Source organism: Aphelocoma coerulescens, chromosome 2 (genome assembly GCF_041296385.1).
Source record: "Aphelocoma coerulescens isolate FSJ_1873_10779 chromosome 2, UR_Acoe_1.0, whole genome shotgun sequence".
NCBI lineage: Eukaryota > Metazoa > Chordata > Aves > Passeriformes > Corvidae > Aphelocoma > Aphelocoma coerulescens.
Genome location: NC_091015.1, coordinates 82,234,107 through 82,522,464, shown reverse-complemented (window position 1 = coordinate 82,522,464; position 288,358 = coordinate 82,234,107). Strand labels below are relative to the sequence as shown.

The 288,358-nt window shown below is 41.0% G+C and overlaps 1 protein-coding gene and 1 long non-coding RNA gene across 2 annotated transcripts; one reads left to right on the top strand and one right to left on the bottom strand.

Annotated features, from left to right (window-relative positions):
- The first annotated feature begins 92,461 nt into the window (after positions 1–92,461).
- CDH20 (cadherin 20) lies at positions 92,462–211,458 on the top strand. Its single transcript, XM_069008300.1, has 12 exons — positions 92,462–92,549; positions 173,207–173,574; positions 180,048–180,342; positions 182,012–182,131; positions 185,251–185,418; positions 187,277–187,464; positions 192,710–192,963; positions 196,319–196,455; positions 198,946–199,067; positions 200,980–201,097; positions 208,225–208,476; positions 209,886–211,458. The coding sequence occupies exons 2-12, from the start codon at positions 173,332–173,334 to the stop codon at positions 210,383–210,385; spliced, it is 2,397 nt and encodes a 798-aa protein (XP_068864401.1). The 5' UTR covers positions 92,462–92,549; positions 173,207–173,331; the 3' UTR covers positions 210,386–211,458.
- Positions 211,459–265,064: 53,606 nt separating this feature from the next.
- LOC138105796 (uncharacterized) lies at positions 265,065–265,969 on the bottom strand. Its single transcript, XR_011148695.1, has 4 exons — positions 265,906–265,969; positions 265,565–265,657; positions 265,426–265,475; positions 265,065–265,343 (listed from the first exon to the last, which is right to left on the bottom strand). It is a non-coding gene; the product is annotated as an uncharacterized lncRNA (long non-coding RNA).
- Between the last annotated feature and the right edge of the window lie 22,389 nt (positions 265,970–288,358).

Sequence of the window (288,358 nt, the reverse complement as noted above, 5' to 3'; positions counted from 1 at the left end):
CTTTGCACCTTTCTTCCAGAAAACACAAGAGCTCTACCCATACTCTTTCTGTGTCTTAAGAGAGGGGCCCTTTTTATACAGATACCAGCCATTTTTCAAGGCATATCCTCTTATAAGCACTAACTCAGGGAAAATCAAAGTTGCAGGAGGTGACTTTCACAGAAAGATGAGCAGAAGAGGCTCTCCTCATCTTTGACCACAGAGCTTTCACTCTGAGCTCATACAAGGCAATATTGGGGGGCAACTTGCCCACCATCCTCAGATCCAGACCCACATGCACACTGACTTAGGAGGAAACATAAGTAAAGTAATCTCAATGGTACAGTGGAAGCTATAAAGTTATCATATCAACCACCTTGTATATTTAACTTTAGTCTGGCACTTTACAAACAAAGCTGATTCTGCTGGTGAGGTTTCTGACAGTTCTGGGATAGAGAGAAACCTCTTGGTGACCAATAAATCTGAAAGTTTTTATGTGCGATTATGCATCTACCATTGCAAACGAAGTGATGCTGTTTTCAATTTCTCTTAAGTGTTCTCATAAATAGCGCTTGTGTTCATGTTTTTAAAAACAGACAAATACTTGTTTGATATACTGTATTTTCTGGACAGCCTGGGAGTGAGTGAAAATTGGTAAACATTAATTTTCGGGTGAATTACGTTGTTTTTCCCTTTTATAGAACTACAACTTGCTGAATCTTTTCTTTCTGTAAGAGAAACTGAAAATAGGTCATCCAAATTCTCCATTACTACACTGTACGTGCCCTTTGGATATTGAAAAAATTGAGACATGTCAGTTAAATACAGCAGACAAAATAATATGCACATCAATCAATGACTGGAAACAGTGTCTAAAATGTTATTTATTGCAAGTTTTCATAAAATATGCATTATTCTAATGATCGACACATTACAAAGACAGACACTTTGGAGAAAAATTACATGGAAGAAGACTAAAAAAGATTGCAGCCAACTTGGTGGGGAAATGTGGTTTAATTTAAAAATCATATAATTGTTATGGAAAGAGCCATATAAATCAAACTTGTCAATGTTGACAAGGTTTTTATCAGGATTTCTAGTTCTCTATAGTCTCCCAAATATCACCTAATGAGTATGTATAATAAAGTCAATTTCCAAGCTGCTGCACTAAGAATAATGATATAAGTTTTCCTTTCTCTTTTATTATTAGAAAAGTTTTATTTGATTTATGTGAATGACTTTGGTGTGAAAAGGGAAGAGTGCATAAACAGGAAAAAATAGTCCACTCTGCCTATAAAATTACATACAGTCCATTGCTCTAGGCATAGTTCAATGTATAAACTGAATGCAAGAGCCTCTGATTTTGGGGGATTTTCTTTTATATCTTTTTTTTTCTTGGTTCTGGCATGAATAGGTAACAGCTTTAATGGAAAATAGCCACAGGTACTAGGGCTTAGCTCTCAGCAACCCTTTCCATCCCTACCTCCCCACCTCACACAGATGCACACAAACATATATGCACACAATACCATTGATACCATTTTTCTCCCCCATTTTATAAATTCTGTGTGTTATTTAGTAATTGTGCTTGTGGTTTGCTGTCATGTTCATTTTTTCATAGATGAAGCTGTATGTGTACTGCTGTTCTTGTAAAATTGTCACAAACCGATGAGGTTTTGGAAGGAGGAGGCTGTATTTTAGTATCTCTGCAGGCCAGTTAAGGGCTAGCGCCTGTAAGTTTTGAAAGGGTAGAGAGTAGCATAAGGAAAATTCAAGTCCTGCCTAAAGACTGAGTTAACTGAAGAGAAAGGCAGCCTGAAGACTTTATTAGCAGCAGCAGCTTCTAGTTAACAGGGTGCCTTAATTTTACAGAGCAACTCAACAATGAAATGTACTCCCTATTTTTTTTTTTTAACTAAGAATTTGATTCCAAAGACTTAGAGACTCTCTTGTAGACAGTATTTTTCAATAATGCTCACAAAACATAGCTCTAATGGGGAGAAGATGGAGAAAGAAGAAGAAAAATTTGTGGGAAATAGAGATTTCATTTGACAGTGTGACAGCGTGATAACCAACACTCCTTGGAGTTTAGCTTTTAAATAGAGGGCTTGTGTGTCAGTTCCCTAAAATTAAAAATGGATTCAGAGGAAATGACTTCCCAGAGAACAAGCCAGCCACTTTGGACAGACTGGACACAAGCCATCCACACAGCTGCCTGTGGCTCCAGCCAATTGCTGGTCTGCATGCTGCTAGGGGAGTCCTCTATCTTCCATAGAGCAAAGAGCATATGGGCCTTTTCCACAGCTGACTCAGACAGAGGAGGAGGAAAAAAGTGGCAGCAAAACACTGGAGTTTGCTTTGCTTAATTATGGTGGTCATGAGAACTTTAAATGCCAGTAAAGGTGTATAAAAAAAAGGCAAGAGAGATTTTTACAGGAAAGCTGATGTTTCTCCTTACCCTGTAGCATGGGAACATATTTTGCACAAGGCTGTCTGATTTTATCCAATGAACATTTCAGAATGGCTCCTTTCCTGTCCTCTGAGTAAATTCTAAGCCACATAAGATGCAGCAATCTGTGCAGGGCCAGGTGGAAAAAGTAGTGTTCATTTTTCTTCTGCTCTTACCTTTCCTGAAGCTGTTCAGAACTGGGGAAACAAAACCACAGTGATATTTTTATTGCTGGTCAAAAATAGTTTACTGGACAGAAAAGGAAGAAAAGCTTTACAAGCCTGGCACAGAGCCTATACTGCACAGCTCTTTCTGGCACAGGTTATAAACAGAGCTGCTCACCATAGACTGCTCTAGTTCCAAGGCTTCTTTGGAAATGCGCAGCATCACTACTAATCACTAAAACATAAGAAAGTGTGTTGTAATGCCAAACAACAGAGGCAACTTGCATAATGCTGTCTAAATACGAGAAAGGAAGGAACTGAATTTTCAGCTCTTTATATCATGCCTAGATCACATAGAACTTGAACATTCAGCCCAATCCTTTTAATTTTGAATGATGCAATGAAGCTTCACCCTCTACTTACAAAATATAGATATTGGGGATTTTTTGTTTGGTTAGTTGATTTTGTTGTGTTGTTTTTTTTTTTGTTTCTAAACCTGTTCCTAATCTTTCTTGTTTTATGAATTGCATTTGTATGGAAAGAATGCAAATACTGGAGGAAGCTTTTCCCTTTTTTGTCAACAAACTGCAAACTGTTCCTGTAAAGCCCAAATCTTAAGCAAACACACAGCCTACTCCATATTTCTAGACATGGACGCAGAGAAGAGTTAATAAGTCAGTAGATGTATAATCACTAAATGTTAGATCCACAAATATGATCACAATATTGCAATCTTGTTAGGTGTGTTTTTATAATATAAGACTTTTGCATTAGAGAATGGCATCTGCATATTTCTTTAGAAGGCCTTATTTCTCCGTCCGATTCTCTGAGAATCATAAAGTGGTTCTTCATAATAGTCTGGAGTTAGATTATGGTCTTTTTATACAAGAAAGCTTTTCATCTTTGAAATAGAATTAGACTATGACCACGTAGAGGATTTTGTTCAATGTAAAAGAACTGTAACATATGTCATGTTTGTAGGACTAATGAGTTTGTAATCTAGAAATGAGGTTTGGTGTAAGAGTCAGTTCTTGCTTTACACACGTTTTTCCCTTATCTCGGCACAGTAACCTCATACATGTGACATTAGCCTTCTCTCTAGACTCCTTGGTGTTGTTGCTTAAAAATCGAGAGCCACTTCAACAACTAGACTTTTCCACTAGTGGGAATCTTCCTGCTGGCTCCATGAGTTTGGTATTAGCCATGTTTCTCCTTGGACATGGTGCACAGCAGAAGGCTGTGTGGGAAATGGCTTTGAGGCAGTCTTGGCATGCATGTAGAGGACAGGAGCTTGTGAGGTTGCTGTGCCCCATGTTTCCAGTCCAGCACATGGAGTTGCAGGAAGAGGGTTGAACAAGGAGTTTGAAGAACAACTGCAAGGTAGCAAAGTGCAGTGAAACCAAGGGCTTGAATTTGACATCTACAAGAACTGTTATAGCCGATGGCAAAATCAAGCTGAAGCTTTGTCTTCAGTGACAGAAAAAGGAGAGGAAGAAATAGCATGTACTTTTCCCAAGATAACAAGTTTGTATTAGCTATCTGGACATAAAATCTTATGCAAAGAAGATTTCCATAGTTTCTTCCAGAAATTCAAAGCAAAATTACATACTCTCTCCTCATAGGTTTATCTTGCTTAGATTACAACACAGGAAAAAAACCTGCCATTATATTTGTTTGGGGCTTTAACTGCCAGATGCAGCTTATACATACCAACAACATGTATTGTTAGAAAAAAAGTGGGATTTCTGTTGGGTTTTAACTCCTGTTGAAGGAAGAACACAATTTAAGTACCCCTGAAAAAAAGGTGACATATCTCTTTTTGGGCTTCCAGTGTAATAATAAGATCAATTAACTGGGCACCTTTATGCTTCTGCCTTACTATGCTGTTTTCTGTTCATCTCTCTGCTATTTCTCCTACCTAGCTGGTAGCAAAATCTTCCTGAATTTCTTTCAGCTGAATGAGTAATGAAATGGTTCTTGCTGGCCTATTTTTCAGTCCTCTCCTTCCTCCAAAACATCTGTGAACAGTGACCTGTTCAGAAAAAAGTGTCCATCTTCTTTTAGGGGAAAAATATGAGATGAACTGTTGCCTAGTGTATTGGTAAAACAAATATAATATTCATGTGCAAGTACTACAGCCACAGACAGAAAAGTCCATAAAATTGTATGTATACACTTCAGCCATCCTCGGTACAATGAAGGATGGTGTCTGTGGTACTTTTTCTTAAACTTCACCTATTCTGTTTTTACTTTCTCAAGCCATGGAATTTGCACCATTTCCTCTGGGAAATAACTTCTATCTTAATGGATCCTGCTCCTTTTCCTACTTAAATGTAGCCCTTTTTGATTGCATCTCAATGCTATTAATTGATGGTCATTTCCCATCTTAATCATTTCCATTTGTTACATATTATTGCAATCCTGAAAATACAGAGGTTAAGAAGCTCTGAGCGCATTGCACCATCTCAGCTAATTTGAATTGTGCCCAAATTTCAAATCTTATCTTCTAAATACCAGTGGCCAGTTTTAGAAGCAGAAGCTCTGATTTTCAGGAGTAAGTAACACAGGATGGGATAGGTCTAGAAAGTCTAAAACCTTTGATAAAGTCATGCTGTAAGCTTCAGTGAAGTGTCCTAAATCCAAACTCACATTAGCAAATTTGGGTCAGAACTACTCTAAGCATATTTTATTAATATCAAGAAATAGATATTAAAATCCTCTGTATTATCTTGGCTGATTTCTACAAAGGCTTTGAATTCAAAATGCTATTATGGGAGTGTGTGCCAATTTTCTCCTTAATTAACCCATTAAGCCTTGTCCAGCGATCAGTGGATTATATAAATATAACCATAGCAGACCTACCGTGCAGACAAGAGGAAGACTTGCTACTATTACTACATTCATGTTCTGGTTTGATATTCCCAGAGCCATTGTTCTTCTTTGGAAGATTATGAGCATTTCCTACATTTACGACTTTGGCCTGGATTCTACAGTAGAGAAAACTGTCATGAAGTCTGCTGATTCCAGTTGAGATACAGACCTGATTTATAGGCAGCCCTGATCTATAGCTATTGGCCCTTTTGACTGTAAAATTTGGTCTCAAGTGTATGAGTTGAAAAATAGTATCAACAAGACCTGAAATAAAACTCCATCTTCCCAATCTCTTACAGAGAGCAGCATAATTCTAATTAAATGTCTCTGAAGAACTAAAAAAAACTGTTTAAGGTTGCAAATGTCTTTTAATTGTGCTTTCTGTTCCTCTGGGAGAATTCCAGCTGAACAAGAGCCTTGTGAGAAAACTCAAGCAACTGATCACTTTAACCATATTGCAACTAAATTAAGCATCTGAAGATCTCATTTTGTCACATTGCTCCCCCTAAAAATGCTTGATGTCAAAGCTGTGCCTTGACTATAAAGGGAGAGAGGGTTCTGAGATAAACAAGCGTTTTGGGAAAGAAAAACAAAAGACTCATTTATCTCTCAGATTGGGACAATTTGCCATGCTCCTGCTGCTATGAGAAATTCTCTTCACACCAGGTCTTCTCAGGAGGTTATCCACAGGGAGAGGAAAGTGTTTCCCACAGTGCCAGAAAGCAAAAACATCCAACAAATACCAAAACAACCCTCCCTGAGGCCTGTTGGGAAGAATTTTGGGGAATCCTATGATGGTGAGAATGAGGTTGGAGGGGGGCAGAAGGAGATTTAGAAGATAAATTACTTTTGTAATAGAAAATCTCCTTTCCTGGAAGCATATAAATATATATATATATATATATATATAGGATGCAACATGCCAGTCTTGCTAATGCCTACCTTGTCACTAACAAATGAAGCCTGCTGCTTGCAACCAGGAATTTTCAAATATAAACACTATAGGCAAGCTGCTGAACAGCACTGTGTGAATAGCCTGCTGCCAGGGCTGCTGCTGCTGGAACTGGTGCTTGGAGACCTCTTAAACGTGTGTCACTGTCCTTCTGTGCTTCCCTGTGCACCCATTCCCTTTTGTGATGACCAGCTAACTTGAGTATTGCAAATCTATTTGCAGATGTACAACTGTCATAGCTTTGTCTAAGATTTCACATTGCCTTGGAAACATTTAACTTCTGAAAATCACTGTAAGCATATTTCAGCAGGCAAAGTGTATTCCAGCAACTTAGGAGACATTTGACCTACCTCACCAGTTTCCTACTTGTGCTGCTCTTGTAAAGAGGCTGCTGGTAGGTTTATACTTGCTATTTAAGTACCCACAATTGTACTGAAATGTTTATGGTCATGCAAATGAATGAAGATTGAAATCCATTTTCTTGATTACCCCCTCTGTGAGCTCACAAGAGCTAAGATATCTTGCTTACTTGCCATAATCTTAAAGCTCATGGAAAAAAGCTCACAGTCTGCATAAATTAGATGTACTAAATAGAAAGGGCTAATAAGGCCTGAGGGCTTGCTGCTCAGCATGGAGCTCAGCCCTCTGAGCTTTCCAACACTGAGCTTAAGATACAAGCTCCATATTCTGTACTGCAGTGTGATCTCTTGAGTATCTCTCACTTTCTTTCTCCTGAAAACTGCTTCTTGTTGCAAACGTGCTCGGATAGCTGGGAGCATTTACCCTTTATTTGCTCAGTAACAGACCTCAGGACTCCGATTTGCATGTATGAATCATTATTGGATGACCATTGCTCTGCTCCCAATAAGATTCCTTAAAGCAGGCCTTCAGTTATAGCTGGTTCCAGCTGACTTAACTCCAGCATGAAGTTTACTTGAGTCCCATTCACTGAGGAGCTGCCCCCACCTGCTCTCTGCCAGAGGAGGCTATGGTTATGAATACAAAGCCTTGATGAGAAGAGAGAAGAGCTGCAATTCTTTCTTACTTCCAAATTATTCTTACATATTGTAAAAAAGACATATGTCCAAAAGCCTGGTTTTTGTTCACAAAGGCTCTTCAGACCAGTTATCACCCATACATTAAGGAAAAAAGTAAGTGATTTCTGCAGAGTGCATCCATAACTGTTGTCTCTGTGTGGTTAAAGAACAGATTACTAGTGCCAGGATGCATCAGTGATCTATCTTAAATGTGTCTACGAATATGAGGTCCCTTTGCTTTGTATTATGCAGTTAAGAAAAAGAAATGGGATTGCCCAAAAGGGACTTGATGCTGCTCTTTTCTCACCTTGAAATGGTTCGTTTTCCAAAGAATTTTATGAGTGCTCTGCTACAATAGCTTTTGCAGTATTGCACATTTCCACCCCACTCTATATTTGAGAGCTTATTGCAATTACTACTATATTATATATATATATAAACACATATAAGTTTATATATATATATATATATTTTTTTTTTTTTTTATATATATATTTATATATATATATATATATATTTGCAATGTCTTCTTGTAGCAATGCTGTGTTGATCCTGGGAATCTTGCCTGAGCCTTGAGTGAGCCAATGGACATTGTAATATGACTGTGAATATTCATGCAGATGCTGGCTTGGTCTCAGGCAGTGCAGAGAGGTGTCCACCACCTGTTTTCTGGAATGATGTTTGCTTATGGATGCTGACTCTTGTCTGGGAGACTCAGATGTTTCATGGCCCCAGATATAAAGCTGATGCTTACACCATTCTTCTCTTTAAAGAAATGATCATTAACAATACTTAAAATTCATAGTGCTCTATTGTAAACATTGATAGGTCTAGAGGCAATTTTCACTTCCTATTAATGTCAAGCATAAACCTGATGAGTTCATTAACTGGATTTATGTAGTTTGTTGGTGATGACAAGAAAAATATTAAAGCTTTAGTTAACACCTTTTTTCATGGGTACAGAACAGGCTGAGCTTTTGATTTGTTTATTTGAACTTCAAGTCACTGCATATATATGTTTATATATATGAAGTTTGCCTCTGTGTGGATTATGTTCTCTTAATGAGTATTAACAACATTAATCTCTGTATATTGTGATTGAATTTGTGAGAGGCACAGAAGTTCTTGTTCCAAGTTTTGACAGTAGATTTCTGATGCTTGTTAGAAGAATCATGAGAAGCTTCATATCCCAGTTTTAGTACCTCAAATTATGCAAAAGCATTAAAAGCCAAATGGCAGACTCAGGGCAGAAGGATCCCCAGCAACACAGGCTGGAGCTGCCTGTAAAAAGTACAAGCTGTGCTTTGTACGTGGAGAGTCCTGTCCTGCACTGTCCTGGCAGCTAGGGGCATGCTGGGCAGCCCCAGCCAGCACACAGCCTGCACATCCAGCAAAGGGTTCTTTCTCCTTTACAAAGCCTTGTGCCCAGTTTGGGGCACCTGGATGGATTTTTTTACCTTTAAAGTGAAAATCACTAGAGAATTTAATTCCAATCTGCTGCTGCCAGAAGGAACACCACAGAGAATATCAAGCCATACCTCCCTCAGAGAGACACAGCAAAAGGGCAAGAAGCAGTGCTTAAAAGCTACAGTATTGGAAGATCCAACTGGATAAAAAAGGCCAGGGATAGAGGGGAAATCCTGTTAAAGCCGGTCAAGCACAAGATCAGCGTTCAGAAACTCATGGGATCTCCATTCTTGGAGATCTTTATTACTCAGCTGTCAAAGGCCATGGTTTTTTGATCTAGTTTTGAAACTAGTCCTACTTTAAGCAGAGGGCTGGACTAGAGATTTCCAGGTGTCACTTCCAACCTCAATTTTTCTGTTCTCTGCTGAGTGCCCAGTGTTTCAGCAAGCTTTTGGCATTTTTGAGTCTCCCTTTTCTGGACACACAGAGAATCATGTACATGGCTCTGGGATAAGACCCCTGGGTGATGTTAGTATTTAATCTCTCACTAGCAGCAGTGGTGTTGCACTAGCAGCACTAAACTGGAGATCAAAAGAGCAATGTCAGCCTTGGGTAGTCAAGTTTTCATTAAAAAAGGGTCTTGCTTTTTAGCTACAGGTTTTCTACGTCCTCCAATGCTGTGTTCTCCAAGCCTGCCTTTGAACTTGTAATTTCTTATGGCAATTAGCCAGACCTCTGAGTTGCCCTAGTTGTGTACACCCAGTGTGGAGAGATAAAGGACAATAGCTTGAACTGAAATTACTAATGCTCTTAGCAGGGCAAGGAGAAAATGACCAGCAATTGAAAATAAGGGCCATTTTATGTGGCCTAATCAGAGGATTATATTGGGAGAACATGCACTTGGCATGAAAATAAAACAGCAGTTGAAGGATTTTGTCCCTGGAAAATTCCAAGCCTTCCATCAGAAACAATGCATTTTTTATATGTGATTTCCAGTGCCATAAACATCTGGTGAATTGAGGCTTGCTCAGAATAACAGTATGGAAAGAACACAGACTATCACTTGTCTATTAAAAAAAAAAAAAGATGTAATTAAAAAATTATAATGTCATTTCATTTGAAGGAACCTACAATTCATTTGAATTTGAGGGGAGCAAGAGAGAAGAAATGGTCAGTAAATTATTTCAAATGCATTTTTGAAAATGAAAGATTTTAATTGTTTTTTAATTTTAAAAAATCACGAAAAATTTTCTAGCATTTACAGTCTTTCCACAAAATGTTTTTCAAAATATTTTTTAAATAATTTTTCAATCACATATTATCTGAAAATTCTATTAAGAATACAAATCTTATGCCATTTAATAAAGCACTAGTACAGCAATTTATTGAAATAAAATGTTTATTTACCTATAGCATCTGACAACAGAATTCACTTGGGTAAAATTTCAGTGTGATTTATCCCCTGAGCTTCACTAAATATTGCTGCAGCTGCATGTTTTAGGCCATTGAACAGCAAAGAAAAGAGAGACATTAATTGTATCTTTTACCATGGCCAAGACATACATTTACTAGATTACAGCAATCAAATAGCATGTATGTCCTTTTTTTTTTAAAAAAAAAGAAACAAACAACAAGCCTGTCGACCAAAAAACGCTTGTGTAGGGGATTGTGCACCATATATTTCCCTTCTAAAAGACCTTGTCATCCTTTATACCACTTGTCATACTGTCAGATCTAAGCTTGATTAATGTGGAGGAAAATAGAGGGGAAAGTAAGTAGCAGAAAGAAATTCTATACCCAGGTAATGGCTTTGGAGGGGGGATGGGGGGGAGCTGGCCACAGATACAGTCAGTGAGGATTTCTGAAAGAGAAGAATACTGATATGACTATACATGCTTGTTTACGTCCAAATTGTGTAGTTTATGCAGGACTGATCAGACCTGTTTTTTTCAGGAGCTAGCTGACTCAAACCAGGGGATTTCATATAGCTGTGTCTTTCCCCATTTCTGTGGGTATTTAATTTGGTAGGGTGATATCCCAAAATGTTTCTACCTCTTTCTCTTTACCTACTTCTAATTCTTTCATTTAGTCATGTCCAGATAAGCCAAAAGTGGCTGGAAGCTAGAGGAAGAGTTTAAATCACTTGGAACATTGACCAGTGTTCAACATCTTTAAATATACAGGCATTATATATTTTAATAATATATAATGCCTGGCAAACCTTCTGGCTTGCCACAGTGCAGTCCTAGTTTTCATCATTTCCTAGGCCTTTTCCCTGGTTTTATTTATATGTCACTTACTATAGCAAAGCAGCCTGATTAATTATCTTGTCTTCTTTCTTTCCTTCCTTTCACTTTAAAAGAAAATCATGAGGAAAAAAAAAAGATTGTTGTTTTCTTCTTTCTGCCTGTGACACGGTATTTCTGTTTAAAGAAAACAGTTTCTGGATACTTGCTTGGCCACTGATGGTTACACGTTTACCAGGGAAGGAATGGCTTGACTGATAGGACTTTGTAGATCTGTGTCATGCAGTCCAATCTTCTGGAGGGATGGAGCTAGGGAGATGAACACTTTCAGCAGCACGTTTTCTAGAAATTATTATAGCAATGGGACTTTTCTGCACATTCTTGCAAGGTTATAAAATACAAAGTTTGTAAGCTTGATTCTGGTGTCATTTATGGCACTGCACCACTGCTGACAATTTGGGGAGAAAAAACGGATGCATGCTGGCATGAGTAAGAAGAGAATCAGCTCTGCCCATGAAGCTCTTGCCATTGTGTATCTTAAAACTTTCTCAGTTCTCCTGAGGAACTCTCCCCCTCTGTAATGCAATGAGACATTCACCTGGGCTGGAAACTCTGAACAGAAAACATGGTATTCAACTCTCCCAACTCTTTACAATCTAATAGATGGCAAGTCATTGAGACTATCTCTGTAATGAAGAGCTCTAAACTAGATTGTAAGAGGGAAAGGGATACAACCGGGCCTGCTAAAGATAAACCTGGGGGTGACACACCAATGTGTGAGGGATGGTCTGTGGTTGTGGTCCTTCAGTCTGCCATATGGAGCTAGGGACTGGAGATCCATGCAGCACTGAAGACAAAAGGGCTATCAATGTGCCGGAAATCACAGAAGTGTCTTAGTATCATCACATGGGAATTAGGGCTTCTCCTGCCTAAAAGCTGGTGGGATCAACAGCCCAATCGAAGAGCATCTACACCAATACACATAGCATGGACAACAAACAGGAAGAACTGGAAGTCATGGTGCAGTAGGAAAATAGTGGCATGGCTGCCACCACAGAGATATGATGAGACAAATCACACAACTGGAGTGTTACAATGGATGTCTATAAACTCTTCAGAAGGAATTGGCAAGGAAGGAGATTATACAGAGTTTTGATTGTCTGGAGCTAAACAATGGTGATGATAGGGATGAATGTTTATGGGTGAGAATCAGGGGGAAGGCCAGTAATCCAGATATCCAGGTGGGAGTCCATTATGTACCATCCAACCACGATGAAGAGGCAGATGAAATACTCTTTATGCCACTGGGAGAAGTCTCACAGTCATTAGCCCTTCTTCTCATGGGGGACTTTGACTTACCAGATGTCTGCTGAAAACACAATACGGTGGAGGGTCTAGGAGGTTCCTGGAATATGTGGAAGATAACTTCCTTACACAGCAGGTGAGTGAGCCAAGCAAGGAAGGCAACCCACTGGACCTGTAGTTAGTGAACAGAGAAGGGCTGGTGGGTGATGCAATGGTCAGGAGCCATCTTGGACAGAGAGATCATGAAACAATAGAGTTTTCAGTTCTCAGGGAAATCTCAGCAGAACTGCCATCTTGGGCTTCCAGAGGGCATGATGTCTTAGGATTTTAGCTTTTGCATTTTTCATATCCTGTAATGCCTACTGTGTAACTCTAAGACTCCATATAGCCTGTTAGCTGCTGTTCTCCCATCTTGGTCAGACAAAACAAACCCTCTCTAGGCTCAAACTTCAAGGACACCTTACTATCTCAGGCCCTGAAATATGTAAACAAAGTGTCTAAAGAGGGAAAGCAAACTTGGGGTAATGACTTCATTACCTGAAATTGTAATTGGAGAATTAACCCCAATATGCAAACAGACCAAACTTATAAAAGTATGAAAACCCTGACCCTGTCATCCATTTTGGGTGTAGCCTTTCTGAAGGCTTTTGACTGCCCAAAGTGTACCTGAAGGCCCTTCAATAAATACCTGCTTTTTTCTTCATTTTTTCTAGCCTCTGTTTTTAGGTAGCCCCATCAAGGCATCAGGCAGACTGACTTGAGCATGGTTGACAGTTCCTTGGGAGGCAGTCCTGAGGGGCTGAGGAGTTCAGGAAGGCTAGACATTCTTCAAGAAGCAAATCTTGAAGGCACAGGAGCAAGCCAGCCCCATGTGCTCAAAGACAAGTCAGCATGGAAGAAGACGGTCCTGGATGAACAGAGCTGTGACTGGAACTCAAGGAAGAAGCAAAAAAACAAAAAAAAACCCGAGTTTATGACCTTTGGAAGAACGAGCAGTCAGTTTAGGAGGACTACAAGGGTGTTGTGAGGTTATCCAGGGAGAAAATTATAAGGACCAAAGCCCAGACAGAACTTAATCTGGCTACGGCTATAAAAGACAATAAAAGTGTTTCTATAAATACATTAGCAAGCAAAGAAGGACTGAGGAGAATGGAGAATCTCCTTCCTTCATTGGATAGTGGGGGAAACTTACTGACAAAGGATGAGGAGAAGGCCGAGGTACTTAATGCCTTCTTTGACTCAGTCCTTACTAGTAATAAAAATTATTCTCGGGTACCCAGCCCCATGAGCTGGAAAATAGGGATAGGGAGCAGAATAAAGTCACCATAAGGTAAGCCACACAGACACAGGCAAATATATGGGCCCAATGGGATCTACCCAAGGGCACTGAGGGATCTCATGGAAGAGCTTGCCAAGCCATTCACAATCATTTATGATCAGTCCTCATCAATCAAGGAGGTTCCAGTCAACTGGAAGTTAGAAAATGTGACCCCCATCTACAAAAAGGCCCAGAAGAAGGTTCTGGGTCTTGTCAGCCTCTGTGCCAGGAAGACTGTTGTAATGCTAGGTTTTGTTTAGCTATCTGCAGCTTTCCTGAGAGCTCAACAGGGATGCTTAGGGCAGTGTGACCATGTCGCTATCCCGCAATCCATTTTGGACAGCCCTGCAATTTTTGCCCCGGCAGCTATCAGCGTTACAACTAGTGATGGCGAACAAGGCGAGAAGGGTCTCCCATGAGGGTTTAAGAGGATCTTTCAATAGTTACAGCTTGTCCCAGAGACCCCAGAGGCAGAGAGACCTCATGATCTGGGCACAGCGACTCAGGGATGGTACATGGGTGGAGTTGGGGCACAGGAACCAATAGGGAGAGCCCGAGGGAGTGGCCAGGGCAAGGGGCAAGGAACAGGGCAGGGGGAACAATGTGGGATAGGAAAAGCAATGGGTAAACAGATCGCCACAGAAGATCATGGAGCAAATCATTTTGAGTGCCATCACATGGCATGTGCAGGATAACCAGGGGATCAGGCCCAGTCAGCAACACTACAGGCTTGGCAAGACTCACTGGAAATCTTCCCAAAGGAAAAGGGCCTGGGAGTGTTGGTTGATAGCTGGATGAACGTGAGCTGTCAGTTGTATCAGAAATAGTGTGGCCAGCAGGACCCTGGCAATGATCGTCCCTCTATACTCGGCACTGGTCAGGCCACACTTTAGATCCTGTGTCCAGTTCTGGCCTCCTCACTACAAGAAGGACACGGAGGTTCTGGAGTGAGTCCAGAGAAGGGCAACAAAGATGGTGAAGGGTCCGGAGCACAAGTCTGATGAGGAGCAGCTGCAGGAGCGGGGATTGTTTAGCTTGGAGAAAAGAAGACTCAGGGAGGACCTTACGACTCTCTACAACTACCTGAAAAGGAGGTTGTAGCCAGGTGGGGGTCAGCCTCTTCTCTCAGGTTACAAGCAATTGAAGGAAAGGAAATGGTCTCATGCTGCACCAGGGGAGGTTTAGGTTGGGTATTTGAAAAATTTCTTCATGGAAAGTCTTATCAAGCATTGGAACAAGCTGTCCAGGAAAGTAGTGGAGCCACTGTGCCTGGAGGTATTTAAAAGACATGTAGATGTGGCATTTAGGGACAAGGATTAGTGATGGACTTGGCAGTGCTGGATTAGTGGTTGGACTTGATGATCTAAATGATTCTGTGAAAATCATGGAGTGGTTTCCATACAAGGAACTATTTAATAACTTAGAATTCTTCAGCCTGGAAAATAGGACAGCTGGTTCAGGCTGAGACAGCTGATTAATGTGAGAGTAAACATCTATAAAATTGCAGACTGGATGTGTATGGTTGATTGCTCAGTATCTTCCAACACATGACCTAGGGGGGATTAAATAAAAATACCGAGTTCAAACAGAAGAAAGTGGTTCTCAGCACGTCTGGTTAACAAAGAATTGCCCAGCAGTTGTGGTAGCTAAATGTTGGCCTAGGTTCAAAAACAGAAAAAGTTTATGGAAGGGAAAATTTTACATGTGTAAAAAGCTATACATGTTTTCAGATAAACTGTAGCTGCAAGTTGTTGAAGGCTCAGAAAGTATTTCAGTGAATAGCACATGTAATTTCATTATTTTTTTTACTCTGAGTGCTTTCTTTTCACTACAGTGGCAAATACACTGGGGCTGGGTGAACCATTGTTCTGATCTATGCCTGTGTTTATATTCGTCAGGGATGTGTATTTACTACCATTTGAATGGATATGTTACAGAAGTTTTGTTATGAAGACACTGAATTGGAGCTATCCTACCCTTCTTCTTATCAGGCAAAGTAGATGTCACGTGAGCAAATACACAATTGTGTTTTGCTCTCCAGTCCTACTCTAAGATATTTAACCTATTTGCTTTTATTTAAAAAAAAAAAAAAGTTGTCTTTTATGTGCTTTTATCCTTTATATACATGCCTGTGTTGTATTATAAAGAACAGAAACCTGTTTCCAAGGACTTGATGAAATCTGATGATGGGAAGTTGATATAAGTGAAATTCACATCCGAAAAGGATTTTTTTGTGGAGACAACTAAACTATGACATTACTAATATTTTTTTAAACATAGTGAATCCTCTATTAAGTAAATTTTAAAATAAAAGCGGGGCATTTTTTAAAAAGTTGCAGTGCTACTCAACTGAAAGTAAAATTTTTGCTGTAGGGTTTTTTAATGCAGACTTTCTTGTGTGTCAGCAGACTATCAGACCATTTTTAGCTTTAAAAATAAATGGAACAACTTCTGAAAGGTAAAATTAGTTTCAGTTCTCTGAAAGGAAAGAGAGGCACAAGAAGATCAAGTGATGAACCCAAGTTTGGTTTGGGACAGACACTACCTTCCTGACAATAACTTAGTGCTCTGATGTCTAGATTAGGTATCTTCTTGTGAAGAGCTTTACATGTCTGTAAGAAGCTCTACAATAAGGACTAAAAAGCATACACTTAGCTTCTCAGAGAGTGCAACAAAGCATAGTATTCTCAGTGCAGATACACAGATTTATACCAGCCCAAGAGCTGGTTTACAAAATCTGTTCAGTACACTGTGGTAAAAAGGCATCATTCTAAATTGTAACTGTATTCTGTGTTAATTTGTAATAAGTAATCTAGAACTGGGCTGCGACAGCATTATCTCTGATTTTGTGAGCTAATCTCCAATCTGTAAAACATGCTCTGTTTGGATTATCTACAGGGTGCACATTTCTCAGTGAATTTATTTTCTTTGAGTAATGGGAATACATTCAAGGAAATTAATCTGCAGACAGATACAGTTGCTGTTGGACGAATGGGTTCTCTCTTTGCACTTGAGGTGTTGTGTTGTTGGTATCTCGGCTGCTGGCATGTGCAAGAATCTTTGGATTGCTTGACAGAAATTTTCCTATAATATTCTCAGAAAACTTATGTGACAGCTTTGTAGTCTGAGAAGTAGGTACAAACCCCCTGCCTGCCACCTCAGAGCTTAACTAATTTGAGTTAGAGGAGGGGGAGAAGTATCACACAATAGGATATTTCTTCTAATGCACCTGCAGACTGTAGCATATATGTGACTGCCAGCAATGATTTGTTCCCATCATGCTTTTTTCATTTCAAGTCTTTCGGTGGTCCTGCTGTGGAAATGCAGCACAAAGCTGGTTATGACCCAACTGATTTTATTTCACAGCATTGGCTCCAGGATGGTTGGTTTCATGTTTATACTCTAGGCAAACTGGAGACTATGCATCTCTCAGAGTCTGGGGTTGAACACAAATAATGACCAGATATTTTGCTGCCTGAAGGGAAAACTAAAAAGCCACCTCATTATCCCATTGAATCACATAGCTGGGATTTGTCTACAACAACAAAATAAAAATCAGAAGTGAAATGTAAAGGAAGGAAAAGGGATAGTTCATTACAATTGTAGAAGGCAGGGAAATAATAGAGAGAATTGGGTTAAAAAATGTATTTTTATACATCTATGAGTAGCAAAGTGAATCTCTGAAAACATGACTTCCTGAAGATCCTAGATCTTGTTCTTTTAAGCTCTAGCTGTTTTTTTTACTAACCTCTTGTTAATAGCTGAACTGATGGAGGGAAAGAATTGGGAAGTTCATTCCTATTTTAAGCTTTGTATTCCTAATGCAAAACAAACAGCTCTGGCTTCTGTCAGAAAGTTATTGTTCTTGACTAGGTCTCAGTTTTTAATGGAGAAAGGGCTTAGAAAAGTTTGTTTCAAAGTAAAAGCTTGATGGCAGTCTTAAGGACAGGATTCCTCTTGCTTAGCTGAAGCACCTTAAAAAATGTGTCTAGTATAAGCTGGTTATCCAAGCTCCCTCTGTGGTTGCTTTAGAGAGAAAGGCTTCTCCAAAAGCCTTTCTTCCCACCTTAAGATAAATGTCTCAGTTAGCAAGATGACTAATTTCCATAAAATGCCTATATCTGTCCTCTGGCAAAAACCAGAGGCTTGACAACTAGATTAAACTAAATGTGTAGTCACTGGATGGCTAGGGTTAGGTGAGACAAATTCCATCATTAGCCAGAAGCATAGAGCATAACTCGATTTATAACCATGGATTTTTTTTTCTGTTGTGTAGACAGCAGAAAAAGGGCTCTTACAAAAGAGTGAAGACATCTGAAATAGTCCTATCATTTTTGTTTCAGTATCTTTTGTAAAAGGGAAAAATAAAATTCTTGGAGTCTATTTCTCAGCTAGGTCACACGCTGAGGTGGTGTACACCATGAAGAAGTCCTGGGTGGTGTTCATGTTGGGAGGCACCAGGAAGGGCTGTCAAGTGAGTCAGGTGCCACTATGCTAGGGAACAAAAGTCTGAGGTGGAGAGGCCAGCTGAAGACTGACAGTCTGGGAATCTGAAAAACCCTTATTAAAACAAGTTTCTCAGATTCCAAATAGAACAAATCCTCTCTAGCAGGAACTAACAGACCCAGGATATAACCTGTTAAATCTTTCATGTTTGTATGTGTGTATATATACATCTATACACACACATATATAACTGTTTCTACAGTTGTGTGAAGATAAAGAACAAGCATTAATCTCAATGCTTAAGAGAAATTATTTTACCAAAGAGCATTTTATTCTGTTTGGTTGGATAAAAGGACTTTCTCATCTAGGCTGGGGTCAGTTTTTCAATTAGTATAAATCAACGTACTTCTATGAAATGAAAGTAATTCTTGTGCCTTCCCCCTTCACTTTTCAAAATTCTTTAGTCCCAGTGCTAAAAAAGATAAAATGACATCTCGTGTCCCTGAGAGATTTACGGCCTTGCATTTAGCTATATCTAAAGAAAAAATTTATTCCAGGGAACCCAATTACAGTATCTTTATCCCTGCAATACAATTAAAGCATGTCTCCATTCGTGTGGTGTAGAAGGGACCTAAATTCTCCCTTCAGCCATGCTAAAGCCTCTTTACTCAAGGTTATAACATGGTTTGGGAATATGATTGAGGCTTTTGACACAGTAGAAATTATTGTACTTCAACTGTATTCAAGTTGTCTTTGAAGCTGCCCATGGAACAGAGCCTGTGACCTTCACGGGAGCACAGATACCCTTTGACATACTGTTTTGTAATGTCATGGATTAATTGCAAGGGTCACTTTGGTTGCCAACAAATTTGAAGGCCAAGGGGGACCCAGTAATGTTGTGCTGTATGTGAGGTGACAATGAGTACAGATCCTTGAACTGAATCTTTTATAAAGGTCTTGTAGTGTAACATGAGGGACAAGCAGAAAGTTTGTAAATTTATATCTAATTAACTAGAAGTCAAAAAAGGAAAAATTTGCAGTCTGAGCTCCTCTGCAGTAGAAATGGATGTGGAATAGACAGTCAGAAGAGAACTGAAGTCTTCTATCCGAAGTAGAAGGCAGGCCTGTGCAATCATGTTCTTTCTACAGAGTTTGAGGGCAAAAAATTACAGGTGATGTGATGTTAAAACCTTTCATGGAGCTACACCAGTTGGGGTTTCTGTAATTGTTCATTAGGGTGAAAAATACTTTTTAAGTATGGCAGGAAATGAAGGAACATTTTGTTCTGACACTCTCTGAACAAACAATATCCTCTGACACACTCTGAACAAACAATTTATAAAGCTTTTTTTCCTATTTTCCTTCAGTTCCATTAGAAAACTTCCAAGTGTGTTTTAAATGGATTAATATACAAAATTAATATACTGCATGTATTTTCTCAAAATGCAAACCTTCATTTTACCTCAATACTGTTGAACTCTTCTATTTGCTCAAAAATGAATTTAAATTGCAAAAGTCCCACTCACATGCTTAAGCAAATTATTTAAACAAGAGAAACACTATTTCAATATAACAAAAACGTATTTACCACAATTAATCACAGTAGGCAGTAGCTACAGCTCTCACTCAAAATACTCCTAGCCATGTTGACTAATCTGTCAGAATGCATGTTTAATGCTATAGGAAGCTTCATCAGTTTCTGCTTCTGAAGAATGTAGGCCCTGCAGAAGAAGTTGCTTTCCTGTAACACCAGTGCCACAGAATATTGAGTAGTTTACTTGAAACTGCTAGCAGACTTCTTAGGACTTTCCTAGCACAAGCACCTGAAGATTCAGGAGAGTCAGGAAGGTACTCTGTGGATTCTCTGGGTGTTTCCACCTTGATGCTGGCACATCTGTTCATGAACATTTGTATATCACAGGTACACACATAAAAAATAATATTTAATTGAACAAAGAAGAAAAAAACTAATGCTCTTCAGCCTATTCCATGCAGAACTTAATGTCACAACTTTACTCTTAAGCAAGGAATAAACAAAACTAAATGTACAATGCTGCATCACTAAGATCAACTTAATGATGTTTGACAACCTGCCAAAAGGCAAGGAAGAGGGACAGGACAACAGACTGTAAAACTGCACAATAGCTACTGCTGATCTGCCAAAAAATATGTTCAGCCCTTCTGGGAAAAGGTTTGGCTTAGAACAAAAGTGGTGCTGTTGTGCTTTCCGTGAGTTGTCTCCAGAGAGTTGGTGGGATTTGCATGTGATGAAAAATAGCCCCAGATTATCCTGCCAGAGAAGGAAAAACGGATAGAAGGCTTGGCTGGAGTATTGAAAATTAATCAGGTCCCTGTAAAAATTAATCAGTCCTGCCTCTTCATCCTGTCCCCTAACATGAGGAATAAAGTACATTTTACTGAACTGCAGTACTGAAAACACAGGGGGCCAAACAGAGCTGAATAGTATTTAGCTGCATATGTCAGTCACCAAATATCATGGTCAGGAAAGCTTGTTACAATGGCATAGAGTTTTAGTAGAGGAACGTCATGAATTTTTTAGTAAATATTTACGCTAGTGTAAGCAGAATTGCTATGAACAGTAACCCTGAATGCCAGGGTTGAGCAAAGATCAGGGTCCACTGAACAGAGAAGCCTCAGCCTGGTCAGTCCAGTGAAGTCCAGTAGCCCCTGTCTGTGCTGCTCACAGCAGCCCACTGCTCTGCCTCAGCTCTCCATGTGTGCTGCACTCACCGCCAGCTGCCAAGAAAACCCACGAGGCTGCCCCGGTGGTTACAGAGATCTCTCATTTCCCATGCTAAAACATGAAGCAGATAAGAAGAGACTTGTGTAGTGGCACAGCTTTACACCTCGGCAGAGACTGGTGTAGTGGCACAGCTTTACACCTCGGCAGACGCATATACTCCTGCTCCCAGGAGGGAGCACGCTGGGTGGGGCTGGCTCCTCTCAGAGTGAACACACTTTCAACGCTACAAAACATATTTTGCACTGTCACTTTCCCTGGAGAAACATACAGAGCCTCTTACATGGTAACTGCTAGATCTTTAAAACAAGCAAAAGCAAACACTCCTCAACAAACAAAACAAACACTATTTATTTCTTCTCTAGGGTGAGACAGGAGTGGGGAGAGGGGGAAGGGATTAAGGGTTTGTGGAGGGTTTTTCCTTTATTGTAAGGGACTGGGAAGAGCAAGGGCTAGGGCTATTTACAATCTGAAATAAATGTGCAGCTGTGTATAGTAGAAACTGGTAATAGACAAGAGACTATAAAAGGTGATGGGCTGGGGAAGGTGATAGGGGAAGAGAGCCTGGGCGTACTGAGTGGGGAAGAGAGGTTTTGGGAGCCCTGACAGAAGCAGTGGAGTAAGGAAGAGGAATTGTAGTGGAAAGGAGAGAGATGGAAAGATAATGAGAGTTTGGGAAGCAGGAAGATAGTTAAACCTGTTCAAGACAGCAAGAAGTAGAATGGAAAGTGAGAAGAGGAAATGAGATTGAGAAGCTCTCACTGATGCATGTCAGGGAGAGCATGTAAGGAACAAAAAGGAGAAAAATGAGGAAAACAAGATGATTACAAGTATTTCTGATTCAGTTTAATGGCAAGCATAAATAATTTTGCTAATATATGTGTGCATATGCATACATGTATGTTAAATAAAGTAAGGCATTGCCTGTCTCTGAAATATTTCTTTCATGGTTAGGGTCTCCCTTTTAGGGCTATAGAGTGGGATAAGGAAAACTATATGGAACAGACACTTCATGGCTGATTCCACCCCTTTATCTCTCCCTGGTATTCAGCATCTTTCATTTCAGATGATAGTTTCGGCAGATTTGCACAACCATTTGAGATTCTGGATTTTTCATGTGAGTGCCAGTGCAAACCACTCCATTCTACATAGGGATAACTGGTTCTGACAGCCTCCAAGTAGAGTTTCTTCTCTCTCCATACCCTCAGTATGTAAATTAGATGCCAGCTAGATGTCCACAGATGATGTGAAATTGAGATAGATTACTTGTCGACAAACAGTTCCTTCTTGGAACTATCACCTCTTTGCAGAACATAGGGAGTTTAGAGTAAAAAAAATATCGAAATTCAGGTCACCTTTCATTTTGGTTCTACCAAGAAAAAAATGAAACAGACAAGAAAATTGTACTGACAAAACCAATCCTGGTTTGCTCCATCTATATTTATTGGGTTCTGAAAATAGACGGAGCATTCAGAGCTCTCCCATGCACTAGCAGCAGGCAAAGTTCATTCATATCAGATCTTTCCCTCCTCTTCTCTCCTTTGGACAGTATAATGTAAAAGCTACATAAATAGAAATAAAGCTTAAAAAAGCCTGGAAAAATCCCCAGCAATATTTTAGCAACCTCCATATGCCTCTTAAATCTGAAAACTTTTTCCTGAGCACTAAATGGATGTTTCTGAGTGCTACAACCAATTTACAAAAGAAAATAAACAACTGTTAAGTTTTGGTATATAAACTCTGAATATTCATAGAAGACAATATTTTAGGCTATGTGATCAACTCTGCTTTTCAGAGTTCAAACATGAAATGCACACTGTCATTACATCAGAAATCTAGTTGAGATATTCCTGCTCCAGTAACCTTTGCATCATTAGCTGCCTGCTCCACTGTGTGTTCAAACAATACCCCAACTTGTTAACCTGGTTTATTTTGCTCTAGTGTTATTTAGGGTTGTTTTCTTTTTTAATATATAAGCTTGTATATTTATATTTTATATACTTTGTTTAGAACCTTTGGCCACATAGTTTATTCATAAGTAACCACATCTTAACAGAAGAAATCTGAACTGATATGCCAAGTGCTTCTTACACAGTTGCACCTCAATGCAAAATATTGCACAGGCATAAAATTATGCTAAAGGAATGTTAGTGTTTCAAAGTCACTCAGAATTGAAGCAGCAAAATAAGTTATCCTATCTGCAACTTTATTTAGTTTTGTGAATCAGCTGCTATGTTTAGTGATATCCTTTCCCATTATTACCATTACTGAGTTTTCATAGGACTCCTGCTCCACTTGCATATAGGCCGGTGGTGTGACCCGGAAATAAGTTGAAAATCCATAGTGAAATTGCATCTTTTCTCCCAGCATCCTTACTTCTTTGTTGTGGGAAATCAGAGGTATCAGAAGAAAGAAATAGGGGGCAAAGAAAGATGAGATAACCTTGTGGTTAGGGAAGCTGAAGGGCACCTAGAAATTCCAACATAGTCTCACTTATATCCACAGTCCCACCATGATGTTTTGACCAGAAATGTTTGTCACTTTTAGTATGACTCTCTTTTTTTTTTTTTTTCAACAGTATTATTTTAATTTTGGTCCTGGAATCTTATCAGTAGAAGAGCTGCTATTTGACTATGTCGGAGTCTACACAGCACTGCAAGCTTCTTACTTTGATCTCATTGAAACTCATTCTCCCACTCATGAAATACTACACTGAACTCACAAAAGTGGTGGGAATTATTATTTAGGAAACTCTAAAAAAAAAAAAAAATAGCAGCGCTGACATAGGAAAAGGCCTAAATAATTCATTGTTCAATTAAAATTTGGGTCTCGTTAAGTATGAGTTGCTCATTCATGATTTTCAAAGCAAAAATGCCAGCATCTGCAGAATCAGTGTTCTCGATGAGCAAATATCCATTACTTTAACATTTTTCAATTATTTCTCAGGGAAAATCTAAACAATGTATCCCTTCAGCTTTAAACCATATAATGTGGAATACTGTCTTAAAGGAATTGTAATTTGGGGCTGCATATGGTCCTATGCTAATAAATTAAGCAGCTGCCAGGAATGTTCCCAGACACTAAAAATGTTATTGTCTGTGTCATAAAATTGTAAAAATATTTCTTGGCATGACTTTGGCCTCAGCCAATTAGCACTTTCCCAAACAGTTGCACGGGCCAGGGACAATTCTAAGTAGGCAGACAGTGTGTGGCTATCCTGTTTTGAAAGGTAAAAGGGTTTAACAGCATGCTTGGATGCCATTCTGTGTCTGTTGGTCTCAGTAACAGACAGTGACCTTGGCCCAGTTATTTAGAAGTGTAAATGTAGCCATGGAATCCAGGGTCCCAGGCCAGATTATCTGTCCAAACATATTGTTCATTTTTCCTTCTACTTAACCACATGGTTGCATTATGAGATCCAATGAAATACGGATATATGGAGTATACCATGGAAAATATCACTTTTTCAGGGGGCGTGGAACTTCAGTCTAACTCTCATGACGCAGGAAATCACTTCAAAGTAATCTGTTTTAATGTAGGTAACTTTTTGTGAGGGGAAAAAAGGGAGGTAAGACCAATTTGTATAAACAGGTCACACCCATTTCCAATGTGATTTGGACTCCATAAAGACTTTCCAATCCACTTTTGTTTCATTTTACAGTTCCAAGGTAAACATTGCCTGAGAGTAAGTAAGGCGTGGACAACTCTGTCTGCACACAACAAAAACAGTGATGTTCAAGGGCCTGGAGATGTTCTTCTACATGAAACCCTTGGATGAGTGCAAGTAAAATAAATTTTACCCAATGAGGAAAACGTTGGGTTAGTAAAATCTTGTAAGAGGGTGAAACCACAGTTGAAATGGGAGGTTTTCAGTATCATTTCTCTTCAGAGCAAAACAGCAGAGAAGCTTACCTACTAGTGCAAAGTAATGCCCCAGGCTGGCAAGGGAAGAGCATAGGCAGTGTTCCTGGCTCCCACACAAAGAAATGGTAATGACTCTCACCAGTTCTGACATCCATGACATGGAACACATTAAAGCTTACATCTTCTTTCTTCTTATAAAGTCCAAAGGACTTCATTAAGGATTTTTTCCAACCCAAATGAATCTATGGGTTGGATATGAATTAATCTGATAGACAATGAGGAGAAAGCCACTTGTGCTTCTTGGGAAAGTCTGTTCAGTAACTGTAAGACTTTTTTTTTTGAAACCATGCCTTATCTTCGCCATTTCGGTGTGCTCAATTATTGTCATTCCTTAATGAGGGACAAGTCATTCTCATCCTGTTTTACCTTCTTTCTTCTGACCTCAAATTCTTTCTTAAATTGCCTTCCAAATGAAAACCTGCCCTTGAAGGAACCTTTCAAATTAACTTCCATTGTTGGTGTCCACTGTAACAGCCATCCTCTTCTTCTCTTGGATCCCTTAGAATTGTTCCCAGCATCTGTGATTTCAAGATTGTCTTCCCTTCATGTCTTCACTTGAGCAGGATTTTTTCACAGCTTCTATCCACTCCTCAGGCTCACAAACCCCTTCACCCATGCTTTTTGCCAGTCCACTCTGTTCTCTTTGCTGTGCCTGTCCTTAGAAGTTGTCCTTCCTCCTGTCTTCCTCATCACTGACCCACCAGTCTCCACTATGCCTGTAGTTCCCCATGTTTCCCTCCTCCATTGACAAGTTCATGTTTCTCAGCAGACATCTCCCTGAAAACAGATGCAGTTTTGAAACAATATCATCAGGCTCACCTGCCCTTTCTGGTGCCTGATACCATAATGACAAGATGATGCTGGGCTGCAGGTGGGCACAAGCATCTGCTATCAAAGCGCTGTGGGGTCATCAGGCATAACAAAATATCTAATGGACAGAAGTTGTTCCTCGCTGGACTGTCAGCAGCAGCCTCTTTTCCTGGTTCTGTATTTCACCTGGTGCAAGTGACAGATGGGACTTAAAAAGTGAGACCATTATTACATGCCCTTTTTTGTCCTTATCTTTCAGATGTTATGGCCAGAAAGAAAACAGATTATAAGGTATGACTCAGGCTTTGTTTACTCTCTGCTGTCCAGATCAGACCTAGAAGTTTGCAAGTGCACTAAAATCTTTCTTTCCTTCTTCCTTTCGCTTTTCCTACCCAGCTAAGGGACAGACTGTGTGGGCTCTGAGACATTTACAGGAGGCATTCATGAGTTATTTTTACTTTCAGTGATTTCTTGTATAGGAGACATACCACAGGCATATGTAGAAATGAGAACCTTTGCCAAAAGAATTTCATTCTTGGGAAAAAGATACATCTTCCTTCCTATGTGAATAGGCCTATTAATTTTTCAATTACTGTTTCTAAGCACATGAAAATTAGAATAATTTTTTTAAGATCTCTATTACTTGAAATTGGAATTTATCCTGCTGTTCTAACCAAAAAGCCTGTAAATGTCACACAGTTGTCTGAAGCCCATGCAGGTCTCTGTGACCTCATGCTCACTCCCTCTGGTTTGGTTGGTACTTCACCCACTGCAGTGCAGCATCAGAGCCAGTGCCCAGCTAACACCCCAGTGTGCCTGTTGTGGCAGGTCGCTCCAACTTCCTCTGATCCATCATCCAGCTGAGCCTGGCCCACTGCAGGAGGGAGATCTCACCTGATGAAGGGTGCCACTGAGGGAGGCCTTATGCCCAAGGAATGCCCCACTGCAGTCAGAGTCTCCAGCTGCAGCCATCTGCTGTCCTGCCAGGTAACTGGACTTGCCAAGCATGTCTTTGGCACACAGTACAGTCTCACAGGCGGAGTGCAAAGAACTTCAAAGGTCTGAAGTTAATTATCTCCAGACTGGAGACTACAAGGTGCTACTGTCTCAGGGCTGAACTACAAAATAAACTTCTCCATTAGTATCAAAGAGAGAACCTGCTCAGCAGTTTCCCACTGTGATCATGTGCTGCTGTCAGGCAAGTGGCGTTGGTTCAAATCACAATTGGTAGTTCTCCATCAGTAATTTACTATAGAACATTATTGTTCATTAAAATGATCCCTTTTGTCCCTAGAGAAATAAAAGACATCTTCCCCCTGGAGTTCCTCAGTTGTTAGCCAACATAAGGGATTTCATGCCTTTGCCAAGGCCAGCCTGAGCTTTTCTCAAAGCAGTGAGCCACAGCTGGAAGTTGCCTGGCCTACATGGTGCAAAGTCCTTGGGTTTTGGACAAAGGAATCTCCGCACATTAGCCGAGCAGCTGATACAGTCTCTGGTATTATGATAAAGAAAAGGAGCAGTCTTATGAATGGGTGTAGGATAGCAGGTAACAGCAACTTACGCTGTTTTGTGAATATTAGAGCATTAATAGCTGTGCTGCATTTTTCTAGTCTGTATCCTGGGGCTTTTGTGAGTAAGGCTGTGGAAAGAAAGGACACCATCCTATTATCACAACTGGTATGCTTAGACAGATTTTTAGCTATCAAAGCCTTTTTGTGTTACTTTCTTTTCATCTTCATAAAACGAAATACAAGAGAAGAAAAGCAGTGTATTATAAAGGCCCCAACCACCACGCAAATTGAGATCGCTTGGCCATACGCTCAAATCAAAAAGTTACACAACGAAGGAATTTTGGTTGTGCTCCCTTATATCATAGCTGTGAGAAACGACTTTGAGGTGATCTTTCACTGCAGGATCACCTGTTGTTTTTCCTGCAGAACCCTGCTCATCCAAATCAGACAAGTAAAATCCCCCCTAGTTCCACTTATTTCTGGCTGTTTTCAGTGTTTCACTTTTCCACTTCACATTATGTTAATGTACTTCTCTCGCACATTAGGGAGACTCCCCACCTCTTCTTTCATAGCATTGTCACTCCAGGTTTGAGGAACGCCAAGGCCCCCACCACCTGAAAGGTCTTTAAAATGTAACCTAAAGTTTAGTATACTGTTTCTGTCCAAGATCCTGGAAAATTGCACTTTGGCTGCAGTCACACCTCAGTGGGAATGCCAGTTTCAATCCATTTTAGGAAGGGCTTTGGAAACCTTTTCCAGCCCCAAAACTGCTTTGCCAGCTGTTTACTCCCTCCTGGAAAGCCACAACCATCTCTCACCTGTCTCTTGGTCTCTTGGACTCCTCCACAGCTCTTGACAGGGGGACTGGGCAACTTTGTTCTGATCACCTTGACACTTATGCAGATCTGGTGCTGCTCGTGAACGGTTTTGATTGTCAACCTTCGCAGTCCTGTTTTTGCCTAAGGGTTTGTATGTTTGGGAGTATTATCACTGTAGTTATTTAAACAGCTATTCTTCAGCCCCATGCTGTTTAATAGCTTTAAATATGCTGCTTTTGGGGTGTTGTTTTCAATTGCTGCAGTTTCTCATGTCAGTTCTCTGTAGCTACAGCTCAGTTATTCTGCCTCATACCAACTTTGCAACCTCAGTGAGAGATTGTGGCCTGGGATCTCTCTCAGCAGAGACTTTGTAGAGGTCAGACACGAATTACAGCTGAATGTCAACAAATGACAGATTGCCATTCTGAGTCCCCGTAAATACCCATTGTGATCATATGTTATCACCCACTCTATCCTTCCAAAGGACGTGAATGTATTTTCAAACATTTATCAATTAAGCCTCAAAATATCTCATTGAGGTACTGCAAATTAGGTGATAAAGGGATCAATTTACCTAACACTGATATGCACCTACTTCAGAAATTAAATAGCACATCACAGCTATTCAACAATGCACATTTAAATCCCTGAATGATGGACTATAGCCACAAATGAGGAAATTAACTCCTGCACTGCAGCACTGTCTGGTTCATTTAGCAACAGTCTCAGCCAAGAGTTTTCGTAAGTGAATTCTCTTGGGTGAGACAAAAACTCACTAAATAGGATTGTGAAATACATGTGAGAAATAGCCTTATCTGTGCCAGTCATATCTCTGGTGGATGACTAGACCCCAAATCTACACATCAATTGGTTACCTAAAGTCTTCTTTATGAAGATTGCCTTCCTCTGTCAATATTAAGACTACAACGACAGAAAAATTGTGCTACCTTAGACAACATTGTTCCTTCTTTCATTACTTCCTCTAAATTGAGCAGTAAGATAAATTTCAACCAAAAAATAGAGGTACATACTAGATACCAGGAGGTGTATGTATGTTGTGTATGGAGGTTTATGCATGTATACATTCTATATATATAATATAAATATAAACACACTTATGTATGTACATATATTTATATATATATATGTATTTGTATATATATATAAAAATTATTTGTTATGTATTTTCTCCACAAGGGTGGTAAATTATGTACTGTACACTGAGTGAACTCTAGTGTTTGACTTTAGCATTATTGATGAGATTTCTTGAGGTTGCCTGATATCAAGGGAAAATGTGGCAAGGCGGTGGCAAATCATTTTGTTGATAGAGAAAGATGTAAAATCTTGCTGATTTTAAACTTTAAAATGTCATAAGGAGCAGAAAGTACTCTTCAGAAAATGTCAAAATTTAAGAGTCTGTGAACTAGACTATAATGAGATGTTTTCTTTTGTTGCAGTAACTAGGCATTCTAAGGTCCAAGTTTCACACTGTTTCCAGAAAAAAATAAAGCCACACACCTTCTACAGAAGCTGTGAGCTTCAAGAAAACCCAGATGTGGTTTTCTCAGAACTTTCAAGGTCTGTGCAGAAAGCAGAATGATTATACATTTATATTGCTTTCTTCACAGAAGGGCCATCCTACATTTGTAAACCCAAGAAACCAAGGCCTCCCAAGTGACTATTTAGATAATTTGAAGAAAAAGTCAGTCAGCTTTCCATCTGATTTCTGTCAGAAATCCTTTCTCTAGCTCATTGGTAGCACATTACATGGCATTTCTGAGACATATTTCTGTTTCAAAGAATTGACAGCTTCTGGTGCAAGCATGTCTCACTGGAAAATTTCCAACTGCTTTCCTAGTTTCTTCTTGACAATTATGATAAAATGGCAATTTCTTCTTTTAGAACCCTGATCATCTTAGCACTAAAGTAAATTAGGAGTAATATCATTGGAGTCTTTAAGTTGGTAGAAAATTGTTATGGGGAAACTGGGGCTCTACTCTCCCTTTAGACTCCTGGCTGAATGTCTGTGAGGTATTGCTTCTATCATTTAGAAATACTGATAAATATGATCTTTAAAAAAGAATAATGTAGAGACTAGATGACATATTTGGTGACCTTGGAGTCTGATTGCAATTCTTTCTTGATTCTCTGCTAATTTATCAACAGGTTCTTGTTTATACTCAATGCAACTGCTACACAGATTTCTGGCGTGGTCATGGCCAGCATACTGCTTTATAAATGTATCTTGGTGACACTGAGGCTTCAAAAGTCATTTTAATTGCACGTGTGACCACTTTCCTAAGCATCTTCCCAACTTCACTGTATTTATGCTAATACACTAAATACCAGGAAAAGGACCTCTATCGTTTCTATTTCTCAGGTGATAGAAGAAAAATATCCTCTTTCTTCACTGATCCATCACTCACTGCTGCTGCCTGCAATCAGGCTATTGACTGCTGAGCAGGGAGGAGCTCTTGCTTGGCACTGTCAAGGCTTCTTTGTTTCGTGTTACTGAAATGCTCAGTGAAGCAGAGGCTGGCTTGCACTGTGCACATGGGGTGTGGAAAGACAAGGTGTTTGGCTTCTGGCAGTAGAAAGTGGAGTGACTCTCCCATGAGCTTTCAGATGCAGGCTCCTGGAGCAGAGAACTAGATCACCATGACCCAATGACTCAGGCATTCATCTTGGAGGCCAGATCAAACCTCCAGCCAGAACCAGAAAGAACAATGGTTTGCTCTGGTTCCTAAGTGTATTCTTTAGCTATCAAGCTACTGGCTGATTTTTGGTAAAACAAAAGATTATATCCTTCATTGACAGCAATTTCTACATTTGATCTCAAAATTCAGTCCTCTCAACACTTTAAAAAAATCAATTAACTTTTTAGAATTTTTTTTATATTTGATACATTTTTAATTTTTAAAAATAAAAGAAAAACATTTTTTTCAATTGTAGATTTCCCATCTGTTTCAGCTCCACTCAAAACACACATCCTGACATCCAGGATGGGTAAGGTCTGAACAATCCTCTCCCAAAAACAAAAGTATAATCATAGAATCATTTAGGTTGGAAAAGATCTTTAAGATCATCAACTATATTTTCTCAGGCTCTCTTTTATTTCCTTATGAGGTATAAATTTTTAAATTTTTTTGTCTATGGGATAAGTTTTTATACTAAACACCAGTCTCAAATGGATAGGCCTATAACAATCTGGACACTGTGCAGAATGTCATGGTGGAAAAACTGATGCAATAAATCCTCCCAGAGAATTTGAAACAAATTGATTTGAAAGTCCCCTCGTACTCCTGCAGGGTTGAGGTCCAATATAGTGCACTACAGAAGCATGGTAGAAGAAATAGATTCCTTTGTTCCTGTGTGAAAAATCTACCCAGAATGTGTATGTGTAATAAGACTGCTAACAATTTACTCATCATTAGGACTTTGAATTACAATTTAAGATTTCTTGTTGACTGATGCCAAATCCTGGAGATAAGATTTCCTCTTGCCTTTCATTTTTCACTGTGAATAGCTGATAATCTGATACTTTACAGAAACCTGTCTGCATCCCTAACCCTGGACAGCTTTTGTGCTCCACTGTCAATTCCTCTGAGCACTATAGCTGCTATGCATGAATGCTGTAATTTTACAGCATGACCTGCAGAGAGGAACAGAGGCAACTGGAACCTATTAGACCATGAACTTCATTTTCTGAGGACCTGCAGCTCCTGTTGAAGTTGTGCGTGTTGGCAATTTCTGAACATGAGAGCCCCTCCCCCACCTTTTAATAAGAAATTTTGACAAAAGCCTGTGGGGTTGGAGTATTGTTTCAGGAAGGCTGATCATTCATAAGCCTTGTCAACTCTTCCTCATTCTTCTAATCACACTTTATAGCGTGTTTTGGTTTAGTTTTTAATCTCAATGGTTCCCTCATCTCTCTCTTTCTGCCTGTATTTTTAGTTTTATGTCTGAAAGCCCTTGTTGGGAAATACATACACATGCATCACTTGCAGAAAAGTGAAATGTGCTTCTGATGATATTTTTTTAGTTTACAGTACATATTACTTTTTTTTTCCTGGAAAAAAATGCTTTCTTGTAAAGCATTACCCTGTCTTCATAAGTGGAAAGCAAAGCTTATTTGTTATAGATACACAAACATTTTCAAAAGCAGATTCTTTCTTCTAATAAAAAACTCATGCACCCAACTTTGTCTAACTGCTGAGTCCAATGATGCAGCCACCATGAGTCCTGACAAGCTGTAGGACTGCATTCTGTGTTTCAGAAAGTTCACTAGCAGCAATCAATATAGCTGCAATCAATCCAGTGATGTTAATTATCATTAGATATAAATCAGGAGTCCATGTTCTCAATCCCCTTCTTTAAACCTGGGAAATCTTCCTTATATTAATCAAGTTAATGATGTAAGAAAGTAACCTGTGTGTATACATAATTCAGTTGAGATCAGTTTCAACTGGGTTATATTAATAAATGCCATAAATGTAACACTTATAAATAGCAGGACTGAACTTACAGGCAGCAATGCAAGTCCTGCAGTAATAGATTCTGTAATTCAAAAATATTACAGAGAAATACATTTAAACAACTGATTTAATACAAAGTAGTAAAATCAGTGAACATTAAATGATTTCTTGATTTTATAATGCATTTATGAATGTGTCAGATCATTGTGAGTGCTTGAGTTCCAGGACAGCTCAGTGGAATTCGTTGTGACACCTAAACAAAAGGTGTGTTTCTTCATCTGCAGCAGATTTTGGTTTATCCTTTGGTCAGTCTGTGGCAAGCCAGCCAAAGTAACAACTACTGCAAATGTGTGCAACACTGATGCTAATTTTAGACATCTATAATCAAACCCATGATTTTATATTGAATAGCAAATAAGTTTATCAGTTTAATATAGATGCTGCAAATCTGTACCCTGCCAGGTCATTTGGTCCTGCCTGAGTGAGTCTAGTGACTGGTCATAAACACCATGTTACGTGACAAGATGAGCTTTGCTTGCTGCCTTTACTCAAGACCCACCATGCAGTTGGAATAAAAAGGTCATGCTAAAGTGAGAGGGTCAGGCTGAATGTTCCTGTAAATTACCCTTTCCCTGAACAACAGGCTTAAACCAATAAGAACTTTCCCTAGATGTGTGTTCTTCTGGTGCCACTGAAAATCAAGCTATTAATCCGTCTCTGAAAAAAACAGCTGTTGATCTTCTACTCAGTTGAATAACTAGTTCATACAGATGTTGAGATGTGAAAGACAAAACTCTGAGTGGCAAAGTCAGCACAAGTTGGGTGGAAAATATAGGGAGAACCAAGGGCAATTGTGGAAAAGTTGTGGAGTGGTTTGCTAGAGCATGAAGCAAAAATTGGTCTATCTTTTCATGTTCACTGTTGAATGTACACACAGACATTAAAAGATCTGATGGCTGCAATCTGGTCTAACCTTTTATCTCTGAGAAGTGATCTAATAACTCACTCTGGGCTGTAGCAGTTATGAGTTATCACTTTTCTCACTCACTAAGATGAATGCAGGCATCTCCACGGCTCTCAGCCATCATGCAGTCTGCAATTCTCTCTGTCTGTGAATAAATAAGCTATGTTATTAAATTAATAACAAATTTGTCTTCACTTAAGTTACAGCAGGGGATGTAGTTTTCTTTTTCTCTATTAGTAAATGAGAGCTTGTAGCTGCATGAGTGTTAATCACAAGGCACTAAGTGCCTGCTCACATCCTCTCTGTGTGCTAATGCAAATGACCTGATAGGAAACTATATATTTTAGATTATAGCTTTTTTTGAGAAAAGTAAAAGCCTGTATTTCATACATGAAAGCAAACTAAATCTTGATTGCTCTTCTGCAGCAAATAGGCAGCAGAAGCTTTTCCCTGTAAAAAAATTAAATGGTTAAACCATAAAATACATTTTTTAGTACAGTACCAGTAAACTCCACAAGAGTGGTCATGACAGCATTTAATGACTGATTTGATGTGTAACATTTGCACACTAGCACACTCAGTGTTTGCTTGGGATCATTAATAACTAGGTTATTAGGTGTTGCTAATAACTGGTCTTATGTGCATTGTTTGATAATACATACCTTCTGTGTATCTCATATGCAGCTAAGCATAAAGGCAAAACTGAGTGGAAAACAGATCACCAAATTCTATCAATATTTCACACTTCACAGATCGAATTTCAATGCTGTAATAATGTTGATGTATACTGTAATTAGGAAAGACAATCAGTCTTTCTATATTTAAAACAAATATATGTTCCTGGAGTTTGAAATAAAGCATTATATTCCAAATATCTGGCTGGTAAAGTAGTCCTTTTCCCCACACCATCACATTCCCACTGTCACCCTCACCCCAAAATACTTCACTGAAGGAGTAAAAATGAAGTGGTTTGAGTTTTAGCCAAAAGGTCTGTTCTCTCAAACACTTTTCTTCATCAGACATGTTCTTCTTGCATAGAAGCTGCAAGTCTAGCTCTCAGTCAAAGAGACAAAATGAAGTAACGCAATTAAGCACCTCTTTGCAGGGAGGGCAAGGGAGGCTGGCAATGGAGAGCTTGGGGCAGTGAGAGGCTGGATGAACCTGTAGAAACATCTCTGGGAGCTCAGGTAGCTTCCATAACTGCTCCTTACAGCTGGAGTCCAGCCAGCTCCTCTCCTGAGCTTCATCCCCCAGCTGCTTCTGTATGGCAGGAAAAAGTCCTTCTTGCCTTAAGGGAGGGCTTTTCTGTGCTGTCATGGTTTAACCCCAGCCAATAACTAAGCATCGCATGGCCCCTTGCTCACTACACCCCCAGCAGAATGGGGGGAAGAGATTTGGAAGGGTAAGAATGAGAAAACCCATGGGTTGAGATATGAAAAATGTAATAATTGTAATAATAATAATAATACTAATAGTAATGCAGAAAAGGAAAATAACAAGGAGAGGCAATAAAACCCAAGAAGGGCAAGTGATGAAAATGAGAACTATTGCTCACAAATGATGGATCAATGCTCAGTGAGTCCCTGAGAAGCCAACCTCCCCCCTAGTTTCATTGCTAAGCATGACATGATATGATATCCAATATCCCTTTAATCAGTTGGGGTCAGCTTTTCTGGCTGTGTCCCTTTCCAACTTCTTGTGCATCCCCAATCTCCTTGCTGGGGTGAGAAACAGGAAAGGCCTTGACCCTGTAAGCACTGCTGATCAACAACTAAAACATCCCCGTGTTATCAATACTCTGTTCAGCAAAAATCCAAAACACGGCCCCGTATCAGCCACTGTGAAGAAAGTAAACCACCCCAGCCAAAACCAGTATAGTGTGCACACCCAGGAAAGCAGAGGCAAAGGGGAGGCTCGTTTTGAGGGATCTTGTTTTATTCCTACCTGTTTGAGGAGGAAGCACTGTTTTGCAAACTACTTGTACTGGGTGAAGCCTAGCTGGTTCATCTTTGCATTTTTTCCCCAAGGCCACATTACTGCACAGTTCTCCCACAGGGTTTAGTTGCACATCTTGTTCCAGTTTCAGAGAGATGACGGATTCTGCTGAAGGTAGTGGTGCATAAAATTGGAGTGCCAGGAGGATCAGTAACATCTCTGGGATGAGAATGGACTTTAAAAGTGTAATCAGAATGATTCCTGCACTTAGCAGACAAATTTCTGCAATACTTCTACTCAACTTTTCACAAGTATAAGGCCATGAACCTTGAAACAGTCTAGTAGAAAAGACTAATAATAAGAGTTTTAGCTGCTTAAGCATTAATATTACAACAGGTGTAAGAAATAAACTTAAATGTCCACAGAGTTTACATATTTATAGACTAAAGCTGCAAAACCTAATCTGTCTTAAATGCCTATGCTTTTAAGCTGTCCCCATTCAATCCAGTGGCAAAACTTTCCCTGATGTCAGTGGTATAGGATCAGGGCCTGTGTTTTAATACAGGTGCAGCAGCTAGCATGACTTTAGGATTGTTAAAAATGGCATGTAGGAGCTTTAGTGTAGCTTGTCAAGAGAAGAGAGCTCATGGCATTTCCAGTTTGATGTACTCCTGTGCATCTTGAGCCAGCTCAAGATTTTTCAGAGGTGTGGGGAAGATGAGTTTTGATGCTGTAGTGTGTGGGAGAAACTGGGGAGGAAGTTGGGGTTAGGCTGCTGCTTCCATGAGAAGTGAGGGTGGGAGAATGGCAATGGCTTGGAGAGCTGACCAGGAGTGACCCCTGTTGCTCCCACCCTGGGTGAGGGGAGAATGGGTTTCTGTGAGGAGCTGCCCCATGCCCACCAAGACCCTTGGCAAGCCTATTTTCTGATGCAGCAATGACCACTCTCACCAAGGGTGTTTTGCTGTTCTGGGCAATTGCCTGCTCAGTCCATTCCACAAGCTGACTTTGTATCTGCCTGGATTCTGTCAAGATCACCTTCTTTCCCAAAGCATAATGTATTTAATGCTTTGGGGATTTGGTTGTCTTTTTTTTCCAGAAGTTCTTTGATGCACAGCTGCAGTTACACTACTCCATGTGTCAGATTCTCCAAACATGCAGGGAGAGGTTAAACAAAGAGCAACCCCATGGAAGAAATGCATCCCTTAATAAGAAACCCAGTAACGAAGTGGAGCCTACTTTTCCATGGTGTCAGATCTCATGGTTAGGTTCCTCAGCATCTGATAAGGTGCCACTTGAAGATGTCTCTTCAATATAAGGAGCATCTTTTTTCTATCAAGTGTTTCTGCGGTGTTGAATTCTTGTGATGAACAAAAGGTGAAATTATCTTGCAACTTTCCCCTCTGTGGGGATGCTAATAGGATCGTTCTTCTCCCAGCCACCTGTTTTCATGTAACTTGTGGGAGCTTAATATCTTTGACAGCAGTTTTGATTTGATTTGACAGCCCAGTGGATTCAGAAAGTGTGGTGGAGGGGGTCACAGAGCACGCATTTAGGTACTGCCACAGGGATCCAAGAAAAGCTACAGTCTCACAGTAACAACACTACTATTTACCAGAAGAAAAGTATAAAAGCTCATATAAAGCAAAATGAAACAAACATGCAGAACACCATGTGCAGAACACCAGAACCTTTCTCCTCTTCTTCCAGAACTGCTCAGGGTTGGCGTAGCACTGCACTTTTTTAATCCAGGGAAAATTTTAGGGCTCATGAAATAGTTTTAATTGGCATGTTTTCGTTCCTTTTCCAATTTTCATCTTCATGGAATGCCTATTTTCCTATTTTTTGTTTTTTAAGGGGAAAGTGAAGACTGTGTTAACAATGTGTTAGCCAGTTCAAACTAGGTTCTGAAACTCCCTAAATACCAAGGATCTTTTCAGCAGCCAAAAGCTGAAGGGGGGGGGGGGAAATTTTTGCATTTGAAGAATTTCAAAAATTAATATTTTTTATTGCAAAGCAAAATATTTGGAAGCAAATGAGACATTTTCACAAATATATAAAATAACTCCCTCTGAATTCTAACTTTAATATTGATTTGAATGAGTACAGAGACTAAACCGGGGCAGGTTTTTAAATGGCCTCAAATGTAATGTAGGATTTTTTAGAATGTTATCAGCCAAGCTGGGATGCAGAGTGTAGTAAGGTGCTGTTCACAGACCGGGAGTTTGCAGGAGTGTAATGAAGGACATCCTGAATGTGGAAGAGGCCAAGGCCAAGTTTCATGGTGTGCCTTTCCACTTTGAAAACACCAAACAGCTTTTACATGCTTTGTTGTGTTCTCAGTGCTGGGTGCACAAGGCTCCAGCTCAACAGGGCTGCAGATTTGGTAGTGGGCCATGCTGTTGTACCATTGCTTGAAACATGCACACCACTGCTAGCTGTGTGACTGGACTGGAAGCTGCACAGTTAATGGATGAAATGCTTAGCTGTGCTCTCCTCTTTGACCAGATACTGTATTTTATCTTTAGTGAACTGTGCTGTGCTAGCAACAGCATTTCTATTAAGTTAATTTGGCTGTGAGTGGTTTTCACTCATACTTGTGCAGTTTGGCTAATATCTCCATGAGCTGGTCTCTGATTAATCTTGTCAAATATATCCTAATATACCAAGTTCTCATAAAATACTGACATATATTTGTCAGCAGATTTGAGTATTTTCTCTGCATATAGGCAAAATTTGGATCTCCTTGAGGTCATAGTCACGTTTCACAATAGGAATGTAAAAAAAAATGCCTGTAAAGACAAAAACTGCAATTGGATACCTCTTAAAGAAAAATAGATGAAATATATTATGACCTTCAGTATCTAAACTGCAGATTAAGTAAATTTCCCAGCATATGAATGAAATCATCTCCACTAATAAGAAGAATACACTTCTTCAAAATGTAAGCTCCACTGCTGGTCTGCAGGGGCAGAGCATAAAACAAGGGAGAGAAAGTAATTATGTGAACAGAATCAAAGAATCACCAAGACTGCAAAAACCTTTGCCCAAACACCATCAAGTCAATTAACCATAGCACTCAGTGCCACGTTCAGTTGAATTGTTCCCCTTTTTTTATCAAAAATGTCATACACTGAGCTAGAATACAGTAGATGTTCCTTCCTGCACAACTTGTGGTAAATGTTTTTTTCTGGACAAGGCTCATGCCCAGCATTGCTGCACATGGGTTCTCCCTCGCAGAAGGAGCAGTGCTGGCTGCAGATCACCAAGCCCAGCCAGCTTGTTTTCACTCAAAGCCTGATGAAAACAGCACTAGGTTTGGTCAGCCACTGCCTTGCCTAGCTAAGCCTTGAAAACCTTCACAGGCAGAGATTCAACAGCCTTTACTGCTATCCTGTTGCTCTCCTCTAGTTTCCTAGTGAAGAAGGTCTTTTTCTTATATTATCCTGATTCAATCCTCCCATCCACAACAATCTGTTACTGCCACCTCTTGTTGCACCACCTACTGACTGAAAGAAGTTTGGGTCAGACATCTTTGCACCTTCTCTTCAAACACATCATACTGCTCCTTACCCTCTTCTTCACCAGACGTTGCACCAGTTCATTCCACATCTCCTTGCAGTGCATGTGTCCATGGCTTGTACTCATCAAGGCAGCTCTCTGCAGGACCATCTCCAGTTTCTCCCCTCCCATTCAAGCTAGGAGGCCCAGGACTGGATGCAGCACGCCAGGGCAACCTCATCAATGTTGAGCAGAGGGGAGTGAGAGCTTTCCTCAGCCTGGTGGCCACTCTCCTCCAATAACAGCCTGGTGCCTGGTTTGCAGGGATACTAATTCATTGGCTTATCCTCCACTTGACATCCACTGTAACCCTTGAGTCGTTATCTTTGTCCCAGTTCTCTGCTACTAACTTGTTTCTTGGTCTTTCTCCAATCAGTTCTGTTTGAATGCACCCCTGATCCCTGCTGCTCAGTGTCTCTGTAAATTTGAAATGAGAGCTCTGTGCAATATCCAGCAGACAGTCTCACGCTATATGTTGGCACAGCACTCAGTACAGTGGGGTCCTGCTAGCTTTGTTATATTCATACTTATAAACTGGAAAGGTTTTACCTTCTATTGCTATTTTACATACACATTAAATAAATTGTAAGTCATCTCACCAACAACGAGAATCATATTGTGAAAGAAGAGAATGGTAAGAGCATGAGGAATATAACAGATTCTTGTCCCATAAAAGTCCAAACATTCTGTAATGGTGGAGTCTGCTTCACTGACCGGGGAGACAACTAACCACAGTCTAAGTTTACATTAGTAAAATACTGCCTAGGTTTGCTTCCGAGCACTGAAAGCAATGATTTGTACTCTTGAATGTTAAGATACCACCTTATATGCCTTTGCCTCATATCCAGTCCCCTTAACAATTCCCAGCCAAGTTTTGGGAATCGGAATTTACCAGAAGTTATTCCTAACAGGTGATCTGTGGTCACTACACCCTAGAGGTGGAAAAATTTAGTAGCATAAATCTGTGACGTCAAGTAGCCCAAGCACATTCAGTATCTAGGCACAATCCTGGGCGTGTTTAATTTACTAGTACAGCCATACAAACCTGCCCCGCACAATTGCCTGGAACCCAAGTTCCATATTCATACAACCACACTAATTGAGAAGTAAATAATTTTTCTTTCATGACTGAAAAGAATAAGGCCATGCCACTTGGAGTAAGGCACTGATTGATAAAGTTATGCCAAGAAAACAAAACCCAGTTAAGACGTAGCAGAAATCATACCACTTTCCATAACAGTCTTTACTCCTATCAACAAAATCGTAAAAAAGGAGTCCTGTGATTTAGAAGTAGGCAAATGTGCTGCTCTTCACAGAATGTATTTTTATGTCAGCTCATCTCTTTCATCAGCCTTTTCTCCTAAAAAAAAAAAAATAAAAAGAAAAAGACAAAAAAAAACCCCAGAACTTGTCGGGAAAATTTTGAGCTATTTATGGTCTTTGAGCTCCGGACATCCCTCCATCTCACTCATTCCATGGTTCCCTCCATCCTGCTTCCTCTTTCACCCCACCTTGTCCATAGCTCTGCTGCCAAGGTCAGACAGCCTCTGAACTCTCTCTTCTGTTTCCTTCCCTGTGCCAATCATGGCTCCCTCACTGCTTCCACAATGGCATATTTTGTGAAGGGGGTTGCTCCATCCTCCCTGAAGTCTGATCATCCAAATTGGAAAGGGACCAACTGCGCATCAAGTGTGACTGTAACTATGCTGGGGTTGCACAACTCAGCCTCCTGCTGCTACAGTGACAGCAATGAGATTTTTAGGCTCCATTATAGATTTCTGTGAGCATATACAGACAGCTCCCAAACTATTTCACCCCACTGAATTTTCATCTATCTTTTCTTTTCTTTTTTTCACACTTTCTTTCTTTCAAAGCATTTTTACAAAAATACGTAATAATGTGAATGACATATTGACATTTTCTAAGGGTTTATCACTCTGAGAAAACCTCTACAGTCACTGTTTCTTGTCTTGACATAGTCATAAGAAACAGCTCAGTTCCTGAAAGGTGAAGAGGTATGGTGGTGTTAGCATCTAAGAAGGAATCACAGAGGCAGGTGCACAGATGGAGGAAAACACTCCCTGAACACAATCTGGTGACAGCAGTCCAAGAAAAAAAAAAATCTCCAGAATTTATTCTGTCTGTGGTGTGGCCTGAGAGGAATTGAGAACTCTCACCTCCAGAGTGATTTTCCTCATCACTTTACTGGTGAACAGAGGTCTGAACAATTTTTGAAAATCAAAGAGATTGAATTTCAGTTACCTGTATCTACCATATGCTTAAGCCAAATTAATACATTCCATGGAAATTCAGTTAATCTCTGCACTGAACAGCTACAATTCCCTCTGCTCTATTCCATTTTCCCACTGTAATGAGTCAGTGTAACCCCTGACTAAAATGTAGTGCAGGAGATGTAGTCAAGGCAGAGACCAACACATTCAAAAGAAGAGGAGTGCGTGATTTAGAATTACAGTTTGCACTAACCTGTCGCAAGTCAGAGGAGCATTGTTAAGTTGTCACTCCATGCAAAAACCTTGTTCCTTGACACATTTAAAGGGATGAAAACTTGCAGAGTTCCTCACATCCACTTTTGGATGTCTCTATTTTGGCTTTTCATTGTGATTCAGGATGGAATGGTATCCAAGCATTGGAATGACCTGTGGGAAGGGCTCATATATGTGCCTCCCTACTGCTTGGGGTTATCCTACATGGTGTAGAGCAACTGCTGCTTGGGCAATGAATGAGTAACCCAAGTCCCAATAACCAATCACTTAAGTGATTCTCTAAAAGTGATAATTCAGTAGTTCCAGTTAAAAACTTTCTGTTACTTTGAATTTGCTCTCAAACCTTTAAGAGAAGATTAATGATGAGTTCTTCAGATGCATTATCTTTAGTGAAGGCATGTGGCACGTGTTAGTACCATTCAGGACTCTTGTCACATTCTGACTTGCTTCAGCAGGTGTTCTCAGAGCTGTGCAAATGTTAGGAGACAGCTCATCGAGCCAAGTATTTACTTCTAAAACTTTGTATTTTTCATCTTATTTCTGGTTTATCATTTTTGAAGGAGCAGTATTTGCTCTTCCATCATACAAAGTTTGGGTTTTTTTCTTTCTTTTTTTTAGTTTCAGGAAGCTTCTTACTGGATTTTGATGAGATCAAACTTTCTCCAGAGCTCTTAAATTGGTTGCCACGGTAGTATCTTATTCAGTAATATGCAAATGCACAAATTCAGTTTTGTTTTCAGTGTGATTGTGTGTGCACATGTAAAATTCTATTTTTCAAGCATCTCTTTCACAATCTAGACACACCACTCAGCGTAGTTTATCTGAAAAACTGATTAAGTAGCCTCTCTAGTATACTTCAAGTATTAAAAACTGAGTAACAATCAAGCAAAGATTATTAGAGGAAGTTACTTCATTTTAGTCCAAAGAAAACCAGTCCCATCCATGTAGAGAAATAAAATGTTTACTACTGTGTTTCAAGCACAAACAAGGGATTTTTTTGTTTTGCTTGTTTGTTTGTTTTCAGTAGAGCCACAAAAATATTGTTGTAAGTCACCAACTCGCAGTACAGGACTCAGAACAACATTGATGAAGTTAATAGGTTTTCCATGGACCCTCAAACATTACTCTGGAGTTCACTAGAAGAATTACTAAAATTGTATGACACTTTTGAGCTGAAAATGACATGTATTTAGATAAAGTGAAATAGTTTTAAATAGTACGTTATGTATCAATACATATCAGTAGCAAAATGGAAACAGGAGGAAAAAATACTGGTGATAATACCCTGTAGGAGACACTTTTATATTCCGATCTGGCCAACAACAAATTTGGCTTTTTGAAAATACCATGATGTCTTTATTTATGAAGGTTCTCTCTGATAGTGATGGCTAATTTGCATCTCGCCATAGATGTGGCTGATAGTGTCATAGCTGGAATGACATCATGGTGATGAGTAGCTGATATAAATTTTGGTGATGTTTTATCCTCTGAAAATTATCTTTGGAGGTTCCTGAGAAAAGGTACCAGTGGGAAAGCCTTAAGTATATAAAGCAAATAAAGTATATTAGGTATATAAAGCAAAAATACAATGTAAGTGTTGTGATGGAGCAGACAACACATAGAAAAAAAATAGTAAGAAATTCTGGCAATGTTGCATCCAGCATTGTTAGCAGTTACAGGAACTGAAAGGCAGGAATTAATTAGGTATTGAGTTCTTCCAATTTCTGTTAGGAAAATCATCGATTTTTGCTCTGTTTCTTACTGACAGTAACTTTATAGAGAAGATAACAAAGGGCTGCTGCATTTGCTGTCCTTCTGCTCCTGCTCTCAAAGGTGGGTTTACCCAAATAAATCTGGGTTATATTTTCCTACATCATTGCCAAGGCTTTGCTGTTTGGCCACCTTGGGGTGAGGTGGAGCAGGAACCTCACACCCCGTGTCTGAGCAACTACAGGAAGGAAGAGGCAGATGTTGCAGAGCAGCTGAGCATCAGTGACAGAGCTTGCTGGAAGGGAAAATTAAGCACTGGTCTGGGAACAAGCTATAATCTTAAGAGCCTGTCCTACTGAGTCTAACTTGCTGCCTCTAGCATAGATATGCACACAGCAGGCACAACACACATTCTGTATTTTTCCTAGGATGGATGTGCAATTTTGAAATTAAGATATTAAAATCTTGCACTATGCCTGCAGTGACTAGGGAAAGCGTGCTTTTGCAGTGAACTAGCTATCCCACATAAAATATCACAATGGACAATGGACAAGAGTGGAGATTTAAGTTCATATTTCATCGCTGTTATCCACATGCTGTGTGGAGAAAACCATTTAGTGCTGGCTCACTGTTTATATCCCTAGTAAAAGGGAGGTTAAAAAAAGGAGGGGAAAAGATGTAGACAAATTCATATAATACATGTTGTTCTTAAGATTAAATCAATTGCAAACATTCTAATATTTTCAAAAGCAAAGTTGACTCTATCTTTCTAAAAACATAGAGGAATGAGGTTTAATCTAGATCTGTTGTAAAGACTGTTTTCACCCTCAAAATCTGTCATTCCACTCTTATGTAGCATAATGAGTTACGTAATTTTTCACTTCTTTTTCTTGAGACCGAAATTCTCCCAAAGAAATTATCTTAACATCATATAAAATACATATCTCAAGATGGGCTAGATTCTGATGCTCGGCTTCATGCCACTAAGAGTTTATATGCACTTAGTTCACTGAGAAACACACACAAAAAAAACCCTTATAAAATAATAAGAGATTAGAATCCAGACCAAGGTGTACCCCTCATCCTTCCGCACATAAAAGCCACCAACACATGCAGTATGTCCCAGCACAACTGATATGAAACACAATTCTCAAGTCCGGTTCATTGGCTAGATAATTAAGAGACTGAAAACAGAGTTTCTATGGATCCAAGGACACCAGGGACAGCTCAGTTCCCAATATTTTTATCAACAAGTTTCAATATGTGGGCTTTAATGACTGAATCAATGTGTTACAGGGCAGACATCAAGATGTTAAAATATTGCTGTATCATATTTAATTTGCAATGCTTTTCCTTTTCTGTCAGCACAGTTAAGAAGACATCATGCAATGATTTAGTCACGAACAAAATGTTTTCAGGCCTTTTCCCATAGGTCTTTTATGTAAGGAATAATGAAAGTTCACTCATAATATTTTACATATAAATATAGCTAATTCATATTGTGTAGAAAGATGTGTAAATGGCTCTGTCTCTTGGATTTCTTCTACTTTTACAAAGGAAAACATATCTATAATTAAGCTGATACCATAAAGGATTTTCTTATTGAATTTTCCTTTTGAAATGATTGATTTCTGTATTGACTCTAGGAAATGGAAACCAGTAAGTAGAGTCTGACATAAAAGAAATATTTGAGTTCTGCAGTAATGCCATTTACTACAGTAAGAGCTAAACTAGAATGTGAATTGCCACCAGCTTCTTCTGCATATGCAAATGAATTTTTTTCCTCAGGGTCATAGTTGCATCCTCTTTGAGGAGGGTAAATAAACACAGCCACTGATTCATCTGTCGCTGCAATGGGGGAGGGTGGGAGGGAATTTGCACATAATTAGGATACCTGGCCTGGAATTTTGGCCTAGAAAACATTAGTGTATAACGTGCAGGAAAACTAAAGCCTCCCTCTGCTCTTTCACGTGGAATAAATGTGAGAATAACCTGCAGGTGAGTGGATTTCTGTGCCAGTCTGGAATAAGCATTGGCTCTGCTCCTGTTGCTGTTATTCACTGCTCCAGATGACCAGTGATACTGATGTTGCTGTTCATCTGTGTTGAGCAGCAGTACTACTGTGTGTCAGATGCGCTATAGGTCATAAAATTGCAAAGTGATGGTGGTGATGTTCCAAGTGAATTTTTACCTACTGTATAATTTCATAAAACAATAAACACAAATCTCCTGCATTCATCCTGCAGCGTAGTTAATTTGCAGAGCATGAGGTGAAAAATCACTGCAAGTTGCTCACCTAATAATAATAACGGTCAGCCAGAATTGCTAATAAATCAGGCTTAGACACTCTGAGACAGTCTATCTAGATTATTTATTTTTTCATTACAGGGCTTGATTTCGCAATTTATTATTCCTTTTATTATTTACATTCTACTGGTGCCCATGTTTTGCTCTGTTATGGCCCAAATGAGGCAGAAGATGCACATCCCTGCCCCAGGGATCCCACACCAGCTGTCACAGCCCAGTCTATGCTTTGTTCTGTGGTAAATCCTGCACAGGGATGGCAGCTCCAGCCATCTTCCCCCAGCTTGATCCTGCAAGTGCAGGGCACAGGGACCACACACAGAGTTAGAAGTCTGGAGGAGCAGGTACAAGTGCTGTGAGGCACCTGGAGGCAGTGAGGCTGCCCCTGGTGGGGCAGGAGTTTGGCTCCCAAAGACACTTCTCTAAAAGGCATCTCATGGCAGCGTGGCAGTGGCTGGATTTGGGTAGGCATTTTTTAGCTGAAAAAATCATGGCAAGATGTGGAGCGAAATGCCAGTCATTCTGTATCTCTGAATTCATAATGTGCAGAATAAAACGTTAACATGTAACATTTCACTGTTGAGAAAGATGAAAAGAGGCTATTTTCAAATTCCCCAAATGACACAAGTTCTGCAATTAGAAGTAAAGGAACTTCAAAGTCTCCCAAAAATGCTACAATAAGTGTCGTAATGCCTCCAGGGGAGAAAAGCAATAAAGCTGTCATGAGACACGGATCTTGCTTTGCCTTCCATTTTGTTTCTGGGCTGAGCAGCCGTCTGCACAGCAAACTGTGCACGTACAGTCATGGCTCTCCTCAGTCTTGGGTGCCACAGAGATCTTCCATCTCTCTTCTTTTCTTATTAGAAATAAAATAGGCATTGCTGCTTTCGCTAACAGCGTGAGGTCTAGAAACAAAGCTGGGACAGACTGTGGAGGGAACAATCTATGAAATGTCTTTGGAGACTCACTCCCCCAACCTTTATCTGACAGTACTCAAAATCGCTATTTTCCAAACGCATCTAAGCTCTTATTTTTCTAGGCTTTTTGTGCAGATAGAGTGAATGGAAATAATTGAGTTGTGAGGAAAGGTTTTTGTTTGGGTGTACCAAGAGGCTTGTAATAAGAACATTAGCACACTTATTAAAATGTCTTGTTTGTTCATGCCCTGGGATTTAGACAGGGGTATTGCATTTTCTTTTTTTTTTTTAAAGAAATCTAAATAAAAAGCTAATAGCCAATTTCTGAGCATGGCTGACTAGATGGGAATGTGCTAACCTTAATATATTCTCATTAGAGAAATTTTATCGTGCTCCGGTCAACAAAGAAGACATTTGTCCATAGATAACACTCGGTTTAAAAGCGGGATCAGCTCCAGAATCCAAGATTTCTGTTCCCCACTGCACTGTCAAAAGTTTCTGCTGATAAACCTGCCAGTCCTGGTGAACCACTAGAGCCAAGAGGCAGCATATGAGCTGCCATGTCCTACCCATTTTCCTACTGGTGTTGGGGATGTGACTGGTGGTTCCCCGTCTGGTTGTTGTGGCCTTCACCAGACCCATCTGGAGCCTGCCCTGAACCCATTCCCAGGGAGAGGGAAGACTGAAGGACTCTCTCATGGTCTTCCTCTCATCCTCATGTCACACCACTGAGTCCAGTGGAGTCCTCCCTTAGGATGCCACCCATGTGCAGGCATACCAGTGAGCAACATATTGCAGTGTTCCCATTCGGAGCCTGCATCCCAACTGCTTTCTCCAGCCTTTCTCTTTGTGGATTAATTGTGTGGCTGGAATGTCTCCACAGCCACCGCATGAGAAAAAAATGAGTCGAAGCTCAGTGCCAGCCTGGCTCATAGCTGAGCGGAGGGCCTGACTGCTCATTAATGGGTTTCCACAAGGACTCAGCATGTAATGCTCAGCTCCAGGGGACCATGGCACTGCGACCTGGATGATACATTGCAGTTTTGCACCAGGCAGGAGGCAATAGCTGGGTGCACCTTCCTTGTGAGCAAGACAGCTGCAAAGATCCACACCTTGAAGTCATAGCAGCTTTTCCACAGTTAGCAGGGATGATGTAAATCCCGAGCCAAAGCCCCAACATCTATTTCATTTTGAACAGAAGGCTGAAATCCAAATGGTGAAATGTTCCAGATTCAGCAACCATAAATACAGGGATAGCACAAACAGTAAAATTAATAGCAGGAGCTCATTAGAGTGCTGCTCCCCTGTAAAATAACAAGAACAACAGAAAATCTCCTCATATATGCATACTCATTCCTAATTAAACTGCCTAGAATAGAAGGAAGAAAGGCACTCTGGATTGCCTCAGCCATTGAAAGGCATTTTGGCATCAAACCTCCTCATTCCAGCTGGGCAGCTGCTGGAGGCTTTGAGATGCTCTCCTTGGAGGAGGGAGTGGGGCAGATGGCCTCAGTGTCTGAAGCGTGCACGTCCCCTTTGGGGTCCCCCTTCTCCAACTCTCCTGTCAAGTGATCCATGCAGAAACCCCTCTGCCTGCCTCTGCCATGTTACTTAAGTATCTCTTCAAAGTTAAGCTTTCAAGTAGTTTCTATATAAACTGGAAGTAGTTTCTGTATAAACTGACAATTTTGTGTACAAGTAATTACACAATAGCTTTATGATTTGCATGGCCTCTAAGCACTTCTATAATTAAAATAAATCAGTAGATATATTTACTGTAAATGTTGAAAATCTGTAAAGTAAAAATAAAATAATGGCGAACTTAATGTACTACATAAATTTGGAAATATGCCTCTTCATGTCAAAGTATAAATAAAAGCATCTATGCAAAGTGCAAAGACTATTGGAAATTCTGAGCAATGATGTTCAGATAGAGCTGAACAGCAGTTTAAATTTTATTATTTACAGGTTGTGTTTCCCCTAGCATCAAAAAAGGAAACGTAAACCCATCAAGGAAATCATAAATATTTTGGATTTGCATCTAGTAAATCATGAGAGAGCTGAAATACTATAACAGTTTCTCACAATGCATGATTTATTTTGCTGGGGAGAAAATAGTATTTGCTGTTGTTTATAGTAGGCAGCTGTTTTGGAAAGTCACAGAGAGAGCAAAGGTTATGTTACCTTTCATTTGCTCTGCAGTTTGAGGAGGAATTTGTTCCAAATATCCTTCCTTCTGTCTAATCTGTCTATATTCAGTATTGGACTATAAAAAAAAAAAAAAAAAAAAAAAAAGGAAAGAAGAAAAACTTTAGAGAAATTCTGCAAACTGCAGGGTGAAGCATGTCCCTGAGATAATCACAGATATCTGCAGAAAATCCTTTCAGAGGTTTATTATGCTTTTTTATGATGATTGTGATGCCTCTGTGCATTTCTGCACAGTAACACTTCGTTTGATGTGTCTTAAGCACCTCAGCTGCCATTATTTGGCAGGCTTCGTTTACCTCAGTGGAGCTAAGCCAGTTTACATCACACAAGGATCTGGCACGTGGTTTTCAGAGTTGTTTAAGACATGCATAGGCTTTTTCTATGAGGTTAGTAGAAGCAGACCACTTTCCTAAGGATGGAACATTGTGTACTTCTGTTTGCAAACATCACAAAAGTATTTAACTGTTGGCATAAGACATTAAATTAAAACAAAACAAAACAAAACAAAAACAAAAACACCAAACAAAACCACAAGCAAAGAGATATAAGGACACAGAAAACACCAGATTAAAAAAAATGAAATATAAAATACATAAAAGGTGGGCATGCACTCATGGGCGAAACATCCATCTTCCAATCTGACAGAGAAGAATGACCTTATTCCATGATACAAGAAGTATGATGGACATTGGGATGTAAACAGAAGATGTTCCAGGTGTACAGAATTTGTGTACTTGTCTCTCCCAGCTTTTTGCTCTCAGGGAACTAATTTCTGTCATTTGATACATGGAGTTTTACGGTAGCTCTTTTTCTTTATTTCTATTGCAAGGTTGTGAAAGCTAGCAAGGCAAAAAAAAATAAAAGTGCTGATGTTGATTATGATAACTTATTAAAAACAAAAGGAAGCATATTAACACTTCAAACATGTTAAATAAAAAGAAAACAAAGCCACAAAGACCTCTGGGTAAATCCACAGCTGGTGTTAAGCAGCAGAGTGTCACTGAGGTGCACAACATCTTCTTCTAGTTCAAAGAGAAATTAATTCAGTGAGGCTCTGTAGTTTTATGTCATGTAGGTCAGACCGGATGAGCACTGCGGTACCCTGTGGTTTTATATATAGACTCCAGAAAGTGGCCAAGCTCATCTCCTTTCTTTAAGTAGCACCATTTATTCCCACTGCTGAAACACAATCCAGGGCTAAACGGACCATTGATCTGACCCAGTCAGATATTCCTTATGTTTTTATAATCTTATCAATAAATCTTCACCGATTGATACAGGAAAAGTTCAAGCCTAAGCTGATGAAATATTTATCAAAATGCCTACCTAGGCTGTGTCCTTCCTCTTGTATTCCACTTCTTCCTTTGCCTATATTTATTTGTTCTGCTCTTCAGTTAAGTTGTAAGTTCCCCAAGGAAGGGTGTATCTTCTGTGTGCTTCCACCAGCGTGGCTAATACACTTTCAAGCAACAAAACAGAGTAATAAAGGTATTCCATTCTCCAGGGCCACCTGTTTTACTTGCCATACTGCAGAATTCCCAAATTTTGAGTCAAGGAAACTACTCGGAGAAGAAGTACACATCAGAAGAAGTAAACACAGGTAGCATAACCATCAGAGTTGTGCTAGGGGATGGTTTGGCAGATTGTTGATTGTAGCTTCAACAGGTCAAGGTCTTAAAACTCACTTTCCTCTCTAGGATACAAATTCAGAATGTGCCTGTCTCTAGTTGATGAAAAACATGATCATCTACAGGTTTTGTCTATATTGAAGTCAATATGGCTTTAAAATGATCCAAGCCTACTTGGCAGACAGTCTATTTATGGTAGCCAGCTGGAGAAAACTCCAGCCTAGGCCGCTGACAGAAAACACCCAAAGCACTGCAAGCAGATCTCTATCAATGGCATTACCAGCACTCATACGCCATTAATAGAGGCTTAAAGATGCGTAAAATAGAGAAGGAATGGAGCAGCTAATTAACAAGGCACAGTTATATTTAGTGACCTGTGTAAGCCCTAGATTTTCTGGACTGGAAAGAAAAATGAAAATCATTACTAAATAGGAACACTCTCATAGAGCTTTTTCTGCAAATATCTCAGAACTTGTCTTGCTTATGTAGGCAGCGCTCTGTCAGCAATGTGTTGCTGTTATGACTTGCAGTGCTGGAGCAAGGCTGAGCTGGTGTTGCCCCTGAGACCCTTCCCAGCAGGGCACTGAGTAATCTCAGAGCAACAACTCACAGAGGCAGCAGCTCTCACGTGTGGGAGCTACAAATGTGCCCAAGAACTGGGCTGTCAAAGAACTGGTAGAGAGAGCGCTGGCTGTTGGATGACCTGTGGGTGACATTTTATTGCTGCTTCTGTTCCAGTCTTGCAATCTCTGGGACATAACATATCCAAAAGCAGTCACCCTGCACATCTGTGCCATACAGGCAATACAACAGCCACAATTCACCATTCTTTTCCTCAGGCTTGACTTACAAACTCTAGCAATTATCTCAAATTAGGGTTTGGGGTTGGGACCTCTCTTGTTAAGCATGCTGATTTACAGAAGCTGAAGAGTTCCTACAGACAAGTTCTACAGGGATGGTGTCCCAGTTTTCCACCAGCCTCCCACAACATGTTACAAGCCTGGAAGAGCAATAAACAGAAGGCTTCACATAACAGTCTAGCATAACAGCTCAGAAGACCAAGCTTTTTCTAATGAGTTTTGGGCTGAGAAAGCAGTGAGTGAAGGGGTGCAGCTGGCACAGCAGTACGCATCTGATGCAGCAGGAGGGCAGGAGCCTCTAGTAGGAAGAATCTGGGAAATAAGTCCTCAAAACACTCCAGCTCAGTTTGCAGAAGCTTGTATGTGAGAGTCCCAAACACCATCTGCTTTCTGCTGTGCCTAATATTTGCTGAACCAAGTCATCTATTTGCAGTAGAGTTCTGGGAGCCACAATTTCCCCTGAGGTTTTAAAAACTGATAATCTAGCATTAGATACGATAGCATTACATTAGGGAAGTACAATCTCATGCTTCAGGGCATGTGCCAACTTAAAGCCAGAACAGGTAGGTAGGAAGGCAGCTGAGCGGTGAGCATGTTAAGCCGTTAAGTATGGCACAGCTTCTCCTAAAACACCTAACACTGGGTGTTGTCTTGAGACAAGAGGCTGGATGAGAGACATTAATTCTGGTCTGATGGCTACTTTTCTCATTGTTTTTACACCAGCCTCATGATGTTAGACTAGATCTTTTTTGCGGTTTCTTCACTTCTTATGGGTTATGTAGAATTATGTAAACAATGCCACTATACTCTGATAAAAGTGCAAAATAAGGAATAATCAAGTAAGCAGTTTCAAGAACCCTGTAGTGATGTGCTTGCAAACTGCTGTGTGTCTGAGTATTCCCACAGCAAATACATTTGGCACTTAGAGCTATTGCAATGCTAATCCGTGTCCCCAGGTAACTAGAATATGTCCAAAAAGGTGCTGTACAAAATCATTTTGATCTTCATTCAACATGAATGCCAAAATAGCTTTATGCATGACAGTAGCGTGAAGAAAGATGAGCAAAGGACTTCCAAATAAGCATGAATGAGGACCTTTTTACGTCCAGTTTCCTAGTTAGTTGGAAGGGCCTTGCCATATAATACAGCACCGGATTTCTTCTACAGTTCCTTCTGTAATAATACCCATGAGCTGTGTACATCTACATATGTATATCATTCAGGCAATATTCCTTCAATGTAATGTGGGTTATGCCCCTTGGGGATACAACACATAGGAAAGAGCTCCACAATTCAAAGTCAGCTAAAAGGCTATTTAGCACATATTACCTGTCTTCATTTCTATGTTACACTCATTTCTGGCAAAATTAAGGGAATCAATTTATTTTTCCCTGGAGTACCTGCTAAAATTATAGGAGTTTTTCACGATCTGTACTTTATCCCCAGTACTTCTTTCTGTTTGGCTGTTGAGGTGTACAGATAAACAAAAATGAAAATGGATCTGGGCTATACTGATTTTCTACAAACATGACAGTAAAATAACTAGTTACCTGAGCAAGTGTCCAAAAACTGTGACATTATCCATTTAATGCAGAAATAGATTTCTTCAAAAGCATTTAAAAACTAGCATCATATTTTCACAGACATCTAAGATCTGGAATAAATACACAGCTTTACTGTTAGTTGGTTTAAGACTCACATAATTATGTTAACAAGACACTGGACCTAAATTTGATCACTGGGGCTGAACTCAACAGCAGGATCTGTGACTTCCATATAGAAATAGCAAACACACTGTAGGTCTGCACATCTCTAAATTTACTCTCTGTTTGAACATTGATGAATTTAATGCTCTAAGATTACTTGTGATGACAGGAGTACTGATGTTAATTTTGCCTTGCAAGTACAGCAAGTCACTGATTCATAAATTAATTAATTAATTAAGTAATAAGTAATGTAACTATTCCCAAGCAGCCCCTGCAGGAAAGTGTTGCCCACTTGGAGCACTCATGCACTAACATCCTACCTGGCCTTTGCCACATAAGGAGGTAGAGGTTTCCCCTGGCACAAACTGCTGGGGGAAAAATGGCAAGTCCACAAGAAGTTCTCCAGACTCTATTTTTTCCCATATAAGGGGAAACAAGTCTGTCTAAAAGACAGTAAGCCAAATTTCTTCTGAACTTCAAACTTTAATAAGCAGTCTTCCTTTAAATTCAATACTGAACCAATGTAGCTATATGAGTTCAGTATTATAGTATAATATACTGAAATACTACCATCTGCAGTCTTCCTTGACACCAAAGGTCAGGTTTATGAAATATTTTACTCATACTCTCCTTTACCTGATCCACATTTCTCAATTCTGCTTTGTGAGACTTGGAGAAAACATATTACAAGGAATGCCTAATATCTGGGGGCAGGTTAGATGATTTTTGTCTCCAAATAAAAAGTGTTAGCTAATCAAATCTGTTCTCACATCCCTTAAGAACTGTCTTCCGTTATTCATTTGGAAAAGAAAAAGTACTGAATGACTTCATGTCCTCATGAAATAGAAGCCTGCTTTGGCCAGTGGCAGAATGACAGTCTCCTGATGATTGAACTCAGTGAAGCAGTTCTTCTGTGTTGAGAAAATGTTTCCTCTGGTGCATTACTACAAAATGTCAAATAGCGACAACATCCATAACTAAAAAATCCAATCAAATTTGTAATTATTTATTTTTTAATGTTGTGAAATGTTTAGGTTGTTTTTGACCTTTTTGAAGTGGTTTCTATGTTTGGCTACCCTTTAGCATAAATTATCTTCAAATTGAGGCCATTTTGAACAAAATAGTAGAATGCATCATTAAGACAATGTTGAAACAGATATAACATTAAATGGCCCATTCACTCATTCATTCACTTGCTTTCTCTCTGAACAATTGAGTCAACAAACTTTTTCATTGAAAAAAACCTGAATTGAAAGACTCTAGATTAGGTTACTAATGTGTAAATTAATTTGATATTCCAATTCATGTACTGATTGACCTGTCCATAGTTATTAAGGAACTCTGAAATACAAAACTTAGATTTCATGCACCTGGCTGCATGAAAACTCTGACTCTAGGAGATCACACCATACTGAAAAAAATATCCATCACATAGATGTTTTTCTAACTCCTCTGTCTTACGTCTCTCACTATGAAACTGTTGTGATAGAATTACAAAAAAAAATTACAAAGTTGTAGACATTTATTAATTTTATTAAAACTTGTTAGAACTTACATCTTTACATTATTATTGCTCTCATCTTCATCCTTTGTTCCCATAATCAAGTAAACCCTAAACTTTCTTCAGATATTATCTTGTGTTTATTTAGACATCTGTCCCTTGGCCAGTGACTTTATTCATATGACAGACATGTTTTACAAATACTTTATGCATAATTTGCACAATCAAAGTTTCAGCCTATAAATAAGTAGTGACTATGTATTGTAGGTAGTGTACTAGGTTGTACAGTATTCAGTAAAATGAAGTTGTTATAAAGGTAGGGTTCATTTCTATGTTGAAGCTAACTTTGTGAGTCTCATTAAAATATTCAAAATGGAGTTTACCTAATTTCATCCTGGGTTTGTTTCTATTGAAGTCCATACTTCCTCGGATACTTCCATACTACTTCAAATCCAGTAATATTTGAGAAGTGTTTATTTCTATATCTATGACACTTTTAGCACTTGTCAGGATGTATATTCTTACTCTTGCAGTAATCCTTTCCCCATTTAACCACTAAACATTTCTTTCATTTCTTTCACTCCTTCCACATTTTTTGTGCCTGGCTCACAAAAAGCCTTTTGGTAGTTTATATTTTGCTGGGGTCCCTCCCCCCTGCCATGTAGCCCTGGGAGAGGGGCCCTGGGCAGGAGGCACGAGGTTTCCCTGCCCCTGGTCAGCCTCGTTCCCCATTGATTGTTTTGTGTTCCCCTGCGCGGGCAAAGGACCCTCGGGTCCCGTGATTGCCTCAGTTCCTCGGCAGATCCCGGCCACGTGGCTGGAGAAATAAACATCTCTGAAACATCTAGCAAGAATCCGACTATATGTATCACTTTTCCACGGCCTCCTTGTTTGATACATCGTGTTGCAGTGTTCCCACTGTAGCAAATGGTAGAGAATTGTGAGCAGAACAATCACCGATCCCTACAGCGACTGATTTGTGAGTAAATTCTGGAAACTGTGGATTCCTCTTCTTGTTTTTGTTTTGCTATTCCATATCTAAACTAAGGAGGAACTGTGGAAGGACTCTTGGCTCTCAGAGCTGCATATGGACATTTATCTTAAGTTTAAAAAGATTCTTGAACAACGATTTGTAAATTTTAGCTTAATCCAAGCTCAAAAGGAACTGAAACACTTCCTGGCATGGTTGTTTAAGAACTTTTTCTATGTTTCTTGGGATTTAATTCTTACCAAAGACTTTTGGAACACCATTTGGACACAGTTAATTTTTGAGTTAAAATATATGCCGATGGGAGAATATTTTCATGAATATTATTTAATTACCGAGACTGTTGAGCAATGTCAGCTGTGTCTTGGCAAAGGGAAGCCTGGCTCAGGGACCGTGCGGCCTCGGCCATGTGGACCAAACGCTCTCTGAGCAGCAGCAGGGGGGTCATCACTCGGGGGCCCAGCCGAGACGTGGGAGCAGCACCTGGCAGTGGCAGTGAAGTTGCAACCAGAGGAGGAGACGCACAGAGAACTGAGCAGCGCAGCCCAGCCCGGCCTGCATGGCCCCGAATGCGACCTCGGGAAGAGCGCGTGGGCACCAGCAGCTCCGACAATTCCAACACGGGAGCGATCAAAAGCAAAAGAGAAAGCAAAAACGCAGCGAGAAAGAAAATAGCAGCCACTTGGAAAAAGGAAAAGATCACCGTAGCTAAGGTTTTAGGAATAGTAAAATGGCATAATGTTAAACAAAATTATGGTTTTATAACGAGATGTGACAACCAGCAAGACATAACTGCTATTAAAAAGAATAACCTGAAAAATACATCCCAAGATTAGGACATAGAGGGGTGGTGGAATTCAAAATTGTGCAAGGTAGCAAAGGGTTACAAACAGCGGAGGTCACTGGGCCTGATGGTGTTCCTGTGAAAGGCAGTATATATGCTAAAAATCATAGTCATGTTAGACAATATCTCCATTATAAACCCCCCATGCAGTCTCCCTTTCCTAATCCCATCTTTCCCTTTTACCCTATATCCTATTACCCCCAGTGTATTCCCAATCTGTTTTTCCACCCATGGTTTCCCTCACAAAACCATGCCTTTGCCAATTGTTCCCCCAAAAATCCCTCTCCAATGCCGAGTGGGAGATGCAAAGGGGGGGGGGGAGAAATTAAACCCTCTCCTGCCTCAGTTTCCCCACAAAGCATGCTCAGAGAGTTCTGTCTCCCTTCTGTCAGCCTTAAGATGTTCTACAGAATCTGTTTGGACATTTAAAGACTCAGGAGGGTGGCTTATTTTGTTTTAGAACTGTTCTTGTTATGTTTATCCAGTTGTTTTCAATGTTAAGTTTTAAATCTCTTTTGTTAAAAATAAACAGGTGAAATGTCGAGGTCCCTCCCCCTGCCCTGGGGTCCTGGGAGAGGGGCCCTGGCAGGGAAGCACGGGGTTTCCTTGCCCCTGGTCAGCCTCATTCCCCATTGGTTGGTTTGCGTTCCCCTGCGCGGGAAAGGACCCTCGGGTCCCATGACTGGAACAGTTCCTCGGCAGATCCCGGCCATGCAGCTGGAGAAATAAACATCTCTGAAACATCTACCAAGAATTGGTCCTTATATATTTCTTTTCCATGGCCTCCTTGTTTGATACATCATGTTACAGTGTCCCCACTGTAGCTATATTTATATTTATATTTATATTTATATTTATATTTATATTTATATTTATATTTGTGTTTGTGTTTGTGTTTGTGTTTGTGTTTGTGTTTGTATTTGTATTTAACCTGTTGATTTCAGCTGAGGAATCTGGCCTTTATTGCCTCAAATATGCAAAATAATTCATTATATGCATTATTATTTTGTACAGTTGGGGCTGGCTATTGTTCAGAACAGAAAGGGACTTTTTTGCTCTTCAGCATACTAGGGCATTTCTGAAAACTTTGAAATATGTTATGCCTTGTACTTCCAGTAGTTAACAATTTGAAGTGTATGTGTGTAATTAATAGTGTCAAAAATAGGGAAAGACATATGGTTGAGTTTTTTCTTCCTATAGAAATGAAAGTTTTAATTTCTGAAAGAAGATGCCAGACCAAAGGAATGCCCTCTGCTTGTTACCTTGATAGTCAGGAGACATGAATAGTATTATTGATGCACAAACACAAAGGGCTGGAGGGTTCTAACTCTGTTTCTGTTTGATTAAAGACCTGCAGGGTATCCTTGGTGGCAACAGGCAGAGGGTGTTTCTGATAAAAAGGAGGAGAAACTGAAACTGACCTTTCCTGTCATAAATGAGACTGCAACAACTTTGGGGCTCAATTTCCCTGCAACTGCCTCTTTTGTCTTCCCACCTCACAATTCCATACTTTTAGATGCTTTGTTTCTATGTTACTGTGCCAGAGTGTACAGCTTAATAACCGAAATTTTTAGTCTGCCAAGAGAAACCTAACCTTTTCTTTCTACCAACAATCTTTCTGATAAAAAGGATGTTCTTCTATTCCTGCCTTTCCTTTCCCTCAGATATCAGTGCTATGCCCTCTCTCCCTCTGCTCCATAGCATTCGTGAACTTTGAAACAGCCTGGAAGAGACAATCTGGATAGCTGCACTTTGCTTGCGTGAGTTTTCCCTTCACTCCTCAGCACAGCCACCAAAGTAGCTCTGATGCCATCAGGCAGAGCATGGGGTGTGAATCCCTCAGATGGTTTCTGAGCTGGTAGCAGCAGCCTGTAGCCTGGGAGCATCCCGGATTCCACTTCAATCACAAATAATCACTAGAAGTAGCCACCGGAAGGGCAGTGTGAGAAAAAAAACAAAGGAATTATTTGGCTGCATTTACCACATACAGACATACCTGTACACTTTCTGACTGTAAGGAAAACAGACCAACACTTGTGTTTCCTGCAGAAAATAATTGACAAGTAGTAATTTTGTTAGAGAGAGGTGCTGTGATAGGACACAAACTGAGAGTCTTTATTTGCTTTGACACTGTTTTCATTTGTCCTTGCTCCTTTGCACAAAATGGTAATAATAATGCTCATTGGTAAAGTGTTTCAAGGATTAATGGTGCTGAGTATTGCCCTCATTTAATAAGTGGACAGGCCAGGATATGTCAGCTATGATACCGTGTGGTAGTAGTGCCACAGACACCTTTAAACTCCCCTTGCTTTAGTCTGCATTTTGCTCCTAACCTCAGAAATGTAGTGCAAGGTAGTGCAATGACTGGAGTCACCCAATCTTTACTTCATATAATTTCATTGTTATGTCATAAACATGTCATAAACAACTGTATCAAATCAGAAACCCTGGTATAGTTGCCCTAATAGAGTAATTTAACCTTTCTCTCAGACAAATATTTCAAGATGTCAGTAAAACTACCCTCCTTCCTGTGCCCTTAACCATCTCTTTTTTTTAACCTCTTTTGATTTTCTTGCTGTGGTAAGGTTGACATCAAAAACCTTCTACTTATGAACTCCAGTGTGAAGTGGTCCATAGGTTATATTGATACAGCTCTTGGGTCACTGTTTTGGTCATTTCACTTGTTCCAAGAAGCGAAAGCCTCATAAATCTCTGGTGGCACAGTCACCATCTTGCAGCATGTGATGGCCACAGGTTGAACCCCGCTTAATTGCCTCTGCACTTCACCACTGGTCATTGTGGAGGAAGATAATGGACTTATTTTAAGAAATAAAGTGAGAATTCCCAAATTGAAACTTTTATATTCCATTCCTGCTGGACTGCAAAGACAGCAACATTCCCTGAGATGAATAACAGAAGACAGTGTAACAAATTAATACAAATGAAGTCATTGCTGAGCGACTCCATCTGCTTTGGAAATGAGGCTCGGACTTTCCAAAACGTGGCCGTGATCCAGATAATTAGGCTTAACTCCAAATGAAGCCACACAGGTAACTTATAGCTTCATTAACTCTCCTCGGGAAGGCAGGCATCCAGGAACTAACCTTAATAGAGCAGCATATGATCCATTGACAATCTGTTTGATATTAAAATATGAACTTTGTTTTTACTATGTTACATCAGTATTAGGCCAATAGCATATGCAGAACAAAATGTTAGGGATTGGACATGTTCTTGTATCCTGCATTACATGCCAGTCACTACATCCAGAGAACTGGGATCATAATTTTTTGTTTACAAGGTTTAATCAAAATACATTAATAATCTACAAAACCTAAGCAAGGCACATAAGGTGTCTGCAAGTGTCTTTCCTCTGTAATCAACAGGAGGATTATTAGGTAATAACAAATGTTATTCATCTTCATAATGGCTAAATGACAGCCTGCTTAAAAATAACAAATGACTACTCTTCATCAACTATTACAGGGTGAATATGACCTTCACGTACTTTAAGCAAACAAGTCATCTTTTCAAAGACTTCCCTAGTTCTTTAATTGATAATGATGAGATGCTTTATCTGTGCAGAGGAAAAAAAGAGCTCTAGTTATACCATTTATTTTACTCTTGGAGTCCTTTTATATAGCCCTCTGTCAGAAAAGATACTGAGATATAATACCAATTTTTTCACCAATAATAAATTAATGTGTAATTAAAGTGGTTAGTGATGTGCATAATGAACTCCTGTGAGATGTTTCCCGCTAATGTTTATCAGTCTTCTGTCTGATTCTTTTCTGTTGACATGATGCTGCTTTAATGCAACAGAACTGGAGAAAATTGGCCTGAAAGAAACCTCAAGAAGTTCTCTCATATATCTGTCTGTTCCATCCCTGGCAGAAGTCTCTCTTACTGCTTCTTGAAAACCTCCAGTGTTGACAATTCATTCCCCAGGAAAAGCAGTTTCAATCTTTGTTACTAGACATATTTTCATAAAATCTAATCTGAATCTCCCTTGTTGATATTTAAACCCAAGTGGGTTGCAGAGCAGGCCCTGGGGTTTCCAATCTGCAGCTCTTCTATAGACCTAATCTTTCCTTCTAACAAAGTTTCTTTGAGCCTGAAAAGAATAAAGCATGTGCCACAGATTACATCTGTACAGACTGATGGGGATGGAAGCCTAAACAGCGCTACTGTAACACAGTAAAAATTGTCATTCTGCCTAGCAGAATCTTTGTACAAAGAATTTTTTTGTCATTTAGGTAGTTTTGTCAATTTAGGTCGCTCCGATCCCTGCTAATAATGGTTTACAGGAGTTCTGGCCTTTTGCAGATACTGACAGCCATAAATGTATCTGTGTCTCTGTGTGTCTGTGTTGAAGTAATGCGTAGTGGTTATACCTTCCAGTGAGGTAAATTAGGGTGCTCTTTTGTGAACACTATCTACAGATAAAGCAAAAAAACAGTAAATACCATGCTTGCTTCTGTAGTCTGAAAGATGCTGCCTTTGCCAAGTCACAGCCGTATTTGACTCATTTGCCATACAATTTACACCCACAGGAACTGAGATGAGGTGGAATTAGCAGCTTTCTCCTACCTCTTGTTTCTCTTACAGTACTATGGGTGTTGCAAACAAAATTTCATTTGCCAGATAAGCTCAAAGCAGAGAAAACGTGATACTAACATTGGTGGAGATCATTTTAGCAATCTTAGACAATTATGTGGACTGAAAAGTGCTGTGCTTTAGAAGGGACATTTTAACCATGCTCCATAAAAAGCAATCCAATAGTAAAAAAAGTGTATTATTTGTTTTGCTTAGTCTCATATTAATTATAGCAGAGCATAATGCTCTATGTCAAAACTCTGTTGTTCATTTTAAGTGAAAACAGTGATCCACATCATTTCAATTTGGTCTGGTATGCTCTAGTATCTGGCTGCTCCTGCAAATCAGTGTGTAGTTATTAATCACTGACTTCTCCTTATTCAGGCACAAAATGCAGGAATTGATTTTTATTTTTTTAACATGCTTATTTAATTATCTCCATAAGCCATCTAATAACTGAATAAATACTGTCATAACCAAAAGTAAGTTTTACCTTTTTTATTTTCCTGGACTACAAGTATGTCAAAATGCATAATTGTGTCAGACATGTGCATGCACACACCCACGCGCACACACACACATACACGAGTAGCATGTTTCTTATAAATACATACATTATAAATTTATTCTGATCATTTTACCTTTTTAACAAAGGGATATGTGACAAAAATTAAATGAAGACTATTCATTAGATTTTATTAATAACTATCTGATTATCTAATTCAAGCTAACTAGGCACAGCACTGGCAGGCAGATGGTTTGATATTCTCAGTCAACACATGGTCTAAAACTACTATTTGCTGTATAAGAAACATACCTTTGTATGATGATGGTACCATTGTACCTTCAGCCTTAAAGAGATGATTTATTGAAGTTATCACATCTTAGAATATCAATGCTTTCTTGTTTGTGACAGATTTGAGAAATTCTGGAGACTGAGGAAGAGCCAGTTGAAAGGGAGCATCATCTGAAACTTTCCTTCCTGGGCTTTCTTCTTCAAACTCACTCTCCTTTTCAGGAGTGTTTGCAATCAAACTACCTGTGTTTTCTATATTTATTGCTTGTGTCATGACTTTGTGCCCATTAGTCTTATATATGAAATTATAAAATTATCAATGTGTTTTTAGTCTGAAAGCTCTGCCTTTCTTGTTATAATTGTGAATTACAGAGTGGCAGGTAATATTGAACAGGAGCCTGTTTTCCTAATCTTTCTCCAAGGTCAGTCATTTGTTAAATAAACTGCTAACAGGATAAAACTAATGTTATTCACCTCTCCACATATTATTTATTTGAAGCAAGACGACTGTAGGACAAAGACTGCAGTAACATTAGCAACTACAGATCACAAGCTGAGGTCTAGCACATCAGACTTCATTTACCTGTTTGTGCAGAGGATTCCATATTGGGAAGACCTGTAGTAGAGCCAGGAGTTTGCATTCCTGGTGACCAGACAGGGTCTGGATAGACTGCAACACCATGGATGGCCAAAATGTTGGGAGTTCCTGGTCTGTGTGAGTGGACATAGGTGAGGTAGTTTCCTTGGGGCTCTTTCCAGCAAAGTGCCGACAGGTAGGGGATGCTGCATGACCTTCTTGTGGCTGCAGGCTGAATAGTGATGAACCTGATGTGCCTGGGCTAGAAAGTGAAGAGGCAAGACAATTTTGGGAAGTGAGGAGTTTCAGCTTCTCCCATCAGCTCCCTAGGAAGGAGATGGACAGCGCTGGGAGACGAGTGAGTGGTGGGCATTAATGCTGAAACACAGAGGGCAGGACACAGGAACAATGAACAACATCCCTGTCCCTCTGCAACTCGAGTTTACTCCAGTTTGTTTCTGTTTTGCACAGGGCTGGCAACAGTCACATTTGAGCTCTGAGGAGACAAATAATTCTACCCTATCACATTCCCCTCCACTTTCCTGCCCTATCATTTTTTTCTGGTGCCCTGCAGACAGCTAAGGAGGGACCAGTTTTCTCTCCAGAAAGGGCTGCATTTTGGTAAAGGATGCAGTGTGTTGTAATTTGAAATCAATGGTGCACTTGGAAGTGAGGAAATGGCACTACATAAATCAGTCAGTTATCGATATTAGGCTTGTTGCTTAATAGCATAATTTTAAAAGAAAGTTGTCTGCAGACATTTACCTATAGTGTCTAGGCAATTCTTTAAAACAGAAGGTTATAAGAGCGCTTGAGCTTTTCCAAGATCAGCTGAGTAGTCCTCAATATTTTTTGTAAGGTTTTAAAAGGCAGGCAGGAAAGTATCTGTTCCCTTCTTTTAGGATTCATACAAGATTTTGTATTAAAGAACAGTGTCTTTCCATATTGTAAGGCAGACGGGTTCAAGTGATTTCTGTGGCTAGATGGAAAATCATATTTGGACCTATCACGAAAGAAAACATAGGTCTAAGTACAACCAAGTCACAAGAATTTGAGCAAAGTTTGATGAGTACCACCTATATGAAAAGCCATATGTATATATTATAATACAAATATCATCATTAATTGCAGTTCTTAACAGAAATACTTAAACAAGCACAGTAAGCTGCTGAAAAGATTCCTAGTCTCATTGAACCAAACCTTATTGATTATAGATATTCTTGATTCAGTCCATTGGGAGCATTTCCAAAACAAGCCCTACAGAAACATGTCTGTGTATTGCCTACCTCCAGTCAAAAAAGCTAAAAAAGCCGTAGATTTTGTCCCCAGATATACCTGGCATTTTAAAAAAGGAAGAATACACAAGTCCTTACCAATACCAGTGCATGGGATATAAACTGCAAGAGTCAGGATTTTGTTGATTAGCAGCCTTTCTACAGCTAATCAGCCCAAGAAAAGTGGAAGTTGCATAGAATCCATTTAAAGATGGATCTATTGAAAAATATTTTTAAATGAGTGAAAAAGTATTACATTTCCAATATACCTTCTTTATTACCATGCCACTTGAAGCAGATTTTTAAATGGTCCTCTATTATGTCTATTATGCTAGCACAGTAAGGCATGGAAGCACATGTCTGATTTAAATGTCTGATTTTTCAACACAGTTCTTCTACAAATCAGATCGACATCTGATAACCTTATTTATGCCTGCCATTTAAGGGCATTTCAGAAAATGATGCCTGTCTGCAAGTGTTTTCTACGTTTACATGCCTCATAGTTTTTCTTATATCTTTCCATAGGTAAGGGGCCAGTGCAAGGAGCTAAAATCTAATGATCTTTGGTAAAACCATAGAATCATAGAATGATTTGTGTTGGAAGGGACCTTAAAGATCATCTAGTCCCAATCCCCCTGCTGTGGGCAGGGCCACTTTTCACTAGACTGCGTTGCTCGGAGCTCCATCCAACCTGGCCTTGAACACTACCAAATCAGCCTCAAAACACTAAGAGAAAAGGAAGAGATTATTTTCTTATCGGCTCACGCTGACTGGCAGTACAAAATGTACCACAGATCTTTCAAAAGCTTCCAGAGAAGTGGATTTGGCTGTGTTGTCTAAGGATTCTTTTGGACCAAAAAAAAAAAAAGGAAAAGAGTCATTTCGTCAGTCCATTCTGTCCATTCCCTATGAATTGTCTCAGGAGGGATTATTTCCATTCCAGAGAGTGAAGAGTTACCTCTGATACTTTCAGATGCCACAGAAAAACTACCAGATGCTGGACATTATTTGGGCAAATCCAAGACTGTTTTTCCCCGAGCAAAGATGAAACACTCCACTGTAATGTCTGTGTAAAACAACTTGACTTTTTATTCTGGAAAATAAACCCCATGATATTGAAATAATAGCTAAAGGGGTTTTTTACTTCAGTCTTGCAACAGAACAGTAACTCTGTGAGATCAAGTAGTACACCATTTACTTTGTGCTTCACTTCCAAGGAAACAGCACCATCAGCGTCATTCTCCCTCCTTTCCCCTACAACTGCAAATAATATTAGCAGATTCTGTGACCAGAATGTGGCAGTCCTCTATGATCTTCCTCCATCAAGTCTGGGATCTCTGTCCAACACTGGGAGAATGTAGCACTAGAAATACTGTATCCGTCCTGGCTGGAGCCAGCCTGTTCACCCGTGTACATGGAAGAGTAACTGCGGAAGAGCACTCAGAGCTTTCTCAGACCTTCTGAACAGAACTGGATGAATAATGTACATCCCATATCTAGATGTACGTCCCTCACCTTTCAAAATGCAGTTTGGGCAAAGGGCTTCCTCTGATTTCTTCCTTTAAAGCAGTGTTGATGAGCATAGAACTGTGCATGGTTTAGAACTCAACTTGTTTAACCTGCCTGTAAAATGTCATCTTTTTTTCTGGAGAGCGACACAGACAACCTTAATTAACATGCTCTATTCAGATGCACAGTCAGTGGAAGTTGTCCTCAGCTCAAGTGAGATTCTTACAGTCAAAGCTCTTTTTTTTTTACACAGAAAGGCCGTGTAGGCCTTTCTATCCAGGAATAAGCAGACTCCTGGTAGGATGGGTGAGGTGGTCGAAGAGAGTGGAAGGAGGATGCCCATGACTATGTAAAATTCCATGGGAGCCAAGAGACAGCAGTCAGGGGCAGATGTTTGTGTGTATGAAGCTAATGCATTCAAAGCTTTGCTCACCCCTACTAATTCAGGTCTGCACAGTGTTCCACAATGGGCCCCAGGAGCCATTAACTTTGTTTTCTGCTCTCTCTTACACATAGGGAGGAAAACTGTGGGGAATACCTGATCTATTACACCATTATGTGACACAGGGTTTTACCTCTTGTCTAGTCAGTGGTTTTCCCACAGGTGCTCAAGCCAAAATTTATCTCATTTGCATAAGGGAAAGTCATCCCAGTGAGTGCTGCATGAGATACTGGAACTGGTGCTGTGGTACTTCTCGATTGAAAAAAAAAGAAGTTGGGCATTCACATCCAGTTGCTTTTAAAATTCATTTTTAAATGCAACATTATGAAGGTCAGTAATGGGCTGGGAAGAAAAAGAGGCAAAGCTAATTAAATTAAATTGCAGAACTTTTTTCTTTTATCAAAGTATTTGTTTAATATTAAATGAGTTATTTAAAAATAACTATGGACAATAAATGGACAAAAAAAGATCAGGTGGACTGAAAATTAAAAGTGAACCTTAAATATTAATGGAGTTTTTTCTCAGAGCTAGGGTTGGTCAGAAACTTTTTTTCCACAACATTTCCTGTCAGAAAATGTTCTTTCATGAGAACAAAACAATCTCTGTGAATATGTCAATTATGACAAAACAGGAGGGAGGGCCGGTGAATGACTCATTTAGTGGTATCAAAACATTTTATTTTGAAGCATTTCTTAACATCATCAGCATGGTGCTTCTTTTAATTATAATAATTTTTTTGTCTGGTTTAAAAGTGAAGATTGGAATAAAAGATTCAAGCACCAAAAAACAGGTCTTTCCAGACTTTCTGAAAGTATCTTTAAAGATTGTATTTTATTTCATATTCTCCATCTTCAAAATTATATTTTGGAAAATTATGTCATGATTTCGGACAAAAATTTCTCAGCTCATAATTCTTAAAGAAGGGAACTTTCAAATTTCACAGGGCTTTTCTTAACATCTGTTCATATCTTTTGCCTCATTATCTACTTTAGGTGGCTTCACACTTGTCTCAGGAGATGATATAAACGAAACCAGAGATGTTGTGTATTATCTTTATTAGAAAAGTTCATCTTTGAAATGGAACTTCTTCATATATTTCCTCCCTTTCTTTTTTCACTGATGCCCCATTCCTGTATCATTCCCACCCCACCTCCCCCTTGTAATGTAAATCACAGCAAAAAAATAATTTGGTGGTTTAACCAAAACACAAAAAACGGGGGAGGGAGGGCTGTTGGGGTGTTTTTAAAGTCTATTTCAGAAAAATGGTGGGTTTTAATGCAGATCATTTTGACAATGATTCCTGTAATGTAACCATAGGAGAGGTGTCAGTAATCCCTGTAGGAGAGGCAGACACCAGTGTTAGTGGGTAGGCAGGTGCAAAAGCAGTGAGGAAGGAGAAAGGAACCAGACAACCCTTCTGCCAAGCTCAGTACTAGAGCAAACATGTTGTAGACTTCTGCAAAGACTCAGATCCATCCACAAGGATGATCCACGGGGTGACTATTTTGACCAACTTGTTTAAAACAAGTTAATCTCATTAGGTACACACAGGCAGTCGTGGAGTCATTTCATCTGCTGTAGTGATTTATCTTCATACCAGATGTAACAGTGAAGTTGCCTAAACTCTGAAGGCTCCTGACTGCAGTCTAAGCTTCCAGTATTTCCAAGACAGCTGTATCCACCATTTACACATAAAATATACCCCTACACTACACATGACATCAGTATCATGGTTAAAAATAGGCACTCTGTCTCTTTTTACAGATGACTGAATAGACACCTTAGTGGGTTGTGATTTGGTATGAGGATTCTCATCACAGAGGTCAAGGGTTCAAATGTATTCAAAATCAATACTAACTGAGAGTTATTACCTTTGGGTGGTCTGTGCAAAATGAATGGTAGTTCTAGCCTAATTTCTAGTTGACAGATGTCGGTACCATCAAAAAAATCCCATCATTGCATTTGGCATTCTTCACATAAGCCTCAACGTAGAAGCCAAAGACAGACTGAGCACAGAGGTGGAATTAATCTGTTATGAAAGGCCTCTAGTTGCTCCTTCCAAAACAGAAATAAAACAGATTATTGAGGCAGTTTGAGGAATACCGAAGTGTTACTTCTTGTAGTTGGCTCCTCCCTGTGAATAAAGAGGGGGCAGAATTTTCATGGTTTTGATCCAGCATCTTTTCACAAGTACCAAATTGACTTTTGCAGGGCAAAAGATATAAGAGGCTTACTTGTGCTACTAAGTTAAGATTGTGTCAGCATCTCCCTTAAAAACGCCACCAAGCCATAAGAATTTAATCTGGGCTAAAGATTCTCAGCCCTCAAGTATGTTTTAAACCCCATTAAAAAATATGTGTTAGGCCACTTATAAGCTAAAATACTCAAGGCTAAATAACAATAATAAAAAAGTCCTTTCATCTGACTGTGGAATGCAAAGAGGAAATCGAATGTCAACTATTACATGGTTTAAAAAATATTCCTGTGTCTGTGCATCAAATGAGGAAGCTTTGACAAGTATTTCTGATTAAGTCTGAGGATACTTGAGTGGTTCTTTTTGCTTGAACTGTAGGGAATATTCTACCAGCAGGTCCTGAAGACAGATCACAGGGAACTTTAAAGAATATGAGTGATAACATTTTGAAATAACTGCAGAACTTCATTGCCATGAAGAAAAAATATGTAGATTTGGCTTACTCCCAATGGAAAGATGAGCTGCATAGTTTTGTGCAGCTTGAAGGCGTTAAATTTGCCTGGTGGGAAGACCAGTTAAAAGAGAATTACAGTAGTTTAAGCATGAAAAATAAGAGCCTGCTGCACATCAGCACTCTCAGTGCTCAAGCAGATATTGTTAATCTTAATTCTTGTTTGCATTTCGCAAATGAAAAAAGAAAGAAAACTGATGATTTTAAGAAAAAAATTATCATCTAATTTGTGCATTTAAAAACCACTGTATTTTTCAACATTCAGGTGTCCCCTTCACCCTTCAAGACATCATGAGCCTGAAAAGGGATAGCTCTTGTCCTCAAAAAACTTATCAGATAAATGCTTTTAAATATGATGTAAAGGGCTGGATCTGAAATCCACCTGGGCTGCTTTAAGAACTGGACTCTGTAATGCCTCTCATTTGCTGTGGCCCTTTGCAGCTCTGCCTTGATGCCAGAAGAATGGGAGCAGATGTGAACCAGGCTGGGAAGGAAACCCAGGTATGCAGCAAGCTGCTGTCTTCTCTAAATTGATCCCAACATAAGCAACTAGGAATGCAGGAACCCAGAGCTTGATGTGGACTGCATCTCACCAGACATTTAGGTTTGCCATAAGCAAATGAACATTGTGCACAGAAGAGTTTTGAGCCATGTGATCCAGAAAAAAATACACCTCACCAAAACCATTAAACACACTGCAAGTTTCTTAATCAGAAATGCTTCTGTTCTGTGTACGTTTAAAGAGAAAAAAAATCCTACACAAGACACTTCAGGGAACCATGGCACATTTATAGGAAGTATGCTAGATAAGCTAATATATTTTTTTCTCTCTCTAAATAGCATGGAGCTAAACTATAGATAAAAATAACAATCTGGGAGTACGGCGTGTTGATAGCAGAGCTAGTGCAGAAATACCAATGTTGCACTCACAGTTTCCAGAGATCATACAGTCTTAAATAACAACTCATAGCCCAAAATCTGATTTACAGGAATGTCTGTAGTGGATCAAATAATCCCTAGATGAGCTACCTAAGTAGTCAGTAAAAAGAAGGAGGTACTTCATCCTGATTTAGCTCCTAGCTCGAGTGCTGCTTCAAGAGGCCTCTTCCACAGTGATTGAACAGTGAAAGGGACATGATTGCTCTGGTGCCCGGTTGGTGAGAGCCAGGGTCTGGCTGAGGATTGCTCAGAGGAGGGCTGGTAGGAAAGGGCGAAACAACAGCTCTTTGCTCCCTAAGCAAACACAGGGTTTACAGAGGAAAACCAGCTCTTTTGGAGTCACTTAATTAAGCCATATATATGATATACATGCACGCTATACACATTTATTTTGTATCTAGGGGGGAACATTTGTAAACACTGTACTGGGTGCAGATGTATCGGTGCCAGCAGAGACACACCAGCAGCCCCAGGACAGAACCCAGTGGGACAGGTGGATGTGCCTTGTGGGAAGCTGCAGCCCATGGGGAGCCCACAGTGGGGCCCTTATCCTGAAGGACTGCAGCTAGTGGGAATGCCCCAGGCTGGAGCAGGGAAACAGCATGAGGAAGAAGGAGTGGCAGAGAGGAGCTGTTATGACTGCAGCCTCCCATTCCATTGCACAGCTTAGGGGAGGTGGTAGAGAAGTCGGAAATGAAGAGTAAGGTTCAGCCTGGAAAAATGAGAGGTATTTTGATGCTTTTTGGTATTATTTGTCAACTCAACTTTATTTAACTGGCAACAAATTAAATTTTCTGAGGTGGAGTCTGTTTTGCCCATGACAGTAATTGGGCAAGAGAACTCTGTGACCCGTGAGCTTTTCCATCTGATGTTTTCCTGTTGGGGAGGGGGAGTGAGCGAGCAGCTGGGTGGGCGTCTGGCATCTGGCCAAGGTCAACCCACCACAATCTCACAGCAGCAAATGAATTGCCAGAGCTCCAGTGTGTACCTTGTTGGCTGCGGTATTTAACCACAGAAGAGAAAGCTGCTTATTGCCTCAAATTACCTATGAGAATTTGATTATGGTACAACATTCAGCATTTATGAGCCAGAGAGGCATCAGCTGCAGAATATCAACCCTGAAAAGAGAGCTCTTCTGAAACGTGCCAAATAACGTGGGAGCAAACAGGAAGGCTCTTGCCTGACACTGTCACAGAGACACTGCTCAGAGGAGGCAGTTTCTTCAACCCAGAGTGAGGGGTACAAAGTGAAGACTTGCTCTTGTCCCTGTACAAGTGTCCCCAAGAACACAGCTACAAAAAAGCTGTTCCTTTAGCCCAACAGGCTGCAGAGTCCAGTGCCACATCCATTGGGACAGGAGAATATGCTTCTTTTACAAGGGCGGAATTCTACCACCAAGCATGTGTAATGTTTGTTACTTTATCTTTAGAAAATACAACAATTTACCAACATTTAGTGTTCTGGTTTTGCGGTGTCCTCATGTGCATACAGCTAGTGAGATGTATGTCTCTCCTCTTCAATTGTTCTTCTGTATTGTGAAGGCATGAGGAGGTTCCCTATGCCAGTTTCCTGCTCTCTTAAGACATCACAGATAAAAGCAGAATTTCAGCATAATTGAGTCTTAGACCTCTCTGCTATAGGGAATGCATAGTTCTTTGAGTTTATCTCTACCCCAGGAAAACCTTTCATTATTTTTTTAAATGCTAGGTCTGATATGTTGCCTAGTCTAACTGAAGCTTGTAGTATGGTTGCTAAGATAATAGACCCTGTGCACCTTGTATTCACTGTGACTTATAAGTTTTTCATTGGGAAAGAGCTGACTGCTGCTGAGAAACTCAAAAAACACTTCTAATCCTCCCCAACCCTAAGTAATTCTGTTGCCCAGTGATGTGAAGTGTTGATGCAGCAAGGTGTTCAACTGTGTCAGTCAGTTTCCTGTTACAGTTGCTCAATTGAAGGTCTATCAAAAAACACAGAAAACCTTCTAGATCTGTACTGCTCACAGCTCACAATGGAGGCCCAGCTCCATTTCACTGCTCTGAGACACGTCTAGGAGGAACCCTACCTCATTACATTCCTTATCTCATCCTACAGCTAATGAAGAGGGGAGAAAGAGGGAGAGGCAATTCCAGAGAACAGCTCCCATCTTCCCCTCTCCTTCCCCATTAGCTAGAAGAGAAGTGTGAAGAAGCAAAGTTCCTCTGGAAGGGGCTTCACAGGCTCAATCCAGTAAGTAGAAGCCAGGAATGCATAAACTCTTCCTGATATAAAGAGCAACCTAAATAACAAAGGCTGGAGCCAATCATCCTGAAGCAGTTGGAGCACTAAGTGAGCTCTGACACTCCCATGGTTCCAGAAGTAAAAGGCAATCAAAATATATTTAATTGCTGTGTTGAGAGGAAGTAGCAAAATATGGGAGTCCTGAGATTGCCTTGAACTGTGGAAAACAAGGAGAAAGTGAGATGGCTTTTGACTGTTATCTGCAAACAGCATCCACAGGTGCATTAAGAAGAGAGACAATCAGAAGGTAACCGGTTCTGACAGTGGCTAGTCCGTAGGCATAACATTTTGTTCTGCTAAAAACAAGAATGCCTGGGCTGTTAGGAACAGATGCCAGAGACTCTGGGAAATTACATATATGCAGAGTGACAGTTAAGGCAAAACAACCCCCTCACTGATGAGAGTCGGACCCCAGGGCCACTGCTACTTCACGGGAAGAGACTGTACCTACCCATGTCAGTAAATACTGGCTGTGAATTGCCACGGTATCACCAGAGGTAGTGGTTATCTGCAGTTGCCTGGAATTGTCAACCCAGACAGTGGAGTCACCTTCTCAGAGTCTCGGAGAGGAGAGAGGATGGGGCTGCCTCAGGTCAGCCAGCTCCCTCTTGAGGGGTCCTCTGCCAGGCAGTGAGCACAACAGGCTGAGACAGGGGGGACTTCCAGGACGCACATGTCAGAGCTGTATCACAAGGTTTACTGCCTCCCTGGGCAAGTGAGGCTGGAAGGGAGGTCTGTGAGCTGGAGCAACAGTGCTGCATACTCTGTCTGAGCCCCTGGTGTTGGTGTTAGTCTTAGCTGCAAGTGTGTAGTGCGAGGTGTTAAAAGCATTACAGCCCAGCATTTTAATGGTAAGCCCTTTTGTTGTAAGGGAACAAAAGCTGGGCAGCGTGGTCAGCTCCCAAAATACAGCTTCTGCAAAGTACTGTGGATCTAATGCAGTTATGCAGAGCTGGCCACAGACCCAGGAGTCAGCTCTCTCAGAAGTCTTAAGCCCTGAATATCTAAGGAATATCTCACCCCGCTAGCAGGTGGTGGTCAAAGTGCCCCCCTTCACCTCTGCAGGGAGGTGGATTCTAGGATTTCTAGAGCATGGAGAAAGGATTCTAGGCAGCCCTCAGATGTTGGGGGCCATGATGAGTGTAGGAACGGAGAAGCAAAGGAAGAGCTTCACATAAACACACTCGTAAGGAGATTCTGGGCTGCTGTTCCAGGGCTGAAATGGAAACAAAGTTGTACATCAGATTTTAGAGATACTGAACATAAATCAGGAGCCAAAGACAGACGAGTTACCTCAACTGAGAAGATACAAAGTCATTTGCAAATGGCAAAGGCCAAAGAGCAGGACTTCAGTAAAGCAGGTGTTACATAAAAAGTCATATCCTTTTAGACACAGTCTCTCACCTGTTTTCATCAAACTTGCCCTTAAGTCGCTGTCTGGTGCAAAAAAAAGATGAGAAAGTTATTGGGTTCTCAAAGGTAACAACGAGCACTTTTGCCTGTTTGTTTGTTTCTGGTTTTTTTTGTATAACATAACTTACTGGATGATTTTTACAAATAAGGTAGCAACTCTGAAGTTCAGTGATTAAAAGGTGAAGTTTAAGACTGCCATGTTTGTGAACTGAATTAGTAATGTGGAAGAGATGTAACAAAGCTGCAAATTCAGTGAAACAGAGAGAATATGACATTTTCATTGAGTACAACATCAGCATAACATTGTGAGATTCAGACAGGGAGGAAATAATTGAAAGTTTTGCCATTTAAATGAAGAAGTAAGTGTCTGAGCCACCAGCAACACTGGCAGCATGGTGGTTTGTTAGAAAGCTCTCCTTTTCAGTATGTTCAGATAACTGGAACTGCATTCTCATTTACAAAAAGTACCAGTCAGATGCTGTTCTCAGCCCAGCTGATATACCCCTGAAGTAACTATAATGACAGGCAAGAGCTGATCTGGGGTTAGCTCCAGCACAGCTGAGAGCAGTGTGCTGTGCTAGGGTGTGCTTTCACCTGCTGGTGGGAATGGCAGGAGCATCTGCAGTGGGCATGTTATGTAGATGTTAAGACAATCAGTTCTAGTTTGCTTTCTGCTTAGCAGTGACTTTATATAGATGAATAAGGTGCTGATGTCATTAGCAAGGCTGGAGGGGAGAGTGGGTAAATCTTTATGTTGCATGGGTTAAAGAAGTCTGCCTCCCTAGAAAGGAAATGGGGTGCAGTTTGGTGAGGATGCATCAAGCCCACATGATGTGCTTGACACAGTTTAGATGCTGCAGGAATTTATTGCTTGGTTTATGATCCAAAGGCTGTTGAAATCAATACAAAGAGACACACTGTCTCTGAATCGGGACCTCATGTTGCCCTTCACAGTCATGCAACAAAAGAGTCCCTCAGGATAACTGGATATGAGAATACACAAGAGAAGGTTCTTTGTGGAGATCTCATTACAAATTTGAACAAATCCAAGCCAGAGGTAAACATTTGGATAACAATGTGTTGTCTGATAAAAACAGATGGAAAATCCTCTGCTGGACTCTGCGTAGGTGAATCCTAAAAAACCTATGGGTTATAATGCACAGCTCTCCCTGCTGAGTAAAAATGCCCAGTGAAAGGGTAAGCACATGAGACAAAAAAAGAAAAAGATATTGAAGCATAAGCCAAAACTGACTGCAGTAAGAAATGTCAGGAGAATAAACCTGACAATACTTTACTGGTGTTGTAGATATGGGTAGCATGTTGTCCTCTCAGTATCATCTCTGGTTCTGGTGGCCCCCACCTCAGAAATTATCTGACCAAGTTTGTCAATTCCAATGTTACTGTAATAGTGACATGTTTTATTAGACCTATTGAAGTTTGTTAATATCAGAGACTCCAGAAGCTTTGGTTATCCTCTGCTGATGAGGTTTTATGCCAGTCAACAACAAAGCTCGAACATTAGAAATAGATATAAATGGGGATTTTTCCCTGATTTTTACAATGTGTCCCATGCACTGAGCTTTAAATCTCATCTTTACTCAGAATATTTTTTGAACGTCTGTTTGTGCTCCAGGGAATGACTCAGACCATTTTTATTTTCTCCTCTTTCTGTATCACATTTTTTTAAAAGTTTTATTTCTCCTTGCAGTCTGTCAGCCAAATCCAAATGTTTCACAAGCTGGAATATTTCAGGCAGCTCTCACCTCTCCAGAAGTCTATGTTAGTTTATCACATTAAGACAGAGGGTCGCAGCCTGTCCTTAACTGCAGCCTACAAAGCTGACATGCTTAGTGTTAAGTCCCAGTTTGTCTTCCTCATGAAACACCTTGGCCTTGACCAGATCTGTCCTCTCTGAGATGAACTGTGAGGTGCAGGTGTGTTCTGTCTTGTTCTGCATGGGCCCCAGCTCCCTACTATCCACACTGTCTGATCACATCTGGATGGCAGAGCCAAGTGTGGACACAGCAGCCTGAGACCTACACTGTAAAATTCACATGGGACCCTGTCACTTGTTTTCAGCATTAAAATTAATCAGCTACAGTCTCATAGTATGGATTCTCTGACTTTCAGATTTCCTTCGATTCCTTACATCGAAAACCAATTTGTCTCTAAGGCACTTCTACATAAGAGTTGCAGTTCAGGTGAGGAATAAGTTTTTCAAGCAAACTTCTGAGTTGTCACTGTTACCATGCTCTGTTTCATATTTGTATTGAAAACGTGATAACTTCTGAACAAAAATAAACCAAAATATACACTCTGGGTGCACACTGATATGCTACAAACACTACCAGGCATTTGGTTTACAGGATTAGACTAGACCCAGTCCAAAGTAAACCCTTCCAAAATGTGTACATGTCAGATACCCTGTATCACCTGTTGCACGCTACACATCCCTTCCTATTGTGCAGCGCTATTTGCTAATGTAGACCCAGCCTGAGAGGATATTAATGCAAAGCTATTCCAGGTCACATTAAACTGTCTTAGACAAGTGTCATGTATTTGGCAATTGAAGGGTGTAATAATGTAGCACAATAAATGGTGTGGAGTGATGTAAATTCTGGCATTTAATTTTCTGCCACTTTATTTCAAAACAATCTGGATGTGGACAGTATCAACATAATTGTAGGGATGTTTGTGAATACTAATAATATTAATATGAAAACCTGGCATCTTGAGACTTAGTAAACACTCTGATTTGGATTCTCCTGTTTCATATTTTTATATAATCTTTAAAGGAGTTGCCCCAAAAAAATTAACCTGAAGCACTTTCCAGAGACCATTGTCATGCCCTCAGAAATATGCAACAAGGCATCTCTGTGGCGTCTTGTGTGAGTCCATGAGCTCCTTGAGAGGTGCCCACCACCTGCTCCTCACTGCAGGAGCAGCCAGGGGCTTCACTCCTCGGAAATAGACGCCTAAATCTCAACAGCTTCGATGAGAATCGACTGTAACACCTGCTTGTGTCTTTGGCTCAGTTTCCCCATATTTTCAGCCCTCCCAGTACCCAAACTCGTGGGGGAGTTTCCATGAAAGGAAACACAGTGTTTTTCCACAGGTCCCTGGAGCCCTGTGCCAGTGAGGCAACTCAGTCTTTCATACACCCATAATATGTAGTGAGGCACATTCACACCCCACAGACCTCAGTATTCACTAAACTGTGCAAAGAATGGAAGTTCTTGTGTTCTTTGCTTTGCACAAGCCTGATAAAGGTAACTGCTCAAAATATAGAATCACAGAATGAGCTGGGTTGGAAGGGATCTTAAAGGTCATATAATCCAACCTCCTGCCAAGAGCAGGGACGACCTCCACTAGACCAGGTTGCTCAGGATCCCACCTAAGCTGGCCTTGATGTAGAGAAGCCTTCCTGCAACCTAGTAGGCTTTAGAATCTGTGATATTTGGGATGAAATAAATTTAAATCACCATAGAGCTGGGGAGAGGTAATAGAAGGCGCGTAGTGTGGAGGTGACAGAGTTCATCACAAGGTAACCAGAAGAGAGGGGGGAAAATCACAGTAAGAATGGAGATGGGCATTGCTTTTTAAGTCACACATGTTCATCTAGGGGTAACTGACCCATAGGGCCTTCAAAATTTGAAGTCACACTTATAGGTGTCTTGCTTGCTTCTAGTCCTGTGATCTTCAGGATGCCAGGTATAAGTGTGCTGTGGTGGCCAGCAATCTTTCTGAGCCTGTGTTTTGTTGGATGGGTGAAAGAACATGTAGAGAGCCAGTTTCTCAGTTTATTTACCCAGAACATAAAATGAGCAGAAACTTTAGGAATTGAGAAATTTTTTGCTTATTCCTATTCAGGGTTTAGAGAACTCATATTCTCACATGAACTCATGTGCCTTCTTGGTATCAGTTCCTTCTGATGATATTGTTGGAGCCACCATAACTACAAACAAAAGCAGAATTGGATGGGGAACTGAGCTGAACTGAGAGCAAGTGAAAGACTTTTATTCTCAAATATCCCAGGCAGGGTGGCTGTTTCCCATGGAAAGACTGAGCAGCTGGGAGCACTGTTCAGTGTACAATGACCAAGGACAACTCCTCAGTCAAGGATGACTTAATTTGTCCTCCTGATGAGACACACTGCAAACTGCAAAGGATGAGAGCAGACCCTAGTGAATTCTTATGATGATCCTCCTGAGTACTTGTGCAAAAAACCCCAGAAATCATCAGAGATGTGTTAATTGCAGGAGCCCCAAAGCAAAACTACATAATATTTCCCAAGGCAGGAGCATGCCACCAAACCATGAATAATGTTTACTGCATGGAAAATGGTATACAATAAATTACCCTTGTCTTTTGTATGTTCTCACCAGCACATGGAAGCAGTGGATGACAGATAAAATTACTGTGGGAGTAAGATTCACTGATCATTAAGAAAGGTATCATAATACCCATTTTTTCTGCCTTTTGCATGTTTCTTTCTCTTTACAGTATCCTCAGTCTTGTAAGCCCATGTGTTATTTGTAAACAGGGAAGTATACCCTCATAAGAGTGCTTGGGAAGGAGGCATTGAGTAATGCCTGTAAGATTTTAAAAGAGAAAAAAATCAAAACCAAAAGATGACAACCCAAATACCAGATAAAATTATTTTGATAAATTATTCAAAACTACAATTTAGCTGTGCAAAAGGGAAATGGATATTTTGGAATGCCTGTTGAGGATCAAATCCTACAAATTGGCACCTACCTGCAAATTGATCTCTACAAAAGAATGCAACAGTTTATTCTTTTAAATGAAAGGGACAGTAACACTTCCTAGAAGCTCTAATTTGCAAAAATTTCTGCAAGAAGGAAAAAGGCTGACATGTACACTGGTGTGATTTATTTTTGTTTGTCATGAGGAAGGGGAAGAAAGTATTCCAGTTCCAAAGGCAAAACAGCTTGTCATTAGAGCCTGCGTGTAACAGATCAGGTGAAGAAGAAATTTTGTGTTGCAGGTATGAAAAAATTTGGATGTTCAGGTTTTTTATGGAAGGCAAAATCATAAATGGTACAAGCCCATTTTCCTAGTTGGCTACTTAGCAAGGCAGGAAGGCAGGCAGGAATGAGGACAGATGGAAAGGAAGGGAAGTAAAGAGGGAGGTGCTGATCTCTTCCTTCCTGGCATCCAGTGGTAGGACACAGGGTAATGGTTCAAAGCTGTGCCAGGGGAGGTTTAAGACTGGACATTAGGAAGCATTTCTTTATCAAGAGGGTGGTCAAACACTGGAACAGGCTGCATGGACAGGTGGTAGACGCCCCAAGCCTGGCAGTATTGAAGAGGGACTTGGACAATGCCCTGCTTTATCTTGATCAGCCCTGAATTGGTGAGGCAGTTTGACTGGATGATCATTGTAGGTCGCTTCCAGCTGAAATAATCTGTGCTAAGGGAAAGAAGGGAGGAAGAAAGAAAGAAGGAGGGCAGAAAGTCAAAAATCTTACTTTCACTTTCCTGTATTAAGTGAAATGTATAAATGTTCTTCACATTCCTACGTCTTTGTATTAATGTATAATATTTATCTGACCAGCTGGATTGCATCTGTGGCTTTTAGTATCCTTAATAATCTTTATTATTGCAACAAAAACCCTAGCTGCCAATGTCCTGGACTCCTGATGGCCATGAATTGATAGCTCAATGAAATGCTGGTGTTCAGGAAATCAATCTAAACCCATAGTTAGTTTAACTCCTGAGTTATCTGAGGTATGAAAGAACATGAGGAGTGAATAAACACCCCTATTCTTCTGGAGTGGTTCTTGTGAACTGAAACGTGATTTTGATGTCTGTACCAGATCTGTTTGCAACTGCAGGAGTGTAAGTGCATGAAGGACATTTTTATCAAGTACATTCAGTCTGGCACCTTTGGTCAAAACAGAACTCAAAACACTTGTGTCAGCCAAAACAGGTGTTTGGCTGCTAATGGAGCTGAAGCAAAAGTTTGAATATTGTGTAGGATGAAAGATGAGCTTGAGGAACGTCTAGAGAATACATTTCAGTGTGTAAATATTCCAGGCCCATGTGTGCCTCTCAGTGTTGCCCAATTCAAGAAGAAATACAGAGACAAAAACAAGCTTCTGGCAGCCTCCACCCCCATGTCTTCTTCTCTGTTTGCTTCCAGTAGGGCTAAATGCAGGCAAATAGGGAAGGCCAATATGCTACAGAAAAGAGGCACATCTATTACTAGCCACTGTGCTGTCATGTCTCAGTTGGAGTGCAGTTTGCTGAATTTCCTTTTCCACTTCCAAGGACTGCCTGTCCATACTCTCCTTCCTCACCCTTCCCATCAGCAACACCTATCCTGCAGGCTGGCAGGCAAATGCAGTGTCAGGAAAGAAATACTGATGTTCCCAGCGGGTGTCTAGCACCCAGCTCTTTCTTCAGGAATAGCTTTATTTTATATAAATTTTGGATAACTGATCTGGCAGAAAACAAATGAAAACTGTGTAATTTATTCTGGTTTGACAAAATGCAAAGTGTTCCTTGGAAGAATTTAAGATAAAATTAAAATCTGTGATATACTCATCACATGACAGTCCAAACATTCCAAATAAAAACATATCAGCTAGTGCAGCCTTTTGACAGTAAGAAGTCCTTAATCTTCAGTCATTATGGTTCTCTGATTGCCCCTTCTCTCATTGTTAATGCCTCCTCCCGAGTCCTAGTGCCAGGAATTAGCTGCAGTAATTCTATTTCAATTACAGCCAATTGTTGATAATCTGAGTTTCTTATATGGTTCATATAAAGTTATTGTCAGGCTGGTGCATTAGGTCTGTGTTTGTGTATCTTTCCTGTAGGAAAAAAAAAAAAACAGAAGACTTTTATTTGCAAATTCACAAATTATGCAAGTCCTTCCATGATCACCAAGGCAAATTATAAGATAAAACAACATAATGTACACCACTAGTCTGTAAAGGATACTGCAGAATTTGTCAAAGAGGGATAAAACCTTGGGGTGCTATCTGAATCATCAACTAGGCTTGGATGATCAGCTAATGCCAGTGATTACAGAACACCACCCACAACAGACACACTCTCCCCACACACACTGTGCATCACTTTCAGATTTCAAGGAAGCGTTGATCCTTTATCCTGAGTGTGTCTTTGGTTCTTGTGATGCAGATTAGGCACTTAACAGCTCCCAACTGGGTTAACAAAATTCCCTGTACTTTAAACGATGCATCAGCTCCAGCCATAAAAGTCATCTTTCTGCTGCCTCCAGAGCCTGATTGCTGTCTAGAAATAGTCCAAAATCTCTTTGCTAAGGTACGTCTTTCTATTATTGTGATGTGGTTAGGATTGTATGACATCAGCTGCAACCTTCATTATTGTAGGTTAATTTGCAGTTTTATTGAAAGAGCCCCAGTTATCAAAACAGCAATCCAAAACTTGAAACCCAGTAGTGAGGATCTACAGGCTAAAGTAAGGATACAAGGATCTGAGAATAAAATCTCCCAAATCTGGAGTTATCAGCATTTTATAGCATCCTATTCTGTCTCCCCTTCTCCTGTTAAAAATGTCTTAAGACATGAGAGAGCTCACATCCTATCCAGTCCTACTGAAGGAAAACTGTTGCATCCACGTAGCCATGGCTTGGAAAAAGCGTTGACTGGGAAAACTGCTTTCAAGAGGGTCCAGAACAACACTCCTACACACGAGATCAGGTTGCACAAAAAGATGCCAACAGTTTGCGAGATAGTTCTGACCTGCAGCAGACATCCAAGCCCCAGCTGTAAGAGCCAGATGCATGTCCTGTTTTCTGTGGGAGGCTGATGCATTCGTGACAGGGAAGGCAGGGAGCACAGCATGCACAGGGCCTCAGCCACAACTGGTCACAGTCCTGCATTGTTAGCAAAAGTCAAAGGGGAAAGCAGATTTGTATTAACATGCCAGAGTGTGATATGGGACAACTGAGATATGGGCACATTTTTTGCTGCCCTCTGACATCTTCTGTCTTAGACAGTTGCCTGCACTATCTCTTAGGTAGCAAAAGCCCTGACAAGAAGTGCAGGAAAAAAAGGGGTTGGAAAAGAAACTGTAACAATTTTGAACAATTCAGAACTATAAGCCTGGTTGTTGGTTTGGGGTTTTTTGTTGTTGTTTTTCTGTGAAGGAGATGGGATCAGGATCTGTATCCTTATGCACTGAAAGAATGTATAATTATTATTTTTTCTTAGAAATGCATATGACATGGAATAAAAGGAATTACATGGTAGGCTGCAGTTTTTTGTGTGTGTATATATATGTCTAATGCCTCTGCTGCCTGGTTTTGCTGGTTGTCTTGCACACCATGACTACTTCTGATAGCATATAACCTTGCCATTTTGGTAGTGTGTCCAAGGCAACCCTATTTCCTTATGTGTAATATGCAGCCACTTTAGGAATGTGTAGGAAGTCTAGCCAACCTGGGCAATTGCAGGGCTGTTGTACATGTGAAGATCAATTCTGCACTGCTGGAACAACATGGCTCCCCCTCAGCCCCCCACCATGCTACTGTTTTTAGAGCTACACACACTGACAGGGACATATGAACATAAACGCTGTGAAAGCAAAAATTAAGAGGCTGTGGGACCTGTGCTGTCTGAACAGATACAGAAGCCCCCAAGTTTCAAATGAAAAAGAGTGACACAGTCCTGTAAAAAAAATACCACCAGGGAGAGAGAGAAATATATTAGGATGCTTGTAGGTCATTGTTAATTAAAAAAGCATCTGATTATCATTAACATAAATTGTCACTGAAGGAAATGGGGCCTGCATTGCAGGAGACAAACTGGCTGAGTTAGCTTAAATTGCCTGGAGTACATGTACCATGTGATGGAACCAGTGAAGAAATTGAAAGCAAATTATAAATTTGCATGTAGGTAAGTGTTTTCAGAAAACAGTTAGGCTGAAGTTGAACCTCAGTGTTTTGTTTAACTGCAATAGAGCCAGTATAGGTAAGGTTTGAGCTAAAGCTGTAGGAGCAGCAAATTTACTATAGCTGAAAACAACATCCCTACATTTTCAAAAGCTAACATATGAAAGAGAGCAATGCAAAAAGTCAGAAACTCTTGATACTTAAAGGTGTAGCTCAAGAAAATAAAATCCTGTCACCTACATTAAGTTGTATCTCTCCACTTGCCAGACACTTCTGTGCCAAGCACTCTGATAGTTTGATTTATTAATTCTTTCCTACAGACGCTTCCACCTAGTTAGAAGTTGACTTGGTCGTCTTCTTGCTCCAGAATTCATTCTGCTTTGCTCTTGGATTGCCAGTGGCTATGCCAAGAATAGCCCTGTGACTGACACAGCCTCCAAAGCACTGGGAAAATTATACCTGAAACTTCACATTTAGGAGAGCATTGGAAGTGAAAGTGTCTTTTGTTCTATTTCCCCATTGAGTGGAAGAAAGACACTTGGAAAATCATCTGAGAGAAGGAAGAATACTAAATCAAGCAAGAAAAGCTGTAAATGCTACTCAGATCTTTAATTTACTTTCTGTGATACACATAGTGTTTACAATGCTGTACAACTGGAGGAGATATGTCTTGGTATGAACCTTTTGAATAATTTTGAATTTGTTTTTACTATGTCAACAGGCAGTTTAGCAGCTGGAGTTTTGGGATTGCTTTACTAAGTTACCTTAGTAAGTAACTTTATTGAGTACTCTGCGTTTTCTTACTGTATCTCCACTTTATCTAGTGTGATTGTTGCTACCTAACTGAACAACTAGTAAACTACTGAAGTTTGCCTTCAGAGTACAAAGCATTGGAGGGTAGGACTCCAAAAAGTGTAGTTTAAAAGTACTTGTCTCAAGCAATGTAATTCAGTGATTCTGAAAAGTTAGTTTGTACTGTTGGAAAACAAAAATAGCTACCAAGGCGTATATACACAGATGTATGAGATAACCACTAAGGTACTCTGTTATTTGTAATATCATTTGCAGATAGTAAACTTGTGGAAATCAGCATAATTCTCTTGATTTTGTTGGAGCTAAAAGGATTTACGTGAACCACACATTTGCCCCATCTCCCATGAATGTTTTTATCAGAGTATCATATCCCTCTTCTGTGTGGATGTGAAGAAAGAAGTGTACTTGGAGATCAGTTCCTGTGGAAAGTGCTGTATCATTAAACATTAATTAAACCATTTACATTATGATAAATTAATAGCTGGTAGAGTTTAGTAGAGTGATATCTCTTCTACAGATAATTTAAAAATAAATGCCTTATTTCATTTATAAGTTGTTGGGAAAAATTTATCTTTTATCTTTTAATTTTCTTTCCTCCCAGTCTTTCATTTTCAAGCAAACACAAATCCTACCTTCAAATGTGCAGTGCTGTTTTGGACAGGGGACAGTTTCAGCATTTCTGAAACCATTTGAAAATGTCCAGACCTGTCTCCTCTATATTGTTGCTAAAAATGTCTGCTGATTTGAAAGCAGGTTGAGGTCTCTAGAAACTCTTTCATTTTTATGATTTTTCAGCTGGGCTCTGACTATGACAACCAGTAAGGTGTTTTCTGAAAATGCTCTCTTTGCTCCTTTTAGATTTATCTCTAGCAGGTACCCTTCATCTGCAGAAGGTGACTGGGACCTTCTCCTCAGCTCTTGGATCCAAAGGGGCTATCAAGGGTGAAACCCTCTGTGCCATTGTCAGTTTATCATCATTTGTTTATCTTAAAACCCTAAACTTGGGGTCCCTGGTAGGGAGGTAGCCAGGTGTGTAAAGCAAAGTTGTTGTCCCCAGCAAACAGACCACAGCTAGAATTATGGCCTAAGGGCATGTTTTTGACAGAACAGACCCTGGTCTGGGCAGGGTCCTAAAAAAAAGCACACAGGGTGCAGATTTATTGACCAACAGTTACTATTTTGAACCCTTTGGATATTAAATGCATGCTTCTCATATTAAAAGTATTGCTTCAAAGGAAAAAAAATTGTGAGTGGTTAATACTCCTGTGTCTGACCATTGTGACTTGTCTTTAAAGGAACTCGCTCTTCAAACAGGTCTCTTTACTGATCTGGAAAACTCAGAGCCTTCAAAAATATCTTGAAATTATAAAACAGTCCCTATCTGGATTTAATTTTTTTTTTTTTTCATTCCCCGATGTCTTGATCCCTGACTTAAAGAACAAACCTATTTTGGTTTTCGTGGAGATATTCAATGATACTAAAATATGCATGTACAAAAAAGGCTCAATTGTGTACAGGTTCTTTGGGGAAAATGTTTGTTGACATCAACAAGATTTTTTGCTTGAGTAAGGTCCACAGGATTTGGTCTGATAGGTGTCTTGAGGTTTTCTGCCTGAACTGTGTTGTGATGACAGCTACAGTGACAGTAATAGCAGATCAGACTTTGTTTTTTCAAAGCCTGTAAACCCAGCTCCCACACAGGTACACTGGAAAGCCCACTTCTTACCCTGGGCAGGTATATTTACATATGCAAAACAAGGTTTCAGTTGCCTTTAAGCATGTAAATTAGTCCCTTACGTGTCTGCTTGTGAGCATGTGCCTCGAAATTAGCTAACGTGCACTGAACGCAGAATTTTACTATATTCCAGAGAAAAGAATGTCTTCACAGGAAAATAAAGAAGAGACATTTTGTTGACATTGCTCTTATTCTATCTACTCTAGGAAAACTGAGGGCATATTTCATTTATGAAAAGCTACTTCAACCAGCTTAGCAATCGAGTTAGAGTCACCTCAACAGTAACATACTGCCTTTGTCATTTTTCATATATGTCTATATTTTATGTACTGCACTGATATGGAGCTTTTCTTGGAGAGTTTGCTTTTGAATCAGTAAATAGTTGAACAGAGTGTCACTAGAAAATGCTTTGGAACTTTTATGAGCATACTTTTATTGTAAATATTAATTTACAATAAAGCTATTTCAGTACCAGAACTTAAAAAGCAGTGTCATGAAGATTCGTAGCTAAAATAATCTGCATTTTATGGGATTTATTTAGTAAAATGTTCAGCTGCAGATGGCAAATTTTAGTCAGAATTAATAAACATATAAGTCTGCTGATTTGCAGTATTATTTTAGCTTGTTTGCCTTTTCTGTGTACACATAAAATCTTTGAAAACCTTAAGCTTTATCAGTGTCTTTTAGAAGGAAACATAATTATGGTACAAAATTCATTTTCTCTCGCTCTCTGTCTGTTGGGATCTCAGTGCATTTCCAGCTAATATGTAAATTAGTATTTTCCTGCTTAACTTCTCCTCCTCCTTGAAGACAGGAATAGCATGCTGCAAGACCACAAAAGTTACTGTGGCAAAATATGTAGCCTCAACCCTGAATCACACCTCTGGTCTGTGTTTGAGCTCTACGTATGCCAGCTGTTCTCTGGCATGGTGTGCTTCAAACCATTGCCTAAATTTTGCTTTAGGGGGACAAAAAAGTCTGCTCCTGGGGGCGGCCCAACCCTGCAGCTCTGCTGAGTGCAACGGGACTTGACAGCTCTGCCTCTTCCCTGTGCCACACCAGTCCCTGAGCTGATGGGGATGGATGAGCCCATCCACTGCCCTGTTCAGAGGGCTGAGCTCGAGGCCCGAGGCAACAACCCATGCCTTTGTCTTTCTTCACTGCCAGCTTCCCCTTTTCATTAGGCTTGAGCTGGTAACTGAAATTTATTAGCCTAAATTGGGCTGGAACTGATGAGATTTACAGAGATATATAGAAGAAATGCCGAGCTGGAGAAAATGGATGAAAAATTGAAATGATAAAGTTGTATTGGTAGCTTGTTGAGGTAATTGAAAAGCCTTGTTATGTTGTATTGTGATGGGTTCAAATAAAATATAGGTGCAATTTGTCTAGATCATGCCTGCAGCACACTACCAAATAGATTCCTCTCTTCTAGAGTTAGGGATGTGTTCAATTTTTGCCTGTCAGTGGGGATTGTGAAGGGGTGAGATGAGACTAAAACTTCTCTCAACTGATGTAGTTGACAGCTTGACATTTTTCCCACCACAATGCTTGCAGGAGGTCAGGGAGTGTTCTTCAAAGCATCCAGAGGCATTTTTGCAAAGTCCAACACACCCATTTTTGTCCCGCAGCAGTCTCCCATGCTCTGCTCCCTTCCCAGAGAAAACTGACTAGCTCTGATGCATTTCTGAAGCTCACGGCAAGTACCCATTGAAAATCTAAAACATTACCTTTCATCATATCTTTCATTTATTCCCTGTTTAGTCCTAAAGTGCACTCAGGAGACTCCAAGCCATTCCCAGCACGATCCATGATCTCAAGGAAATATAAAGGTGGCAGATAACCTCCTAATTCTTTTTGTCACCTGTAGAAATAAGACACAGGAGTGAGAGGGTATACCTTCTGCAGGCCCAAGGGTAGTCTGCTTTCTAGCAGACCTCTTCTAGCACAGACACCCCGTGGCTGAAAATTGCTTTCCATACCCTTCCTCAATGCTTGTAGGTTCCAATTTGGTTATTTCGGGTGGTCAGGAGAAGATTTTGTCTAAATGCATTCCCAATAAAGTAGTGAAAACATGTCAGGCACTATTAATAATGCAGAGGAGTAATACAGGTTCCCATATAGGTATTTTATAATTACATAAGCAGCAGCATTGTAACAGTCATGGTGATCTAAGATTTAACAGCAGCTAAGTTTGCCAGGAGAAATAACATCTTTTATATAGCCAGTTTGAGCTCCTAGGGGAAAAAAAAACAGACTCTTTTTTACTCAGCGAAGGGCTTGTGTTTCTGATCCATCTTTTCATTGTAATCAATTGGTCTAATAAAAAATATTACCTGTGTCTACAAACCTTGCCTTGCAAATATATGTGACTTGAATCAATAAATAGATCTTCTTTGCACAATACATAATCATATGATAATTCAGTGCCAGAGAGTTTGTCAGTAGTGGCATACAAGCTGCACACAAGATATTTTTAAATATAACTATATTAAATGTATTTTGAAAAATACTTTCTGTTTGAAAGAAAGAGTAATTTTATTCCTATGAATGGAACCTGTAATGTGCTTGTGCAGTGGAATTCATCTTTCTCTGTCAATGTAGTATCTTTCTCTCTTTCTCCATAATGCCCTTCATTCTCTGCTTTGTGCTAAGGATATGTATTGACTTTGCAGAATTGCTGTAGCAAGCTGTAAATGATGTATTCAAAGAAAAATCCCTGCTCAGTTCCCATAGAGAGAACATGAACAGTGCTGGGCAATCAGAGTTATGTTGCATTTTGTATTGTGACATCCAGTGCAAGCAGGAAAAGCAGCCCAAGCACAGACGTCACTGACTTAAGTTCTGACAATAGAAGCCTGTTCCTTTTACTATTCATATAGAGACATCTGAAGTGTTTTTCCTTCTTCACTTTATTTCTTTTCTATTAGCCCCTGTCATCATGCATGGCAAGAAGACAATCCTTCATTAGCTACAGTTCTCTCACTGCAGACAAAGCTGTATCTAGCAATTTGACAATTGCTTGTTTACGGCCAGCACACTACCTGTGATTTGTCCATAGTACACACTTCACATCCTGTGGTACAGGTACCACAGCAAATAATTCCCTCCTTTTACCTAAGTGGTGTAGTTAGAGATATTCAGAATTGGTTTAGTAAATGCCTGGAAGAGCAGAAAATCTGCTCATCAGCATCCCATTAGAAATGCTGTAGGAGAAAAATTGTTAAGAGTAAGTAGAGTTGTAATAATACAGTTTTGTGCATTTTTCATTTGTTTTCATTTGGAAATTCCACATGCCCTGATAAAAATAAGCAAAATGAAATGGTGCTGTCAGGAAGAGGCCAGGCTGAGGCCAAGATGACACGGCAGTTCCTTGGCAGCTCCCTCTGAGACTTTCAGCCTCCTGGTGCCCTCCATCTGAGGTGACATTTTGAGATGTGAATAGGACTCTGTGAACTTTCTTGCTACTGTCTTGAAACCAAATCAGGTTTCAAACTAAATTAATAAAGTCCAGAGCTTTAAAGTTGATGCCTACACTTGGGATTCCCTGCCTCTGCTGTGGAGTTTTAATGCCTCAGTGTGAAGAAAAAGCTGATGCATGTCTCAGCAGGACAAAAAAGAGTATTTTCCTCAGTGACTCCAGACCACAAATTACTCTGCTGAAGATACTGATGGAGTAGACCATGGTCATGGTCTTTTTTGTAGAAATAGAAGTCCATATTCAATTTAGTCTCTTCCTTATGAGCAGCCATTGAGAAAGAAGATACTGAATCCGACAGACCTCCCAAAGAACAATAGACTAAAAAAAGACTAAAATGATAAACTGATAATTAAGGTTAAGAAGAGGTGGCAGAGACAAAAAAGACTTTATTTGAAAGAGCAGGAGATACACCAAAACAAGGTTGTACTTCCAGATGGCCACTAGATTTGAATATATGCTTGAATATGGTTTTCTTTAATTAATATAGAAGAAAATGTGACTAAGAAGAAAGCAGTGTCAGATTGGCCTTTCCCACCCTACATAAGCAAAAGAGGAGACAAATCACTGTATTGAGTGACTAAGGCAAAACAAGAAAAGAAGCAGAGCAAAGAGGGAGGGGATCCCTCTCTTCTGAGAAAGGAAAACTTTACAAAGATTTTCTGACAGTGGTAAGCTCAGGTAACTCCTTGAGAAGGATTCAAATTAGGCCTTACTCCTGAGCAAGGCCTGGTTGCTTGGAAGAAAAGGAGAGTGAAGGACAAAAGAAAAGCATGTGACAGAGAAGGTCATGGAGCCTGCTGAATGAGAGGTTCTGGGGTACATCTGTATACATGTGGCAGAACAAACACAGCTCTTTGTGTCCTGTGCTCTAGTAACATTAAGTTCTCCACTGGATTTTGTGTGCATACATGCTTTTCAAAGAGACAGTACAGCATTCAGGAGTTTCACCATTGTAGCACGTGACAGTCTGGGCTTTCTTGGCTGCAAGTACAGCTGATATTCTTCCCTGTGGACATGAGAACTTGAAAGCTATTCCTATTACTGGTTTAGTAACATTTTACAGAGATGGATGTGACTTTATGACCGTACATATTCCTTTCACCATTCTTGTTATATATGCATTCTCTTGCTATGTCACTTCTTCAGCAATGTGCAATATTGTTTTATTGCTTTGGAAACTTACTGCTTTTGGGTCGTGGACTCATTTTATCATTTGGCATATGGAATCGTTTTTAGCTAATATTCACTTTTTCACCTTCCTGAATAGATTCTATGGTGCCCTTAACAATTGTATTTTGAAAAGCCGTGATTTATTGCACAATGCAAACCAATACAGTTTAGGTTGCAATTAACTACAAAAGCAAATCAATGGTTAAATGAACACCCACTGTTTTAAAAAGCCACAGAGGTGCTACAAAAGTTCCATCGTGTCAATTCCTCCAACATCTCCTGGTGCAAATATACCATCCTAGTGTTTGTAAGGAGTGAATGTTTCTTGTTAGCCACCTCTAAAGTGACACCACACACAGTCCACACCTGCAAAATCCAAAACCTCTTTTTTTGTCAGAAGAATAATGAACAGAGCTGGATAAAGTGAGGCAGGGGTATAAGGGAGAAACATAAAAGCTGCTGTATGACATGCAATAACATAAAAGTTGAAAATAGTTGGTTTTCTGCTTTCTCCTCTCTTGTTCCTTCACTTCTGTCTTTTAGGTAACTTGTAACTCATGCCTTGTTTCAGTCCTGCAAGGCAGAAAACTATATGAACACATAAGCAATATCCATATATAATGCTTCATCTTCAAAGTCTTCCTTGTAGGAGAACAGTGTAAATAGCTTGCAGCATACAAAATTCTCTTGTTCAAACAGTGATAGCAAAATGCTTCTTTCATCTCTCAGAAAGCCTCTAAATTTTAAAACAACTCAGCATGCTGCATTCTCTAGCATTTTTTTTCATTCTGTTTGTTTGGTTTTAGAATTATGTATAGTATGGTGGAAGGGAGACCATCAAGTATTGGAGAGGAAAGATTCACTTCTTTCATGTAAGGATATTTAATCACAACTGTGCTTAATAAAATTCTCTAGACTAAACAAATTATTTTTATGGTTCATGTAAGGTTTAAGAGTTAGATTCCATTTTTGTAATTTAAAATTGTAATTTTATTTTATGTTTTTGAGGAAGGAGGTGAGACACTTCTTCATCCACCTGTTCTGTATGTGCATTTCACATATGAATGTTTGAAACCTTCTCTCATTTTTCCTGAAAAAGCCTGGTGGTTGAAAACATGCAGTACTGAGACAGGTGAGTTGATGAACACACTCTTTGCCACATTCTCTCAACTCCAATTTCAGAGGCACAGAAGAGCACTCTTCAGATTGTGTGATTCAGCTGTGTACTGGGGAGGGGAGCCAGTGAAACAGTGAGACAGTGAAAATATAAGTTCCTCCTATTTTACTGGGTATCCCAGGTCTCAGAAAAGATAAGTCACAGGCACATTACTGAATTGTGTCCCTGTGAAGGAAGACAACACATGAGGCAGAATTTAGAGTGTGTAGCCACATCTGCTTTAGTAAATACAATGTTTGGATAACCCATTTGGCTGTGTATGTGAAACTGAGGAGTTCATGTATAAAATGCATGGATTGTTCTAGTGCTTGCTCTGTGTATAATAAAATTCTCCTGTGTTTTCTGTGTCATATAGGAGTGCCGCATTACGTACTGTATATTAATCCTAAATTATAAACTTAAACAATAGATGGTATTGCATTTTATTTTCATGGTACTGTGGTACATGTAATAATCAAAGGGCATCCACCGGGGTTGCCATTCTGTTAAAGCTGTCATATGTATTTTATTCTGACTTTTTTCCCCCTACTGCAGTCCAGCTTGGGGGAAAAAACCAATTCATAGATTACACTCAAACTGAAAACTTTTCAAGTAGCATCTATTTAGCCTTTAAGATTACAATCAGACTTATTCCAAGTATACCATGTTGAAACAGAAGAATGGAGATGTGTGCATATACTACAAGAAGCAAGTGAATTTATTCAGTAACCAACTCAATTCTAGCAAGAGGTCATTGCTCTTGTGGTCAGACTCGAAGCAGTAATGGTGTACTGATAACTTTCAGTATTACAAGTATTACAAGTATTTATTATAATATAGAGGTTTTATGTAATAGAGGTTATTACAAGTATTCTGTCCTAGTATTAGGGAAAAGGGTTACTAAGGGGTCTGTTTTGCCTTATTTTTGTCAGAAGTGCACTGAGTCTCTGAGGCTGACCAATAATGCTGACAAAGGCCATTCCTGCCTCCTCCAACTGTTATATTAAAAATGTTCCATCAGCCTGAGGATGAGCCCAAAGATGAACACGCAACAGAGGAAACTGGGAGAATATTGTATGGCTTCCCAACACATCCAAGTATTCATTTATCATAGCTGTAATTCATCATTTGTTTTGGGCACTTCGCCAGCATTCAAACTTCCAACAACTTCTCTCCAGAGATCTAACTGCCCTTTTTCTTCTGTAATGCTGAAATGACTACACTGCGATCAATATGAAAAATGCAGGGCCAGAAAACTAGCCAGTGAGACCTTAGTTCTGCAAATAATCATTAGGGCAAATCTGGAGAAGAAAAAAAAAATAAAATAAAACCCACCCAAAACAACAAATCTTGACTGTATAATCTGAATCTTCATCTCAAGATCTAATTGTTGAGGGACTGGCAGTGTCCCAGGTAATCGATAAGGAGATTTAGAGTCTCCTTCTGCCAGTCACTGGCTTGGCCACAGACTGATGGGGCACAGCTCTGCTCTGAGCTTAGAGGAGTTGTTTGAGATTTACCAATGTACCTGAAACAGGGAATGGGCTCTGTGCTAGCAGCAAAAAGGAGTTATTACTACAGGGAACTATTAGAGGGGTAATAACCTTCTCATACCCAAGTGGACAAGTTTCCCTCTCTTTTTCACACATACACATCATCAAAGTTGGTGCAAGTTTGCTGCCTTCCCATTCTGTGCAGAAAGTTGAAGGCTAGCACAGGAATGATGAATAAGAAATACCTGCCCTCCTGGTTCCTTCAGGTCAAGATTGAGATGAATTAGTTGGCAGAAAGGATGCCTTGTCCTGCCACTGCCTTTGCAGCTGTTGTTCTGTGGATGGGGAGTATTTCAGCAAGCCTGACAGCTTTTATGAACACTAAAATGATCTTTAAAGGTGGATGTAAAATCCCTTTATTATTTGGTTGTTTTTCCAAAGTCTTACACAAACCCTCCAGGAAACTCTACTGTTTGCCCTCATAAAAGCAGCTCTGACATTAGTCTCAGCACGTTCATTAACTAAAATCGAGCCTTCCAAAGAAATTCAGCTTTCATCTTTGTGCCCTTTTTTGCTAAATAAAGAAGCGCTTCGCCTCTCCGGTATGACTTTTGGTCTTCCTCGGCAGCCCATCCTCTCGTAGCCCATGTGGTGCGTTGTGGAATCCTCCCGGGATGTAACCAGTCCTGCGGAGGGGAGACCTGGGGTTGCCCTCCCATAGCCGGGGGCTGCGTGGGGCCCGGGGGCCGCAGCTGGGGCGGGGGTTCCCCGGGAAGGAGGGCGGGGGGCGGCGCAGGGGGGCGCAGCTCCCCGGCACCAATCGCCTCCCGCAGGTCCCCGCGGCAGCGTTAGACCCGCCGCGATAGCCACGGGCAGCCGAGCCAGGGGCAGCGGCGGCCACTTCCAGCGGGCAGCTCTGGGCAGCGGGGCGGCCGTGGGGCTCCCTCCTCCTCCTCCGCTTCCTCCTCCTCCTCCTCCTTCTCCTCTGCCTGCGGCCGCGCAGCCCCCCCAGCCCGAGCCTCTCTCCGCAGCCGGAGACAGAAGCGAGTGGCAGCTCCTTCCGCGGCAGCGGAACGGGGCGGCGCGGGGATGTGAGGGGCGCACCCGGCGGAGGAGGGAAGTCCCGTCGCCAGGAAGGCAGTCGGGAGCTCCTCCACACTGCAAGGTAACCCGACCTCTCATTCGCGGACTTTTTCTTCTGCTTTTTCCCTTTTCCCCCCTCTTTCCCTCTCCCCGTTTTCTCTTTTTCTTTATTTTTGATTCCTTTATTTCTTTCTTCTTTTTCCCCTTTCCTTTCTTTTTTTTTTCCTCTCTTCTCCTTTTTCTTCTTTTTCTCCTTAGGTTTTTAGTATTCTTTTGATCTTAGTTGTTCCTTTTTTTTTTTTTTTTTTTTTTTTTTTTGCTTCTTCTTTCCCTGGCTGTCCATCCGCAGTCAGAGGACGAGGAGGAGGCGGTGGGGAACGGAACGAGCCCACACCGGGTCGCTCTGGAGTTTGGCTAGGACAAGCTTCCCCCCGCTCCGCAGGTGCTCTTCTGCGGCGGCAGGACTGGGCAGAGCCGGGCAGGGCAGGGCGGAGCGGGGCACGGAGCGTCCCGGCGGCGCGGCTGCCCATCGGGAGAGAGAAGCAGGTCAGAGAGACGGAGAGGGGGCAGAAAGAGCCGCCGGGGGCGTGGAGCGTCTCCCTCCAACTTTCCCGGGGCGGGGAGCCGCCTCGGGGATTTCGGCAGAACGAGAAAAAACTATGGGAGAAGGTGTGCGTGTGTGGATGTGTGCGGATGCTGTACAGCCGGAGCTGGAAACTATCCCCCCCGCCTCCCGCCCCCTCGCCGGGGCTCCCGAGGAAGAAGCGCCCCCCCCGTCCGGGAGCGTCCGGGAGCGTCCGGGGGTGTCCGGGGGCTCCGGGGCTCGGCGGGCGCTGCGGGAGCGGAGCGGAGGGGGTGTGGGGGCACACAAATGGTAAAAGATACGGAAGGAAGAGCCCCAGTGGCTGGGACATAAATCAGGCAGAATATATGGGGAGTTGATGAGAATAGGTCTTTTCACCCTTAAAAAAAAAAATAGCCACTTTGGAAGAGAAAAAGGAGGCTGATTATTGGCATCCAGCTCTGAAACCCAGGCAGCTGATGCTGAAGGGAGCCAAAGGGAGCAGTTCTTCTTGGTTTAAAAACAGCAAGACAGTCTCTGCCAAAGATTGCTGTAAACACTGAATAAAGATTTCATTGTGGCTTGGTGTGACTGGAATAATTAGGCAGTTAATTGTTTATTCTGATCTTAAAGTGCAGTAATCAGTAGTGCACAGTAGGAAAAATACGGGGGAAAGGGAGGAAGAATAGCATAGGGAAATGATAGGAATATGTATCACTTTTTCCTCTTCCGCAGTTTTTTTTCACGAGGGTTGCTTTTTCTTTTTGTGTGTGTGTGAGACTGGGAGCACGTGGGTCCCAGTCTATTTAGATAGAGAACACCTTTGTAAAGCTGGGGTGTAATTGTGCTTTTGCTGCCATTGTGTCAATATTATTTTGGGCTGGACAAAATCAAATTATGAGACTTAAAGAAATCCTATTTTATGGAAATGAAATCTGAAGATGCCTGGAGAAAGAACATCTTAACTAGATTGACTAATACCAATTAATGCATTTTACTTATGTGTGCACTTTATTGCCAACTCAGCAGGGATGAAAGCTAATGGTGCCAGCTTTTGTGCTGCTCTAAGACATTTCTCAAGCAGTCACACAAGGCTTTAATGGTAAACTGTTTCGAGTTTTTAACACTGTGATTGTGTCCCTGTTCAGCTCAAGTTCCTTGCAGCAGTGATTCTTTCATGGTAATCTGATGAAATGACCTCTTGTTACACTGTGTTAGCTATTCCCTGAGACACAGCAGGCAGATACAACCTGCAAGCGTTTGTACTGGAGGTGGTGATAAGTTGTCGAGCAAGATGCACTTATAAGCAACAGAATATGACTTACTGATATTAACTGGAAGATGGCACCCTAGGCAAAAGGTGTTTTGCTTTCCTGTATAGCATGTTTTTCCATATATATGCACACATTCGTGTTAAAGAAGCATATAAGTGAATTAACCATCAGAAAGGATGGAATGATGTTGTGTTTAAAAAGAAAAAGAAAAACCAACTTTGAAAGCAGTCCTTAGGCATTTAAGCAAGGTAAAAGAATTTCTCAAAGTCTAACTGTAAAGGAAACAGTCTTATCATTCGTATAACTCTCTTGACTTTACAACAGTTACATGAAAGACTCATTTGGCTTGGAAACATCTATATAGCATGCAAATCCATCATAAATAAATAAATAAACATCCTGTAATTGGGCAAGGTTTAAAAAATAATTCAGTTAAGTATAATTTCTGTCACTGCACATGTAGGAAACTAGGAGCTACCCATCATGAGAGAAAAAAAAAAAAGGAGGGAGCTTTCATCCAGCTCTGAAAGGTAAAGCAGTTTGTTAGATTTTGTTGGAGTTGCATTTGCTGAAGGTTTTGACCTGCACTTTCTGAGATTTTTGTGGAAAGACAAGAGGCAAAAACATGACGCACATTGTCCATCTAACAGAACAAAACTAATATAAAACACTGCAGTCTTCTCTCAGGTCATAGAGCTTAGAAGAGCAAGGACAGAATGATGGCTCCAGAATGGCAAAAACATCTCTTAACAACTGGGTATGTAAGGGCCAATGTTAAGATCCACTTTACAAGCATTTTTATTAAGCTGTTGAATGTGCTCTGTCCTACTACAGTGATACTCAATATGTAGTCTGTGAAGAGTATTCCTGATTTAACAGCAATCTGTGGTGAAAGAATGTCTGCAAGACATTTACCTACTGCTACAGTCTAGAGGGGGATGTTGCAAACTTTATTTGCACCTGTGTAGTCCGAGTAACCTAGAGATGTTCCACTTTCTTACAAAAATCCAAAAAGTGTGGTGACAAGTGATCACAGACTCTGCTCAAGTTTCTGATTACAATGTTTTGTCAAAGAATGCTTCAAAAAATTTGCGTAGTGTGCCCCTTGCACAAATATCATGTTAAAGTCTAGAATAATTTGAAGATTGCTAGAACGATTTTGAGATGAGTCTGAAGTGCAAGTGGCTCCTCATTTCTATAATAAAATGTATTGGAAACACACTTTGGTCATCACAGTGAGTTTGGTAAGAGGTCTTTCTTGCATTGTTATAACATGTGCAGCAAAATACAAGAGGATTATACACTTTCATTCAAGGAAAATATTTTTCATCAAATTGTAGGTAAAATCCTGGATACTATCTTATACCTATCCTTAATACTAACTTACAATATTTGAAATGCACAGTACATCTTCATAATAAAATTGCATTGTCACAGACATAATTGTTATTCATAACAAGTAGTCTCACAAACAGATTCCATCCCTTTAAGTATTGAGTCTCAGTCAGGCCAATTATGACTAAATTACTGCATGTTCTCTCCTGTATCAACTAATTAAAGGGTAATTAATAAAATGATAATTTCATTCCATGGCAATGTCTACATCTGGTTGTCATAGCAGAGATTGTTTGACATATGGTTAAATGGTCAGATACTACATTGTATGAATGCAACATTTGCACAGAACACCTGGCAAGCCAGAGGAATTTTAACCCTTAAGACATGAGTTTCAAGAATCAATGTGTTATTACACTGGTTTGCTTATTCTCTCCACCTAGTCTTCTTGTGCCCTTAAGAAAACTTTGTTCTCCAAGTTAATTTAAGTAACTCTCTTGGGGCAGGGGAAGAGTGGGTAGACAACTTGGGATTTTAGATTGGAAATAAAAGATAAAATAGTACTGACTTTTCTGTGGGAAATAAAATGGGTGGTTCTAAGTTAACTTCTGAGAGGAGACACTCCATTGGTTCTCGTATTACTGAGAGCTTCCCCTTTTCAGAAAATCAGGCTGAAATTAGCATGGCGACAAAATTATCTCTGTTTTCCCCTAGATACAGTTGTATGCCAGGATTAAGACTGAGATTGTGGTCACAAAAGCATTGAAAAATCTGCATTGCAGCCTTCCCTCACTCTACCTGTCAGATGTAGATAAAACTTATGTCTCCAGGGAGAATGACCATAAAATTCACACATGCTAAAGGAATGAAACAATCTTTTATCAAGTCAACAGATTATATGAATAAACAATTCTCCTGTAGGCAGCTGTTGTATAAAATAACATATGCACGTACTCTGAAGTATCAGTGGTTGAAATTCTCAGGGCAGCCCATACACAGGATTTTATACATATCTTAAAAGAATATATATTAAGCTTCAATATTGTCTTGAAAATTTTTGACCACTGCCATTTCAAAATATGCAACAGACTGTATGTCTGTCCTTTAAAACATAAACTCTAAGTAGCAATATTTTAACACGAACTAAATGACAGTGTCTTGTCTATACTGGCTCAAGCTGAATCCTTCATAAAACTAAAAACAAGAAATGAAGCAACAGGCATAATGTTTTCCTTCTCTTTAGAACAAAAAAAAAAATGCTTAAGAAGGGGAAAATAGCTAGTGCTTTTTCCCAAATAGAGCAAAGTAAAAAGGATGTAGTAAACTGCAGGAAGACATGAAAGTCTGTCTTTTCCCATGCAAACGATCCTCAATGAACAGTTCCCCCAGTGAATAGTCGGGGTCACTCATCACCTCGTGTGGTCAGGTGCAGAGCATGGCCCGTGGTGCTTATAAAGCGCTGTTTGTCCGTCTCTCTGAGAGCCTGAGTCCTGCTCCTTGAGAATTTCCAAGTGCATGGATCCGCCTCATTTTCATTCTACTCGCGTAACTCATTAACACCTGGAAAATCTTTTATAGCATTTAACTGCATCAGATGCACTGTCCGGCACATGTTTTCTTAATAGGGCTTTCACTGTGGTATTGTCAAAGAGCCCTTATGTCACAGCTGGGAACATGAATCTGTCATGTCAGTGCTGTACCTTGGGTTAGACAGAAATAGTGTATGAGTGTGTTTTATGGAAGAGCCGAACATGCCCATATACTGCGTCAGCAGGGAAGAATGTGAAGCTTGTTCTCCTAAATAAAGATTCAGGCTGGTGCTAGTAGAGTACTTTGTACCATTTAAACACTGCTGCCTCTAAGGCATTGCACTTAAGGAAAGGGAAGTTTGAGGCAAGCAAGACACATCCCAGTATTTTAGTGGTGTAATGCTGCTAGTTAACGATATGTCATCATTTACATTTCAGTAGGAAAAAAATTGCCAGAGGTTTCTAATTCAAAAAAAACAACCAGAAGTTGATATGAAAGTCCTTACCCTGGGAATATTTGTTTTTAAAACAAGTTTGATTTAAACATATTTGGCAATATAAGAAGGCAAAGAGAAGTAAATGTTTTCTAATTCCATATGGTTTTTGTGCCCATTAGATCACTCTAAAACCCAGCTTTAAATAGATTACTTTGTAGCTCTGTAATCAGAATGCCTTGGGTAATTAAAGCAAGGATAAAACTGTGAAAACTGACAGCAACACATGTATAAGACCTACTTTTTTCAGAGGAATTTTTAACATAGTTACATACATTTCATCTGAAAGTTAAACACTAAAAATTCACCAGCTACAACACTACCAAGCATGTCTTGATGGCATTCCAAAAGATAGAGCCCACATTTGAAAAGTGTTTGCAGACTTGAGAAACCGTAACTGTTGTGAAGGAGTTGACTGGGGTCCTCATTTAGAGAATGAATGGATGAAAGGAGCATTTCATGCAGTCACAGGCAGTTCCAATTTTTAAACTACTTGTTGTGCTTTGAAAAGCATATGCTTTTTGAAATTCATAAGCTAAGAAATAAATTCAAGGTACACTACTAAATGCAATTCTGTATGTTAAAAGTGTTTGACTGTGACGATTTTAGTAATGGCTCTTCAAAAACCTGGGTATTCAGGGGTTGATACCCCAAACCACAACCAGCCAAGCTTAAGTTGGAACCAGTGAAACACACGTTTGTGTTATAGGTTCCTTCTGAAATGCCTTCTGAATTTCCCTCTTGGTTTTCTCCTTTTTGCCATCTGTGTCATCTCCTTTTTTTTCTAGCAGTGACAGCACTGAGATGCTCTTGTGGGCCCATGCAATTAGTTTATGTCCACGTCCTCACTAAAGAGGGAACGAATAGAGCTGGATAGGGCTGCCATGGGGCCCTGGAGAAAACATGTGGATTTATTTCTCAATAAGGCTTTTCTGTAAATTATTTTACTTTTTTCAGAAGGACTGATGCCCTTCCTGCTTCTGTGCAGGTGCCCAATGGAGTAAGCACTCACTGAATTGTGTAAGTTTGCCCTGTTGGACTATGCAGCGCCTGACAGCATATTCCAAGAGGTGCTAACAGTTTTCGAATAGAGAGCACACTGCAGCTGAATTCTTCTACATGATTCCTTTTAGCAAATCAAAGGTAAAAAATGAGTCTGTGTAATTGTGTTGACCCTGGCTGGACCCCGGTGCCCACCAAAGCCACTCTATCCCTTCCCTCAGCTGAAGAGGGGAGACAAAATACAATGAGAATACAGATCAAGATGAGGACAGGGGGTGTTCTTCACCAATTACTGTTACCAGCAAAACAGACTCAGGTTGGGGAAATCAATTTCATTTATTACACAGCTCTTCTCCCCAGACTCAACTTCATTCCCAATTTCTCTACCTCCCTGTGGAACAGGGGGACAGGGAATTGGGGCTGCAGTCAGTTCATCACACATTGTCTCTGCTTCTCCTTCTTCCTCACAGGAAGGACTCCTAACACTCTTCCCCTGCTCGAGCATGGAGTCCCTCCCAGTTCTCCTCCAGCGCAGGTCCTTCCCGTGGGCTGCAGTTCTTCATGAAGTGCTCCAGTGTGGGTCCCCTGCAGGATCAATCACAAATCCTGCCAGCGTAGGCTGCCTTCACCATGGGCACTCTACATGCATCCACAGGTCTTGCCAGGACCCTGCTCCAGTGTGAGCTTCCCATGGGGTCACAGCCACCTTTGGGCATCCATTTGCTTCAGTGTGGGGTCCTCCAGGGGCTGCAGGGTCACAGCTGCCTCACCATGGTCTGCACCAGAGGCTGCAGGGGAATCTGGAGCACCTCCTTCCCTTCCTTCTTCACAGACCTTGGTGTCTGCAGGGCTGTTTCTCTCACATGTTCTCACTCTCCCCTCTGGCTGCTGTTGCGCAAGGGCTTTTTCTCCCCTTCTTAAATGTTATCCCAGAGGTGGTGCCTTTGTTGCTGATGGGCTCAGCCTTGGCCAGCAGTGGGTCCATCCTGAAGCCAGTGGACATTGGCTGTAATGGACATGGGGGAAGTTTCTGGCAGCTTCTCACATAAACACCCCTGTAGCCCCACAGCTACCAAAACCTTGTCACTCACATCCAACACAGTAATTAACCTTTGTACATGCCTAGGTATTGTGAGAGACAGTTAAAAGCCCTTGCAATATGTCACTTTGTTACAGCGAAGAAAGTTAAGGATTGAGGGAAAGGCTTAACTATAAATTTTCTTGCCTGTATGAGTTTAATTTAGAATTGCAATCACGATGTAACATAAATTAAAATAGCAGTAGTAGATCGCTAGCTGGCAAATCTCTTAAGAATAATATAGGTACTTCACTAGATTAGGAGTACTTTCTGTGTGCTTAGCCCATTGCTGAAATTAGTCTATTTTTTAATTTTAAGATACTTTTGAAGAGGAGAGAAGGGTTTTAACGGGTGAAGTTATGGTGAGTCTCTGTGTGAACTAGAAGACTGACTTCTGGAAAGGGGAGCTTTCTTAATGAAAAGAAGCATTTCCCTTCAAATAAAATTTGAAGTTTTGCCCCAAGCATCCTCCAATCCATGCATAATCTGGAGGACATTAACCATTAAAGTAAATATTATGTATTACTTGACCTGCAGGTGTAATATATTAAGGCTTCAGAGCAAAAATATGTTTTTAAGGAAGAGAGTGGAGAAATAAAGAGGAAATCTGCAGGCCTTGTGAAAGACCTATGAAGGACAGGCAAATGCCTTCCCAGAAAGGGAAGTATGGGAAGACTGTGTATCAGTGGTGTCTGTGTTTTAATTGGACCCTCAGTTTCTTTCAAAGTCAGAGGAGGGCTGCACTCAGCAAACAACTACCATATCTCCTGAGAGGAGCTGCTGCTCTGTCTCCTTCAGAATGTGGAAATGGACAGTCTCCATGCAAAGAATGCATGAAGAGTGAGCACAAGCTGGTAAATTTATTCTAACAGCAAGGTTAAACATCATCTTTTCTGCGCACCCCATGGACACCCAGAGGTGATCCTGTAAAATGACTAGTGCACGTCCTTGATAATGACAAGGGGAAGGGCTGCCAGGCCTGTTGGAAAGGCAGCAGTCAGCTGTTGGCATTATCAGACCGGCTCTGTGGCCCACAGCCATGTACACCTTCTGTCTTGGAGACGCTCCTCAGGGGGAAGGGCCACGAGGAGCAGCTCTGGAAGAACAAGCTCCACATTAAACACTTGTAGCGGAGGAGGCGCTTAGGCACAGTGCTGCAAGGAAGAGCTGAAATCAGCCTTCAAGCAGATGACAAGAGAGGATCTGTCAAACCAGCCTTCAAGAGGACAGAGAGCATGCTGAGAGAAAACGATGATAATAGCAACAAAACCTTGAGGAGACTGAACAGAGAAAGAAGCTGCGGGAGGGCAAGAAAACAGGATTTGTATAGTGAGGCAGACAGGAAGAAATTACAAATGTCTTCATACAGTAACAGAGACAAAAAAGGATAGATCTGATAGGTGGCAAGTATAGAATTTGGCTCTGGCTCAGATAGAGACTAATACGAAAAGAAGGCAAATAACTGTTCCACAGGGTTGTAAATGAGCATTGCAGAAAGCAGAGGAGTTTGTGGTAACAGATAGAGATTGGAATAACAGCATCTGGATCCCACAAGAAGTCTCCGGGGTGAGTAAAGAACATTGCGGGGGGAGGGGGGTGTTAAAAAAATCATATTCCTAGGTTTGCATGTGGTTTCAGGTCGTAGCTCATCAATATGCCAAGAGAAAGGTGTCTGTCAGCAATGTGTTGTAGACAGAAGGACTCTATACAAAATGTAACCATTGTATAGAAATGTTGGTCTGAACCATGGCTAAACCTTCTCTGTGTAGTATAGACTTGGGAAAGGTGAATCCTCATGAGGGTGAGCTCAGCGGTGCCACTAAGGGCACTGTGTTAAATACACTGTGGTGGAGGATCCACTCTTCCAGGTGGGCTCCTGCTGTCTAGTGCCCATGGTACATCTCAGCATGAAGTGGAGGACTAAGGGACTGGATGCTAGATTCAAATGTGTGGAAGAGATAATGGAAGCAAAGGCAAAAAAGGAAAAGAGCGCAGCTCAATACTGAGCTGTCAGTCTCAGCCTGTCTGTTTTCCTTGCCTGTTTGGCCCATGTAGCTCTTCAAGTGCCCTCTTTTGCTGTCCTGCTGCTCTGTGAGAGAAAAGGAGCTCCCATTAAAGACTCATTTGTATTACAACCTGCTAAATAGACGACTGTTAGTGAGGCAATGAATCAACCTTGGCTAACAGCAGTGATACCCAGTATAGCTAATAACTTTTCCCTACTACTGTTTGCTATCTCCACCTCATTTGTTTCTCACCTTTGGGAGAAAGAGCTCCATTGCATTACCTCTGTAATCCCTTACTGAGCTGTACAGCTGTTTATGCAGAACAAACATATATGCTTGTGTGGCAGCTAGGTGCTAATTTTTTACTACAAATTCCCAGCCTCAAAAAAATGAATTCTGTTTAAAATCCGTTACCACTTCAGTCCTGTTGTCTATCAATCCTTTGGCTATGAAGTCCTTGTTTTGTTGAAACATCATTAATTATGGTATCAAAAATAAATTATAAGGCGTCCTGTTTTCTTCTTCATTGTGTCAATTTAGTAAAACATCAGTAAAATGCTTATAGATGACCATCTGACACTGGGGTTTTATGCAGTTTTTTCTCTTTCTTTTCTGAGTATCTAAGTGTTAATACCTTTGCAGTGGGCACAAAGTAATTGTCCCAGGAGAGCATGGCTAAGAGTTTTGAAACTGCTGTAGGATCTGGGCACTTAAGTTCCCATTATTTTTAATGATCACTGAGCATCCAAATTCCCCATGTAGTTACAGTTACCTACCAAATTGTCCTCAAAGAGTTGGTGGACCAAAACTGTTTTTATTCTGAGATAAATTGCCTTCTTTTCTCTGGGAACTTACCAAGTTATTTATTGAAGAGGCAATTACCAAATGTCATAACAGATTTGACTTACTAGCTGTAAATAGCCAATCTATCAACCATTACATGCATTTAAAAGCATTTTTAGGTCTACTGGTCCTTTTTTTGCCTCTTTAGGAACTATCTAGAGGGGAATGAACCACTTAACTTCTCATTTAAAATATCACCCTATGCCAGATGATTATTTTATTGGAAGACCACCCTGAATTTCAGGGCTCCAGAAGAGTTAGAAGAAAGTCTGTTTTCTGTGTTAAAGGTTGGTGTCTCCTCCGGCTAAAGAGATCTCTCCTGTTCTGTATGCTCATGGGCTATTCAGACACTGAAATCACTGCTTTGATAAACTTTTTTCTGCAATAATTTACTCCCCAGGGTAGCATTTCACAGTGTTGGCCTGTTACTTGAAGAACAATCACATGACATAGGGAAGTAAAAATATAAATTAGAAACTCATTTTCTACAGAGATTTTTCTTTGCTGATTTGTTTTACTGTGTAAATGGAGACCACTTAAAAAGCATTGCCACAGCTGCACAACCCTACCTCTGACAGTAACTTTAGCAATCATACTGTCCCTTAATGCTCACCATCTCCTTAAAGATAAGAAACACGGGGTAATGTAATGCTGCATAATTGAATGTTCAGCTTTAGAAAATTTCCCATCAATGAAGAAAGGGTAGGAAGTGGGTGTTTTTTGGAAGCTTAATACTAGATGAAAGTATTTAGAATGGAGATAATATCAGTGAACTGCAAAGGAGGATGCATTTGCAAATTCTGTCCATATTGACCAATAAACAATTTATGGAGACAACACAAACAAACCCTTAGAATATTTTAAGATCATAGCTTCTGACAAGTATACTTTATTTATGACTTTGCAGTACATTCGTCTCCAGTAATGTTTACGGGAAGTAAAAAGAGACAGGGGGAAGATGCAGTGTTCAGAGTGTTTACAGTGTTTTATCCTCTTGTCCTCTGCTATGTGTGGGGTACTGTCAACATCAGTTGATCAGATAATCTCCATGTTCCTGTCTTATAGAAAACCCTGGAACTAGAAAAAAATCACAGATGTGACATTAAATGCTTAAGGAATAGGACTGTAAAAAATGGTGCTCCTTGTGCAGTACTGCTGTCAGTAAATGAGTGCTGCAGGCACAGCCAAGTCAGTCTGGGTGAAAAAGGAGGCAGAGATGGGGTGGGATAAGTGTCCAGCCTTAGCACAACTTCTGCCACTGTTAGACACTCTATTGCTGAAGCCAAAGGTTCACAGTCTGATGGGATTATACGCCTAAATAAGAGCAGTGTTTGAGTTTAGCTTCGAATCTGCTGATACAACAGGGATTTTGTAGCTTTTGTCCATACAGGGATCTGAGTGCTTGAGGAGGTACATAAGGTTTAGGTTTCTGAGACTGAATGACCAGACCAAAGGTAAAAGTTCTATTATTAGCTATAACTTATGGTTTAGAAGTGCCTGCAGGTGCTAGGTAATATGAAGATTCCCCTGCAGTACAAACACATAGGGCATAATGCTCCATTGAAGTGTTTGCAGTCCAAATACCAGAGCTGGGAGATAACAGTTCTGTTTTGTCAAAGCTTAGATTTCAAAAATCATCATGTTTTAGAGGGAAACCAAAGCCTTTAGAAAATGCTCAGACAAAAGGCCTGTCAGAGCAATCATATTTAGTAATGAAGAGGTCAAGATTGTGATTTGTGTCTCAAAGTCACAAGAAAGAGCCCTGATCTGAGAAATCTTTTCCTGGAAAATGTTGAAGTTCATATGTTTCTGGTGAAAAAAAAAAAATTATATTTTACTTGAAGAGAATGAATCTAAAAAACCAAAATGCTGTTGAACACAAGGCAGAGGGAAGATAGAACAAGCCCAGAGAATGGTGTGGGCCTTCAAGGAGAAAAGCAAGAGAGAAACCAAACACTTATGTCAGCCCCCTCGTTGCCAATCCCATACCGTGAATTTGCCATCCCAATTCACCATCCCTTTTCCTCTTTTAAGCCTAGGCCAGAGTTTCTGAGGAATGGGCTGCAGTCCCAGGAATGAGGAGGGCAGCAGCCCTCTTTGCTTTGGACACTCACCAGTGATTCCACATGCTCACAGCACCAAGGGGTGCAGGCGCACACCCCGCTGTACCATGTGTCCCTTTGGACATTGTGACAGCTTGGGATAAGGCCGCCACACCACCCCATAGCCAAGGAGGGCTCCCTTTCTGGGGAGACCCTCTCCTGTCTGACCACCACTTCCTACGGCAGCATTGCTTCCATTGCTGGAGACCCACTGTTGTGAAAAACCTGGAGTAGAAATAAGGAGGCCCTTAACGGTATCTTCTGCTTTAAAAGATACCCTAACAGTGTTGGTTAACTAGACGGGCGTGTCTCTAACAAACCCATCGAGCTTGATAAATGGTTCTCTATTAATATCCTAATTTTGCTGGATCTCATGAGCAGCTTTTGGAGTTCAGAGGCAGAAAAAGACTGCTTGAAAGATGACTCTTACAAGAAGCTAATTGCATACAGGGTTTTCAGAAATATTAGGTCAGTTCCTGTTCAAAAGTTGTGTGCCTGTTCTTCTTTAGTGGCAACAAAATTAATTCTTCTGGGCTTGGGGAGAAAAAGGAATATTTTGATTTTTACCAGTTAATATACTGTTGAATCTTACTTCAAATGACTTCAGAATTTTTTAAGTTTTCAAACATTCCACAAAGGAACGGATATAATTTCAAGGATGAAGGATGGTGTAAAATAATTCCAACAAAATTGATTGTGTTGGAAGCACTGTGTGTATATGACTTTTGTAAAATACTGGTTTTTTAATGCTAATATTTCAGCAGCAGAGAAGAAATATTGCAGTTGGGTTCTCTTCTGGACACATACATAAAAATACCATTTACTCCAGTACAGCAGTGAAAACAATGTGATTTAAGTGGGGAAAGATCTTTCCCCATAGGCTACGTTTTAGTTCTAATTACAACCTATCTATCTTAAAGATCCAGGATTTACTGTCTAAGGATAGACTGGTGTCTGGGACAATGAGCCATGTCAATATTTCAAAGAAAGATGTAAAAAACTTTTACAACATGGCATGTGTCTTTGTTACTCCACTCTTTAATACAGTAATGCAAGCTCACTAGTTTCCATGGGGTTATGCTGGTGAAACGAAAATACATTTCATTCAAAGAGGGTCTGAGTTTTCTTTGTAGTAAGTAACTGATTTTTGATTGCTTGATTGTCTCTTTTTTTTTTTTTTTTAATTTTTTTAAGAATTTATTGTTACTCTTCTATTACAAAGATGACCTCACCACCCTCTGGCTTGGTCATTCTATCCATCATGGCAGACCTTGCACAGATTCCCAATGAGGTCTCTACCTTATTAAAAGTTTTCTATAAAAGTGTTGCAGTGTGCTTCTTGATTTCCAGGTGTAAAATAATTTTTAAAATCAATATTGCTATGAAAAGAATTATGAAAATTGTTGCTTATAAAACATACTTTTTAAACTTGAGGCTGTGAAGAAGGACTCATCTCAAATGCTTTTCAAAGCCCCTTCTTATTTACACATCACACTGAGATTCTAGCTTGATACTAGTCTTCTTACCTGATATGCTGCCTTGATAGTCCCACTCAAAGGATTCAAAAAGCAAGGTGTAATAAAACAACTAGGTTTGATCTCTAAAGTGTCCAATTAAGTATTTTTCTGTTGTTCATTAAATTTGAGCATGTTTGTAGGGAAAATAGACCTTTTAGTAAAATGCTTCACAGGAAAATCTGGCTGGCATATATATTTTGTAATTGGGTTAAGATGTTGCATTGGTGTGAAGCATTTTGGGAACAGCTGCACCATGAGATTCTCATGCATGATGGGGTTCTAATTCTGGCTGGGAAGAGGGATCCATAGGTAGATAGAGACAAGTGGGTCAGGAATATCAGCTCCCAGTTGTGGCCATCTACAGTTGGAGTGAAGGAGCAAGATCACCACACCCCTCTTGCTCCTTAACACTAAACATTTTATTTCTAAAACTTCAAGATGACCCATATCATAACATAGATGTTAAAGTTTTTGCCTTTTTAAACTGATTTTTAAAAACTCCATGGAAAGATAAATTGCATCATTTGGGCTTTTTAGCCTGACTTGGGAGAAATGCCAAATGCTATAACTTCTTGCAAGATGGAAATTCTGTTTTTCAATCTGATATAAAAATTGTATGATCATAGTAAATATTCTATCTTAAATATCTTCTAAAAGGAAAAATAATAGGTACTGCTACATTTCTCTCAAACAATCTTAGCTAATCAAGACTTCATAGCTGCAGTGAGGTTGTAGCCATCACTCTGGGTCTGGGTGTGGGTGTGGGTGTGGGTGTGGGTGTGTGCAAGACTGGAGAAATCCCAGTCATCTGAACTTGTGTTCCAAAGTGTCCTTCATGCAGAAGAGTATCTTCAATATTAAATCCTTCCAGTGCCAGCATTCTATAATAGTGAACGCTGGGAAATGTGTCAATTAAAAATATCATGAAAGGCAGAATGAGTAACCCCAAAAAGAATCTCCTTCATGAATGCCAAAGGGTTTGAGTATTCAGGAATCAACCTTTCCCAGTGAGATGAGCCCTTCCAGTGGGATGAAGAGCAGGACATTCCAAACATTCCTCAGTTAAGGAAAGTGAAAATGACAGTCTCCTAATGCAGGGTGAGAGGTCCTGCCCTCTCATTTTTATCCCCTGAAGACTCATCCAACTAATGTGTTAGTGCTATTTTTTGCTGATTATTTAAATTAGATCCTTACACTGCAGTTCTGCCACGTATCTGTCCTCTTTCATAGCCTTCTCTTTCCCTGTCTTACTTGATAATGACACTAAAGGGAGCTTTCTTTTACATGTCCTTTTAGCCTGAGCTCATCCACAGAACTGAAATGTAGAAGTACTGTTTTGTGCAGCCTGTAGAAATACAAAGAGGCTGGAAAAGTGGCATGTCCCTTCCTTTTTGTACTTCTTTCCTGATGTAACCTGAAGGTGTGCCGTAGTCTTTAAATGTTTCCTGAGCATCCTTGCATCTCTAACAGTGTATTTGCCCACTTATATGTTTCAAAACACATTGATAACCTCTCTTCTGTGCTTCCCTGTTTGGAAATAACCCCTAGGTTCCATGATGTTAATCAGAAAAGAAAAGAAAAAATAGCTGCTCACTGATGAAGTAGGTTATGCTATGTATTGTCCCAGCATGTAATATAACGAAGCAACAGGCCCTTTTGAAATGTTGTGATAGGTAGGCAAGTGCTCAAAGCTGGACTTGGACTGCTTTTACACATGGAACAGATGCAATTTTCCAGTGCATTATCATCTCCAGCTCCCTGTGGCAATCTGTGAAGTTTTCACCTTTCTATCAGCTTTAGCACCCAGCAGGAAGCTGCACCTTCTGGGAAACCAGGCTAAGACTTTGGCAATAACCTCCTCAGAAAACTAATGACCATTGCAAACCCCACCACTTTCTCCTTTGCAAGCAAGGTGCTGCCTTTGTTTACCTTCCCAACATACCCAGCATGTAGATTTAAAACAACAAAATCAAAGTCTTGCCAAAACAAAACAAAACACCACAATGCATACTCAGTTCTCCCTTGGGAGTAAAATGAGAGGGAGAACCCCACATGGCAGATGTTGGTTGTTTAATGCCCTACAGGAAGGCAGTCAGATGCTACAGTGACGTTTGACCCCATGGGGAGCAGAGTAAAACAACTTCCATGCTCCCGTCCTCAGCAGCGTGAGAAACAGGGACGATGTACAGGTGGAAGTAGTCAATCTAAAAAAATGACCAGGAATAAGTACCAACACTAAGCAGTCTTAGTGCTTCCACTAGGTCAAATCCTCGCTTTGGAAGATTTAAGTAGGACAGAGCCCCGTGCTGGGTTTCTTTCTGGCCATGGGTTCCACTCCTGTGTGCACATGCATGTGTGCAAGCATCAGCCAGTCTAGTCCAGGCAGTGAACACAGCAAAAGTTCAAAGCTTTTGGATTCCTCTTCATCACTTTTTTTTAGGGGCTGCGTCTGATCTTTGCTTTTCATCCCTGGATTTATTTGGAAGCATTTCTCTTCCCATTTCTTCATGAGGCAGGTTGCACGCAGATTTGTTTTTCTGGTATTCAGTGACCGTCCGCATTGCTTTGTACTTAGTTTACATCTTCACGGCTGTAATGAAACCGAGACTTGAAGGAATAACTGGATAAGCAGGTCTCTCTCTCCAGCTGTCATGTCTAGTTGTGGCAGAAAACTGGTGTTTCATTGTAAAAGATGTTAATTTCAATCTGAGCTGTGGCTGTGTTGAGAGGAGCATAAAAGGAATTCTTGATTATCTATATCAGTACCGTTGTCCCCGGGGACAGGCTCTGAATCTTCAGATCACATATGGCAAGAGTGCTGTGATAAAATATGCATCAATAAAACTTTGCAATTTATGATAATAAAGGAGTGGAAAGTTTTATACACTGTGATAATTATTCCTGACTGGTACTTTTTCCTTTCTTTCGTTCTTCTGTATGCCTTTGTGTTTAAGCCTTTTCTGCATGTTGTAGCAATGATTGTATCACTGAAACTGCAGGTTCACAAACTGGTGGGCTCACCTTGTTTCTAGGTCCACTGACCTCCTGTAGCCATCAGTTCCCTTCTAAAGCAGCAGGAATTTGCCATCTCTGGGCAGGTTATGCAGTGCTGTGACTCCTCACTGTTCTTTCTCTTCTGTGCATGCACACACACTACATGCAGCATGGATTTCAGAGTAGCTTCCAAAAAGGATCAAATTATATTCCTCTAATCTTTCTTTGCATATCTTATTACTATAATCCAAGAGAGGAGTATACATTTGCATGATGGTAGCATTTATCCCATACTGCGTGTGACCTGCGCTGTTTTAAATGTATTTCATCTAAATAGAATTTTTATTCTTTTGAAGTAGGAGAAATAATGACATGTTTACACTCACAGGAAGTAAATGGTGGACTATTAAATAAAAGCAATATATTATCTGTGACCTTTTTTTTTTTTTCTTCCTCTGCTCGTTATATCTTTGGTGGCCATTCTATGAGAGAGCCTGTGTTCTGCTTTGGCACACTCGACAGCAATTAATCATACAGCTTGAAGTGCGTGGCCTGGCAGTACAAACCTCTTGCATGCTTGGGCTCTGCTGACTTCAAAGTGACTTCCACATGCAGTGTTTACAGGCAGCTCCCCTTTTCTGAACACCCTCACTGACATATTTGCACAGCCTCTCGCGCTGTGGGATCCCAGGCTTTACTGGGACATCTAAGCCCTGCTGCAACACAAATAGTCGTTAGTCCCATCTGTCTCGTGTTCCCCTTTTGTTTTTTCTTTTCTCAGTATTTTGCTCCAGTTGGCCTGAAGGGAATAAATCAGCCGCCCTTCTCTTTTTCCAGGCTTATTTCTCCACAATTAAGGATGATCTGTGAAACTAGTTAGGAGAAACAGTGTAGCCAACAAGCTATCTCAAGAATGTTTCCTTTACTCCTGCTAACTCCACAAAATTGCGTGCTTCTGTGCAATGCTACCAAAGTGCTTATCTTGAGGCATGTGCTTATTTCCTATCTGCTTCAATAGTACTTGGTCACCTGCCTGAGGTTCAATATGTGCTCAGAGGTTTTGCACTTCTGGGTACCAAGGCTCCCCTCATGAAATCCATTACTATTCAGTCTTCCATGTTCAGCCTTTTTCTCAGATTTCTGCAGGTGCTTGAATGTCATCAAAAGCAGCAAGATTTAGATCATTCGTTTAAGTGATTAAGTGGACTTTGACATCTTTAAAAGTTCTGCTGAATCTGGACCTGCCTGGTTTAAAGAACCCAAACATTTAGCAAAAAGAATAGGAAGGCTATTTGCAAGTACATATCTTTTTTGTACAGCAGCAGTTAAAAAGACAAAATGTAGAACTATTTGTTCCACATTAAAGAATGATGGGAGATTTAGGTTACAAAAATAATAATTTCTAATTCTACAAGTGTGGACTGAATGATTAAAAACAAAAAGGATCATGTGAGGGGTTTTCTGCCTCTGCACTTGTGTGAATTAGTAGGAAATTAAAGACTATTAGAAAATTGATTGAATTTTGTTTCTTAACTTCTTCATTTTTCATTAAGGTGATCTTAAAAGCAGGTGGCTTTCAATTAGTTTTGTTGACAGTGCTGGCTAAAGTTGTAATGATCCTTGGGAGAGTGAAAGAAAAGAGATTTATTGCAGTACGGATAAGCTAGGCCAGGCAAAGAGACAGAGTACATAACCACTAATTAACTCATGTAGTCATTAAGAAAAAAAAATAAAAGGAGGAAGAAAAAACAATGTGCAACCTGAAAGAGGATTGTAAAGCATCTCTGCACTGCAGATCAGACCCTTGAGCTTTCATTACACTGTGCATATCATATTAGATGGTATATATGAGCCAATTGCATATAAATCACATTCTCCCAATGTTGCAAGTCCTTGTCACAGAGCATATTTAATTTAACATTGTAATATTTATTTTCTAAAGTTCTAAGTAGGCCAAAATATACCCACTAAATTGAGTGTTCTGCTAAAGCACAGTGCCTGACCTACACTCCAGTAGAAAATTAACCCTAATTCATCTTCATAGTGACCCTATGCCAAACAGCTATTCCAGATGCTCCATTCCTGCCCTTCACTGACTTTGTAAAGTGAAGCTGTAGCAATTTGGACTAATACAGTTTGGACTTTTAATTACATCTATTCCATTCATTTGTTTCCACTTAAAACCATCGTGTTGTGGTTGGGTGGCTTGTAAGCAAGCTGTGCTTGGTCTTAGTATCCTTTAGGGACAGGCTTAAGCCAGAAGGCGTGTACGTCTGTTGAAACCATGTCAAATGGGAACTGCTATCTCAGATTTGAACCACAAGGCTTTGTTTTCTGACACAAAGGGTCAAAGTCTGCCTAGTTATTTCCATGTGTCCCTCCCCCCTCTCACTCCCATCAGGATTATTTTAAATTCACATTATGGATGAGCGTTTGTGTGCATATGCACAATTCACTGGAAAACAGAGGCTCTTTATTGTTCAAAGCTTCTCTAGAAGTGACTTGTTTCAGGCATTTCTCTCACAACCATTCACACATCTCTGAAACCAGAGAGATTTCAGTCAATCTGCTAACAAAGTCTGTTTTCAGACTCCATGTGGAGAAACCTGAAATGCTTCAAGCATTTTTATTATCTGATTTTTTTCTTATTGCTGATAAGAATTAGTAGAAATTGATTAAGAACACTTGTGCTTATCCTGCTATTATTTGAGGGATTAATACTATGTTTTATAGTACATAACACATTAATACTGTGTTTTGTAGTGCATCACAATCAAACTCTTTTTTCTGCTCCTCCCAAGATTAACAGAGATTGTATTTGATTTCTATAATGTTTTCTGCATGTGTAGAGCTGGGCATATTTGGACTGCAGAAAGGGTGAGAAATGAGAAGGCTGCAGAAAAGACACCAAGATAAGAAAATCTGAGTCTTCTCACTGACCTCTTGCCAGGCACAAATGAAAATGTTTCATGACAAAAATCTATTAAATTTCATGTATCTTGTGAATGCAAATTATTCCTAAGAAGTTAGAGTGCGGAAGGAAAAGACAAAATTTATTTAAATTAATTTTTTTTAAAAACCCTGGATTTATCAAAGTCAGGTGACTTCTGGTTTTGACATTACAGGCACACAAGTAAAGCTTTGCTGTCATTTCTTAGCTCTAGTACAACTCTGCTTATTGAAGAAAAATTGGACCATATGGGAGCATATGGAAAAAACAGACGGTTAGTATTTGTGGGAAAGTACCTCCTACAGGTGGCATTGTATTTAACCTTCTGGGCCCTGAGTACACACGTCACTCAAGTGTGCACAGGTGCCATGTCCCTGCATGGGACAGGAGCACAGTTCCCATGCCAGGACCATCAGGAGCCACCTGGCCCTCAGGCCACCTTTCCCCGCCATGGATCTGCTGGCAGCCGGGCTCCCCCACGTCACTCAGTGGCCAAGGTGGAGGGCTGCCCCTCAGAGCTGGGGCCATGCTGTCAGGTAGCACCATGCTCTCCCTGAAACCCTGTGGAAACAGCAGTTGGGAGGCTGCTTTCTCTCACCCCATGATTTCCCATGCCCCCTCGTCCTGGCACAGTCCTGGTGCCCAGGGTCTTGCCAGCTGGGAGAGGAGGGGGAAGCTGTGCCGCAGTCTGGCTGGCCTTGCTCCTCTTGGTTGCCCTGGCTGTTATCAAAGGGCTGGTAGGATGTGACATAGTAGCAGGTTTTGGCACCCTCCTTCCCATATTTTGGGCAGAGCTGGGTGTGTCTCAGCATAAGACACAACCTTGTGGCCATGTCTCCTCCAGCCCTGTCAGCAGCTGAGACCATGCTGACTGTGCCCTGGACATCTTAGCATAGGGACTACAAATAAAAATGAGAAGTAGCCATATACACTGAGGGTCATATGCCTGAGACATTGGCATGTATGGTAGGGGAATAGGTGGAGCAAATGTGTTTGGGACTGTGAGCTCAAGAGATGGGATCAAGCTTGGGCAAAGAGTTGGACCCATGTTTTTCCCCCCAGCATGACTGCCAAACACATATCATCAATAACTGCTGGAGAGGACACAAATTGAAGTGGATTGAGAACTGGCTGAGCAGCAGATCCCAGAGGGTTGTAATCCCTCTGGAGACCTGTAGCTGGAGACGTGTCACTAGTGGTGTCCACCAAGGTTCAATACTGGGCCCACTATTGTTTAACTTGCTCATCAGTTACTTGGATGAAGGAGCAGATGCCTCCTCAGCAAGTTCACTGATGACACAAAGCTGGGAGGAGTGGCCGATACCCCAGAGTGTTGTGCAGCCCTTCAGAAGGACCTCGACAGGTTGGAGAGAGGGAGATGGGCATAGAAGAACTGCCTGAGATTCAGCAAAGGCAAATGCAGGTCCTACACTTGGGGAAGAATAACCCCAAGCACCAGGACAGGCTGGGGGCTGACCTGCTGGAAAGCAGCTGTGCAGAGAAGGACCTGGGGGTCCTGGTGGACAACAAGCTGTCCATGAGCCAGCAGTGTGACCTGGCCAAGAAGGCCAAAGGTATCCTGGGGTGCATTAGGAAGGGCATTGCCAGCAGGTCGAGGGAGGTGATCCTGCCCCTCTGCTCAGCCCTGGTGAGGCCTCATCTGGAGAGCTGAGTGCAGTTCTGGGCTCCTCAGGACAGGAGAGACATGGAGCTCCTGGAGCAGGTCCAGCAAAGGGTGACAAAGATGATTGAGAGATGGGAGTATCTCTCTCATGAGGAAAGGTTGAGGAAATTGTGCTTCTTCAGCCTCAAGAAGAGAGGACTGAGAAGGAACCTCTTCAGTGTCTATCAGTGTCTGAAGGGAGGGTGTCAAGAGGCTGGAGCCAGGCTCTTCTTGGTTGTTCCAAGCAATAGGACAAGAGTCCTGAGCAAAGAAACTGTAGCATAGGAAGTTCCACCTGAGTGTGAGGAGGAACTTCTTTACTGTGCAGGTGCCCGCACACTGGAACAGATTGTCCAGAGAGGGTGTGGAGTCTTTCTCACTGGAGATTTTCGAGAGTCATTTGGAGACAATCCTGTGCTCTGGGATGACCCTATGCACCCCTTCCATCCTGATCCATTCTGTGATTCTGTGAATTACATCTGAAATAGCAGGAATCAGCACAGTCGAAATGTCCTCACCTCCGAAAAGATTTGAAGCTTTTGCATAGCTTTAATAAATGCAATTTGCAGAAACAGTGCAGTGTTTTAAAATAAATTATGCTCACAGAGTCACATGCTGTGATTTGTCTTTAAGAATCCTCATGCAGTGTGGTTTATTAAATTTCAACCTGGGCTCTCAACTGTTCAGTTAATGTAGATAATTAATTTGATTATCATTCAATCAGGCTGTTTTGTGACTGAAATAGTCCCATATTGTTGCCACAAATATTTCAGTTAGCTTGTATGAAGAAATTATAATTTTTTTTTTGCTTTCTTGTTTGTTTTGTTTTATTTTTGTCCTCACTATCTTTCTTTCTGGCAGTGAGTTGTTTTAAAGTACATAGTGTTGGATTACTAATGCCTCCCCCTAATGCTTTAATGGGTTTTTTTGAGCACACAGTTAGTATTCATTCTTAGCTATGCATGCATCTTCTAGTCACATTAGGTGACCCTTTTTTCTTTCCTTTTTCTTTATGCAGAAGATAGAGGAGGAAAAGGGTGGGCACCCTGTGTATTACATTGCAGTTCTTAATGAATATATGGGTATTACTTACTAATTGTAAAAAGCTGTCTGACTGCAGTATACAGGATGAAAAGTGTTATGCATTAGTAGACTACATTTTGTTACACTTCTTGACTACAAAATTATATACTAAGTACATTAGTTTAGAATTAGAGCAGAATGTAAGTACCTAAATACAGTTGATGTGCTCACCCTATTTACTTCTTGTGACAAAACAAGTGGAGTTTGTTTTTACTAGTGTCCATTAGATATACTCCACTGTAAAAATTCCACAGAGTTCAGAGATGGAGGTGGCTTTATGTGTTGTCACCTCAACAGGCACAGAGAGCAGCCTGCACACCATGCATCACAGAGGAGGCCCAGTCCAGCCTCGCGTGGGGAGGTGCTCACTGCACCTCTGACCAACAAAGGGAGGTGAGTGAGAAGAGGTAGGAACCCTTGTTGGGCCAGATGGTGAAGTTGGGCAAGATTTTGAACCCATAACTTTGCTTCAGCTGCGTCAGCCTGTCTAATTAATGAAGGATGTTGATTCTGCTCTCAAGACTTGTTGCGTGACATCAGCACTGCTCTCTGTTACTACACACTGCGCTCTTCTGACGAGCTCCTGCAACAACACTGAAATACCTCTCTGGGGAGCTTGTACACATGTCAGGGTGAGGAAGGCAGAGCAGAAAAAAATATAAAGAGATAGGGCTTTTTTAAATGATTGGTCCTTTATCCCTTCCAAGAACAACTACAGACTTTGAATCGAGGGTGTTCAAATAATTTTTTTTTAATCCAGGATAGAAATTCCACCTTGAACTTCTAATAGTAGCTTAGCATGGATTGTTGATTTCACTTATGAAAAAGACCTCTGAAATTGTGTTCAGTCTTGCCTCAAGCCTTCAGGAGTATTTCTTCCCAGTTTATAGAGGGCATTGCAGTGGATGCTAGTAAAACCAATTATTTCATGAAAGTGACTGGTAGACTGCAAGGAAAAGAAAGTCCTTTCTCATCTGCGTAAATGAAAGAGTTAGATACCCTGACTTGCTCAGTTCAGACCAGTGGGCAATGTTTGCTGCAGAAGGGTATCAGTGAGAGCCTGTAGCAATTGTGCTCCTTGTTTCTTCTTCCTTTGCTTTCCCCTGATCTGGAATGGGAATGTCTTGGAAAGGTTATGGGGAAAGACTGTGATTGTGGAAGTGCAGAGATGTCTCTGACAGCAGACCTCAGTCATTGTAATGCCAGACTTCAAGCATGAAATATTTCCTTATAAAGGTAGAATTGAAAATATCAAATCTATCTTAAGCATCAGGACTGAATCCAACTCCACTAAGATTAATGCGAGTTTTGGCACTGAATTCCTTTGAAATATTAGGCTCACCAATGCACATAGGAAAGGGTAGACAATATCAGAAGACCTTGAAGAAAAAAGGAGCTAAGCTACACCTTACACTGCTATTATTTATTACTAAAAACCATTTCCCAAAGAATGCTGGGTACTGGGGTGCAGAAATGTGTAGGAAGAGTCAACCCATGCAGCAGAGAGCCTCAAACTCAAAAGCACCAGATCTTAGTCCCTGTGGAAAGCTTTTGCAAAGAATTAGAAGGTTTTTTTTCCCCCCTTATATTTGACCTGGCCAACAAATAGTCACAGATCTTCTTGTCAGGTTCTGTATGTCACAGGAAAGATGTGTTGCATTCTTTTTCCCAAAATCTCCATATCCCACATAGAGAGTAGATAAAATGTAGTATTTTTTTCTCCACTTTTCTACACTGTTTACTGTTTAGTAAATTTTCTTTAAATGCCATTCAAATATTGTGCATTATATTATTTTGTTTTTAATAAAGACATCAGAACTGTGCTTAATAAGTACTATGGCTCAATTTAAAATAACACTACTTTAGAATTGCTGCAGAAGACACAGTCTTGTATCTTCATTTAGATTTCCATTGCATTGCTATGTTACTGTTGTTATTAAATTCAGATAGAATTCGGTGTGTGTGCTGGGGGAAGAAACAAAAAATTCAAGCTTGATGTTCCTGTGACTTGAGAGCCTGTGTAGAAGCTGTGTTCAGACAAGGTCTACTGGAAAGAGAAGAGTTAAGGCAGCAATAGGTCATGGTAATGGTATGGTAATATCAGTAATGTAGTTGTTGATAACATAATGGCTTTTCTCTTGAAGGTAGTTACCTGAGAATAAACAGATTACAGTTATTTTTACATTAATTCAGCATTATTAAATGCCAAAGAACAACTGGAAGTGAGCCTTAAGGAGTTACCTGACTGTAAACTAGAGCATATTTTAGAGAGGCATTTCTTGTAAAGGCTGTGAAGACAGCTTTGGGGCGACTGAAGGGTGTGAAAGCCCAGGCCAGTAGATAAATAGGAGCAGTGCTGATGCAGGGAAAGGAAGTTATATAAGGAAGCAGAACAGTTTAGGATGTTTAGAGCAAAAGATGAATCTTGAATCCAACATATCTTGAGTGTTGGTACTTTTGCCTCGTGAAGTATGTTGTTAACAGTTACCAAAATGTTTGATTTTGAGGGTGAACTAAACCCCTTACATTACAGGCAGATTTTCAAGAGAAATAGAAGATGTGGCTACTTGTCCTGATGGTTAAAATCAGCCTTTATACACTCTGCTTGTTACTGCAGAATTAATGGACATGCACATATCTTGCTAAGTTACTTTGAAGTATACTGAAAGGCACATGTTTTATTAATCTAATTCTGCTAAGACTATTTTAAACAAAGTTGTAAAGGAAATAGTAAAATATTTTTTGCTGAGATTATAATAATTTACCTAAGTAACATTAGTAAAACAGTAGGTAACGGTGACAAATGACTATGGAATATTTTAGGCAGCAGAAATCAGGCTTACAAGAATTGAAGTCACTAGGGACCACAAAGGTAAAATAAATTTCCTGACTCTTAAATGCTGAGTTCTATTCCATAGTGAGATGTGAAACTCATTGGGGACTTGTTTCATATAACCTCCAAATGAGAAGTAAGAAGAGAACAGTCAGCATCGTGAAATTTAACAAGTTGTTCCAGGAGCAGCACAATTAAAAAAGCCTGGAGTCATATAGATTTGTTTTCTATACCCATAGATGCCGTGCCTCCTCTAGAGTAGCCTTATTGCCTCTGTCATGGCTCCTATTGTCTCAGGCACCCTGACAGCATCTCAATTTTCCCTCCCCATGCCCCATCAGTGTCCACAGAAAGCTAAAGGTTCTTTCAAGGCTGTGGGGATCTGTTCCATGACAAGGTCCAAGCCACCCGTGTGCTAGTTGTCCAGCCAAATCCCCAGGCTGCCCAGCAGAGGCCAAGGCCAGAACCACAATTAAGACAGCAGAACTTGCTGTAGATTTTCTCTCCATGGGATATTCATTTGGCTCTTTCTTCTCTTTGTTGCAGTTTTGTATAATATGTGTAGGGCCCTGATGATTTCTGTTGCTGTCAGCTCTGAATTAAGCCAGCTGAAACTGGCTGAAAGAACAGAGATTGAAATAGGCCAACATATTTTAAACTAATTATGGCTAGCCAGGACAGACAGGCAGAAAGAGCCCTTTTTTAAGGAGTGGGCTGTGAGTGTGTGAGCACCCAGGGCCCCAGCCTAGAAGGACCCTGGAGACCCATCAGTCTGTGCTAGGATTGTGCTTGATAATAGAGATGATCCTGTATTATGCAGTCCTGTACAGACAATCCAATCCCACATCTCAGATGGGAAACCTTTTGAGGGAAACAAGATTTTTGTGGCAACAAGATTCTCAGCACCCCAGGCTGCTGCACATCCAGAAAACAACTGGTGTTTGCTTGCAGATAAGTTGGATGTGGGCTGTAAATCTGATGTACTGGACTGCATCTGCAGGGAGGCTTTATCTCCCGCAGGCAACACGCCTGCCCAGACCCTGCTCCACAGGCAAAGGAGAGTCATTCCCTCATGTAGTATGTAGTATCCCTCATGTATTTATCCAGGATCACTGAGGCCCACAGTCCACACTGCCCTTCAACATTCACGTTCTGGCTCTGCCATAGACAGAGGGATGGCAAAATTATGTCATTTCTTTGTGAGCCCGTGCTTTAAATGGTGCAGGCACTGGGAGGGATCATGTTGTCAGATGGATGAGGGAGCAGACATCAGCAAAGCAGGAAAAACCCAGCCTAAACTGCAAATGAATATTCCTCTTTTTTTGTTGTAAAATGGAGTGAATTTAGAACCAGACAATTTAAAAATGAATGCAATGCAACTCTTCCACATTCAGTAAGACTGAGACATAAGCCTGACCCTGTTTTTCAGCATCACCCTGTCCTCTGGCACTCCCTCTATTGAGTTAAGGACATGCTTAAGAAAAGATGCACGTTTCTGCCTTGGTGAATTTAATGGTGCTGAAGTCCATCCCACTGCAGGACAGCAGTTAAGTACCTGCTTAACTTTCAGAAAGTCCCTATGTACCTGCTGTAATCCACTTCTGAAGCAGATAATCATCTCAAGTACAAAGATATCTCCCCAGAAATGAACGTGCCTTGAACTGTTCAATCCATAAAAAGTATTGAGGATATATAATTCTTATGTAGTTAACAGGCTAATACACTATTGTTTAAAAATTTATTAATAGCTATTGAATAACAATATAACTAATGCTTACCTGCAATTAAAATTTGTCTTGATTAGGTACTGCTGGAGAAATTTCTGTAATAAAATATGTACATTGCCAAAACTTGAACAATCCTGTAGTCTGTTATCCCTCTTCCAAAGACCAGCCAAACAATGCAAAACCCCTCCAGTGGGCTCATTCAATTATGAAATACTGTGGAGGAGGTGCAGGAGGAAGCAAAAAAGACATTCTTTCTAACCCTTTTAGTTATTTGGCCTGGAGATGAAACCTCAAGTCCCTGGCTTGGATTTCATGCTTGTTTAAATAGTAATCGCTTTTATGTCCTAGAAACTGTGCAACCCACATAATGCTCATAATCCCAAACCAACACAACATTTTTCAGACTTCTCACCTTAGCCTGTCCCTTTTAGTGACTGTTGCTTTCTTTCTTTTTAGGAACTTGCCTTGCCTCCCAAATGAACAGCCACATTCCCTCTCCCATAAAGTATACAGCAAAGTCATTAACTTCTGGAGTCAGTGACTGAATGGGCCCTTGCTTCTGTGGGGTGACCCTCACAATGAGCTGGTGAACAAAGCTTTCCCATTTATGTGCTAAAGTCAAAGAATAGGGTATTCAGCTGACCTAATTACCTGTCCAAATAGGGCAGACCAAGTAGAAAAAGAAGACCATGGGTCAGATCTGGATCTGTGTTACACTGCTGAAAACTTCAGGGCAATCAGTGACATGACTTCATATTTAAATTTGACTCTGTGTCCATTTAGTGCATTAGTCCTAGTCTCAGAATCTGTAATGAGCAACCTGCAATTAACTCACTCTTTGTACCCTTCTGATTCATCATAACACTCCACATTATTATTAATGCAAATGGTTACCATGAAATATTTCTTCATTAGTTCTGACTGGTTGACTTTTTGGTTTTTCTCTTTCCCACTAGAAAAAAATAATTACCCAGGAATAATACAATTAAGAATGTTTTAAATCAGTTCCATTAACTTGCTTTGTCTAATCAGTCGTGTGTCCCTCAGTCTCCTTTAAGTTTTATCAGAGGAGCTTCTTCTGCACCGGTGCCTCTCCAAGGACTGTTATGTGAGCTGACTGTCCTCCCCTGGTGACTGCACAGCGCAGTATCCGTGGGGGCAGTGCCATGTAAGGCCTTGACCCTTAATTGGGATGAGTGAGTTAGCTGGACAGAGCTTGCTTCTGAATTGCAGCCAACACTATCAGACAACCCCAACCTGAGCTACATCGTCCCCTTGTAATGCTTCCATCTGGCATCATCAGGCAATGCTGCTTTGCAAAATGCCACAGCGTTACAAACCCTGTGCACGATGGGCAGGAGCAGCCAGTTGGAAAGACAAAGGATTGTCCTCCTCCTTCACCTTCCTTGCGTACAGACTGCCAGGGCACAGAGATGGATTTCACTGGAGGTGGGGGCAGTTCTCTTACTGCTTTGGGCCCAAAGCCCTGACAGAACTTTTCTAGAACAGTATTGTAAATTCAAATTAAGATGATAGCATGAAATCATTGTATTGCAGCATCTATTTCAGAGTGCAGGCTCCAGCTAACTTTAACTTGGTTAGTTTTGATTTAATGGCTTTTCTTCCCTCTCCTCCTTTTGCCTCTTCCCTTTCCCCATCCCTCTCCTCCCTTTCTCTTATATTTTCTTTTTATTCCCCTATAAGTCAAACCAAGTGTTCAGTACATCTGTATGGCTAACTAAATTGTTAGAGACTGATTGAAAACATAAAGCCTTTTACTTAATGGCCATGGGTTCAAGTGCAGACTACACAAAAGTCAGAAAATTGTGGTAGCCTTTGTGTGTTGTATTTGGCCAGTTTTTTTCATCAGTGAAGATTTAGATGGTGAAATCTTTTGGGCAAGGTACCTTCTCAGTCACTGTGAGGATGAAGGGTGCTGGCAGGACCACTTAGAACAGCACAACCATCTTCTGTAGAGTCATGGAAATCTTCAGTCTCTAGGACAAAATCCACTTGCCGTCTTCTCAGTGATCCTGGCCAAGTCTGGCTTCTCATCAGTCTGAAAGAAAAAGGTCTAAAGGAAAGGCATGACTCATTCTCTGTGATTTGGGAGTGTGATGTGTGAGAGGATAAAAGCAGTAATGAGATTTGTTGGATGCCACATCATGCCACCATGTGGGCACATTTGCTCTGGAGAGCATTCAGTAATTTTCAGACTAATTCTAGGGTGTCAGGCATGGAGTAGGAAGTATTGTCTTCATATGTAGGCAAAGTCATTTTGTCGTTGCTTTTCTGGGCTCTTAGGTTTTAAAATTGGGTATTATTTGAATACCAAGAAAACTAACATGATTTCCAGGAATTGAAGCTCTGTTACAGAGTTGCAGAAGCACAGAATAGGTAATGTTGGAAGAGAACACCTGAGGTCATCTAGTCCAACCTCCTTGCTCAAGCAGGGTCTCCTCAGGCAGCCTCCTGTCTCTTACTTCTACAATTTCTAAGTAGGGCAAAATCCTAGTTCAGATAATATCTGGAAAAAACTATGGAAGGGTTGTGTTTTGAGCCTGTGCTGTGCCTTCAAAGTTTAGGGGCAAGGTTTTTTCTCAAAAAACTGAGCTAAAGCAAAGCTGCTTCACATTTAAGTTATTATTGGTTTATTTCCTCGTACTTTAGTTCCATCACTCCTCTTATTAGTTAAGACAGACCTCTCTTTCTAGGAAAATGAGGGGCTAAAATGTCAGCCATGGCTTCCCAAACATCTCCCCAAAACAACATAGCAGCTTGATAGAAGGCTTCAGAGGAGGGAGATGTAAGAATCAATTATGTGACTACAATGAAATGAGTTAAGGCTTTACTTCTGAGAAAAAATGTCCAAAAGTGTAATCTTTCCCCATCACAGCAGTAGACAGGATATTTTTAATGACAATGACATATTAGGATGAGAAACTTGTAACTGGAGGCTTGCTGCAGCCAAGCTAAAAATGTAGTTACTTAAGCAATTGCCAAGGGAGAGAAAACTAGAAGTAAGCAGCAACATTTTCAGCCAAGGCAAATTAGCCCTCATGGTACCTCAACATGAAAATACCTGCTCTGCCTCAGTGCTGTTGTGGTCTGGTGCAGAGGCAAAGACAGATGCAACAGAGATAAACCCTTAATTATGGATGACATGGGAGATGGCCAAAACAGCTGGGTGTGATGAAACAACCAGCATTAATGCTTGGGCCTTTCTCTCATAATGCTTTGTCTTTCCTTTCAAACCACCTTTGGTTTTTAATTCCAGAAAGAGCTCTTAACACCAAAGTGTTCTGCTGTGCCTCATGGTAAACTTTATTGGAGAAGACCAGCTGAGCTGAACAAAGATCAGCCTGCTGCTATGGTCACTTGGCTCTCTTTAATTATATCCAGTGCTTTACTGTTTCCTGCCTTAATTTTTGTCTTCAGTAGCTTTAAGCTGATTAATTTCTAGCTCAAGACTTGATCTTTTCCATCTTCTCTTTGGGTCTCTCTTTTTCTTTTCTCTTCTCTTTGCTTCAGGACTGACTAGTTTGATCTTTTAATGTTTTCTTTAACACTTCATTCCTGAAGGCAGGTTTTCCATGTACTGGGATGCAGTGCAGGCTGGGGATGGTGGTTTCACAGTGTTCACCACTGTCTGCTTCCTATCCCCAAGTCCTCCATCACTGCTGCTCCCCGTTCTGCACGCCTGCAGGCTGTGCTCAGTGTCCTACTATTTTCTTTTGCCATCCTGTGGCAGCTGGTCCCAGCTTCCCCAGTGGAAGGGCTCATAAGCAGCCCTCCTGCCACCTGCCACCATGGAGGAGACTGGCTTTCCTCTAGGAAGCCTTGGCACTGCACAAAGCTCCCTGAAAGCAGCCTCCCAACCTCAGCCTTGCTCATTTGTTATCGAAGGCAGTACATCCATGTTTGGGGAAGGGAAGAGGGAGAGGGATACGAGACCCATTAACCCCAATGCCTATGAAAAAATGACTTCTGGTCCTTTAATGTTTTTGTTTAAATTGTTTTTTTCCATAGCAATGTTAATGGTTTGGGTTTTTTCTCACCACTCCTGCAGAGACAATCCCCTCTCCCATTTTGTCTCTGTGGGATCTGTTCCTCCTTGCTGTCACAGCTTTTTCGTTTTGGCTTTCAGCCCAGTTTCTCCACAAAAGGCACCTGTAAAAGACTTTTTTTTTTTTAATTACTTTAACTTTCTTTAACCTGCCTGTTTGGGTTTTTTTCTCTGTTCACTCTCTGATTTAGAACTTTTCTTAATACAACCACTCTCTTAACATGTTTTCACTCTTTGGTTATCTTTTATTCTTGTATCAGGCAGAAAACAGCCTGCAGCTTAGATTGAGATGCATCTCCTCTCCTTCCAGGCATGCGATTTATGTAGTTTGAGGACCTCCTCAGCCATGCTACATACAGAAGATAGGATCTTAGAGAAATAGGGCATCTTTGCTGGCAGTAATGGTTCTGTTAATAACCTGAAAATGACACAGAAACAAAAGGTAGATTTCAGAGCAAGACTCCCTGCTGCTCTGCACTTCTGTGTAGCACATGGCATCAGAAATAAAACCAGTTTTGAGTGCTTTCTCTTTACAGTAACTTTGTAGTGATTTATATGGCTGCCCAAAACTGAGGGCACTGGGAAGTCAGGCAAGACCCCTTTTAGCACTGCTGTGAGGAGGAGGAGGTGTACCTGCTTACAGCTCTTCTCTTTAACCTCTGCACTTTCATAGACTTCCCCCTTGAACCTCCAGGAATCTCTGCTGGCCCCATCTTTTCCAATCCCTGTGATTGTGCTACTGCTGCCCTTGGTATTTTCAACACCCTTCCCTATATTCTCCTGTCAAGTGGTCATAGATGGGCTCTCTAATTTCTGTGATGCAGTGAGCATCTGAAGGGAAAATTGTCTGTTCTTAGTGCAAAAATAATTAGCCTCTTAATTGTATCTCTTGTTTAGGGGAAAAGGCTGCCTACTCCTGCTTTTTTTTTCTGTTTCACACTTTCTTTTTTTCCCTTTTTAGGAGTGCCCTTTATTATGAGAGTGACTTGTATCAGCAATGTAATTCCTCCAGCGAACTCACTCTGCTAATTTCAAGAGTCTGTTGGTGCTGTTTTATTCTTGTCATGTCGGATGCAGTAATCCAGTTTGCATTCACGATTAGATTAGGAAAGACATGAAATACCTGCATTTGCAAAATTAGTGTGGATATTTACCAGTTGGCAGCTTGTTCTCTTACTTCCTCACCACCTCACTGCTGGAAGCCTTTAATCCACTACTCAGATGTGTAAGTTAATGCCTTGCTGTGAATCAAGAAAATGTCTTTCTGCATTGTTAATTTCTGTGACATGATCTCACCTCATGTTGTCTTCATAGGCACATGCCATGGCATAACCTGATGAGATGTAACCTGTACTCTAACAGGCAGCAGGTAGTCAGTACGCTGACAATGCCTCCTAGCAGCCTGTCTTAAGAGAGCTTTGTAAGAGGGAAAATAAAAAGGAAAAAAAGACAGGTTGGCTCACCTAGCTCCTATGGAGAGGTACACAAAACCAATGCTATATGGTGAGATATGGCTCATTAAGAGCCTGATACTCTCCATGGAAAATAATTGTCAGGGACTACTTTTATTTTGTTCTCCACTTTTGCTTGTTCCCAGGACCTGTAGGACAGTGAACAGATAGGGAGTGCAGAGAAACGTCTGAGCCTACAGCAGCCCAGAGCCTTTTTCCAGCCCAGTGTTAACTGGGTGCTGGAGACAATGATTTGCAGGCTCAGAGGGCCCATCAAGCCAGCACTCAGACCCCACCCGGGTTTAAATTGACCCTTTTCCCTTTTCACTCATCCCTCCACTGAAACCTTAAAGGTAAAAGTTCATCTGAGTGCACAAGTAGGATCATTTTACAATTAAAATGTTGATAGCTTTCAACTTTCCAGGCTTTTGTGGGAACATTCACAATAGAAATGAGTGTGCCTGGCCATTAAACTTCACTATATAATGGGAGCTAATTCCTGCAGTTTCATGGCTTGCTCTTGCTTCCCCCACACATGATCTCTCATTGCTCCAACCCCTAAAACTCTCCGAGCTCAAACTCAGATCTCCTTCAGAATGCTTCTCCCTGGATAGACAAGAGTCCCAAAGCAAGAGCAAAGACTGGCATGCTTCACATCCAGAGCTCAGCTCGCGTCACATCCAAACCTCGGTTTTGTTGGTAGTCAGCAAAGGATGAATAGATGGGTCACGCATCATTAGCCAAGGGCTGCTGTTTGTTCTTCAGTACTAGCCATGAACATGTATTTCTAAGGCAATAAGTCCCTTGGAGAAGACGCTGCTGGTCGGGGCCCCTTGGTGTATTACTGCGATGTCACCTCAGAGTTACAAACCTGTATGCTGTTCTGCCAAGGAAATGTTTTTCCAAATATGCTGAAAGCTGCCAACTAGCTGTTTGTGCAGCTTAGTAAATTCTAGGTAATTTTCTTAGAAAAGTGGTAAGAGAGTAGGGGAAAACAATAACGAAATGTAATTTACAATTCCCCAGAAATTACCTAGAATCATCCCTTGGGAAGAGCATCAGTGGATGCTCCTCCTGCCTACAAAGCTGTTCACATACCATCACTGCCCCGTGATGTTTCCACCCTTTGCCCCAACCTCTGCAGTCTCTCTCTGCTCACTCTTTCCCTTCATCCCTCAGTCACATCTCTCCCTGCAGGCAGGCTGCACTTTCCCAAGGATCAGGCTGCTCCTCTCTGACTGCTAGGAGCTGCCTCTCTATCATCTTGCCCCTGCTGCCATCCCAAGAGCAGCCAGCCAGAGAGATGTGCTTCCAGCCTGCTAGTGGCTGGATGGGCACAGGAGTGGGCAGGCAGACTGCCAGATCATCTCAGGGGAGCATCAGGAAAGAACAGCCTTTCCTGGGGGCAGGCTTTTCCCAGCCGAGGATCCATCCGGCCAGATCAAGGCAGTTGGCCAGTATTTCCCAAGGCAAAAGCTGCAGTGCCTTGAGCAGCCAGGAAGTCAGACGCTAAAATGTCAGCATCTGCGTCTCCTCCCTGGTGCATGCCAGCATGGAGGACAGAAAGGCCATTTTCCTCCCCATGGTGTCCTTGCCAGGGGATGAGAGCCAGGTGGGAGCTGGTGTAAGGTATGGAGATGAGGGCTGCAGCACTCAGGCCCCCACAAGTCACCTCTGTCTCAAAGGGTGTGGGCTTAGACCTGATTTGGGAGGAGCAGGGTGCTGGTGGGGTGAGCCTGTGCACCCAGGGCTGTCTTTGGTCAAAGGGAGCAAAGCAACCAGGCTGCAGCTGCCTTCGGCATGGGCAGTGTTCTCTCCCCATATACATCCCACCAACAGGGCACACCGTTTGCCTCTGGGCTTCCAAAAGTGCTCTGTGTCCCCCCACAAGCTCATCCTCATGTGAGCTACCACTCCACTATTGCCAAGTCTTCCTGGAATGAAAAGATTTGGAAGACAAAGGAATGCAGCCAAAGCTGTGGCTAAGCAGAGAGTGTGAGGGAGTGACGAAGTTTAAGCAAAACCAAAAATAAAAGCCTTTCTCAATTTTCATACAACTGTGTTGACATATGAAAGCTAAGCGACAGTTTATTTAAAGCGACTCTGTTACCTATTAAATTGCAAAAGACCAAGTCCTTTGGTATTCATGAAGAAGAATTCATTAATTCCATAACCGTTAACTTTAAAAATGCAGCAATATGCTGAATACTGATTACTGAGCCGTGTAAAAAAGGGGAAAATGAAAAAAAAAAAAAAAAATCAGACCAGTATTTTATTTTGTTTTCATTTCAGGTTGATTGTACTACTTCAGCAGATGCAGTGCTAACCACTGTAACCCTAAACTGGTCTCACAAATGGCATTTCTCTGGGTCCAAAGCCCCCATCTCTTGCTGCAGCTTGCCCACAGCACTGCAAAAGTGCACACTTGGCAGTCAAGAAAGGCTTGCAAGAGCTAAGGATAGGAAAAAAAAAAGAGGTAGGAGTGGGAGCACCAGGCACAAAGTTAAAATATGCATTTGTAATGTATCAGTGGTGGTGTGCTGGATTATTCACGCTTCTGCTCCACAACTTGAAATTGAGGGTGGTAAAAACAAGATGTTCAAAACCCATCTAGATGATTTCTCAGGGGGTGCTGTATAAATGCGATAACCATCACCAGTGAGAATAAAGCAAACAGCAGGAAAAAAAGTAAGCAGCCTGGTCTTTGGTGAATTCACTCTGAGTCTTATATGTCAGGAACCATTGTACTTATCATCTGAAATCCAACTCCCAGCCCTATCCCGGCTCTCCATCAGCCCTCGGTCTGCAGTGAGCAAACTTCTTCTGAAGGATTGTCGGTTTGTAGCCAGCACAGGCAACGTGTCTCTGTCAGGAACAGTAATGCATGTCGACAAGTGCACATTAATTTTAGATTATTCATCCTGACAAGGCTGTTGATTTGGAGGTTTGCTGCAACTGTTGGTTTAAACAGGCACAGAAGGAAGCTGGAGGCATGAACAAAACCCAAAAGGGGACTTCTGGGAGGGGAGCTAATATCCTAATGAAAAGTCTTCCTAAATTTGTCTAGAGCTCAGCTTTGAGCTTGGAAAGTTAAAGTGAAATAGAGATGTATTTCAAGGCCTAGCAGCACAGGAGAGGTAACCATGGCAATTTAACCTATTCAGTCTGAGATAGGAAGAAGCGGGATCAAGTTCTTTCACTCCATTTATGCAGAAAATGCTTCACGTGTGACAAAGGATGAAGGAAAGGTTGTCAGCAAATGAATGAAGGAAATTAAAGAAAGTCATGCAGAAGGAGGCGGTCTTGCACTCCAGAGCTGCTGGGGAGGTGTCCAACAGAGCCAGTCCTCACAGCTAGGGCTGACAAAAATGCTGCATTAGATTTTACCCCCAGTAAGGTTAATGATAACCCCCACCCCACCCTTGAAAGAATAAAGGATATTGCTTTACATCACCAAGATGAGCTCTGTTTGGGGCTTCTCTCACAGAAGCACATAGAGAGTTATGGTTCACCAGGGTGTGGGTTCAGGAGGTCCTTTTTCTCAGAAAGAAACAGTAGAGTCCTCTGGAAGAGTTTTCTTTAGCATGTGCAAAGCACCTGCATCTGCTCTCTGTGGTGCAAAGGTCTCACTGCCCTCCGGACTTCCTGTGCTCCTGTGCACCCAGGGCCATGCAGCCTTTCCCTGAGTTGCTCTTGTGTCAAGTGATGCAAATGCATTCATAAGAGTTTGGAAACAACCATATGGATCATCCATTTTCATGGATCACAGGTCATTTAAACAAAAAAAGACTAAAAAGCAGTTCATAAAATTATTGAGTTCCTGATCCCACTCCTTAATATTTATCTCTCTGTGACCCTAAACCAAATAAAAATGAGTAAATTCCTATCAGCCTAATCTGTAATATGTCACAGAGTAAAATGGTGCCATTTTCATGACCAACAGGAGATTCTATAGAAGTGTAGTGAAAAACACTGTATATTCAGGTTCTAATATTTATTATTTAAAATATTCAGACAAATACCTAAAATACAGATAGGAGTGACAGGATGGGTGTGCCTTGCTCTCACAGTGAGGAATTCCACAGTTGTGGGCAGGAAGCTGATTCTATACCTCCTTCCATCAAACATCATTGTTTTCTTTTCTCTGAAGACTACAGTTTGATGTGCATTGCACAAATACAGCTACACTTCCTTCACATTATCTTTTGATAATCACAGCCTAATGGTCTTCGAATTCACGTTGTCAGACAATAGCTCCTGTCACGCATAAACTTTTCAATTATTAAAATAAAATTCTGGTAAAAAATAACATCTTTGAGATTTCCACACAGAGAGTGCAAAGAACTAAAATTGTCATCGTCTCTGAAACTTCAACAGCAAGCAGACTCCATTCCAGAGGTCCTTCTCAAGGGATGATTTAGCCCACAGACTGCTAGTATTGGCAGTAATAATTATCTTGGTGAAAATGGACCTGAGCATTCCAGATGTGCAAGGCTCCAGACCCTTGATTCACTCATCTTTACAAAAATTCTGCCTTCTTCTACCTAGGGCAAGGAGATACGTTGTGGTGGTGCATGGGCTTTGCTGCTGAGATTAAGGTCAGCACTGTGAAGTCTAGCAGAAATGACAAGCCGGTCTCAAGAGACCTGGTGAGCACCAAAACTTGCCACATTGAGGGTTTAGTGCTGTTAGCTCATGGTTACAAGGTGTTTTCCAGAGACTGTGTTGCTGCCTGTTGAGCATACTCCTCACCCAGAATACCTATTTAAACTCTACTCCTCTCTGCAGCAGAAACAGCACTGAGCAGTGACATGGAGAAAGAGGCAGTTTCAGAGGTGAAATGGTTAAGCAATAGTCATCTCCCTCTGGCTGTGGAATTAACATTGGAGGCAGAATGTAAAGAGCAGCATGCAGAGCAAGGTGAGTGCAGCTTTCCCAACCAAGGATGAGCAGCCCAAGTGAGTAATTGACTAAACAGCATGAAATCTGGCAATATTCAGTCATCTGAATTCAGGTGAAAAATGTCAGCTGAGCTGCTGAACCTGCTGCTGCTTCTAGCAGCAGTGCTAAGCTGGCAAGCCGTAAGACACGTTCCCTCATGCCAGTTTTACCAGCCTCCTGCAGCTGGATGGGGCCAAGGCAGTGGGCCCTGATTTAGCCTGACTTCTTAACTAAAGAAATTGCTTATGGTGGCATGTAAGTTGGGGTTTTTTTGCCTGATCACATTTTCCCCACTGCCTTAATTTTCCTTTCACCTATGGAACTTTCTATTCTACTGTTGCTTCCCTTTTCTCCTCCTCCCCATATGCCCCAGAGTGCATGCTGCACACACAGGTATAGCCAAAGGAGGACCAAGACCATGCCATGACTTGAAGTTTATTCTTTACTTGGAAAGCAGGGTGCAAGGCACAGGCAATTTCCCCTCAGCCTGCAGCAGGCTGTGGAGAGGTGGATGTGGTGTGTTTGATTACATGAAGAAAGCCACGGTTTGAGTCCCAATCAATTACAGTTAACCCATATCAAAAGATTATGGCTTGTGAGTACAGTGGCATTGCTGGGGTTTGTGGGCCCTTCCTTCACTCTCTTGGGAAGTTAAAAAAAAGTAGAGCTGCAAATGGCAGAGGATTTTGTAGGGTGGCCCTTGAAATCAGGTAAACACTGAGTAAAATCTGAGTAAGAAACTCTTCACCCATCATCACTCAGTGCTCTCAAATGCCTTACTCACTCTTTTACATACCAGTGCTTAGTAGATTTTTCTTTTTCCTTTAACTGTAACTGTTTCTCTAAGATTAAATAACAAACTGTAGGATTTTCTAATATTTGAGTATGATGTAATTTTAGTGGTCATCCTTAATCTTTTTTCCCTAGCACAGCTTTTTCTCTCATCAGCTTAGTATTTAAAATGGATTCATTTTTAATGCCTTAATATGCAAACACATTTATGTCAAAATTGATTCAATATTTAAACTTGTTCAGTTTCAAATACATTTTATGCTTCAGCTGTTTCAACTAGTAGATTATTTCAAACGTGGAATTGATTCCAAAATTAAGCAGGTTTAAATGTTCAGTCAATTTATTTTAAACTATGTGTGTGTTTTAGAGACCTATATTGAGAAATGCTAATTTTTTTTTTTTACTGGTGCTTTTGCAGTTTGCAGTGTGTCAGCAGTTTAAAAGTAAGTCTCTGCACATACAACTGCTCCTTAAAGTTTAACCAAGTCTTCTCTATGACTAAGAAAATGGCAAATTATTATCCTGTGCTGAATATAGTATATAAAACCAGCCAACCTCAGAAACATATTTTTGTCTGTCTTCAAAAATGATTGGTGAAAATTAAGGTGAAAATCTATCTATCTGGCTGGCTGTATATTTAAATATATAAAATAATGTTTTTCCAAAATATGTCATTTCCAGACATAACTGTGAATCTAGACTGTATCTGTAGAACAGCTTGGCTGGACAGAAATGGGATGTGGCAGTGTGTTAGCTAAAAGGGAAGGAGGTCTATAACTGCTGCCCACTAAGAGGATCCCAGCAATCTCAGTCAATTCTCTCCTCCGTGTGAAAGCCTGCATTCTCTGAACCCTGAAAAAGGGTACTGGATATTTCAGGCAGCAGCATCTTTGCTCTGCATCCCAGCATTGTTGCTCCACTGTGTGAAACAGACAAATATCATTTTGAGTGGAAATTGAAAGCAGGTTCCCATATTCTCAAGTGAGTATCCTAACTGCAGAGCTATAAAGTCCCTCTCCCTTCTTTTTTATTCTCATGGACGCTTAATTATTTATGTGAAGTGGCATAAAATAAGCATGAGAGATTAAAAGCAATGTGTAACCAAATTTCTTATGACGCTCTAGCTTTGGAAGCCCAATCTGAGATGCCTCTTCTTTCCCTGTTTCAAAGCAGAGATTTGAAGGCCGTTTTCCTACTTCTTCAAGTACATGTAGAATGCTCCAAAGTTTACTTTTAAAGCTTTAATTTTTATTGATTACTTTTCTTTTTCCTCCAAAAAGTTCACAAAGCACTGAAATCTCTCTTCAGTGAAAGTGAAAAGAATGGGAGGAGGAAGGGTGAAATGGGGATGTTTTGGTTAATTTTTGTCCATTTCAGTGGTGAGGAGCAGAAAAACAAACATGGCTTGAAGTAGTTCTCTTTTGTTTTGTTTTGGCTGTTGAAGAAACCCACTCGGGAAGACTTAATGTTTGTAGCTGCTTTTTTATATCAGAGTAGAAAAAAAACCCCAGTTTTTCAGCTAGCATGACCTTCTTTGTAGTCTTAGAGAAAATGTACTGAATGGTTGCAAACAGCTTTGCAATTGGATGCACAGGTGATGTGTTTTTGTGGTAGATAGGGAAAGCCTTTGGTTTCATTGTTTAGATAGAGCCCGAAGTGCTCTGCTTCTGTTATTATTGAGCTGGTATTTTTAATGAGTATTAAAAGAAAAAAGGTTAAGTTATTGTCAGACAACTGCTTGCAGTGTTGTTGATGCTTTGTAGTAGAACGTCTCCTTGCGCCAGTTATTTCCTGTCCTTCAGAGAGTGCTAATTTTGTACATGCTATTAATACATTGCAATCCAAAGAAAAAAAAGTTCAGGTAAATTTCTTCTCAGGTTGGTTATAATGTGTGAAAATAGAAATTAGTTAGTTTGGGCTATTTTCAAGATTCCTATAATTTAAAAATGGTTTCGTTCTTCAAAATGAAACATTGTGTAACATTAGTTAATTATGTAGATGAGCTTTTTTGTTGTTCTCTTCAAATTAAAATTTCTAAGTTATAAACATGAGTGTTGGCTAGAGCACACATATTAGCTGCTTTCATTTCAGAACCATTAAATGCACACAGAAGTATTATCACTTCACATTAAGAACTGATTGGGTATATATACCTGTCAACATCATCTGTGGAAAACAAGTGGGCTTAATATCTGCATAAGCTCAGGTTTACAATATCTGACACATTTTATTTAAAGTTGTACTTTAACAAAACTGTAGCTAACAGAAGATGATTTCATGGGTTTATTGAGAGTTTAGGGAGTTTCAGAAGACACTACACACAGACACAGACCCACATACTCCTATGGAATATGTAATTTACTATGTTATATTTGCGTAATTATTTCTATCAGTTTGCAAATTATGGTCAGTTTAGTACTGCTGACTGGGTTTTGTCCTATGAGGGACAGCAGCTGTATGCCAGTGAAAATACTCAGGTGCTCAGCAGTAGGAGAATCAGGTCTGAGAGTGAGAAATGCAGCCAGTCAGCATCTGAGCAGATGATAAAAGCAGCCTGAGGTTGCATCTATCCTAGTTAATTAAACATGCCCAGGGCTGCTGTCTGACACTGAGACCAGTGGGCATGAAACATTCCATGAGTCTGGGGACTATTCTGACAGTCTTGAAAGACAGATTACCACCATGCACTGCCCAGGCACCATTATTTAATTTACTAAAGGTTAAGATAGCCTAACAGTTCAAATCCAGAGCTAACTTTATCAGGGCATACTCAAAGCTCCAATATTAGCACAGGCTGCATGTTTTCAGAAGCAGTACAAAGTCTCTGGATTAGTAGCTGCTGTTCCCATGCAGCTCCCTTCCCAGTGGATGCAGCAGTGCAGCACCGTATGCATCTGTTCTGTGCCCAGAGCTCCTGCACTGAACCGTCCTGCACCCAGCTTGGCACATTATCACACAGGAGCAGCTCAGATCATCCAGGGTGCAGGCATGGCCTTTTTTTGAGTTTCAATTTCCTGTGTTCAAGGTGATGGGGAGTTGGTTTTACAGCATCAAAGGCAGGCCTCCCAGGTGAAGCTAGAAAAGCAAGAGAAGTGTGGTCCAGGAATGAGCCAATAGGCTGGACTTCTACAGACATGACCTCCATCCCTCTAGAAGAACAGCCAGTCACTGGAAGCTCTGCCTGGGAGCTGTGAGGAGGAGTAGCCTTGGTGTCATGCCCAAAGCCTGCTTTGCAGGACAGAAGGATAGTGATACTCAGTCAACCAGTGGGAAAACATAACTTAGATGCAACCTGAAGGGAGATGGGGAAAATTATCTAGGCATGAGCACAGGGATAAATCTGGCTTGGAAATAGCCTCTGTGCTTCCTGGGACACAGAGTGGCATGAAGGGAAGAACAGCTAAATTCTGTGTTGGTTTCAATGGGTTTAGGGGTGTTAACACAACCTTGTCGCTCCAGAACATTAGACAGTTCAATACATTTATGGTTTTGACAGAGAAAACTCAATCTGCTTAATACCATGGTAAACAACTAGCTTAAAAATCTATCATCCTTTATTAAATATGCAGAATAAGAAAAGAAGAAGATTAATGCCTCTGACATATAAACAGTGAAGTAACTTCTTTTTTAGCAATATGCCATATTTCCTTAGACTTTAGCTGTAGAGAGACCATTTGGCAACCATTTGACTGATATTAGAGATTATAGTAATTGCTCTTGTTAAAGAAGAAAATTGTCATTTGAACTGGGTTGCAGCTGGTTTGTCACATCTTGGTTCCCTGAAGGACAAAATGTGCACCAAATAAGGAGCAAAGAGCATCAAAGAGAGAAAAATTAGGCTTTGGACCCTGAGACTGGCTCTTACTTGCATGAGTGCTTCTAGAGAACAGCAGGCACCACATCTAGTCTTCTTAGCCCATTCAGTCTTTGTATTGGTGTTGGGCTGACTTGCTGGTAGCTTCCTTTTTGATGGTATGATCAATGTAGCAACAAAAGCTGCCACCTTAGTCAAGCAGATCAGATTCACACAAAAAAGACAGACACATCAAAAAGCACACAAATGTATATAAGAACATCCAAATCACACACAAAGAAAAAAATAGTGTAGAAAAAGAAAAAAATCGTATAGAAAAGGGACAAATAAGGATGGAAATAGAAAATGGCATAAAAAGAAATGAAAGAACTAGGCATCCATTCATTGCACAATAGATCTTGGCCAGAAGTAGTTCTGAAACAAAATACCTGCTGATGTCCTCCAAATCCCCCTGATGGTTGCTTGGTTCATTCTTATAATTTTCCAGGAACAGGGAAAGTCCCACAGTGTTAGGGTGCATTGTCTGATCGGAGGAGGTGTCCCCATCACACACACCACTATCTGCTTACTTGTATTATACTCACTATACTTTCTTCCAATCAGCTTTCCAAAAAGAGCTCTCCCAATTGAAATAGTAGGTGGAGTAGCATGTCCACTCTTTATTTTGTTAGCTTATTTCTCAACACTTTGGTTCTATACCCTTGATCTCTCAAGGTCTCATGTTCTTGTGCCTGCTGCTCAGACTTCAGCAGACTTGCTGGCCTTACCAGTAGGACACCTTGTGTTCTCCATGACTTTTGCTGACTCTTACGATAAATTTTGTGCAACAGGCTGATTTGAATTTATGTTACCTTAGGAAGGGGGAAAAAAGTAGTTTCTGGTTCTATTACTGTATAAAACACCATAAAGTGAAGAAAAACAGCCCTATCAGATCTGAATATTAAGAAGTTGCAGTCCAGCATGGACACAGTCATAATAGGTCTATAGAGGCTTAGAAGGAGCAGCCAGTGATACATGAGTCTGTTCCAAACTGTAGTTTGATGCATGAATTATCAAATAAATAAAATTAATACTTGTATACTTCTAGTACTCAAAGGCTGGGAGCTCTGAGTCCATCTGCTCTCTTTATGGATTATCTGCATTAATATAATATCCAAAAGGCATATCAGCTGCAACACTATGCCTGTATTTCTCAAATAAAACTAGCATGACCCAGAAGATCTCAAAGAATTAGATTGAGATGAGCATGGGAAAGCTGGCTGTCCTAACTTGTAATATATATTTATGAAATGCACAACGCATTAGGTGACACAGACTGCTATTTCATTAACTACACATTTTGAAGAGAGATTTTTCTTTGTCTTTTAAAAAGATCTTGTAAGAATAGAAAATATCATTACATCAAAGAAAATATTCATATAACCCAAAAGATCTGACATAAGCCCTCAAATGCCAGGCAACCCATAGATGATATTAGAATTCTGTGTCTACCTCTAACCATAATGCAAATCAGTAAAAAGTTCGAACAAAATGTCATCGTTTATGCTATAACTCTGTGACAGGAAGACCTGCAGGCAGACAAAGTGAGTATGCCCAGCTGATCGCTTTTAACAACGGTAACATTGTCATTTTTTAAATGCCCTGATTTGTTACCTCATAAGGCAGGGTTTCATACCCCTCAGAGACATAACTATGCTCTAAGGAACCTTGAGATTCACTTTCTCCCTGAAGATGCCCTTATGATGTTCTGCCTGAGGGAACCTTCCTCACCTCCTTGATGTTATCAAGCCCCCTTGTCAGTATTACTTCTGCTGATGGGGTCAGTTTTGTACTTCTTACATTGCCAGTCAGCTCTTCTAGCAAGGGTATGAGGCCAGCATTGAGTTTAGGGTGCAGTCATGTCTTCTCAGCCTCTGTCTGCCTATTAGGAGTCAAGACTGTACTCGTGCTAGCAATTTGCTTTGGAACAGAAATGCAGCATTAGAGCAAAAGTGCAAATTATCATCATGCACCACATAGTGGTTGAGAAATCTGCACAGTTCTTAAAAAACAGAGTACAAGGACAAGAAACATAAGAGTCCCATTCATACACAGTGGACAAGCAGAACAGAGCATACAGTACTTAGCATATTGGTTTGTATTTCTTTATATTTAATTAAATTAACTTTTAATTTTACTAGAGAAAAGAATAGTTTTGAATTCAGCTTTTTGCTACTCTTTTAAAATGGAAGAACACATGCCACCTGTAAGAGAATTCTAATAAGCTAAATATAAGGTATCAGAATTTTTTCTAACCATCAGATTTTATGGCTTGAGACTTAAGTAATGAAGAAGGATCAATACAGACAAAGAAATCAATATGTCTTGCACGTACTGCTTCCCAAGTTCAGAACAAACTTGCAGAACTGTCTGTAATTCCTCCACTGTAGCCATATATTTTGAAATCTGTGGGAAATCAGCCACGCAAAAAATTTTTTGAAAACAAATGTGAACATAAAATCTTCCTTCCCTCCCCCCAAAGAAACCAAAAATATTCATGCATTTTCTTCCCTCGCTTCAGTCAGAAAAAAAGAGATTTGCATATGCTGCTCAGCAGAGATGATTCAGGGACCACTGGTGGAAATTACTACAGACACAAAAAGTCTTCCATGTGAAAAGATAGTGAAAATCTTGAACCTCCTTAGCCCGGAGATTAAATAAATAACATGGAGCATGATAGAGGTACACCGAGTAATGAATAATGTAGAGGAGGCAACTTGGGAACTCCTAATTACCTTTTCTTTATAACTCATAACCAACTGCTAAGATGGGATATACTTTTACCCAAAAGCACAGTTAAATATGGGATTCACTGCCACTATCTATCACTGAGGCAAATTGTCTAGTAAAAAATGTTAAAGTGTATGTACATTGAAAATGTCTATAGTTACCCTGGGTCACCTTAAAAAGACAATGTGTCATAAAGCCATATTCTTCCAAGAGGAAGCTAAATACTAACATGGTTTTGACATGTTTGTTCCACTGTTGTGTTACGCAGTTTTTGCACATCCTTTGAAACCTCTATTGCCAGCCACTGGCAGAGGTGAGAGCCTGGGACAGAGATGTCAGTGCTCTGCGCTGACCTAGCAGCATTTCTACAGCTCTAAAATGGAAATAAAGCAGGGCTGCAGGGTCAAGAGGCCAGTCATGCCTGAACACAGGATCAATTACACCTCCAGTTTGGCCTGGTTTTAAACATGGTCAGGAATGGAGGTGCGAGAGCCTCCCCATGCACCCTCCTGCAGTGGCTGATAAGCCTTGTCCTTGCAAGGTCACATCTGGTCCAATCCTCCCTTGCAGGCAGGGAAGCCTCCTGTGTCGGGCATCCACTGTGGGCACGGACAGTGCACTTTGCCTTTCTGCTTCACATCATACTTTTATGTGTGTGATGACTGTTGCGACGTTGCCTCCTTAGGACTTTCTTCTTCAGGCTAATTAACTGCAGACTTTCCTCTGAAGTCATGTTTTCCAGACCTCTGATCTGCCTCAGTGCTTACCTCTGCCCTCGCTCCAGCTGAGCCACACACTGGTTGAGGCATGGTGCCTAAATCTGAATGCAGCCCCCCATGAAGCCTCTTCAGTGCCAAGTGCAGATGTCTTGCTTTTTTCCTGTTCATACATCCCGCTATGGTTCTTCCTTTTCTTGTATCTGCAGGATATTTTTGAATCTTGTTTGGTGTGCATGATCCATTAAAACCTCTCAGTTTTTTCCCTAGAGCTGCAAGTTGCAAATTATTTCCCCCAAGGCATGTACAGATGATTAACCCAAATAAAGTGTGTACCTTACTTTTCCTCTCTCAAATTATGTTCAGTGTAAAATAAGAAATGGGATACCCATTTTGAATGACTGAATTTTGTAATGTACCACATGACCAGGATAATATAGAGAATAATGGGAAAGAGCTCTTGTTATTCATTTGTTAAGTGTAATTTAGCTTTCATTATTTCTTACAATAGCAAATCATCTAGTCGTAACATCCCATGCTGAAGACTGAATTCTCTGTGACTGAAAACTGCGTGACAACATTTAGAAGTATTGAAAACTTTGGTTGTGTGTAGATTTGCAAAACAGAGACCCTTTTGCAGTTTTCACAGAAGACGGCAATAGTCTTGTGGAAATGTGTGATCTGACTAGTTAACTTCCCTCAGGAACTGATGACTATTGATCTTCTAAGAAAGATAAACTACAGAAATGTATCAAATCCTTAAGTCAGTGTTATGACCCAGATAGGAGCTAAGGTTTTATCACTGATATTGCAGTGATATATATACAACAATAAATGGAAATCCTCAGATACGTTAATCTCATTTAGATGCTGACATTAAAAAACAAATATTCAAAATATAATGACGGAACTGTCAAGAGAATAATTTGGTAATTATTAGTTTAATATCTTGAACTAAAATTTTCAGAAGTTACACTATTCATTTAATTTTTTTATAAATTCCAAATTTGATTTTTATTACTACTTTTATATAGAGAACTTTTCAAATATTTGTAAAGAAAAGATGCTAAATTGCACTTTTGCCTTCCAAATGACAAAACTGTGTAAGCCATGAGAAGTATGAGAAGCATTTACCTTTCTCAGGTAAATGGGCAAACTTCTGGTATAGCCATGGCTGTATTCACATTAAACTGCCTATGTAAATAACTCTGGTTTTCCTTTTTATATGGAAGCTTTTATACTGACATTCTGGCAGGACAGGGGTTCATACAGACTTTTTTAGCCTGTGAAGGTTACAGCTCTCCAACACTGATGAATCCCAGAATCTATTCTGTTGGAAAAGGCCTCTAAGATCATCAAGTCTGAGTATTAACCCAGCACTGCCAAGTCCACCACTAAACTCTGTCTCTAAGTGACGCATACGCACATCTTTTAAATACCTCCAGGGATGATCACTCCACCACCTCCCTGGGCAGCCTGCTCCAATCTTTGACAACCCTTTCCATGAAGATATTTTTCCTAATATCCAATCCAAACCTCCCCTGGAGCAGCTTGAGGCCATTTCATCTTGTCCTGTCACTTGTTACCTCTAAGAAGTTGACCCCCATCTGTCTACACCCTCCTTTCACGCAGTTGTAGGGAGTGATAATGATGCCTTAAGAGGCCTCCTAGAAACAGACTAGACAGGAGTAAAGGATTAAAAGAGGTGTTCATTTGAAAGGCCTTCAAAGGTACCTCTTGGGGAGCCTGAAGCTATTCTCAAAATGGACCCCAAGATGGACCCCAGGTCACGAGTTCTTCACCCTTTTATAGGTCTGGTACATTTGCATAGCAGGGTTAATTCTCCAGTTAAAGCTTCAGTTTTCCCCACAGCTTACCCCCCCCTTTAGAGGCTCTTTGATTTATACTTTTTGCCTAGGACGCAGGGCCGGAGAGGCTTTGTTACGTCTACCTAGCATGAGAGCAGAAATTAATAGGCTACAAGAAACTTCAGAGTCACACACCAAGCAATACAGAATTTGAAAAACATAAAGGTTAAAACCTAAGGCATCAATAAGGTCTCCCCTGAGCCTCCTTTTCTCCAGGCTAAACACCGCCAGCTCTCTCAGCTACTCCTCATAAAACCCCACTGTACAGGGTACAATAACTGCCTTGGTCCTGCTGGCCCCACTGTTTTTGATACAAGCCAGCATGCCATTGGCCTTCTTGGCCACCTGGGCACACACTGTCTCATGTTCAGTCAGCTGTTGAGAAGTTGAAGAGACAAGCCCAAAGATAACCCACACATGAAACGACACTCAGTACTAATCAGCCTAGCTGGCCTGGTAATCAGCTCCCAGAACCCCTTCAAAAGTCCCAGATGCACATCTTTGCCTGCACACCTTTACTATTTCATCAGATCTGATTATTTTCTGGCTCCAGCCTGAAACAAATTTGAGTAGCTCCTGCTTCCCACCATGAGTACAGGTGAAGCAGCTGGAGCTGTTTCCTAGCCAAGAAGACAGTAAGTAAACCTCTCTTGGTTTGGATTAGTTTATTCTTCCCAGAAGAAAAGTTGAGTGACAAAGAGGAGCACTTTCTGAGCCATTCACTCATTCATCTGCTCTTCCATCAGTACATAAAGCATCCTCAGTGTATGCACATGGCTACTTTCTGTTTAGCTTTTAAATCTGGGGGAAATTTTTTTGGGTCTCAAAATTTGAGCCCTTACTTGGCAGGATATGTTACTGCTTCCATTCATAGCTAGGGATTGTGCTCAGCAGTGGAGGTGAAGGAGTGTGACTAGAAAAAAATGTTTGTTTTTTGCTTTATTCTCAGTTTCTGCTAATCTAGTGGCATTGATCTGCTGCTATTAATAAAAGCAATTGTTTACCTCCCTCATCTGTAGACTCCCAACATCCTTGCAAACACAACAGTGCTGTTTGCTTTATTTTCTATGAAAGCATTTTCCCTCGCCATGCTCCCACTCACGTACAGACAAAGGCTATTAACACACTGCAGCTATCTCATCACAGTCAGGACCTTGCAATTTGATTTTACTTAATGGATCTTCAAGCACAGGAAATTGTTATTATTTATTCAAAACTAGTCAAGCCTCTTGTTTTGAATGTAAAGGTTCTTTCAATTCTGCAATTCTTTCTTCATTTATTTAAGGTTACAGAGAAGAAAAACAAAACAAAAGTAATCTTTACTTTCCATTGCATTTAAAGCAATTTAAACAGTTTGCAAAACAGAAATCCCTGCAAAAACAGTCCTGGCATATTATTTAATCAGACCTTGGGCCTCCACTTAAAATATCTTGATTTGAAGGGCTAGAGAGACCTTCAGAAATAATCCATCCTGTTGACAAGTTGAAGAGACAAGCCCAAAGATAACCCACACATGGAATGACACTCAGTACCAAACAGCCTAGCTGTTAAGCTGTTTAATCTTGGCTGTTTAAGAGTCAGATTCCCCTCTAGGTGGTAAAAGATTGGCATGTGCCAGCACTGAAATATCAACTTCTGGGTACACAGCACAGAGGTCTGTGGTCTCCACTTCTCTGATCTCCAGTTACCCAAACTGTTGACAAGCTTTAGGTGTATTTATCTTCACAGCCTCCTTAGAAACGGATGATGCCGTTACTCCCATTTTCTGCTTTCATATAAGGAATGAGCAATGTGAAGCCATGAGCAACGTGGAAACAATGAATGCATGGCAATGGAAGGGAATGGGCACCATTTGCTCAGAAAGCACTTTCCTTTTTTATTCCCAGAAGCTATCATGGAAAAAACTGGGCAACATACTTCAATTTGCAGTTCCCTTGAAATCCTTCCTGGCCTTGTGTATGAGGAAAGGGCTCATGAACTTGGAGGGGAGATCCTGAGTTATCATTCCAAGACGCTGATAGTCCTCTGTCAGGGATTCCTTGTCTCTAGGAGGAAAGCATCTAATAAGGCATTCAACAGCCTAAAGACAGGGGGAGGAGGGGGATTTTGTTGCATTTGTATGTAACTTTACTGTGAAAAATTACCACATAAAAAGAGCATCTTCTTGCTCAGGGGGTCTAACAAAATTCTGAGTTTCTTCTGTTACTTTTCACTTTATTTTGTCCTGCAGACTTGATGCAAATAGGCAGACAGGAACTGAGGTTTCTATTCTATCATAAGCAACATCCTCAGAAGTGTTTAGAGAGAGCTAATTAGTCACAACCTGACTAATTTCAGTGAGGCCAACAGAACTGCACGACGTCCAGCAGTGGTGCAGTTTTGCCAATTAGCCATTCATGCTTGGTAGCTGTGTAAAAGACTTTGCTGGTCCAGGTGTACATATGGTTTGCAAGGTCTGCAGTCAGGAAACAAACATCCACTTTACTCTCAAGCTGAATGTACATTATGCAGAAAATCACACATGAAATAATAAATATAGACATGCACAATGTGATTTTTGCTGTAGCAGAACTTCCTAGGAGAACACTGTATTTTAACACTCCCAGTTATGCTGTGGGACATAGAGGTCTTGGAGGTCTTCACGTGTAGATGTCTTTTCACTTTTTTTCCCTGAATTTAATCATGAAATTGTATCTACTGCAACATACGTTGACTTAATGTTTAATTCATTAGATCCCCAAGGAAATCTGCAGGTTCTACAAAAGCTATGAAAATCTGTCTGTTCTGTGCAGGCACCCCATTGTCAGGCCCACCTCAACACCTCTCCACAGCAAAGATCTTGTGGTTAGAGGAAAACAATATTAGGCCTCAGCTGTGATGTGACTGTTGAGCTGTTTAAAGCTCCTCACTTCTGCAGTTCAGAGTAATATTAAAATATACACTCCCTGGTAACTGAGACCAGAGCTAAGGGCAGACCTGTAAAGAAAGGCAACTGGAGAATGGCTGTAATTATGAGTCCCCCTGCTTCCCTGAAACGGGAATGTCCAGTGGTGACACAGGCACTTCAGGATGCACAAAAGGGAGGGAAAAGAGAGCTTTTCTGGCAAAAGTAAACTCATGTATTTCAATCAGAAAGACCCGCCACTTCCAGCCAAAGCTAAGGAGCAGAAGTTGCGCTTGGCATCCCCTGTCCTTGCTGTGGGATGTGTGCCAGAATGGTCCCTGGCACCTGCCCGTTGTAGCAGCTCAGCCCAGGATGGATGTGGCTGTGCCTGCACCTTCACCCCCCTTTGGGCATTCATCTGAGTCCTGGGGCAATCACAGGGCATCCCAAGTACCCAGAGGCCTCTACATCGCTGAATTTGCACATCTGAGACCTCACTGAGATACTGGGGTAAAGGGACCCAGGCCAACAGAGAGGGAGACAGAGGAAAAAGAGGAACTGTGAGCAAAACAGATCAGAAGGAAAGGGGAAATAAAGACAAAGAAACTGGTCAGTGGCTACCCTGTATCTATTTCTCATTTTGCCAATGCCTCCTTGCATCTGCAGTCTACTGGAACCCAATGACAACTATGTCCTTTCCCAGATTCACCATAACTAAACCTCTCTGAGGCTGAAGCACTCTGTAAGACCTCATAATAAAATGAATGAGTAGAGTGTTTCCCATTGCACTTTGCTTAAAAAAACACCTACAATGCCTTCAGTCTTGTGACAGTCATTCCTTCCTCAGCTGTCTCCTTTGAGTTCTTTTCTCACCCACTTCTGTTCCTCTTTCTGCTTCTTTTACATGATATTTTTGGTAGAGAGGCCATGAAAAGGAAAGGCAGAAAATACAGTGTTGTTCAACCATTGCCAAAAGCTGGAGTCACTTCACAGAGAAAGAGTGATCTAGGATTTACTCTGTAATCCCAAACATGTGAAAACTGAAACAGGTCATTGTAGGGCTCAGATCACAAGATGCACTGCTAGAGGATGTTTGGGTTTTCTGTCCTGTCAGACAAAAGAAGTCTTTATTACGTTATTGCTAAATTTAGAAAAAAGAAAAAGAAAAAGAAGAAGAATGTCATGTCTTAATAATCTAGTGTGCTGGTAAGCAAATTCATTTCACTGCTCAGGACCAGTTGATGACTGTCTTAAGCTTTTTTTAGAGGGGTTGCTGCTGTAAATTGTATGCCTCAGTTTACTTGCTAAAGAATAGAAATAAGCCAACAAAAAGCTGGTTGTGACTCACATATAATGAAATGAGAACAGTATCATCATCATTAAGCAGCAAATAAAGCCATTGATTATTTGCATTATGCTGTCAGGTTTAATTCAATTTCATTTTTGTCTCCTTTCAGCCCTTAATTACACAGTTGATGCTGTATCCTCATTTTAGCAAACAGAATAGAGTGATGCCTTACCTTCTTACCTTAGCAACAAAAGCACAAGCCTACTGAGCCCCAACATATCTTTGTTGGACTTAATTAAAGACAAACTTTCACAGCTTCTGATAAAGGCAGGTATTTGAGTCCTGAGACAGTCTGGGGGCTTCGAGCACAAAATTGGTGCTGCTGGGCTTTGTCTGCCTCTTTCTGCCCATCGTCAGCTGGGTGCACCATCAGTGCCTTCCATTTAGCTTGCAAAGGTAAACCAGGCTGATAACAAATGCCCTATAGAGCTGGAGCCGAGGAGAGGGTGGCAGAAAAATGCTGCAGCAGACAAAATGTGAAAATAAAAATCAGTACTATGTGATCTCATCAAAGCGCCAATGTGGAGCAGGGTATGAAGGAAAAAGAGGTGGGTGAGGGAGAGGAGGCATCTCCTCTGAGCCCTTTCTATCAATAGCAGGTACAGAGAGCATTGAAAGTGAGTTCATGGGCACTGGGAGCCCTTCATTGTAGGATGTGCTGTGCCCCAGATGTACTGTCAGCGTGGGCTGGACTGCTGATTGCTTACAATGGCAGGAACATATTGTACCATTTCTGCAGAGCAATCTGAATAGTGGGAAGAGAGGGGGAGTTTTTGTTGATTTTCTTTAAACAAAACCCATACAGATCAGCTGAATAGCATATTCACTGGATATTGTTCAAGCAGCACTTTTCCCTGCTTGTGGCCAGTTTGCAATACATGTATTCATGCTGAGGGATACCTTATTCTGTGAGCTATTCATAAATACTTTCTTAATATGCATCAATGGCAAATTTGGCCCTGGTTGAGTAGCTGGTTGTAGGAACAGTCTAGACTGATGCTTTTTTCCACTTCTGACTTTCTGATGAATATGGACAGGTTCTGCTCTCTCGCCTCAAACCTTCCAAAATTACCTCCCTCAGCTCCAGCAATTGCAGCAACACAAACTTCCATGGGACCACTCAGTGACTTCACTCCTGCTCACTGCAGGTCAGGGGTCAGAGCCCACAGTAGACAGTGAACACTGATTATTTTAGAGGGGTCACGTCTTCTGAATGTTTCTCTTCTGCCCAGGTTCACAGGGATTTCCAACACTGTTAAGGGAGTATGTATGTCCCCTTCACAGGAACTGGTGAATCATTTTTTCTGCTCCTCCAGATGAGCGAATGTCATAGGTTAGCATATCGTGAAAGGAGGATATTAAAATAAATCCTCTGGCACAAATTCAAGCAAACCATACCTGCCAGCACCTTAATTAAAGACAGAAAGTATCAGATCAAGTGAATTTGTGAAAATATTCACCAGGAGGAAAAAATGTCAAGAAAGAACCTAAGGTGCTCATTTCCTTAGGAGGTCTCAGCCTCTGTGCTTCTCATGTTCTCTGCAATAACTGCTTAGACCTTGGGGAAAAAAAATTGCCTTCCCTACTTCCACCCCACTTCTTTTTTTGTCACAAGAATTAGTCCATTGAAGTATAAGGAAAGTTGATGTTGTAGTATTGTTGTCACTCAGGTTGTTTTTTATATTTCAACTCTTGGGAAAGCTATGACTACCTGATTGCTCTTTAAGTTTGTATTTTTGATGCCCTACACTGCTTTACATCAGGACTCTCAACACAGTGGAACTGTCTCTACCTGCAACAGATCTTACAGAATTGACTGATGATATGTAGCCATGAACAAACTTCAGAGAAAAATAAAGGTTGATTGAGACTCCCTAAGTCTTCTGAGGATGCCACCTCTGAATCTCACAAAACTAAGTTTCAGCATCAGTTTCATAATGATCTAAGGGTACTTTTCCCTGAGCAGATGAATATTGATATTTGTTATCAGTTGTCATCACCTTCGCTTTAAGCTTCACCGGCAAGGTAAATGAACATGGCATAAAATGCTTCTAAAGTCCATTTCATATCCTGTAGAGGTCTGTGTGGGTATTGTGGAGCCTGTTTCCATTCTCTAAACATATTTTTTATTCTGTCTACCTTGTGGAAAATGCAGAACAGAAAAGAAGTAGTGATTTGGGGTCTGTCTTTTGAGTGAAGGAGGTTTAGATCTATGTAGGCCTAACTTTCCTGCAGGTTAATAATAATACAGAAGAGTTTGATGAAATTAATACGAGTGAGTCCATCACCTCAGTGATTTCCTGCAAAAGAACACAGGTAAAATTAGGCTTCTATTCCTCTCCTATATGGCCAGGATATTTCTTAGTGTGTAGATATTTCCTTTAACATCTGTTAGAAAAAAGAAAGCAGCTGTAACAACAACAACAACAAAAAGTCTGATGTTTTCAACTGCTTTATAACTTTAAGATCTCTTCTTTTGCTTGTTACACAGTCTCTTTCTCTCCAATTTTCATCACCTCCTTCCTCCCCCATTTTTTTTTTCTGTTGCAGTATGCTATATACTGAATTAAGTAAAAGCAATTATTTGCAAACTTACAGATGCAGGTGATAAAGCCAGCAACACTAAATGATAATTTCCCTAAGCAGTTTTGTTTGCAGCTTGTTTACTGCTCTTTGCAGCTGTTACCAATGCTCTTTCCCCATTATCTGCCTGGGAGCAGTTGTAATGGAGAAGGTACTGTGAGAGAAGTGTGCCCCAAATTTCCTGCTTATGGTGAGGAGCCCTTGCCCATCATGACTGCAGAGAGTGCTTGGCTGCTTCTGAGGCAGAGCCTCCAGGCAATAGCACTGAAAGCAGCAAATTGTTTTGGATTTTTTTTCTCCCCATCTGATTCTCCAACTCAGTGAATCGTTAATATGGTTTAGAATGGAAATGAAAATGCCACAAAAGAGCATCTCATTGCAGGATGTCTGTAAAGATATATAAAAGGATCTTTTCATGGGTAATTATTCAAACTATTTCATATAACTGTCACCATTAAAAGGTCACTAACTTTTACCACACAGGGATCGCTAAAGATGCAGTGCTGGCACCATCTTCTAAAACTTGGGAAAGTACTCTAGTGTCACTCATGGTCATCTGTGATACTGCCTGGTTTTGTCTTCCCTTAACTCGACTCAACTCATTTCCACTTAGCTTTATTATGTTAGTAGAGAGGATCAAGGTGACCGCTGTTACTGCCAGTGCACAACCTTATAACAAATAGCAGTTCTTTCCTTGAGGAACTTTCACTCACAAAATGATAGACAGACCATATCTCAGGCCTGTCATCTTTTTACTGGTAATAATTGCAATTACAACCTACAATGTTCTTGCTGTATTTCATTTCAGATTTTAATTGCATACTATCATTCTCATTCCAAATTAAGATCCCAGTGCATATTTTAAACTGTCTGTAAATACACATTAAAAAGATGACATCCATTAGACAACCATGCAAGCAGCGTATATGTGGCATATTAAACAAGCAGATATACTTGAAGAGCTTGCTCTCAACCCAAATGCATGCATATACAAAGTTTCTGTGAAAAAATAAGTCCTTTGGGTATATTGCATATAATCCTCTTCCCTATACACTATAACATCTTTTCTGTCAAATAGGGTTGAAACTGGCTAAATGGATTCCAGTTTTATTAGATGAGGACTGACAGGCAGAAAGAAACTACTATACACCCATTTCTTTGGGAAATCCAGCTAAAAATCCTTTATTCTCTAGGTAGACAATACAAGTGGTATTACTCACAGCAATGTGATATGCAGCTGAATTTTTAGGCTTCAAAATGTGGCAGGCTATACAGATGCTGTGTATCAGAGGCAGCTCTTCTGCTGCCTGAGTGAGTCCTGGGCATCCCTGAGCTCTTTAAACATTTGCAGAACCTAGGGAGGTTGCTTGTGAATAAAATGAGTGCTAGCAAACTTTTCATGCCATCCTTATAGAAATAAGTCACTACCCCCATTACATCACAGGTCAAGTGAACTCTGAGAATCTCAAAAGGAACATTTGTGTCTGCACTGAAGAGGTGTTAAAGGTTTGGGAGTTCAGAGGAAGGTGCAAAAAAGCTGCATAAACCCATCATCTTGCTTGGAGTGGGAATTCAAGGGAGATGCAAGAGTCCACCTTAGCGAGATGGTAGAGAGGGCAGAAGAGGACCCAGAAGTGGAAGATGAGCACAGCTTCCTTCTTTCCTTGGTCAAAGACAGAAATTTTCTATATGGCTAGCTGTTCAGAGCAGCAACTTTGTGTTTGTACAGACCAGAGTAGGTTGTGTCTAGTGTTTGCAACACAGCCTGAGAAACCTGAAATTCTTTTGCCTTTGCTTGTCCTTGACTTCTCCAATATCCAACAGTAAAGAAAAGAAAAAAAAAATTACAGACCACTTATTATGGGAAGCCTGGAGGAAAATGCTTGTTTCAACTGAAAATTACTCCTGCAAATACCTGTTATACTGTGGGAAAATTGTGTTTTCCAGTTACATAAACTGGAGAGTAAAGTGCTCCAAGATGCTACATTTTTAACAACAAAGTTGTCTGCCACTGTACCATCCTAAGCATTTCACATGAAACATGGTCAGTCAGTGTGTATCTGGATGCTTCACGTCTCTGGGAGCTGCCAGTTCTGAGGGCCCTTAAATGTGTGCACAATTATTGATCCAAACATACAATTACAAACAGCTTTTTTATGTTATTCTAATGCTTGTTCATTATTCTCATGTTTCAGTAGCAGTGGAGATGGGGGTTTTTTTGGTACTGTAGCCTGTGTTAGATAATGTAGAAATCAGTGCAGTGCTCATTGTTAGTGGTTATTTCTTATTAAGAATGTTTGTTGAGTGAGCCTTTCTGCACAGCAATAGGTGGCTGATTGGTGCTGATTTAATGATTTACAGCATCTTATTTCCTGAGAAACAAGAAGTGCCAGGGACGTGCCTTTTGAGAAGGTGACATGGGCTGCATATCTCATGTACTGCTGGAGAGGGCAGGCAGGCTGTGTAGTACCAAATCACAGAAGATGTACATATCTACAATTTTCCTGTGTAACAAAAATCCTGTCATCTGTTGACATAAGAGACACGAGATAACAGTTCTGCGACCCTGCCTAGTTCTTCAGTCTGGACAGATGAGACAAATCTAAATAATTGAATATGAGCTCCTCAGACTTTCTTCACGTTAGTGCAGTGCCACAGCCAAAAAGCATTGAATGGTTTTGAACTGACTGCACTCTGCTCCCGCTTGCAGTGATCATTGTGTTTTGCAGTCGCTGTCAGTGAAAGGGCCAGCAAAGTCCTGGGTTCATGCAAGTCTAGGTAAGACTTCCCCACTGGCTGGCAACAGCTTCCTGCTCTGCCTTTTCTGCCACAGATTTGGGAAATTGCTGATTCCTCTTGGATATAAAGATATTAGGGTAACTAAAAAGTATATCCATGCACATGTAGGTACACAAGCATGCCACATGCATTTACTCATACGGACACTTCCATCTAGCAACAGGAAAACATCCAACATCCTTTCTCACCTCACTGCTCACTGCCTGTAGTCCATCATTTGACAGTGACCCTGGGCTCTGTCAGGCTTGAGAGGAAAGGGAAATTTCAGCATTAATACCTCTGTATTGAGTGGAAAGTTCCTAGCTGCCTCCTATTGGAAATTGAGAACTGGCAGTCATTTAGTCTATTGTGATTACCACTGCAGAAGATTCCTTTTTAGAACTTAGTCCTGTTTTCTTTTATTTGCATCTGTAGGTAGAACTTAGAAAAAGCAACAAAAGAGCAGAACATTCACCAACATGTTCATAACAACCTACTGCCAGTGCTTTTTTATTGCTATCACTATTTAAAATGACTTCAGTTTGTATTGACTTTACCTGAGATTCATAACATCGTTTCCAACTTACTGTTTGATTTTGGGTGCTTTTTTTCTTTAAAGCTTTACTTGTTAATGTATTTTTCTATAATTACACCACAATCACTCCTAAGTGCACAGTTTACATTGAACAGAGCCATTAAGGGTTGCTGCTGGTAGTTGATTGTTGCACACAGTTGTGCAGACATCTTTGTATTTAGATCCAAACCAGCTTTACAAGGCAAAGATATATTTATCTGCAGGAATTTCCAGTCACTATTTTTGTTGATATCTGTAATTAATCAGGCTGGACAGCCTATAGGGTAATCATGAAGCTGGTGTTAAGCGGTCCTGGGTTCAGTAGAGATCTCAATGTCTGTGCTGTGCATATGCTAATGTGCTTTAGTGGCTGGCTCTGAACTGTGCTCTGTCTGATGCAAAGGCTTCATGGCACACTATAAGCTATCAACAATGCAGATTTCTGAACTCTTTGTTGTTTCCTTCTCTAAACTTCTCCCGAGGTGATGAAGTGATTCTGTATTCACAAAACCTGATTTTGATCCTACCTCTTTGGTGAAATTCATTTGAGTTCTGTGCCAAGTTTGTTTAAGGAGCTACAGCTCTTCAACATGTTTATGGCTCAGTGGGGTACACTATAATTTGAGGAAAACATTAGTATGTGTAATACTACTAGTGATGAATAATTAACATACAATTATAAAATCTTTCATCAAGATTTTACGTGCGCAAGAATCATTTCATTTTTCCCAAGGCCACATTTGGAATAAAGCAGAGCAGCAGTGAAAGAGGATGTACACCCACAAATAGTCCAGGGTAGGCACTGAAGATGACTGCCACACACAGATGAGACAACAAAAGGAATTTGCTTAGAGAAAAGGTATTAGCAGAAATCAAGCATCCACTGATGGGGCTTTGCACAGTGCCTTGCACATGTCATTAACTGATTTGGAATTTGGAAAGGAAACAGAAGACTTCACTACTGCCCTTTTTGAAGGGACTACTGCATCTTTAAATAGCCTCACATAAGCAAGAGCTTATTTTAATGGACTGTTCAGAAGAAAGAACACCATCTGCAGAATTAGCAAGAAGTATCTGTGGCAAGTGGACGTTCTTCAGGAATCTCCATTCAATACCTTTTCCAGCTCTTCCCTAGCTTTTAAAAACATGGAGAATCATAATGCAGAGTGACATGAGTGCTCAAAAGCTACTGCAGGATGAAACCAGGAAGGGGTCTATTTCTGTTTGGGCACTGTAGGTTTGCTGAATCAGGAAAAAAAGGATAAAGGTGTATGAAGAGCAAACTTGAGCAGCTGCAATGGCCTTCGAAGAGCTCCAGCTCTGAGCACAAGGCAGGCACCACAAAGGCCATCGAAATCAACCTGGTATCATTTCTGCCTCAGTATATCAAACAGCAGAACAGGCAGTCCTCAACAGACAGGACAGGGAATTAGCTTGTCCTATCAAGGGAAAGCCAAGACTCTTTGGCCTGATATTCAACAGTAATTGCCAGCCCAAACGGCTGATAAATTAAGTAGTTGCATGGAGCAGCTGACTGAGACATCCAGCTCAGTCATGAGTGCAGAAAAGCTACGACGCTTCAGCACCACCCATTATAGCACTAAAGGCTGCTGCTCACCATACAGTCAGGATCCCCTGCTTCAATCCAAATGGAAGCTCCTTTACTTGAGCCATTGTCTCCAGTTTTTTGGGGGAAAGACTGTAAGAAATTGTCTAAGCCATCAGTAACAAGGAGAAGTGGGAAAGGAGTGAGTCAGGCACTAGTTTTTCTCCCACTTGTCTCCTCTGGTATGGGTGGAGGTGCTGCCTTGTTGCAGGGGCACCCTGCATCTTCTCCCAGGACTACTAAGATGGAGGAAAGCCCCTAGCCAGGGAGCCCTCAGGTAGCACTGTCTACCTCCAAGGATGGGGAGCAGCAGGGCAGCCACCAGCCCACCCGCACAAACCTCCTTGTGGCCGCTCTTCACTCAATGTGAATGCAGCAAGGCTTTTTAAGCCCTTAGTGACAGCCACAATGAAACAATAAATGGCCAACAGGTGTCAATCCTGCTGTGATTGGTTTGGGAAAGTTTTTTCCCTGCCCAGCTTCTTGGCTGATTGGCAAGGCACCTTTTGAAGTGGTTGGTTTTGTTCCTGTTTGAAGTATCAGACCAGGCAGATTCAGAGCCACAACCAGCAGAGTCAGCCCTCGCTTCCCACGGCTCTAAAGAGGGGTCACCAGTGGGCAGGGAGATGGGTACTAATTCCTCCTATGAGTGCTCTCTTTTCTTCAGTTTGCATTGGCAACCACTTTAGAGGTCATGCATAACTTCATCCTGATGTGAAATTACTCTTCTATGTTTATCTTTCACCAGAAGTTTTTTTTTCATTTTTTAATTTGTCCATTTATAAAAAGAAAGGACAGTTTTATTCCATATTCCGTTTTCTCCAGCATGGTTCTAATAAAGGCTGATGACAATCTAACCCACATTACAGGCATGGAATACCCTTTACTGACTCCTCCTAAGTAAGAAAGTTTTCTAGACAATAAATAATGATTGAAATTGATCATATTTTCTTAGCAGCATTGGAGGTTTTATTGATTTTGCTGCAGTTTCAAGTCCAAAACAGAGAAAGCTGAGTTCTGTGTTCACCCTAAAAACGCCCTTTTTGAATGTGAGCATTTGTCCTTTGGATGGTGACTCGCCCATATATGACCCAACCAAACAGAATAGCTGGTAATGAGAATACATGGGACTGAAATACTGAAGATTCACTAAGTCCATGCTTCTGAAAGTGTTAAAATCTCAGGCTTATGACTAGAAAAAAGTCAATTTAGAATGGATTTGCCATTCCAGTTTTGCTGACTGTTCATAGTTTTTAGAACTAAAGATCACACTGTAAAATTTACACTTAGCTATTTTTTTTCTTGCATACCTAATGGAGAATGAACATATTTTAAATTTTGCATAACTTCCTCCAGAGACACTTAAAAATTATATAAAATTATGCCATGTCTTTAGGTAATTATTTTAGTTACGGGCTGTTTAAGAAACAAAATTGCTTATTTAAGATTCACAAGTTACTGAAGTTATTAAGGGCAAAGGGGCACTTTTGGGATTGACATTATAAATAGGAAACATGACTTTGCATTTTACTTTTTTTCAATCTGTCTGGTTTTCCCCAATGTTTTCACTTCTTTTACTAGGTTTCCGCTTTTTGTGTGTCATGCTAAAATGAACTCTTCTGTATAAAAGACAAAAGCAGGACCCTAGTACTTTATTATGTTAGGCAAACATTTGTCCCAAATTTTGTAGAAAATATTCTACAACTCAACATTAGCATGACTTCACCTCTGGTACAGTGTGCAGTTTTGGGCTCCACAATATAAGAATATTAAAATATTAGCATGTGTTCAAAGGAGGGCAATGAAGATGGTGAAAGGACCAAAGGGCATGACTTAGGAGGAGTGGCTGAGGATATTGGGTTTGTTCAGCTTAGAGGAGGGGAGACAGAGGTGTGACCTCATTGCTGTCTACACCTTCATCATGACAGGGAAGAGGAGAGGGAGGTGATGATGTCGTCTTTCTGGTGTCCTGTGATAGGATGTGAGGGTGACCTTACTAAGAGATGTTCCATCCAGTTCCAGTAACCTGAAGTTACCTCCTCTGGTCTTTGTTAATTACTGTGTCGCAGCTTCCTTCTTGGTTTTCTGACATGGGTCAGGAACATGAGAGCTTGAGAGAAAAAGAGCTGGAAAGGTGACAGTGCTAAGAACTGCTGGAGGTTTTTCACTATTAATTTCTCACTGAGTTTGTGGCTGGAGGAGTCTGACTGAGGCAGAGTGGTAGTTGAGAAGACAGCAGTGAATGATGGCATTTTAGAGCTTGACTGACAACAGTGTGTTGAAAGGTGTTTGACATATTCTCATTTGATAGCAGTAATCATGTTGGTCAAGAGAAGATCCTAATATTTCTCATTGGCATTCAGCAGCTCCAAGAATTATGGGTCCCTTTCAAATCTGATAGTTCAGATTTCTATCTGTCAGACACTGTCAAAGAATTCATTCCTTTGTGTGGTTTCAAGTCTGGCTTTGCCTGGAGAAAGCACTTTGAACTCATTTTATCTCCTCTGCAAAGGAAGATCTTTGCTATAGAAGATCTTTGCTATAGAAAATTTGTGTCTGATAACTATACTACCTCTTAATACAGTCTTTTCAGCCCAAGACTTCCAAATACTCACTGCAGAGACAAGGCAGAACTCTCCCCATTGATCTGTCACAGGTTAAGACTGTACTTTGTGATGCTTTCACGTAGACTAAGGCACAAGATCTAAGTGGTGGGAAGCAAAGGCGGGGAAGGAGCTGTGTTTGTGTGGGGGAATATCCAGAATTTATTTTACTCTTCATTTCTATTTTTCAAAACATGCCTACATATTTGCAATCCATTCTGTGTTTCTGGGCTGCCCAGTCCACTCCAGTATAGAAGCATAGAATGGTTGTGTTGGAAAACACCTCTATCATCAAGTCCCACCATTAACCTGCATGCCAAGTCCACCACTAAACCATGTCCCTGAGTGCCACATCTAGATTTATTATCAGAAATACTCCTTCACCTGTGACAATGGTAACTAGAAAGACTCCTCTTAACCTCCCAACTCATTTCCTATTTGTCAGATCAGAAGGATCCACTGAGTGCATGTAGCACAACATCAGCTCACTCCTCAAAGCAGTGTCCTGCCCCTGCTATCTACAGCATGACTTCACATAAGCTGTATCCAATCTATTTCTATGCTACATTGTCACCAGCTAAAATTGGTCTTGTTCCTCCATTTTCAAGCTGAAAGGGGAGAGGAACAGATAAGGCCCAGTTTAATTTGTTCTGGCAATTACTGGAAATCTCCCACAGAGAGAGGAGCCCTTGCCTATCGGTGCGGAATGACATCCAGCCTTACGGGCCCAGACAAAAGGAGACCCTGCTTTTCTGCAAGTCTATTCAGGCATGTATAGACATATTGGCTGAGGTACCAGCCCATCCGCATCTTAATGGAGAAAAGAGACGCGGACCTAAAAAAAAAAAGGAATAAAAACTGTGAAGCGAGGACTGGCATTGCAGCATTGAAGGCTTGAAAACAAACTGCACTGGTGAAGAGAATGGGAAAAAACTCTTGACTGGCTAGTCCAGCAGATAACTACACTGCTGCTGTCTGTGTTTCAGAAGTACCAAAATATTCTGTTATTACAGATAAAGGTTACGCTAAGATTGATTTAGAAATGCAAATTGAAGATAAGTGTGTTTTGGAGCTGGGGTAGAAGCTAAGCTTTTTTTCTTTTCTCTTTCTCTCCCTCTCTTCCTCTCTCTCTATTTCTGAAAATCAGGATTCAACATTAATTCAACCCAAATGAAAGTGTTATGATAAAACACCTCTGAGAAGCATTTTAAAATATAATTTCCTGCAAAATGAGTGTGTAAGTTTATTAAAAAAACCAAAGTGCTAGTCAAAAGGTGAAAGAAATATATTCCATGATTATGGAGGAAGAAAGAGGTTATTTAAGAAATAGCTGAAATGGCAGTTCTTTTTAAATTGTCATGTGAATGCTTTTAAAATGTAATGACAATGGCAGCTATTCTTTAAGGCTTTTTCTTTATACTCTGCTCCTGAGCTGAAGGAAAAAGTGTTTGTGGAGAAAATCATTTTAAATTCCAGGTAGATTTTTTTTTCCATGCCTCTGGATTAATTTTCTCAAATTATCCCTTTAACAATGCTTAATAATAATAATTCTTATGGCCACCTAATTTGTCTACACTGAAAACAGCTGACAGGGAGAAATGTCAAAGTTTGGTCATTGATATCCCAGAAATGATTTCTTACTGCATTAATAACATATTACAGAAGGAGAGCTGTAATGTAAACTTAGAAAACAGCAGACCCCTTGCTTGTTTTTAAAGAAACTGTCAAGACCTATCCAAAGCTCACTGCACTGATTGAAAATGCTTTTGCTAGCTTTGCTGAACTTAGAGCTGATGCATTGTTTATAGGGATTATAACCTTTGCTGTTGTTGTCTGCAACAAAAATTAATAATGTACAAAGGTAGCAAAGATCAGCTTTCTTTTTGTTAATGGTGATTTCTCTACAGGATGATTAGAGGATAATTTTTCTGACTGACCAATGCTCTAGTTAGACAAATTGGAAAAACAAAGTTTAAAAGCAAAAACTGTGCCACCAGATAGTTAGAAAGTGCATGTGTAATTCCTGGGAAATTAGTTCTTACTGCAATTAGTGGCCATTGTGTTTGAGCATTAATAGCCTGGGGAAAACATAATAAAGTTGCTCCTAACTGTTGGTAACGACACATTTCTCAGGGATTATTACTTAATTAACAATAATTTGAACAAGTGGTTCTTCTGAGATGAAGCATTCATTTATATGGTGTATCTAAACAATACCAGATCAAAACATGTCACCTGCTAAGATTTCTCATGGTCCTTCGGTTTTACTTGTGAGTGCCTGCTTGCCTACATAAAATACTGTATTTGCATCTGAGCTACTTCTTCTGTGGGTCCATGTAATAGGAATTTGTCTCCCCTTAGAAGTTTGCACATTGTTTTCTCATCATATGGTGTCTTCTGGGTCCGTGCAGATGATGATTTTAATTAGAAATGCTAACATGATCAGGGAAGTACCTCTCACGCCCACTCTTTCCACGCCCTCCACACCAGAATGGGGCAACTGTTTCCCCAACACATGCATTATTCATTCCCAGCCACCTCAACATGAAACGTTTGCTATTGTTTCCACTTTCCGCTCATGTAGCTTATGTTCTCCCGGCACCATTTCCAGTGAATGGTGTCTGTATACCTCACCTCCTGGATTACTGGTCCCATTCACATACTGGTGCATCAGTTGAGAAAGAGGCTAGATCATCAGACAAAGAGTGTCTGATTGGTTTGTGATGATGTCTTTTCTTTTTCCTGAAAGTTATTGCATGCTGTAGTACAAACCAGACTTGTTCTTTGGAGCAGGTTATGTTAAAAAGAGGGCAGAGCTGCTGAAGCACCTGTTGCACTCACTGCCCAGAAGAGCACAAGAGAAATGCAGTGTGTAAACTGAGCTGCACTAGCAAATGACAGAACAGAGAAATGCAAACGTAGTGAAAGGTATGTTTTAATATTACTATTTATTTTTCTCAGTGGCATAAAGTACAATTTCTTTGTTGCTTCCTTCTGAATACAGTGGATTGCTCAAAACCAGGAAAGATTTGAAAAGAATTGTATTTTTGTGTTGGTAAGAAACAATGAATATGCTGTGTTCTCTAATATGTGGACAAGCTGTCTGAAACAGTGCTTCAGAAATATTAGGTATCTGTCTGTTGCATTCATTGGTATCCATATAAGAGGCTCAGAATAATTCCATTATTTGCTCCTCAAAGTCTGTTCAAAGAGACTGGAAGTTTAAACCTCTGCATTTTGGGAGAGTGACAGTGACATGGACAAATTATTCTTAAACAAGTTGTAAAACTCTTCTAATTGAAAAGATGATTTGTAAAATAGGCATTAGGCACATACATTTCTATTTGTGCTTTCAGAAAATTCCTGTTCAAAGAGCTAATCTGCATGTCTTGACTGCCTGTTTGGAAGTAGATTAGAATGGCACTTATGCAGAGCCCAGACTCCTACACTGGATCAAGATTGATTACAGTGACACAGAATTTCATTTTTATTTTGGTAGAATTTAAAAATTTCTTAGTTCACACAACATCAAAGGTGTTCTTCTAAATAAAAATCCATGCAGTGCTCTATCTTAGGGCATGTACAATATCATCAGATTGATACAGTATTGCATCAGAAACAACACAAGCTGTTTTGAAATGGGCCTAGTGGGAAAACAAAATGGGGGATATATAACAATGTATGTGTTTTTTTGAAGAGAAAGAAGAGTTACAGTGAATGAAGCTCATGCTAATTAATAATGTTGGACAGATGCTATGTCTTTTCTTGAAATACTGAATTAATTTTAAACCAGAAATCAAAAGTTCTGTTGTCCTTGACATATTTTTTTGCAAGTAACATTGTTCACATTTTTCTAGTTTATTCAGTTTCTCTCCATAGTAAAATGACCAGAAACTACTGCTACAGAGTCCACTCTCTGAAATTAATTGTGTGTGGGGATTATAATTAAAGAATAAACTTTTTTTTTCTTTTTTTAAAGGCTGCAAAGACAGGTAAATGCCTGTTAAAATTCTCTGCAAGCAAAGCAGTCTAGCTCCCCTGTATGGGGAAATCCTCACTTTCCTCCTCTTGCCTCTGACACTGCATGAGAAGCAGTAATTATTTTGCTGCTCCACTGGGGCCATCCCTCCAGCTCCCCAGCCAGCTGCACTCCCCACATAATGGGGTGGCACTCTATCAGGGGGTCTCTGAGACCTTTCTAGACCAGAGCAAGAAGAGATTCTGCAGGCCATGGGGCAGAGAATTTTCTCTGCCTGATTTTTAGTGTACAAACTCTGCAGCATGCCCAGCTTCCGTCCAGGAGAGCCACAATGAGGTCTTTCATCTCCATTTCAGAATGGCTGGAGAGGATGCAAGCCAGGCACCCACTGGTTGCCCACAGCCATCTGTAGGTGCTTCTCAAGGCAGAGATCCCAGGCATGGTCTCTGCCAGCTGGAGCAGGTGGGAAGTGCAGGCAGGCAGAGCAGGTGTAGTGGACAAACCACAGCTCAACTCAGGACTTGGCTTCAGCCTTCGCTGGTGGTGCTTGAGGCTGCCTGTGTGCAGAACTGGGGCAGACTGCAATGCTCTCCCTGTATCAGTTTTGCAAGATACCACTTCTCTATTTAAATCCTCTAAAAATGCAGCTGTTTGCTGAGGCTTCCCAAGTCAATCACATTCACTGGTTTATTACTCTACCTTCAGTATTTAACTAGAAATTATCAGCAACTGACTTAATCAAATCTGACCATTTCTTCAGTGCATCACAAACTGTGTATTTAAAGGTGTCTCTCATCTCCCTGCCTTAGAGCTGTCCAAGCACTTAGGGACGTGAGCTGCATGTATGTTGGGTTTGCCCTTCCTGGCATTATCAAGTGATGCATTTTCATAAGCATGCCATATCTCCTAGGTAAAATGGACACCGTGCTTTCCATATGTGTTGTATTATATTGCATTATGTTATATCACTTTATAGCATATTATATAACATTGTATTATACTATTTAATTTTACCTGAGTGAAATATTTAGAAATCCATTCTCCTTATATTATGCAAGTGGAGATCATTCTGGCACTAAAAAGTAGAAAATTTCATTTAGGCTGCATTTTCCTCATTATCATGTGATTGGTAAGAAAAATATTCCTTGAAGGAAAGATATTTTAGGGGCTGGAGAAGAGGTGATAGATTTTTGACAGGTAATACTCTATGAATTTATATTGCATTTCCATCCCCAGGAATGTCACAGTAGTATAAATAGCGCCTGAATAAAATTTTAGTTTCTTCAGACATATTTTGTCCCTGCCATTATTCATTGTTGATAATGAGACAATAAATGGACTAATGGGCACAAATGTTACAATATAGGCATTTAATTCTGCCATCTGAATGCCAAACCTACAGTTGTACCTACAAACTATATAGTTAGGTGTTGTAATTCTTTTATGTCTTTTAAATGCCTCTGCAGACCTGTAGGTCATATCTCCATGGCTCTGCTCACCTGAATATTCTTGCTGAAGTACACTGGGAGGTGCAAATGAGCCAAGCGAGTAAGATTTACCCTGAGCAAAGTCTGTAGAAATATAGAGACTTGGACAAGAATCTTTTTTGGGAAAAAATTGGTTGGGGAGGGAAATTTGGTTCTTGTGCATATTGAAACACATGACATTGAAACGTGGCAAGTCCAAGATCAAACACAGTAACATAGAGAGCATTGCTGTAAGACATAGGCCGAAAGTGAGACAATCAGTGCCAGCTTTAGGTGGATTTAGATAAACAGAAAAGTGAGTTTGTAAGAGATGAAAAAGAAGACTTGTATTCTTACAGAAAATGTCGATGAATTTTTAAAAGGCTGAGGGTCTCTTTTATATGCTAACTGCCTAATGCAAAGAAGCATTTCTTGCTGTGTCCTGTGATGCTGTACAGCAAGCTAGGATGGAGTCACTGGCGTTCAAACTTTGCTTTATTGAAAATACGTTGTACTTAATAGGAGGGGTCAGTTAATTATTTTTGCTTGGATACATGGACTGTGAACCTATTCTCAGAGGTGGGAATCAATGAGAAAAATGAGTAGATAGTCCTTATCTTCTCATATAGGGATTTAAAAGGCAATGGGGAATAATGGTCTTTTACAAAGCTGCAGGGAGTTTGGCCTAGTTAGCACTTTTGTATGCTAACGTAGACTTTAATAAAGTATCAATTAGCACATGCAGAATCAGAGGCCCCTTCTGAATCAATAGAACATCGTTTGATGGTCATTTTATGAAGTAAGGCAGCACTTCAATGTGGTTAGGGAGATTACAGAGTAGCTTGCAACACAAAAGTCCTTATACTGGGATCAAGGGTACAACCTCCCGCTTGACAGGATAGTCTAAAAGAAACACCGTTTAAGCATGCAAAGCTCTGGATCTGATTTACCTGCCATGAAATTATTGCTGTTACAGAAGTGGGGACCCTCCAGAGCAAACAAAGTGCAGCTACAGCGAATGCTTTATTCCTCATTAGCCCCACAGTACAGCAATCCCAGACAAACACCTTCTGATCATCCCTTTCCTGGAAAGACCCATTTCTTATGATGATCAAGAAAAGCATGAGGGGTTTTTTCTTTATCTTTTTTCCTAATTATCACGAGAAACACTGATCATTCCAGGATTCATTTGGTATGTTCACACAAGCCTAACAATATTATCAGTGCCCGATAAGGTTTCTCTCTACCACAGAGTACAACCAACTGGTTTATTTGAGTACTTAGGCAGTAAACGCAATTGGAACATGTGGATTCAGCCTAACAGAGGAGGAGACAAAGAGGTGGAAAGACCCAAAGAAATGATGGAGTAGACTAGACATAATGAGTCCTCAGACCTTTTATTTTGCATTATAAGATGTGATTTTTATTTGCATTTCAGGGTTATAGAAATGTAGGACTTCTCTAAATTACTTCTGTCTTTTGTTTCTGATGCAAGATCAAAGATCACCTGAACTACTTCCAAGACTACTCTTGAGCCTTTACTTAAAAGCTAAAAAAAATGAGATTTCACAGTTTCTATCAGTCATCTGTTCCAGTACTCCACCCATCTTATGCTTAGAGGTTTGGTTTGCTTGTAACCTAAATTCCTCTTGCTTCAAATTAGGTTTATTTCACCTTCAAGTGTCCTGGAAAATAATGTAGATCAGCACTCTTCTTATTATACCTGTTAGTATGCATTACACTTTTTTTAAAATCTGCCTTTATGCCTTCACCCAAATCTTGTTTTTCCAGACTCAGAAAACACAAATTTTTAACCTTTTCACTGGTCCTGTTTTGCCAGACCTCTGCTAAAACTTCTTGCTGTTTTCCTGGCAGCAGTTTGGGAGTCTGTCCATATCTCCTTTTCAGCTGTGATGTGCTGCCTTTTTATGCTGAGGTTGCCAGTAAAAATGCTCCACAGACGCAACACAAGCAGCTTGCCCAGCATCCTGTGGACACAGCACAGAGTGGCATTTTCCTCCTTTGGAACAACACATGCAATAGTGTTGGCTCCTATTCATTTTGTGGTCATCTTTCCCACAATGCTGACTCATAGGCTGTTACTCACCTCTCTATGCCTGGGCATTTGATTTTGCTGTTCCAAGGCTTGTGATTTCCACTTGTCTTTATTGAATTTTCTGGTATCGATTTCCAAATATTTCTCCAGTTTACTAAAATCATTTTGAATTCTACCCTCATCTTCCCAAGTGCTTACAAAATCTCCCAGCCTGGTGTCCTTCTCACATTTTTTAACTGTTAGCAAAACCATTCAGTGGTACTGGTCATGAAGCAAAATCCTGCAGGACCACTCAGTGCTGACTCCCAGGTTAACACTGAGCTGCTGGCAGTGGTTCTTCAGGTTGTTTTCCAATCTGTCACTGTCATTTCACCTGGGTCATATTGCCCTATGCTGCTTTTGACAATGAGTTGTGGAGCTGTGTGAAGCATTTTACAAAGGTCAAGATGTGGTGCATTTCTCTCATTGGCTAGGCCAGTTATCTTAACCAAAGAAGAAAATCAGGCTGGTTTTGCTGTCAACTTGCTCTTCACAAATACATGTTTGTTATTCCCTAGCACCTTATTATCCTCTAGATGCTGAAAATTTGGTTGTTTGTTCCAGTAACTTTCCACATGTTAAAGTTATAATGAAGGCTCTGTAATTCAGAACTCTTCCCCATTGCCCTCTTCCCCTAAATTATATTATAGGTGTAATAGTTTTTCTCTGCCAGTCCTCTAGGAACTCACTTATCTTCTCTAACCACATGAAGGTATTCACTAATTTTGTCTATTGCTTTAGCTGGTTTCTGAAGTACCTGAGGGAAAATTCAGTGTGGACTGATTAATTTTGCAAGAGATTTCAAAAATGTAGGTTATATGACTTGAGAGAAGACAGAACATAATATATAATATCCCATCAATTTTCACTGGGCACTGTACCTGGCTTTTGGCTGAGATGAAGTGAAGTTGGTGAAGTAAAAATGGATCTATCTATTTCTTCATACTTCCCCCAAATTTAAAAGAGAAGCTGAAAAGCTTCAGAAAAAGGCTGAAAATATGGGAGAAATTGAAGGTAATATTTATACCACTACATTTTTTTTAAAGAGAAAAAACGATTCTTCAGTCAAAAGGAAGAAATCAAAACTCACGCTTCAGTGCATAAACTGATTACAAGGGTCAGCAAGGAATTGTTCTCACCATTTTCATCATCTCACAACAGTACAGTCTTATTTTTTATGGTTAACTAAAGATTACATATCAAGCAGTATCACATTATTGACCTCAACATTGAGCACTGGTGCTTATTGCCATTGTTCTTTGTTTTCCACTTCTTCTTCCCCTCTCTGAAACTTCAAATACAAAATATTTTATTAACCAAACTTCTCCAACAAGGAGGAAGAAACAAAAGTACATCAAGGCTGGAGTTTTCAGCCTTAACTTGAAGCAAAATTTCCTTGTGTAACATCTTTCAGGCAAATTATTTAAGTATGCAAGTATGTCTTTCATATCTCACACATTCTCCCAGCAATCTGTAGTTCAATACCTCAGAAAAATACCACTTTTTCTCCTTTTCTTATATGTTCTCTCATTAGGATTTCACTTGTGCCAGACTAGAAGACCACTCCATTTCCACTTGGGATGTTCCATCTTTCCAGCTTCCTGGTGTAATCCTCTTTGCTGCTATTAGTCACAGCTATTCTGATGTCAAGTTTCTTTTGTCAGAATTTCTTTCATTTCTGAACTATCACTTCCAAAGCATGTGAAGAGGGAGTTTAACTCTTTGGAAGTACCAGCTACTGGCAATTTCCAAAGGCAAGAATCTCAACATTAGAGCAGAGATCTAGTTTGACAAGCTCATCCTGATATCTCAAAAAGTTGCGGTGCAGAACTAACTGATAAGAATGTAGATCCATAAGTAAGAAAGAGTACATTAAGAAGGTATGTAAGAAGAATCTTTTTGCTGAAGTACACATACAGAAAGGATCTTCAAATTATTTGAGGGGTTACATGAAGTGGCTACCAACAGTGGGAGAAACGGGCCTTGATGACCTTGCAGTTGCTGCTTATAAGGTTTCTCCGTAGTCAGGGTCATTAGTTCTTTGTACACCGCCAATGTTTTCCTGCCTAAAGAGAAGGTGTGTCTAGATATTAAAGAGGCACCAAATGACCTCTTAGTGACCACCAGTAACAGTGAATGGAAGCCATGCCTTCTTTCAGGTCCGTTCTCAAAATTTGCACTGATGTGCTCTACTGGATCACTGAAAAGGCTTTAAAGCAGTGGGGAGGCCCCTAGAATTTATATGTGAATAATTTTTTTCTCTAAGACTTTTGACAAACAAGTGAAGAGGAGCAGAACTACAAAGCCTGGTTTATTATGGTTATGTCTTTCCCTCATAACTCTTCCTTCATACACAATAATTTCAGCTCCTTCCAGCTCCCGTGTCATAACAGCTAAAATACCTCAGTTACTATTCCAGAACTGCATGCAAGATGATCCCTCAGTCAGAGACATTGGATAACTGCCCATACTTTCCTCAGTGGGAACGTTAACCTGAATCTCCCTTCTCTAATTTACCTGCTAATCCCCAGGGAGCAGATAGAAATGCTGGACAAACAGTTGGACTCAATGATCTTGGAGGTCTTTTCCAACCTTAACGATTCTATGATTCTATGAAATACAGCAATCCTTGGGATCTCTGTCTTTCACAATGCTAATAGAATATCAGTGCAATTATATCACTGCATAAACTCATTTCTCTGGGAAATCAGACTCAAAACAGCTGCAGAAGATTCTCCCGTCTGAAGGACAGCAACCAGATGGCTCACAGCAGATAATGGAAGGATGGGAATTTTGGCCAAGAATACCTCAGCTCTTACAAAAGCTGCTATTACATCACCATTCAAATTGAATACTAAGACAGATGGAGCACAGGGTTTTGGAGTCTTCTCTGAATGATTCACCTGTAACAAAATGACAAGCAAAGAGTTTGCCAGCAAGACAAAAAAATCTTTTATATTCTAGTAAACGCTAGTTCTTCTTAGCCATTAAGCAATCCAGACAGAGGAATTGCTTCATCTAGGATACTCATTTTATGTCATGGGAGGCACTGGGAAAGCTGGAAACATGTCCCAGCAGTGGATTATGAAGAAGATGGAAAATAGATATTATATACCTCTTTGTGAGGGGTAGGTGTTGTTAGAGCCTGTCACATTTATAGGGGACAATTAGATAATACATCGCATATACTCTCCGTGGAAACTGCAACAATTGAGTTTGAAGACCAAAATCTACAGGCTGGTATGCAAAGCATCTGAGGTTGTTTTTCAGGCTTTATGAACCTTTTGCTTGTTGTCTTAGAACCAGAACAAATGAGGTCAGCACACATTTATTCCTTCTTACTTTATTCTTTCAGCTTGAAAGTGCCCTGTGAAGGCGAGGCAATCATATTCTGTATTTCTATAAACACTTTGAAGCTAGGTGATAAAAACAAGGTAGATTCTAATAGTTCAGAAAAGAGAAGGAGGCTGTAAGACTTCTTTTGCTGGTTTGGTTTCATACACACTAGCTTGGAGTTGACTTGAAAATGTTCATCCTGTTGGTTAGTAGCATATGTCCTCATGCTCAGACAAGGCAATCAATGGGATCAGGGCAGGTGCAGATGCCAGTGTTGTACCGCTGAACAATGTCAGAATCAAGAAATATGAATTAGAGGAAAGATTTTCACCTCTTAAATCACCTACAGCTATTTTCTAAGTTAATTTAAAGAATGCCCTTTCCCTATGAAAAGACACAACAACAACAATAAAAATACAAGTAGACAAATCAAAAACAACAACAGAAAAGTCCACTACCCACTAAGTGCCAGTGGGTGCATGCAGTAATTATGAGAGATGGCAAAATACTGATTTCTGATTAGAAATTACCTGTTCACTTCTTCATCTTCAAAAGCTGCTTTTGAAAATGGGTTGGTTTGGGTCCATTTCTAATATGACAAAATGCTGTATGAAATGCCAAATTAACAAGGAACACAGTCATAATGAAACTAGGAAGTTGTCTTCACCATAAAGAAGCACATAGGCCCTTACCAATCACTGGTTTTGATCTTCATGCATGGGAAGAAATATTACCTCTACCTGGGGCAGACAGACAGCTGCTTCTCATATCTGTCACCAGATAGGAGATAACACCTTTTCTGTTTTTGGCATTTGGAGTTATCAGAGAGTCTTATCATCTATCCAGCAGCCATGGAATAAGAAAGAGACCATTTTTCACTACTACATGGAAATATGTCATATTGTGGGGACTAGCATGCGCAAAATGCAATGTTTTGTAGCTAAAGAACATGATCTGCTGGACACCTCAGGTTCAAAATGTGTTCCAGGTGTGCAACAGGAACAGGTTTTATAGCAGGGGAGTGGCAGATGCCTGTATTGCTCAGGGGCCTTGAGACAAGTCTGAGCAAAGGCTCCTGGTACAGCTGCAAAGAAAGGTCGCACTTTGGGGAGAGGAAAGGCTTTTTGTTTTTTTTAAAAAACCTATATGTGCTAGTTTACATGAACATCAATTCACAATTTAGAGTTATTTCTACAGGGTTTTTGACAGCGTGGCAAAAGTAGTCAGGATGTGAGAATTAAAAGGAATTTTTTTGCTTAATGATGAAAGCATAATTAGTATGATTTTCATCAGTTTTGTGTATCTTTGCACATCCTTGATGAAAGAGGGATTGTTTTATCTGAAATTTATTTGGATTTTCCAGTGTATTTGCAATGCTACACTTAGTTTCTGTTGAGGCTGACTTCAGCAGAGTTAGTTAAACCAGCACGGAGCTTTAGAAACTGTCCTGTACTTCTGTACTGCTCTTTACAGTGGTATTTATAGTGCCTCACACTGAGTAAAAGCTGGGGATCAGATCTTCCCCTGGTGCAAGTTATAAGCATAATTCTATTTGGAAATGTTAACTTTGTGATTGTGTGTGTCTTTCATTCTTTTTGATCTTTTTATGCATCTATAACCCTAGGGCTGGGATTTACACAATGAGACTCCCTGTGTCGTTCTGTGGGAGTTTTCACTCTGCAGACATTCCATATCTTTGAAGGACTTCAGATCTTGAGCAAAATGAGTTCACTGATGTGTCTCAGGAGAGATTGTTGACTAGTCTGTAGATGTACTTTTATGACAATAGATTGTATTTTGAGTTAATGTTTATGCGCCATATGGTATATTGTCAAGTTTCATTGTATTTATGAAGATCTTAATAAAGTGAAGTAAAAATAAAAATACATGTTCAGGCCCAGTCAGTCTTCAAGAAAAGTAACAAGTGCTTCTTGATTTTTCCTTTTAATTTAAACTTGTCCAGAAAGTATAACAGGTAATGATAAGAATAGGACTGTCTGGGACCAGAGATTAAAACAGGAAGTTCTGGAAGTAGTACAGAAGTATTTAGGACTATAATCGGGCAGCCTGTTTAGAGATATCTAACTTAGGTACTGCAAGCATTAGGATTTCTAAAATCATAGAATCACAAAATCACAGAGCAGGTCAGGCCAGAAGGGACCACAGAGGGTCATCTGGTCCAATCTCCCTGCTCCAGCTGGGTCATCCCAGAGCCCGTGGCACATGATTGCGACCAGACAGTTCTTATATATCCCCAGTGAGGGAGACTCCACAACCTCCCTGGACAATCTGTTCCAGTGCTCAATCATCTGCACAGTAAAGAAGTTCCTCTTCATGTTCATGTGGAACATCCTGTGCATCAGTTTCTACCCACTGTCTCTTGTCCTATCGCTTGGCACCTCTGAGCAGAGCCTGGCTCTATCCTCTTGGCACCCTCCCTTCAGATACTTATAGAAATTGATGAGGTTCCCTCTTAGTCCTTCTTGAGAATAAGCAGGCCCAGCTCCCTCAGCCTTTCCTCATAAGAGAGGTGCTCCAGTCCCTGATCATTTTCATTGCCCTCCACCGGACCCACTCCAGGAGCTCCATGTCTCTCTTGTACTGAGGAGCCCAGAACTGGACACAACACTCCAACATTTAACCTCACTAGGGCTGAAAAGAAGACAAGTATTGCATTAATTTCTTAAGAAATTTTAGTTCCTGGATCAGTGGAGCCTCCATCCCTGGCAGGCGTTGTTAGCACCTATTGTGGTGGTCTGTCTGGTGGGAGAATACAGCAAACAGCTTCTTACTGACTGGTGCTCCTGTGGGCTTATTGCAAAGGTGTCTTATGACAAAGCAGCAAGCAAATGAGGGTACAGGAAACCTAAGAACTAATCTGTGAAAACATAAAAGGATAATCCATTTCATGGTGGGTAAATAACTGCACAGTGCTTACAGTGCACCTCCACCTTAGTTTGAAATATCAGAATTGAGAAATTCAAGGAACAAAATAAATAGCTCATTTGGAGAATTCTTTTCAGTCAAATTTAATTTCTTCTTCCTGTGTTCATCACCAATTTGTTTAGTTTCTTTTGCAAAATACTGCAAAAAATTTAAAATCTTTAAATGTGTCATTAAACACAGAAATCATTTTCCTTGGCAATTGCTAGTGCAGTGTATGTGCTGCTAAGAAGCTTGGCATATTTGAAACACTTACTTAAGAAGTATTTGTGTATCCATGTACAGAGAAAATAGAAGGGGGAGTTTAAAACTGGTTGCCCCTCTCCCCCACTTTCTCTTTCAAATGAATTGCCCTTGCTCAAGCAATGTGCCTGCATGGGCTCCACTAAGGTCTGTAGTATTCTACTAGAATGCTGAGTCCACACAGCAAAATCCATTGCAAGGACCAGGCATAAAAGATATAAGCGTGTAATTAATTTTGTGAATGCAAATAGTCCACTGACTTTCTGGGAGACCACTTGCTCATTGTGATGAGTGCAGTAAGCATGTCAGTAGAGCTTTTCAACTCTGAGGTTTTTGACTATAAAATCCTTGGCATTTATGTAAATATGTATTGAGCACAATACATTTCAATCTCAGTGGAACTCTCTGGTGCCCATATGGTCATCCAAACTATTAAAGTTTTTTATCCTTTTGTTGGAAGTCTTGTTCTCTTCAGAATTAACAAAACAAATGGGTCACTTGCAAGAAATGACAGAAGTTGGTTGTGGCAGTTATTTCATTTTCCTTTTCATCTTTGCCCAGAATTAGATATTTAATTAAGAATAGCTTAATTACAGAACAAATATGTGCTGGGGCAGGGAAGGAGGATGTCTGTAAAATTGGAGCATGAAGAGTATGGAATATGACTACTTTAATTTTCAATATGGGCTAAAAGAGAAATTAATATTTGCATTGGTGGGAAGTGCATTATTTAGACTCTGTTTTGTGCAGAACAATTAGGTAGTTCCTTTGTACGATGTATAGATCACAAGTAGCACAAAGTTCAATCAGATCTGCATGGGTCTTCATGAAACCAAAAGCCACATTTTTAACTCCTGACTGACAAGAAAAAGGATTTTCAGTAATGTTTGCAAGGCAAGAACAGAAAAAGTAACCTAAACAGCTGAGCTGATAATTAAATATTCATCTCAAATGCAGGGGTAAGAAACGTATTCACTTTGGGTCAGGGATATAAACTGCACAGATACACCTAAATGTTTTACAATGGAGTACACAACTGTGAGAAATGAAACGAAACATTTAAGTTATTCTTGAAAAATAAAGCACCCTCTGAAGAAATCTCACAGATTTTGGTCATGTAGTCTTCCTGGGCTCAATAATTTTTGTGTCTGAGGAAGGAAAGCAAGATTCTTTACTGCCTTCAAATTCTTTGCACATCCCCATGCTGAGTCATGAAACTCGTTTCTGTAATATATTTCATATGGCAAGCAGAGTGTCACCAATTCCATCTTTGCAGATTTCCTTAAGAATGCCTTTTGAAGGGCTCCAAGAAACAACTTGCATTGAGGGAACATTAAAAGTTTGGTTCTGCCCCACTCAGGAATGCCAAGAAACCCTTCCTGTGTGATGGGTCCCCCTGCTTCCCTGCAAGGAACAGACCCTGCATCTAAGCCTGAGCCATCCATCTGTGTCAAAAACCCCTGTGGGCCACCTAAGTCTAGAGATCTCACCAAGCTAATACACCCCAAGCATCTGTCTCTTATCCTAACCAAATGTTGTGTCCACAGTCTAAGTGACCCTGTACTCATCCCTCACACGCAGCTGGTGAAGAAGCCATCTGCATGAGTCCTCTGAGACACTGAGTCACCCATGGCCTTAACTGCAGCTCAGCCATCACTTGTGCTACCACACAATTCAAACCCTAAATGTATGTGAGTGCCTTTTTATGCTGCTGAGAAATGCATTCCTTGGCCGGCAGGCCTTGCAGATGCAGAGACCAAAAGTACACACCTGGGGCTGGTGACATTGTGGGAAGAGACCCAGAGAGATCAGCAGCCCCTCAGTCAGAAGTTAACAGAGGCATCTTTCATCCCTTTAACCAGCTGAGGGCCTGAGACATTCTCCTTCAATCTCAGTGAGTGACCATTGTGGACTAAACACTGTTATTAATGGTATCAATTTTCCTTTAGGGGAGGAGCAAAATGCAATGAGTTTGAGCCTGCTTGCTCATGTTTTGGAAAGGCATGAGAAACGAGAAACTCTGCTATTAACAGAGAAAAAACCCGTTCCACTTCAATGGTACTGCTTTCTTCCATTTCTACAAAAAGATACTACCATGTCACCACTGGCTGGTGTTAAATGGGGAAACTACTGGTACTCAAGGAAGGAACATCCTTTTATGAGACTTTACATTATTTAGTGGCAAGTTTCCTGATAGTTGCAATACCCCAGAATAAGACTCCATTGGAATAAGAAATGTTCTTAGGGATGTTGCTCCCGGGGACCACGGGGTTGCACACTGTTTTCAAGAAAGGTTCCTCATGGAACTGCACATTCAGATGACAAAAGCTGCTACCACAGAGAGCCTGAAGTATTTATGTCCCTACTCTTGACCTTTTTTCCACTGTTTTTACTTACCTTGCTTCTTGCTGACTTACACATGTGGATGAAAAGCATCCTGATGACCAGATTTCTTTTGCTATTGCCTCATTACAGGTATACCAGTAACTCTGCAAGTTCATTTAACAATGATACCTCGCCTAAGCACTGTTGATCCTTGATGGCTGAACTTAACTGCAGGAGACATCTGGCACCATTAGTTTTGAATTTGTGGTTTGAGAACTCACCTACAAACACAATTCTGATTGCCACAGAAATTGGTCCATCATGTTGTATCACCTCTTTGTCACATAAACAAAGATGTAACTGATCTGTGCAGTAGCTGGAATTTCTTAAATGCCCATCCAGGCAGGACCTTAGCTGCTGGATCATAGCCTGACCCCACTTTCTCTTCCTGTTGCATGGCAGAGCCAGTGGTAGGTCCCCTCAAATTACATTGGGGGATGGTGGGAAGCTCTTCCCCACAATTACTCACCAGCAAAACATGGGTTGTAAATAATTTCCCCCTGATTTTGCTGAGAATAACTTCCTGTTTAGAACATGCCAAGGGCATGGTGGGTGTGCTTACGTGCAGAGGGCTTCAGCCTTCTTTCCCCAGTGTAGAGGTGTGTTTGCTGTTTGGAGCGAAGGCGTCACAGGACAGAGTGGCAAATCCTGCATACTATTGGACTCATTTGGCTGTGGGCATCAGCAGGGGCTGTGAGCCTTGTCTCTGCCTCTTACAAAAAGCTGCAACCTTCTCCATTAAGTGACAGACACACAGAGATTACTGGGGTCCTTCTGGGCTTGTACTGCTTAGGTAAATCCCCATTCTTTGGCTTTGCAGACAATAAATCCTAAGATATTATGTAGCCAGTGTCTAAACAACCAGCAGTTCTGTACATTGCTCTGCTTAGAAGAATTTTACCATGTTCTGTGCTTATAGTTTTGTCTTTCTTTGTTGTATCTATTCAGGCTTAGGTTGTAAACTTTTTCAAGGTAAAGGACCCATTAGTTTGCTACACTTCACAACTGTATAGGCTAGCAGCACTGTGTAATCATACTTCTTCTAGGCTTTATAATTGGAATCATTTTCTTGTGTAGAAATTAGTCTTAGATGGTTATTTTGTCTCTACTCCCCCTGTGGAAACCTCTTCCAGATTTACACTGCCGTTTTCAGATTTCAGCCAACTTTTGGATTAATTTCTGAATTTCTGTTTCAGTAGATTTCTAAGTGTACCCAGTTCTCCAGCTTTACCAGCCTCAATGCTGGGGAATTCTCACTCTCTTCTTCTCTGTTAAAAATGTTGCATTGCCTCAGTCTTTAAAGTCATGCAACTGTCAAAAATACTTTTTATGATTTTGAAATCTTTCAAGGATTTCAATTGGAAGTATTTGACAGCCATCTGCAGCTACATTTATTTCCACAGGATAAAACAATTAATTAAGCCTAAACACCTAAGTGTAGAACAGCAGTAAAAGGAAGGGTGAACTACTTGCTTAAGTCTCAGAGCTCCATGTGCCTTTCCTAATGAGTCTGTTTGTCACAAAAAAAGAAGTGTTCTTTAAAAGAACAGCAAAAATACTGGGCCAACAGAGGATGTATGGAGTGTTTTGACAGAGTAACTTGCATGCAGCACTAGATCATTATGTTCAGCAAAATGGTGAAGGAAAGGTTTGCTATAATCCATAGCCTGGAGTGAGGTCACCAACTAAACTGACTTCATGACAAGAAAAGACCCTAGACTGATGAGAAAGTGTCCTCTGATAGAGGTCAGCATTCCTTTGCCTAAACAGGTCTTTCAGGCCTGTGGAGGAAAGAAATGTGTTAGCTTGACTTGCTTGGACATAGAGTACATAGCCGCCAGCACTGTGAAACCTTTTGTGGGTCATAAAATGATTAACTGACCATTCAAATTCTAGAAATGTTGCATTTGTAGCAGCAATCAGCTCCTCAGAGACGAGGCAGCAGAGTGTGAAACCTGAATTCAAAGAGCAACAGAGAGGCTGAAAGAATAATTAAAACTAGAAATAACTTGAAGCTGCTAGAAATTATATTCAAGGTTTGCAATATAGCAATAATATCTGTATTTATGTAGACATGTGTGCATGGATGTATGTGTAATGACAATGACATAGTTTCCAAACAGAAAGATGGTTGCCAAATACTGTTCTCCACCTATCATAATTTTCCAGAGTGAACTGGTTTTAAATATTCTCTGAGGACTTCTGGTCATAAATATTTCTGAAGAGTATGCACTTAGCTCATGCCAATCAATAATAAAGTAACCTTACAGCTAAATTAGCAAAGTAGAGAACTCGTGCTAATTGACTAAACCCTGATGTTTCTTGTACCTAAGGCTCCAGGTCTGCAGCTTATATGATAATAGTATTTCTGGTTTCAAAAGGTGTGCATCCTGATGTTACAATTTTATATAGAAGATTAAATACTTTATAGCATATTTACCTATTGAGGAAACTCATTTGCCTTGAGGAAAAAAGCATCCTCTTATGAATTTCCTTTAACTTTACAGGATACTGTGTTTCTGAGAACCAGGATTTCTCCTGGACATTTCAAAGGACTACACAGAGGACCTACTTTTTTCTCAAGGGACCCAAGTTACTGTGTTTGGACTTTTAAGTCAGTCCTAGTATACGGATGTGGACTTCAGGTAGAATGAGCAATGCAAAGAACTTGTTTGGACTTGGTGTCTCCTTGTATTTTTGGGGACTGATGGACCTTACCACCACTGTGCTGTCAGGAAGTGCCAGGCCCCTCACTGAAGGGCAAGAAGACAACCTGTCAGACAAGCTTCATCAGCGTATGAAGAGGAGCTGGGTGTGGAACCAGTTTTTTGTTCTGGAGGAATACACAGGAACTGACCCTCTCTACGTTGGGAAGGTAAGACCCGCAGCAGGAGGAGTTCTGGAAGAGTGTATCCATCTGTGTATCTGCAGATTGTGGTGAAACATGGGATGTTTCCTCAAGTGCCTTTGCCTTCTTTCTGGCAGTGAATTTATCCGCATTAAATTCACTTCTGCTCCCAAGAGCTTTTGCCCCATGTCACCTTTGTTTGGGAAGAATTTCTGCTTCAAGGGGCTGTCAATATAGTTGCCTATTTTAAAGAAATCTGCTGCATCAATCATCATTTGTAATTTGAGGTAGTGTTAGAAAATCTGCAGTGATCTTTCCAGGGACTCCTACAATGTCAAGGCAAAGCAAGGTTATATTGACATATAAGGATTAGGAAAGAAAGGAAGAGTTTGTGATCATGCTTCTGTCCATGATCAGGTCAGCTAGAAGCTGCAATTCAAAATCATATTAAATAGCAAGTTTCCCTTGAAAACTGACATTCCAGTTTTTGTTTTCTGCAAATCTCCAGGGTCAGAGTATCTTCTGACTTACCATATCTTGACTGCAGGTTAATTCTGTGGACTACAGAGAAGTTGCTCCAGATCAAGAAGTGTAAAGGGACAGGTCATTAAATCCAACTATGAAAGGTCCTATTTTTGGACCCCTTATACCCCAAGAACCTACCCATCAGTACAGATATGTGTAAAATGTATTCCTGAGCTCATCCTATATACTTGGTAATATTTGGCATTTACTTTCCTGTGTCTCCTTGAGAAAGAAGCTGATGGAAATCAGACCAGTGACATCAGCCATCACAATCTGCCTCACTATAACCATCCTCCTTTTTTGTTTTGAGAGACCCTGAATCGCTGACCCTGTATTGATCCTGTTATTCAAAGTTTTATGGTCAGCATCAAGTTTGCTTCTATTCTACTCCAAGGTGGCAAATCTGGACTAAAATGTGGAGAGAGTTAATGTGCTTAAGTGTTTGAACAATACAATCAAGATTTTACATGCCTAGAATATCAGATATGGCTATGACAAGTGGAGACTATGTATAGGTATATATGAAAAATAAAGAACTTAGGATGTCAGAAAACAATTTCTTCACATTTCATTGCTTATTTTTTACATGATATAGGCTCCATTTTTCCTTCCAAGTTATCCATCTGCAGGGGAAAAAAAAATGTTACATATCCAGAGGCCCAGTTTGGACTCATATTTATCATTCTACAACCCCATAGAACTAAACTGTGCTCTCAGTCACACCAGTATAAATCAAAATGAATCCACAGCTTCGAAAGACCTCCTCCTAAATTATCACTGCATGACTGACAGCAAGATGTGCTCTTCTTCCTCCCACAGAAATGGCATAACTAGCGATTGCCTCCAGATGAGACCTCATTAGTCTTCATTCATCTGTGCACCTAGCTTTTCAGCCCTTGATATCTCTATTGATTAAAGAAATTAATATTTGTTTTCATGCAATTCCCAGCTTTGGAACAAGGGCCAGACTTACTATTTCACATTCTCAGTTACATCTGAAATGACTTCAGGCTTCTACTTGTGAGCCAAATCTTAGGTAAAACAAGTACAGGGAGAAACCGGCTCATCTTTTAGACCCGACAATGTCATTAAGAGCACATGCACTTGGCACAGTCAGCAGCACTGCTGAGCTTGCCACCACTCGGCTTTGCCCAAGGGAAGGACACCAAGACAGCTCCTCCCGACCCGTGCCCGCCACTCTGAAGCCCAAGCTGCCGTCAGGGAGCTCTCTCCAAGTCTGCCTGCGCAATGGCACCGGGGTGCACAAGGGCTAATTAGCTCCCACGGCTAACAGGGCCAATTAGTCCCACGCACTGCTGAGCTGACATGGCTGGATTGCTCGGAAAGACTCCTAACTCGGCAGCGCTCCATGAAGTCCCGGCACCAGGGAGCTCTGCTGCCAAAAGGGGCCTCTGGGGCTCACACGTGCCCTTGTGTCCCATCCCCGGTGCGGGTGCGGAGCAGCCAGCCGAGCCGTGGCATGGGAGCTGTGGGGGCTCTGTGGGGCCAAGGCTTCCCCTCGCCTCACCCAGCCGGAGGCACGGGCGCTCCCACGAGGCAGCAGCCTCCCACAATTCATCGCCCGCCTGCCTTTGTGCTGCCTGAGTCTTAGGGATCCTTAGGAAAGGGGTCAGCAGGGAATAGACTGTGGGGTGAATTAATTGTTCTGGCAGGCCAGAAATTTTTCAGCCCAAGTCACCCCAGGCTGACTCAAAAATAGCTCCGTAAAGGCTCGCACAGAGTGGGGCGGAGGTGCAACAGGGCTTCCAGTCTGCTGCTGGCTGCTCACACCAGCCCTCCAAAACAGCCCTGAGTCCCATACCAGGCCAGGCAGGGCCTCTTCTGACTGATACCACCCACAACATCCTGAAACATCCTCATAGCCAGGCCTTGCTTTTATCCATCTGCTCTCTCCAAGCCCCTGTCAGAAAGAGAAAGAATGCATAGCACAGAGCTGGTTGTACAGCTGGTTCTGGCTGGTTCTGTATGACTGGAGCAACCACAAAAGCACCTTGACTTGAACCATAGGTCCAGGCTTGCCTAATATGATTCCCAAGGCTGCTATGATTCCATGAACTTTCCTAGACAACTTTAAGGCAAAACATGTTCTGGACAGGGAAATGAAAGAAACTTCCTGATGTGAAGTCAGTACAATTTTTGCTTTTCTCCAGTGTTCATGATAGTGATTTAAAGCACTTCAGCTTCAGAGGGTTCCTGATCCTGTCACAGATAAATACAAGGCTTCAGTTTTCCTAGAGGTAGCCATTATTGGCTAATACGATGAACTAGGGAAACCAAAGCCCCTTCATTTGCTACAGCAGGTATTTTCCACGTTCATTGAGCAGCCTACACTGTGTCAGTAATTGAACTGAGGATATACTTCACCATTTTGCTGTGTTGGAGACTCCCTAACCCTGTTTCAAAGAAACATTTGAACCGCAGCAGCTGAATAAATGAATAAAACACAACCTCTCTGCAGATTATCAATGTACATCAACCACATTCACTCATGCATCCTTACAAAAATCCCCTGCAGGTGCTACCTCCCTGGAAGCAGAGAAGGGAGAAGCACATCAAGGATGGAGTCACACACTGGTTAGCAGAGCTGTGTGAGTCCTCCCCTGAGCTGCTCACTGCAGCACTACCCTCTTTCACATGCCCTTTGCCAGGAAATGTGTCACCCCAATGCAGATGTAACATCCTTATTTTTTTGTACTATTCTCATCAAAAGAAGCAACGCGGGTTGACACAGTTAAAAATTTCTCAGGAGTTATCAGCTTTATTCCTCCAATAACCCATTCCTTAATATGGAGGAGAAAGTACAAATTAATTCCTCCTACTCTGTATCAGCCACATCGCAGCACAATTTATTGCACCATCCATAAAACAGAGCCAACTTAAAACTAGATCACCTTTCCGACACAGTGACTTTTACACTCCAAACTACAGCATCCTGATATTAGGTTTGGGGTGAGCTTCAGTCCCTTCAGACACCAAATTCTTTCAGATTTATTGCAGTCTGGCAGTGTTATGTCTTTTATACGCTTTTTTGCTTTGTCTAGAAAGAGCAGGTTATACAAGAAGCTGCAAAAGTGCTGCTAGCATTTCTTACTGCCTAGCCTTGGTTGAGACCCAATGTTTCTAACAAATCACAGTTAGACAGAGATCCTCTTGTACTCCCAAATTCTTAATAGCATGCCATGTTCATTCCTTGTTTGCTCCCTTCACAACTGCATTTATTCCAAATAGGGCTTTGGACAGAAGGTGTAATTTAACCCACTAGTTTGATTCATTATTTGCTTCTAAGTATTCTGAAAAGTCCTGAACACCTACTATTATCCCAAAAAATGCTTTTCTTCTTTCTCTTTTCCTTCTTCTTTTTCTCCTTCTTCATTTTCTTTTCCTGTTCTTTTTCTCCTTTTCTTTTTCCATTTTCTTTTTTCCTTTTTTTAAATTTCTTTTTCATTTTTCTCTTTCTTTTCTGTTTCGTTTTTCTTTGCCTTTTCTTTGACTTTGAATTTGACTTTGACTTCTTATTTCTCTTTTTTTTTTTCTCTTTTCCTTATTTAATGAGGACTTGTTGTTCCAAAACACATTTTCTTCCATCAGGGCTGGCTCTAATTCCCCAATAAGGTCTAACATCTGTATCTGTCTCAGCAGCTGCATTCTTTCACTGGTGCACTTATGCACTAAAACAAATGCCCAAGATGTAGCTTAGTGGTTCTGAATCAATTTGAAAAGCTATAATAGTGTCCTCCTTCTGGAATTATCTTGTTTACTAGCTCCTACAGTGATGATCTCTGAATTATGGGTGTTTAGGGTAAGTAATGACAACCACTGTCTTTTTTTAAATCAATCACAAGATGGTGTTTCCTGAAGATACACCAGTTTTCAGTCCCAGTGCTTGCATGTGAACTAATACACATGGCAGCCATCTAAATTTAACTGTTTACCCCTGCCAAATTTTTCTGGGCTTGTTCTTCCACCTGGGAGCTGCCAGCTTTCCTCCAAAGGATCAATGTTTCTCAGATGCAGTAGCCATTGCAGAGGGGGGAGAAAGGGAAATACCAGTGGCCTGACAGCCATTGTCACAAACCTGCACCTTCAACTCTTGCAGCCCCATTGCAGTGCTGCTGCCCTTAAAGCTCACTCTCCCAGCGGTCACTTGGAGTCCGTGGGCCACCTCCATGCACACCTGTCTGCAGGCTGGGATATGCCATGGAAAACCACAGGATCCCACCTCAGCTGAAAGCAGTCTTGCCCTAAAACCAGGAGTGGGTCCAAGTTTTGCGTGGGTCAGGTGACCTACCTGAGAGGCAAGTAATGGAGACAGAGAATGAGCATCTTCCAACCAGACCCTTCGCTGGGGGAAAAGGTCTTTCCTCTCCCCAGTCAATGGGATCGTGTGCCCTAAAACAGCTGAGGAGGTGCTCCACTGGCATTAGAAATGCTTAGGTCAGATAAGTTATTTTTTCCACATTCCTATTAAACTTTTTCCTATGAGGTAAGTTATCATATAGGTTCTTTATGTTTTTAAACAGCTCAGAGATGAGATCTCTTCTTTCTTTCTTGAGAGGAATGCCTGTAATCAAATGTAAAAAGTTTGACTTCTGCTTTTCGACACAAATTATCCATTTCTGTTTGGATTCTTTCTTCAAATCCTACCAATCCTGTGTTCATATATTCAGTTTACTATTCTAAGATTTTTGTCTCCAATACAAATATTTACCTATGTTTGGCCCCATCCTTCAAAATTATTCCCATATGTCCTTTAAGCTCATCAAAGCACTAAACACACACTTAATTCTGACCATATTTCTGAGATGATTTGCTCATATATGCATTTCAAAATGTGCTTAACTGAATCCAGCCCACTTTCACTATTTTTTAAATAATTGTTTATCCTTTATTCATCTCCCAAAATGATAATCACACTGGAAAACCATATTCACATCTGAACTTTTTAATTATTGCACTTCAAGTCTATTGCCTCGCTGTCTTTTGGGACTGAATGATTACCACCACCGGGCATTGGTCTTTTAGCTCTGTTCCTCAAAAGTGTGGAAGTATGAGCATACCATTGCAGAATTTCATAGTGTGAGTGAAATTAAGCAATTTGATTGCTTTTGATAGTCATTCCAGTATTTCATGGGAACCAGGTGTTTAACAGAATGTAGTCCCCAGAATTATTTGTTTCCCTTAGATTATAATTAGTACTGCGTTTACTCTTTCTCTGTTCTGTTGCATTCACAGCTATCTGTGGCTGCTCAGAACTAATTAGCAGTCATGCAATAAATCCGTTTGCTAATTTCCTAGAAAATCTGGGATGGTTCTCATCTCTGTAGCCTGCCATGGCCATAAGCAATTGTTTCTTGCTGCTTACTTTACCTACTGTTTGACAGTATTCCTTCCTGAAGTGGTAAGGATCCAGACTAATTTTATTAATAAAATTTAATGGAAAAAGTCATAACACTTACTGAATCATAACATTTACCGAGTAGCTCTCCCATTCTGCTTTCCCCGTGATCCCAAACAGATTTGCCTTATTTCCCCCACCATTATGCTACCCCTGTAGTATTTGACTCCTCTTAAGCCATGTGAGCAAACACAGTCTGCAGGTTTGCTGACCTCACTTTATCCCAAATCTTCCCAGTGGCCATTGCAACCAGGTAAAAGATAATTATTGTGTTGAGTGAGATTCCAAAAAGGCACAGAGCCTGTTCCTGTTTGGGTGCCTCTGTTTTTTCTTTTGGCACAGCTATGGGTGCAGAAACAGGAAGACAGGAGAAGGTTTTTAATTGCAACTATGTGATACAGAGTTTACTATTTGCCTCTTTCAGCAAAGCAAGTTCATTAAAACTACCTTGTGAGTCCCAACAGTGAGACCAGAATGCTCGGCACGAACACGTGCTCAGTGTTCCTCAGCAGCTGTTTACCCAGCGCACCGTCTAATTGCATCCTGTTCCTTTCCACAGCTCCACTCTGACATGGACAGGGGAGATGGCTCGATAAAATACATCCTCTCAGGAGAGGGAGCTGGCGTTGTGTTCACAATTGATGATACGACAGGGGACATTCATGCCATTCAGCGGCTGGACCGGGAGGAAAGGTCACAATACACCCTCAGAGCACAGGCTCTGGACAGGCGAACGGGCCGGCCAATGGAACCTGAGTCAGAGTTTATCATCAAAATCCAAGACATCAATGACAATGAACCCAAGTTCCTGGATGGACCTTACGTAGCCTCTGTTCCGGAAATGTCACCTGTGGGTAAGGCAGATTTTGTGGAGTCTCTTTCCCTTATAAGAAAATTGGAGATGGTCACCAAAACACAAATGCCCTGACTCCTTGAACTCAGCTTCTGCCCCTTGCACAGGAGCTGCAGGACAGAGGAGCTCACCCCGGGGTGCCTGGTTGCTGTAGAAAAGGGAAAGCAGGCTTTACATCAGCATCAGCTCAGTCCCTCTGAAAGAAAATGTGCCAAGGGAAGCCCGAGAGCTGAAGAAAGGTGTGAATCAAACATGCCATGCTCAGACAATTTGTAGTAACATAGTGCCCCTTCTCCTCTGACATCAGATAGTAGAAATAGTAATGACCATTAGACAACCATTACCATCCCAAAAATAACACAGTCTTAGCAACTGTCCAGAAGCCCTTGAAAACATGGAGAAATTACAGCAATCATTAGCTCCTTCTAATCCATGTAAGCCTGCACTAAACAAAATCCAGTGAATCCTGAGATTATGGTACTATTTGCCCTCCACTTTTAGAGAATGGGATCATCTTGAAGACACTCCTGTTACTGCAATGTAGAAGACAAACAGTAGCCTTCCATCTACACAAGTCAGGAGAAATCATTTCCATATAGTAAATTAAATAATCACATAAAATACTCTTTTTCTGGACTCTTTTTCTTTCTTTTTGAGTTGTTTTTTTGCTTATTGCTTTTTGGCTCTGTGACATCACTGCAGAGAAAATAATACCATATCAATTTCATGTCCTGAAGTTACAGATATGCTTCAACTCCTCATTCTTCAATATTATGTTGACATAAAACTAGAGAGAGGCATCAAATATAAAAGTTCCACTCAGAAATAATGTTTCTTAATGGTAATGGCTAGCCTGAATTCAGATTTATCTTCAAGTGCTTATCTAGTAACACTGGATTTGTTTCTAACACAAAACATTATGTAGAAGGCTAGATACATTCATAAAGGCATTGTCTGACATTTTAAGGAGTCAAAACTCACGCATATTTCAGTTGTGCCTCACCTTCTCATTGTTCTTGATAAATTACATCACCTGCAAGCCATTACTAGCTTCAGAGGAAGCAGACCTTGAAAAACAATTGAAAAAAGAAATATATATGCCTCTGTGTGGGTTCCAAAAGGCACTTCAGCAGTGTATAATCTCTAGGCCATGCAATGTAAACTGCAATCCCACAGAGAGATTATCTCAGAGATACATCCCTTCCTGCTCACAGTTTGTGTACAATTTCCATCTCTCAGTCAACATACAGCATCTATGGGCCTGCTACAATAGTTAATGATTTATGTCAGCAGAGCTATGGAACTTCGTTGAGCTGCCTCCTAATAACATTTAAAATCAAGACAAGGGGAAAAGAAGCAAGCAGTATATAATTACCATCTCTCTGCCAGCCATAACAAAGTACTGTTAGTTCAGCAGTTCTGTAACTGTGGTCCATAGAGTACTTGCTGTTTTATATCTTCTTAGAGATGCATGATGAATTAATACCTCTTAATTCCTTTAGTGCTAATGAGCTAAAAGAATGAGCAGTAAGTACAAGCACTATGAGCAACAAGTGAAAAAGTCTGGTTGGGGAAAGCTCTTGTTAGGCATTTCAATTTACTTTGAACTGTGTACTTTTCCTGCCAGCTCTTTATCCCACAAGGTCTTACCTTGATGGTTTTTTTGTCAGGCACCTCTGTTATCCAGGTGACAGCGACAGATGCTGATGACCCAACCTATGGGAACAGCGCGAGAGTCGTATACAGTATCCTCCAAGGACAACCATATTTCTCTGTGGACTCTCGGACAGGTATGTTATTTCATCAGGGAATGAGTCAGTGTGAAAACCAAAAGAAAAAGCTGCAAGCAGAAAGAAAGGGCAGTGCATCATAGCTGTGGTCAGAGAAATGTATTTCTGTGGCTTGGAGCCAAGACAGAGCAGAACTATGTGAGGGGTAAAGTAATGCTGTGGCAGTGAGTTCCAGAAGAAGAACGTGCTTTTTCCAGTGATATATTCCTCTGAATGACCATATTCTGCAACTCAGGATCTGGATGGGTTTGGTGCTGTAAATACTCTTGCTTGCTTTTATCATTGAAAAATGTCTTCAACAGATCTAGCTGATAACAAGGCTTAGGGAAAAAAAAAATCTATGAACCAGCCAGGACTGGAAAGTGCAAGCTAAAGGATGCAGTTATCTGGAGTAGTTTTACCTAAGGGCGCTCTTGTTAATAACCTTACATTTATCTATAGGACACCCTCTCTGTTTTGCTTGCTTTCTCTCTCTCTTTTCTGTATATATGAAAGGTTTATATTCAAAAGTGGAATCTGACAGATTTCGACAGTTTCTAAAGGGCATCTGTAGTGCTAAGGTCGGAAACTCAAGAGACGATAGTCACTGCAGAGCCCTAGGGGACAACATAGGAAAAACACTGAATAATCTACTTCTGAAGTTAGCAGTTTACGGGATAGGTGCTCTAGCCAAAGACAAATTTGTATGTGGTATGTTATTTTCTCAGCTTTGTTTATATTTACAATATAAATAAACTACTAATGTTCCTTTTGTAATCAGGTGTCAATCACAGTCAAATAAGGGCGTAATCATAGATTTGCTGAGTACCAAATTATTTCTAGGAAAGCAAAGGACCAATAGTCAGGATCAGATCCAGTACAGATTTAATCACTAGAATGCAGCTTATACAGAAGAGAGGCCCTTAAGTCCAAAATCATGTACTTTATGGGTATTTAACCCAGAAAAGGTCTTTTTCTCCTCTTATTAACTTCCCAGTCACTTAGATCTGCATCTCTGGACAAGCTCAGAGATGCCTCAGCCTTTAGCTGCCAGAGTCAGCAACTGTACTCCCATTTAGGGTAAGCACTGTTGTGGGCCATAAGCCATTTCCCTATCACAAGCACAGGACTGTAATCAGCTTCCCCTGTGCATCCCTGTGGGATTTGGTAGCCCACAAAATGCAATTGCAGCTCTGACATTCTTCTAACACAGAGCTAGAGCATAAATGACCTACAGCTCCTTTGTATTCATAGATAGTGATTAAAACACCCAATAGTGGACACCTTATTTCAGTACAGTCCTCCTCTAGAAGCACTTGGAGTCCTTACCATTTACCTCCCAGCACAGCCTCTTGGTTCCAGAGGTGTGCTCCTATCCCTATTCTGTCACTGTCCTCTCAGGTGCTGAACAAGTGTCTATGTGAAAGCACAACTTCAAAGGAAAGTTGAGAGCCTCCTCCTCCCTTTTTCCAGGATATTTCTACAGCCTGACAATCATATTCCCCTACAAGATAAAAGAAGTCTCCCACTTCCTAAGAAACCATCTGGCTGTTATAGAAAAGACAGGACATCACCTCTGCTCTTTACTGTTTTCTTAAGAGCACAAACCTCGCTCAGTTTAGTGAAAGAAATGGTTCCAGCACACTTATTTGGAAGACCTAAGGATCTGAATCTTTCCCATAGCCTTTCCCATAGCCCTAAGGATGGGTTTAATGTTCACCACTATCCTTAGCATTTCTTTGCAGACAGACTGTGTGCAGCAGCATCAGATGCTCCCTGCTCTGCATTGCTGCACCTCTGGGTACCTGATCTGGCTCTGAGTCTTGGTGTCCTGGACTAGCCCTCCTCTAGGGACCGGAGGCCCCAAAGATAGGCATGGCATGCCTGGGGTTTAGGCACTGATGTCTTTTTTTTAGGTCAAGCCAAGAGTGGAAATTCCCTACAAAGTGTTAATATATGGAGAAAATACTTCCCAAAATGCTAAGTATTTTCATATCTTATTTATAAATCCATGGGAGCTGAGGAACTACAGCACTTCACAGGAGGCACTCAGCTTTACAGGATGGGGCTCAGAAGAACTCCATGCAGGAAGATTAAAATAGCATACCACGAGTTGTTCCGTACTGGTCACTATTTCTTCCCTTCACACACAGTGATAATTGCCAACACAATATCTTTTTACTGCTTTTTTATTAAACCCATACATTGTCTTTCTGCTAAAAATAAAGACTAAATGCAGATCAATCAAGTTAATAGTGTCCTGATGTGCAAGTGCTGCGTGTTGAGCCGTGCGACCGGGATGGTGCCTGGGGCTGACACACACTTGCCCCCACCCCGAAGGGCATCCCAAACGTGTCGCTAGCAAGGGAGTGTCCCCTGGCAGCGCATCCCCGGGCTGCTCTGCCGGCTGCTCGATGGAGTACCCTGGAGGTGCTGCAGGCGGGAGGGCTGGGTGGGGCTGGGAGGGCTGGAGGACGGGCAGCCGGAGACGCGGAGCTGTGCGGGGCCCAGCGGGGCCGCCCGGCAGTCCCGCGGCACCGGCAGCGCTGCCCGGGCCGGCGCTCGCAGCCTCCATAAGAGAAGTGTTGCTGCCACCTCATGTCCTCTCGCAGTAGTGTTACCCCGAAGGGAAGGGACACCCTGCGGTCTCGGCGAGCAGTGGCCCCTCCGGAGCGGGTGCAGCGGCATCTCCACACATTTCTGCACTCGCAGCCCCAGCCCGGGTGGCCTCCAGGACTGCGTGCTTAGGAACACTCTGGAAAAGTCGTCTTGATGGATCTTTTAGCAAAGCACATCGCTTCCAGTTTTTGTGCAGAGATAGTCATCCTGAGCAGGGCCTTAATTCGACGTAGCACACTGTTCCCAAAAAGCTTTTCCTTGGAAGGCAACATTTTAATTTTGAACAGACAGCCTGTCCCAGAGCTGATGCATTTTAACTGGCTTCTTTAAAATTCACACCTTCTGTTAACCTAGATTCACTTGGGTGAGTTTTACTCTGCCAGGAAAGGTGGGATTCAGTGCAGGTCTCATTCTTGACAGAGGGAATAGGATGCAGGAGCAAGAGCCCTCCACCCTCTTTGCATACTCTCTAACTGCCATTTTCTTTTGTTCCACAAACCCCTTTCCACCCTCAATCTCAGGCTTAATTAGAACAGCTCTAATGAACATGGACCGAGAAGCAAAAGAATATTACGAAGTGATTATCCAGGCCAAGGATATGGGTGGACAGCTGGGAGGATTAGCTGGAACAACCACAGTCAACATCACCCTCTCTGATGTCAATGACAATCCACCCAGATTTCCACAGAGTGAGTACCCGTGGTGCCAGGACAGGCAAAAAGGGGTGGCTGAGTTTTACGTCTGCTGTTTGCTCTCATGACAGCCATTTTCAAACTCAGGATAGTGACTACTAGAGATGGGCAGAATTTTTTGGATTTGATACGGAACTCTCCTTCAGAAAAATGTCAAAAGGAATTATTCAATACCTTGCCTTTCAGAAAAGATTTCTGACCTCCAAAATGATCAAAAACAACACCTTTTTTAAAGGATGAGAAATTAATTTACAGAAAAAGACAGGAAGGAGAACTTTTGTGTTTAGACTCCTCATGGCCATTGCCTTTGGCTACTAATTGCTGCTCCGATTGTCCTTTCATCCTATCTCCAGAGGATGTCTCTCAAATCAGGGACATGTGGTGGTGCTGGAAGTTGAAAGATAATTCATTCAACACTCCAGCCAGGCCACAGCAGGGGAGTGTCTGGGAGCTGTGCTGTCATTGTGGAGTGGGTTGTCATGCAGGCTGTTCTCCAGGAAAGGTTCATCTAAACCTTGGCAATATACAGTTAAACCCTAAGATATGGAACAGCCATAGTTAATGGAATGCAAAAGTAGGCAACTCCACTCTTATCAGAAACATTATTTTGTACTTACAAAAGTGAACTTCAAAACAAGATTTGCAATATTTTACTCTTTGTTTATAAGATTTTTTTATCACATTTATTTACATAATTCTATATTGCAGTTAAAATTTTGAAAGAAGCTTTTCAGTTTTGATTGAACTAAATCTTCCAAGAGATATAATTTGGGGTTTTTTTTAAGAAAACTGATTCTTTTAGTGGTGTAAATCAATCCAAGCCATTTTGGTTTTGACATTTTTATCATTTAGCTGAGTAATGCAAACTCCCGCAGTTCTTTTTGTTGGTATTCTTCTTCTTCATCTGTTTCTGCATGTTGCACTGCTAAATCAAAGTGTTCCACTAAGATCAGCAAGAAATCTCAACTTCCACTTTTCTTCTTCTGTTAAAGCAACTTGTTAAGCAAACCATTGCCAATTGTGTTTTGAAAGTGACATGAATTGTAACTGATATCAAACTCTTGATTAAGAAAAATGACAATTCATCAAACCTCATCCTTGGTGTCATTCTGCCTTGTAAAGCTCAATAGACGATGCAGTCAACAGAGAGGGTGCAGCAAGGAAGGTTTGAATTTAAAGTATGATGCCAGAGAAGTATTTTAGGTACAACATTTATATTTTCAAAATACACTTTTAAAATAGCAGGTTGTTCTTTCCCCAGCCTCGCTGCTAAGCAAATTAGCAATGCAACAAATGTGCTCAAGACAGTATTTGTAGGGAGAGGCAATACATTTTAATAGAGTAACTGGTAAATTTGAAACTGACAAGATCCTGAGCTTTCTTCAGGGCTGAAAAGAAGTTTGTAGGGACTTGAGAAAGGATTTGTGGTGCTCAAAACTTATGTTTATTCCTGCTGTACCAACTGATCTAATAAAAAGATGCCTGTCCTATTAAATCTGTTCCATATCCTGCTTTATATCATGGCTGCAACAGCACTGGTGTTAATTGCCCTATTTTTCTAGTTGAAGTTCCTATCTTCAGGTATATTGCTGTTAAAAAAAAAAAAAAAACCATTCAACAAACCTGTTTATGTAACAAACACCTAAATAAAACTTCCCCAGGTAATTTAGCTGGGCTGTAGCTTTTTAAAGGAAATCACACAGCTGTCACAGCTTTGGGAGAGGTTCTACAGGCTCTCTACAGGCCATGCAGCATTGTGGCCTGCCCTGATCTGCTCTTTGCATTGCTGTGCAGTTTTTGGTTCCTCTTCACAGCCTGGTTTTTCACCTCTCTCCCTCTGTGCTGCTTGTTCCAGAGCATTATCAGATGAGTGTGCTGGAGTCTGCTCCTGTCAGCTCCACCGTGGGCCGCGTGGTTGCTAAAGACCTGGATGAAGGCATTAATGCAGAGATGAAATACAGCCTTGTGGATGGAGATGGACTGGATGTCTTTGATATTAACACTGATCCTAATTATCAAGTTGGCATCATCACTGTGAGAAAGGTAAAAAACTTCCTTTTTATAGTAATTTATATGGCTAACAGTCCTGATTACATTTTATGTGTGGAATATTCCCTTATGCCAGCAGTAACTTGGTTCCCTTTACATGACAGTAGCCCCTTTCCAGCTGTAAAGCACAATTTCTTTAGCACTTATTGCTAAAATATGAAAACAGACTGCATTCCTAGGAACAACTTCTATAAAGTGGAGACAGCATTAGCATAAACATGTCTTTTCCCACCAAAGGAATGTTCTGATTCCCTATTTATCTATTTAAATATTCTCTGTAGCTTAATTATCCTACAATGCAAGAAATTAGATCAATATTTGCGTTTGAACTGTACATATTTTTCATTCTGGTGTTCCACAAACAATAATAAAGCATGCCTTGGAATTATTTATAAACCAATAAAACTCAGCCAGTGTTTTTTTTTTTTTAATTGCTGCTTGAAGATCCATAAATGCTAATTAGGCTAGAAGAAGCTGTCTCTAAAATGGCAGCTGTGAAACTGCTGGTACTCTGTACCACAGGCTATGCAGGAAGGCATCGAGTATTTTGTTTAGGCTCCCTGCTATAGGATATTTATTCTACAATCTTACATAAATGTTAGAAGTTCAACTCTGTTTCTAGGTTATGAAATTGTAACCATATTTCTGCCTAAGCATATCTCGTGTACTAATAAGAAGTGTAGTCTCCATTTAAATAGCCTGGGATTAAATTGTGCACTAAAATGGAACAATACAGGGGAGAGCTTTGACCTTGCAAGTCTCTATGCCCTACAGCAAAGCATTTAAGCATGTATTTATGGTCACCTTTCCCCAGCTCTTGTTTATGCATATTCGTCCCTAAAGTTAAGCATATCTTCTGGAATGAAATAGATGTTGAATGCAAACTTTAATGTAATTTTCCACTCATTTATCAATGAAAGAAAATCGTTTCTGTGGAGTAAATGTGTCAATAAGCTTGACTTTTGTTATTATGAATACAGTTTTGCTACATGTTCATGTATGTCCAGAGGAGTTGTAAAATGTATGGTATCAATCATGTTAGATATGTACTGGCATCAGGTACATATTGCTCAATCCACCTACTGTACAAAAACATTTGTAACATTTTATGTATGTCTTAGCTTTTTATAATGCTGTGATTATCAATAGCCAAACACTGGGAAAGTTGTCCTTTGGATCTGTACCGGTTTGGCCAAATTTAGAAATATATACTCTGAGAGAAGGCACAACCACCCCTCCCCCACCAGGTTCGGGAAAAAAAATAAATTTTCCTCGAAGGAAAGTGAAGAAGATAAAACTATTTATTTAACAAACACACGGGAAAGGAAAATGAGGTTAAATGGTAAAATCTTTTGCTGTGGAGGAAAAAACCTGGGAAAGCGTTAGAGTCCTTCCTTTGGTCTCCTCGGAGCCGGGGCTTGGCCCAGGGCCAGGCCCTCTGTGCCCGACGAAAAGTCCTCCCGATGTGCTCTGAGGCTGAAAAGCAGTCCAGTAGCAAAGGGAGAAAAATCCGGAATTCCAGAGAAGGAAAAGCAAAGTCCAGCTCTCAGTCTCTCTCCGGAGAACCAGAAACTGAAACAACTGGCCAAAAGCTGACTGGAACACAGCAAGCCGGGTGCTTCCTCACTCCCCTGCCGCGGCTGGGAAGAAAAAAAAACCTCCTATCTTTAAGTGACCTTGAACAAGCTGCAAACTGCTTTGAGAAAGTTTTGCTCAGTTTTTTTCTTCTCCCTCTCAGTCTCAGTTTAGAGGCACAGAAATTAATTCCTGGGCATAGGCAGCGATATGGGATACACATCATAACGTCACCCCAAGACAGGATCCACTCAAGAAACAAAAAAAACTTCAACTGGTGTCAATACAGAAGGATATCAAAACGGGGGGAGAGGGGAGAGAGAATTTCTAAAATGTCTAAATCAAGAATGAAATCTTATTTTAAAGTAAGAAAATCTTTCCCTTTAATTATTCTTGACAGATTTCCCAAAAATAATTAACACTTCTAGCATGGGCACCAGAAAAGCAGAATTTACAGTTATTGACAAGACTGTTGCTTGTAGTGTTGTGGCGACTTATCAGAGCCTACTAATCCCACAAAATGTAGAGCACCTCCTGAAGATTTACAGTTCCTTCCAAGCTCCCTGCCTGTGAGACTGATGCTCACCCTACCTTCCTTTTCCCCTGCCTTCCCTTTTGCACTGCCCATGGAAGGCAGGGTGGTCGGTTCCCCAGCCAGCACAGCACCCGAGAGATCCCTGCCCTGTCCTGTCCTGCCTTCCTTCCCTGATCAATCACTTTCTCACAGCGGGTCTTGCTAAACTCCCCCCTCCATGGTGCACCTCCCAGTGCCTGTGTCAGCACTGGCAGGAGGACAAGGATGAGGAGCACTTTCCATGGGCTGCCTCTCCTCTTGGCTGTGTTTTACAGCATGTTTTACAGCACACTCAGTTCACAGGAGAAGGCAACATGCTTGCCCTCCCCATGGGACTACACTGGGAAGAAGTTTGAATGCACCCATGGCAGACAAATCTGATGAGGAGGACAGTGGTGTTGAGGCATTACCACAGGAGAGAAACAGGAGGGAAAGTCACCTTTGACAAGGAAGGAGTCTGAGGCAAACAGGAGCATCAAAAATGCAATGGTCTAGCACACTTTTCTGATTTTTCTAGTTTTTCTAACTTGATCTGAGTGAATATATGTTTTAATAATGTAATTGGGTTTAATAACTGTTAAGTGTGTCCGTGATTTAACTGTTCTTTTTATAACTTACCTTTTTTAGTGTACATGCAATGTTTCTCATGCAGTGTTCTTCACATGGGAAATCATTAAATATAATGGCCTCTTTCTTAGTATAGGCTTAGGCACCTTTGTATTGCACATTCCTTGCCAGATGGACAACAAATGTTGCTTGGTCCTGTGATTATATCTTACTGCTATTTTTACAGTGCATAAATATGCAACTGGTAGACAATAATGACTCTGCAGCAGGGATATTACATTTGTAGACCTCACCAAATCCTTGCTGACAAGTGCTATGCCTACAATAGTTGCTGATGTACCAGGTGGAACTAAAGGCAGCAGGAGCAAATTTTGGGTCACCTGTTTGTAGCTGCTGCCACAGACTGCACAGTTTGTGCTGTCTCACTCACTGTACAGCTTCTCCAGCAGTACTGGACCATCATGTCCCCAGCACAAGAAACCAGTTCCCATTCCAGACTTCATCCTTCACTCCCATGTACTAAATGCTGAGTGATTTTCAGTTTCATAATTTCAAGAATGCCAGTCTTTAGTCAGGCATTCCTATGCAGGACATCAGTGCTGTGAAAGCATGAGCTTTAATGTGTCACTGCAACATTTGCACTTCTGGAGAAGGAAGCTGTTGCGGCAGCAGACAAGTACTGAAGACTTGACTGAATTCAGGAGGTGTTTTGAGGCCCATAGTATATACTGCTGCCATGCCTGAGCATGGAAATCTTCTCCTGATGCTGCTTAAACTAGTACACGCCTCACGGCTGCAGAACTGGACACCACTAAGCATGGCGGGAAAGAAATTGGTTGTGAGTGGTGAAGGAGAACTTTACAGTGATGATCTTTGCACCTTTGATTTCCAATTGCTTTGGCATCCTCCTCTTCTGTTTTTCTGCCCATCTCCATGCATCAGTCTGGTGGTTGGCCTTCAGATAGAAAGAGCTGAATAGAATAAGCAAAGGGGTTGGATGGGAGCAGCAGACATTTTGCTGTAATCTGAATGAACTGCTGCTGTGCGTGGCAATTCCATACATGATGCTCAAATCCCTGTGTACAAATAAAGCCACTCTTATTGAAAGCGAGTCATGTAACAAAGAGGGGTATGCCCCACTGGATGACTCTGAGATTAGCCATTTCTTTCCTGGTACAAAGTTTGTCTTGCTCAGAATCTGTGCAAGCTAAGGGAATTCAGCCATGCTGGCTTTCAGCATTAAAACTCCCCAGATGATTCAAGTAAAGGGTTGTGACCATTTAACCACAGCACAATTGCTTTCAACTTCTGACTGCAACTTGAGAAGTGCAGCTGTATCCTCTGTAAGCTGTACTTCATCTGGTGAAATTTTTTTTATATTTTGGACTGATCCTTCCATACTGTTTGTTAAATCCTTTCAGTTATCTCTTACCAAGACTGGTAAGTAGCACATTAAATATGGAATTTTTCATTCAGTTCTAAGAAGGTTTTGGAGAGACCTTATTTTCTTCAGGGATCTCTGAAAAGAAGATGGAAGGAAGATGAAAATTTTATTTATTGAGAGGTTCAGTGTCAGCATTAATTACTTCTATAGCCATGTATACCAAATCAGTATTTTTATCTAGACAGGAAATCAAATTCAGGTAACTACTAACAGAGGAAGCTGGCCCCCTTTATCCATTGTCTCAGGAAGGAAAGAAAAGGGAAAAGGAAACCATTCTCAATCCCTGCTTTAAATAATACTTGAGTATTTAATATTTCACATTTCATATGAAGTGGAAGAGTTCCCACAGGAAGATATCAGGGATTATTTATAATTAAACTGCTTTGAAATTAAACTGTTCTCTAGGCAGGGAGCAGATTCAAATCCTAGCACTCATCATACCTGGACTGTGAACCCGTGTTTAGGATACTTACTGAAAGGAGCAGGTGAAAAAACCTTGCTTCTAGGAAGGATAGATGATGGATAAAAACTGGAACAAGAACTTGAAAGAGAGGCTGACCATGCTCCCTGCTCCCACAGCAGTACTGTATCAGCTTGGCAGACAGGGCTCTCGGACACAAAACTCCGGTGTCTTCAGGGAAAAAAAGAGGATGCTAACTGGGACCTCCACCTCCTGTGTGAGCATCCTTGTTCCTGCCACTAGGAGCAGTTTTGAGGAACCAACTGTTTTACCTTATTTTCAGGTACTCCCATTACTGTCTGTTTCTTCGTGTATTTTTTTCAGAGTGGCATGAAACAGGTTGTGTGAATCACAATGCAGTGGCAGGGTGGCTGCCTATATTTTCATTTTAGCAAGAAGAATGAAAGAATATGTATTTTGAAGTGATCTACAAGTATTTATCCTGGCCTTTTCTGCTCAACTATCAAAGACAGAAAAATTATACAGTGCCATTTCTAATACTACTGTCTTTCAATGCTTTTTCTGCATCTGCAAATATTTATCTTTGTTGCATTTACAATTAAAAGTAATAATGATATGGGTCAGTGTGCCTAATGCTAGATATATTTTTTCTCCTCAGCCTTTAAGTTTTGAGAGCAAGAAAAGCTACACCTTGAAAGTAGAGGGTGCCAACCCTCACCTGGAAATGCGGTTCCTGAACCTGGGTCCGTTCCGTGACACCACCACTGTCCACATCAGTGTGGAGGATGTGGATGAGCCTCCTGTGTTCGAACCCAGCATCTACTTTGTGGAAGTGCCCGAGGATGTGGAGATTGGAACCACCATACAGATCATTTCTGCCAAGGACCCAGATGTGACCAACAACTCCATCAGGTCTGTCCTCTCTTTGTGTGTGGCCCCATGAGCACTCCTTAGTCCATCTGGTTGGCAGGGCAGTGATGGGTGAGAGATACTCTCTCTTTCCAGCCAGTAGTAGCTGTCAGTGGCTTTAGCAAACCAGACCTCACACCCTGAGGGCTCTCTCAAAGCAATGCAGGAGCTCCTCCTGTTCTGTGGTATGGAGGATGTCAGCATCAAGCCTTGCAATGGGCCAGTCAGGCATGTCCTGAGAGTGTACATTAAAAACAAACCCCAGACTGTGACCCTTTGCTGGCACAAAACCTGATGGCATCACTGAGAACCAGCTGCCATCCCGATGGGAAGGTGATCAACTTGCTTGTCCTTTCTCCCCTTTCTGTTTCAAAGCTTGGCCTTGTCAACAGCTCAAACACACAGCTACTTTTGAAGTAGATTGAATACATGCTAATAAATATTAAATAACTGCTGAATTATCTAATGTCTGGTCAAAGATGCAGAGCTAGATATTCCCGTAAGGCGGTAAGAAAGGTAAAGGTGTATTTACAGCCATGGGAGCTTCATAGCTGCAACTCAGAAAGGAACCAAAGGAGCAGATTTGTGTGATCATAGCACTCTTTTCCATAGTGGCTGCCAGCCACTGCCAGCCCCATTTATCCGAGGGGGCTGTTTTTCGAGGCCAGCTCACACAGGAGTTTTCACAACATGCAGCAGCAATTAGTGACTGCACACTGATTATCCCAGCAGGTTGGCTTCTTCTCTCATCTGAGAGTTTTGGGTGTTAAACTGCTGTTTGACTAACCGTGCGTCAGCCCGGCTTCTGAGATGCCTGTGTTCAGGAACAGTCCTGGGAAATACAGGAGGGAGTTGAAACATTGAGTATTAGGAGTTTTTGAAGAAAGTGAAATCCCAATGAGCAATTCTGTGGGCTTCAGCTAGGAGATCTGAGCAGACATAAAGCCTATTCTTCTTAATGGTATTGCACTCTGTGTTGCTGGTCTAATTATTTTTTTTCATCTCTGCTATCTTAATATACCTATCTTTTCTACATTATAAGGTTATCATACTTCTCATGACATTGTCTCAAATTCCTTAGTCAAACTATTATACTGCCTGCATCACAATTTCATTACCCTAAACTTTTCTCCACTCGCATCCTTTTTTGCTGATTACCATCTAGCATTATCCAAACCCTGTAATACAAACAGCTCTCTGCTAATCTGCTTAAAATAGTATAAGAATAATTCTGAGGACTGTCAAAGGGTAGAATTGATCATTGTTATTTTTAATGAGGTTTCTCTTAGTTTTTTTCAGAGCTTTGCAGTGACTACTCTTGATGAATATAAAGCACAGAATCCATCAACAAAGATAAATTTAAAAAAAAAAAAAAAGTTGTAAATATGCACAGACTCTTTTGTAACTCTGTTCCTTGACAACTTCCTTCCTCTTTTCTCCCCACCTTCCTCCTTTTCCACCACCCTTTCTTCCCTCATTCCTTACCTCCTTTTCCCCCATATTGAGGTAAAGAAACAGATGAAAAAATAAGAATAAATGCCATTTTTATGCTCTCTAAAATGCAGATACTAAGAATTAGTTCTTGCCTCTCTTGTGGTCTCCTCCATTCATTCCAACTCAGTGCATTATCAGTCTGGCAATGTTTTAAGCTTGCACTGAATTCACTTTGCACAGGGCAAGGCAAGATAAGAAAGACAATAATACCAGACACATACTTTGTTGCACAAGCTGAAATCCATTTGAAATTTAAAATGTGGTCTGGCTCAAATCCTCATTTTCCCAGCATCCAGTACCTGGCTCCCACACTGTGAAATTCTGATGGTTGGAAATATGCCATGATTGTTGTTAAATGATTCAGGAAGATTATCTAACTAGTACAGTGGAAACAAGTGTGCAGGAGCAGGTACTATTAACAAGAGAACTTAGCTGGAGAATCTAGAAAAAAAATCCACCTGTGCCTCTTGACACCGGTGATTAATTCTGCACCACTAATCACAAGGCTATATTCAATTTCAGATACTCGTTGGCCTTAAACTGTCAGAGAGAAATTCTTTTTATAGCCCTCATACAAGAATAATTATTATACCAAAATATAGGAACACTCATTTCCTAAATAAATCAAATGCCTGAGAAATCTATTTAAGAAGAGATAGAAAGGACTGGGAAGGAAAGGGATACAAACCTGCCATCCCTTCCTCTTTGATTGTTCTGAAAAAGAGTGTAAAAGAATTTCCAAACAACATATCTCAATAGTGTTTTATATCCTGGTTTAATAAGTCCCTACATAAAGATAGGGCTGTCATGCTTGTTCCAGTGAATGCATTCATGCTGAAAGGAGAAAATTCAGAAGAATGAGCCCTGTTCAGTGTCTGGTGTGACTAATGCTTTCAGTTCCCATCCACTCTGATGAAAGAGCCAACAAAAAGAACAGTAGTCTGGGCTCTGTTCTAGGTTGTGACTATTACCTAGGCCAATGTGTGGCTTTGGCCAAGGTATCCCTTACCATGCTAACAGCTGGGAAGGCAACTTGCACAAAGTGCCCTTAAGAGGAAGGCGATGCCTATGAAGGGTACTGAGTATTTCACACACCCTGTGAAATCATCCCTCTGACAGAGTACTGCAGTGACATCTGTCAATCAGCTGCCTCCCTGTCCAGGTTTTCTGGTCTGCAGGCACAACCACAATCCCCCATTCACAGCTGCAAGAAGCTGGTTCCCAGCACAGAACTGACATGACATTGGTCAGGCAGGTTCGGTAATGACGATGAATCAGCCTCACAGAGGGAGCTGTTTTTGTGACTGGATGCTTTGAGAAAGCCATGCATCATCCCCCTTGTGCTGACACAGTGCAATCAGTAGCATGCTCCAGGATGCAGGTGGAGTTATTCCCCTGAAGGAGGAGAGAATGCAGAAGAGCAAGGAAAGGAATGGTTCTTCCTCATCAACCTGGGTGCTCAGAGAATGAGCTGATCTGAAGCCATTTTCATCCTGTCTGAATTTGCCTAGAGACAGGGCATAATTATTTCTCTTTGAAAAAGAAATTATACTCCTCACTGGCAGATTTTCTCTGTAAAGCTGATGTTCCTGTGCTGATCTGTGCCTTACTTTGAGGCTTCTTCCTCTAAACCTTCCTGACTTCCAGCTCCATTCGAGTAGTACTCACTGTTAAATGCCATTAGCCACATGAACTTTTCCAACATGTCACTCTGGACCTATGCAAGTCAAAGGAGCACATAACTAGATTGTGGAAGAATGTGGATCTGCTGTGTACGACACTATCCCCACTGCTGATACTCTGTTGGCTATAACACACAGTTCTCAAAAGGGTTGTGTAATATTTTTCATATGTGCTCTTGCAGATACTCGATTGACAGGAGCAGTGATCCAGGACGGTTCTTTTATGTCGACATTACATCAGGAGCACTGATGACTGCACGACCTCTTGACCGGGAGGACATTTCTTGGCACAATATCACGGTGTTGGCCATGGAGCTGAGTAAGGAGAATGCAGACTGTACATAGATTAAAGAGATACAGTAGACAAAGCAGGCTGAGAGACCTGAATTCAGCAGTTCACATACTGTTATGCACTGAGAGGGAAGCCGTATTAAGTGAATTGCTCTTCTGACATCAACAAGCGAAGACTGCATGTTATTTATTTTTTTTGTGCTCATTTTCACAGGGTGGTGGGAGGCATAGGGGATGGCAATTAAATGCAGGGTCCTTCTTTTTCAATTCATTAGCATTCCAGGAATTTAAAACCCTTCCTGATATGTTTCTGGCAGAGTCCTCTCACTTCAGAAGGGCTAGGCAGCTAAAGCACAAACTGCAGAGGCTGCACAGCTGCTGGAGCTACCTGTCCTACCTGGGAGGATTGAGTGGTGCAGGGACTGGTAGGCAGCAGTGATCCTACACTGCTAGGTCACTAGTTGAAATCTGCTCCGGTTCAGCAGCAAGTAAATGACATCGCCATCTGCTTGCTACATGAATAATTTGGGCCAGAGTGCTTTGGGATCTTCGAGTATGCTGAACTCGTTATGCTTTTGGGTTTTACAATGAGCTAAAACTCAGCTCAGGATTCATCTGTGCCGGGTATTTTTCAAGGCTATGAGAACAAGAAGATGCTCATTTCATAGGGTCAATATGAAAAATTTATCTGAGTTTGAAATACTCACAGACGTGAGCTTCATACAGGAGCTTGGGATATATAAGCAAATAAAAGGTTCACCTAGTCCTCACCTGAAATCTCTTTGGTTCACATAGCTTTTGCTCAGGATCTCTGTTCATCTGTGAGGGGCAGCAGCTTTTTGGCAGTTTGGTGCCAATAGCTGAGTCATTCCTCATGTCTCAGAGAGCTTCCTGCGCATCCAGGCTGCGCCAGAGATGTGGGGTGCTCTAAAAGGAACGAAGTTGCAACAGGCTTGCCCAAAATGCAATCTGCCAGCTTGAAAGCAGGGGGAATGTGTCACAAGAGTTGGAGTGACTCTGCCACATATTTGCAGGCCATTCCACATGATGCCTTTCTGTGCCCTTCTAAGTAGTGAGAGGGGTTCGTGAGACCGTGGGATTTCACCCCCATCTTTTTTGACACGACTTTTATTTTCAGCCACCAATAGCCATTGCAATTCCATGAGCCTGTAAAAGCTGCCTCTGTAGCAGCACTTGAAGGTGAGAGCAATAGGAAAGCATGTCTTCCTTTGGTTCTCTTTCTACCAATCCTCTGTCAGTTTTGCTCTGAACATGGGCAGCACAATATTTTAATTTAGTGAATAGTTTCAAAAAGGTCATAGCTGTGCACTCCTCCTGAATAAAGCCCATAATGCTAAAGGTTAGATCAATATTACTAAGAATGTAAATGCAGGTATTCATCTGCCACAGCGATAGGTGTGTTAGCAAGACGTGTGTATGCATATGTGGGAAGCTGAAGGATTATATTACAAATTAGGGAGGAACAACATAGTTTGAGCATTATCTCAATGCCACAATGTGACACGTTATGGAATACAGTAGATTGAACATTTAAGAAAATTCCAGAGTTTTTGAAAACTCTGTTGTTTATATGAATATATCATTTCTTTCTATAAAGGGAGATATATTTGGAGATAAATGTACAAAGGGCTAAAGCTAAAAATAAGATGAGGATACTAATTTTAAAGAATTTTTTTGATTTTTGCACCTCTTCTGACCCCTTTATGGTTTTTTTTTTTTCTGATTAGAGTTTCATTTTATCATTAAATAAGGGGGGGAAAGATGATTTGGAGCAGAAAAGCACTAAGAAAAACAAATTATTCTGTAGCCACTTAGTTTGGAATTTGTCAAGATATGTGAAAAGATGTACGGATTTACTGGCAAAGAAAGCTAATGAACCAGTGGGACAGAAACATCACAAATGATGTCACGAAGAATGTAAAATTTTCATTGCAGTTTTAAGCTTCACTGAAAGCTTTTCTGTACAATTTCATGTGTTATTACATTTTAAACCTCTCAGTACAAGGTATCAACTTGTATTTTTGAGTTCAAGGAACGTAAATTCTGAGCAAAAGTATATCTAAACTGGGGAATTGCCATTTTTAACAAGTTCTAAATAACAAGTCTGTCCTTAAAACAGTACCTTCCTAGTTCATGCCACCAGTAGGGAGGCTCAACAAACAGTACTGCCCAGTTGAAGGGCAATAAAAAAAATACAGGGCATTGTCTAAAACTTTTGTTGCAGAAATAGTTCATTGGACTGAAGCAGGTTGAAGTCTTTTACAGAATTTGTTTGTAAAGTATGTGATTAGATGGGAAGCCAGGGTAGACAAAGAGCAGCATTTGCAGCTTCACTCTGAGTCACACAATACCCAAGTCCACACAGTTCCCGATGGGAAAATGTGATCTAACACAAGCTAGTAGTGGAAAACCTGCTTTACATCTTGAGAAGATTGAGGAGCAGCATCTTCCCCTTCCCATATGTTGCCTTTCTTTACGTTATACCTTCTTCTTCCAGATAACCCCTCACAGGTGGGCAGCGTCTCTGTGACGGTGAAAGTCCTGGATGTGAATGATAACGCCCCAGAGTTTGCAAGATTTTACGAAGCTTTTGTTTGTGAAAATGCCAAAGCAGGCCAGGTGAGAAGTGCTTGTAACACCAGGGGTTGGAAAGGGGATGCTGTCCTACATGGAGGCAGCATGCCAGGAAGGGTGAGTGCTGGAAAGAGGGCTCAGCTGCCCACACGTTTCATCAGAACTCTCATCAGCAGCCATCTGTGCTTCATTCCAAAGGCAAGCATATCACACTGGAAGGAGCATCGTATACAGCACCTCTTGTTTCTTCCACATGTCTTCTCTTCTCCCACAGTAGATTCTAGGCTCACTGCACAATGCATTTCATAGCTGAAATAAAGCCTTCCCTTAGGCATGTGCCAGCAGGCGAACACCCAGTGTGTCCTGTAGCAGCATCAAAGAAAGAAGTGTTATGAGAAGTGCCACAGAATCAGCCCAGGCCACGTGTGACAGACAAGACTTACTAATAAAAGTTTTAAGAGCCTTAAGCTCTTAAAACTGGACTTATGGGAGCTGGACACAACTTACTACATCAGATTCAAAGGGTTCCCAAGCAGAACATGTTCTGCTGTGAACTGGAGGTGACAGAGAGTCAAAAGCAACACAAGACTTCCTGTTCCACACACTCTAAACTCTTCAAGCAAGCAGCAAAAACTCTTTGCTCCTCTCCCTTCTGAAACCCCATCAAAGCCCTTGAACAAGGTCACCAGTGCCAGAGATGGACATGAGCTCCCTCTCAGACCCTTGGATCTGCTGCAAGCTCTCCTGCTGATCGTTTGTGGGGAGCCTCCTCTTGCTCCACCACCAGGGTCTGGTCCACGGTGGGGACTGGTGCCTCCTAATGCAAAGCTGACTAGCAGAGTTTAAACACACAGACACACCTGTCATGATCTCTGAAGGAAAAATTATGCAAGTAATATTACTGTGTGTTTGCTGAAGCTTCTCCCAGCTGTGTGAAGCAGAATGAAACAGCTGATCGCTCCTGGGGTAACTGTCCTTACAACTATCATATATAGGATATTTTCATCTCACCAATTTACAGACGTTCTTAACAATATAGGCAACAGAAATCATTGCCTAGACCTTTTTTCCTGGTTTTGAAGGGTGGGTGTCCTAAGTAATAAACTTTCTGAGTTCATTATTATTATGAATCCTAATTTGGACTACTTTCTTCAGCAGAGAACGCTAAATTCTATTGCCACATTTTTAAAAGTTCTGAAATCAGTTTTAAGGTGGTGAATAAGACTTTATGGGCCTGACATTTGCCTTTGAATCCCAAAATAACTTTCAAGTTAAAAAATCCAGGTGAAGATTTGTTCCTTGTCCAAAAAGGTGCCAGAATGTTTATTCAGACAGAGCTCATTGTGCTTCAAGCTGTTAGACCTACTTTACAAAGCCCCTATAAGTGAAGTAACAAATCTCTTTCTTGATTTAGCATTGTCTTAGTCCCTTTAGTTTGGTGTTATTTATTGCATATGCAGAGCTTCTGCATGGTTGGCTTTTCTCTCTTTCCACTGACATCTTGGGAGAAATTTTATTGATTTAAAACTAAAAGAGTGGCAAAATAATCAACCTGAAGTCCTTTTCTACCTGCATAATGAAGCTGAAATTAAGTATGGGCTTTCTTACAAGCTCTTTAATGCACAATGAATCTTCTGAAAAACCTGGGCCCCCAAAAGAAAGAAATGTGCAACAGAAGATAGGAATACATGAGAGGAAAGCATCTGTTATTTGAAGCAAACTGAATATCTCCTCCTTTGTTTAAAAGTGATATGCATGACCACAGCAAAATAGGTGATGCCTGCAAACTTTTGAGTCTCTTCTTGAGAGAAGATCATACCTCTGGAAGGCAATTTTTTTCAAATGATCCAGTTGCTTATATTTACAGATATAAAATACATGTTATCTGTTTGATTGTTGTTTATATTATAAATATTTTGCTTCTCACCTGTTTCTGCTTTTCTCTTGTGTTCCGTAGCTGATCCAGACAGTGAGTGCCATCGACAGGGATGACCCACAGGAAGGTCAGCACTTCTACTACAGCCTGGCTCCAGAGGCAGCCAACAACCCCAATTTTACTCTAAGGGACAATCAAGGTAATCAGAGTGGACACAGACAGTTAGCTACTCTAATTTCTAATGCCTGAGTTGGACTTGAGAAGCTGTGACTTACAGTGGGTGATAAGACTGCCATTTCAAATAATACCAAGTGACACCTGCTCCTTAAAGGCAGTAATAAAATGACATATTACTTAATACACTTGAAGATTATATGATATTTTCATCTCCATAAATATTCTCTAGCAATAGGCCCTTTTTTCTTTTTCAAGGAAATGTGCCAGTGTTTTGTGCAAATTCAGGTCTTTTGGTCAGGCTGCAGGCATCTCGGATTATCGGAGTGGAAATTGCATTCGCTCAAAAGGAGATGCTTAAAGGTAGGATAGTAACTGGAACTAGGAGACAAATCTGAAGGGAATTACACTGCTCTTTTTTTGTACTCTTCATGCTTTCTCCCAGGCATAGAAAAAGGGAAGGTTTTTGTACTGTTCCAGTCTTTTCCCCCAGGCACTTTTTTTCCTTTTCCTTGCACATCCTTATTTCCCTAGAGAGAGAGGGAAGTAGGGAGCACTCGCAGAGCCTTAGGGGGGTAACTTGGTGTTCAGCAAAAGGTCTGTGTAAGATGACCTAAGTAGAAACTGAAACACCAGTGGGAAGACTCATGGCAAATCACTGGCATTTGAACATTGTAATCGGTGGAATTTGATCCTTTTGGGAAAGCCTTGGTGGTTTTGGATCCTGCAGGAATGTCCTGCCATAGCAGGCCTTTGCATGACTGCTGTTGATAGATGATCTCCATGGACAGACAAGGTCTAAAATCAGGTCTGCACCAGCCTTCATTAGGAAAGAGAGATGACCTTGAGTGACCTGGTGCAGAGCTTTGAAAGTCAGTATTGAGGGGCTGGGTTCCAGTAGGAGTTTAGTGTGTAAAGTACCACAAATCAGCAAGTGATTCTAGAATAAATAGGGAGAAAGACTGGCCACCTGCAGCATCCATGGCCAGCCTCCAAGTCTAGCCTTGTTCCCACACATGCCTGCTTGTCACACTTACTTCCATTAGCCCCTACCTGGGCCTCTCCAGGCATATGAAAGAACAACACAAAGGCTTATAAAGAAGCCCGTGCCTTCATTAACCAAGCATGTCTTAAAACATGCTACTTGCAGTGTCTGGAGCCCTCCTCAACAACACACTAATGCTCTTTTCATCCCAAAAGTGTTTTGTTCTATAGTGTCCCTGAAGTGTCCCCACACAATTTCTTGCATTTTTATCCCCTTCTTTCTCTCATTGTCTCTTTTATTTTTGAGTATATCTTGCCAAAATAAATGAACAAATATAACACAACTATTGCTCAAGCATTTGGCAAACCAAGCTCATTTCATCCTCAAGGCATTGTTCTAAAAAAAGAAACTCACAAAAAATTCCAGCATCAGATGCACTTTTTCTGTCTAAGGCCATACTTGCAATAATTTATAGTGACAGCAGTGACTGAATGGCTGCGCCTCCCACTCTCTATAAAATAGCAGTTTTCCATATATATATATATATATATATATCAGTCACATCACAAGAAGCCTATGTTATTATTAATTACTAATTTGAAATAAAAATGTTAAGTATCAAACCCTTGACTATTTGAATTGTCCACATTTTGGTCACCATAGTATAAGAAGCACATTAAGCTATTAGAGAGTGTCCATGAGGATGGTGAAAGGTTTGAGGGGAAGCCGTACGAGGAGCAGCTGGGGTCACTTGGTCTGTTCAGCCTGGAGGAGACTGAGGGGTGACCTGATTGCAGTCTATAATTTCCTTGTGAGGGGAAGCAGAGTGGCAGGTACCAACCTCTTCTCTCTGGTGACCAGTGACAGGACTCGACACAACAGCATGAAACTGAGTCAGGGGAGGTTTAGGTTGGATACGATGAACAAGTTTTTCACCCAGAGGCTGTTTGAGCACTGGAAAGGTTCCCCAGGGAAGTGGTCACAGCACCAAACTTGTCTCAGTTCAAGAAGAGTTTGGGCAAAGCTCTCAGGCACATGATGTGACTCTTGGGATGTCCTGTACAGGGCCAGGAGTTGGATTCAGTGATCCTGATGGGTCCCATACGACTCAGCATATTCTATGATTCTATGATTGAGGGCTTATTTACTGCCTCAGCAATTTGGAGTGCAGTAGTCATGTCAATAAAAGTAATTTATGTTTGTACTTTCATCTAGGGGCCACTAAGAACTATATAAATCACATAACTTAGGCACAGAGGGAGTAGCTATACTGTTTGTCACAGGGTGGCTAGACAAGAAACAGAACACACTTTGCTAGTCACAGCCTGTGCCCATAAACACGAGACAGGAATGCTTCCCAGGCTGTGGGAAGGCACTGTTAAGATTAGCAGTTGTGCTGATTACTTGGTGGTCCAATATAGCAGTAAGAGAAACTGCAAGATGTATAACCTTCTTGGCAACAATTAAAACCTTGATTTATACGGAGCAACAGATAGATCACAGTTTGCATTCTGATGAGCTGTTTTACATATTATTTTGGTCCGTGTAATTTTAGTCTCTGAGAACTTCTTCACTCCATTCTTTGCATATCTTCAGCAGACAGAGGAATCCTATTGTTCTCCTTTATAGCTGGGGATCTGGGGCAAGGAGAAATTAAGCTACTTACACGCTGGGTTCTCTTTGAGTTCAGTAAAATCAGTGAGACATAGACATGTTAAGTAGCTGCAATGATCTGGGCACAAATGTCTTCCCAAGCCCTTAAAGGATATATGTGATGAAGCAGGGAATTGAGCTGGAGTCTCCCTTCTCTTCCATGTCTGCTGTAGGGCATTGGCAAGCCATCTTCCCCCACTTCTAAGTCCAGATGAGACTATGCTGGGAAAAAGTTAGGAAGAGAGGCTTGCTGTAAGAATGAACAACAAAATAAGATTACTGCATTTCCAGATTAAACTCTGAGCTGAACTTCTGTTGAATCTTAATCACTGCCCTCCATCTTTGGGAACCAGGAATTGTTGAAGAGAGAAGCCTTTTTTAATGGGTGCAGGATCAGAATTGGTCATACCCCCACCAGGCCTGTCACTGGAAGCCTCTGGCAGTCCTCCGCATTGCAATTAAATTTGTCCTAGGAAAATTTTTAGCTATTTCAGCCTTCCCTAAAACTGTGGTCTACTTCACACATGTAAGCAGTGAGCTGAAAATCCTCAAGAAAAGGTGTGACTCTTTCCCCAGCCCGGTGGTGTCTGGATTGCCTGCTTCCTTGGGCTCTTTCTCCCACTCCTGGTGAAATATTTCTTTATATTATTCCTAACTCTTCATAATTTTTACAATCAGTTTTTAAAGTCTAACAGAATTTTCAGGCTAATCATCCCCAGTTCTCCTGCAGAAGCATGCAGAAAGAAACCAAGCCTTTCTTGTGAGAAGAGCAGTGGTTAGCTCTGATCTCAAGGTTGGCACCTACACGGTGTTTAATTCCCCTGACCTCTCCGGAGGGGTGCATCACTTCCAGTGGGGCAGAAACCTACAGGAAGATGATGCTCTGTGGCTTTTTCTCACAACCACAAGAAGACAGCAGCCTGCATGCCTGTGGGAAGTTCAGTTTTCACACAAATGTGGGACCAGCCATGCTGCAATCTTCAGCATCTCTGCTCAGTGTTGGAGCTAAGTGCTGCCATCCAGCCCTCTGCAAGCCAAAGGTGCTATGTTGGAAGCTGTGATGAAAAATATTGTGCATTCTTATCATGCCTGCTTTTATTTTTTTAACATAATGGGGCTTTCATGTCCTCAATAGCCCTCTTCTCTTGAAGGCTGGGGCTTAGCAGATATCAAATTTGGAAGAAAATTGTGTATTCCAGTTTCTGCCATGCTGCATCACATTCCATCATGTCCTTCGCACTGCAGTAGCACTTCAAATCACATTGGCTTTTGATGAGTCACACAACAAGTTTTGGCACCAGTGTATTTCAGTTGCAGAGTAACAGGTAGAACAATTCTTTAGGGATGATTTGGATGCCTGCCTAGTACAAAGCAAAATTAAACAAAAGGCCCAAAATATAGTGCTGTGAGTTACAAAGAGAATTTAATCACCAGGAACATTTAAGACCTTGATGACATGTTCAGTGCATCACAGCAGAAGGTATATATACATATTTATCTTTCAATATTAGATTATAGAAACACAGTTTTGGCCTGAAAAAAGAATGATTAAAACCTTTGAGATCTCTCACTAGCTGATTTTGCACAGCTTCTGTCAGGTTCACTGCCTATGACTTCTTTTGCAGGCAAAGTATGACCAGCTCAGAATAATTAAGTCTTTTTTCCCCTCATAAAGAGCAATTTTACACAAAATGAAGGTTTGCTGTCACCTGAATAGAATTTGTGACTTCTATTGTAAATCAGTTTAGAGAAAGTGAATCTTTCACCCAGGAAAGAGAAAAACAACCAAATTACTACAGTTAGGATGACTCAAGTGTTTTCATTGACACAGCATAAATGCAGGCACTTTGCCACTTTCTGCCTTGGGGCTGCCTTTCCTCATGCTAAAACTGGCCCAGTGATGAAAAGATGTGGTATTAATAGCTGGGGAGCACATATAGAGGGCAGATAAACAGCCCAAGGGAGAAAAAGCACTTGTATGTGCCCCAAGAGAGAGACGGGAAAGGTTTGAGCAGGCAGTGGCTCCTGTCCACAGCACTGCCCTTACCCAGGAGCCATGGGAGGCACAGGGTACTGCTCCCTGATGGGTTTTGGGACACATTCCTGAATCACAGAATCATTTCGGATGGAAAAGACCTCCAAAATCATTGAGTCCATTGGACACTGCCAAGTCCACCACTAAACCATGGCCCTAAGTGCCCCATCTGCACATCTTTTGAATGTCTATCCAGGGATAGTGACTCAACCACTTCCCTGGATAGCCTTTTCCAATGCCTGACCACCCAGTCAGTGAAGAAATTTTTCCTAATATCCCAGCCTCTCCTGACAAAACTTGAGGCCATTTCCTCTTTTCCTATTGCTTGTTACTAGGAAGAGACCTATCTATGTCTGTCTGTACCCACTGCACATACTCAGAGCTGCATGGCATATCAAAGGTGAAATCAGTAAACACTGACACATAATCACTTTTAAGCAACTTTGGGATTTCATCTTGCACCTGGCGGTTTTTCCTCAAAGCTCCAGCTCTTGGGATCACATGCTTTAACAAGACACTACAATTTCACTATATATTTGCATGCAGACATGCAGCACACTTCAGAATTTTATGCTTTCAGAGTAAAAGCTTGAAATGTCATTGACATGCAAGAAAAAAGACCCTGAGATTCTTTTAAAAAACATGTCATAAATTTAAATTCATCTCACAAACTGTGGAACCTGACATCTCAATACTTAGGTGTGCCTGTACTCTCTGATGCCATAAGATTTGCAGCACAGAGTATGTAACTTGGAGCATAGTTTAAGTCTAGGAGACAAGTCTAGTGGGTCTAGCTTGGGTTTGCATGTATTCCATGGTTGGCTGTATATGACGCTCCTGATTCCATTTCTAAAAGCCACCAATCATTTCTGGTGTCCAGACTACAGTAGATAATAAAGTTGTATTTATCTGCATATAACCTGAGTCTCTACACTGAAAAAAAAAACCACCCAAGATTTAAATTTTAGCAGTGAATGGACAGAGAAATAACAAGGAAATTGAACACTTCTATGTTAATATTTTAGGTTTTTTCACAGCCTACTTGTGATCAGAAGGTTTCTTGCCATTTCCAGGCAGCAGTCCCATGGGAACAGCTGATCAGCATCCTGCATTTTCAAGCATAGCAAATATACATTGGTAACAACCTGGAGATGCAGATGGACAAACTGTGTGACCTCTTTTTAACCAAGGGAACAGGAAATAAAACTAAGTCGTCAAAGAAACTGCATGAAGATCATCTCCCAGAAAAATGCCACAGTATCACTGTACAGAATCAGGGCTTGTAGGTCTGCCAAAGAGAAAAAATAACTGTGTTCCCCATTTGTCTTTGCTGGCCCAAGCCTTGCAGACATGTTTGTAAGACAGGACAATTTTCATGCAAGTTCCTTTAGATTCCTTGGTGAGCCACAGCACATTGGAGACATTCAGTCTTGCACTTTCCTAAAGTCTCTGAGGCCAAAAGGCTTAAAAGTCAGCACTGACAAAATCAACACCCATTTCCAATGAGTTTTGCCTTGGCATTGTGAGATGAGAATTGAGAACAACTTCCTGAATCCACTTTCTTTCTAATTAGGAAACTTGGTGCACATTCTGAGGAATTTGAGGGAGGAGGTAGACAGGAATTCAAATGCCACTGGTAAATTTTGACATTTAAAAAAGCATGTTGAAAATGAAGGAAAAAACCCCAAAGGTAGGAATTTCCCTTGAAATGGCCAACAGCAACTGGCTGTTAGGTCACTCTTTTACTATTTTTGTCAGCAGCATCATTTTGATTCCTTTTGATTTAAGTTCTTATAAAAAACAGGCAGTCATACTAAATGAAGCAGAATGGTCAAATCAAAGCAGAATAATTCTGACAATGATGACACGAAGCATTCTGACTTTTTTCAGTGGCAGAAGTACTAATGAAATTGCATGTATTTTGCAGAAAAAATGTTTAGTTGCAAATTTTCAACTCGCTGCTGCTTTAGGATAGCAAGCTGGGTTTTTTCTTTTGTCTCTTTGTTGCCTTGAGCAGATGACCATGCCACATATCAAAAACCACAGGGTACCATAACGTGTCCACAAGGGTTATATGCCAGCATCTCCAAAATAGTGGCAGTGTCTGGGGTGTAGAAAAACTGCTGAGCACAAGTAAACAGGGACAAGTTGCCTTCAACTGCTCATTTCTGTCTTGCCTTCTGAACACTCTCTTAGCTAAAACTGAAGACTGTGAGTTTGCTCTGGGCACCTTATATCAGAAGGGGTAAAGGCAACTCCTACAGTGTGTATGCCTCTCAGGTTTGGAGCTACAGCCTGAGAAGGTACTGGAATAGGGGAAGCAGAGGTGAAATGATTAGTGATGAACTAATTTTTTAAAAAAAAGAAGAGAGAAGAAAGAATGAATGTGAGTCTAGGGCTGATTTTTTAACATTCCTTCTCTGCTGAATGTATCTGCTCTGCATATAAGCTGTTCTCTCTGTTTATTTCCTGCCCCTAGACAATACAGCATGGATTTTGACAAGGCGCTCTGGCTTCAGACAACATGAGCAGAACACCTTTTACCTGCCCATCCTGATCAGCGACAACGGGCGCCCAGTGCTGAGCAGCACGGGCACGCTGACCGTGCACGTGTGCAGCTGCGACGAGGAGGGCATGGTGATGTCCTGCAATGCCGAGGCCTACGTCCTCCCTGTCAGCCTAAGCAGAGGGGCACTCATTGCCATCCTTGCCTGCATCTTTGTTCTGCTAGGTAAAGCCCTCACCTCACTTCTTCTTGGGAGGGACAGACTTTTTGGTTCTGGCCAGGGGGCTGCTGATCCACCAGAGGTCTAGGACCCAAACACACACAAACACATCTGTGTGTATGTGTATATGTAGACACACGCATATCTTAAGGGCCAAATCAAGGACCTGATGGTGTAGTCAGCTGCATCTGGCTTCAGGCTCTGGACTGTAGGAATGGGGGAAAACTATGGCCTGCAAGTATTTCTGCCAGATGTCCAAAGTGCTAGGGTGTCTGATATGGCCATGCTTTCCTGCAAGGGTATGGCAGTGAGAAGTACTGAGAGCTGTGGCTGGGGGCAGGTTAGTTTCTCATCCTGCTCCACAATAAGCCCAGTTCCATTTCTAGTCTTTTGGAGAGAAATATCCCCACCTCCATCCTTTTTCCTTGAGACACTGCATTTAAACAGTGCCTGTTCTGCAATAAAGGGGCTGAGCATCTTGTATGAGTTCTGTCTCCACAATTAAACATCATGCTTTCCTTGCCTATACGTCCTATGTCCCCTGTTAGCTGTTGCTATCAAAAGAACTTCACTTCCCTTGTTCACTCTCTCAAATCGCAAGATACTAGTTCAAAGCACACATTTCCTGAAATTTCAGGGGACCCAGTTTAAGGAACAGTGTAGTAAGATACAGGAAAAATTCTTTAAAAGTACCTCAGTTCTGGCTCTTCAAAGGAGCCTAGATAGCTCAAAATTTCAGTATCCAAAATCTTTGCTGAGTTCTAGCTCTGGAAGCGGTCACCAAGTGATGGCACATTTTCAATAGCAAAGGGCTCCGGGGCCTGTATGACCACTTCTCCCCATGCTAGTAAGCACAGTGAGGGCAAGGAGCACCAGCACTGCAGCACTGCAGGAGGCTTGCAGATAAACAAAAAATTCCTTGGAACAGACTAAGGGACTAGCTGTGCATTTTTCTGCGTAGGCAGACATATCACCGTAGTGCCTTAGGACCATCCATCTCTGTCACATGCAGTGGCCAGCCCAAGAGGCATCCCCAAAGCACGCTGCAAAACCCACCCCCAGAGCAGAAAACAAAATATATATCCCCATGGAACTATGCTGCTGCAGATAAACTGTTACTGACCTCTGAGCTGGCTAGCTTAAAAGTGGCAAGCACGATTGGATATACATGTCCTAAGTGTCACCAAGAGTTAAGAATTGAGGTGAGAAAGGGGACAGATTAGCAGGACCTCAAGATACTAATTTTGACTGGGGAGAGAGATTTCTACACCACTTACCTTGCGAACAATGCAGCTCTTTAAATCCAAGGGGCTAGTTGGGCTCACCCAGGGGAAAGTAGGGCAGAGGAAAGTCTGAAGCCCTGGCAAGATCTGCCTCCTTGCTGACAGCACCATGTCTTGCTTGGCTCCCACAGTGTTGGTACTCCTCATCCTCTCCATGCGGCGCCAGCGGAAGCAGCCATACATCATCGACGAGGAGGAGAACATCCATGAGAACATCGTCAGGTATGATGACGAGGGTGGCGGGGAGGAGGACACGGAGGCCTTTGACATTGCCGCCATGTGGAACCCACGGGAGGCCCAGCTGGTGGTGAAGAACAGGCAGGACATGCTCCCTGAAATAGAGAGCCTCTCCCGATACGTGCCTCAGGCGTGCGTCATGGACAACAATGTCCACAACTACGTGCTCGCCAAGCTGTACGAAGCTGACATGGACCTGTGGGCGCCTCCCTTCGACTCCCTGCAGACGTACATGTTTGAAGGGAACGGCTCGGTGGCGGAGTCGCTCAGCTCCTTACAGTCCGTGACGACAGACTCAGACCAGAGCTACGACTACCTGACGGACTGGGGGCCGCGCTTCAAGAAGCTGGCCGAGATGTACGGGGCCACAGACAGCAGCGGAGCTCTGTGGTAACAGACGAGGAATGGCAGAGGGCTTTCCATGTGAAACGGTGTCCAGTTCGGTCCATTCTCATCAGATGCTTCCATGGACATGGGTGAGGCCTCATAAAAAAATAGCAATACGGTGCTTGGATGAGAATGGGAAGAAGGGTGCGAATGAAGGTCTCTCTGGATCAGCTTTACTCAGTTAAATTAAGTCACAGTTTTGAAACTATGGGAAACAGAAGGAAGGAAGTTTTTTCCTGGTTTTTACAGCAAAATTGGAGAGCTCCACACCTGGAATATAATGACACTGCTCTCTCTCTCTCTTCCTTTCTCTTCCCTTTGTACACGGCAGCTTACTGAGCTCTATACATCAGGGTTCAAAGATCTGTAAACTCCAACCGTAATCTCCAATTTACTGAGAAATTGTCACCACAGAAGAGTTGTTCCCCACTGGTTATTTTTTTCCCCATTAAAACAGAAAAGAATTGCTTGCTAACAGGAGGAAAAAAAAATCTGCAAAGCAGAAAATTGAAACTGGAATCTCAGTGGGCTCCTTGTAAACTAAACTCCTCCCTCTGTTGCTAACAGAGTTCTTTTTTAATCCTTTAGAAACAAGGCTGAGGTTGGGGTTTTTTCCCACGTGACTGAGGGGAAGAGGCTTTGAATTTCTGCTCTAGTTTAATGGCTGATCTGTAAGTCATTGGCGTTAACACTAATCCATCTCCTATCAAGTTTGTGTAAATTTATTCTTGACTCTTTAAAACCATGACTGCTAAACTGCTCAGAACAAAACCAGAAAATCTGCCTCTTTTGCACTGTAGATGTCTCTTCCATGTGCCAAATGTGAAGATTAGATTCTACCAATGAAAGCCAAATAAATTTTAAAATAAGAAAAAGCTATATTTGGTAACTACATGGGTTAGATGGGCTTTCCTAATCTGTGTGAGGTCAATCCAAGGGATGTTTACATACTGTAGATAACCTACTTGAACAAATGCAGTATTATAGACCAATAAATGGATGTAAGAAAATTACATGTATAAGTTTTGTATATTTGTTAATTTTGGTAATAAATATGATGTACTGCATACAGTACAGTACCTTAGCACCTCTTTTAATAAAAGTTAAACAGAAGGGGAAGTCTGATGGCAATTTATTGACTACTTTGCACACAGCAGTTAGTGCTTATCTGCAGCTTTACGTGCCTTGAGCATCAAGACAAAATGGTTCATCAGCATCATGTCAAGGAGACAAGGCTTCAGTTTGCAGAGTCGAGCAGATTGTCTGCTTCTTTTATCACTGTTCATTTGGACATTGCCTTTAGCAGTGAATCAGCTCAAGTACAGCCCACCAGAGAAGTTACCTTTCTAATCGAATAATGTTGAAGTCAAAAGAAAGTCTTGCCTGGTTTTTTTTGAAACATTGAGGCTGGGGCATTGATAGGCTTGGAAACCAGTTACACAGCCCTGACAGAGTCTCATGCCTTCAGAAACATGACAGACTAAGATAAAATATCTATTTATTCTTACTCTGCAGTCAGTTTTGTACCTGGATCTTCTCTTGTTTGCTTGTGTAAATGAGAAGAGCTAGGGAACTTACACTAACACAAGTTTCATGGAGAGCGGCAAAAGAACTCTGAAAGCAGAACAGTCTGCAATGGAATTTGCAGCTTTATTTCTAGCTAAGGAATCTCTACACCTCAAATTGCCCAGAAATAGATGATCACACATAACCACCAAGCTACCACACTTTTACTACAGGCATGCCATGCTCAGTTCCTGTTGCAGATGTGCACAAGACATTTCAGTCTCTCCTTTGCCTAATCTTAGGCTGTACCAATTTAAGACAGGAGCCTTGTTTCCATAGACTCATGCAAAGTCATGCATCCCTGGAGAGCCGTGCACCCATCAAGGAAAAAAGTTTTTACTGACTTCTTGTTTGCTCATCTGACGTGATGTAAATCTGTGCATTCACAAATGTAAAATGCCATGGGTTCTGCTTATCACCTGAAAATGCTTTACACCATTGCAGAAAGAGCACTGATAATTATTTTATAATGATTCTTGTACTCATACCATAGCACTCACCCTCACATGTCATATTGATTTTAAAGCACTAGACTAGAACTGCAGCCATCGTGATCAAGGAAGTGGTGTAAAGGACACAAAGTTGCTGTTGAGATTCTGAGAGCTTTCTCACCTCCTGCCACCAACAGATACCACAGAACATAGACAGGAGGACACCTATTCCACCATTTCCCCATCTAACCATTAGTTTTACGTATTTTAAGCAGATACCTCTTTCTTCTTAAAGCCCCAACTGTTGAGGCTCTGTAACCTTTCCATGCAGTCTTCCACAGCATCAGTATACTCATTGCTGAAAACCTTCCATGGGAAGTGTGAGGCATATATCCCTTGCAGCCATACAAGCCTGCAGTGCAAATAGATGACTTTGTCCCTCCACAGAGCTATGATTTGATATTTTCAGACCATTACTGTCTCTCCCAGTAGTCACAGTCTACAGTAACAAAAAAGCCTCTAGATTGTTCTTCATATCCTGATAACATGATGGTTTAACTCTCCTATTGTAGGTGGAGTGGGAGGATGGGGCATAAAAGTACAGTCCAGCATCATATTGCCTGCAACCTTCTGCATTTACTAAGAGTTTTTCCAGGACAAGCTGCTTCACAGTCTGTTTTGATTCCACAGAAGCCTCCAGAAGTGGTCTCTGCAGGACAGGCTATGCAGCAGCCAGGAACAGCTTCCCAGGCTCTGTATCCCCCACTGGGGAAAGACCAGCAGCCCTCTTGCTAGGGGCTTGTGCTCATGCCACAGGGGAATTCATAACCCACCTTCCTAAGCTGCATGTCAGTGTTAGGCTCTCTGATTGTCCTCAGGTTTGCCTCAACTTGTGATCACAGTCAATAGCTGCACAGCTTGGTGTTGTGACACTTACCAGCTGGTGTTTAGCAGGCACTTGGCAGCCTGGCACTTTTTTTTCTGTTTTATGGAACAGGTGACAGTGTTTCTGCAGTCTGTGAAATCCCTATGCCAACAACCAACACTTTCATCTATCACACTGCCACAAACAAAACTGAAGAACCCTCTGGTTTTGCTGATGAGATATAAAAAGGATCCATTTTCAGACACATCAGGGCTCAGCAGGTCCAGGGCAGAAGAGGAGAGAAGACTCCAAGCCCAGAGGAAGTGTGTGGTGCCACAGACTGTCAGTGAAACAAGCACGCTGCTCACACAGGTCCTCAGCCTCCTGCTCAAGGGCAAGCCTGGCCGTGTGCATGAACATTTGCAGCACTATATAAAACCTGCTTATGGTTTACAGACAAGGAGTTCAGCCTGCCATGGTGGAGGGACTGGGCTTTGCCACACCACCAGACACCTCCAAGTGACAGTCCCAGTCCTGCATGGCACTCACACTCTACCCACTGCCCTGGTGTAAGGGCAGAAATGTCAGAGGGCCAGGACAAGGTCCTACATGCCCTCACCAGTGTCCCCAGTCCCCCTGTGCTCTGAGGCTGGTCTGAGTGCATGGAGCTTCTACCACTATTCATTTCAGTTTGTTCTTCTGATGACATTTTTTATCACAGCTGCCAGTTCTTAGGGAAAAACAAAAGGACTTACCATCCAGCAACAGTCCCCTAGTCTGAGCTGTGGCTGCAAATCAGTGGTTCAGAGGGAAAAATAACAGAGCTTGCAAGTCATTTTACTAATTTCAGTCATTTAATAATTGAGCATATGGACTAAGCAATCCATCTCAACCGTCTAACAAACAGAGTTAGACAAAGAGTGATTGATTCCCCCCATCTTGGCCATCTGTATGATGCTATGGCCCCTTGGAGCTGTATCTCTTTCAGTTAATGGCCTGGACTCTTGGGAATTCATACCTGCTGCTCAGCATCCGGCCCTAGGCACGATATTCCCAAGCCCTCTGCTCTACATGTGGTTTTACAAGTGACCATGGGCAAACACTATAGTCTCTGATGTATTCCTTTCCTTTTCCTATGACCCATCTCTGCCTTATCTGCATAGATTGCATGACCTGCCACTATTATTCTGCACTGGTCATCACACCTAGGCTCTGAGTAGCAGTGTTCTTTAAACCAACTGTCAAGGACTCCAGATCTCTTCAGAGCAAAATACAGAACTCAAGAATGCATGAAAAGATATAACATCATTCTCTCTAGTGTAAATTTTCTTGCAACACTGCCTTTCATTTGCTGCTGCATTGCCCATTTATCCAGCTTTATTAAGCCCCTCTTGATTTTGTGATTTGTCCTCCAGCTTTTATTGCTCTTAATCATTTTATGCTGCCATCACATTTGTTGCCTAAAATTCCCTTTTAGACCATTCATTACAGCCAACAGTGACACAAATCCTTGGGGGACCCAGAAGCTATATTTTGGTCACCTTGAAATATGATTTATTAGCCCATGCCAGTATTTTTCTTGATGCAACTTTCACATAGCACAAGCTAGAACCTGCTGCTGAGCACAGCTCCCGGGAACCATCAAACTGGAGGGATGGATATGTCCCAGACATCTGTTCTTCATGTGCATCACATCTTACTTGTCCTGGCCATGAGTAAGAGAAAGGAGGCATATAAAAGAGGCACAAGTGATACCTTACAGATTCCAGAAAAGTTCTGACCTGGACAAATTCAAAGTTGAGGAGATTCGGTTGCTTTTGCGTTTGTGCTGCCAGGGTCTTATTACTAAGCTCAGCTTGGTTTATGCCAGCTATGTTATGAGTTAGATCAAACCCAGGAGTGGAGGTGGGCTCAGTAACAAGTGAGGATATGGCACATGAGGAAGTCCGTACTGTTGCGAGCTGGTTACGTTGCTGCTCTTCCTCCTCCTGTGTGTCAGGGTGTGAGACAGCCCAGTTCATCCTGCTCAAGGAATAGCCTTCAGCGTATTGTCTCCACACAAAGCTGGTGTAAACAGGCAGTGGGTCTGTCCAAGACATCCTAATTTGTGCCTGCTGAGATGCGCAGCATTCAGAAGAGGAGGAGCTGCGTTTCATTCAGTTGTGCCCTGTCTCTCTCACGGCGATGCATATGCCATCAGAGAGCCCCAAGATAGACACTGCTGCAAAACAGCTGTATCACCTAAGGGATTCATTCTCATCCATAAAGGTCAGTGATTTGCCTCTCATTTGGACTGTAATGCAGTAATAATCTGTATCAGTGCATCCTTTCTAAACAGACAGGAAAATCAGCAGAGAGCAGCGAAAGTGAGGTAGAGTCAGAGTCATGATCCCAGGAAAGCATTAGGAGCTGGGGAGTCTCACTGTCAAACCAAGACTTTAAGGACAGATTTTCTGTTTTGCTTTCTTATATCAACCTTCTGAAGACCTTGCCCACGCAAGATATTTTGCCGTTGACCTCAGAGGTGGAACATTAGGCCACCTGCATCACTGACTGAGCAGAAGCAGCAGTGCAATGTTAATACTGTATTTCCCAAGAGACATTAGAGTAATATTGTTGGGGTCCCTCCCCCTGCCATGGAGCCCTGGGGGAGGGGCCCTGGGAGGAAGACACGGGGTTTCCCTGCCCCTGGTCAGCCTCGTTCCCCATTGGTTGGTGTGTGTTTCCCTGCGGGGGCAAAAGGACCCTTGGTCCGATGACTGTAGCAGTTCCTCGGCAGATCCCGGCCACGCGGCTGCAGAAATAAACATCTCTGAAACAGCAAGAATCCGTCCATAGATATTTCTTTTCCACTGGACTCCTGGTTTGATATAGGCGTGTTACAGTATCCCCACTGTAGCATAACGTGGTGGAGGAGGTAGAGTCACTTCACAATGACTTTAAAAATCATGCGATTTTTAAGAGCTGATGTAGGAGACAGTACACAGTCTGAATAGCGTTTTCAGACCTCATTTGTTATTAAGCTCACCATTAGGGAATGGCCCTCTTAGGAAATATGAATTTTCAAATGCACATCTTACTTTGTATAGCCTGGTTCCATGATGACTAATCCTATCATTTTTTCCCACAGCACGTGATACTAGAAGCAGAAGTTCTTGCCATGCCACATATAACCAGTAACAGTAATAATGACAACATCTATCATAATGGGGGTCAGATTTTGCTTCTGCTTTGTGGGAAGGGTGAAGGTTACCAGACTCATAATGGAATTTAGGAAGCTGAATCCCTAGTTAAAGGATTAGTAGTTCCAGATGTTCCAGGAAGTGTTAAAAGCCAGGCTGGATGGAGCTCTGAGGGACCACTCAGAGGTGTCCCTGCCCATGGGAGGGGCACTGGAATTAGATAATCTGTAAGTACCCTTCTAACCCAGGATATTCTGTGATTCTATGATGATTCTGTGATTCTTTCTGCCAAACATGGGTAAATCAGAGGGCAACATGAGCCGCCTCAGCATCACAGTACCATGATGAGTGCTGAATAGAAGATTTGGTCTTTTCTACCATATCTAGGAAAAGAAAAATATGGAAAACTTTTCTTTCAAGCAGCAGTGCTAAACACATGATGGGTTATTCGGTATTATTTCTTCTCCTTTTTGCATAGATTATTCTTGGGGCTTGTCAAAGGGAGACAACCTGTCCAGCAAAGTCATTTCTTTCTGAAGCTCAACCAAATATTCTGTAAGATCATAGGTATCACAGATGAAAAAAGTAGAAAAAAAATGAGGTACAAAGCAATCAAGTGTCTTTTTAAGGGTAATATAAACAGAGCCCCAACCTGCATATGACTTATTCCAACCTTAGAGCAGCCTTGTGGTTACAAAAACTCTTGTTTACTTTCACCTTAGAGACATATTCTCAAAAAGAAAACTAGATAGAGTTGAGGTATATACTTTCAACAGCCTCAATCTTGTACCTACTGACCATGATCTTGCACTTAAGATGTACACTAGAAGGAAAGGAAATGTGCATGTTCTGCCTATACACTATGCTCTTGTCCTGAGATTGCAAAGTATTTTGCAGACTGCTACAGAATAGTCTGAGGTTTTTTACAGACAAATAAATGGGAACACAGAGAAGTTTTAAAAATCATGAAGATTTTAAAATAAATCATTGTAGAAATGGTAACCTGTCCCAAAAGTCTGCTGATCTAAACAGAACTCCTCTTGCAACTTAATAAATTATGCCTATGGCATAGGTGGCAGGTGGGCAATAGAATTTTGAGCTATAGCTCAGGTGCAAAATTATTTTTTACCGATAACATAAATACATCTGTGAGTTAAATGAGAAATATAGTCCCACAACATAAAATTATCTCTGCTACTAATCCAAGGGAATTTCATTTCATGATTTCTGCATATTTGAAACTATAATTTACGATTCAGCCAACTGTCCAACCACTAAAGAAATCAAAAGTCAATGTTGCATTTACAACTCAAAACAGATGAGTAGGATAAAAATGTCTGAAAGCTCCTATTAAATCTTATCATCCAGAGTTAATTGTAAAGCATTTTCCTAGACTGTTAGAGCGGCGAACAAGCACAACATAAATTATGTGTAATTTTGAGTAATTACAGTCGATGTTAGCATTTTCGAAACATCACTCACAGTGAGAGTTCCAAACTGACCGATTTATACGATACTGTGCCTCCTTCATCTTCCCTGACAAATATCATCCACCTCATGGTTCTGCTTGATAAATGAACAACACATTCAAAGATATGGTAAACTGCTGGCTTTGCTTAGAACAGGACCTAATTAAACAAGCATTTTCTGTCAGCAATTTCTGATAAGGTATAGTTCCTCGCCAGCCCTGACTTCATTTGCAGGTTGGTGCAAGAAAAACCAGTGTCAGTAAAGACAACAGCTCCATCCCCTGGGTGGACTTAGAGTGTATAAACCACTGCAGCAGCCACCCCAATAACATGGTGGTGGAGGAGAAAGGAAGACTGAAAACCTTCCCTATGATCCCAGTACTATGTTTTCATACCTGGGCTCACAGAAAGCAAAGCGTCTGCCACCAACACTTTGGTGAACAGCCACAATCCTGTGCAAGCCACAGAGGGGCAAATGTGCTTTCCCAGCTCATCACTAACAACCAGCACCGAGGGACTATAGGACTTGAGGTGTGGTTTTGACTCTGATGTTGATGTTACATGCAAGTCAGGCAAATTTTCATGGTCTTTCTGTGCTGTGGCTTTCTACTCAGCATACCACAGGGGTAACTGTCTATGGTACTCACTCTTAAGTCACATAACAGCATGAAGAGTTTTGGTATTTATCTAAGCAGACTGGTAAGCATTTTAGAGCCCCAGGCACATACTGGATAGGATATAAAGCTGCATATTTCTTTTCAAAAAGCACATACCCTTCTAGCTCTGGGAAAAGAGAAAAGAAGGATGACTCACAAGCAGCAGATGCTGGTAGCATCTCTTAACACATTACTGGAATGCACTCAGAGGTTGTAGGAATGCAGGCTCCCTTAAAGCCTACCTAGGATAGATTTGAACAAAATGCTGTAGCAAGCCAGATCCTACATCATTCCCTTTGTCTTACTTTATCAGCCGTAGTCACAATATTTTGCTTCTTTGTCAGACCTTCTCTCCAAAAACATCCAAGCACACAATAAATATGAATTACTAAAGCAGCACAGCATTCCTGATGTGTACAGTGGCTCTGTTATCAGTAGCCCTGGGAGAGTATTACATTGTAGTATTATTGCTAAAGAAAATCAGCTGAGTGTCTTGGTGCAGCCCAGCAGGATTTGAGACCAATAATAGAGCAGGTCCCATTTTTCCAGCAAAGAATGCAGACCAGATGTAAAAATTAAATGTCTAAGCTCTTTCTACAGACAATAGAGAGAGAGGCTGAATCCTCAGCAAAACATGCACATTACCTTAGACACCCCTCTCAGGACAGGAAGATTTCACGCTCAAAAGGAGTGTTTATCTCTTCCCAGGCCATTATCTGCTGGCCACACAGGAGGTGTCCCCATGGACCAGAGGTGCCCAAGGGACTGCTGAGGCTTCAAACTGAAAGAGTAGGTTTAGATCGGATATTCAGAAGAAATTCTTTACTGTGACTGCACTGAGGCACTGGAACTGGTTGTCCAGAGAAGCTGTGGATCCCCCCATCCCTGGAAGTATTCCAGGCCAGGTTGGATGGGCTTTGAGCAACCTGGTCTAGTGGAGGGTGTCCCTGTCCACACCAAGGGGTGTTGGAACTAGGTGGTCTTAATAGTCCCTTCCAACCCAACCATTCTGTGGTTTTATGATCCTGACATTTATGATCCTGCACAACTCCAAAAGGGATGAAGAGAAGTTTCATTAAGACAACAGTGCAAGACACTCTAGTGAAGAGTAACATCTCAGAGGAACCCAGTTTTCTGTGTTGGGTACCTGTAGTGCTGCACATGCTGCTTCACAAGGTTCACAAGGGTGTACAACCCAGCAGGTACATCCACTGCTGGTGGACATACCTGGTATCAGCACCAACTACTACCTCCTCACTTACTGCTCAGTCTGACACGTGGCAAAAACAAGCTGGCCAACCCCTCTTTTAATTGAGAGGCTTTTGTACTGAGGACCAGATGCAAGAACATGGCACTGGTTTCATACATAGTGTGATAAAAACTTTCTTTAGACCTGTAGCAAATTGTTTGTTCTATCAATATCAGATCCCTGTCCACAACAGAGAGATAATGGTTTTCTCCACCTTAGCTACTCTGCATGTAAGGCCAGGGGAGCGCCTCTCAGTTTGTGTCCGGATAATGGGTACTGCAATGTATCAGAATAATAACAAGAAAAATTATGCTATTTAGCTACTTTTGCTGTTGCATCCTCCCTGCCAGCCTCTACCTGCAGCTCACTGTCCTGTCTCTGCAAGTAAATACTGTGATAGCACCAAAAAACAAAACACAGCTGTAGTGAAACATCCGATCAGCTTGCAGCCATTAAACAAACAGAATGCCTGCTCTTTCCTTTTGTTTAAAATATCTTTACTTGGGAACAAATCCTCTCTATCACTGCCTTTGTGCTTCAGTGCACACCTTAGGTTTTCAAACCTGACTTGGTTTTGGCTGAAAAGTTTCACTGAGAGAGCCTAGAGCCAGCATCTCCACCCACACTATTTTCTCCCACTAATCATACATTATAAAAGCTGGAGCATCTCCCTTTGCTGAATATGTGGCAAGGGATGAGGAGCCACACTATGGTCAGGCTTTAATGTAACTTCTTGCAAGCCAACTGCACCATTGCACATGCCAGCCTCCTGCTTCCCCTCAGCCCTTTCAACTTCCCTGATTCTCCATGTAGCTGATAAAGTCTAGTCCAGCCCTACAACAGCTCCAGTGGCACCACTCAGGGTGGTGGCTTTGCCTTCTCTGTAACAGGTATTTGGGGTTGGCACACTGCAGCAGTGTTTTGAGGAGCCTGGGAATGTTTTTAAGGTGTTTGGATGAGCTGAGTTTATAATAACTGAAGTCTTTTGTGGCGGTAAGGTCCTGCCTCCTCATTTTTTTGTTTTAAGTGTGTTCAGGATTTTCCTGAGCTGCTTTTAAGATGATTGACAAAGGGATCTGCTGTGCAGGGGCTGGGCAAGACAGAGCTCACAGTAAATAATAACTGCTTTGCACTCATGATAGCCCTGGCAAAGGCTTGCTCTGGAGTGAATAGGTTCCATCCAGAAACACCAGCATCAGAGGGTGTCAAGATGCATCTAACTGCAGACCGAGACCCCACATAGGCTGCACGTACCCCAGACTGTCACCATGTGCAACCAGACTCTACCTGGTGCTTCATCAGACCTGTGAGATCCACACCATGTGTCAGCCAAGCATGACTGAGATGTGCAAGTGGACTCACATTTAAGGGTAGCACAGCTCATGAGAGAAGGGAGGAGGTAGCATCTCATCGCTGGGCAGGGTGCAGATCCAAAAGCAGCAGGAAGATGGAGGGAAGCTGCTGTCTGATCATGAGATTTGGGGCACACTGGACAAAAAGCACCATTTAAAAGGGCTGGAATCAGACAGTGGAGAGAAGATGGAGGCATTTGGTTGTGAGGATGCTCATGGCTGTGAGGATATTCACTTTGTCCCTGCAAAGAGAACATTCAGAACATGATGACAGAACAACAACAAGAGGAAAATACTTCATACTCTTTTAGCTGAAGAGGAAAAGGGGCAGAGAGTGAAGTACCATGTTAGAAATGCCTGAATAAAAATCTGAGGAGGAGCAAAAAACAGTGGCTTCAGCAGCTACTTCATTCTGGAATTTCTGATGCAGGTGAGAAGGTTATATAATCATGCAAAGCCATAGGCTAAGAGAAATATGTCTTCTTATATATGGGCTTGCTAATTTGAATATTTCCAGAAACCCTTCTCTGGTAAGTCTTCAACAACAAAGCTAAAACTTACACAACAACAATAATTTTTTAAAAATTATATTTTTTTGTGTCATTAGTACCAAGTATACAGATGAAGTAATAAATCACACCGCAATTAGGAGACATGGAGGACAGGTAATCCTCCTGTACCCCCATGATTTTCTTTTGAGGAGGCAACAGTCATGTCAGTTACAGCATTCAAAAAAAAAAAAAAAAAAAAAAAAAACAGCTATCTCCAAATTATTAAACTTTCTTTGTTTCATCATAATAAGTTTTTCTTCTAGGAAGTAATTGCATTTTGTTTTTAACTATTTGCCACTAACACTAGCAACTTTGGAGGTCACGTCCCAGAGCTTCCAGTCATGATAACATCTCTCTAAATAATTGAAAAGCTGAACTGCTTTCTTAGGTGGGTGTTTTTTTTAGTGAAAACACATGTATTGCAAGAATTTTGTGATGAAACCCCCAAAGCCAGGAACACTGACCAGTACTCCTGGAGTCAGGTTTTTATTATAAAAGAAGGGACTGATTTTCTTCTTATCTCACATCTAAAGTTAATCCCCTGACAGGATGGAAGGGCACATGGAAAGAGAAATAAAACAGGCACAGGCTCATGGCCCACTTTGGGGTGCTGAGGCATTCTGTGAGGTGCCAGGGAGGCCAGGCTGAGCCAGCATCACCTCCAGAGAGCAGCATCACATCACACCCCACTGCACTAAGAGGGCACGAGAGAAACTGGCACAATTTGTTGGACCAATGTTCCAATGTCCAGCCTTCATGTCAACATGTCCTGAGGTGTAACACAGGATGTCCTGTAATGACACACATTTCATTTGGGATCTACAGACTTCATTGTCTGCTACCAGCTGCCTATTGGCAACCCACATCTGTGCTAGAGGTATTTATGGGATTCACTCCATTCTAATACTACTGTGTCTCTGCATTCCTGCCTGTGCCTGAAGTCTGCACAGCCTTTCTGCAAAATATATTACACCCTCCCCACCTCAGTATAGTACCATTTGTTTCTTGGCTTGTTTCATTTCATGAACTTACAGGCTGACTTCTAAAACCAGTCATGAAATGAAACAAGCAGTATAAGGGAAAAGGAAGAAAAATAGAGAAAAAGAAAACCCGAGGGAGGAAACAGATTTCAATTCCTGATTTCCAAAAGGCTAATATAAAAAAGCAAAGGACTGGGAAGGAAGCATTTGAAAATTCATTTTAAAAAATGCCCTGGCAGTCTCTTCCCAGCAACAGTGCTGGGGCTGAATGATATATTTGTAGGTGAATCAGGTGAACAACAAAAAAAAAAATTGTAGCCATACAAATATCCAGAAGTATGCCACAAACTCATCCACACAGCTCCCTGGTCAAGTAAAAGGGTCGGCAAGTCCCCCACAGGATCTCTCCAAAAGCAGGGAAATGATGGTATGTGACAGAGCTGGTACAGCCCTTGTTCTTCAGACAGAGAGGGTTTTACTGGGAGTAAGAGGGTTTGGAAACATGCTTCACTCCCAGGTTTCCACAGTCCCTGGAATCATTCCTCAGTGCCACAAACAAGCATAAGTGAGCACAATCAGAAATACCCTCACGTACCACCAGCTTAAACCAGGCTACCCATGGCTTAATCAAATGAAAACAGGTTGGCCAAGAACTTACATTATTCTTCATAAGCCACTGAGAACCCCACCAGCTTCCACTGGAAAGGACCACCTGGCATTTGGCAGGCACATTTTGGTTCTCATGGTGGTGTAACAGCCCTTCCCACTGACAGAGCAAATGGCTCTACTCCCCTTGGCTCCAACAGCTATAGAGGATTTTGCCACAGACCTTGTAGAGCATCTTTAAAGGCAGTGTGATAACTTTCACAAAGGCAAGGATCAAAACTTGGAGGGGAAAATAAGCAGCCATTATGAAACACAGGAGATCCTTTCTATTGAATTGTACAGTATGGAAGATATGCTCACATGAGGTGCTGTCATAATATGAGTAATTTAAAAACACAGGGTATGCAGATCCTCACGCTAAAGAATAGGTTCATAAAGGAATTGTAAGGTTTCTTAAATGATTTATAGCTGTTATAACCATTTTACAGATGAGTAATATATTTTATAAGTCCATCAACAGAAGACTTAATAGATAGGCAATCAATCAGCCTGGATGATAACTAATTAACCATATACTAAAACACCCCTTAGTGCCCTATTAACCCCTCATGCTCTGGTCATGAACATAGCCTTAGCACAAGCCCCAGTACAAGAAACAACAGCCGTCTGTCCTACCCAGTCCCTCGAAGCCATTAATCTCTGGCTCTTAATCTGCAGCTCAAGGATGAAGGAGCCTAACTTGGCAGCCTGCCCTGGAAGGCAGCAGGCCCCTGATTTTCTGGAGCAGCAGGAATGCAGCATCTCCCATCTCATTATCTGGGTTTCTGCTAATAGTTGTTTCTGACAGGGCTCTCTGTCGTGTACCGTGACTTTGGCACATCAATATTCCCCCTTTGCTGGGCTGCTGGGGCAGCTCGTGAAGAACTGCAGCCAATGGGAAGGAGTCATGTTGGAGAAGTCCATGGAGGACTGTCTCCTGTGGGAGGGCCCCTATGCTGGAGCACAGGAAGGAGTCCTCCCCCTGAGGAAGAAGGAGCAACAGAGACAATATGTGAAGAACTGACCACAACCCCCCTTCCCTGTCTCCCTACACAGCTGAGGGAGGCAGAGGTAGAGAAAATGTGGAGTGAAATTGAGGCTGGGAAGAAGGGAGCAGTAGGGGGAAGATGTTTTAAGATTTGGGTTTACTTCTCATAACTCCCATTTGACTGTCAACAAATTAAACTAGCATTCCTAAGTCAAGTCTGTTTTGCTCTTGACTATAACTGGTTAACGATCTCTGCCCTTATCTTGACCCAGGAGTCTTTCATTATATTTTCTCTCCCCTATCCAGTTGAGGAAGGGAAGGGTAGAGAGGCTTCAGTGGGCACCTGGTGTCCAGCCAGAGTCAACTCACTTCATCTGTCAAGAAAAGAGGTTGGTGCCTCTATAAGAAAAGCAAATGTAATCAAAACCTTAGGTCTGTTTAAATCCACATGAAATGTCTGCACTAAGTGCAGCCACTGCAATCTCAGCTGGTTAAGGTTGCACTGGGCTCACCTGATGAAGGGTTGCAGGCTCTGTGAAGAAATGTGCTTCCTGATCAGTTTTTCAGATTCATAAAATATTTGCAGATATTTAATAACACATGCAACTTTAAACACACACACCCCTGCAAAGTAAAAAATAAGTATTTGATAATCCTTCCCTTGCTCAAGCTTTCAGAGGCCCCCATGCAGTTACTGAATACCCTGAATACCCAACCTGTCCCACAGAAAAAGTTCACATACCAATTAGCTGAAATTTGGCTGCACAAAAATTTAATTTCTCTCAAAACAGTAGCCCCTGCTTCATAACAGTACTAGAGCAGAGCACCACAGTACCAAACTGTACTTTTCCCAGTAGGAGAAGTGGACTCCCTACGTACTCTACACAACACTGTGGGGTATAAACATCTTGGTGCTTGTATATTCAAGTGGCAGCAGGAAAGTGGCTGTTTTCCACTGAAGATTCAAATTCCTCTAGGGTCTCATCATTGAATGGATCTGTAACTCAGTGAAAAAAAGCACATTCACCCCATCCACCTTCTGTGATGATCTGTACACCCAGTCACGGCTGCAGACTGGGGCAGTGCCAGTATTGTTTTTCACTGCGCTAATTCTGCAATTCAGCTTCCCTATTCTCCTGTGTATTGCTGCCAGTTCCATTACGCAGATTCACATCACAGGGGCTGTGTGCAAGTTTTTTAAAAACTAAGGAAGAGTAAAACAGTGCCACAAAGAAGCAAACTGAAGGCACCCAGATTTAAGAGCGGCTGGATTTCCTTCATGAAGAAAGTCTTATTTTCCCAGCCAGCTTCCTGTAGAGAAGGCAAGCAGTTGTATATTGCTCAGGCACAGACTACCCCGATGAGTGAGCAAGATGACAAACTTGGAAGATGAATCTGCAGTGTGAGAAGGAGCAAGCCACAGCCAAGGGGCTGTTTCATCTCATCCTGGAGGTGGAGGACAAGCTGGAACCACCTTTTCTGTGGAAAAGGAGGTGAACAGTTTTTTGGGGTTATTTCTTTTTTTCTTTTTTTTACACTATAGTCTTACAGGTTTTCTGGGTTTGGATGACCCATGGAGAGTTTTTTTACACTCTCATCTTTAAGGGCATATGTGTGGACTGTATATTTTAAAAACGAGAGCACATTTCATTGCATGTCTCTGCTCCTGTGTATAACAATTTCTTCTCCAGAATTCCTTTAAAAATCCTTGAGCTGCCACTTCATTCAGAAATATTTCAACCAGCTAACAAAGAACACACATGATGTCTCTCAAATTAATCAGTTTCCAGGGAAGGATGTATAACGCAAAAAGCTGGCTCTTCAGCTGGCTCCAACTGCTCAGCAATTTTACTTCAAGGGAAGCAGCACCTCTTCTCCCCACTGTCAGCACCACCAGGTTGTAAGTAGAAGAATAAAATTAGAGACAGCCTTTCCAATCCCATGCAGTGATCCATTCAGTTGCTGAGTTTGCTGTTCAGTACTTTTTGGGGCAAGTAGTTAAAAATAATGGGAATTAGTGTAACTATAACATGCTAGAGGAAGCATGGCTGAATCTAGAAGTTAAAACAGTTTTCCCTAGTGAAAGGCAGAAGAGCTCATAAGTAAAACTTTGACACTTTGGGGCCTTTTTGATTTGAGTGAACAGGGATGATCTTGAATGTCTGATGCTTTTTACTTTTGTTTTCACAACCAAAATTAAACTAGCCATGCAGCAAATCCTCAAAACCAAAGACATTTGATTTTGCAAAACCAGATTCTGTGCCCTGTTCTAACAAGCTCTTCTAATTTTTCTGTGAGAAGAGTCTCTCACATAATTTCCCTGTTGCTTTCAGGCATTATATACGTCCCTTCTAATCCTTCATTCTTTTAGTGGGCTACTATGTAGAGCAGGTTCCTTAGCACTAAACCAGGCATTTAATGTTGTTACTGCCATACCCTTAGTTATTCTCTTTTTAATTTTATATGCTTAAGCACTAATTGAGTAGTGATCTCTTTGCAAATGAGACTTAACCTGCTGTTCTCCTGATTGCTTAGGCACCACAAATAAAAAAATAATGGCACTGGTAATTAACTGAGGCCTGGCAATATAACTTGCCTCTCAGCCCGTGACGGGTAAAAGTTCAATTGAAAAGTAAGGCATATAAATGCATATTAAGTGAACCAGAACTAAGCACCAACCAGACATACAAGAAAAGCATGAGTAAAAAAAGAACTTTAGATTTCAGTTCGAATAAATTGGATAAACACAGGCAAGCTTTACTTTTCCAAAGACCAGGAGGATTATCAGTATCTAGATAGGCAGACAGAAAACACGTGCACATACAGTTCCATTGTGTTTCCCAAGTAGCACCAGCCTACAGAGAACCGTTTTTTTCCTTAGGAGAACATATTTGAAAATTTGTAAACAAGTATTCATAGGACACCTTAGCATTGCCTGGCAGGAAAGTAAACAGGAGAGAGACGTACAAGGTACAGAGCTGTAGTTAAGTCTGCAGCAAGCCATACTGAAAAAGCTGCTGCTCTGCTCTCAGTAGTGTGAAGGTTTTGTAGCCAGACAGAAGCACCAGGTTGCACAGAGGCTGCACCTTGTGAGACATAAAAAGCATGCTCGGAGAGAAAACTACTTCTAATGGGGGAACACACTCAAGCAAGGATACAAGAGGCAAGATAAACTCTTCCGCCTCTCTTACTGAGGAAAACAAACCCCTGGGGTTTTTTTGTGCAGATCATGAACATTATAAGTCACCACAAACTGGAGAACAGGCATGGTGTAAACTCAGGATGTTTTGTCCTCACTCTTGATTTTCTTTGATAGGCCTCTGCAACTATCTCCCTCTTTTACCCTTACACTATTCATATCCAATTAGAAAGCCTTCATGCAGCCAATTTAGTACCTCTGAATCTCCACCTGTTATAATAACTCCACCTGTTATAATTATAACTGTGGAGTCTAGGGGATGAAGAGGCCACCTCGTATTTTGAAGTTTAATAAGTTCCATTCCTGCAAATATTACACTTCTATTAAAATTCATGGTCATTTTTCCCACTGATTTCATTTATAAATTAATTACTTCCAATTTACTAAAGCATTGCATGACCAGTGACCTATGCAGGTCATCCCAAATGAGTGTCCATAAAACCTTTAAAATGCAACATCTCATATTCTGTACATTTTGCTCATGACCCTCTCACAATTTATAATTGAGATTCACAAGGTAGGGTGGAAGAAAAGGGACAATTTTCATAGTTTATGTTCAGAGGATACTGAAAAATTAAGGTGATTCAGATGACAAAAAAAGATTTTGTATAGAGGCAATGTTATGCCTACAAACTAAGAGAGCTCTACTTCACTTAGTAACAGAGAATAATAAATGGACAAAAAGAATCAAAAGCATGGATGTTACACTGTCTTCTCTTTTTCTCTCTTTCTTCTCAAAGATAGATCAGCATGCCAGAGGCAATTATGTCCTACGGGTAAGTGGAATAAGAAAATAAGTATATGTATTGAAAAGCACCTAGGTCTGCTCACACTGCAAGAACACCTGGAGTGAAACTGCTGAAAGTTCGCCAGGATGTTTTGAAATAACTAGGATATCACAGAAGATACATCACATATATAAAAATTATTCAGCCAGTATGAGGCATACGAACCGAATTCTGAGAGAAAATAGTAGAAGCAATGGAGTAAGCAAAATAAAGAAGGCACTGAGTCCGTAAGTGCCAAGAGGCAACATGGGAGTCATTGAAACATCAGGCTTTTGTTCAACCTCAGCATCTAAAAGCTTTAAAGAGTCACCATTCCCCAAAGCTTAATTGTAAAAAAAGATTGCAAAACATATCTCAGTGATTGATATCAAAGCTACATTTGCAGAGACATATTCCTGGGAAGCATCGTGTTCCCATCCCAGCAGTTCCAGCTGGCAGCTTTCACTGGGGTGTGCAGTGTCCTGCGAGCACTGACCCAGTGGAGGCAGCCCATATCCCCCCAGCAGGTAGGTCATAACCCAGTAAAACTGGGTCACTTACTACCCAAGCATGGTGACCAGTTAGCCAGCAGCCTCTGAAGTGCCTTGCTGCCCTGGCAATGTGTCTGGTAAGAAGATCAGTTTGACAACTTATTGGTGTAAGCAATCACTGCAGAAGCTCCTTGTTCTCCCCAAATAGTCAGTAACCCATGCCAAGCCTCAACGACCGACCTCACACTAAGCACAGCAAAGCATAATGCATGGGCCCATATTTCCTTCAGGCTCACACAGATTTATCACCCCACTGCTGCAGTTTAACACAGTGCAGGGACTTTTCAAGAATTCAGAGTTGGTCTTGGGTATCATTTTTGATGCTGCAAGTGAGTTAGTTAAAACTAATAAAACAGTGGGAAAAACATTGTTTTCCTTCTCCAAAATGTTTGCATTGTGGTATCAGCGCATTTGCTATTACTATGCACACCCTGCTTTACACATATTAAAAAGATTCCCAAGGAGCTGCTCACAATTCACAGGGCTGAATTCATTTTTTAACTGCACGAGTTAAAGCTGCACACACTTGCTGGCAGCTCTCAGAGCTCATTATACATTGCTTCCTCAGCAAAAAATAGTTCTGTACGTAAACCTGCAAATTTTGAATCACCAAATTCTAGGCACGTAGTTATTATCAGATTAACTCATCTGGCTGGAAGTAGCAGTCCTTAAAATGCCCAAACATATCATTCTTTTGCTCTAAGGCAAGCTAAATTGCATTAAAATCTCAGAGCACTTCCATGTGGTTTGCAAACCTGGGACTGTATATGCTCCAAGGAGACATTTGCTCTGTATTGGTAAATCCCATTAACATTTGGTTGTTCTGCATCGCTGAATTAAAAGCATCCTAGGTATTGTAAAAGGAGCAACATATTGTAAAGCCAGTGTAAAGGAGGTTTTGTAACTCCAAAGTTTCCAAGGTCAGCTGGGAGAATCAAATCCAAAGTGTGTTGACTGGTCCCTGGTGTAGCTGGAAAAACAAAGGAAATGCAATCTCTGACTCTGCTTTTGATCTAGAGGAATTCAGAGACCTCAAAACTAAGGACACTGTTGATTGCAGTGCCAGAAGGCACTCAGATGCTAGAATGATATATGGTCCTGTACAGAACAGAACTACAGTACTTTGTGGACATGCAAACAAGACAAGACCCCTCCCCTCTCCATCTCAAACTAATTTTTTGAAAACTTTGGATTCTCCAAACACCAGTGCTTTTCCCTCTGCTGAACACACAACTGCTTTAAAAGGAAATTATTATTCACAGAGAGGAACGTGAGTATCTTGAGAAGAAAAGAATCAGAAGAGTTGTGAAGAACTGAATTTATTATCTTGATAAGAAAAAAAAAGAGAGAAAAATAAGTAGAGACAATGTGACCATAGAAATATGACACAAATACGTTTCAGTATTCAAATTCAAGTCCAAGGATTATGAATTATTTATAGTAATGTTAACCACTGTCTTAAGTTGCCACTGATTAGTACACAGTTAATGCAGCTCTTCTTTTAACTGTCTGGACAAGAAAATACTGCTGTAATCTGGAACTCTCACTTTTAAGATCTTTTTGAAACCTAATTTAGCAAACCATATGATGTTATCCTTTTACTCTGTCAAAGCTTCTAAAGTGTGATTCAAGCAGAGATTAAAAACACCTGCTGCTAATGTGGCAGTAAGATTTATTCTCTTTACAAACCTCAGTTAGAAGTTATTGTTTCAACCTCTGCTCCACAGTGGGACAGATGTAACTGTGCAATAACCAGTGGTAAAGGCTGCTTTTACTTCAGTGATACAGAACAAAGAAATGTTAGTAGGAATTACTAATACAGAACTAAGAGCTGGATCAGTCCCCCCAGTTCCACACCAGCCCTTTCTGGAATTGTCACCTGAACACAAGTGTGAAGTGCCATTTGAGACACCCTTCACTATGTAAGACATCCTCATGGTTCTGACACACATGACACAACCTTCTGGAGGAGCAGCTGGATTGTAGGAAATGGAAAACACCTGAAAGGCCTCTATGCTACCTCTGTTTTGAAAACTGGGTCCCATGACTCATCTTTTAAACCTCCTTGCAAATGCAACTTATTCAGAGCATACTCTCTTGGTGCTTGTATGTGTGACTCACATCATGCATTCTCTTACTGCATCATTTTCACTGTAAAATTTATATCTGCCCTGATTTTGTCCTACAGCAATTTCTATTCCAGATGAAACAGTCCTGTGAAAAGATCTTTTGACTCTGCTATGAAAGAATTAAAAACTTCATTCACTAATTTTCCAGGGAGAAAAATTTAGAAGACTCATTCTCACAGGTTCAAAGCACTTGATGCCATGTGACACTGCCAATAACCTATATGTTTTTCCCTTTTAAGTCATCAGCTTAAATTCTACTCAGTTTGAGAGGACAGCATGTCTCACTCCTCAACTAATTTCTCACAGTCCTATATGTTAGAATAGGTTGGAAAAAATAGAATCCAGAATAAGTTTTTCCTTGATAAAATCGACACAAGCAGTTCTGACACCAGAAGGACCAGGCATAGAAGAGGCAAGTGTGAACATGTTATTCTTCATGACACCTGACAGCCAGGTATATAGCAGGATCAAGAAAGCACAGGCTTTCTCATGTAAAAAGTCATCCCAACTGTATGCTCTGGAAGCTGCATGAAGTCATTGTGTCTGTATGTGCCTGAGGCAGGATGACACTAAAACCCTTCTTGCCCTTCATCACTAAACTGCACTGGGTGGAAGAGTAATATAGTGACTCAGTTACACTCTGTGCTCTCTAGTTCACATTATCTTCTGTGTATTCCACCATTTCCAGCACAAAGATACTCTCAATAATTAATAAAAAATAATCCTGGAATGCTTAGCTGAGCTAAACTCTTCACAAGTTGCCCATCAGCCCTGTTTACTTTCATTTAGCATCAGCATTACACCAGAAATACTTTTGCTCCAAAGAGACAGGACACACTCAAAGAACAAAGGAACAGCAGCACATGGGCTTCCTTGTCCTAATTTTGCCTTGGGGCAAGGCACAGCTCCCACTAAGAGCTCTGTCCTGCCTACACTCAAGGGAAATAGCAAAGCTGCAAACACAAGATCAGCATTTTTTAACATAACTTGAATAGTCATTTGTGGTTTTATTTCCAAGGGAAATGGCTATGAAGCATTAAACAGCACACTCAGACAGGGAGCATAGATAGTACAGTAACCTGAAAAATCCATAGAAATGGATCCATAGAAATGACGTTACTGGATGTACGGATGAGTTCTGTTCTGTGTCCCATCAGCTCACCTGACCACGGCCAAGGGAAAAGAGGGGACAAATACTGCAAAGTAACTTCTTTACTAATCAGAAAGCAGTCGATGTCTCGTTGTACACAGCAAGAAGAGACAACATTTGCAAACAAAAGAAGAGTGAGAAGAGTTCTGTGATGATTTTGGCGGGGGGGGGGGGGGGGGGCAGGTCTGGAAGTTAATTTTAATTGCTCTTACAAAGCTATTTGGTAACACAGGCCCTAGGAACCTCAATGGAATTACCTAGGAACTACCCATCAGTTTTGGTTTGTCTCCTGTTCTAGCCTCCTTTCCATCCCACTCATCCTGTTCCAACAGCCTTCACATCAGCTCAAACCTGTTGTGCCATTGTTATTACTATTATTTTTGTTGTTGTTGTTAAATTGTTATCATTCCAGAAAGTGCATTCTTTTCTTGAGAGCTACTCTGTCTTGATAGGTAAAAAAAATGAACTACTCACTTTTTCAAAGAAAAATTAAGATCTTCTGCTGAAAGTTTTGAGAAATTATGAAATATTATTCAACTTCTTCATAAGAAAAACCACCCAATTTCCAGCTGGTTCCTCCTAAGGTTCCATCTACACTCCAGTTGCCTCAATGGTGGGAATCGGTTTTTAAACCCAAGTTTAGTTTGGTTGACTGGTTCTTACAGTATGTGCAAATAGCACTGCTCTAAATATCCATTTTTCTAATAAAAACCAAGGGACAGATTCACAGGAGAGAATCCCCTGCGAAGAAGTTATTAATAAAAGGCAAACATTATGGTTGTTTTTATTGACTCCTATAGCAGTTGGTAGGTGCTGTCCTCCTGATAACCAGGAAACCCACTGAAAAATAAGAGGGAAAGAAAGAATTTTGGGAATTCACTTATAAAGCTTTAATTGAGGGAGTACATAAAAAGATTATAAAAATCTTCTTCAACTCCCAAAACTATATCTTCCTTAAAGTTCTAACTTAACTCCACTATTCTGTGAAAAATTGTACTTACCTATTGCAACTTCTTTTTTTCCTCATGCAGAGGGTACAATAACGATTCTCTCTTGTTTCTTGCATTACTACCTGTATCACTGCTATGTGTGCTGAACTCTGGGCCTTGGGCTGGTGTTGCAGCATGGAAGTGACCTTGACAGGGACAGGACGTTCCAAAGTTTCAGCTGCAGTGTAGCTCATATAAGGGCTAAGATATTGCCAGCTACTGCAATTTCAAGTCTACAGGAACAAGATAATCATGCAGCTGTGCATATTGAATGTCGACAATCACTTGCACTCTGGTGATTAATTAAGAAGAGCTCAGAGTAAAAAAGACTCACTTAAGAATTATTAAGGAAAAAAAACTCACACTCCCTCCTGCAGCTTTTTTGTCTCCTAACAGCACAGTCTTGTCTTCGGCTGCTTTCTCTAAAGAAGAGAGGACGTGTCTGTTCAACTGTGATTCACAGGAGGCTTTTCACAGCTGACACAGGGAACTGCAAAGTGCCGTCTGCTTCACTTCCTTACCTCCTCAGACAATATCTGGTGGTGAACAGGTGCATGAGAATATTAAATACAGACAGAGTTATAGCTTACTGCAGAAAAGGGAACACAAAAGGAGGAAAAGGCACCCAAAGAGATGAGTGTCCTCTAATGAGGAGCATTTTCAGTAGTCAGTGGGAACTTACCCAGTTACTTACTGCCCATCTTAGTTTGTATTGGTTGAACAAAGTTAATTCCTTCCTATTATCCAAGAGGCATTTAACTCTCCAAATGAGACTGGAAAGTTATTTCAGATGGGTAAGAATAGGGAGGCACTCTGTGAAGCCAACAGATATTTAATGTGTCTTGCTGCATCCCCACAGTACTATGAGATACCCCCACAGTATAAGGATATTTAGGCTCCAGTTCACAAACCAGCAACGTGATGCAGAGGTGCTGTGAAGCCATTTATCAGGGGATATGCATCAAACCAGTGCCTAAGCCCAGAAGTACAGAAGGGTGCAAACTCACATCTATCTTCTCACTCCACTGGAAAGGATTACAGAACCATAGAATTGTTTGAGTTGGAAGTGACCTAATTCCAACCCCCCTGCCATCAGCAGGGACACCTTCCACTAGACTAGGTTGCTCAAAGGGCTGTCAAACCTGGCCATAAACCCTTTCAGCAACAGGACATCTACAGTTTCCCTGGGCAACCTGTTCTGTTGTCTCACAGTGAAGAATTTCTTCTTAGTATCTAATCTAAACCTACTCTCTTTCAGTATGAAGCCATTCCTCCTTGTCCTATCACTGCATGCCCTTATAAAAAGTCCCTCTCTGGTTTTTTTGTGGGTCATCTTTAGGTGCTGGAAGGTGCTATAAGATCTCCCCAGAGCCTTCACTTCTCCAGGTGGAACAATGCCAGCTGTCTCAGCCTGTCTTCATAGAAGTGCTCCAATCCTCTGACCATCTTCACAGCCCTTCTCTGGACTCACACCAGCAGGTCAATGTACCTCCTACACCAGAGGCTCCACAGCTGAGCACAGTACTTCAGGGCAGAATCACTTCCCTGGATCTGTTGGCCAAGACTCTTTTGATGCAGCCAGGACACAGCTGGCTTTCTGGGCTGCAAATGTATATTGCCAGGTCTTGTCAAGCTCCTTCTCAATCAACAGCCCAAGTCCTTCTCCTCAGGGCTGCTCTTAATCCATTCTCCCCCAGCTCGTATTTGTGTTGGTGATTGCCCTCACCCACATATGGGATCTTGCCCAACTCACCATGCAGGGTCTGCACCCCTAATTACAGCTCACCTCAGTGGGAAATTATGATGCCACAGCCAGCATCAAGGTCAGTCCATAAATGGTTGTTAAAGATCTAGGCAGCCATATACACAGTCAGCAAAGTAAAAGAAATGCTATAAGACACCTTCCCCTGCTCTGAAAGTGAGGAAAATGTTCTTCTTTAACTCTCTGTACTTAGACAGCATGGGTCTATTCATCAGCTGCAGGGAGCCAAGTCTGTATTTAGGAAATGGTATTTATAATGCAGTACTATACTCAATGTCAGTTCCCAGAGGACACTCTGTGCTGTCTCTGTTGCTCTAGTGGAAGTGAACAGCTGCTTTCTAGATTTCCCAAAGCCCTGGTGCAAAATAAATCCTTCTCTCTCCACTTAATTTTAAAGAGCTATGACGCCTGGGCGGGGAATATATGCAGGAGAGGAACAAAAGCAAGGAGTGAATTGGTTGATATCATTTAACACTTGTATTATCTGTAAAATTATAATTTAAACTACAAAACTGACAAAACTGAAAGCACCATCATGGATGCAAGAAAGTAACTGCCATAGGGCACAAACACCACTTCCCTCTTCCCCCCCCCCAAGCTATATTCAACCTTCCCGATTCCACAGAGTCTTTACTACAATGAAGGGAAGGCAAAATGAATCTGTAAAATCAAAAATATTTCATCCAAGAAAAAGAAAGAAATTGAGAGCAAAAAATACATAGGCTCACCCTAGTTCCTGTAAGCTAGCCTTCACAGGACTATGGTCAAGACTGGCTTGTTTCCATTTCAGTTCTTATTTTTAGCAGGTTTATACAGCACTGCTGACTTATTACACTGCAAACTGAAATCCAGTTCACAAAGCAGAATAGCCAATTGTTTAATCTGACAAGGTCACAAAACTAGTCTCAAGGTTTTAATTTCTGTTTTAATTTCTGGTCATGTGGGTCATGTGGGACTTTAAAATTTGTTCTTTTAAAAGCTGAGGCAAATCTTTACGTTTTTCCATCAACAAATCTGGAGGGGGCAGCTCCTTGATGTTTTTGTCCCCTTATTATTTGCCCTACATGTTTTTAAGCTTTCCTCAGAGCCCTCTTTTTGAGCACATATCCATAGCAGATTGAGATGTTGGTATCCAAGCTAAGACACACTGGGGAATACAGCAAGAACAACCATGCTTTCATGTACTCTTATTTATGGCACATGATTTCCAATGTATATTAACATTTACACCACCCATCTACCTTCTCAGTCATCAGTGAGTGCTGCAGCTCACACATGATTACAGTTATTGTGCTGTCCTTTACATTCAGACAGTTTTACTAATGGATACAGCTTGTCTGATTGATAGAAATTTGTCTGTTGCCTGAACTTCACCTAGAGTTTTGCAGCATGCTGCTCCATCTCCAACACAATTACAGTTCAACAGAGTAATACCTCATCTCTCATCCCCTGACTATAAAGGAAAGTAAATAAATAATAACATATACTTTTATACACCCGCTTTGCTCTCTCATACATGTGTCTGCATTTGTGCACACACAGAACTCACATGCACAAATTGTGGATTTTATGTGTTAACATATACATCAGTTTAATGTTCTCTCTTCTTTAATCAATTATCCATGATAACCCATTGTATTCCCCTAGGTACATAGTCATCAAAGCCACTTTAAACCTCTTCTTGAAGATCAAATGGCTCTTTAATCCATTTATTTACAGTTTACAGAGTTACAGAAAATTAATCAGGATCATAAGTTAGCTACTGCAGCAAGCCTCTTCTGAAGCCTGCTATCATTACAAACACTAATTCTCAGAGACCCAACAGGACATGGGAAGAAAGGAATAAATCTCCTGACGTCTGTCCCTCCCATCAGCAGCTGTCAATGACCGTCTCTCTCTGATCCTTGTTTGATCAAACTGTGCTCCATCAAATCCATTTAAATGAATTAGCACTACTAAGGTAACAGGAGAGCTAATTAGTCTTAAACTTTGTACTTAAGTTCTTCATATAGGGTCTTCTGGTGCCTAGCAGGCTGGGCTGGATGTTTCCTTCTGAAGTTCACTGAGCACAATAATCCATATGTGAGGAAGAGTGTGGATTACACGAGAGACCACATTTCTTTGAACTCTGCTAAAGTTTCACTTTACTGCTCCATGTCTTCATCCAGACATTCCCTCCCTTGTACCCAGTTCTGTACACTAGGCAGCCTACCAATGAAGTTTAATGGCCAACTTTCTGCGTATTATCAATACTGAGCCATTATAATCAAGCATTAACTGGATGAGATCTCACAAATTTAGGGTGTGACATTACACATCAGCATGTGAGCTGTGTATATTCACACCAGTTCCTCTCTAAAAGAGTCAAGAAACTCTGCCAGCAAAAGTGACACACAGTGAGCTCCTGAATGAATTTCTTATTAATTCTTCAAACCCCTATAATACTGTTAATAATTACATTCACCTACACATGCAAAACCAGCAACCCCTGAAATGCTATCATTGCATTAGAGACAGTAGGAGCAGAACATAGCTGTAAAGACAAGGAAGTGAACAAAAATGCCATTGACAAATGGCTCTGCTGGAGGTGTTGGAGCACACTCAACACTATTTGGTGAAATAAAATTGACTGGGTTAGAGGGAGATCAGGCTTCCCATTCCAACTTACCCCACAAATTACCAAGACTTCACTTTTGCTTCTCCTCCAAAGAAGATATTACAGTCATGAAATACATTTTCAAAATGTACACAGAGCAATAAAATAGATACACTAAAGCTTCGCTAATATTGTAATCAGTTCTCATGAAGGGATAATACATAAAACTTTTCTTTGTCAGAAAATATTTATATATGCTGTAATCCCATTCAGAAAATACTCACATCATTGCCTCTTTTTCATAGAGTGCCTCCAAACAACTTCACAAATGACCTCTTCATGTGCAATTACTTCTGCGGATGAGTGATAATCTCATCATATTAGAAGGTTGCCATAGGGTAAAAGTCCCCTCCTGCCATATAATATCCATTTACTTTATTTTGATTACAGTAAATAATCAAGGAGGTAGATCCTGTCTGAAACACAATGTGTATATAAGAGCACTATTGCTGAAAAAGTGCAATCTGGGTGCTCCTGAGAAAAAGGCATTTCCATGTTACAGCTAATTTCCAGACAGGCTACATGCTAAAACACATTTTTGTTGGTGTTTGGTTTTTTGGTCTTTTTAATTATGCATTTTGGTAAATAACTTGGGCCTTGACAGACTGAAATTCTGTGTATTAAAAATTGTATTGACACATAAATGCTATTTAAGCAACTAGACTGCTTGGTATTCCTTCAGTAGAATTATTGAATAAAGGCACTTGGACCAAATCAATAGGAGGATGTCAAAAGGAGAAAATTAAAATAGATCCTCCTAATTTAATGTGACAATTTCTTCTGGTTCTCTTCCAAGAAAAATCATACCAACTTGGATTCTTGTACAATCACATATCAGTACGCATCTATTAGTAAGTCTGGGCATCTAATTCTTCTCTCACGTATTTCAGTCAGCTCTTAGAGAGGTGTTATCATGGCATGTGACATTTGCATCAGAGAGCCTAATTTTGCTTTTTCTTGCATTGACGTAAATCTTCAGTAACAGAGTTAACTCCCTAAAAAAACCTGCACAGGGGAAAAGAGCGTTGAGTCTAGTCAATATAAATACAATACCATATCCTTTTCTTTTTCCTGACTACAGCCCTACTTTATAATCACCTCAAACATCTCCCAAAAGGCTACACTTACCAGGGAAGGCAGTCAAGTAAGGACACAACAGAGTCCTGTAAAAAGTGGATATTATCATCTCCTCTCCTTAAGAGGTCTTTTGAAGTCTTTACTGTTTAAAACCTAGAAGGTTATTTTAGCAAAAGCACCCTGGAAAAGTCCAAGGTGAAAGGAAGCCATCTATGTTTATGCGAGAGTACACAGAGGAGTGGAAAAATACTTTGAAAGATATTTGGTGAATGAACACCAAGTGTCCTCTGTGCTGGGTGAGACAGGAGGCCTGTAGAAAAAACACGACCAAATAGCAAACAAAAGGCATATTGCATAGAGAGAAAGCAAATTAAGGCTTCTGCTGAGCATGAATTTCAGCATTTCTTTGTTTCTGGGTACTTGGCTTTGCCTCTTTAATACTATCTTTATAAAATCACTTCATGGCATTTAGCTACCCTCTCATTAATCAGAGATTGTGGATGCTTTTATTCCAGAGACATTCTTGTGCTCACAGAAAATGAGTCTCCAGTGACCTCAATGCAGAATATAGGGTGTTAGCAAAATAAAAATAGGTAACAATGAAACAATTCAATTGTTTTATTTCTCTTTTCCTACTGCAAGGAAGCCACATCCAGGGCTCTTTGAGATTAAAAAGTGACAGGACCAAACTGCCAACAGGTTTAGCAGTACTTAAAAGTCTGTTGGAAGACAAGAAAGTTATAAAAAATTATCACCTGTTTCAAAGTGGCTGTATATTCCTGGGGTGGCTGTGCTGTGCTCATTAGTTTTGCAACAGTACAATTCAGTTGCCTTGTTCTTACAGAAAAATAACTGAGATCTGGATGTGTTCACTCCCTCCCCTTGATGGAACGTAGCAGATCACCTTTGAGAGCCCAGGAACAGGCAGCTAAATATACAAAGCTGCCTCTTCACAGCTGCCTAGGAGGTAAAATCTCTGTGAAAAGATGAGAGAAACTGGAAGGGCTCCCTTCTAGCTACCCACAAATGTAATCCAGAGAAGGCTGGAAGAAGCTATTGCTGGCTTATCAGGCTCATCTTTGCTGGATCTCATTATCCTAGAAGAAACATTTTCATTTCATTATTTGCCTTGAAAGAGCATTGGGAAGGGGGGAAGCTCTAATAACTTGACATCACAGAATGATAAAAACGAAAATGAAATTACTAGTAGCAGCACAGGCACTGGGTACACACACCGTGCCAGCAGACCCAGCTTCTTTTTATAGTGGTCCGCCTTGTACCACTTCCTTTAGAAAATTAATTTGGACCAGTGACTCTCCACTGATTTCTCTAGAGCTCAGCCAGCTTCCTCCCACAGAGGCATGAATGCCAGAAAGCTGTTACTCATCTTCTCATACAAGGAGAGAGTCAGTATCAATTCTGATCCACAGTATCCAGAGATTAATGCAAAAATAATTAAAAGAAAAATTATTTACTGAATATAATATACAATAGGTCAATCTATTGTTTCCCATCCTGTGTTTTATTTAGCTTTTTCAGCATCAGCAAGCTTTTCAGTAACCCAGTTTGTCATTAGTCTTTCTGCTACTGTCACTATGCCATCCTTATCTCAACATCAGATACTACTAATACATGTTTTTGAGGTAATGTCATTGCAAGAAAAATATGGCAGTCCAAAGAAAGCACAAGTCTCAGAAAATCAAAGGTGAGGCACTGCCTCTAAATCAAGAATTTGGATTAAAGATTAAATGCCCACATTCCAATTCTTCTTTTACTCCTGGATGATATTTTAAAAAATATAACACTATATAAGAACATCCAAATAGAAAGACAGAGAAATCGATTTTTATGGGAGGAACAGCAGTTAGTGATTGCACTTTCATTCCTTCCTGGGGACCAATACCTAACTTTGCTACAATAAATTCTCCCATTTTACATCTCCCTTTATCAGTGTTTACACGGCATAACATTCCTCATATCTGCTATGCCACAATACCTACAGTCATATTCAACAACTATTTACTGCAAACAGTGCTTTATATGGTGTATACAAGACCTCACAGAACATTGGAATATAGAATAAAACAATGCTGAATTGTGCAATCCTGCAACATCTCCCACATAAAGCGCATGGAAAGAGGCCACAGTGGAAGTGAAGTTGGTCATAGTTTCCTTCACATTTTCCCAGCAGGAAAAGGAAAAAATGTATTTTTCTGCTTCCCCTACCCTGTCCCTCAGTGGTCTATTATACTTTTACTTCCACACCAGCACATGCAACACCATCTCCTGTATTCTCTTGTTACCAGGTTCCAGAATGCCAACGTCTGCTGAGAATATTTCTCTTTCTGGAAACCCCTGAATTAGCTGGGTTCGCTTCTGAGCAGATCCCCTCGATGGATGGTGGGCATTTATGGGCTCTCTTCTCGCTTTCTCATCCTTATGCCCCCAGCCATTTCCACTTTTGAGCCATGAACCTATACCATGGATATCCAGTTGTAGAGGGAATCCTGAGAATGGGCAATGGGAAGCTATGTCCAGATGCAGTGAAAGCACCCATCAGTGCACTGCAGAGGGTCATTCAATCAGGTCCTGGCTCCAGGCATTTTAAGAGTCTGTCCACTTCATCCAAAAAATTCTTTCAGCTTTTGCTTACTTTCAAATGAGATGTGTGGAGTTTTTACCCATACACACCGCCATTTCTCATTCCAAAACACTACCAGTATTTTTCAGGGCTATACACGTGGTGAGCCAAACGTTACAGAGTATTTCTTTTCTCTCCTAACAAAAGCTATTAAAACATTATTTCATTTTTACCTTCATCATGACCTTTTTCCTTGTTTCTAATCTTGCACCTCTATACAACCTATTTGATGCTCTTTTCCATCACCTTCAAATCTTGACACAACATTGCACAGCAACAAAAAGACACTGCTAGAATGCGTTTCTCCAAGAAGCTGCTTTTTGGGACCACACGTCTGCCTCCCTGCCAGGCATGTGATTCAATCAGCAACAGTGCAAGCTCTGCTGCAAAGAGACTGCAGGCACATGGCTCACAAACTTTCCACCAGCCTGGAGACGTTCTGGTGGTTTAACAATGCAATTTTGTTTCGTTTGTTGGGAATGCAGGTTTATTTAACACAATTGTCTTATAATAAGAATAGGCTGGGTTTACAGACAAAAGCATAACTCTCTGACAAGTCTGAGCTAAGACACCACAGAGAGATGTTTTCTAAGTGATGCTGAGAGATCACAAGTGTCAGAAGACACCACCAAGCCATTGCAACTACCAGGCTGTGGAAAAGGAGGAAGATGACATTTCTCAGTCGAGTAAATAACATCTGATCGAGCTATAGCATCTATCTAGGAAAAACAGCTGTGACTGATTGCAGAACATACATCAGATCTTTTTATTACTTTAATGCATTGAATAAAGTACATAAATAATAACCAGGATGTTTCCTTTCAGGATTTGCTTTAAAATTAGCAATTTATAACTGTGATAAATGCACAACTTGCTAATAGTCCATGGGTATGCATGTTCTTGGCATACAATTCTTACTCAAGTAAAAAGAGTAATTTTCTCATTTTCACCCTGAGTACCACTCAGACTCTCAATTTAAAAACAAGAGTAAACCCTGTCCAAAAAACTGAATGGTGTTCTCTCAGAGTTGTCTATTTGAAAGAGTATTATCCTACAAGACAGACAGCTGTTGTAACAAAATCATTGACTTTTAGAGACTTTTCGCAATAATAATCCTGCAGTGATTCGAGGCATAAAAATATCCAGAAAATGCTAAGAAAGAGGAAATGCATTGCTAACTGTTAAGTAAACATTAAAGAAAGTGAACTCTCCAACAAAGAACTGAATGACACTGACTTAAGCCATTGAATGTCAGAAGAAATTGTTTCAGGAGGATGAAGAGAGCGCTGCATCCAGATAGGTACTGATTTCCATGGACCTGCAGTTTGCCTGCACTGCCTAAAGTCACATATCTGTGCTTGGGAAGTTCCTTTGCAAATCCTGTGTTCCTTATTTCAACTGCCACAACGATCCCAAAGGGGTTCAATTATAAGCCAGGATGTATATGCTTTAGGATGTATGAACACTGCCTTTGAGATGCAGGAAAGGGACTAGAAGAAAAGATGAGTCCCTGAAAGAGCATTTGACAATCTCCACATCAAGAAGAGAGAAGTGAATTCAGCTCGAAGAAGAGGGCTCTACTACAGAATTTTAACATTAGGTCCAAGTAACACAATCTGGCCACCATCCACTAGGGAGGCTCAGCCAAACCATGACAAAATTCACAGGCAGCAGATCACAGAAAATCCTCTCTTTGATGGCAGATGATGAAAGGACAGGCATAAATTTCTAGCTGAATTATGCCTGAAGTAGAAAATAGAGACAAGAAAGATAAGGCAATGGATCCTGAGATTAGGAATCAAAGAGCTTGCAGTTCTCATGGCTTTAGCACTGTGTCACCTTAAAAATATTTTCTAGTCACACTATAATAATAATTTGACTCCGTTTCCCCTACATATTAAATATGAAGTATAAAAATAAATCAAGCTATATATATTTGTTCCTTTTCTTAAAAGAAAGGGCAATAAAATATAACACTACAGCAGTTGTTTACAGTAGAAATTTGTAACCAATTTGCAGTGTTTTATAGGTAGTTTGCAGCCCCACACTAAAGAACTCCCAAGCACATGCACCTTTTGAGTCACAGGCTTTCCCACTGCAGAGAAAATCACATTTTGAGTGTATGTATTTGTGGTCTGAGTACCCTCTTAACAACAATCTCTTCTTACAAATACTTCTATCAATTATTCACAAATAAATATTAAATAATCACTGTTATAAAACATGGTAAGTGGCACAATAAAGTACAGTGCCACGTCCTCCTCCCTGTCAGAACAGCCTATGCCTTACACAGTTGAGAGACCAGAGAAAGAAAAAAATCCCACCACCACAGTGAAGAAACAATTCCACGCAGGCTCCCATGCTGTAATAAAAGCAATTGATGAGATGCTTTGATCCATAAAGAATAGAGTCATTAGGAAGAAAAGGAGGTGACATTGCCTCTGTATTTCATGTACTTTTTACTAATCCCAGACAAAACATACAGTCCTTTTGGCTGGTTTTCCTGAAGGATAATGAAAAATGAGTGTGAAAAATCTGTTTATAAATGTGAGAGCTTTACGGGACAAAGGCAATGAGTGCAATGCCTTTGACAACAAACACAGAAGTAATTGGAATGGTGAGGAAGAGGCATCCTAAGCAGAAAATATCAGCAATTTATTAAAAAATAAGAGAAAGATAAAATACTGACAAGTAGTTCAAAGAAAATTTTATCATGAGATTGGGTATAAGATTTGTTCTTGGTTTTCTTTTTATAGTGATGGTAAATGAGCATTTTATTTTTCTTGCAAGGTTAGAAGAACTGAATGCCTGTTAGAACAATGCATGATAGTTTTCTTCAAAGAATACCAAAAGGAGCAGCCAAGTTCAGGACAATTCTTCTGCAGAAGAGAGGTGGGTATGTAATGACTTTCTACAAACTTTCACCCCACCTAGCAGGTGTGGGTGGTACTTGGTGGCCTTCTAGAGACTCCCAGGGGATATGTGGAAATCAGGAGCGCACAGCAGGAGGGAATTCCAGGGGTGGCTGTGGTCTTTTACACACCTCCCTTTCATGATCTTTCCTTAACAGTTTTTAGACCTTCTGAATTCACCTAGATGCCTCCCAGGAATCTCTCTGTTTACAAGTTAGTAATTGGACTTCCACCACATAGAAGACCTTCAGTGATGGTTTGGAAACTGTTAATTGCATTCATCTTCTACCAGCTGGTCTCTGGGAGTTAAAACACCAAGCGAAACTGAGTGAGCCATCTCCTTCTGGCCTTTTCCTCTGAGGGCCTTTTGGAACCCTCCCCTCTTTTTTTTTCTTTGCTTAAAGAATTTCAAAATACAGTAATTTTAAATACTTGTTATCTTTTTGAACAAAGCATCAGAAAGAGACAAGGAAGTACAGTGACACAAAGGAGGCCTTGTAATATTGGTCACACAAGGAAAGAAATCAGGCTGCAGTGTTCTCCATGTCTGTGACCTGAGGATCCAGAAAGCCCTTCTCCAGATCCCAAAATTTTCTCACTGGATGCCTGGAGAGTCTCTGAGCTTCAAATCACAACTCACTCCCTGGGCTCATTTACTTGCTTTGCCATATTGTATCAAGTATTCATTGGCCAGGTTTGAGGCAGATTTGAGGAGAAAGAGCAAGACAGAAAGAGCAGGAATGAAAGAATTGTGTTCACTGACACATTCATGCCTCCACCCAAGAGCAAGTTTATTGAGCCCTGCTATCAGCAGCACAAACAAACAAACACAACCCCACAAATTTAATAGTTTCTAAGGCTCACTGACAATCAATTGCCTTTTACTTGAAAATAAAGCTTACCTAATTTAATCTCGGGATCTTTTTACACTTTGGTTAGCCAAACTGTATTGCTCTCCTACCCTTAGATTAGCTGTTTCCCATCAATAAATACTTAGCCCAGTGACAAGGTCCCTCCACAATTTCATTTTGATTAATAGAGAAGCTACTACTGCTATCAGTTATTCTAACATTTTACTGCAAAAATAATTGGGTTTTAACACACCAGCTCAAACAAGGAATGCAACAAAAAACTGTTCCAGAGCTAGTCAAAATAGATATTTTCCAGACAATCACAATCATCTACACATTTTGTTCAATCTAAGACAACTTCCTGGTGCAATTATTTGTGTTATTTAACCATCTCAGTGTTTTTCTGTGTTTCTTGTTTGTTTTTTAGACAATGTCTAAAGATACAGTGCTCTCAAACAAAAGAGATTCACAGACTTATATTGAAATGTTGAACCAATTCATTTCAGTACTTCCAGAATGTTAAAATGTTTCTATTTTTATTATTTTTAAATTTCTGCTTGCTTTTCATTTTTCAAAACAATGTAGATGTAGTAGGACCACAACAGGGAAATTGTCAATTTTCATGACTTTCCTTTCTTCCTTAAATGTCATTATTCTGAAAATGGTCGGGTGGCCATTGTCCCCACTTCCTTTGTAGCTAATAGGGAATTTAATACATCTACAGTGTCTGACTGGAATATCATAAATAATCCTGGCACCACCCACTAAGAAAGTATGAGCACAAAATATCAAGTAGCTGGCTTATAAAGACAGTACTGGCCACCCTGGCACCAAATGTGGGAAAAACACTACGTGATCATGTAATCAAAGGCTGAATCTCAAAGCACATGCACAAGGGGATTGAGTTAAGCCTGCACAGGCAAATACCTGAATAGTCAACTGGCATTTCCTGAACACTTAGACTTTGCAATTTAAATAGCATTAATAATTTAGGGTTGTGTGTAGCTAATGATGACTAATGTGACAGACCCATAATTACCTACTGATCATGGTGGTAAAGACAGATGCTTAGATAGCCACATTTTTCATATCATTTCCACTGAATAACAAGAACCTATGCCTGTTTTGAGTCTTACAGATAAAAACATGTTGGATAGGAGTCTGAATGTTCCTGTAATGTACACAATAGCAGATACCTCCGCACCACATTGCCCAACACCAAATGAAGTATAGGCTTCAGCCATAAATGATACCTTACACTGCTCATGAATTCTTATCCTGAGCACAGTAACTGACCCCTAAGAAAGACCATTACAATTTTTCACTGCTGTACCACCCCATTCACAGTGCAGTGTTTCCTTTTCATCATCCACCAGAATGCTGTTAACACTAGTGGAAGAGTAGTTTTGTGTGAACACTTATTTTTCAGTGTTCTCATTTTCTCAGCATTTCCTTCTTCTCTTTTTTATTTACTTCTTCTTCTTTTTTTTCCCCAAAATCCCTGTTTAGAAGGGTCTCAGTGTTGCTCTTGTGCTGACTTGGTCATTACATTTCCCAAGAAATTTTTGAAACTGGCAGCAGTTCCATCTGATAACAACAGCAAGAGAGAAAGGTAAGTAAAAAATAATGGCCTGCCAATCATGGCTGCCCAAGAAAGATCATGGGTCCCAACCAGAATCTAAAGTAGTAATGGGAAATTTTGCTTAATAGACTTCTTCTTGGGCTGCAAAGTAAAGCCAGTGTGGCTAGAGGGATTTTCTTAAAGATTATCTTCCAGCTCTTCATGTTAACACTCTCAGATAGTAAAAAACAGGAGAAATTAGATGGCAGTAATCTCTGGAACACCCTAAGAGGTATGTTAACAAGTACTAAAGACATGTATAACATGTAACCTGGTACATTTCAAACATTAGAAGTCTGGAATTACCATAAGAGCCATGGCAACAACAGGCAATTAATTCACACTTATTCAGATTACCATAGAAACTCATCCAACATACCAGAAATTATCTAAAATGCCTCACTTCAAACATTCAAGCAGCCTATAATTTCCATAGTAATTGAGTGCTCATAATAACCACAGAAATATTATAAAATCTCTATGAAACACTATGAAATCTTGGCATAATGAAGGCCAAACATAATTTTTAAAATCTGTACAGTTTTACCTGCATTATAATGTACCACAGAGTAGCCAGAAAACTTTTCATCTTCCAACATGAAATTAATTTCTTCCAAGAAAAATTAATGCCATTCTGTAAGATGAAAGAGAAATTCATTTACATCACAACAAATCACAACAAAAATCTGCCAGAGTAGAGCTAGTGTGCAGACCTCAGGCTCTCTGAAGTGTTGCCTTGTCCTTTTTTTCAAGAAGTCTTCCTTAGCTCAGAGTTGTGCAGCCATTTTATTAATGAAACTTCTTGTAGATAGTTTCTAGACTGCCTACCATTAAGGAAAGCTTTAAAAATAAATAATAAAAAAAGATACTTCCAATTCTGAAAGACATAAAGACATTTATATTCTTTCAAAACCTATTGCTCCTGCACGTGCCACAGCAACAGGACACTACATGAAGACTCTATGTGCTCAGGACTACTGTCCTTGACTTCTTGTATATGTTCATAGCTTTAACAAATCCCTAAATACCAAAAATTCAATTTGAAATATTGTTGACCCTAATATAAGAAGGGGGAGCCTGGTAGTCATCCAGTATGACTAATCCTATATAAAGCCTGCTTGGGTACTATTTACATGGGATTTTCTGTAGTTTCAAAAAGCATTGCCAGCAAAACCATTAAAGCATAATTCAATTAATCAACACTAGTTATTGGGGGGGGGGGAGGGAGAATTACTGATTTGGTGGAATTTTGAAGGCATCAGACAGGCAGGACTGGTGCAGAAGTGAATGCTAATTATTTTCTCAAAGAGCTGTGACAAGGAAGAGCAGTCCAGAAGAGAAACCTTCTCCCTTTTGACCCACAGGAAGACTAAGGATAACTGCTTTCCCATGCTAAAATTAATCTATGAACATTTCTTGTCACCACCACCATCAGCCCACAACTCCATTACTTATTCTACATTACATGACATACTTCAAAGCACATGGAAGTCAATGGGAACATTCCCATTAACTCCAATTGCCCTTGAGTCAATTCTTCAGAGCAGTTTCACACCAGTTGAGCTTCATAGCTTTTGACTGAGTTACTCCTAATTTACACTGGCAGTAGAGATTTCTGTCGGTGAATGTGAGAAGCCTTGTATGTGTCTTTTCACACAGCAGATAATGAAGACAAATAAACATTTGTTGTCTGTAGGAGAATCAGAAAGGCTGGATATTTCCAAAAGATATTGTGAAAGACTCTTCTCTCTTAAAAATGTGGACAGCTTGAAAGGAAAATATCAGAGTATACCAAGGTCTTGCTGGACAGAGAGACAATTATTGAAAGTGACTGAAATATTGAGAAGTTGGAGCCCTGGTTTGGATAAATATCCACTTTCAACCTTAGGCATACTTCCTCAGAATACCCAAGCATTACCAATCAGAAAGTAAAACTTATGAAAGAATGTAAGTTTCTTACATTGCAAGAAAACATATACATGTTTCATACACATATGCAATGTTTTTCTGTGCCAGTGGCATAGTAATGTTTAAATAATCAGCCCACTTTTTCTGTTTTCTTTTACTTTTAGTTACCCTTCTTAGAGTATCTAAATTTAAGAAGTCCACAAAAAGAAAGAGTACAAAATGTCTATTGCAAACTCTGTTGAACATCAACAAAGTTTAGTTCTTATTTGTTTTGCAGTCCTGGTAGACTGTCACGTCAAACAACCACAGTGTCTGATCCAATTAGACATTGGGTATCCTCATCTATAAATGAGGTACTGAATGACTTGATATAAGTCACTTAGCTTGGCTCTCTCATTATTACATACATTAAGTGTTGCAAGGATGTTGTAAATCATTGGTCATTGATTCTTGAGAAGCACTAATTCTTGGCTGAAATTGCTAGAGTGGCATAGCACTGTACCTTTCATTGTACTTAAATGAGGTTTGGGGTTTCCTTTTTAATACCCCACATCATATTTTTCAGAAAACTTAATACTGACAGGGAGGTACAAATTTCTCCAGGCTGCAAATGCACAATATAAAATATTTAAAGTGAAATCTGGGCTTGGTGACAGTTATAACATTAATCTAGCTCTGCTTCTCAACCTTTACAGCAAGTTGAGCACATCACCACCCATAAGACAAACTGCTCTCAAAATTGACGTGCACTTTGATAGGTAACTTAAAATTCAAGGCCTTTACAAGAACCACCTACACAAAGTATTATCTGTGGTTTCACTAGTGTAACTCACAGCAATTTCTGCCAGCTCTCAGATCCATGTGTGCATCCCAGGCTCATCCAGCCCCTCATGGCCATAGCTGAGAGTCCAGGACACCACAGGTGCTTACAGCATGCATCCAGCCCATATGAAACAGGCATAGACACTGTCGCCACCCAGGCTTCCTCCCGACAAGGCAGCTGAGATTCACAGCCCCGTCTTCAGCAACTATGAGGGTCTATTCCTTTTTATGAAAGTGACATTGCCAGAAAGCAGAAAGGGTTATGAAACCTTTACGGGCACTAGTTTAGAGGTTGTGTTGTTGTAAGGCAGCTGAAGAGCAGATGCTCAGTGTAGGCACATTATCAAAGTGTAGTGAGGGGTCAAATAAGGAGCTGCTCCCAAAATTTAAAATTCAGAGACATAGTTCAGTCTGGTATAAACACATGTGATTTTATACACAAGTGTTTCTACTGAAGCTATGATGCCAGACTATTAATGGTTTCAGTTTGATATGTTGATGTCCTTAAGCACCTAAGCAGAACTACGCACATGCTTTGCATCATATATACAAGTTGAATTAGTATGTTGCTGACTCAGTGCCAGCTCCTGGATGAAGCTGATGCTTAGAAAAACCATCATTTTTACAAAAAGGCCTAATGTCATCTCCAGAAGAGGGCAGTGCTGGCTTAAACTAGCAGGGCACAGACCCTCTTAACAGTCTTGGTTTGCAGAGGGCAGTACATTTCTTAAAGCAAAAACCACCCGCGAGAACCTTGCACAGATGTGTAAAAACCACCTCACCACAGAGAAGCAGCCAGTAGAGCAGTCCTGAGGGAGAAACCAAGTTTTGAAACATTTATTAACAGCGTTCATATTTCGTACTGTGATTTGGGCAGAAGCTGGGTCCCTTTCTCACAAATTTTCTGTCTTTAGAAAGCCCTAAACACATTGGATGAATTGCTATTTCCAGGAAAAGGAAAGCGATTGACAGTGGGGTTTATCTCTCGTTTGATCTTGTGGAGCTCAATCTGACTGTTTCTTTTATCAGTGGCAGAAGGAAGGACTCCATGCTCAGAGTGACCTAAATATTACTGCCCCAGAGGCACAGAGAAACTTGTGGGAAGGAAGTTTAGGTTCAGATCCTCCTCTTACTTGACTAACTCACGTGTAAAACCAGGAAAGGAACTTCACACATATAAAACTGACATTACTTAGAGAACTGAGGACCTGGTACTGTAAGAGAACTGTTCACTTTCAAGCAAGAGAAACAAAAATTAGTTGTGGGAATCGTACAGAAGTAACCCCCATACAAGGGTCAATACTAGACAAGGTCAGCCTGCTGCTCTTGGAGGATCCTCTGACTGTCCTGATAACCACCTCTCCCCCTTAGGCAAAAGCAATGGGATGGTGAGGATCTGTACATGCTTTAGGAAGAGGCAGACAGAGGCAGGAGGTGTTTGACCACAGGCTGGGATGATGGGTTCCCACCCTGGATGGCCCAGGCAGTGGTTGGCCTCCTTGGCTCTGAGTGATTACCAAATTACACATCATCCTGTGAGTAAAGCAAGCTCAGAAAACACCTCTGGAGAACAGAATTATTCAAGCCCCAGCCAGAGACAAAACTCATGGGAAATGGAAAGAAAAATAGGAGGCCACTGCCTAGGATTTAAACAGAGCTTCATTATGTGTCAGCAAGAAATGGGTGCCAGCAAAGGGGAGGGCAATGAGAAGATAGCTTTGTTTCTGACAAGCTCCATTCCTGACAGGCTTTGGCTCTGGTCATTTGACATTTTAAAGAGCTTTTAGTTATTTCAGGTACAGGAGGTTATGAAATGTAATTATAGGAGCTGGAAGAGGCCTGCACACCAGATAAAGACTTGGCAGAAATGCTTTAAAGAAAAAGTCAGGAAAACCAAAATCTTTGTGTACGTTTTAACACAAAGAACAGGAGCGCTTTTTGGGTCATGCTTGTGCCTCAGATCTGACCACAGGGAAACAAATTTCTGGAGCAGTTGGAAAAGCACAAGAACTCAAACCAGAGTAAAGCTGACCTTAGGAAATGTGAACAATGGCTTCACACTGTGAAATAACAAGATACTACCCAGAATAAAACTGGAAAACAAAGGCCACACAAAGCTCAGTTTCAGGACACTTGTGCATGCAGTGGCCCTCTGGGGTCAGGGTCTGTCCCACAGCCCCAGCCAGGAGCAAGGCAGCTGAAAGGGGACCAGGACAGCCCCGTACACCTTTCCAGGGAGGGACCAAGGCTGGGCTGGGACACGCACCTGCAGGTGAAGGATCAGGATCAGGCCCTGTAATGGGACCCAGGGTCAGACAGCAAGGCCTTATAGCCCACTCGGGGCCCTGACACTCAGGGAAAACATGCAAAATTCAAGAAAACAAGAAGACCTGCCCTCAGAGGTAACAAAATGCATAACCTCAGACAAGGACCAGAACCTGGCAGAGGCAGGGTGGCGAGGGAAATAATTACAAGAGATCATAAACATACTGGGGAAAGTAGTGATGTGTCTGGTGCGGACAAGAGGAATACTACTGTTACCCACAAATGCTCTGCACAAAGCCTTGCTGAGTAACAGGAGACTTAACAGTCCTGGGTCAGTATTACTACAGTTTAAATTTCCATCTTAGAGAATTAGGCAGGACTAGGATAAAGGGAGCCCTCATCCAGTGTCGCTGCTCATTTCTTACATCTGTGTTTTCAAGGTGAAAAGTCAGTGCTACCAGATAAACTTTGGCTTAGTACTCCTCTCCTGCTCATCTAAGCAGGAGCAAAACTTATTAACAATTTGTAGTCTCCCACTAAATGATTGAGCTCTAAGCCAACAGACAAAACCTGGATTTCTTTACCCACAGTTGCACTGCTGGCTGACTCCTAGGAGGTTTTGAGTTTTGCTCCTTATAAATATAAACCACTAGGTGTCTAAAAAGCATTTCTGTGTCCAAGATCATTGCCTTCAAAAAGTTTTACAAAATCCGGAATTCCAGTACAACTCCCCAAAAGAGGTTCTAGGTATTCCCCCACATCCTCAAGTTAATGGTGTACAGAAGCAGTCCTGTGACTAGCAAGTGAATTGCATTTTACGTTGAAGGAAATGGGAACTTTTATTTCCACAGAGTATGGCTCAGTTTCATATACAGGAAAATAAAGGAAAGGGAAAGAAAAGATCCATAGAGGGAGAGAGTAAAAAGACTATCTTTAGTCTATCAACGAGATGGTAATAGCACTGCCCCATCCTAGATTCCCCTGGAAACATTTTTATAATTGTTTTTTAAAATGATGTTTTTATAATTACATTTGCCTTTAAAAATCTTTTTCCTCCTTCATTGTTGTGGAAAAAATCCACATAGGCAACAAGGGAATCTTTTGACAGTACATGGGGGGAAAGTGAAATTATTCCATGTAAAAATGCTTTGAAATACACAAAAGGAATGTAATAAAATAATTGCAAACTCTTGGATAATCAGTAATATTAATAGGCACAGTCATGCAGACAGAAGTGGGATTTTTTTTTTTTAATCTGACACCATGCATCAGGCTGAGAACCTAAATTATCTCCTTAATCCACATGCAAAACACTGTTTTCTTTTTCTCTTTATCTTATCATATTTCTTCTTTACTTAAAGGCTAGGGTTTCCCCTTGTTCTTTATAGAAAAAAACACTGAGCTAACAACTGAAATCCCTGCACATGTAACACAGCTGGTGTGTTATTTCTCTGTTTTAATTCAGTTGATTCAGGCCAGTTTCTTCAAAAAAAAATCTGGCCTGGGATTCTTTAATGAGAACGTTATGGTAGTGGCATCACACTGTAAGGGTGAAATTCACCTATGTGAATCCTGAGGGGATTCTGAGGTGACTTGGCTATAGCCAAAAGCAGGCTTTTCTAAATTAGTTCTTGGAAAAACATTGCCTATGCTTCATCTAGACTTCTGATTTTCAAGAATTGGCAAGAGGCAGCTATATGGAATTACAAATGAACCAGTCTAAACCCATTGCTTCTATTACTAACACCAGTAAGAACAAAACCAGTGATAATGCAGTAGTGACAAGCAAGCAGGTTTTATCACTTCAAAGTAGAGGTTGACTGACAGAAAAATTATATTGCTGGATAATTCACAAGCGCATGATTAGTGCAAGACTTTCAGTAGGTTTATCATGTTAAAAAAAAGGGGGAAAGCAGTGCATAGAATAGGGTATATTGAATACAGTCGAGAAACAACACAGCGTTAGCCAGGATCACCCTCTTTCATTTAGCAACTGTTGGACATAAAAATCCCAGTCAGAGCACATAGCTTTGTGTAGCAATCAGTCAGCTATTAGGTGTTACTCTGTGATGATGTGGCTCACTTATGTAACAACAATTAAGTTGCTGTGCTAAATGACTGCTGCTGATTAAATGCCTCAGTGCAGGTGCTATTCAGATTTACATCCATCATGTGAGGAGCGTGGCTTAATGCAGATGCCAATGGTATTTACAAATTAGCAGCTGCAGGGAACGGAAAGGCAGCAGAACCTCGGTGGTCAATACCAGAGCTGCTTTAGTCACAGAGGACACACTCTGACCAGATGATCCTTTTAAAGCATCTCCTTTCACTGAGGGCGAAAATCCCAGTACCAGTGAAGACTAAACAGGGCTAAGCAATCTCTGGTTACTTCTTTCATCTTTTACTCCACCAGTTCCACCAGCACCCAGCACTACAAGGAACATAGCAACGGAAGTCATAAGGAAAGGAAGCACCTAAGGGAACCTCAGAGCTGCAGAGAAAGGTTTCCACTAAATTTTGCTATGGGCTTTCCTTCTCCTCAGCGAATTCAACTTCCCACAGCTCCTTAAGGAATGCATCTGATATGTGGTTAGTGTTGAAAAGTGTCAGTATAGCTTATGTGTTAGACACAGCCAGTACTTTTGCCTGCTAGACAGAAGTCAGGTCTTGAGACTGGGGGAACACCTAGAGACAGTGGGTGTAACTGCTGCAGAGCAGAAGCAAGAGACACAGAAAACAGAAGACTGATTTAAGCCTCCTCTGTAATTTGGTAGTGGAGTTTGTGGCAGCTCTTGCTGTATTTAAAGTTGGGCTCTCTCAATCACTTATAAAACTTAGAATAATACAAGCTCCGATGTAAGGAGTTCCTATGGCTGGCAGCAGGGAAAATTTTGCAAGGAGGTAACCTTCTCAGCTTGCCCTGCTCTTTGCAGTCTTTTCCTGGGAGTCTGCCACTGGCTGCTGCCAGAACCAAGGGCACTGACCACATGGACTTTTCTTCAGATCCTCCTGACGTTCCAGCAAAGCAGTGGATGCCCTGCCCTCTCAGCAGCACTGTCTGAGAAGCTATGCTCCTTCTGAGAAGAGAGACTTTGCATTTCACCCAGCTTGCAATAAGCTTCATGAAGCCAGGACAGGAACTCTGACAACACTATATACCCTGCCTGACAGACTGGGTCTTTTTAATACATTTCTTTTCATCCTGGCTTTACTGCTGCTACAGTATGCCAATAGGAGAAAAACAGGTTAAAAGCCAATGTAGATGGCACAAAAGAAAACCAGTCAAAAGTCAAGCTTTCCCATATAGTCAGATGCTCTATAAACATGTCAGAGTACAGCAGCTCACCTCACAGCACCAGCTGAGGATCACCAGTACAAAGAGGCAGAGAATCACGCTCATACCTCTGCAATCAGTTTCTTCCACCACTGGCTCATGGTTGGTAAAAAACATTAAATGTCAAGATGTCAGAAAAAAAGACTTGCTCTGATAGTGAAGATGAGAGAGGATCTCAAATTCCACACAGAATTGCTAGCAACATGCTGAGGTAACAGTTATGCCCAATACATCAGCATCATACATCATAACTTGCCCAAGGATGAAAACTGCTGGAGCAGAAAACACATCACAGGGACCCTGAAATTCTGTTTCTTGAGGACATCTGTAATGCCATAGTCAGTATTCCTGACAAGAACTATAAAGGTTGGTAAGCTACCCCATTTTTGTAAATGAGAAAAAAGCCTAAGAACAGCATGAGCTACACAGATAGATTTATGTCCCCAGCCAAGAGGCAACTGTAAGAAAACTGCTTGGACAGCTGGTTCAACAATGTGAAAACAACTGACCTTCAAAGAAAACATTCCAGTTATCATTTAGTATTTTTTCCTTCATCCTGAGCAGGAGTCATCTGTATTTTCTCAAGTAACTGTGTTCATTCTATGGTTATAGTCATATTCTTCTTGTTAATTCCATATCCCAGCTCATTTTAAATGATTTCTAGTGAGTGAGAAGAGCAAATGTAAACAGGTAAGCATTTTCAGAGTCTAAATAGCTGCTTCACTTGCAATTCTCAGCAAGAGCTTATGCAGAATAAAAGGTCTGCATCAGTCAACCCTAATATCTAACCTTAATCTTGATATATTATTGAGTTTATTCTTGTCTGCTGCTGTGACAGAAACTGCTCATCTATGAGGAAGAAAATGAGCAGAGCCCTGTTATATCATTTACGTGGTGTCAAAAAGATGCACAAAAGCTTTACACACAAATTTTAAAAAAGTCCCTGCCTTTGAGATTTTTAATCTTAAGGAGACACTACCAGTGGTTCCAGTGTCACACAACCAGCAGCATGACATGTACAGACTGGTGGTATATGTGTGAGGAGAGTCCAGGGGCTATTTTACTGACTATCATACAGGCCTAATATTTTAAAACTACCATTCCCACAAGAACATTTTCAGATATCAACCAACAAACTGCACCTGATAACACACATAAATATTGGAAGCTCCTTATAAACAATGTCTACGTGCTTGACACATTTACAAAATCTTTAATAGCTTTTAGTTTAATTTTTTTCAGCTGAAAAAAAAAAATTAAGCTATTTGTGTTGGCCTGTTGTATTGCCTATTTTCATAGTTAGCCATCAGTACCAGTAATGATGCTGGGGTTATGTTTTCTAAATTATGTTCATTGATTTTGGCATCAAAACATAGAATAACTTTCTGAATTCACAAGGATTAACCTGTGGCACTCAACACACACCCAGATTTCTGAATGGCCTTTAACTGTTCTTAATCAGTCTCTGAATGCCACTGGCTTAATGTGATCAGGAACAGGATCTGAGGCTGGGCAATTCTAAGGGAAGTATAGTTAAGAAACTTGGCACCAGTGATATACAGGAGAGCCATCCAGAGAGCATCTACCAAAAATCTCAGACAAAGAAGAAGCACTGCGTTACAAGAGGACACCAAGACTGCCTTGTTCCGCCTAGAAAGAAGAAAGGGGGGAAAAAGGTTGCTAGAGTGGTTTTTTATGAACATATGAAACATTGTGAGCACAAGATAAGGAAAAGAACCATTCAAGCCAAAGAACCAGAGGATAAAGACAAGTAATGAATACACTTAGCCTGCAAATTATGCCTGGCAAAGCAATTATATTCATGAGCAGCCTTCTAATGGAAGACAGAAGAAAGAGCAGAAAGTTCTAACTACTTTTTAATGGAGATTGATTGATCTGTGGAAGAGACTGCATGATCTTTTTGCACCCCAAAAGTAGGACTTGATGATCTGGGGCAGGAGGGAGTTTCTTGCACAGTTTAAGCCACAGGGACTGGGATGGGATTTGAGCACTGTGTTATGCACAGAGCTGTCAACCAAAAAAGGTGTGACACAGCAATGATGGCTTGTGATGCAATATGCTCTTGGCTGTGAACGAGGGGTTAACTCCAGCTCTGCTCTCCCTTTCTGCTTGTATCCTGCTCAGAAGAGCTAGTGGATGGCCAGGAGGTAGAAAACTGCTGCTGGGAAGGTCAAGCTCCAGGAGCAGGCTCATGGTACTGGGTTGACTCTTATGCCAAGGGATTTTCTACTGTAATTTCTTGTAGAAATAGTTGAGCAAAACACCTTGCTGACAGGCTCTATGGTTTTCTGCTAAATCACTCCTTCTCATGCCATTGTGAATGAATTCAGGAACTCAGGGGTTCTTCTCAGGAACTGAAACTCAGAAGTTTCTCTCTTCAATTAAAACTTACCCAAGAGAGCAGAGGGCTGTATAGATAAGTGGCAACAATATGTCCACATCCACAGGAAAGATGTTGAACAACATGGGCTCATTCTCTGCAACTCAAGCAGCTGTGAACAGTAAGCTTAAAAAACTTGCTCTCCTCTTCACACAGAAAGATAAAAGCCTAGATTTGTGCTGCTGCTTTTTAAATGCCCCCAAGATAAGTAGCTTGCCACAGTGTTCAAGTGGGGGCCAAAGAGATTCCACAAGAGATGGAAAAATGTGTCTCTATTTATAAATGTTCAATGTATCTAGATTGTTTTACCCAGTGCAAAGCAAGACTAAACTGCTTAGTTTACTGGGGTGAGGCCAATCTCTTTTCACCAACAAAGGCTGAACAAAGGCAAAAGGTCACTTCTAGCTTTCACACTTAGAAGTGATCTGTTACCCTTCCACAATCACTGTTACTGTTCAAAGGTGAAACCTGTGGGTTATATGTGTTATGACTCTTACCTGTTACATATGGCATCTCACACCCAGAATAACAGCTGTCTATATATTTGATTTCACAAAATTCTCCATAGAAATTGCTGCCACTTTCACGATCTTTTTGGAATGTAGATCACATATTAACAGAGATTAGCATCTCATTAGCTGGATCTGATATTGTCCCTCCAGGTACCGCAGTCAGATATTGCTGTGTCACCCTTGTCTTTGTATGAGCAATCAGAGTGCTTGAGATGTCATGAGTGACTTTCACAAAGCAGGCTTGCCTCACAACCCTTAACCAGAGATTTTTACACTGAGCCACTGGATCATAATCTGTAGTGTTATTTCACACTTATTGACCACTGCACACCTGCTCAGGTTTCCTCCAAAACAATCTGCTCTGGCCCATTAACCAGTTACAGGACTCTACCCTGTATGGTGATGGTCAGTTGCAGACACACATGGGAAATTTTATCCAAGATGTTAGTGGGCAGCCCTGCTAGAATAGGTGAACATCAATGTAGGCTCCCAGTCAGCACCCCCAGCCATTAAAACTGATGGGAAACAGAAGGCTAGAAAGAAATTTTAGTGTGAAAAAAATCAGGCTCTTCAGTGTAGCATAGTACCTGCTCCACCACAACAGAGACCAGATCCAGAGTAGTGCAGAGGGCAACTACTACTCAACTCCTTTGCTAGGGGATGGATGCACCAGCACTTCTGAGGTAACACAAAGGGACACAGGACCCTTGGGGTTTGTGGAACCTGGAGGAAACACACTCAGGTGGCAGGACAGGGTCCAGTTCAGTGGAAGATTCATAATTCTTCAAAGAGATGGTGTCAAATTGTAGTTAGGATGAGGTACTGGACTGAATTGTGAAGAAAATTCAGGAAACAGTATTTTTTTGATCAGAAAAAAATAGAAATATATGAAACAAAGGTCTATTTGCACTTTCTACACAAAGCTATGCAGCAATGATGAAGGGCAGGCATCTTGGCTTGTGTCTGAAGGAGAAAGGACAATACATAGACAACAGCACCCTCCACTGGGGCAGGATGCTTAGCACATCTGCAGCTGCAAGTACGGGTTCTCAGCATATGAAGTGGGAGTGAAGCAAGGAAGACGTTCTCCACCTCTTCACCAATTACTTGTTCTTTGGGCTTGCCCTTCAAAGGCACTGCTCTCTCTTATGAAGGAGGCTGGGATATAGGTTAGCACTTTCCACTAAGGATGGGAATCGGGGAAGCCTTCCTCCATCTCTTCTCCAGTTCTTCATATGCTTCAGGGTGAAAGGTTTGACAAGCTTCTCCTACTTTAACATTACTACAGACTGTTTTAAACAGAAGCAATTTCTGTTCGGCAAATATCGATCACACTTCAGTTGTTGCTGGGTGTCTTCCTATTAGATAGTCACAAGAAGAAGGAATGAAACAGGCTTTCTTTCCCTTTTCTCAGCTTCCTTACAAAATCATATACCCCACTGCAGTTGTAGTTCCTTCTGTGGGGCTGCAGATGTTAGGAAGGAACAGCTGTCCAACAGAAAGAAAAGTCTTTAAAGGCCCACTTGGTAAGAAACAGGCACTTATCTAGATTTAAAGAGTATGAACAGCCTTTAGCTGGTTAAACAGACAGATAGATAGAAAGAAAGTCATGAAGAAAAGTGACATATCCCCAAAGTACTCTGACAAAGCCTTGAGAGGAGTTACTTGGTTGCAGGCAAGATGCCAATGAAAGTGGTCTCCTGACATGAAACAAATTCAGATGAGTCAGAAGTCAGGAAAGCTATAAGGTCACATGAACGCCACAATGAAAGCATCCATAGCTGGCTCTGGTGGAGGCAGAACTCAGTGAAAGCCCTGCAGGAAACACAGCGTGTTGCTAACTGTGTTGCTGTGAGAACAGAGAGCAAATCACAGCTTTGAGTATCTTTCCAAGCAAGCCCAAAGCACTCTCAACCTACCAACTGAACACAAGAATGGAAATCTTATTTTTTTTAATGATATGGCTTAGACACCTCTGAATTTCCCTGATGGGAGAGAGATCCTCCTTTCAAAATAAATTACAGCACATTTCACTTGTATGAAAACAATAGTGTCAGCAAGACTCTGGCTGTGTTTTTGGACTTCCCATATTCAGCGTATGAAACCGTGCAAGAAAACAATAATAGCTGTGTTTTCTTAAATACTTTTAGGCAGACTATTGTTTTGGGGAGAGTTAGAAGAACATCATGATTCAGTACTGGTAGTGTCATGGCACGTAAATAAAATTCTCACCGAGAGCATAACAATCGCTTTGTTTTGATGTGCACAGCTGAGCAAGAAGTCATCACCAAAATAAACTTGATTCAAACACACCAGAAATGTTTTTGTTTCTTTTCTTTTTGCTTTTTCACTGAATTCTATGGCATGCAATCTGTACAGACTAGAGATTGATATAACTATAAATACTTGTTTTCAAAATATCTGTTGACTTATCTTTTTTAACTCTGCCTAAATATTTTTCATTGCTCATTATTTTGTTTACAGCCATGTGATAAAAACCATGATAAGTAGATGAGCACAACTCTATCTTGTTATGGAAAAGAATGTGATTTAATTTGCATGTTTGAATACAAGCTCTGCTTGGAAAGCCAGTGCATGTGTGAAATTTCTTATCATAGAGGCCAAGGTATTTTTAAGGTGTAAAGCCAAGCATATATAATTAGCAGGGAGCAACAGGACATTTGGGCAGAAACCCCCTGGTGCACAAATGGGACTCTAGAGGCTTGCAAAGCCTCACCTTCCATTCCTTCTCCCAAAAACTGCATAATCATTACTGAAGTAATGATAATTGACAGTTCATGGACACACCTCAATTTTGTTTATATTTTAAAGCCTCCTCACATGGGAGGGAAGATATTCCCTGACAGGCAATGCTTCCTCATGACTCTTTTTTTAGTCTCATTAAAGAAAAATTTCTAATCACCACTTTTGCTGTAAACTCCCTCCCATTGCTTACTCCCCTTCCCTACTTTCACATGCCAGCAGTGATGCAAAATCTTCAGGAATTTTCTACATGGACATTAACTATCCTGGTTTCCTTAGAGGTATGAGTTTCTCCCTCTCACACACTGTGGTATGATCTCAGTATAAGCAGCGGTGGTATTGACAGAAGAGTCATGACTTGCCACAAAACTGCTCAGAGAAGGATATGGTCATCACAGTGGAAAAGGATACTGAGAGTATTCAGGTGGTATTCCAAGACTGGTTTTGTCTTCACTACTAAAGAAACTAAAAAGTTGATATCTGCTATTTTCAATAAAATGCTAGGGAAGACAAAGCTCCTGTAGTTTTCATTTCTAGGCAAGTTAGAAGTTTACCCCACAGGTAAGGCACAAAATGCTGAGCTCATCTTCCTACCACAGGATAAGAGATACAGAGGTCTTGTTTCAACTAGGGTTTTACATCTTAGGTATCACGTGTTGGCTATCCACTGGGAAAAGTACCCCCAGTATCCAGACGGTCTGCTTGCACTGTGACCTCAAACAAAACACAGTAACAAACAGCACAGGCAATGATTTGTGGTCAATCACACCGAACAAATGTCATAATGTCACCATGTTAAATAAAGGTCTAATTTAATATGGTATGACCCATGCCCACACACAGGCTCACTCATGGTTTAATATTGTGCTTTTGGACACAAACAGCACATGCTCTGCTGCCAGTTCTGATGCACATCTGTGTGCCTGCATGGATCCCCACAGCAGCAGCCAATGGATTATCCACATCATAAATACTGCTGAGTTCCCTTCACTCCCCTTCACACAAAGTAAAGTCATCCTAATCACAGTTGGCTCCGGTGGCATTTTAAATTCCTTTTCTAGACTGCAGAAAGCTCCTTCTTTTTATTTTTAAATGAAAGTTAAATTCTTATGCAACCAAACTCTAAGACCAAACTTTAAAGAACAATGCTGCTGACCTAAAGGCATAATATGAACCACTGGAGACAGCAAATCCATCACCACTGAATCAAGGCTTAACTAACTTCGGATTATCTTCCCACAAGTGATTTCTTTATTGTTCTCATGAAAGTGACTTCTAAATTAATGAGAAATACCCTGGGTGTTTATCCTATTGAGCTCTTTCTCTTGCTGCCTGAAAAAAAAAATTAATCATTGTTTAATTAATTATTTAATCAGGTCCCTTTTGCAAAGAAATGCCTTCATGCAAGCGGCTCTCACCACCAGACTTAAAGCAAATCAGCAGTCCTATCTCTTTTGATTTAATAGGAGATTACAGACTAAATACCACTTTAATATTACATACTAAACAAACACAAAAAGAATAGTTCATCGAGGGGAAAACAGCAAGTTGGGGAGATCTGGTGTTATTTGCCTTCTACTGTCATCAAGGAGGACACTTGAGACTTGGAACGGCAGGCCTGTCATCACCACAGGATGTAGCTCTCCTTTAAAGGAATACTATTTTTAAAATATAACACAGATGTCTTAGCAGAATTCTAAACAGATGTATGATAACACACAATCCACACATAAATAGAAATGGCCAAAGGCAAAACAACACAACTGGGCAAAAAATGAGACTTTTCTGTTCTGTTTTGATTCTTTTTGTAAATAAATATTGAAAAATGTAATGGAAGAGCATTGCAACTGCATCCCTACTAAAGGTGAGGGACTGAGACTGATATATCAGCTTTTCTCATTGTTACATTTCTTGGCTCAGGCACACCTTGAGAAAAGTCCTTCCCAAGTGTACTTAGCAGCTGTTCTAAAGCCACCAAATTGATGAGTAACAGCAGTGCCAAGTCTTGACTACGAACAAAGAGGATATGACAAGAGATTGCAGTGGTGCTTAGGTGACAAGCCTTGTGGAACAAGTACATCTGAGGGACATTTGGGACAGGCAAAGCATTTCAACCAAGCAGTGAACTTGGATGACAATAATTCATGTTAAAACCTGTCAGCATCCAAAGGTATGATACTGTCTGAGAAGTGAAGCTATCAGCCTCAATCTTGTGTTCCTCCTGTTTGAAAGCATGAGCTCTGCTTCACTTCTGAAAGGCAGCAGAGCAGCCCCTGGAAGGACAGAGCACACAGTGCACACAAACCACCTCCTCACTCATTTCAATTTTCAGTGCTTTTGTTGTTGCTTTCTTTCCCCAATCTCACATGGAAGAGCAAGTCCCTTCCCCTCCCCATGGCTGCCCTCCCACTCACCCTAGATAAAGCAAGGGTCTCTGCAGAGGAGATTACCCAGCACATGGGGCAGAGTAGAAACTGCCCCATCCCAAGCAACCACCTCTCTTAAGAGCTATCTCAGAGTGGGTGGATGGGGTGGTTTTCTGTTTTCTGCCTCTTCACATCTCTTCTCTTTGCTCATCTGTGACTCCAGGTTTCTCCTGTGTGAAACAATCAGCTCTGCAGTATGGAACTTTTCTGACCAGGCTCCACCTCAGCATCAAGTTGTCAGAAGTTCAGTTCTCCTACAAAATGTCCCAGGACTTTCCACATTACTCCTCTCTGCTTGGAGAAAGGCATGCAACACCAGTTCATGCCAACCCTTATTTACTTTTCCTGCCAGTGATGCTGCAAGGCCAGGATGCCTCCAGATCTGAGGGTGAAAACCTGGATTTTGAGACTCTTTCCCCATTTCAACAGCCTGCTTATGTTGTCCCAAGGCCATGCCTCCATATTGTGCTTAGTCAGAAAGCCCTGAAAATTTCTCTGCTTTCTCTGAGCTCAAGGCTGGGCAGCCAGGGCTGCACTTTTCATCAAGCACAGAGGAAGCACTGACCATACTGGGCAGTGAACACCTGTGGTGGGTGAACAAAGCTGAAAGTTTAAACACCCCCACAGTTCTGAAAAGCCAGGTGATACAATTCCTAAGAAGCCAGGAAGTCCAGAGACAAAGTTGTGTTCAACTAGACACATTGCCTTTGACTTTCCTGTTCCCAGATTGAGGTAGCACACCATTGTTACTCCCATTTTTTTCCACACAGAAATCCATATTCACAACATCTCAAAAGGAGTAATGATTCCTACAGGTCAACTTCAGGAAATCAAGTTGTGCTCTGCTCCCCATCTCCTAAGGCTCTTCACCTCTCTCCCTACCTCTGCTCCTCATTTACTCACCATGAGCATCAGCTGCTTGGTGCAACTCGTAGAGGAAACCTAAGCAGCAGCATCTTTCACCTGAAGGAGGTCTGAAGAGCAGGGTGAGGAGAGGAATCAGAAAAATCTGTCCTTTGCTTTCCAAACTGTGGTATGGAAAAAGAAGTCATTACTGAGTTTCAGTTGAAAATAAAAAGTTTTTATTTGAAACACTCTCTCTGTCATTGACTGCGGAAGGCATATTTTCTACAACTAATAAGTTCTGTATCTTTATATACACTTTTAAGGGAATGTATAACTAATAAGGTTTTAAAGTAAACTTACTTTGTAAAAGACGTTTTAATATCAGCAAGTTGTAATTTCAAAGCTAGCTGTTAATTATTAAACTTGAGAATGTATCCAAGGTTATTTCTGTTCCTCAACATCATACTGTTGGGTTAGTGCATTAAGATAAAATATGCTGGTTTATTTGTTATTGAAAGGGTATTTTCCCCTAGAAATGTGTATTTCTTTTATCTTTATAGAGTTATATTAAGAGAGAGAAAAAAATGAGCAAATATCTCTAGTATGCAGTTCAGCTTTATCTGCCACCCAATAGACTAACTTTGTGTGCATTAATTTTATTTATTGTTTCAAACATTATTTGTTATTTCATAAATATATATAAATGTAGAATCCATGTGCTAACTTAATTATACATAACATCTTTCCCATTCTGGAGAAAAAAATCTAGAGGCCCCAGGAGAGAGGAGAGGGGAGGGAAGGAAAGGACATGGGAGGACCAGAGAGAGGGTGGTGGCAATTGCTTTCCTGGAAAAATGGAGGTGCAAAGACATGTCAAGAGGTTGGGCAGAAGAGAAGGAAGAATGAAGAAATGATGCTGCATGGAAGGTCATACTGCTGTTGATGCTTCTAGAGGTTGGAAGAAGTGAGAGAAAAAGGAAAGAGTAAACACAACTGCTTTCCAATGATGCCACCATGGCACGTCCCCTTGCTCAAAAACGATGGCAGCAGCAATCCCAGCACCGCTCTGGGCTGTCCAGTGGTGGACAGTCATGGATTGCCCAAGATCCAGCCTTCATATCAGGTGGACAGAACAGGCAGAGCATTCTTCCTGGGCCATCCTGCCCCACACAGCCATGAGCATGAGCACCACAAACTGCTCTCCAACCTCATCTCCCCATAGCTACAGGAGAGCCTCTACCCCCAGGGTTTGCCTTTGGTAACTTGCCAGCACAAGGGTTAAGGAGCCCCAGAGGGCTGGTTGTCTGAATCACTTTGAGTTTTGGCCCAAGGGTGCTCTAAGAGTGATAGCATTAAGATAGGACTGACTGTAATGAGTTTTGGGCTTCCCAGTCCAAGATAAGAGTCCAGTGAGAGGCCACTGAGGTGTTGAAGGGACTGGAGTATACCCTGCAAGGAAAGTCAGAGAAATGGGGCTGTTCAGCCTGGAGAAGAGCAGGCTTAGGGAGATTCTTATGATATGTATAAATACCTGAGGGGAGGGTGCAAAGAGGATGGAGCTGGGCTCTTCTCAGTGGTGACCTGTGGCAGATCAGAATCAATGAGTACAAACTGAAATACAGGAAGTTTTCTCTGAATGTCAGGAAACACTTTTTCACTCTGAGACTGACCGAGCACTGAGACAAGTTATCCAGAGAGGTTGTAGAGTCTCAGTCCTTGGAGATATTCAAAAGCCATCTGGACATGGTCCTGCCCTTGCCAGTCTGTAACAGAGATAACAGGCTGCATCCACGTTGCACAGTATACCAGGGCCATGTCTCAGCTGGGGCACACAGGACCTTGCTCCAGCAGTGCTTTGCCTTCATATCCAAGAGAGAACCAGGCACAGAGGAACTTCCCTGTGCCTGTATTTCTCCCAGAAGGAAGGAAGGAAGGAAACCCCAGAGGAATTGCAATGTGCTTGTCCAGAGTCCAGCCTGGGACAGTAGAAGAGAATGTAAAAGTCACTGACTAGTGTTGTCGTGGCTGGTGATCCCACTTCACTTAGGGTTTCTGGATGCTACACCAGCACTGAAAGAGCTGACAAATGCAGGTGCTTCATGTCAGCCACATTTAAGCCACCTGACAAACTAGCTCCTTCTCCTGAGGGACAAGCTCCCACAGCTGGCACACCCAATTTTCTAGTCAATGTTTCATCATTACTTTTAAAATATACCTTCCAGTTCACAATAATAAATGGAACAGGCTTTCAAAAGAGAGGTTGCTGCAGAAAAGAATTACTCAGATATTATTGCATACAAGTATTTGAGCCCCTCTAAGGCAGAAGAAATACTACAGGGAGTATAGAAAAATTTTTAATACCTTTGTACTTTCGTATACTGTAAGTCTTGGTTAAAAATTAAAGTGCTTTTTCCACAAAATTTACCTGGGAGATTAAGACCTGGGAAAAAAAAGGAGCCAGCTATCCTTTAAAATGTGGGGTTTAATTTAATTTTGAAACCATACAAAATTGAATTATAGATACCTTTTTTTTTTTTTTTTAATATTAACACAGTCTCAAATGTACTAAAAATATTAAAGGGAGTATGGCATTCTCAAAGGAAGACGTTTTCAGTGGGGAAAAAAAAAACACAGGAAGTTAGTCCCCACCCAGTGAAAGGTTAAAGGCTTGTCACTTGAGGAATTTTTATTGTTTATACACACATGTATTCCTTTGGCTAGGGCGGTACACCTAAATGGTGTTCTTACTTCCTCTCTCTGTGCTCAAGGTCTAATAATACAAATAGAATTAGAGATAAATATCATTTTTGTGCTTGTTTTTCATCCCTGGCAGGTCTGTAAAGTGATCTCTAGATAAAGTTTCAGGGCTAAAATAAATTCACACATTTTGCAGAAAGTCTAGATGGGCTGCAGAAGTAGTTACATCAAAATGTCATCTAAGTACAGAAAATACACGGTTCCTACCCAGACCCCATACCAACAGCCTGTGTCCCATCTTTTTCCCTTAAAGGGAAAATCCCAGACTTCAGGCACTAAATATTCTTAGGCTGGAGTGGGATTGGAAGGCAGCTTTAGACCACACTAGAGGCTGTTTCTAGAGGCTGCCTTGAGCAGAGGGAGAGAGGGGGTCACGCACCTTGCCTGCAAGGGATGGCTCACCCTGGCTCTTTGTACTTTGCTCCTTGCATTTCCACAGGATACACCACCAAAATGGGAATAAATTGGTACTTTTTAACACAGGAATGACACCTGCTGCAGTCTCGCAGGGCACCGATAAGCAGGCCTGACACCAGCACTTCATTACCACTGTCAGAATTACAGTGAGTGACAGCCAGAAAATTGTTAAGTATTTCAGCAGGATTGGGGTAGAACTCTGATTAATATTTAAGCACCTATGTTTGCAGAAGCAACATTCTTATTTGCTTTTAAAATACTTCTCATTACAGCGTAGTCCAGCATCCATAAGGCAAAATATACCCATGTGGCATTTGTGAGTAATCCTATGCTTTGTTTTCTTGTTTGAGACAATTTTCATAGCCATATCAAAGTATCTCAGTAATTCACACTGTAATTGAACTGGAACTTCTGGATTAAGACAATCTTCCATCATCAGTGCCTACCTGCAGAACCAGTTTACTTCAGGACCTACCTCACAATGGAATACTGTGGAAATTGACAATTTTCTGATTGTGATTATTGGCTGCAGGTGCTGGAAGTGCAGGAGACTGCCCTGAGTCTGTGAGTTTCTTCTGTTTCTGGCTCTTACTGCCATAAAACACCTCAACCATGAAGAAAAAAAATTGGTCTCATAACCTTGAATTATATCTCCGTCTGCAACAAAAACAACAAAAATCTGAGGTGAAGGTATGGAAAGATATTGAAAGTAGAATTATTTTCCTAGTTTAGGTGGGAGTTCCTGGAATTCAAACAAACTGAACTTTTCTCAAAATACTAAATGGTCTGAACCCAAATGTGGAAAATACTAGACCTGAAGTACTGGTCTAGAAAAACATACATTAGATAAGACTGCAGCACAGCTTAAAATGAGCAGGGTTCTTCCTCGCTGGTACCTGTGCAGTAAATCTCTTATGCCATCGACTGTTTGAAACCTTGGGAGCCTTTGCTGGTGAGCCATAGGAGTTACAGAAAGTGACCTTAAAGAAGAATCACAATGACAAATTTTCACCATCAGTGCCAAGATGGTTGCACTTCTATCACTGTCCAAAACACAAAAAGCAAGGAAATTAATTCTTCAATTTGGTGTTGAGATTAGCTAAGGTATGGATAAAATCCTGGAAATTAAAATGCAGTGAAATCTAATGGACATACCTGTGCCAAGCCAGGTCAATGTCAGGGGAGAACTGTGTGCATCTAAGAACAAAATTTTAGGTGTGTTGCAAGCTCATATATTTATTTTGTAATTGGAAAAGGATTCAGGGTTCAGTGACCCAAGTAAGCTGGAATGGGGTTAACACATTAAACTCCAACTGCTTCTGATGAGCAGTACGTTCAACCATTGTCATTTCTGATGTGGGGCTGCAAGGATTATACATAAATTATTAAAAAATGAATGGAATTACATATGCATGTTCTGAAGAAAGATTGTGCAGGTGATATGTGGGAAAAGACTTGGTATAAAACCCCACATCTACTTGTGCGGCAATAGGAGGGTGTTCATATCAGCTGAATTTCAGACTGACAGACTGCAGAGTAATTTTTCAAAAGGGTTTGAAATATGAACCTTCTTAATAAAAGGATTTACTTATGATAGTTTATATCTGCTTTACTTTCTTGCTACTAGTAAATCTGTCAAATGAGTTTTCAAGGCACTCTCTAAATTCACCACTCCAGGAACCTAAAGATGATTTCATGTATTTTAAAGCTCTGTGCATTACTACTAAAGTGGTAGATGAAGCTATAAACAAAATTCAAATTATTTTGGAAATACCATTATTTATCTTAAAGCTGTCACTGTAGCATAGGAGAGAATGTTTCTACTCAACCACACGTGGCATCGTGCAAAGTTTTTATAATAAAAAGAGTTAAATGGCTACCATTGAGCATAAACCAGAATACTGTGGATAAGTTCCTAACAGAAATAGAAATCAGAGTGAGTTTTGTGCTTGGAAATATTCCACGAATGAGTCCAACATAGTAATTTCATTTGATAAAGGAGATGTCAGTCCGTAATTCATAAGGCACTTCAGTTCTGTGAGCATTAAAAACTGAGCCAGTTTAAAAGATTGCATATATTAAGGTCCTGGTCCCTTAGGCAAAATATAATATTTTGCCTATGTCAAAGAAAAGCTTTGCCATAAGGCTTCAAGATTATATTGTAAGGGAGAAATATTGCCCTCTCCTCAGGCAGTAAAAGCCTGGTATTCAGTGAGCCAGTATGCTTCTGAAGCATGAACATGACAGGATTTCTGAGCAAGGAGTAAGAAAAGCCATTTTGGAGACACATCTGCACACTGACAGGAGTCTGAGAAGGGTGATACTTTACCTCAAGGCATCAAGGGGAGTCTTCTGAGTCATAGTGCACTTTAAAAAAACCTTCCCTTTTTCACTGCAAGACTCTGCTTTGCCTAAGTACCCCTTTCAAACCTTGTTTTGAAAGGTAATTCATAAGGAGTGTTCACACATGACTAACAGCATGGGGTTGCTGCTTTCATCGACCCTTGAAATATAATCACTCAAAACTATAAAACAGCTTCTGCTGAAGAGAATGGATTTGCCTGAGGGGAGATGATTTGCACACCAGGGCCACCTGTCAACACCCCAAACCAGCATGCGCTTAATCCCTTCACAAGTAGCTGTGGTGTGCCCTCTCGGAAAACTATTGAGTGGCCAAAGGACATATCTACCACATGTGAGCACAAATGCTTCTGCCTTCATCCACAAAGAAGTTAGGAGGCAGTCACTCAAAGCAAACCAAAGGTATCGATCTAGCTGACTCCTTTCCAATCATATAAGCTTGCACAGAAAGAGTTTACAGGCAATGTTTGGATATGTATAATTGGGAAACTGTCTTTAAGGAACCCACAAAAAAATTGCCCTCAAGTGCTAGCTTTCTAGAAAAAGCTAGGTCTTCCTTACCCCAGAGAGAGGTCTCACATCACGGAAAGTGCTTCTTGCTCCACTGCCTGCACCACCTGACTGAGCTGGTACAGAGCCAATGCAGGTTGCTGCTGAACTGAGAGGTAACTTCTGCATGTTCAATTCAGAAAACAGTTCAGGGAGAGGGATCATTCCATAGAAAAAAAAATTTCTGATGCCCTCAGAGATAGATATGTATCCGAAGCTTGCTTTAAACTCTGTATTGAAGGAAGATGAGCAGCAAATAATCAAGATACAAATCCACATTAAGCCAGCAGGGAGTTAAAGGGCAGTGTGCTGACCCAGGACTTTCTGGTCTGACTTCCATGCTGTATCCCAGCCTCTGTGAGCAAGAGCATAGAACTTCCAAGCCTGGGACTAGAAGACAAAACAGATCACTTGGGTGAAAAAAAAATGAGGTGCTTAGGTATTGTGGCATGAGGCCCATACCAGGAGGTTATCTGCAGTAATATCAGTATTTCTGATGTCTGTGCATTTTAAACCACACTGGTTGAGAAATAAATTAATCACACAGTCATTTACTGCCAAACTGTCCTGCATAGCTGAGGAGGCACAGCCAAGGCCTTCATATTGTAAGATGATCTGAAATACAGAGGATAGTTCACTTACTTCTGTAATTGTCCTGAGGAGTAGCTGTAACACAACAAACATTTCTGTGATTAATGGTATTTCAGATAATAGCATATACTGAAAATAGAATATACTGAGAAATATGAGAAACTCTACGTGATTTGTTCCTGTGTTTCTTCATTCAAATGTTAGAGGCAGTTTTAGGCAGTCAAGATGACAATGAGAAATGAGACTGCAGAGTACCAGCCTCAAGTATGTCGCAGTCTTAGTGGAGAAGGCAAAATCTGGGAATGAAAAAAAAAAGATCCAGTCTTAGCTAAAATGCAGCTACTTTCTTTCTATCACCAATTTCGAAAACACTAAAGGATTTCCCCCCTCTGCTCCCCAGAGTGGCTTACTCCAGGTAATTGTGCTCATATTGAAATTAAGTTCTAGCAGGGAAAACCCTACAAGCTATGAAAAGTTTATGACATCATTGTATTATTTTTAAAACTTTTCCTCTACTACTTAGCTATGAAGTATCAAGACTACTGTGCTCTGTTTTTCTCCACAATTTTTCAGTAAATCACTCCTGTTCCACAATAGGTACTTAGCAAGATAAAAACTGAGTCAATCTCATGCACAAACCCTTTCTTTTTAGTAATTTTCCAAAGCCATTGATTGCAGTGTTCTCTTTATCACTGAAACTCAATGCATTTCTATCCCCAAAAGGTTTAAGTGAAAGGGATAATAAATAAGAATAATTCTCCTGATTTTATATAAAAGTCATGACTTAAAAAGGATCACAACATGATTTGTTGTTTAGTAGGTATTACAGACCAGATTTAAACTGTGTTATAATCAATGGAAATCTTTCCTTGGGGCTTAAATTGGCTCCATATCAAGACACACAAAGAGATTCTCCCCTCTTCTCCCCATTACCTCAGAAAACTGTCAGGTTAAATGCATAAGCTCTATTACACCAGCTGCTGTGTCTTCCCAGTTTAGAGAAGGGAGATGGAAGTGGCACAGCTCAAGCAGCACAGGTCCATAAATTCACAGATGCCTACTCTCTGGGAAAAGGGCACACAGAAATTGACAAAACACGTATATCCCACATATACACACTGTTTTGGGAGAGCTGCTATCAGACTGTAAAACCAAGCAGACAAAATAGCCCAGGACTGAACGGGGAGTGCTTGCACATCCTCACAGTGGGCTTCACAGCTCAGTGCCACCACAGCTCAGAGGTCTCTGCCCACTCCTCCCAGCACTCCCAGCTCAAGGCTGCGACCCAGGCAGCTCATGTCTGCCTGCACCTCCTGGTGTGCAGGCTTACTGCAAGAGCAGCACTGCACAGCCAAGGCTACCTGCCTTCTTTACACCAGCTCTGCTTGAACTGACTCGGCAGCTCTTTCACTTTGATGCGTGACCAGCAGAAGGTTCAGCCCAGCAGTCATGAAAAAGCAGTTATATGAAGTGGCCTAACCCCTCAAATCAGCTGTGCTTCGTTCTGACTTCATTCCTCACATCTTATGCTTGTATCCTCTTCCCACTTAACCTCCTGCTGACAAATACCTGTTTGCTCTACATCACCCTGGCCAAAACTTTTCCTGCAGCATCCTGATGAGAAAACCCTGGTATGCTAATTCCTCCACATCTTCCTCTGCAAGGACTAAATTACTGGATTTCACTTTGGGGTAAACACCTGATAATGGCCAAGCCTGAGACCAGGACACCTTTGTCCCTACAATTATCTTCCTGTGTACCAGGCAAAGAGCAGCTCCATCCCACACCCATCTAGGAGGAAAGCTTCACAAACTCCATTCAAACTTCCAGAACCAAAGAACAGCTGAGTGTAGTACCCACTTTCTGTTCCCCTTACACTTTTAGCTACTGTTTACATCTTTACACCTCATATCTAGAATTTCAAATGTTTTTTCCCATTCTTTACTGTATCATTCTTTAGAAATGAGTAAATAATAGAAATGCAGAAAATTGTCCTGAAAAGAGATTTTTTTCCCCTCTAAGAAAAATTGTAATATTCAAACGAGTTTGTATTGTACAGAATGTGACAAGTCATTTTGTTCCAGAAATTATCACATTATATTCATTAACCACAGGACAATGGTGCCTCAAGGTTAGTGCCCAAGGTCTGGGAGTTTAGAATTAGGTGACAGCAATTGTATGAGCCATGAAAAAGACCACACTTGGTTAAGCACTGTTTAACATGCTGCCTACGTCTGCATGACAACAATGAGGGCATTATGTCCAAATCCTGTGATAACATCCACATCTGAAACTGAAATCCTACATTTAAATGGTAAGACAGTGATGAAAGCCATAGACTGCATGACAAAGCAGCATCTGCAATCTCAGTCCTAAACTCTGAGCTGATGGGAGACGGACCTGAATGCTAAAGGAACAAGGAGAGTATCTATCACTTTTATATCCTAAATTCACGACACAGAGGGAGGATACTACATCTGAACAAATAATACAGAATTATTTTGGTCTCTGAATACTTTGTGATTGAAAGGAGTGGGCATAATAGATCCGCAGAGCTGTAGGCCGCAAAAAGCAGGAATTAATTGACCCAGTATGCCTCTCTGTATTTTAAAAGTGGCTAATGCTCATCTACCTAGTCTTGTACTGGAACCAGTATCTTGTACTGGAAGTATGAAGTATGAAGGTGATATGAACATCAGGAGGATGAGGAAGAAATTTGTGGGGGTTTTGCTATGTTGTTACTAGAGCTCCTAGTTCAAAATCTGTGCTTTATTTGCTGTCTCCACTGGTATAATTTTAGCTTCCAGCTATAAGATCATGTCACACACTTGTCTAGACCTCATTACTCTCTCTCCTTGAAAGAACTTCTCCACTGTAAACCTGTCACCTCTTGATTCTCATTGCTGATAAAATAAACTGAGATGCTTAAGTCTTGTTTCAACACCAGATCCCTAAGCCCTCAAAAACATTCGCTTCGTTTATGTTTCAAAAAATCCTTTTGAAACAGCAGACACTGGAAGACTCTGTAACAATCTCACTGCAGCCACACATGGGTCACATACTATTAACTAATAGCTTAATTATAGTTGAGTTAATAATATTAACACATAGGTCACAAACTATTAACTAATCAGTAAATCAGTCACAAGCATTACCTATATTTCACATATATTTCACCACCCCTGAAGTAAAACCAAGTCCTGTTTCCTGTATATTATCCTTCTCTTTCCTTCCTCACCTCCTTTGAGAGAGATTCTAATTTCTGAATTCCCGTGGTTTCTTGAGGCCATTACTCCACTCCACCAAAGCCCAGTTATACCCTTAACTATCACTTATTAAAACCAAAAAAGTACCAATTTCCAACAGTTTTAAGACACTACAAGTTTAATACTTATTTCACCTATGTCTATGTTTATATGCTACTTCAACTCCCATCTTTCACTTTTTTCTATAACAGAAAAAACCTTTGTTCTTCATCAGCCAATTGTATTACTCCAGAGTTTCATTCATATCAGTGAACAATAACAGGTACTAGAAAAGCTCACGAGCTATTCTGATCATTCTTAAGAACGATTTTCTTCTCGATCTCAAATTTAAACTCATTTTCCTTAATGTTAGTCTGAAAAAGCACCACTTTTATGTCACAAGCAGAGATGATCTGCACGACAACAATAATTACTGTATGTAATAAAGCACTTAATAATCTCTATTATGATGTCTACTGAGACTCATCATGTCTCAAAATAAAAGCCCTCACAGTAGTATTTTGCAGCTCTATAAATCTTGATGTTGACATCAGCAGTAGTCAATGGTCATGACTGAGATTTTGATGGCATGGATACAGAATACAACTGAAAGCTGAGTAAATATGGAAAAACAAACAGCTCACTGGGGCAATATGTTCACATTAATCTGTGGATGACAAAAATCTTTGGTTCTTCCCTTTTGGTGACATGCATCAAAATTAGTCACATACCTGGATTTGAAATGTTGGTCTGAATGACCAACAAAAAATTTAGAAAATACCGTGACTTTTTAAAGTCGAATTCTACTTTGAGGAGTGAATATTCCTGTTAATTTTAATGATCTAATAAATGCACAGTCTGGAACCTCTCAAATCAGCAAAATTAAAGTTGCAGCATTCTCACAGTTTACAACACTTCCAGTGTCCAGCTCATCCCCCTCTTATCATACTGAATGCCACTTCAGTTCTGTTGGTTTAGGATTTGGTTGGGGTTTTTGGTTGGGGTTTTTTTTTTTTGTGAAAGTCATCTGTAGTAAACTGTCCTTTTCAAAAATCTCCCTCGGGAGCCTAAGAAACTGAAACTGGCACACCCCATGCAACAGAAGGAAGCAAAGACATAAAATCAATGAGTAGAGAAACTTTGGAAAAGCAGCTGATCCCACTCAAGACCAAACGCTCCTTGCCATTTTCTACTGACTTTGCTAATCAGGACAAAGCAATTCAGATGTAAGAGCTCATTTATAATGTCATCCTTCAGGTCAGTCTCAGACAAACAGTGCAAAGCAAAAGCACTTTGCTGTTCAATGAATCATGTTGTGGGTTTTGAATAAGGAATGTGAATGAGCTTGCTGCTGAAGGGAGAGCAATGGGCAGGAGCCCAAAGTGTCAACAAATGGAGAAGTAGGTGTGAAAAATGAGGTTGTTTGTGAGCCTGGTGAATGGAGAATGAACGGTCAGCAGGATGAGAATGAACAAAAGTGAGAGATCACTTGGCTAAAAAGTGGCAGTGTTTTCTACAAGATGCCAAGATGAGTATCTGAAGAGCAATCTACTGTCTCTTCTCCCCAACAATCACAAACCAGGTGGGCTTAAATCATTAAGTTGCAGAAAACTGCATCGAAAGCAAATATTACTAAGAAGGGAAGGTGCAACTGCCACCATTTTGGGCTACCCAGGGTGAAGCACTCTAATGGGCAAATACCTCAAGGGCTTGGAGTCTCAGCAGTTTCTGAAAACAGAAGCCATTTAATGCGTCCCAGTTGGAGCACCAAAACAATGAGGCTTTGTTGCTGCTGACAGACAGAAACAATCAGTCAGGAAAAAAGGAATAAATGTGAACACAAGCCCCTTGTTTCTGCAAAGAAATCTATTTTTAGGTGCAGAATTCGACATAGTGGCATACAGCCAGGTTTCAGCAGATGAGTGCATGAGCAAATGTGCACAAACAGGTAGCCACTTCGATCCTGAAGGAATTTCCCCTTAACTTCACTAAGAGCAGAAATAGATGCTAAAGGCTAATTCTCTGGCCTGAATTCTTCCAATTCTCTGAGCAGCTGCAATAATTTGACCTGTGAAGTACAGAGGTGAGAAATTATATCATCATTCAGCCCCAAGGATTTTGTGAACCCATCTGACTCAGAAAGAACCGAAGATACAAATATTTTCCAAGCTCCGACCATACAGCTGATCCTCATAATGCTGTCAGTGTAGAAGACTTGAGAGACAGCAGTTGAAAGGTTATAAAATCAACACAGAAAGTCATCTCACAGAAAAGCCAATAGGAGAGTACCTGTCCTTTGTTTCAGAACAGGAGAGAAAGGTACACATCCCTGATGGTTTCTAGGTGGCAGCTTCTCTGTTGCTTTTAAAGGCCAGAGGGGCGTCTTTGGTTTTATACATCCAGCTTGCTTTGCAATCAGTCCCATCGGCAGACACCATAATAAGATCAGTTCTTAAACCCAGAGGTAAACACTGTTTCTCCTGGATGATTTACAAGCAAGGAATGAGAGAGGTGCTATCTGATCCTTGAGCTTTCTGGATGGACCATAAGTAGGACTCCTCTGTGCAGGCTACAAAAGGAGCAGAGCTTGGGTGCCTATGGCTAAAACAGGCAGTACAGCTCCAGCTGGTCAGGTGAAACCACACAGGCTGCAAGCACAGCCTGAATAAGCCCTGTAGGGCAGCAGTGCTTAGGAGAAGCCCAATATTCATTTGCTTCCACTTCACAGCTGTGGATGCTTTCAGGACTCTACCCAAACCCTTCCAAGGATAAAATACAGTTGCATAGCACTTCTCCAGCTGACAGTCTCTGTTGTGGGAAATGTCACTGGATGGATGTCAATCATTTAGTTTACAGGTGATTTTCCATCTGGACCTGGACTGTTCTGCATGGTGGCCAAAACTGCAGGGGCAGGATGTCACAGCTCACTCAGGAAGGGGTATGCTGTTCATTATAAATACTCATCAGGCTGAACAAAGACACCAGTCCACGTGCCAGGGATCTCATATCTTTTTTTTATATAGTTGCCTTAACTCCAGAAACTAGCCCAATATGTAATGAGAGAAGTGTTGAATAACAAGTTCTCAACTTTTACAATTACCTTTAACATGCTCCCAATCCTCACAGCAAACTTCAGTACGGAGTACAGGGTAAGAATATGATAGCTGCACTTGCCAAGACAAAGCAAGGAAGGAGAGAAATTAAGATGGAAAAGGCAGAAAGAGAAGGAAAAACTCACCAGTTCTTAGATCCCATGTTGGTCCTGCCACCATGCATAGTCCAAGTCTGGGGTAAACAGAGAAAAAGAGAGAAAGGGACCAATCCACTTCCTTTTCTAGTTTATCTGGTGCACACCTCTTATGTAAAATAGGTTTTTCACACCATTTGCATTACATTGTTTGTGCATGCACAGACAGCTCTTTAGAGCCCTCCAGGAACTGAGTCGAGGTGAGGGGAAGTCAGTGAAGGCACGCTGAGCACAAGCCTCAAGGCAGAATAGGAAGCTGGCTGAGAACAGCGCTGCCCCATCTCCACAGGACCCTCTCTTCCATTAACAACTTTCCTCTCACAACAGTCAGAATGTTTGAGAATAAAACATGCTTATCTGCTTATGCCAGGTCCTCCACACAAGGTTACCCCAGAAATTATGTATTTTCTTCTTGCATGAGGTAGCAACCATAAGCATAGAAAAATGAACTGTCATGCTGCAGGTGAAGGGAAAATAATGAAAGACCCACAGAGAGGATAGAGACAACTTCCTATAGTGAGAAATGCCAGCAACTCAGTTTAGGTTACAAGCATAGGTAACCATTTGTGTGCATAATGGATTTACTGCAGTGCCCTTTTCCAGCAATTTCCCTGTCTCCAAACCCCACAAGCCTAATTTCTTTTACCTGTTGAGACCCCAGTATAAAGTCTCCCACAGAACATTTTGCATATTTTCAGGTCCCAGCTACAAGTAATGCAACTAACCTGGGCATGCCAATTATTCCCCTACAGTGTCTCGAATGTTATTGAGGGGTTATGGGCTGTAAGTGTGAAAATGTGGTGCTCTAGTACCACCTGTACTTTAAAGAAGCTTGAGGGGAAAAACTCCAAGTGTTGTAGCTTAAGGGGAAGATTCCATTAACCAACAGAACAACAGAAATGTGCAAGAGTGTCACTTGCATTCAGCTGGCAGTGGAAACTACCCCAGTTGCTGTGTGTCATGGTTTAGAGATGGTACTCCCCAATCCAGTGCTCCCACTGAGACTCTCCAAACTACATGCCCTTCACTCACTCCCTCTTCCCTTTCCCCTGCAGCACTATAGAGAGGAGATTTGGAGCCACAAAAGGTAAAGATCATAGGTGGAGAAAAGAACAATTTACTGGAAACAGCAATGAGATCTGAAAATGAACAATTATAGCAACAATATTAATAACAAACCTATGCAAGAAACAGAGGATTTGCACATGAGTTCTCACCCCTGACAATACCCAAACTCTCCCTCCACCACACTACACTGACCCAGAAGGGATCCCTTTCTCCATCCCTGGAAAATGACCTGAGGTGATACAGAACAACCTCTGGGTCCTAGCCATGGCTCCTCTTGGCCATCGCAAAAATTAACCCTGTCCTCCCAAACCAGGACACTCTCTTAAATACATCATGAGTTCAGGAGTATCTATTTGTGCTTGCTTCCCTCAAATATTTAGTCAAAGGAATAGAAGCAAAACCAATCATCTTAAGAGTGCAGTACCAACAAATGCATTTTTTTAATTTAAAAAAAAATAATTCATCACGAAAAACAAACCATATCCATATGATCTCTCAATAGAGATTCATATGATCAATATGAATTTCTATTGATCCACACCTTACCACACTTTTGGCTTTGAGATACCTCTGAATAACTTCCTGCTGAGCAAAAAAAGGATAGTTGAAAATACAGTGGGGTACTCACAGGCAGTACATGGTCTACAGTAATGTTCATCCAGCCTTGTTACGAAGCATTCTGCCAGATTTTCACGTGCATATATTACATCAGTGTATTATATATATCAATTTTCACAGGACACTCACATGAAATTATTTCCAAGATGAAAGGGATGAGGAGATGCTCTTTTAACACTGGAGTACAGCTATCCAGTAATTTGGAGTCACCTCCTATCAGAAGGTATATCCATCCATATGTGTGCATGCATGAAGGAATGAAAGAGCAGAGAGAGAATGCTCCTTGCAAAACTGAAAAGCTCCATGTTGAGGTGAGATGCACTGAAGAGTAAAATCTCCAACCTTAGATGGGCTCTGATCAACCGGGTCTAGCGGGAGGTGTCCCAGCCCACAGCAGGGGGTTGGAACAAGATGATCTTTAAGGTTCCTCCCAACCCAAACCATTCTGTGAATCTATGATGATTCTGTGATTATTTTAGATGAAAGGATTTTGCAAGGTTTTCCCTATAAGTCTTTTATAATCTTACAGAAAATATCCTGCATTGCAGAGGCTTCTCAAGCAATGCCATGTGATATTGTTCAATATATGTAGCATTAAAAATAAACACACATGTATATATGCACATGCACATATATCAATGTCTCTTTATACACATGGACGTTTATAAAATATGCTTCAGGTTGCACTACATCTGAACTTACACACAGATTTTGGATAAACATGAAAGAATATCTAATTGTGGCATTATTACTATTATTATTATTATTTCACAAACTTTCAAGGAATGCATGTTATTAGCAAATTTACCCAATTCTGACATGATACCTCCATCATACTTCCTGTTTGACTAAAACCATACAGGCATACAAGAGGAACAATTTGCTAACACTGATAACAACATTACCAAAGTAAAGGACAAAACCATGTTTGTCTGAAATTTTTACTTTCTTTCGCCTTGAACTTGTCAACTGTTAAATAATTTCCAAAGCAATTGAAGGGTTGTTTTAGTTACATTAATATACAGAGTTGATGTCGATACATTAATGTACAATTCAATTTTGAATATATATGCAGTTTTCATAGAAGCCATATTCTGAAATGCAGGATAATATTTAAAACAAGTTTTTAGCAGTTCATTTTTAATTCAGCTATATATTCTCAAGTGATCAAGGTCAGAGACTTCATTTAAAAGCAACACCTGAACATATTTTTTAAAAGGTATTTTAAGACAGTTGTTGCAAAAGGTCTTCAGGAGGTGCCCATATGGAGGGTTGGTAGTGGTGGGTTTTTCTTTCAGGTTTGAGCAAGTAGCCTATGCTACATCTTAAAATGCAGCATTATAGAACCTTATAGAAGGTAGCAGGGATAATTAGACCATCTAGCCTGATTCTCAGTTTCATCCAAATATCCTGATGCTACAGGTATGCCTTGCTCCTTCAAAAGGCAAAGTATGGGGCACTCATGGAAAACAAGATGGAGGAATGTATCATCTTCATCTGGCAGCTCTCCAGTGTCTGATCCTGTTTGGCAGACATGCGACCCCAGCAGCTGAACCTCTCTGCCTATAAAGAGACAGAGCACCAACACCCATCTAACCTTTGAGGGAAATATTTTTGCTGCCCTTAGCATTATTGGTTATTATTGCCAGAATCATGGGAGCAGGGCATGGTCATCAGGCATCTCAGAGAAAGCTCAGTGCCAGCAGCGAGCTGCTCCATTCAATTTTATGCCTACAAAAAATGCCATATGCTTATCAGCAAGGCCAAGACACAGTGCTGCCCTTAGCTCCTCTGCAGCGTTCAGGTGCCCACATATGCTAACAAAGTCACCTCCCCTCCTCCAAACATGCCAGCAGAGAAAGCTGAAATCTTAACACTCCCCTCAAAACTGGCTTTTAACATAGACAAATAATAATTTTCTTAGTGCAACAGATTGTCAACCACAGGAAAACACCTACAGCCTAATTTCCTACTTTGCTTCTACTGGACTCCTGGTAAACCAATCCAGCTGCTGTGGAGCTAGAGGGTGAAGAGGGACCCTGACATAGGGGCTACTGCACCAGCAGTTGTCTGCACCCTCCCTTTGCTTCAGTTGTAGCACCCCAACACTCCAGTGCTGCTCCTTTTGTCCAACCACACTCCCAGCAGACACAGGATTTCCCAGTTCTGGGAAGTTCGATAAAGAAGAGCCCTGCTTGGATGGTGTGGCAGGAGACCAACGTAGAGGTGCCATATCAGCAGCTGCTGCCCCCACAAAACCAGGGATCACATGAGTGAATTTGGTCCTGCTGGGGTGCTAGCACTGTGGACCTCTGCAATGCAGTTTTGGGACTGGGTGTTTGCCTGTGGGCTGCCTTCAACAGCCCCATGCCAAATGGGATCTGCATTAATTAGAACACAACTGTTTTGATTTCAACAAGATCCCTTTCAATAAGTTCCAAAGGAATCTGGCCTTGTTTCAGGCTATGTTCTGCTTATTCTAGCTCTTCCTGGAGAAGGAACTTCTAAGTAAGCCATTGTAAATTTGTTTTCTTGCCTAGGTACATTAGTACTTCAAACCCAGCTGGAGACAATAATATTTAAAGTATATATATTTAACAACTGAACTCCACCCAAGCTTTTATTTTAGTGTGCTACTCAGACCTTACCCATTCCTTGGTCTCTGTAGACTTCTCTCATCAGCATTTGCATACACAGAGAAAAAAGGAAAAGCAAACAAAACAAACATAATTGGAGACAAGAATGTCAGGGTGTAAGTAGAGGAAAAGGCTTAATTTTAGATAAGCCCTTGGCTCGGTGTGCTAATCTGCTGTTCAGGAACACTCACCCATGCTGAGAGTATTTCACTCACTGTTAGCCCCAGTGTTTCAAACCCCTCTCCTGACATGGCATCTCACTCGGTGAGCACAGGGGTGGCAGAATGAGGCCTCCATGATTTATCCGCCTTCCTTGTGCAGCCGCCACAAAAATCTGCACAAGTGGCATTGTTCTCCCTGTGTAGGCATGACTGGGATTGGTCAAAAGTGATGATACATTGGTGCAAATAAAGTGCTCATCTACACCTCTGACCAACCAATTAGGTTGGAGACACATTAATTAGGCTGTTGAGCTGAACAGCATCTTGGGAGCTACTTGCATGCCACAGACAATTGTCCTGGCTTTCTAACCAGGTCAGAAGTGGATGAAAACACTTATTTGTTTACTTATTTGTGTCATTTGATTCCCCTGAATATGTTCTAAATTACAGCCTCCACATTTTTGGTTGGGTTGTTTGGGTTAGTTTTGTTTTGTAGTTCTCAGCTACAGTTAGGTGTCTTGGGGTGACTTTATGATGTGTATCCCCTATCGCTGCCCTATGCCCAGAAATTAATTCTGTGCCTTTCTGTGCCTTTAAACTGAGCCTGAGAGGGGGGAGAGGAAAAAACCGAGAGAACTTTTCAAAGCAGTTGTTCAAGGACACAGATATACATTCCTCTGCTTCTGCAGCAGCAAGAGCAGAGGAAACACCCTTCTTGCTTTTCAGCCAGCTTTTGGCTCCTCTTCTCTGGAGGAAGACGGAGACTTGAACTTTGTTTTCCTGAGACTTCGGTTTTTCCCTTCTCTTCTGGACTGTTTCAACAACATCAGAACACACCAGGAGAATTTTCCACCGAGGCCCTGGAGGTGGGCCCACACCGACCCAGCTCCGAGGAGGAGGAGAGGGACCACACCTACAGAAGGACTCTGAAATCTTCCCAGGTTTCTCTCCTCAGCGAGAGGTTTTATTATATAGCATTATTATCCTTTTCCTGTGTTTCCTATTTGTTAAATAAATAGTTTTTATCTCTTTAACTTTCCTCTGAGGAAAATTTCTTTTTTCCCAAACCTGGTGGGGGAGGGTGGTTGTAACCTGCCTTCTATCAGAGGATATTTTCCTCCAAATTTGTCCAAACCGGCACAGTAGGATGAAGAGCTGGGGGTCACTGAGTGAAGGAGACACCTCATTGTTGAAGTCTGGGGATTCTCGTTTGTCCTGGACACCGCAGACTTGGAGACAAGTCCCTGCATCCAGATGCCTCAGCAGCAAAAGCTGTATGTAAAGCTGATGAAAGATTCAAATTATTTGGGTTAGGAGTATGGGTTAGGAGACTTGATATTTAGGTAAAAAATAGTGTCAGAGTGAAAACCACTGAATATACTTTGTCAGCCTTGCCCCTGTATTTATTCTGCTAATATATTTTTCAGCCATGCCAGGGAACACAACCAACACCCTTCTTCTCAGTAAGGTTTCCTGAAGGATTAATTTTACCCACTGCATTTTGCAGGCAGCCCCTGTCCTGGCAGTCTTCCAACTGCAGCCCCACAGGTCTCAGCTTGTGGCAGGTGATAGCAGCATAGAGAGAAAAAAATTGCAAGTGAGAGCCCCAGGCCAGGATAGTGCTGGCAATAATCTAAGCCCAGCTCAGGATGTGTGCAAATCAGCCAGTCAGTGCTGTGCCTTCCAGTCAGGGCTTCACAAGCTCATTTGCATCCATTCCTCCAACCTGTTCGCTTTGTTCCCCTTCCCTAGTGCCACCAAGCGCCCTGTGCTACATCTTCAAACACAGCATCTAAAATACCAGTGAAACACTACAGCCTTACTGCTCCTACCCCAAGGTCAACTTGCAAGCGTGCCCATTTGAAGGGGCAGAGGCAATCACTCTAATGTAGCCACAAGGCAAATTGAGGAACTGGCTCTTAGCTGGGTAAATGGTTGTGATATCATCACCAAGCCCAGCGAAGGAAGAAAGCAAAGCAGTGAACACCATCAAGGTTAGGAAGGCTGGACTCAGGCATTAAACACACAAAGCAATATACTCACCTAGGTGAAACTTAAAACTGCCACAGATAACAAACAGCAGACAGCAAATCAGTCCTTCAGATACCGGGAGAAACTTCTGAAAAGCAGTCATTAATTTGGCTACCGTGATGAATTCCTCCATGGTGAAAGCAACAACCCACTTCACTGCTTCACTGATTCATTGCCTGGGAGGCCATGAAGAACACTGTGATAATTTAACCTGTCTTACGCAGGAAGACTTCAGCTACCAGCAATCTTTTATAATGACTTCAGCTGGTAGGAAGGGGGTGGTTTTGATGAAACAACATTTTTCATACCTTTGTGTGCAGCTGTTGCCTCAGTCCATTTCTTGTGGGGAGCCTCCTCCCAGCTTCCTGCACTGGCAATGGAGAGGAAGCCCAGCAACAGAATCACTACAACCGGCCCTATTTTGCTTTTTTTTTTTACTCAGAGAAGTAGAGAAACATCCCACCAAAAGATGAGCTCAGCAGAGTAAACCTGCCTGTTACACCAACCACGGAGCAAGTTACGGTTGCCAGATGCTTACATACATTGCATGTGTAACTCTCACACTGGAGATGCAGCCCTTGATTCCAGCATTGCAGTCTGGGACAGACACAAGCACAGGGTTCAGGGGAGTCTGCATCTCCTAATGGTTATTCAACCCCTAGGTAAGCCCAGTTCAGTCTTTTTCATTCTTTCTCTTAATCATTCTCCATCTGTCTGAAGTGGTAGCTGCTGACACACAATTTCTGCTCCCCAGATGTGTTTTCACTGCTTTGCACTCTTTAAGCTATTCTAGATAACTCGAAGACATACGAAAGGCTTTTATTCACTGAAGCAATGTATCAAGTCTTTGAACAAATCTGCCTTATATGAGACTTACACAACTGAATCAAGCTTTACTCAGAAGCCCTATTTGGTATTGCTTGGTTTAGAGACACTGGAAATGTCCGCTATGCCTGCCTGTTGACGGCACAGTGGAAAAAATACATTGCTATTTGAGAATATTTCCATCTGGCTTTGGAATTAACAGCTGTACTGGATCCTGAAATTTCTTTATCTGCAACCTACTGAATATCTGTATTTCATGCCAAATTATAAGCCTCCCTCAGGCCTTTTCTCCCTTAACCACTTTGATTTTTCACTAGTGAAATTGTCTCTTTCACTCTCTACCTGTTCTGTTTGGCTAAAAACTCTCCTGGCCTTCAACAAAATTTCCTCTCCTCCATAGATTGTATCTCTCTTACTCTCTCAGTACTCCGAGTAAGCAGCATAACTAAATCACCTGTATCTAGTTTTGATGTTGGCTACTCTTATTGCAGCCTTGAAGAAGGGGAGCTTGTGGGCACAATAATTCATTAATTTTCTGTCTATTGCTTCAAGTAGTAAAACATGTTACCTCACCTAACTTACTTTACACTCCTAGTTCATCCCAGCTAAACCAACCGTATTTACTATGCTATCATAAATGACAGAGCACTGTATGGTTTTTCCTTGTTTTTGTTAATAAAACCCAGTCAGACGCATCATTACCAGGCATTTCCCTTTGATGATGTGCCTCTACAGGTTCTGCCAGTTGGTATCTGTCCCCATCTCAGTGAAATTGCTTAGTTGTTTAAAGTGATGTCATGAAAGCTGTGTTATGACTCTACTAATGAAGAGATTCAGCTTCTGGTCACGAAAAACTCCACTTGCCTTGGGCTGTATATTGCCAACCAGTGCCACTTAAATTCATCACTCAAGACTAAAATATATGTATAAAATGCTAGAAGAGGCTGCATTTCAAAAGAAAAGGAATTGCATGAAAAGAAGCAAAAATAAAATCAAATTTCCTGTACTGTCTTACTGTTCACTGCAAGTTTCACTTTGAGTTTTTCTTCTGCTTGAGTCTTTTATTGGGGGTCATCTCCCACATGGTCTTTATAATGAGACTCAAGTACACACTGCAGCTTTATCAAATATTTGGGGCTAACAGGATCTGTCTCTCTCTTCCCTCTACTCTTCTACCTACACATCGTCAAAACAGAAATTTAATTATCTTTTGGATAGCTATCACTGTTAAATCTGGTTTGAAAGGTCAGTGGAAAGGGATATACAGATGTAGAGTATGCGTGAGCATGTCTCATTTCCGTAGGAAATCAGGCTTAAAAAAATGGAATATTTACAAAGAAAATAAGCTGCACTTCTGCTCAGAATAATACACTGACTTTAAACTTCAGAGATTGGTGAATATAAAATGTTATCTATCTCTATTGGTCTTCTCTTTGGGTGTTGTAATTCCTCAGAGGTGCTCTGAAGTCACTGGATTTACATTATTTAATACCAGTAGCCCATTAGTTCCATATTTGTAAGGATGTGTGTAAGTTAAGGAGGTAAGAGGGCATCTACACACATGAGCGTAGACATAAGTGTGCATGAGCACTCAGGCACCACAGAGCATTCACAGTGAAATGTCACAACAGGTCCTGTCCCAAAGGACAGAGATTTGTACCTAAGCCAAGACCAAAGTTGTACCAAACTTGTAAAAGTAGAGCTGGCCAGGGAAAGAAGGGGAGTGCAAACCATTCATTTTTCTCCCTCTCTCTCACAAGCTTGCAATAGTGGCTTTCTGATGGACCACTTGAATGTCACCTCCACCCATCTGAAACTTGGCTGAGGATCTCAGTCTTTCTTAATTACTGTGCAACTCTATTAAAGCTCTCAGTGGAACCGATGAGTGAATGTCCCAGCCAATTTTACTTCTTGTATTTTAAAAAAAGCACACACTAGTCTGTTGAAAATAGTTTTTAAGAATTTTAATCATAGCCAATGTGTCTGAACTGCTCTCATCAAAGAGGCATTTCCACCTATACAAAAGACAAAACTACAGAGATTGACCTACAAAAGTACCATGTATTAAAAGAGAGGCAGGGAGAAGGAGGTGGTTAGAAAGTGAGCAGTATTTGAGACACCTACTAGGGCAGACATAGCAAGCAAAGAATGCTTCTCCAGACATTCTGATTTATCCAGCACTTTGATTTCACACTTATAAAGTAAATATTTGGCAAGGTTTTGACATGGTGGCCCAGCAGGTCCTGTATCTATAATGGCTGCTTGGCCCTTCACAAGAAAAGGAGGGGAAAGTTACCTTAAACCACTGATACATGTTCGTGCTTCTGAAACATCAAGGACTTCAGCTCACAGCCACTGAACACTGCCAGCCTGCTTATTTAGCTAGAATATAATTAATGAGGACTGGGGAGGGAGCCTGGGGAAGGCAAGGGACCATGTAAAACAGAGTGTAAAACAAGGAGCAGAGACAGTGGTAGAGCTCTAGGAGAGCCATGTAATACCTGCATGCCCGAGGCTAGACTCAACCTTCCAGCTTCTGGTGCAACTATTCTTAAAATAAGAGACAAGCCTTCATTCAGCTCTTGTTTTAATTAACACACTAACTACGTGAATCGATACACACATCTTCAAAGTTGGCACCGAGATAGAAGACTAGGTCTCACTTCAAAGCTGTGCTGAGGACACTTCAGCTGACATAAAGACTGTTCAGTATTTTTCCTTTGCCTTTTTGTTTTAACACCTGTCAAAGGTTATTTGCCTTCACCAAAAAAAGAAAACAAACCCCAACCATCCAACCATCCTCACTCCTCCCTATCTCCCCTAGTAATACAGAAACCTTTGCTAATGGGAATGGTGCAAAGACAGGCCCTGTGGGATGAGCTTTTCATGTCTGCTTTAGATTACAGCTCACTTGCATTGTCTTTGGAGCAATCAGAGATACAGTAGCTGAAGTAATTTAAACGGATACCAACTGCAAGCAGCTCAAAATACACATAGGGAAGCTGTCAAGCAGCACCCCGAGAGAATACTTGTGTGTGTGCAGCCAGTCCTGCCCTCCCGCTGCTGCCCTGTGCTGCAGCAGCCTGCTGGTCTCGGAGCACAGGGAGAATGCCTCGCTGCACGGACTGACACTGCTCCCTCTGCCCTTTCCAGCAACCACCAACCACATCTGCTCACTCCTGGGACTTAAAAAAAAAAATTTTCTTCTCAGAGATCCTCTGCTTAGCAAGGTTTAGTCTCCAAAACAGGAAGCCCATTGGGATTCATTTGGAGCACAGCTGAAATTCAGGGGCACCTCTGCTTTCTCCCAACAGAGTTTAAATAGATACAGAACAGATGGTATAAACGTGGCCTGAATGAATAACAGCTTTACTCTTCTTTTTGTTATTCTTAATGTCTGTTTTTGTTTTTTCCATAACAATATTAAGCAAAAAGAGAGTGGGGGAGGAGGTGAAGGATGAGAAATACTTTTTAGAGGCTACACAAAACAGCATCTGAGCAGCACATTAACTCTCAGTGCGGCATCAGACACAGAGCCTTGCCACAAGGCAGGTTACTTTGGGACTTTCCTCACATGAAGCTGACTAGAAGGGCAGGTCCTCCAGTTTGCAGAACACCTGATGGCCAGATCTTTACATTTCTGTCAACTTAGACAGCTGAAGGAATCTTGCAGAATTTTACCGTTTCCTTTAAGGCTTAAAAGTCCTACCTACAGCAGAGGAACCCTATGCTCTTACCAGACATGTCAAGTTGGGCCATTCCAGCAAGGAGCATTATCTGAGGTATGTACTTATGGGGCCATTGTCTCAACAGAGATTTGTGGTGGGTCACATCCCATCACCTGGTTCAACACCCCTCCCAGGACACCTCCTTTCTCTGGGCCACCAAGCAAGAACAGCAGGGTAGGACAGAGCCTGGACAATTTAACCAAATTTCCATTTCCTTTGGCAAAAGGTGA

Bases quoted from the DNA above. Each gene is read 5' to 3' on its own strand.
- CDH20 (XM_069008300.1), top strand. From the start codon at position 173,332: ATGTGGACTTCAGGTAGAATGAGCAATGCAAAGAACTTGTTTGGACTT. The intron at 187,465-192,709 runs GTAAAAAACTTC...TTTTCTCCTCAG, and splicing joins GCATCATCACTGTGAGAAAG to CCTTTAAGTTTTGAGAGCAA. The intron at 196,456-198,945 runs GTAAGGAGAATG...TTCTTCTTCCAG, and splicing joins GGTGTTGGCCATGGAGCTGA to ATAACCCCTCACAGGTGGGC.